The sequence below is a fragment of the Pinus tabuliformis genome, chromosome J, assembly GCF_031772625.1.
Source record: "Pinus tabuliformis cultivar Carrire ecotype Pingquan chromosome J, CPIR1, whole genome shotgun sequence".
Lineage (NCBI taxonomy): Eukaryota > Viridiplantae > Streptophyta > Pinopsida > Pinales > Pinaceae > Pinus > Pinus tabuliformis.
Genome location: NC_142295.1, coordinates 794760739 through 795049096, shown reverse-complemented (window position 1 = coordinate 795049096; position 288358 = coordinate 794760739). Strand labels below are relative to the sequence as shown.

General features: G+C 38.6%; 1 protein-coding gene across 4 annotated transcripts; it reads right to left on the bottom strand.

The window, feature by feature from the left end:
• Positions 1 to 64601: 64601 nt before the first annotated feature.
• Positions 64602 to 193612, bottom strand: LOC149229118 (single-stranded DNA-binding protein WHY1, chloroplastic-like). 4 transcript variants are annotated; one of them, XM_089378472.1, is made up of 8 exons: positions 193341 to 193612; positions 193019 to 193131; positions 164741 to 164835; positions 164396 to 164488; positions 163932 to 164026; positions 137174 to 137247; positions 65383 to 65454; positions 64602 to 65145 (listed from the first exon to the last, which is right to left on the bottom strand). In XM_089378472.1, the coding sequence occupies exons 1-8, from the start codon at positions 193427 to 193429 to the stop codon at positions 65051 to 65053; spliced, it is 726 nt and encodes a 241-aa protein (XP_089234598.1). In that variant the 5' UTR covers positions 193430 to 193612; the 3' UTR covers positions 64602 to 65050. The 4 variants fall into 4 exon arrangements, with proteins under 4 accessions (XP_089234598.1, XP_089234599.1, XP_089234597.1 ...); XM_089378473.1 differs by having other exon boundaries at positions 64602 to 65136; XM_089378471.1 differs by having other exon boundaries at positions 64606 to 65083.
• Positions 193613 to 288358: the final 94746 nt, after the last annotated feature.

The window sequence follows — 288358 nt, the reverse complement described above, 5'->3', positions numbered from 1 at the left end:
CTAGTTTAGAAAGCTATATTGTAGATGTTATCTTCTTTAAAGCGTACCTGATGATATCTGGATCTCAGATCAATCTTCAAGAACACTGTTGCTTCCTTCAACTGATTGATCAAGTCATCAATTCTCGGTAACAGATACCTTTTCTTGATGGTTACTTTGTTCAACTGTTTGTAATCAATGCACAACCTGAGAGTACCATCCTTCTTCTTCACAAACACTACTGATGCGCCCCATGGTGAAACACTTGGCCTAATGTATCCATTGTCCAACATTTCCTTCAACTACAACTTCAACTCTACCAACTCTGGAGTGCTCATCCTGTAAGGTGCCTTTGATGTCAGAGCTACCCCTGGCACTAACTCAATAGAAAAGTCTACTTCCCCGTGAGGTGGCAACTCTGAAATATCTGCAGGAAATACATCGTAAAACTATTATAGAACTAGTTACCTGCTCAAAACATATGCATCCTCAACTTCCTTACCTTTGTCACTAAAAATGTGTATTGCAAATAACACACACCCTTTCCTGTGACTACGCTTGGCTTGAATAACTATCACCATTCTAACTGACGTGGCTTTCTTCTTACCACACAAGACTCTTTGTTCCCCATTGTCATCCAAGCACTCAATGTATTTGTCATAACAATCCACCTTGGTTCTATGAAGGTACAACCAATCCATGGCCAACAACATAATGTATGATCCCAACGGTAATACATTCAAATGTGTTGAGGTAGGCATACCATTCAAACCAATGCATAAGGTCTTACCCAATGATGAACTCACTTCTTGGTACCTGTAGCCAACTGCACTAATCAAGACTCTACATACACTTCTTTATTCAAACCACACTTATCCACCAGGTTAAGATTAACATAACTATAATTATATCCAGTGTCAATCAAAATCGAAATAACTTGATCACAAAGCTTACCATCCATATCAATGATAGATGCTTGATGATCTATCTGTCTGTTGTCCAGCGCTGCATAGATACGATGAATGCTTTATCCAACATCCCCAACAGTCTATGCCTCCTGTGCACTATAGATTTGCGGTCAACCACCCTAATGTTGTGGACAATCTCTCCTACGATGCTCTCCTCCACAATTCCAACACTGCACATGCTCCTTATTTTCACCCTTATTCTGTTCCTTAGACCGAAGTCCCTGTCCTCTGCCAGATGTATTGAACTTCTTAAGTGGTGCGACATTCTATTTATTACCTGAATCTTGAGGTCTTTCTCACTTCTTGTCCCATTTTCCTTTGTTCTTATCATTTCCCTTCCAATCTTGCTTAGTCTCAGACATGCGCTTCAATTGCTCATAACAATGCTTTAGCTTTCAGATGACCTCCTCCATTGATCTAGGCTCATCGAACTCAATCCTATCTTTGAATGCAGTCGGTAATCCACTAATGAATCTTTGAATTTTGGCCTTCTCCTCCTTGAGGTAAGACACATACCTCAACAACTCCAAGAACCTGCTAGTGTACTCCTCATATGTCATTGATCCCATCTTTAGCTCATAGAATTCTTTTGCCTTGTCATCAAAGTATCTCTCCGATAGATACTTCTTTCATAATAGCCTCTCAAACTCACTCCAAGTCAAGTCCTCCTCATGAATACCTCTGACATTCTTCACATCTTCTCACTAAATATCTGCTTTACCTTTGAGACTGAATGTACCTATTCTGGCTTTCATGTTCTTTGAATAGTCATGTAACCTGAAGAACTTCCTCATACCAAGCAACCATGCCTCTGCATACCGTGATTTCTTCATCTCTCCATCAAATGTAGGTGGTTTTTCTTTCTTAAACTTGTCTGGAAAATATCCCCTGTCACTCCTCCTGTAAGGATGATAATGATGTCGATCATAATGCCTGTCTGAACCAGAACTAGAATAGTACCTGCGTCCATCACCTCTCCTATCTGGAGTATCCAAGGACCTGCTCGTCTGGAAAATATCCCATGTCACTCCTCCTGTAAGGATGATAACGATGTCGATCATAATGCCTGTCAGAACCAGAACTAGAATAGTACCTGCGTCCATCACCTCTCCTATCTGGAGTATCCAAGGACCTACCATCTTTGACCGTGTCCTCTCCATCCAATTTGTACTCACAATAAGACCTGCTGCCATATGCCCGTTATTTTTTTCCTCCTGCTCATGGATGATCCGAAGTGGTCCCTGTCGTTGCAATTCTAATAAACTCTGAAGTATCACTGCATTTACCTCTACTTGTTTCTCCTGTGCTTGTATGATTATGTCATTGTCTGTCTTACAACTCCTTATTTCTACCTTTAAGCTTCTCAGAGTGTCTACCAAATCAGAAGAGTTCCCAACACCACACTGCTCATCTGATCCATAGGGAGAGTCTCGGGAACTGTAGTCGACTATCTTGCCAGTCATCTTTGATATTATTCCTGCAAGGTATATTATGTCAGATAAACCAAATCACAATAAACCAACATATCTTATCATAATTCAGGGAGGATCCCTCATATGCAAGATCAACAAATCAATATAATACATGTATAACATAATCATAACAACATATAGAAATACAAAACATATGCATATAACCATATAGCCATCATTCTAGCTAGAGTCCAATCATCAATGCATGACCATATCAACTACACAAACCATGACCTCATGCATGACAACAACCACCACATCACTGTACACTTGACCACATGTGAATACTAACGTGCATAAGCAATGCATAATCAACCTTACACTCATGATGCCACACTTCACAACAACAACATCAACTTCCCATGGCAACCTCACTGCAACCATAACCCGTACCATACAAATGCAACATGCACATGGTCTTACAACACAAGAAACACAAATGCAACTGACATGAATGCATGAACAACACACAACCCATCTAGTCCGAGGGGTGAACCATGCCTTTGATACCACTATGTGGTATCAAATATGACCCAAAGAGAGCGCAACCCCACTCTGATACCACTCTATAACACCCTCCTCTCACATCTACCCGAGTAACCGACCGACCAGGGTAAACATGTGATAAGAAGTTACTATGATATGATGATTCAACTCCCTATGTGTCAGTTAAGGAAGTGGAACCGGTGGAACATATCACACATGCCTTCCACATCAGCAACAAAACTCCCAGGAGCCATCACAATCCCTCAGGTAACCAGCCCCAAAGACCAACTGAAGTTTTAGTACATCAAACCTCTGGACGCTACCTTGATATGGGAAAGGGTGCGTCTAAGAGGTTCTAGGCGCTCCCACAGCAAGGGCAAGGGAGCATCTGGGAACTTTTTACCCCAGTGTTGTGCCTGCATGTTTGGGATTTGTGCCACTTTTTCAGGCCCAGAGCCCAGGCCACTACCCAGAACTCAATGACACCTTCATAAATGAAATTTCACAGCGGAACAAAGATACATTTGCAAAAACATGAATAAGGACTAGACTGGACCCCTACTAGCCATGACATGAATTTCGTCAAACATGAAATATACAGGTCTTAACAGCATAACTGAGCCTAGGGGTCTCATACTTATCTAAGAATCATTAAGAAGCATTGATGCCTCAACGCATTAGCTGCAACTTCATCTATTAGGCCATAGATACATTGTTCATTCCTTTACAAGTAAAAACATGATGAGAGCCATACATAGCCACTGTCATAATACATGTTCATAACCAACATAATAACAACATAAATACCAAGGAAACAATAACCATATAATCCACATATAAACCAATATAATACTCATGAATTAACAAGGAGAAATAACCTCATATTAATGATGAAAAGGCCAACCAGGTTTGGGACTTCCACGAACCACCCAACCATAGACTAGGCTGAACCAAATCTTTCTTTCATCCAATCACCCTTCAGGCCATATTCCAAGCATGAAGGTGGGATCTCATAAAACACATCAATCAAAACCATCCGGGGCTTCCAGAGGCCAAACCACCTCAACCCTCAACCAGTGATTCCACCTCACAACTGGACATCACAAACCATCACTAGGTTGGTCTCTACCCAAGTTTTCCAGGGCTCGAGAGTGTTTGTTCCAACCAAGGCTCCAAGACCATTAACTCAACTCACAACTACTGCCGAGCTCTAGAGCATTTGTACAGCCAAGGATCGAGGACTAGTAACTCAACCCACCAAGGGCTCCAGAGCGTTTGTCCAACCAAGGCTCTAGGAACTAGTAACTCAACCCACAGCTAAAGGAACATGAGAACCAACTAGAAAATGAAAGGAAAATGAACCCACAACACCATGGCTAACAAGGAAATGGCAAGGCTAGGCAAATCCACTGTCAATCCAAGAAATCCTCCATGCCAATGATAGATCATAACCAAGAAACTACATGCATATGCCATGCATGCCAAACTAGTGAAGAAAACATACATGCAACTTGGTACTTGGAAGCAAAACCCGTCGTATTTTTTGATCATGATGTCCTCTTGCGCTTTCCTGCTCTTCCTTTACCTTCTTGCTCCAAAATTCCAAGTATGCCACACTCCTCTGAGAGTGCTCCAAGAAAAATTTGAGTGTCCAAGAGTATGAGAGAGAGAGAGAACAGAGAAAGAGCTCCAAAACCGAACTGACAAAAGTCTTTGAACAGATCGTCATAAACATTTTTATTAATGAAACCTCTATTTTATTCATTTTCGATTATTTTCCTTCATTTTCCTCCTCACATGCAACCTGTGACCTTTTACCTCCATTTTCTCCTAATTTCCATTATTTTCATAAATAAATGTGCCAAAATGCCAGTTTTCCTTGCCAAAGACTTTGCCATATTCCTTAGCAATTAATCAATCACTAGTGATCCCAATGACTATGATTTTTCCCAACATTCAACTTCGAATACGTGTCCCATGACCATGGTTATTATTTTGCCTTTATTAACTTTTACATGGATTTTTGACCAAGGCCTTTACATCGTAATAAAAACATTTTCCATCAAAGCATTGTCCTTCCATATTACGTGGCCAAAAAATCATGGTTTTCCCTCTAGGAATTCTCGTAACATACCACTTCATTTCAAATTGATATTCAACTAGATGAACCAGAGAAGCATGGTGGTTGTCCACTATCGATCTAGACACCTCCGAGTGATAGAAACCCTCCAAAGTTCCTTTAAAATCAGACTACCAACTTCAATTAGCTTCAGAAGAATTCTCTTCTTAGTAAAAAACTCAGGACTCTTATATTTTATTCTTTTATGGCGCCTTGAAAGGAAACCCATGGGAAGTAGGTGTTGGGGCGGGGGCAAACTATCTTTTTCCCTAGAGGAACAATCAAAGGATCTTTTACTTGGAAACTTAGATCACAAAAAGACAATATTGTGTAAGCTTTTGCACTCTTGAAAGGCATTTATCTAGCTTGAGCTCTTCACTCACAATGAATTTTGGTGTTTGGAGACTCCTAGCTCATAATCAGTTATATGCTCAAAGGCACAAATGCATAAGACATCAAACTTTCTTCTATCATCAATCAAGTTCGATCTCAAGATTATCATCTAGCTTGCTTGATTGAATGGTATCAGATTAAGAGGGATCTCAATCAACTGGCAGATTACCGAGCTAATTATGCCATTAGCCTAAACAAAAGCAGGGGCATATTTTTCAAAGGTAAAAATGACAATCATCCCATCGCATAACTCCAAAATCCACCAACTATCAATTCTTTTATGTACCACATGGAACCATTAAAATTCTCCTCACATTGTGATCAATTATCATCCATGTACCTCTCCATTACGAATCATAGTGTGCATGCTCAAGATCTCAAATTAACCTCGTCCTTTCCCATGCTTTCACTATGGGATAACTATGGGAACAAACATGGCTTTTGATGTAAAATTTTAGTTTCCTCCTTGGCCCAATGGCTTGTTGATTAATTGGTGTGGGTAATTGTCTTTGTCTATGATTCAATAGTGCTGACCTTTTTTTCAATGGATATGAATTATGAGGAGCTACGAGCCACACATAATTCCCTTTGCTGACACTCCACAACCATTGAATAATTGTGCTTCAACATGGATTTTCTCATAGGAATATCAGAGGCTCTAGAAAACACCCCAATGAAAAATTTGGACATGTCATTGAGTTTTCATCTACATCTCAAATGCTAGGTTGAAAAATTGGAAAATATGGTTAGCATATTAGAGAAGAAGCTGACACCTGTGGCCACACAACAACAACGAGCAGGGATGCTCTTATAAGATGGTGAAAGCTCCTGTATCTGCTCCTAGTTAGCCTCCTGTCAACCCACTCTGCAACTCTAAATGGCTTTCTTGTTCCTCCATCAAACTAAGTTGTTCTATGTCACAAGTATCTTTGGTTTCATTGCGATTCTTAAAAGTTTTTTGGGTTTTTGGTCCTAAATTGTACTCATGTCTTCAATATGGCGACTTGGTCTTTCTACCACTCACATTTTATGATATATAAAATAAACAAACACTATAACACTAGGCTTGTTAATTATTCAATTTAGCCATGTTGGGTCATGCAGACAAGGTCTGCTTCTTTTTTATTTATATTATTGTTTAAGTTGAAAAGTATGCTTATGTAGCAGGTAGATACTCCAAAAATTAGAAGTATGATGCATCTTGAGGCAAACTATCACTCCATTTCTCTCTCATGGATAATTTTGTTATTCGTGGGTGAGACTTGGCCATAATTTTTTCCAATACAAAATTTATTAGTTTTTGTAAAATAAAATAAATTTACCGATGGTTTACCAATTAAGGAAAAACCTATCCCTTCCTTATTTATACAACAATATAAATTCTTTTCCACTCACTTACAATACTTTTGTAATGACTTCATACACTACACCTTTATCTTTTAAAGGTATTAGTGTATGTATTTCTCCATCATTTTCAAAAGTGTGTGTTGTTTCTCCCATAATTTTTTTCTCCATATTGCCAAGGTATTCCTAACAAAATATGATATAAAGCCATGGGAATTACATCACATAACACTTAAACTTTGTAGATGCCAATTTGGAATTCCAGTATTACACTACTCACTAACCATAATTTGATGTCCTTTCTGCAACCAACATACTTTGTATGGAGTAGGATGTACCACTTTCTTCAATCCTAACTTCTCCACCATATATATAGCCACCAAATAATTAATGACTTCACTTTCCCTTTTATTTACATACAATCTTGAACAAATTCTTTCTCTGAGCAAGTTCTTAAATCTCTTTGGTTGACTTGACTAGAACTCTCTTCCTCAATAATGATTCCCCAATCTTTGGGGTATATTCATGTGAACGAGAATTTATACTTTCTTAATCACCTTGTATTATGTGCACACTTTTTTGATTTGCAAGAATTTATAGACATTAAAATGACCTATCTCCAAGTTTGTTGCATCTGTAAAATATGGGTAGATAATCTCTACTTCTTCCTCTACTTCTAGAATAATTCCTACTTCCCTTGAAATCACCTCCTCTTGATGATTGACTTAACTGTTCTAAACAACTCCCTTCTTCTCTATGAGATTGGTATCTCCCTATGTCACTTCGATGTCCTCTACTCCTTATTGAATTTCTTCCTCTTCCTCTTCCTCTTTGATTTTGTATCCTTGCTAAATTTTCTCCTGCCTTGAGGGAAGACTAGTGTGACTCTTCATTTATTCTCTGGGATAAAATGTTAATACCATCTTATATTTAATGCCTTAAGCCATATATGTATCTAACTATTTTTTCTATGACTTCCTCTACATGTCCAACCCTAATATTTATCTTGTAAAACTCTTTTATATATTCTTTAACTGAAAATAATTTATGTTTAAGATTCTACATTTGCATGATAAGATTTAACTAACAGTCTTTAAACACGAATTTATGTTTTAATTTAACAACCATTCCATCCCATCTTCTGATCTTTGCTTTTCCTTTATTCTTTTCCTCTGCTTGAACATCATCTTACCATAACAATGCAAGGCCCTTCATTCTAGTCTTGACATATTTAACTTTCTTTTCAGCTACATTTTCATAATCAAAGAACTTATCCATTGTGTCGATCCAATCAAACAATTATTCAACATTTAGGTTGCCATCATACATCAACACCTCCATTTTTCAATATGGCACTGACTCTTGTGAACATTCTAAGCAATTTTCCCTCTACATTTTTTTTTTTTTGCTTCTTCTTATTCATCGAAAGATTCTTCTTTCTCAATGACATCTCCTATGCTAATGCACCTCCTCTATGTGGTTTCCATGGCTTCTATCTTGGTCTGGATATACCTCATCCCTTTTAGAAAAACCATGTTTGCTACAGGTATTCCTTGTCCTATTCCTACTCCTCTTACTTGCTATGTCATTCACACTTCTTTTTAAGCAACACCCCTGCTTTTATACCAAAATTTAGTGCAAGCAGACTCAACTTTATCCCATCTCACTCGAATTTCCCTTCTTTTTCTTCGTGGACATGTTCATGAATTCTCGCCACTTCTTGTTGTTGTTCTTTATTGTCCTAGAATTCCTATCTTCTTTTGTTGTTAACCAACCACTGGGCCACCCCGGATGCGGGTGGCAGTGTGATATTCAATGGCGAGCCACATGACGGCCATGGGCTGCCACGTGATAGAGCTCCACCCTTAAATGCTATACGCCGCTAGTACCTCTCATCTGAAGCGGCCTCTGAGCATTCTTAATGGAGCCGAGGGAGGGAATGGCTATCCTGCGGGAGGCATTCATTGCTGGTCTTTTCATTGGTAATGGAGTGCGGTTTAAGAATGTGGTATGCCTGGAGAAGGGAGCTCATTATGGTAAAGGGAATTTGCAGAGCGTTGAGCGTCTGCGCGGAGGGCAGGAGGTGGAGAGTTGGGCCGCGACTCAGAACTCGCCTGCGTTCCTCGGACTGGTCTTTAGCCTATTTAAGCGTTGCTCTGTCCCAAATTGGGGAGTGTTTGTTGTGGGGAAGGCGCAGCTCCATTGCTGGACCTCGTCTGTCGGGGAAAGGAACAAAAGCTTGGTGGCTGTCATGGTGCGTGAGAGAATGCCTTGTCGCAGAGGAACCTGGCGTGGAGAATCCTCTCGCCCTCCAGCTGCTGATATTCATCATCACTGTTGTTGTTGTTACTGCCACCGGAGGATGGGAGCCACCCCTATCCAGCCCTGTCAAGTCATGGAAGTGGGCAGCTCAAGCGGTGGGGAGCACAAGTTACCTGCATTTGGTTCAGTTATATTTACTTTGGGTAGTTCTGGGGATAATCCAGGCATTAACGCCCATATCTCTGTGCTGTTCACCCAAATTGAGGAGGAGAACGCAGAAGAATCGTCTCTGGTCCTGGCGGAGGACAATGTTGTGCATGGTAAGGGCAAACTCCCAATGGGGGAGCCGTCAACTGAAGCGGAAGGCTCAGCAAGTGGTCGAGGGAAGCTCCCAGTGGGGGAGTCGGCGAGTGAGGAGAGCAATTCAGGGTCGGACCGCTCTCAATCCCCATCCCAACCTCGAGCTCCCGAGCAGCCGGAACCTGTGCACAATCCGTCAGCAATGGAAGAAGAGCCAGAGGATTAGCTCTGGCGGGTGGTTCTGTGTTTTTGCCTTTTGCACTCAAGTCGGGCTTCGGGGTAAGAATAATCGCAATTTCCTGTGTCACATGGTTGTCTGTGTTTTTGTTCTGTCTGGTACTGCATGCGGTTTCCACCACGGCAGTGGGGACTTAATCTCCTGTTGGGCGCAAATCCTTGGTGATTGCCTGGTTTTTTGTATGTTCATGTTTATGTCTTCAGGTTCCATAGTTGGTCTGGGTTGTAGGTCTGTTTGGAAATGCCCCTGCGTGGGTCGTTATGGAGTCATTCTGGAAACTCTCAGCATTTTGATTTTTGATCCTACTGATCGTAAAGCCCAGCGCGGCAATTGTACTCGTTTGAAAATGCAACCCATGAGCCGCAGTAGGCCTTGGGTCGCCAGCCTCTCTGAATGTAAAGTTATCTGTACATATTAATATAATAGTAGTTAATCTTGCCGAGAAAAAAAAAAAAAAACCAACCACTGGGCCAGTGGGAAATCTTCTCCCTTGCTTTAATTTTCTCCTCAATTCGGTTCATTTGATGGGCCATCTATTACAGTGATGCAATTTCCTATCGATTGCCTAGATTTTTAACTAGGTCACCGAGCAAAGCCAAATCTCGAACTCAGTCTTTTGATTTGTTCCAATTGACATCAATCAATTAGCAATAATTTTCTTATCAGTTGTTGTTCTATCAGACATTGGTCCACTAGCCACTGAGAAAATGAAAGCTCAACCCTCACAACTTAAGTCATTTAGGTTGAAATAACATTAACTTACAAAACACAACTTTGTTAAGATTTGCCTGTTAACTAGGCATCAAGCCACAGGGCCATTGTGGGGAAATGAAAATTTATCTTTTTCCCTTTAATCCATTCTGATTGTTGGAATTTAACTATGTTAAATGTTGTATGTCAACTAGGCATCGGGTCACCATGGTGGATGGAAACTTATCTCTTCCTCTTTAAGTCATTCTGGTTGAAAGATATTAACTGATGAAACACAAGTATATCAAGTGTTGTTTGTTAACCAACCACTGTGCCATTTGGGGGAAATGAAACTCATGGAATAAATACAAAGTTTATCCTTGGTTTGGTTGACAAAATTTTCTAATGAAAACTTTGATAATTCCATTAATACACATTTATATTATCTAGCTTTAATCCGCTAGAATGCAACAACACCAAGATGTTTTGGAAAATTTAGTTTTAGGCTAAGGCTAGTCTGGTTGAATGGAAATATGCTAAAACTAGAGATTCCACTAACTTGAGCATGCAAAGGGTTTCTTCAAGATTTAACTTATTTACATGGTCATGATTTGATCCTTTTATAATTTTTCCTATGCTATACGAATCCTCAATTATGCATCAAACAAGAAAGTGAATACAACTTTCAGACATGCAAAGCCAATATATAGCAAGGTTTAGAGGATCGAACCAGGAGATAAATAACATCCAATGGATAAACTAGGTTTAATGACATAATGTTTCTTCTTTTCATTCAATTTATTTATTATATTTTCACCACTCCCATTGCTACATTTTCATATTCATGGGATTTATTTATACATAGGAAATTTCAATCTAGTTAGACACACCCATATACTCTAAACCCTAGGAAGATTTCAAACAAACTTCTAACTCCCCTAATTTGTCTAACTTCTCCAACTTCCTACCTAATACATGGCAAATATTCTTTTCTAGTAAAGAAACTTAGAACTCTTATATAGCTATAACAAACTTAAGAAATAATTAAAAAGCACAAGATTTCATGACAATGGGGAGATTAACTTCCTCTCATAAAATTTTAAGACCTTCTAGAGGTCAACTACTAATTTGACTTTTGACAAATGGCCAGGGTTACAACTAGCCAATGTTATAGTATATTCAAGAATATTGCATAATCAGTTTATCAAAATTGTAGGACCTAGGGGATCCAAAAGTTGTCATAGAATGGGCTAAAAATAAATTCAAGGTTTAGCATGTTAGGTTCCAATCTTGAGAATATATTTAGAGTTTTGAATGGACTTCATTTTCTCATATATAAAGGGAATTGAATGCCAAGGTTAATGAGCTCTGAAAGGAAGCGTTGCCCCTACAGGAAGGGGATTTTGTCACCAATGTGTTCTTCGATGCTCGTTAGAACTAGCCAATGTCAGCTACTAATTTGACTTTTGACAAATGGCCAGGGTTACAACTAGCCAATGTTATAGTATATTCAAGAATATTGCATAATCAGTTTATCAAAATTGTAGGACCTAGGGGATCCAAAATTTGTCATAGAATGGGCTAAAAATAAATTCAAGGTTTAGCATGTTAGGTTCCAATCTTGAGAATATATTTAGAGTTTTGAATGGACTTCATTTTCTCATATATAAAGGGAATTGAATGCCAAGGTTAATGAGCTCTGAAAGGAAGCGTTGCCCCTACAGGAAGGGGATTTTGTCACCAATGTGTTCTTCGATGCTCGTTAGAACTAGCCAATGTCAACTACTAATTTGACTTTTGACAAATGGCCAGGGTTACAACTAGCCAATGTTATAGTATATTCAAGAATATTGCATAATCAGTTTATCAAAATTGTAGGACCTAGGGGATCCAAAAGTTGTCATAGAATGGGCTAAAAACAAATTCAAGGTTTAGCATGTTAGGTTCCAATCTTGAGAATATATTTAGAGTTTTGAATGGACTTCATTTTCTCATATATAAAGGGAATTGAATGCCAAGGTTAATGAGCTTTGAAAGGAAGCGTTGCCCCTACAGGAAGGGGATTTTGTCACCAATGTGTTCTTCGATGCTCGTTAGATTCAAGATTTGTCCTTCCTTTTATATCTTGTTTTTCTTCCCAAAATGATATCTCCTTTATGTCTTATTGATGTAGTATGATCATAGATGGTCCAGGGTTGTAAAAGGCTCAAAATTTTTTCTTTGCCTTTTTTGTTTTTTGTTTTTGGTTATTTGATGTACAAGGTTTAGGAACAATCCAATTTTGTAAAGGCAAAGAAAATACAGTATGGGACAAAAAATGGGTAAAAGTGTTGCTAGACACTTTTTGGTTCCCCTTTAGGGGAGAGAACATGTATATTTCTCTTTGAAATATCTATATATATATATATATATATATATATATATTTTTTTTTAATTTTTAATTTTTTTTTATTTATTTTTTATTTTCGAAACTAGACACACACATGAGTATTGTAATGAATTCGAGTGAGTTGTTAGATGAGAATATAGAGATGGATGGATTTATGCTCTAATATAAGTTGGATGCATGACTTATGATGTAATACTTAGTTTTCCAATGCAATGATGAATTGTTCTACTCATGTATATGTGTTTGTGAGGTGCCTTGATGACTATATGTCATTTTCTTTATTGTACACGCATTAAGTTTGACTAGTTTGAATGAATTAGATTAAAGAGTGACTAATGGAATATAGACCACCACCAAAGCTTTAATGCCTCACATAATCTATTGATCAACTATTGTACATGCATTGAGTGAGAAGGTTGAATATGTTGGGATACTAGATTACAATGTGCCCATGTTGGACACCTTTTATGAACCGTAGGTCTCTCATAGAATCAACAACATTCTCCCATTACTATTTTCTCTCCTTGAATGTAAAGGAAACTATCTGAAACCATAGTTGGTTTTACTTGCAAATGGGAAGAGAACCCCATGTAATTGTGGCTAGTAAAAGCTTATAGAAGTTGTGCACCTTCTACTAAGAATATGATAGTGAATTGGATGGTTTTTGGGGAAAATTTGTAGCTCGAATGTTCAAATAGCTTAATAATATTCCTACAAACATGTAACCTCCTTATTGTTACCAAAATTAACTATTTTGGCTAATGTGTCTTTGTCCATGTCATTGTTGATTGATGGTTGAATGAGGGCCTCGAGTTCTCAATAATGAAGAACAAATAGTGCTTTCACTTTGTAATATGTTTAAGAACAAATTTTTCTGTGGGGAAAACTTGTTAATTCTGTAAATTAGAATGGTCATAGTGATGAGATAATGGTAGGGATTGAAAAACGTAGTCATTGTTTTAGGCACATGGATTGTTTAATGAAGTGAATCCATTATGAATTCATGAGGTTGATGTTTGAAACACCATAAATGAGCAAAAATTACAACACTCATATCATTATAAGCTAGCAATGAGAGTTGTATGGAGGAAGCCATGGCCACATACTAACTTGCGGGCAACATTGAGTCCTTTTCGAGGTTATATGGAATAAGCAAAGGCTAATTTGAAATGCTCAATTTAATTTTTTGTTGTTGACATGGCTAGTGACAAAACATACACTTAGAGTAAGAATTTGGGGCCTTTTTTTATTATTGTAGACTTTGAAGTGGACTTGGATTCTCATTCAAAGGTCAACACATCAAAATTTATTTAGCAAACGACCTTAGTTGAAAATAATTTAATGGCATAGTTCAAAAAAGCGAGATCATCGAGTTCAGATGAAGTTTGATGGTGTTAGTTATAAATGTTATGATTCTCTATTGTTTTGAAATGGCCTGATGGGCCACTATTTTGAAGTGACTCAATGGACACTATTTTGAAGTGGTTAAATGGGCATTATTTGAGAGTGGTTGATAATGCAACAATTGAGAAAGGTTTAATGGGTTGAAATTAAAATTGACATTTGGAAGAAGGCGAATTATTAAAAAGGGGCCAATGTTTTGAATTGAACTGACATTATAAAGTGGCCTTCGTTCAAACAATGGTGGATTGGAAAATGTTCAAATTGTTCTAATGACCTCGTGTTTGAAATACTGCAATGGCATTGTTTGAAAGAGGTCCAATAGGAAATATTTTGAAGCAGGGTAATGGTTTGCTACTTCAAAATAGGTTAACAGGCTATCGTTTCAAAATGCTCTAATGACCAAGTTCAAAAGGAGGATTGTGCTAGTTCAAAGGAAGAAGTGATGCTTTGATACTTTAAAGTAGTTTAATATTAGAAATAACATTAAAACATAATGTTCTAAGGGATTTCAATGTTCAAAATAGACCGTTGTTTGAGAAAAGGTTGATCCCTTCACGGAAAATACCTTGTGTTTAAAAGAGGGTACCACATGGAAAGGAAGGCACATGGATGATTAATGTGTTTTGGATAGATGATGTGTGGCTACCATGTCAACAAAAAACAAAGGATGCATATATTGTTACCAAAAGGAAAATGTTTATAGCTACAATTTGATCTTTGGCACATTTGGAAATATAGATTCAATTTGAACCAAAGTTTAAGTGATAAATATATAGAGAGAGTGTCTAGAAAAGTGTCCTCGGGATCATGTTTCCATATTTGATGTTGAATTCCCAAAAATGACAAATTGCAATTTTCGAAGGACAAGATTGTACTTTTTGCTAGTAGTCATGTTCATGATAAAATATGGATAATAAAGACTGTAGGTAGGCAAAATAAGTCTCAAAATTTTATTTGGTTGGATTCCAAAAAATTATTAGCGAGATCAACAAAACAAGGCGAAAGCCACTCTCATTGGGCACATCTTGGCAAATATGGAAGCTATATAGGAAGGGAAACTGACTTGAGACAACAAATATTGGAAAATAATTCAATTCAATATTCACTTTCATAAATGACATGGATAACTTTGTCATAATGAAAATTCCACAAACCTTTTTTACTTGAAAGAAGCGATTTTCACCAAATTTGTCAAAGTGAATAGAGTGCCAACTGAGGCAAGTTGTGATCTTCAAAAGGATGTAGAAGTTGACCTGAACAACATACTATCAAGATCAATGTTATTAAGTGTTCACAAATGAGACTAATGTCAACACCTAATGTCAAATTGTTTTCTAGTTCTCAATTTGTTTTCTTCTATTGGTGATGGAAGAAAACTAAGTGACAATATTCACGTTGATATTCAATGTCCTAACTAATATGAATAAATTCATCCAAGTAAAATTTCCCAAATCTTTATGATTTGAAAGAAGAAATTTTCACCAAATTTGGTGAGAATGGATAAAGTGCCAAAAGAGGAAAGTTTCCATCTTCGAAAGGATGTAGAAGTTGACTAGAACAATATACTATCGAGATTAATGTCAATTTGTTCACAAATGAGAATAATTTCAACGACTGATATCAATTTTTTTCTAGTTATTGCCTAGTTTTCTTCTACTAGTAAGGGAAGATTGTCCTCAACCTTGAATTGCACAAGTAGAACCCCAAAAATGCGTTAGTTATGAACTAATGGGTTTTGTAAATTCTAAGTCCAAATTGATAATGGGACAAGGGTATAGGCACTGGAAACTTATTTCCAGGATATATAGCACAACATTCAAGTTTAAAAATAATGCTTTTGTCTACTCTGAAATATTTCCACAAAATAGTGTCTGAGCTTGGTTTCACAAAAAATATCAGTTTGAATGATCCTTAAAGTGTCTAAGACATGGAAGAAAGAGTTTTTGATGAATGCCACAATCTGTAAAAACAAATAGAATCTATGATGGCCCTGTAGATTACCATAATAATTATTGAATTGCAATGTGAAGGCATAATTAGCTAGGAAAGAGCATGAATGAATAAGGTGCTTGTCAACTTACATGTCAAATGTTTAACTAAGGATGACTAGGTGTATTTAGCATAATTGACCTGAAGGTTAAGTGTAATAAGGGAATGAGACCAACATTGCCAGTGTCCTTAGTGAGAAATGCATGCATTGCATTTGTTTGCAAATTTCACATGGATATTTGGTTGTAGAATGAAGAGTTATGAATGCTCACAATGATAGGAGTACTTCTAATAAATTAAGCTAGGTAATAAAACAACAAGCCAAGGTAGAAGTACACATCCACCTAGTTTGCTTAAGTTTTATACTTCAAGAATGGAAACATAAAGAATGTTATGTTTGGTTAAAGATGCAACAATTGATGGAACAATAAAATGGTTGACAAAAACTATGAGCATGCCATGAAAGCATGTGTGGATAAACCATTGTAATGGAAGAGTATGTGTATTGGAAGGAGGTAAATCATGATGGGCATCATGATTCTCATAAATGCATTATTAACGCCCATGTACGTGGTAGCAATTTTGATAGTTAGGTGAATCTTACACTAGAATCAACAAAGAAAGAGTAGAAACTATCATTTGTCTAGTTGATTAAAGCTGTAGAGTGACGTGTTGAAAACTTTTAAGAAATGAGCCAACAACTTATGTAAAGGTAGTGAATAATGAACTTCATCTTACCATGGTAGCAACTAATGATGAAATGCATCTAAAATTGTGTTGGATATTTTAATATCTAAGAAGAGACAATGTAAGTGTTGTATCAGCTACAACAACCCCCCACAATTCATCTTGGTACTTTGTGCCTCGAGGATTTAGGTGGGCCCACCTAATCAAATAACTCATGAGTTAGCTTATCAAATCTTGATAGAGATTTCCTAGCTATGATCATGATCTAGGTGGATATTGGTGGCCACATGCCTATTCCACTTGGACCCCCAACACTTTTTCTTTCAATTTCCTTAATTGTAGCATAATTTACTATTTTTGGCAGTGTTTTTTTGTTTTTGTTTTTTGTTTTTTGTTTTTGTTTTTTTTTTTTTTTTTTTTTTTTTTGTTTTTTTTTTTTTTTTGTTTTTTTTTTTTTTGTTTTTTTGTTTTTTTTTTTTTGTTTTTGTTTTTTTGTTTTTTTGTTTTTGTTTTTGTTTGTTTGTTTGTTTGTTTTTTTTTGTTTTTGTTTTTGTTTGTTTGTTTTGTTTTGTTTTTTTGTTTTTTGTTTGTTTGTTTGTTTTTTTGTTTGTTTGTTTGTTCTTTTTTGTTTTGTTTTTTTTTTTTGTTTTGTTTTTTTTTTTTGTTTTGTTTTGTTTTTTTTTTGTTTTGTTTTGTTTTTTGTTTTTTTTTGTTTTGTTTTGTTTTTGTTTGTTTGTTTGTTTTGTTTTTTTTTTTTTTTTGGGTCCTAAATTCTAGAGTTTTTTTGAGGCCCTAAACGATGTTTTTTTTTTGGAAAATGGTAAACCCATAGCATGGGTTTGTAGTCGAAATTTGTTTTCCACGGATATATCTTTCTAACAAGGTATCGTATGCGTCGAATGGAGATCGTATGCCAAATTTATGACCCCGAGAACTTGATGTTCCAACTAACCCCAACAGGGCCCACACACTTTTGGCGCTTCATCTTCTAGGGTTGGGTTTTTGGATGTTTAGGATTTTCCATTGTTTCTCAATAATAAAAAGGCTTCTAAGCCTCATTGTAACATAGCTCAGAAGGCATGTAACCATCACATCTCTTCTAAGAGATAAGTTACCATCACCCGAGTTATTTTATTTCCACTCTGCATGTAAACAATTTTTAGTATTTGTTATTAATGAATTGAAGTTCAATTTTCATTGTAGCTCTATGTTTATGTCTAAATCTGTATTTCATTTCATCCTACATAAATCTGAATAAGATCAACTCTTTGAGAGCCTTAAGATGGAGCAATACTTATAAGACTGGTTGAGCATTGTTGGCCAATCCAATAATATAGAGGAGCACTAAGCCTTCTAACTATACAATCACCCTAGAGGCTCTTCATCCTAGTGAATTGACATTGAAGGAAAAGCTTCAACTTAAGTATTCTTGCACATTTCGACTTTCCAAGGTAGCGTGTCACCCGATTAAGCCTTAGTGGTGCATTGAAGCACCCCTTTGAGCCTTAAGGCAGTGACACAACTCAAGGAAAGGGATTATTTTGATTTATTCTCTTGAAATGTTATCTTTCCAAGCTATTGTGTCGCTCCAATTAGCCTTAGCGGAGTGCTATAGTGCCCCTTTGAGCCTGAATGCAACAAAATTTCCTTAGGTTTTGACTTGTAACTCATTCTGCAACCTTCCTTCTTCAATGCATCACCCCTTTGGACCTTTAATTAGTGCTATAACACCCCGTTGACCATCGAGCTAGTGACACCAGGCCATAAATTTGGTCTTCAAGCTCAATTGTCCTCTTCCCTGAGCTTCCAAGTTGCTCCACTGAGCCTTTTCCAAATGCTATAACGCCCCCTTAAGCCTTAAGCCAATGCTATGGTCTCATAAACTTAGTATTGAGCTTATCCCTTGCCTTCCAACTAAGTGTATCACTCCACTAAGCCTCAATTGAGTGCTACATTTCCCTTATGAGTAATTACTCAACAATATATTGCCCCTCAAGGCCTCAACACAACATTATGGCTCTCCCTTGAGGCTCAAGTTAGTGATATGGCAATGCTCTCAAGTGTTTGTTGTACTTAAGATAATTTTTCCCAAGCTCTTGTCACATATTGTTGACTTAATTGCCAAGAAAAGTCAAGTTAAAAAAATGAATTATTGAGGTAATTAATGCACTAAAGCTCATGATAACTCTTTAAAAAGGCTTAATTTATCCTTATATTACCACACTACTTGGCGCTAGAGGTAAAACACTTTAGTTATGCAGTAATACACATCAAATTTCCTCATCAATGTTAGATTTAGTCAACTCAACCTAGGTAATTGATTGTTCATGCTCATCTCATTTACCCTAAAATTTGTCTTGTATGGTTATTTCTTATGTGATTACTTTCCCAACAAATATTTTATTTACTTGAAATGCTTCCTTACTTCATGTCTTGATATATTGGGTGTGGCTTTGAGTGGTTTTTTTAATTGATTTTGGGCTACACTAAGCCTTTTCCTTTTCGACCCTTGACTCAGTGAGATGCACATGCACTTGTACAATATCGTACAACTCTTGGCAAGGAGTTATAACCTTCAACTTGACTCCAATAAAATTTTAAGAGAAAAATAAATACCATTTGACTCTCAGCCAATCTATCTCACGATTTTTCCTACCTTAGCTTGACCGCAAAGGTACACCCAAGCCAACCATGAGTTGCTTTTGGGAATTTGGAGTGTTTTTCACGGAAACAAAACTATAAAATCTTCAACCTGGCCCAACAACTCACAAATCTCATTTTCTTAGTTGCGTAAGGTTTTCTTGACAAAATGCCCAGGTTTTCATGCCCAAGGCCATCCCAATGCTCTCAACTCAACTTTTGAGATTGAATCTTGACTATTTTTTTTGTCTTCAAGGCTGGGTACATGAACAAGTGTTTTTCTTTCCTAGAAACCCCTTTTTTCCCTCATGACAACAAAACAAAATTTCTCCATGGGAGGATACATAGCCATCTCTTTTAAGATTGTGAATATTTTAACTGTGATAGTTAAGAGTGCTTCCCAGGTTAAAATGAAGTCTTGCTTTTTCCACACCGCTAAAATTTGTTTCCTTTGCAAGGGCACAACCGATCTAAAATCTAAACCTCTTAGTTCTCTACATTTATCACTATGAGCTAATCTGCATAGTGGGTTCCTATTTTCTTTTAATGGATTTGCATGAATATCATGTACGTCTCTATGAAGTGGGCTTGTAAAGCCTCGGTGGTTGAGACCTCACATCAATAAGAACTTGATAACTCATTTGGCCTTGATTTTTGGGATACTTAGTGCTTCATTGAAAAATATACCACATATAGATGGTCATAAGTATATTGGTTGTTTTAGAGAGAGAATTCTTCTCCAGATGGCCGAAACCCATAGGTTTACAAGGTTGCTAAAACCTTGTAAAGGTGGTTGCTCATTCACTTGTTTTTCTGTGTATAAAGGCAGTTGAAGGACTGGTGAAACATGCCAACCTTGAAGAAGCCATGATTAGGGACAACTGTGGAAATCCCATTGCTTCATTTAGTGCTTTTGATATTGAAATGTACTACAAGATGCCCAAGGAGGAAGTGTGCTTAGATGAATATTAACTGAAATTTTTTAAGATACTGTGCAAAGAACTTACGAAGACATTGTGGACTAGTAAAGGAACTTGTAAGACATGGGAAAATAAGGAGTATCTAATGAATATTATGAAAACTCCATTCCATATATTATCTTACATGGTCATTTGAATGTCGATACCTTCCTTGAAGGATGGGTCCTACTTATGTACACTACAACAATTGAGGGAAAGATATTCAACTAGGAAGACTTGATGTCTTTCTCTTTGAGAGACAATATTAAACAACTCAAAGTCCCAAAGAATGCCAACAATTGCAATTTTTCATGACATCTTATCTCTTGGACATGGCCTGTGTGAAGATGACATTCCCAACAATGAACTAGAGGTAGACAATTCATGAGGATTTGGTCCACATCTACTGAAAATTCCTTTTGGAGGACCACTACATACAAGCATATGCACATATTTACCAAGATGTTTTGGTGCTATTATAAGGCCTTATTCAATGAAGTTGCTCCATGTATGTCTGAAAAGGATAAGCATGTAGTACCCTCAGTTGGTGACTGGTTTATGGACCAAGATGACACTTACCTAAGAATCTTTGGAGCAACCAAACTTCCTCACACACCACCCAAGTTCGTAATTGAAATAGTGGTACTCCAAGAAATAACATATCAAGTTTACATATGGTTAGCTGGAACACTCTTATGGATCAAGAAGCATCCTTGGACACACATGTCTTTATACTTTGGGGCATATTAGCTAAATGATATCAAGAAAGCCAAAGAGGATTTTGAGGCATTGACTCTTTTCCATTTTGGGGACTAGATGTTCCATAGATATGATCCAATATTTGCTGTGAAAGATCATTGCAAACCATGTAAGTATAAGTAGTAGTATTAGTTAGAGACTTAGGTAAAAGAGGAGAGACGAAAGAACACCTTGAATTTATCATAGGCTATTTCAAGAATAAGATATAATCCTGTCCAAACTGAAAAGGAAAAGGCTTGGGAAAAGAAGAAGCATTGGCCTAGGATCAAGCAACCTAGTAAGAAACAATTCGAATAAAATAAGAAGAAATGTAGAAGCAGGAGCAAGAAGAAACTTGGATAGGCCAACAGGCTTCCATGATAGTTCAAGAACTTGAACTCAAAGAACAAGAGGAGGAAAATATGAGGAAAGAGGAGTCGAAGAAAAGAGACAAGGAATAAAGAACAACTAGAGAAGAAAAGAGAAGATAAGAACAAGAAGAGAAACGACCACAAGATGAAGCAGAGGCAAAAGCCAAGGAAGAGGACCTCTAGGTTTAGCAAGAGGAACCAAAACCATAATCTCAACATGATTTAAATGCTATGGAGATTAACTCAATGACACCGACAATTCCAAATATCACAGGAGGCCACCTACTGATGACATAAATGTGCCTCACACTAACCCAAGGGAAGAAGGTGGTCAATTTGAAGAAGTTCTGGTTTGATCAGAACCTAAACAAGATTGTGGAGCATGCAAAGAAGACATATTTTATGCCACACATTTCACCAATACAAATCAATACCTAGAGGCCCATATAACCTAAAACTAGAAGGGACCCGCTTGCCATGGCCTGAGAAGACATGATGTTCTCTCAAGCCATTGAGAGAAATGTGCACGATCTGCTAGAGCAGCTAAAAAAAAAATTGTGTATAACTGAGCCATACCAACAAGTTCAACTGCTAAAAAGAGAGACAAGTACCATGAAAACGAGCATCAAGTTGGAAGATTACAAGGCATGCACTTCATAAGTTCACGATTCCTACAAGTCTCTAGTCATTAAGTGTACTCGTGCCTACATATTATGCAGGGAATTTCAACCTAGCTACTATTGCTTTAGGAGCTGCCAAGGAGTGAGGCACTCAACTTCAAGGAGTACTAAATGCAAGAAACCAATTGGAACAATTCACAAAAGAATACTCTAAGGCCTCATTAGAAGTCCACAAATTCAACACATAGGAACTGACATATGATTCTATCACTATTAATTGAGTTCTAAATATATAGGAGAAATTAGAGAAATATACAGCCTAATCGATGGCACAATACCAACAACATTACTCCTTAGCTAAGAGGATCATCAAAATGAGGAAGCTCCCATTAATTGGTTACCAAGGAGAGTCCAAGCCCAATGAAGAGGTAAGCAAAGCATTGGATGAGCTATTGAATGCGAGAGAGTTGTCTTTTAATGTATTCAATAGTAAACCCACTAAAGACAACCTTAAGCAACACCTAGTTGATCTTGATAAGCAACATACCCTTTTCAACTCATTCTTAATCTCACTAAAGAGGGAAGTACTAGTCCTCTCCTAGAGCACCTTAGAGTACCACGTCATCATTGAGAGCCTGCTACTTGACATAATTAAAATTATTGCCTCATACTATGATTGAAATCTTGCTAACCTATCTTTATAAAGTCCTTGAGGTCCTAGCCAGAGATCCAATCCCATTGTAGCAACTGTCAGTCGGTTTTCCCAGAGTTTTAAAAATTATTTTCCTTTATTATATTTGTAAATATGAGAATATAAACCCTAATTTGTCATCAATAGTGAATTAATATTGTATCCCAATATCTTTATGTTAAGCATTTAATACTTTCTATATGATAGTTAGAGATGTCATTCAGACACAATTGAAAGCCGAAGATGTGATATTATGTGACACTAGCTTTGGAGATAAAATTTTATGTAAGGTGGCAAGAGCTCGAAGAATACTCCCAAATATCAAACGCATTCTGCAAAGAGAAAATGAACATCATCACCAAAGCAAACAATCAAAATTATTTTCACACTCCACTCTTCCAAATACCACTGATACAAGTGAAAGTTCATATTGATATGAGAAAATGAGTTAATTGTATCACTGCAAATAACTTCTTTCTTGCCTCTGTTAGCCATTTCCGCTTTGTACTTAAAAATACATGCTTAATCAACAATGTTCTCAATGTTGTTTAACTGTAGATTTCTCATTTCCCTATATAATCACCACCTATTACTATTTTGCGTGTGAAACATATTACACATGACACATCATATGAAATGAAATAAATATGAAATTTTTGTATCAGAGATCAAGCTGGCATCGATATTTCTTTTATCATTCCCGATTCTCCACTAATAATTACAATTTGACCAATGTCTATCTTCATTGACTAATTTTGTGTTAACAAGGGTATATCTGTGTCCTCATCACTTGTATGTTTAGTGCTAATAGATTCATAACACCAATTTCCATATTCATTGTAAAATATAATTCATGTCCTACCACAACATGTTCACAAAATGTCACAAAAACATTGCCAATAACTCATGATTAAAGTTAAGTAGTATATATGATTAATAAAAAACAACTCTGCAGGTAAATATCAGTCTTTTCAGCATTGAATTCACTGAATACATGCGTGAGTAGGTCAACTCCTTGCACATTGTTTACAATGTGTGAGTATTAAATTGCATTTACTCTGAAATGTTATGAAATGATGGTTATTCTGTGAAACTATCAATAAGCCTTGTAGCTGTAAACTAGTTTCCTAATTGTCTTCTTTCTTTTTCTCTTTACTCATGCTTCAAGCTCCACAAGTTTTTCAAGAAATCAATTTAAGTTATTTGAAATAAAGCTTAATATTTAGAAACCAAACGAGATCATCTATGGCTGTTCACAATTGCGGTTCAATCGACAGAGGTGCTAGCACATAGTTGTAGGCATATACAATAAATAGAAATTTAAATTAAATTAATATTCTTGTGAATTTCCCATTACAATTTGTGCATGGTCATGATAACACTTGGACTTTCAATTCCAAATGCATCATATAAAATGTTTACAGATTTGTTAAAAAAGGTAATGTTTTCATTTTTCTCATGTTAACCTGTAACAACATCCTCTTGCTATGAAATTCAATATTAATACTAGTTTCAACTTAAACACTAACTAAAATTAAAACAAATTCACAGGAAAAATAAAAGTAAAAAGTACCCACATAATTAAAAATTGCTAAACCTGAGCACCACAGAGCTGTAATGTATATTGTATAAGTGCGAAGGAAGGAACCAACACTTTGTGTACATGGTTTGACCCACACCACTATTGCAACCCAATATCAAATAAAACGAGCCCACGTCCACATAGTAATGCACACAGTTACTCAACCACCTTTATTTCGTACATGATGTACACTTTAATAGGCCAAAATTGCTAATTAATTAATTAAAATACTATTATGCAAGAAATGTATGCGGAATTGTAGAACATTGCGAATGAAAGTTTTTGTTCCTTGCTAGACACAACCGTTCTCTCGCACAACATTTTTGACTCACACACACAGTATTTGGAAGTTGTGAATACCAAGTTTCATTGTTTCTACTTTGATATGGTTTTTAAATGATTAAAGCCTTTGAATATAGTGATGTGGAGAATTATAGTAATGTGGAGAAGTAATCAACTACCATTATTTCACACCCGATATATACGTGAACCAAAATTTTCATGCCCCAAACTTTTTTTTTCCAAAGAAAAAAACTAACTTTTTATAATCATAATAAAAGGTTACATATACATGCCGCAACTTCCTTTTGCTGTATGATAGAGCATCATAATACCTGCTGGAAGGCTATTCTACCTTCCTTTAACTGAGTGTTATGGGTCATTCTGAGCGTAAGCAGAGCCTCCTCTAAAGAGGAAAACGGCTCCCTTCCTCAACGTTATCAAAAAGAGTCAACAGTTTAATGTTTATGGTAACAAAAACATTTACTGGCACCTTTCCCCAGGTTTCCTCTATCGAGGAAAACAACCCAAGACGAAAAAGAATGCACAACACTATCATAAAAGACTAGAACAGATTTCAATAAGCAGACTTTCCAGCTATAAACAAAAAGAACCTAGAATGACCAGCTCTACTATGTGCATAAGCATGCAAACTACACATAAGGAGGCTGGTCCGAGAGGTGAGTGCCTCCATTGTTTTCCTCCACTATTCTCCAGCTGCCCATATCTTGTTGTAGACCTTCTTTAGAAAGCTTGTCTGCAGCGTCGTTGCGTTCCCTGTAGATGTGATGAATAGAGAAGGCATTAAAAGATAGTTTTAAATGCTAAATATCTTCTAATAAAGGATACAATATGTAATTTTGACATCTGCTTTGATCATTTTCCCATTTGATAACATTCGATGAATCCCTAAAAATCTGAATTGTGAAGATGTTCTTGTGAATCAGCCAACATAGGAGAAGCTTAAGAGCATATAATTCTGCATAGTTATTCGAGCCACTGCCTAACCCTACAGAAGCTTTTAGAGAATGTCTTTTGGTTATATGGATGATTAGACCTGCTCAAACTTTGTTATTTTGAGAGGCTCCATCAAAGTAAGCCCATGACACTCCTTCCTTGATTTGTTCTTCTCTAATCTGCCTGGGCATCCTTTCTTCCTTTGAATCCAGTATATTTGAGTAAATTGAATTACTCTGAATGGCAATTGATTCCACCGAAGTTTCCTTGTCCTAAAAGATGACTCTGTTTCTTGCAATCCAAATGCCCCAACAGATAATAGGCGGCAGATTTCTTAATTTCCAAGTTTGATTTGAGTGCCACCATTTGTGCCAAGCTGCAGATATATTATCCCCTTCCCAGGCTATCGGTAAATGAATTACCTTCTCAACCTCCCTCCATACTTTGTTAACTACAGGATAGCCAATAAAAAGGCGTGTTATGGTTTCAGAGTCATTTTTGCACATAACGCATCTTCCTGGCCCTGATTTAAATCTAGATTGCAGAATGTCCCATGTAGGGACTTTCCCTTTTAAGATACACCAGAAGAACAGTTTTGCTTTGGCAGGGCACTTTAACTTCCATATTGACTTTTCCCACCATTCGGGATCACCCCAGCCTTTTTTTGTCATGAGGAACTTGTATCCAAATTTTGGAGAGTAGATTCCAGAATCAGCGTGAGCCCATACTAGCTGGTCTGGTTTGTCTTTAAACGTTACATTTGGTCTGGAGATTTCTTGAATGTAAGCCTTCCAATTATTCCACCAATGGGGATGAAGGTCCAATTCCTCTCCTGATTTTCAAGCTTGTCCCCATATGGTTGAGTGACCGATTTTTTCTGCGTGATTTAGGAAAAGGATTCCTTTGGACTCGAGATGCCTAATCAGGCCCTGAGGCAGTGCAAAGTTCTTATTACACCCCACCCAGGGATCCCTTCCAATTCGAATATTTTCACCGTTTCCAACCTGCTAGGACAATCCTTTTTCAATAATGTTGAAGGCATCTATGGTCGCCCTCCAGACTATAGATACATTTCCTCCTTATCCAATTCTCAAGAGGAGTGGGGTCAATGTATTTTCGTTTCACCACTTTCGTCTAGGGGTTATCCATGTTGATAATTCTCCACCCTGATTTTGCTACCAAGGAGGATCCAAAAGATTTGATGTCTTTTATTCCCCACCCTCTCCATTCTTTTGGTCTTGCCACTTTTTCCCAGGCAATCCAGGGGAGCATTGAGTCTTCCTTTGCTCCAGCCCATAGAAATCTGCTACAGATTCTTCTTATCTTTTCCAAAATGCCTTTGGGAACCCAGGTCAGCGCAGCCCAATAAACTGGGATTGCTAGAAGGACTGATTTAATTAGAGTTAGCCTTCCTGCTCTGGAAAGCCACTTAAAGCTCCAATGAGAAATTCTGGCCTCAATCTTCGCTACCAACCAATTCCAGTCCTGTTTCCTATAATTGTCCGGTTTCAGCCAAAACCCCAGATATTTGAAAGGGTCCCCAAGCTTATAAACATCAAAGGGAAGAACTGAGGTAATTTGGCTTTCCTCCTATCTATTAAAACCTTCCAGAATGAGTTGTGATTTTCTATAATTTACTTGCATCCCAGTTTCTTTCATGAAGAGCTCAATAATCTTCTTAATCTCTTTTATTTCTGACTAGTTCCCATTACTGAAGAGTAAAATATCATCAACAAAAAGAAGATGCGTGATGTATAAATTGAATGCAACCTCCAGACCTTTAATTAATCCTTCCCTTTTGGCTTTTAGGATCAGTTGGCTCAGTCCTTTTTATACCAGAAGGAAAAGCAGTGGAGACAAGGGGCAGCCTTGTCTAAGTCCTCTTTGCCCTTTGAAGAACGAAGAGGCAGCTCCGTCTATAAGAACCGCATAACTGACACTGTTGATACATCCCATAATCCAATTGATAAATTCAATTTTAAAACCCAGGTGTGTTAACAACATTCGGAGGTAGGTCCAACTGATTCTGTCGTAGGCTTTTGATAGGTTGATTTTTACCATTGCCCCATTCCTTTTCATCAATTTCACACTATGAATTGTCTCTTGAGCCACCCCTATGGCTTCATGAATTTGGCGCCCTTCCAAAAAACCAAACTGTTCGTTTAAGATGCATCTGGACAGGATTGGCTTTAAACGGACAACAATCCCTTTTGCTATAATTTTATAGATGCTATTGCATAACGAAATGGGCCTGAAATCTTCAAACGATTCAGGGTTTTCTTTCTTAGGAATAAGGGCTATAAAGGTTGAGTTAAAAGGTGCATAAACCATACCTTTTCTTATGGATTCCTCGACCACCTCTGTTAATTCTGAGCCAATCTGGTCAAAGAAATGCTGGAACAATTCTATAGGCCACCCGTTAGGCCCATGACTTTTATCTTTGGCCATAGTTTTTATGATACTCTCCACTTCTTTAGATGTGACTTCACCCTGCAAGCCCTCAGTTCATGCCCCAAACTTTAACAAGCCAAAAGAGCTCATTAATTGATTAGTATGCACTACTACGGGGGTTCAACTGTGTGGAAGAAGTGTGTAGAGGAGAAATTTATGTGGAGCATTGGAACAATGCGAAAGAAAGTTTCTGTTCCTTGATCCACACACCCATTCTCCTGCACAACACTTCTTCTTCACACATATTAAAAAGACACTTCATTTAATATTGCATAATAATTATTTAATTCACAAATGTGAAATCACAAATGCACATAGTATTCGGGAACCATGAATACCAAGATTCGTTGTTTCTAGTTTTTAAATGATCAAATCCGTCGAACATAGTTTTGAAAACCACACATTGGATCATCAACAATATTGCGAATTAAAGTTTCTGTTCCTTGCTCCACACCGTCATTCCCCGCACATCACTCCTTTCTCACACACATTAAAAAGAGACTTCATTTAATATTGCATAGTAAGTTTCTTATTAGTTAAAGTAATTTGATGTTTGTGTAATAAAGTTCCCTTTTCACCCCTGTTATCCTGCACATCTTTCATTCTCTACATATTCAAAACTCTATGCACTTGTTCTCTTATACAATTGAATTTGTAAAAGTTTAAAATGTAAAAAAGTTTAAAATGAAATAAGAGATAAACACACTAGTAGTATTTGTTTTAGTGTTAATGTCAATGTCCCATAAAAGACCCACAAATGTGAAATTGCAAATGCACATAGTATTCACGAACTATGAATACCAAGATTCATTGTTTCTACTTTGATACAATTTTTAAATGATCAAAGCCTTTGAACATAGTAATGTAGTTAGTTGATCGCCCACCCTTATTTCACACCCAATATACACGTAAACCAAACTTTCATGCCCCAAAGTTTAATATTGGATATAACTATTTAATTGACAAATGTGAAATCACAAATGCACTTAGTATTCAGGAAGCTCAAATAAAATGAAACCATGTCAACATAGTCATGGGAACAATTAATCACCCACCCTTATTTCTCACCCAATATACACGTAACCCAAAATTTCCATGCCTCAAACTTTAACAACACAAAATGATAATTAATTCATTAATATGTATTCTTGTGTAGGATGGAGATCTGTAGAAATGTATATGGAGATATAGAACATTTCGGGAAAAATGTTTTTGTTCCTTGCTCCACACGCCCATTTTGCTGCACAACAATTCTTGCTCACGTGCATTAAAAAGACACTTCATTTAATATCTGATAATACATATTTAATTCACAAATGTAAGGTCACAAATGCACATAGTATTCAGAAGTTGTGAATACCAATATTGGCTCTTTCTATTTTGATATGGTTTTTAAACAATTAAAGCCTTCGAATATAGTAACGGGGACAGTTAATTGCCCACACTTATTTCGCACCCGATATACACATAAACCAAACTTTCCATGCACCAAACTTTAATAAGCTGAAAGCACTCTTTATTGATTGATATGTATTGTCGTGTGGGAGAGAGATGCACATAATAAGTTTGCAGAGGAGAAATTTATGTGGAGGACCAGAACATTGCGAAAGAAATTTTTTTTTCCTTGCTCCACCCACTATTTCTCCTGCACAACACTTTTTCTTCACATGCATAAAAAAAATACACTTCATTTAATATTGCATAATAAGTACTTAATTCACAAATGTGAAATCACAAATGCACATAGTATTCAAAAACCTTAAATACCAAAATTCGTTGTTTCCAGTTTTTAAACAATCAACGCTGTTGAAATTAGTTTTGAAAACTGCACATTGAATCATTGGCAAAGTAGTTTTGCCACAACTCCTTTGCATCCCGATATCACATAAAACCAGCCCACATCGATCCAACCTTAAGGGGGAATGTATTCGGAGATGTAGAACATTACAAAATTAAGTTTTTGTTTCTTGCTTTGCACACCTGTTCTCCTGCACAACACTCCTTTCTCGCATGCAATAAAAAGATACTTTATTTAATACTGGACACTAAGTTTCTTCTTAAAGTTAAAATAATTTCGTGTCTATGGAATAAAGTTTCCTCTGCACCCTTGTTCTCTCACACATTCCCCGTCTTTCATACATCCTTCATTCCGCATAGATTCACAACTCTATGCAACTGTTCTCCTGCATAACTAAATCTGTAAAAATTTAAAGTGAAAAAAAGTTTGAAATGAACTAAGAGAGAAATGCATTGGCAACAACCGGTCTTAGTGTTAGTGTCAATGTCAGTTTCAAAGCACTCATTGAGGAAATGATCCCCTCCTCACTTATGTAAAGGACCTGCTCAAAGCATTCTATCAATGTCAGTGTCACAACACTTATCGATGGAATGACCACTTACTAAATTGGCCTTTTTATTTTTATTTTTACATTGATTTGTCAAGCATTGACAAATACCGAAAATAAAATCCCCCCCGTCAGGGAAACTATGTTACATCAAGACTCACTCAACCAATGGAAAATTGGAAATAAGATTTCCAAAAATTAAGAAATTGTTTTTTGAATTTACAGAAAAATATGAATATTCAACATTTTCCCAAAACTTTGTTTTAAATTGCAAAAGATTAATTTTGACTGCGAAGCGAGTGCTATAGTCCTTGGCAAAACATAGACTAATAAACAGATTTTCACTATAGTGAATTCCATATACTTTTTCATCCAAATATTGACATGTAAATACAAAGAATCAAAACCAAATAAAATCTTTAAAAGGATGTCTTTAGAACTGCAAAGAATTGGGTGGAAACTTTAAATAATAATCAAAGGGCTTCAATTTAAAAATAAATAAATTTAGTGACATGAAATATATAATTTTTTTCTTAATTTTTTTATGATTTTAATTTTAGATAAATTTAAAATGAAAAAACCTAAACCAAAGTGTTTATTTAATTCGTTTTGCACAAAATTTGTGACATTGTAACCATCTTTATTAGTCTTTTTACTTTATATCTACAAAAATATCTTTTAAAATATGATTTTATCAAAAAAATTCATATGCTTTGGTTTCTACAATGATTTACTACTTAAATGAACAAAATGTATGTTAATTGATGTTTAGAAGTATATATTATCTCATGAATGTTAGATTGGGAGTCTTTATACAATCACAAAGTTCAATATAACATAGATATGAGTTGTAAATTTTTTCTTTGATGAGGTGTTGTCATGATGAACTGATGAGTTATTAACGAGACAAGATTTAGAATGGTCCAATTGATGTACTATAAATTCAGATCTTACGATGAATGCAATGTAGTAAGATAATAACATAAAACTTTTTTGATAATATTTAATTTGTTTGGTTGATGTCAATTCTTAATAGGGTATTAGAGCTAAATAGTTAATATAGCCATGTCTAGCAAGGTTATGAGAGGTTCATTGTGTAAAAGAAGGCCACTCCTACATGAGGTTTGAGGTTGGATGTGAGAGAGGACACACTATTTGAGAGTGACATTCGAGATTTGCTAAAGATCAGAGAGAGTTGCTAACAGACTGAGAGGAGATTCACTAAAGATTTCACAAATCTAAGGAATTCTACTAGACCTTAAATCTGTCAAATCCGTTTATGAGGCACCCAAAGAATATTTGCAGTAGAAAGCATGGTGAATCCCGTGTAAGGAGAAGGCGGAGAAGCCTGTTTGGTGAGGATATGATGAAATAAGGAGGTTTACAACCATTTTAATTTTTTCTTTGATATAAATCATAACTCCCAACAATGTATAAAGAAGTAGTTGACATGGTAGAACAATTTCTCAGATCTGAAGCAAAAATGAGGTTGTGAAACAGTTGTTTACAATTTGGTGTATGAGTTGTGTGCTTGTATACTATTGTGTGAAGATCTTAGATTGGTTTGTTTCAAAATTTCTGTGGTTTGGTAGAACCATTTCAACTTTCATGGGCCCTTGGCTTTAATTTGGTTAACTATGATTTTTAAGCTGTTTTGGTTCCCTTACAGGGTTGAAATTTTTTCATGAACACGAAACAATGTATGGAGATGTCCAGTAAATCCAAAATGGTCAATAGTAGCTGCTTCAATCAATTTCCTTATTCTTGGATTTGTGGTTAATTCTTAATTCTTAATCCTATTAAATATGGAGTTCTTTGGTAGATGCAGGATCAAGTCATAATGTCTCATTTTCAAGTACCCTAGGTAGCTAAAAGTGCCCAAAATCCATTTCAGTTTGTCCACTTCTCTAGATTTACTAGGGCCACTGAAAAAATTTCAACTCGATTTTTACATATGCAAAATTTCAGTTATCATTTCTATATTGAATCTGCTCATTTGGATCCTCATTTTTTGGAACTCTGTTGAATTCCCAATCTCTATATTTGATACAATAACATTTCAAATAGTGGGGTATTGCATTGTTTTTATAATTCCTTCAAAATGCCAAAGAGTAATGGGGTTGTTGTTTATTGACACTACTGTTTATCTACAATTATTATATGATATTCAACTTCTAGCATTAAAATCTTCATAGCAGATCTGTTGACCTAATCAAATTTTCATAGTAGATCTGTCAACCTCATCATATTTTCATAACATATTTGTTAACCTCACCAGTGATGATCCCAAGTGATAGAGCAAAGATAAGATGCAACCCGCACAATGATATGAATAATGCACATACTGACTTCAAGAAAACAAAATGAACAAATCATCCTCAAAGTGGATTTAGGATTTGGCCACAAAATACTTTGTACTAGGAAACTAGATAACCAACAATGATCTCCTAGAGCTTATCGCCATACCGCCATCCACATGAAGAGAAATGGGTGCTCAATCCTCCATTACAAGCAACCCAATCACAAAAAAAATAGGATTTGCTACCACATCCCAAGCAACAACCGACCTTAATCCTCGAGTAAACAAAGTGGGGAAGACCACTCTTTCAAAATTTCTGTTGAACAAAACTAAAGATCTTCCAACGACAAGGTTGTGACACCATGGCCATTGATTCCCGCACTCCATTCCACTAGATTTTAGATCATATTTTGGTGTGAATAAGGAGGTACCAATGATTATTGTTTTCATTGTAATCCTCTCCACCCATCAAAGGATTTTCCATGTTTCTCAATGCCAACACCATCCAATAGAGTGACGAGTATGAGAAGAAAGAAAAAAATCATCTTCTTGAAGTGCTCTGATGCATACTTTATAATGGGCATAACAAAATTTATGATATTTATGTGGTAAAGATTTTTGGAGAATTTGAAAGAGTTTATGTCATGAAAGATCAAGTGGGGTTATACAAGGCTAAATATTGGTAACTTTTTATCATTTAAAATTGAAATCACTTCATTTCAAAGAGTAAGAACATGTTCAAGTTATTTTTTGAATACATAAAATACTTGTATCTATGGAGCTATAAGGAGGATTGATATGTATCTTTAAGTATGTTCCTTGCATAATAGTAAGATTGAAGAAGTATGTATCTTTGTAAATGGAAGAATATGTTTTTGCTTCAAAATATGGTTGAAACTTGGTCAAAATATCGCGAAGAAGAGTTCATTGAAGCTTTTCAATTATATCTAGGTACATCATTTTTTTTGTTGCCAAAAGAATTTCATAATAAAATCATATGTTTATTTGGCTCTTGTCCTAGATCTAGCGAAATTTGAATAAGGGGATCTCGATACATCTGTACGTGCGTGTTCTTGTGTGCATTTGTGCATGGTTCCTTGAATGCCTATATTAGTTCTTATAATGCTCATTATGAAGGATAATAATGGATTACATAGTTGGGAATGAAAAACATCTGATTAGAGAGAGAAAATTGTTATTTTTTCCATTAGTATTTTGAAGCATTAAATTGATCATTACATTGTAAAAACTAAAGGATAAACATTGAATTTGAGTACTAAAAATGGTACAATTGTAAACCCTTTCAATTCAAAAGTGAATTATCAAAAGACCTGCCTCAAATTGAATAAGGAAGTCAAGTAAGTTAATCATCACAATCACACTTAGGGTGCATGATCAATAGTACTCAACACCTTAAGTTGACATAAAATCAAGTAAGTATGCCCAATAGACATATAATCAAGCAAACGTGAGAGAAATGGACAAAGCATGAAAGCATTTGCAAAACATATGTCAAGATATTAACAAATTAAAAGATTAAAAAAATGAATTGTATAATTGGATTCTTGATCTTGAAGGTCAAATAAATATGGAAGATCAACTGATTGATGCAATTCAGATAAAATTAAGAGAAAATTAATATCAAATTGATGATATGCTTGATGCAACATCTAAACTAAGATAGATGAAATTTGTGACACGAAGGATTTCATACAAAAAAATGCAATTTGTGATACAAATGAACTCATCTAGAATGTTAATGCAAGTCGTGACCCAAAGGAGCTACTAAAGAAGATTAATGCAACAAATGATATAGATGATCTTATCCAAAAGTTTGATGCAACATATGATACATATGAAATCATGTAAAAGGTTGATGCAACTCATGACACACAAGACATAATACAAGTGGTTGATGTTCATTGTGATACTAAAGAACTAATGGGTATGGAATCACGTAGTGAATTAATGAAGGAAACAATGAACAAAGATGAGTCACAATTAGGTCCCTACAATATGAGTTAGCCCCCATATTATTATTGTTGTGTCCTATAGAAACCTACAATTGTTATTGTTGTGCCCCATAAAAGCCCACTATTGTTATTGTTGAGCCCTTACATTATTATTGTTATATAGGCCCAAATTATATTTTGACCCTTTAGGATCCTATATATACCAAGGAGGCCTTATCATTTGAATCATCGAAGAATTGTTCATTTATGTGATGTAAAGGGAGGTTGCCCCCTCGAAGTGGCTTATTATCTAGTCGTTGATCCATGCTTTCTTATGTTTATGTGTTAGTTTTGATTTGGATACATAACATTTGGTATCGAGACCTTGATCCTAGGGTTTTATTGCTTCAAACCATGGAATTTCTACCACGTGGAGGCAAAAACTTGATGAACATCTAGTTATAATTTCAAACCTTGGTTCACTATATTTTCAAAGATATGGTCCAAGGAAGTTAGGGTTTTTGTATGCGCTCTAGAACTCAATCTCAAGTAAGTGTCCCGGGGAAAATTGTCATAACTCCCTCTTCGAGCATCAGATTTGAATTCTATAAAAGGTGCCTAAAGTGCATGGATGTTAGTTTTTCAGGTAGGAGTTTTAGGGCCAAAGGTTGAAATAACACATGGCATCTCACACAAGTTCGTTATATTGAGCCAATCCATAATCAAGTCATATTCGGAGATTTGGCATAACTTTACCTTTAACAATCTAATCTCGGTCTGACTAGTGGCACTGGAAAGAAGACATAAAGAGCTACCGCAGGATGCAATTTCAGAGCTTAGAAGGCCAAAATCACAAAAATCCAATAGTGTCAAGGTTAGCTAGATTGACAAGTTCAAACTCAAGCTCTTAAAAGGTGTGTAGTTGTAGTTTTGCATAAATTTTGTTTGAAAAATTAGTTTGAAGTGATTCAAAGTGCATAACGAAGCATAAATATCATTAATTGGTTCCAAAATGCCTCCCAAACAAAAAAATTCTACACCCATTAAGCTCTCAAAAAGCTATACTATGACACATGAATAAGAAGAAATGCAACATGATATATCAAAATTAGGAGACCAAGTGCAACAAAGAGCAACCAAAGATGAACTGAAAGTGATGATGATATTTAAAAGCAGACATAAAAGGGGACATGGGAGGTTTAAAAGCAGACATAAAAGCAGACATGGAAGGTTTGAAGGAAGGTTTGACAAATTTGCTACAAGAAAGGTTTCCTAGTGGTGACAAGGTATTCCATGAAACTAACGATGAGAACAAAAATAATGTGAATCATGATGTTAGATCGATATAAGGAATTTTGATGGCAAGGATTTGGTAACATGAATACTACAGATGGAGTAGTTCTTTGATCTATATGATGCACACCAAACACAAAAGGTACACATTGCATCTTTGTATTTAGAACCCAATCAGTTTGTGTGGTATCGACGGCTTTGTTTCTGTAAACGATTTGTCACTTAGACAATTTTTAACACGTTATGAGGATACAAAGAGCAATACCTTCTTTAGCCAATTGATAAATTTGAAATAAAAAGGTTTAGTTGGGGAGCACATTGAGGACCTCCAAAGATTAATATCAAGGTAACTGATGTTCCAAAGGAGCATCTGATTGATGCTTTCATAGGAAATTTAAAGGATAACATCCAACATGAGGTTTTCCTTTGGGAACTTAAGCCATTAGAGAATGCATTCATGGTGGCAAGAAAATTTGAAAGAAAAATTATGGCAACAAGGAGGTCTACCACTCACAAATATAAATATGAAAGTGTTGTTTCTCCTAGCATCCCGCAACTTGCAAGGTTGACACCACAACAACTGGAGGAAAAAAGAGCAAAAGGGCTTTGTTACAATTGTGATAGCAAATGCACTAGAGGTCATAAGTGTGCTGAGAAGAAATTATTTTACATAGATTGTGAAGAGGAGGAAGAAAAAGGAATAAGAAACATCAAAATAAGAAGATATACACCAGGGACAAACCCTAGGGGTCGAGAAAGAAGAAATGAATCCAACCATATCTTGTAATCCATTGGTGGGAATTACCACTCAAACTCTCAAGATAGAAGGACATATCAAGAAGAAAAAAGGGAATTATCGTGTTGATTGATTTAGATAGTACCCATAATTTTATTCATTGTAAGATAACTAAGGAATTGAATTGCTTTCTATATCTAGCACCGGAGTATCAACTGATGGTTGCAAATAAAGGAACTATAAATTGCTCAGGGAAGTGCCTAATATCAATATAACCATGGGGGAAATATGTATTGAATAGTCCAATGCTTTCCATTCCAATGGGTAGTGCCGAGTTTGTATTAGGATTTCAATGCTTACAATCTTTGGGGATGATAACCTTAATTTTCAATATATTTTCTTAAAATTTTTCTGGGAAGGAAAGAAAATTGAATTAAGGGGTATCATAGGAAAACCTAGGAAGACAATCAATTCTAATGGCATGAAAAAGCTTTTGAAGAGGGAACGAGGGATAATTACACAATTATTCTCACTAGATGTTCAAACATTTAAGTCATCCATTTCTCCAAATATCCAAAGAGTCTTTACCATTCATTCAAAAGTGTTTGAGACTCCCAAAGGTCTCCCACCTATTTGCAATCATGATAATTCTATTCACTTCATTCTAGGAAGTGTTGCTCTAAACATCAAACCTTACAAATGTCCCTATTCTTAGAAGAGTGAATTGAACGTATGGTTTCAGAATTGCTAGAGGCAAGTATAATTCAACTTAGCCAAATTTCTTTCTCTTCTCCAGTAGTATTGGTGCACAAGAAGGATGGATCATTGCGTATGTGTCCAGATTATAGAGAGCTCAATAACCTCACTATTAAAGATAAATTTCCCATTCCTGTCATTAATGATTGTTAAATGAATGACATGGAGAAATTTACTTCACCAAGTTGGATTTTCATTTAGGATATCATCAAATTAGAATGAAGAAAGAAGACATTTTGAAAACAACATTCAGAACTCATGAAGGTCATTATGATTTTTTGGTCATGTCTTTTGGCCTTACTAATGCACCTTCCACATTTCAAGGTTTGATGAATTCCATTTTCAAACCTTCCCTTAGAAAATTTGTGTTAGTATTTTTTGATGATATACTAATCTATAAAAAGTATTGGAAAAATAATGTTCAACATGTTGACATGTTGCTTAAACTATTGGAGGAGAAATCACTGTATGCAAAACCCTCCAAATGTTTACTCGGGGCACATGAAGTGGAATATTTGGGTCATATTGTATTTCATGAGGGAGTTAAGGTAGACCTTAACAAAATTAAAGCCATAAAGGAATGGAAAATCCCCACAACCTTAAGGCATCTTTGAAGATTTTAGGTTGATAGGGTAATATCACAAATTTGTTAGGAATTATGGGAAAATAACAACACAACTAACAACATTACTGAAGAAAGATGCAACAACTAAGGCCTTTGAACATCTTAAATATGCAATGTGTCATGCTCCAATATTAGCTACACTAGACTTCACAAAAACCTTTATTGTGGAATGTGATGCCTTAGGAAATGACATTGATGATGTTTTAATGCAAGAAGGAAGACCCATTGCTTTTGAAAGTCATCCAATCAAGGGAAAGTATTTACACAAACCTACTATGAGAAGTAATTGTTGGCAATACTACATGCCCTAAAGCAATGACACCCTTACTTAATGGGAAGACACTTCAAGGTAAAAACAGATCATGATACTCTTAAATACTTCTTGGAGAAAAGATGATCTTCAGAAAAGCAACGAAAATGGGTTACAAAGATGTTGGGTTATGACTTTGAAATCATCTACAAAAAAGGGAAGCAAAATGTTGTTGCAGATGCACTCTCAAGAAGGATGAGGATGTGGTGATCCAAATGGAAAATGGCATCCACCCATGGAATTTACCCATGGTATTGCAAGTGGCATCCACCCATGATATTCATCCACCCATGGTATTTATCCATCCATCGAATTTACCATGGTATTGCAAGTGGCATCCACCCATGATATTCATCCACCCATGGTATTTATCCATCCATCGAATTTACCCATGGTATTGTAAATGGCATCCACCCATGGTATTTTCCCATGGTATTGTAAGTGGCATCCACCCTTGGTATTCATCCTCCCATGGTATTTATCCACCCATGGAATTTACCCATGGTATTGTAAGTGACAACCACTAACAGTATTCATTCACCCATGGCATTTACCCACCCATGGAATTTACTTGTGGTACTGTAACCAAATAATGCTATAAGTAACAAGTCGCATTTTGTAAAAGGATAGCTTGTCCACCACAATGTAGCCTTGACAATTATTCTCTATTTTAATAGGCAGTTTCTTGGTGGTTTTGTTTAATGTGTGCTCTCCTATGTTCTTTTGGGATTAAAATTTTTCAAATCTTGGGGGCCTCCCCCCAAGATCCGGATCAGTGGTATCAGATTAAGGTTACGACTCTATGAGAATGAGGGTTTGATGCATATTTCAGGCTCAAATTTTTGCAGGAATCTTAAACAAACTTCATGCACGTGTTATGACCTCCACAGAGCACTTTCTTGGGCAAAGCGGGAATATTTTATTTATTTATCATTTTTTGCAGGATTTTTTTGGGCAACGAGTTTGCAGATACGATCTGAAACTTTTGATGCAAAATTTAAAAAAATATATCTGGATTCCTTGTGAAAAAAATACCAAAATCCAAAAAATAAATTGGTCGAATCAGAGTTCGAATGAGGGAGATATCATTGATTTAAAATCAGATATTTTTTTACAACTTTTTGTGATGGCGAGATAGTTGTAGCGCGAATTTGAGTTTCCAGAGTGTCTAGATAGGAATTTCAATCACATGGGAAGATGAAAAATGATCATTATGTTTTCAAAAAAAAGTTATAATAAATATTCTAAGTTATATTGACTAAGTTATGCCCATTTTAAATTATTTTTTATAACTGGAGCAACATTCAGAGTGGGTTCCCTTTGGAGACATGCCCTCCCACCCCGCTTTAGTAGGCACTCGCTTCACATTTATCAGTTTCAGCATAACAACATTCGAATTTGATTCTTTGAAGACGTGCCCTCCCACCCCAGGCTATGTAGGCACTCGCTACTTCATCAACAGTCAGCATCATGGTTATGGATCAACCAGACAAAATCCTTGTCATCGAAGTACATTTGCTAGGACGCACACTGTTACTATCAGAGTTGGTCACAAACATTACAGGGTATCTCTATCCTCAGATCTTCGTTTGTCACAATTACGTGTCATCCATAAACCCACACTTCATCAAAGTCCATTTTCTAGGCCGCACACTATTAGTATCACAGTTGGTCACAGTCATTACAGGGTATCTCTATCTTTGGATCTTCGTTCATCAAAGTTATGGGTTAACCACACAAAACCCTTCTCTTTAGTGACTCTTCATATTCAACACAGGCTTCTTAGGAGGGAACTTCACGCAATGGGGACCATTGCTTCTTAAGGAGGGAGGAATGATCCGAATGGAAAATGGCATCCACCCATAGAATTTACCCATGGTATTGTAAGTTGCATCCACCTATGGTATTCATCCATCCATGGAATTTAGCCATGGTACTGTAAGTGGCATCCACCCATGATATTCATTCACCCATGGTATTTTCCCATGGTATTGTAAGTGGCATCCATCCTTAGTATTCATCCTCCCATGGTATTTATCCACCCATGGAATTTACCCATGGTATTATAAGTGACATCCACCAACGGTATTCATTCACCCATGGTATTTACCCACCCGTTGAATTTACCTGTGGTACTGTACCCAAAAAATGCTATACTTAACAAGTCACAGTTTGTAAAAGGATAGATTATCCACCACAATGTAGCATTGAGAGTTATTCTCTATTTTAATAAAAAGTTTCTTGGTGGTTTTGTTTAGTGTGTGTTCTATTATCTTCTGGCATTTCAAATTTTTAGATCTTGGGAGCCCCGCCCCAAGATCCATTTCATTTTTTTTAGAGCTTGGGGGCCTCCCCCCAAGATCCAGATTATGTGGAAGCATTGCTATGTGCCCATTCTATTATCAAATTTGATTGGATAACTAAAGCAACGAATGAATGGAAGAATGATGAAGATGCATGAACACTGATTCAAAAGTTGCGACAATATCTCAGTGCATTTGATACATTTATCTGGAAAAATGGTTCACTATGGTACAAAGATCATTTATATCTATGTGAGAACTCCCAATTCAAACAGAATGTTATTTTGGAATTGCACACCTCTATTATAGGAGGGCACTCAGGATTTTTAAAAGCTAACCACAAGGTCAAGAAGGATTGGGATGGCCTTAAATTTGATATTTAGAAGTTTGTGGCAGAATATTTGGTTTTCCAAAAAAGTAAAGTTGATACAATTAAGACTGCAAGTCTTTTACAACCATTAGCCATTCCAAGTCAGTGTTGGGAGGAGGTATCAATGGATTTTATCATAGGTTTACCCAAGTCCAAAGGAAAGAGTGTCATCGTGGTAGTAATTGATAGATTTACCAAGTATGCACACTTTTGTGCACTATATCATCCTTTCAAAGCTAGTACAATCACTATTGCTTTTGTGGAAACAATTCAAAAGCTACATGGAAACCCAAAGATTATTGTAAGTGACAGAGATCCCATTTTCACTGGAAATTTTTTGATAAAATTATTTTCTTGTCTTAGTACTCAATTAGCTCATAGCTCATAGCTCATTTTAGTTTCCTCAATCTAATGGGAAAATTGAGATAGTGAACAAATGTTTGGAAGGATATATTCGTTGCTTTGTATTTGATAAACAAACACAATGGGTCAAATGGTTACCTATGGCATAATGGTGGTATAACACTTCCTTCCATACCATAGGAAAAATGACTCCATTTATGACACTTTATGGATATCATCCACTGTCCATCATGTCATCTTTAAGAGAAAATTCTAAGTTTCAAGTTGTGGAAGATCACATCAAGCATCGACAACAAGTTCTCCAACTCTTAAAGGATGCTGGTGCTCGATTTGGCTCTTTTTTTGAATTTGGTTATCCTTGTGGGTTTTGCAGACGTCTCCCTCTTCATATGAATCCTTTTGTATTCCTATGGTCAAAACCACATGGTTGAATATTCATAATAAAATGATTACATTTGTCTTGCATTAAGATTAGCATTATATTAGTCACTATAGTTTTTAAAAATCATTATCACATTAAATGAAAATTTGAAATCCTAATCTTAAATCAATTTTTGCACAAGAAACTTTATAGCTATAAGTTATAATTATCATTATAATAATTATAAAATTAAAATTAAATAAATCAATCCCCGATGGGGGTGTCAGACCACGGAAACCACTTGTCACGTGAAGAATGACAATTGACTCTTGGTTTAAGCGGGGGAGGGAAAGCCTACAACTCCTCCACCACGCAGTAGTTAATAGCTCTAAGCTCGTCTATGTGAAACATCCTCCTTTGTCTGTGTGCAACAGATTTGTATTGTCTCAAGGTTCAATGGCGTCGATGCTTATTTGGTTAAATAACTTGGTGCATGAAGTCCTCTGGTCGTTTTTTGGCTCTCTGAGGGATGTGAATTCCTCTGTGCTCTTATATTCCCAGGTCATTTGGTTAGGGTGGTGGTCATCTGTCTATCACTCCTCCTGTAGGATCAATTCGGTAATCTTTCTTTCCTTATTGCAATTGGTGAAACTTTCCCTCTCCTTCCTAAGTCAAGGGTGTGTTGTTTGAGGTTCTGGCTAGTTCTGGGTCTGGTCACTCTGAGTCTGCATGGTTTCTCGCCTTGGCCTTATGGTTGGTGGTTCTTGGGTCGTCTGTATATGGAGTTTGTTGCTTGTTTAATCGACACTTGGACTTCTGGTGGTACTGATTTCATTTGGGTGGCAGAATTGGTGTTGGGGTGGTGTTGGTTTTCTGGTTTAAGCATCCCTTGGTTCTTCCTTCTAGGGGTCGCTAATAAAAGACCTCCTTTTGGTGTAGCCCTGTGGCTTTGGCGTCAATCAGGATTTTGGGAGCCCACTTTTCCAATTGCTCTTGTGTGTAGTTCGAAGGTCACCCCCTGGCCTTTCCAGCCGAGGGTTTATCTGCATGTTCTAGTCTGGTTCGGTATTTGTCTAGTGGTGAATTTATGACGGGGTGATTTGCAGCGTCGAATTCCCTTTCCTTCATTGTCTATAGTGTGGATTGCTAGGCCTCTGGTGGAGGGTGGTTGTTCGATTGAGTGCTTAGTTTTTGATTGTGTGTTGCTTGGTTTATTTTGGTGGTCCTTGGTGTGGATTGGGATTAGCCTTTGGGGTCTGGGCTTCTTCTTGGACTTCAGCATGAAGCCAAGCCCACGCTCCTCGCGTGCCCTGATCCAGGAAAAGGTGGAAGCATCGCGCCTTGGGGAAGGTTTGATTTCTCAAGAAGGTGTTCAGGGTGGCATAGCGAATGCGTGTGGTGGCATCAGCAGACAGGGTGTTGGTTCAGTGCGTGGTGCTAGACATGAGCTCGTGGGGGGCGAAGGTCCTCGTCTGATTCCACGATGGGTAGAAGCAACAAAATGTTAATTCAGAGTGATCGTGGTGCTATTAGAGGACGCAGAGGATTGGTTCATGATTGAGCCATGGTCTCATGAGGACAGAGCAAAATCCAGGGTCGTGCTTCTTCCAGGCGTTTCGGGAATTCCACGACCCTTTAGGGGCTGGTACAATCTGTCATTGACATGTTGGAATCTCATGATAGAGCCCGAAGGGAGGAGCATGAGGCAGTTATGGCCAAGTTGGAACAAATCCACTACTTCCAATGCCATGTTCGTGAAAGAATCATAGTTGTCTGGCATTGGCAAAATCTGCTGACGGAGAAAGTCGAAAAGCTGGAAGCTTGGCTTACTCACTTTGAGCATCATGTCAATTGCCTATATCGCCCTTCTCCTCCTCTAGGAATAGGGCCAAATAATCCTGCTTCAATCACCTCTAACGACTTATTATGGTAACCAATGTCTTTCTAATTCTTTTTTTCAAGTATATTAGGTTTTTAAGGCTATGGACCTCTCAGTTGGACATTTTGCTTTTTGTATGTTGCATGGTTATAACATTGGTCAACAAACTTAGCCAGAGTAAGACCACACGCATTTTGACATCTCGATATATTCTTTTTAATTAAAAAAACTCTTCAACTTACCCGCAAAAAAAAAAAAAAATATATATATATATATATGAAATTAAAAAATTAAATATCATTAAAATATAAACATAGCTTAAACCAAACTAAAATCAATACATATATAAAATAAATATTAAATAAACCACCAAAATATAAAATAAATAAAAAACAAGATAAATAAAATAATATAAAACAAAATTAAAATAACTATAAATTAAATAAAAATTAAATAATAACTAAAATATTAAAAATTTCCCTGGCACCTAAACACCTACCTCCCTACCTCATACAATTTGCAATGGAAATTCATTACATAAGTCCTAACATTTTTAATCATCCCTTTTTAATACACCATGCCCCCACTTGACTGAAGCTCATAACATGCTTTTAAGTATGCCTTAAGGAAATGAAGGTTGAAATTCAATACCTTCACATATATACACCGTGTATGACCCATTGGGTCCAACAATAAGGCACGACTGTTAATCATTTCCAACCCGATGTCTATACTTTTCTCTCTTCACACAGACCCAAAAAAGGCTGTTAAATAAAATTTAATATATATATATATATATATATATATATATATTTTAGATTTTTTTTTTAATAGTTGGACGGAGAAATTGTGCACAAATAAATTTATTTGTAGTGCGGGAGTAGCATTAAAATTCATCAATAATTTTAATAATTTAAAATTGTTTTTAGCACATTAGAAAAATCTGATCTAGGTAGTTTTATATATTTGAAATCAGGTTTCTCATTTGCATTGTTGCAGGTTTGTTGTAAAGATAAGCATTCAACTTTCTAAAAGAAAAACAATATTAAATATAATGTACACACAATGTTTTGGATTCTATGCATTGTTAAATATTCTGGAAAATAAATTCATGTGAAATATAATTTATAACCTAATGTTTTTGTATAGTTGGAAAGATTTCACTAAGTTCTACCTAAAGTAAAAATCAAATTCATTTTAATTTCATTATGTTATATATTAGAGAACTAATTCATGTCTTTTCTTTTAACGCAAACTATTAAAAAAACTTATTACATGAGAGATTTGAGGGGAAGTTCATTTAAATGATAGAATATAATTTCATTTAAACAAAAGTATTATTATTAATGTAATTTTATTTGGGAAGTTACTAGAACCAAATGGGAACTAGTTTTGAATAATAGTAGTATCATCATTTTTTCTTTTCTTTTTTCCTTACATGTCTTTTTTGTTTTGAATCCATATTTGCTAGTAAAATAAGTCAAGACTATTGATATAAATTGATTATACAACAATCTTGAATACATAAATGGTTTAAAACTTTTAAATACTTGATATTTATGGGTATTAAAATCAGATTTGAGTGTATTTGTTGCAGGTTGAAATTCAAAATGATACATGCTATCTAGGGTTTACTTGCACATTAAACTTAGATGCCATAAAACCAGTTATTTAATTTATTCCATTTTTTAATTTTATTTATTTTCTTCATTATTTAATTCGCTAGCAAATGTGAATGATTGAGAATAATTTGACTTGATCAGATTATTTAATCTTTCATGCATTAATTTGATTTAATTTTTTCTCTAATATTTATTATTAGAAATACTTAAATTAAATATTCTAATTGTTTGTGCAAGGTAAATTAATATGGATACTTGATATTATATTTTTTTAACTACACATTTCAATTAGATGTATCTGAGCTAGTTTGTTCTAATTTTCTTCTTTTTCTTTTATTTTAAATTTTAATTTGTACTAATTCTAATGTTGTTTGTGAATTATGTTATATTATTTAAATCTCAATTTGTCATAAATGATATTTTGTTTTAATAAGTTTCATGTGTTACGTGTCTACCACCTTTCTTTCCCTAAAACCTTATTTTATTTAAAACACTCTCATATTATTAATGTGTTATGTGTCTATCACTTTTCTTTCCCTAAAACCTTATTTTATTTAAAACACTCTCATATAATTAATGTGTTATGTGTCTACCACCTCTCTTTCCCTAAAACCTTATTTTATTTAAAACACTCTCATATTATTAACCTGACCTTATTTATTTCCTTAAATAGAATATTTCGTTAATTAACATTATTACTAGGGAATAACCCTTATGGTAAGGGAGGCTAGCCTCTGTCACCTAAAGCAGAAGGATCTTTGATCCTTAGTGAATGTTTTCTTGGGTTGTTGCCAGTGACCAAGACAATCCGAAAAACAACAAAGGATAACCTAATTCTGGTGCAAAATCGAATGAAATAACAGGTAGATCAACATCATACTAAAAGAAGTTTTGATGTGGGTAGTTGGGTATTTTTTACAGCTACAACCATACAAAAAAGTGTCACTCAATCAAACTAAGAAGGATAATAAATTATCACCCAAGTACTATGGCCCTTACAAGGTGTTGCAAAAGATTGGTAATATGGCATACAAAATGGAGCTGCCTGCATCTTCAGGAATACACCTAGTTTTCCATGTTTCATGCTTAAAGAAGGTTATAGGTGACAAACTCTTAGTTCAAACTATATTTCCAGAATTTGACGAGGAAGGAAAAGTCATAATGGAGCCTAAAGCGATCAGAAAAACAATAATTTGGACTTAGGAAATCATTCAATTTCAGAGTATCTCATTAAGTGGAAGAACTTGCCTCCTAAAGATTCCACATGGGAGGATGAATATTTCATACAAAAGCATTCAGAACTATTTAAGTGTTGAGAGCAACACTTTTTGAAGGAGAGAGGCATGTTAGGTCTCTACTACAAGTGTAGCCCCGATATTCTTTTTGTTGTGCCCCATAGAAACCCCATATTGTTATTCTTGTGCCCCATAGAAGCACACTATTGTTATTGTTGAACCCTTACATTATTATTGTTATGCAGACCCTAATTATATTTTGGCCCTTTATACTCCTATATATACACCAAAGAGGGTTTGTCATTTGAATCATCTAAGGATTATTCATTTATGTGATGTAAAGGGAGGTTGCGCCCTCAAAGTGGCTTATTATTTGTCGTTGATCTATCTTTTCTTATGTTTCTATGTTATTTTTGATCTGGATACATAACATACAACAACAACAACAACAATAAAAAATGTGAAGAAGCATAGGAACAACCAAATGGTCTTTAGGATATTTGTCAGACTTTGGGAGGAGTTACCATTCAATATAAATTTATAAGGTTTAGGATGTGACAAATTAAACAACTTGCATATTTAAGATTACTTCAAATTACTTTAGATTGTAAGCATAGGATTTCTTGAAGATGTCTAGAATCTTGAAAACAAATGCTAACATTGTCAAAGACTTGGTCATATGAAAGTTGATGTTTTAATTTTCATACTTGTATTCATTGTGAAAGGACCAATCTCCTATCAGAAACATGTCAAAAGCAGAAGCAGGTTAAACAGATAGGTCATTATGGATTAATAAATCGCTAAAGATGGAATCTATAAGTAAAGTAGTTGCATAAATCTTACCACCTAATCAAGACACAAGTAAAGCCACATAAAAAACAATAAATGGAAAGCAAAAAACTATCAAACAATTATTATACATGATTTTGGGCATTGACCCAAATCTAATTCTATATGTTCTTTGAAGTCAACGATGGTCTTCTCCACACCTAAAGGGTGGGGCACACAATGATAAAAATAAACTCTTCTACACCTTTAAATGGGGTGTGGGGAGAGAGAAACTTGATGGACTAAAGATGAGTTATCCAAGAAACCACCACATTATTTAAATCAAATTGGTTAGTGGTCATCCCAAACCAACACATTGTTCAAATGAAAATGGTTAGTGGTAAACCAAAAACCATTGCATTATTCAAATATAATTGGTTAGTGGTTTTCTAAAACCATCACATTATTCAAGTGAAATGTTTTAGAACTACAAAGAATTGGATAGAAATTTTGAAGGATAACCAAATTGCTTCAAGAAATCTTAAATTTTTTAAGTAATACATGGAATAGAATAACATTTTTTTAGATTAAAAATTTTGCATAATTTTAATTTAGATAAATTTAATGTAAATGAATTAAAAGAAAAGTGTTTATTTAATTTATTTTGCACAAATATTGTACATTGTCACCACCTCTATTGGTCATTTTACTCCATTTTATTGTAATCTCTCTGCTCCTAGTAAGAGTTCCCTCTTGGTTATTGGGTTCCCTAAGTCGGAAAGGGGCGCTACTTTTTTTAGTGCTTAGAATTATATAATCTGCCTCATTGTGCTCAAGCGAAATCCCACTCTTATCCAAAATCACATTGACCGAGGAAGACTCGAAAAATTTCATCTTTTGAACTATGACCTTTTTACACCTCTTTCTGTTGACCTTTGAATAAACTTTACCTATAGAAAACCTATCGTAATGGAGATTCTTGCTTGGATTTTCTTGCCTTTTCCCTCATTCTAACAACCTACTACACACATATAGGCCCACACAAGTTCAATGCTCCCTCATTAAAAGACACATGTCAATCTCCAAGGTGATGTCATCATCAAGCAAGCCTCCAATACAAAGGCGCTTATCAGCCAAGGTTTAACACTCCTCCAAGTGCTCCAATGCTTCAATGAACCTTCTAAGTCATGTGCATCCTTCAAGTCCACTCTCACACATGTCCACTCCCCCAAATGAGCTAGATTTATCTTTATTATGTGGGCTTAGAGCCGCTAGTGGCTGACGACTATTCTCCCTAGGTAATTGGTAAAAGAAGTATTTCGTAAAAATATATTTTAGAATATAATTTCATAAAAAATTTCATGTCCTTTGATTTCCATGGTTGTCTATTTAAAATGAACAAAATGTCTTTTAATTTGTCAAAAAAATGTATTATCTCATGAACCACATGAATACTCATCAAATATATTGAAAAGGTGAGTAAAAAAGCATTATAAAGCTCCACAAAGTCACACATACAAGACCTTGGTGAAAAAGTTGAATTTATTTTTACAGTACAAAACATTTCCTTTTGTCTATTCTTCCTACAAATTTTACAAAATCTTGCAAGATAATAGATCCAAAATTTGGTCTTAAAAATGTAGAACTCCAAAACTTTGATTTGGTTTAAAAAAGGGAAATTAATGTGTCGAAGAGATCAGACAAATCATTTAAGAAAAACAAGGATTTTTTTCCAAAGGCTGCCTACCACCAAAAATAAATCATGTAACTAGATATACCATGAAGATACATTATCACTTTATTCCACACTACATCTTAATTCCAAAATATATTCAAGCAAATCTAAAAAAGGTAGCAAGATATTTAGTGTTCTTTCATAGAAATGCCTACTTTTTTCAATAAGCAGATAAAATTATTCATACTTTTATTTAAAACAAGATTGTATATTTGACAAAAAAATGTTCAAACATAGGGTTACATGACACAATTGCATAACACAACTAAAATGCCCACTTTTTTCAACCAGGGGATAAAATTATTCATACTTTTATTTAAAGCAAGATTGTATCTTTGACATAAAACTATTCATAATTTTATTTGAAGCAAGATTGTATCTTTGACAACAAAATGGTTGAACATAAGGTTACATGAAAAAATTGCATAACACAACTACAAAGATGAAAATAAATACAAATTCAACAAAAATATGATGTAGTATCCAAAACTATGGAGAAAGCTTCCAAAGATTGGATAATTAATGGAAGGATAAATTCATAAATTCCATATCATCATTTATATCTTCTCAATGGTCTCCATTGTGCATTTTTGTTTCTTCAAGTCAAACTCTCCAACCAACAAGCAATTGATGAAGCTCTTGTTTCAATGCAATTGAACCAACTTAAATGCCTCTTCTAGGACATGACTATTTCAACTCTCCAACAATCTGTGTTGAATGGGGTTGCCATTGATGCCAACGTCAGTTTTGAATTCTCTTAATATTTGTTTGGATTGCATCGATTGTAACCTACTAAGGACAAGAAGCCCTAGAAAGCCCTATAAGCCCTGCACTTGTTGAAGTTTTTAAGGATGTAGATCAATAAATTTGCCTCCATGACCATCATCAGTTGATGTTCCTTATCGTGCCAATTCCAGCGATATATGGCGTGCCTTGTGGTTCATCTCGAATAGGGAGTTATGCTCGATCAAAGATTAAAGCCCCCTTCTTGTGGCTAAAACCCCAAAAACAACTTACTTAGATTAGAAACCCTCCATGCACTTTATCTGATTTATTCCTACCTATTTGTTATTTTTCCTTAACAAGTTATTTACAAAGTAAATACTGAAAATAAACACGAGTGCATGCTCAACATATTACAGATCAACAACTAAAAGAAACAAGAACAAACACACCACATGACACCATTATTTTTGGACTAATGTCCCTAGGAAAACCTAATGTGGGAAAACTGGTGCAGCTATCTGAGGGTTTTCTTATTAAGCAATATCAGAGTACAATTTGGGTGCCGAAATTGGCCTGCCCAACAAAAAATTTCCTTAGCAACTATATCTCACAGTTTGAGAGAAATCTCCTGGCTAAAACTCCAGAAAACCCTTTCGGCAGCTCCTCAACACAAAACTGCTCTTCCAACCCCAGCGTCTGCCCAATTTGGACTGCGTCAGCCCCTCTTTGTCTCACGCTGGCCCTGCGTTAGCCCCAGGAGGCCCTGTGTCAGCTGGCCTCTCTGGTGCTCTGCGTAGCACTTGGCTACCTCTGTGCGGCCTTGTGTGAGCCCTTTCTGGCTCTGGGTCACTCTCCTTGGCTTCTGCACTGCTCTCTTGGCACAATCTTTGCCTTCTCTGCTTCTATGTACTCAATGCCCCTCAGCTGCTCTCCCGATCACTAATTCTATCTCTCTTAGCAAACCCCGCTCTAGAGAATAGAATGACTGATCATCTGGTGTACTCTCCAAGTGACCCTCAAGCCTCCTCTTATACTTTTCTCATTGACATATCAACGACCAAGATTAAGTCCCTAATCAACGACTAAGATTAGATCTGGCTTGATCCATGTCTTTTTGGACCATTCTAACACAGATTCATATTAATACACATTAATATTTTATTTTCCTTAAGTTTAGACTTAGGGACTCCATTAAAAATATTAATTATTTTAGTATTTCCTGATCTGTTTAGAATCTGCCCAAACCCTTTCTGAGTATTGGAGATCTCATGTGCCCCAACCTTTCCACCAAATTTCGTGGCTAGAGCACATCCGATGCTACCCCAAATCAACACACAACCTAAATACAATTCCCTCATATAAATTGAGGGTTGCCTTCTAGGGAGAAAAAACACTAAATTAACATAACTTCTACAGTCAGATCTTTCACCTAATGAACGACCCAAATTGACTATGAAATTACAATATTTTACAAGATTATTTTTATTTAAATTTTTGCTTCAGGGACGCTGTCCTCGAACCCCTGCCCGGGGGAGGCAAGTCCCTCCCACACCTCCTCATCAGGGACTAGGATCCAACCATAGCCGAAACAAAACCTATGAATAAGGAAGATAATCAAGCTCCACATCTAACAACTAGGTTTTAATTTTTAAGTAGAAGAAGTTATTGTTTTTGTTGATGATCCTGTGCCAGTATTGTAGATTGACAAAGTTAGCAAAGTCTCTTGACATTATTTATTGTGTTATTGAGCACATGTGGATCCAGCCTAAAAATTGTGAAACATTGTCTGCGTGGTGAGCTGAAAGTTGGAGCCTTCAGAGCAAGTAGAAACTTTCTATTCAGGGTAGCGGGCGTTGCAAGGCAGGAGAGTGGAGTCTCCTTCAAGTCATACCCTGAGAACACTTCAAGGTGACAGGGTGGTGCTAGGGTAGTTTGGAGCTTGTGCAGGGCATTAAAGCATCCTTCCAGTTGGAGCTAGTAAAGAAGGTGTTGGAGCATCCTTCAGGTTGGATTCCCCTTTAGTTGGAGCTTCCTAATTGATGTAAATGACTGAAGAGAAATATTAAGAAGCATTTGATGGTCTTTTTCCCAGAAGGTTTCCACCTAAAAACTTGTTGTCCACTGTCTTTATTGTTATGCATTGTTGAATGGTGTTAATGATTGTTTATGTTTATTTGCTGTTAATGATAATTAATGCTCCGTGAAGTTAAAATTAAATAATTGAAGAGAAACATTGATTCACCCCCTTAGTATTTTCAACAATCGGTATGAGAGCAGATTCCTTTAGTGGCAACTTAACAATTGGAAGGAAGGTCCCAGAGATGGGAAAGTCAAAGAAGCATGCATGCAAACGATTAAAGGAAGTCATTGGTATTATAGTATTCTCCAAATCTGTTACAACTAATGAAGAGAGTCAACTTGGTTATCCAACACCTGAGTTTGATGAAGGCAATTGTGAAATATGGGAATCCAAAATGGAAGCCTATGTGCAACCTCATGGATACGATATATGGCACTCTGTTGTTTCTGGGGACACATCTATTGATGAATCTAGAAGGTACAAAAGAAAAGACATGAATGTCATTCTTAGTGTTCTGCCAAATATCGTGAAAGCAAAAGTTGATCAATGACCATTTGCCAAAAGTCTTTGGAAAAGGTTGCATGATCTATACTCAAAGAAGCATGCAGGTCAAGATGAAAATTATAATGAAGATCGTGATTCAAATAAAGAAGATTCTCAGGCTGAAGAATCTGACAATGATGATGAAGAAGAAGAAGTGGAGATGGAAAACATACTAACTAGTGCCTTGGTAGATTTGAAGAACTTAGAAAAGGTAAATCACACACTCAAAGAAGAAGTCACTCTCTTAAAACTGCAAGTGCAGGAAGCAAAGAAGAAAGAGAAAGACCTGGCAAGCCAATTAGAGGAATCTGTTTAGAGGTATGTAACTAAAGTTGATAAAAAACAAAATGAACAAAATGCATCTTTAGTAAAAATTAGTAGGCCTTAAAAAGGAAAATGAAAGGCAGAAGGAACAAATACAAGATCTTAACAGAGTAACAAAAAATGTCACTTTTATAAAGTTGCAAGTGGAGTTGGAAGAAGAAAGAAGAAAAACCTTGAAAATATTGTTTCAGGTAGATATTGCTTAAAAGAAAAAAGAACTTGATGCTACCCTAACTAAAATAGACAAGTTTAGGAAGGAGAAATTGTTTGATGATGAAAGGAAGAATAATGACATGGCTAAATTGAAGATGAAGGCAAAAGAAGCAGGTGAAGCTCCATGTGACAAAGGCACAAGATCAAAGTACCCATAGCAATATTGATAGCAGGATCCCTCAAAGACCAAATCAAAATGAAGGAAAAAAGAAGGTTAAAAATGTTGGTGCTCCAATAAGTAATCAACAAAAGGTTGCTCCTCCTCCAAAGAAGGATGACTTTAGAAGATCTTCAAGACAAAACAACACATCCAGTTACCCTAGCATGTTTAATGGTTATTGTTTTTCATGTTCTAACTTCGGGCATATGGCTAGGGATTGCAAAATGTATGACAAGTGTAACTATCAAAGATATTATCAAAACCCTAGAATCAAGTTTGCAAGATCACAATACAGATTTCAAAATGACTTTGCCAACATAAAGAATATGTTGTTTGCTCCATCATTTAGGCCCAACACTAAATGTTAAAAATTCCATAACTATGGGCATATAGCTTGCAACTGCGAGTACAAGATGGAATCTTCCATGAAAGACAACACTAACACTGGGTACAAGAAGGTTTGGAGAAGAAAAAAAATGAAAGAAGATCAAGTGAATGGAAGTCTTTGCAGTCATGCTTTTGGGTTTTGTAAGGTTGAAAGGTCATGATGAATCTCCAATGAAAGACGTCAAAGTTCAGGATCATCTGGGCGAAGTGATGGTTCATACATTGTTTTGAAGAATCCAACTTGTTGATTCCTTGTGAATGTTGAAGAAGGGGAGTTTATGTAGCAATGGTTGCATGTTTGAAGATCTACCCTTTGACAGGTTAATAGATGGATGATGTGAAGAAGTCACTAGAGTAGTGATAAACATGGTGGGTAGATTAGTCAACTTTGTGAAGCAGCAGGCTTGAAAACCAAAGTCATGAACAAAATTCCAAAAGAACTCAAATGGAATCAGCGGTAGCAACCCGTGAAGCATAGCATGTCATGTTGATTTGGGGTAGCATCGGATGTGCTCTAGCCACGAAAATTTGTGGAGAGGCTAAGGCACATGAGATCTTCAATACCCAGAAAGGGTTTGGAAAGATTCTAAACAGTTTGGGAGATATTAAAATAATTAATATTTTTAATGGAGTCCCTAAGTCTAAACTTAAGGAAAATAAAATATTAATGTGAATTAATATAAAACTGTGTTAAAATGATCCAAAAGGCATGGATCAAGCCAGATTTAATCTTAGCCGTTGATCAGGGACTTAATCTCGGCCGTTGATTTGTCAACGAGAAAAGTATAAGAGGAGGCTTGAGGGTCACTTGGAGAACACACCAAGAGATCAAGATTTCGACTTTCTGGAGCTGGGTTTGCTGAGAAAGTTGAGAGAGTGATTAGAGTTGCAGCTGAGGCGCAGTGAATACAGAAGCAGAGAGGCAAAGATAGCACGGGGAGGATCAGTGCAGTAGCTGGAGAGAGGGATGCAGAAGTAGCGAAGGGTTCACGCAGACGCAGTTAGGAGCTATGCAGTGCCTCAGAGGGCCAACGAGGGTGATGTAGAGGGCCAGAGCGCTGACGCAGGTCAAGCCAGAGTGACACTAGGCTAATGTTGGGCCGGAGAGAAGCTGACGCAGTGCCTAGAGGCTGACACTGGGGTTTCGTGGGGCAGATTGGAACTACCAGAGTGTTTATCCGGGGTTTCAATCGAAATATCTGCTTTCGAGTAGAGAGGTACTACTGTCGAGATTTTTCTCTGTTGGGTATTCCAGATTTGGCACCTAGATTGTATTCTGAAACTGCTTAATAAATCAAACCCTCAGATAGCTGCACTGGTTTTCCTGCATTGGGTTTTTCGGAGACATTAGTCCAAAAACAACGGTGTCACTTATGTACTTGTTTCTATTTCCTTCAATTGATGATCTTTAATGTGTTGAGCATGTACTTGTATTTATTTCCAGCGTTTACATGGTAAATAACTTGTTAATTAACAGAACAAGTAGGTAGGAATAAATCAGTAAAGTGCATGAAGGGTTTCTAACGTGTTAGACTTAGAAATTCCAACATGGTATCAGAGCGTGGTTGCAGATCACAGGAGAACTGAGGACATCAGCGGAATAGAGCAAAAACAACAGAAAACAGTTGTCCCGAGTGATAGAAGTTGTTCCTAGCAGAGCAGCAACAAGGAAGGGGTGACACAGTGCCTGCATCATCAAGATTGAGCTAGGAAGAGGCAGCGCAAAAGCTGAGGGAGGCAAAGACAGGCTCATGCAGAGGTCAAGAGGGTTGACGCTGTTGGTTGAGGACGCTGATTTGCTGGTGTTGGGATTGCGCAGAGCCTAGGAGCTCTAACCTTCAGTTTGCTGGGGTTTAAGAGGCTGTGGGTAAGTTGCAGAGTGGAGCTGGTGGGGTATTGTAGTCAAAGCAGTACCTAACAGGGCAAGGCCAAGGTAGAGGGAGTTGCTGCCGAGGCAAATTTCTAGCCAAGGAATCCGGATCAGTGTTGCAGTTGCACAGACGATTGGAGAGGGCATCTCGACATTGGCAGAAGGATTTCCAAGAGGGAAATCGAGGCTCAAAGGGAGTCACACCAAGAACTTCCATGAGAGAAGTAGAGGAGCAACGAAATGGCACTACACGGAGTAGGAGACCAAAACACACTGGACAAAGCCTCAAACTTCATAGTCTAGAAGGCCAGAATCTTATCTGTACTAGACAGGAATCCGGTCAAGCACTTCGCCTTGAGGACGATAACTATCCCAGTTGATCCTACTGATAACGACAGGTATGAGGATGCAATGGCGAGGGCTAAGAGTATCATCCTTGATGAGGTCAAGGATCATATAATACCACATATTGTCGAGAAGAACACAACACAGGAGATGTGGGAGGCCCTGACCAAGTTGTATCAGCATACTTCCGTGCAGAGGAAGATGCTACTAGAAAATCAGCTGCGATCATACCACATGAAGAAGGGAGAACAGATCAACCCATTCCTCGGTCGACTGAAGGAGATCCAGGATCAATTGACTTCCATAGGGGAAACATCGGATCCAGAATTGATGGTGAGAACAACCTTGAACGCAGTCTCAAAAGACTGGGAGGTGTTTGTCCAGAGCATACGAGCAGGGCGACCCTTCCAGATTGGGAGGAAATGTGGGCTTCTCTTTGCGAAGAAGAGATCAGAACGCTGAGCAAGGCGAGAAGTAGTGGCAAGGGGATCAAAATCAAGAAGGAGGAGGAGGAGGAGGATGTTGCCCTAGCATATGAGGGAAAGCAGGGGAAACAGAAGAAGAAGGACCTCTCCAAGGTCAAATGCTTTCACTGTGGGGAGCTGGGTCATTATGCGACTCAGTGTCTAAGGAAAAAGAATAAGGGAGAAGCCTCCGAGACTAAGGCAACACCAACAAGGGCAGAGAAGGAAGTGGAGACAAACGATGATTGTGCCATGAGTGCTCATGTTCCACTTCAGAAGAAGTGGGGAGACATCGAGCTGTAGTCAGGCGGACTACAAGGGATGAGGGGCAGGATCCTCGAGGTACCCAACCTCTTAGATTAGACCTTGCTATGGGACCCCCGAAGAGGAGTAACATTACTAGCGATGTTAGTAGAGATGAATGCGGATGGAGCAACAGAGGGAGCTACAGTGGAAGATATGCAGGATAGTGCGAGGCTAGCAGGTTGCAACATTGCGAGAAGCACGAGAGTGTTGCAATGGTGCGATATGCAGGGAGTTGTTGCAGCAACGCAAAGGTTAGTAGAGGGAGCTTCAACATCAGGAGTGTTTCTAGCCTGACAGAGATGTCAGAGTTGGGAGATTAGTTACTTACTTCTCAGTAACTGAGTTGCAATGCAACAATTAATTGTGATAGTGCTATGGGTAGAACGATGCAACATGATGAGAGGGGTTGCAGTGAAGATGCATCAGTGGCAATGGCAAGGCCATGGGCAGCTGCATAGATGCAGATGGAGTTGCAGTAGGATGCAACATTGGCAGTGGTAGGGCCATGGGTAGCAGTACAGGATGCAACAGTGTAGAGGATGTTGGGCAACAAGCCTAGCATCAACACAAGGACTAATGCTAGATAATCAGAGTGATGCTCAGTGAGGAGTATTACTAGAGCACAATCCTCGCTAAAATGGAGTGTTGATTTGGGGTAGCATCGGATGTGTTCTAGCCACGAAAATTGGTGGAGAGGCTAAGGCACATGAGATGTCCAATACCCAAAAAGGGTTTGGGAAGATTCTATACAGTTTGGGAGATATTAAAATAATTAATATTTTTAATGGAGTCCCTAAGTCTAAACTTAGAGAAAATAAAATATTAATGTGAATTAATATAAAACTGTGTTAGAATGGTCCAAAAGGCATGGATCAAGCCAGATCTAATTTTAGTCGTTGATTAGGGACTTAATCTTGGCCGTTGATTTGTCAACGAGAAAAGTATAAGAGAAAGCTTGAGGGTCACTTGGAGAACACACTAAGAGATCAAGATTTTGACTTTTCGGGGCTAGGTTTACTCAGAAAGTTGAGAGAGTGATCAGAGTTGCAGTTGAGGGGCAATGGATACAGAAGCAGAGAGGCAGAGATAACACCGGGAAGATCAACACAGTAGTCAGAGAGAGGGACGCAGAAGCAGCCAAGGGTTCACGTAGAGGCAGCCAGGCGCTGCGCAGTGCCTCAGAGGGCCAGCGTGGGTGACGTAGAGGGCCATAGGGCTGACTCGGTGCCTCCAAATGCTGACGCAGGACAAGCAGAAGTGATGCTGGGCTAACACTGGGCCAGAGAGAGTCTGACGCAGTCCCTAGAGGCCGACATTGGGGTTTCGTGGGGCAAATTGGAGCTGTGGAGCTGCGGGAGTGTTTATCTGGAGTTTCAGCTTGAATATTTGTTTCCGAGTAGAGAGGTACTAACGCCGAGATTTTTCTCTATTGGGTATGCCGGATTTGGCACCCAGATTGTATTATGAAACTACTTCATAAATCAAACCCTTAGATCGCTGCACCGGTTTTCCCGCATTGGGTTCTTCCGAGGACATTAGTCCAAAAACAACGGTGTCACTTGTGTGCTTGTTTCTATTTCCTTCAGTTGATGATCTGTAATGTGTTGAGCATGTACTTGTATTTATTTCCAATATTTACATGGTAAATAACTTGTTAATTAACAAAACAAGTAGGTAGGAATAAATCAGTAAAGTGCATGAAGAGATTATAACGTGTCAGACTTAGAAATTCCAACATGTCAAGGGGAGAAAGGTAGTCTACTACAAGAAGCATCAAAAGAAGACAATTGGTTCGGGGGAGAGAAGCAGCTAAAGGAAAATTGGCATTTTGTAGGAAGATATTTCGTCAGGGGGAGTAACCACTTGTCATTGATGTCAAAGGGAGAGATTACTGAATGGTGTTGTCATTGATGCCAACATCAATTCTTGAATGCTGTTAATATTTGTTTGGATCACATCAATTGTAAGCTTCTAATGAAAGCCTTGGAAAGCCCTAGAAGCCTTGCACTTGTTGAAGTTTTTGGAAATGCAGATCAATAAATTTGCCTATGTGAGCATCTCCATTTGATGCTACTCATCGTGATGATTCCAACGATATATGGCATGCCTCATGGTTCATCTCAGATAGGGAGTTATGCTCGATCAAAGGTTAAAGCCCCTTCTTGTGGCTAAAACCCCAAAACAAGATGATGTGGCAACTTGTCATTGGTTTATAAGACTAGAAGGATTTTCATGGGAGGTTTTAATAAATTAATTATTGTTAAGTTAATTAATTGGAGGGATATTCATCAAAGGAAAATTATCAATTTTTTATATGGTCAAGGGCAAAGAAATAGTTAAATCGACCCTGAAGGAAAACAAAGTTTTTGGCTCCAATTTGAAATTTGAAATTTTAAATCTTTCCCTCCAAACTACACAAGTTGGCTCTCTCATGGCACCCTCAAGATCTATATAAGGGACATCGTCTCTGTCTAATGGTATCATTTGAACATTGAGATGAGGCATGATCTCTCTGTGGCTAGGGGTACTTTCAATAGCCAAAGTTGAGGTCAAAGTTTTTGAAGGTTCCTGGGTTATTTCCTTTTAGTTGGGTAAGGGTTTCTTGTTGGATTTTTTTGTGATTTGTCCAAGCCTACTCGGCTCTCCAATGACATCATTTGAACATTGAGCCAAGGCATGATCTCTCTACGGCCAAGAGTACTCTGCATAGCCAAAGTTGAGGTCGAAGTTTTTGAAGGTTCTTGGGTTATCTTCTTTTACTTGGGTAATGGTTTCTCGTTGGATTTTTTTGTGATTTGTCCATGCCTACTCGACTCTCCCTAAGTCGATTCAACTCGTGCGCATAACATGATAAGGAGGTATTTTTTGCGTTGACATAAAGCTGCAACTTTTGAGCATATCTGGAACTAATTCAAATTCAATTGAAGCTTGATCTAATCAAAGAATATATGCACTCAAGCATTAGAAGGCGTTCTTGATATTAGTATACTCAATGCTTTTAGGGTATAAATTTTGTGGCTTGTTTTTGGAAGAACATATGTATTCCTACCAGTCCTTTGGAAGCTAATCTATGATATAGTGTGTTGTAGTTTATATGTTTTTGGGCAGTGTTTTATTGGGTGAAAATCTGAGGACTATTTGGAAGGTGTCTTCTACCCTATTTATGAGATTCTTCAAGCAAAATATTAGCCCCTTCCATGTTTGGATCATAATCGTTGTGGAACAAAGTTTTGGATTGCTCTGTTGTACTTATATGCTCAAAACAATGGCACTAGATTATCGACTTTCTAGTCCAAACTTCCTAAATTCCACACAGCCCGAATTGAAGAAATATTTGTGGTCGAAACCTATGATTTAGCATTGCAAACCATTAAAATGTTGTCTGCATCCGAAGTATGATCTATCACCAGGTAATTGGAGGAATTAAGGAACACTCTTTTGCTTATTTGCTAACTTGGAATAACACTCAACTAGTGTGGATTGTGTGAAACATCTTCAAAACCTTTTTGTATTTGGGACATGGTTCGACTGACCCGAAACAAATTTCATTGATCTCAATGGTTATTTTACAAACGGTTATCCGTGTTCTTGCATTACACTTCTTGGGTATGTTAGAAGTTCTATGGCCATCTCCAACAAAGAGCAATGATCTATCCTCATGAGGAGTAATGTTTATTTTTATGCTCTTATAGATATTATGAATTATTGGTATTTACGAGTATGGATGTAGTATGTGTTTAATACTACTGTTCAAGGTATTATAATGTACCAAACAATGTTCACGTTGCTGAAGTCCTTAATAGCGTGATGGTGTTGTGTATTGTTATTGGAGGATTTGGATTTTGCTGAAGTCCTTAAGGGCATGATTGTGTTGTGTATTGTTATTGGAGGATTTGGATTTTGTGAATCAGAGTTTGTTGCGTGGATACTGGACAAAGTTGTTGAAGGTTTTAACACTAATGTGCTAGCCAAAGCCTTAATTATTGTTAGAGCATGCAAGATAGTTTGTTGATGCATGCATGTTGCTAGAGAAGTGCCAACGATTCATATTGCAAGCCAAAATAAGAGTTTGTACATTGAAGAGCACATATATATGACATACTATTGTTTGATCAAAGGACACATTAGTGTTATGTCATTGAGTACGTGATGTTTGGGAGATTGATAATGCTAGTAGTGATTTTTGGGTACCTTCACAATATGCCTTTTGAGCAGAGTCATTGATTCGAGTGTTGGGCTGCTACCAAATTCTAGTGTTTGACTTGAAACTAGTACAGAGGATGCAATTAAAACCTATGTTGACAAAATATGTATGGTAAAATTGTGATAAAAAAAGAGAATTTGATGTTGCCATTTCTAGGGTTTATATAATGCGTTCAACAGATTTGTATTGTAACCATAATTTGTTGTTGAGCGATTACAACCGATGAAAGGATATGTATTATGAATAGGGAAACAAAGTGGATCCAGTGTTTGACAATATTAATTAATATGATACAATTGATATGCAGAGAAGTATTTGTTGATGCAGCTAGCGTTTAACTTTTAAGCAAAAGTTGCTTTTGATGAAGACCTTGTGCCAATATGGCAGATTGACAAAGTTAGTAGTGCCAATATTTATTGTCTTATTGAGCAAAGGTGGATCCGGTCTAAAAATTGCAGAACGTAGTCTGCCATGGTGAGTTGAAAGTTGGAGCCTTCAAGGTAAGTGGCAACGTGTTGTTCAAGGTGGCAAGGTGGTGTAAGGAAAAAAACAGAGTCTCCTTTAGGTTGAAACTTGAGAACATTTTAGGGCACAAGGTGTTGCTTGAGCAAGTTAGAGCCTCTGCAGGGCATTAGAGCATCCCTCTGGTTGGAGTTAGTAAACAGGGTGTTGGACTATCCTTCAAGTTGGAAGCCTGCAAGCCAAGGGGTTGGAGCCTCGTTCAGTTGGAGCTTCTTAATTGATGTAAATGATTGAAGATAAATACTAAAAAACGTTTGGTGGTTTTTCTCACAAAAGGGTTCCCACCTAAAAATTTGTTGTTTATTGTCTTTATTGTTATGCATTGTTGATTGTGTTGATGAATGTTTATGTTTATCTATTGCTAATGATAATTAATGCTATATGAACTTAAAATTAACTAATTGAAGAGAAGTATTGATTTACCCCTCTTAGTATTTCCAACACTATTTTCCCTTAGGCTTCACTACCACTTTACCAATTTCTAAAAAATCTCATGATAAAACATTACCTCTTCACAACTCAAGGTCATCAACTAGGAGTGGACAAACCAACTCCCACTTGACTCGAAAAGTTGTCCTCAATAAAGTTGAACCAAGAAACTTTATCTCTAAGTTCCATCTTTCTTGCTATTGTCTTAATTGCCTCAAAGCTCAATAGGTTAAACTTCCCTTGCAATCAAAACCAATAGATTGACATGATGGGAGATTTTGAGACCTATATACTCCATTACAAAACACATCAAAATTGAATGAAAGATCTTCCTTGCATAACTTTCACCACCCAACCAAGTAGAATACCTAACTCTAATGGATACAAATGTCCATACATTATCATCGTAAATTCAACCTTATATCTATAGATTCTTTTATCCTTTCATGTTGCTAAGTTAACCATTAATCTATCATTGGTTGAAGGCCTTGAATCACTTGTTTTCTTCCTAAAGTTTTGTAGGCAAGTCATTGAACAATATATCATTTGGTACCTCTTCAAAGCAAGGTTAATCACAAATTCTGCAACTTGGTTTCCTTGTCCTCTAACATATTGGAGCAAATTCGTTAACCTTCTCCATCCCTTGTAGAGACCCTTCAAAATATCAAAGTTGGTTCTTTATTTTTCTTGATGAATTCTATAATTAGCTCCATCCACCTCGAAGGCACTCACTCTTAATTTATATCAACCCATACTTGTTTTAATGATTAACCATCCTAATAAGAGGAGATTATTGTCCCTCACAATTAACCTTCACTACGAATATTCACATCACACTCGAAAGGCATGTTAGTATTCTATATTGGATAGTATTAGAGACTGATCTATTGATAATGATGCAAAAATGTGACAAAGCTTGGTTTATAGAGTTATTAATTATTTCTTCTACAAGATTCAGTAAATATGGATGGAGTTTACATCCCATTTTGGAAAAATGTAACATATTGGAGCAAATTCGTTAACCTTCTCCATCCCTTGTAGAGACCCTTCAAAATATCAAAGTTGGTTCTTTATTTTTCTTGATGAATTCTATAATTAGCTCCATCCACCTCGAAGGCACTCACTCTTAATTTATATCAACCCATACTTGTTTTAATGATTAACCATCCTAATAAGAGGAGATTATTGTCCCTCACAATTAACCTTCACTACGAATATTCACATCACACTCGAAAGGCATGTTAGTATTCTATATTGGATAGTATTAGAGACTGATCTATTGATAATGATGCAAAAATGTGACAAAGCTTGGTTTATAGAGTTATTAATTATTTCTTCTACAAGATTCAGTAAATATGGATGGAGTTTACATCCCATTAAGAAAAATGTAACATCTATTATACATTTGAACTAATTTTGAAAATGTCTAATAGTAACACAACTTGAATAATGGTCTCAACCCTAAAAGAATATAGTGAATGGATTTGTTAAAGACCTCAATGCATGGTATAGGGATTGGAATTGAAAAAATAATTTGTTTGCATGTATACCAATTAAAAAATGTAAGTATGGATTTTGTATACATTACAAACACAAAAATAGTTATGATATATCGTGAGGAATCTACTAGAATGTCAATTGAATTTATCTAGAGTGGTTGGGAGGAATGACTAATATCCTCCCCCTCTAGGCCCAATTCCCACAAATGGCATATTGGGCTCAATTATATTGTTGTAATGGCTCGTTGTTGATTGACCTTGTGCCTTGAAAAATCCATGGTTTACTCTAGGTACTATCCTGGAAATGAAGGGAAGCTCTCCAAAGTTTTTCCTATGTGTGTAAGCTAAGAAAAATAAAATTCTACTAGAATGGATTTATTGATATAGTATATTTGAAGGTAAGTTAAGTTATATAAAATATACTTGAAAGTAAGTTAGTTACCAATCAAATATACTTACTAAAAGTTACTAATATACCTGTTTTCTATTTTACTTTTCAATTTAAATCTTCTCATGAATGATTGCTCAAACAGGGTCAATTTTCTTTGTTTGATTAATAACTTCTCAAAAATGAGCATTCTTGACTTCCGTGGTTGACATCAATTTCTTCTAGCAATTTATCATTTCTGTTGTTTAACTAATCTACAATCTTAATTTTCATCTCATCATAACCTATGAAGGTATGTTCTTCAATCATTAGTTATTCTTAAATGTAAGAATGATTTTCAAATAAAACTAAAGTGCTTATCCAAGCCACTGGAAACTTTTGGAAAAAGGGGGAATTGGTTGCTCCTTATTTCAAGAAAGGATTTAGAGGTGAACGCTTGAAAAGAACACAAACATTGCCAAATCAAATCCAGAAAACTGAAACATTTCCAAGTTTCTAGCCATATACAACTATTTTTGGAGACCAACAGAAAACAAATAAATAACCCCAAAGGCAAACTATGAAATCCTAACCTCAAATTGAGCCTCCTAACTTAAATAAAGCTTCAAACCTGACAAATCGAAACTTAACACTGAAATTAAATTGATGAATCATAAATTGAATTTTCACGTCTCACTGTATTTTCCCAAAAATTATCAAGGCTTATTTTGGTTAAAAAAAACACTCATCTTTGAACATTTCACTGCATCAAATGCCTGTCTTGTCTACTATAGTATGTCACAACCTACTTTTATAGCACATTCACTGTGTTGTATCTTCTTTTTCAGTCTTTACACCCATTCCTCAATTGTTGAAATAAACCTTGAAGCTTGCATATGTGATCAAACAATTTGCATATAAAAATTGCTGTAATGGTAGTTTTACACCTACAAGCAACATAGTGTCTATGAGGGCCACATGGACCGATGTTCCAACAAGTTTCAATGTTTTATATTTTTTAAACATGAACTCTTTACCTATGGCCTGATTTACCCCACTACTAGTACATTGCTATGCCCATGCAATTATGTAAAGGAAACAAAATGATGATGCCACATACAGCAAATTCTCCATATGATATCTAATATTATTTCACGTGTTGCTAACAGAGTGCAATATTGCATGTTAATTACACTTTTCATCGTATTGCTCAACATGAGCTCACTTATTTATAGAAGTGCCTAACCAATCCCCTTGAAACATCATTGATGGAGTCAAACTTAATCATCAAAATCAGCCCCAACCAGTAGACAAACCAATGAATTTAGGCCCATCATACACCAAACAATTAATCGACCAACCCTCACATTGCCTAATCAAGTGTCAAAATGGAAAATGAAGACGTGTTCTTTAGTAGTTAGCAATTCTCAAACGTAGCAGTATTTTTCAATTATATATAGGAGAGATGGTAACAACGGTCATAAGAACCAGAAGCAAATAAACAGTCATCCCATACAACCAGTGAAAAGGAGTGTCTGGTGATAGTTTTATTCCACCACTGCCTGCGGAAGGAAGGAGTATCAAGGCAATCCACCTATGATCCTTCCAAGAAACAGGAAGATCGTTCCCACATTTTTTGCCGTTCTTACAATTAGCGAATTGGAAGGCATGGAATTAATTTCTTCTGCCATTTGTAACCATTTGACAGGTAATTGATTAGGGTGTGCTCCACATCATCTGAGCTCACTAATATTATATTTCAGCAATTAAAAGAGCAGAAAATTTCTATAAAGTAGTAATAATTCTAATTCAAATGATAGCAAAATAAGAGAAATGATACAAGTCAATGCTCTTTTAAGACTACACCGATATAGACCACCAAACATATTTGTGACCAAACCCAGACAACATTCTTTTAAGACGCCATCGATATAGAACACCAAATATCTAACAAAAATGTTTACAAATTAAGAGGGAAAAAACCTTGATGCATGCTGTCCTTGGTACTGAAATCAAATCTCCCATCAACAGAATCTCCATGAAACTGGCATTTTACTGTAGTTCCAAATAAAACTGAAGGTTTAACACCAATGTTCAGTATGTCTCTAACACTACTAATCTAAGCATTTAATCCATTTGCCATATATGATATGAAACATTATAACTTTGAATATAATTCTAGAGTCATCCTCAGTGAGAATCTCTCTGCACCAAATTATATATCTCGCAAATCAATCGCTTCCAAAATCAAAACCTTTTCCCTCCAGTGAACATTACTTGTCATAGCTATTAAAATGGCACATTCAGGTAAGCGTCCCAAACAGTTAAAAATCTTTCGCCTGAGGTCTGCATATCTTTTCTTCAAAACCAAATTACCTACCCCACTCTAAATCAGGTCTTTTGGCAATAATAGGGCTACCAGACATGAAATAGCCAGACTCATTGGACTTTGTGGAGTCTGTATAGGCATGCCAGCCCATGAGATAAGGCAAGATAAACTGCAAGACAGAATCAACTCACCGCTTCAAATATTTACTGGCAAACAAGCACAATATGTATGAAGTTTAGAAAAGAAAATGTCAGGGATACCAGGGATAATTTATACCATACATTGAAACTAGACTGCATGACTGAAAATTCCCCTTTTGTTATAGGAATAGACAAACTCAAATCTACATTTGCAAGCTTGTCAGTAACACCTGGAAACAGCAAAAAATATTACCATACTGGTCAATAAATATAAGTGCATCCTTGACTAAACCTAGGTTCTAAACATGTTCCATGTATCAGAGATTCGGACCAAAAACTCAGAGAATGACATCACAGAGGATAACTTATCTTCTCTATTTAACATGCCATAACCATAGTACTTCAGATTTTAATTGATCAAGGACCTAAATATGGCCTTGCTCACAAACCAATTTGTTAAGTTTAGGTATGTTCTATGCTAGAGCAATTTATTTAAAATTTCACAGTTAGCAATCACATCAGCATTACGATAAACTGCAGATAGAACATAAATATAATATGCAGAAGACAAGCCAAGACAAGAGGACACAAGATATGGCGCGAGCCAGGGACAAACCCCACAATGTGTGGGGAAACCCTTTGATCAAATCTTCTTTTATCTTCAAAGTTCAGCAGAGAAAGAGAGAGAGTACAATTACAATAGAAGTCAACACTTTGACTTGTCTAGATCTAAGCATAGATCATCTTCTATAACGATGAGATCAGTTGAAGACATTCTGCTTCAACTGATCCTCCAAGGTGACTCCTTCACCTATCATCATTCTGCATCTCGTCCATTTGCTGCACCTGACCGTATAGCATCATCATGCTGCTCATGATCACTGTGCTGTCCACACATCATGTTGTCCATGAACTCATACATCATGCTGCCCATGTGTTGTGCTGCTGCATGATTCTATCATGTTGCCCATTCATTATGTAGTGTTGCTTCCAGAAATTATTGAGTTGTTCTCAATCATCATGGATCTGCACCTCAATGACTGTAATGTTGCTCTCATTATACAGCATCACATTGCTACCCCAAATCAACAAGAATGACAGATCTGGTCTTTTCATTGTAATATACTCCTAGTGGAGATTCATATCTTCTTTGCTGTCTGTACATCATCACGCTGCATGCTACCCATGCTGCCTTTGCATCATCATGTTGCAACACTACAACACTGTCAGATCTGCACTAATGAAGGCTTACGATCACCCAATCAAGCCTCCAAATTTGCTCCCACAGGTTGCCCAACCATCTGATCCAAAACTGATCAACTTCCTTGACCCAACACAAGGCATAAATTGTTGTTCCAATCTGTTTTCGCTGCTGCTCCTAATTGTGACTGGTTAGGGCATCCATATGCTGCAACAGCCCTTAACCAAGTCACCAAACAACCTTCAAAAACTACGTGCTACCCTTGTATAAGTCCTCTGCATCCACACTGTTGATTAGGGCTCAATCTAGCCCCAAAACAGTCCCACGCAATGCCTTTTCAGTGGGGTAAGGGCCTGCGGCCTACCACAGGTGGCTTCCTGTACCCACGGCCTGCTGAAACAGAGTTTCCAGCCCACACATAATATTCAAATCAGCCCAGAATTTTGTCTCCTTTATTGAGGCCTTTCTGCTGGTTAATTTTCACTCCAAAACAGTCATAGGAGTGACCTAAACGTCCCCTCTTCCTTCACTGGAAATGCCCTTACCTGCACCCAATAAAACAGAGAATTAGGGCCCAATATACTGCAGATTTAGGGCACCTATTCTTAGCGTGTAAGGGCCTCTTGGGACAGCGTATAAGGGCTCTTTAGAACTGCGGATTCAGGCCTTCACATACTGCTGGTTCAGGCCTTTCCAACTGCGGCTTAGATAACCTTTATGACTGCGGCTAGATCTCGTTTAGGGTTTCTTTTGACAGCGTTCAAGTCTCCCTTTACTACATTATGGAATCCTCCTTGACTGCGTAGATTAGGGCTGCTGATTGACCTGCGGCTAGGGCACTTGAGCTCCAATCAGACTGCGATTATGCCTTCTTTGACTGCAACTAGGGTAAGGCTAGATCAGCCTTTAGAATAACGTATTCTCCTCTAGATCTCTCTGTCCACAAAACCCAAACACGTGGAGAGAGATCACAAGAGATGTGTGTAAAATGTCTTCAAGTTCTCTTCTATTTATACTAAAAACTTAGAGGTTGAATAGACACGTCGGTTGGGCTTCTAGAGCCTACATAAGAGCTGGTCGGCTTGGTAATAATTACATAAACAAAATAAATTCATATCTCCATAAATACTTATCGGAATCGGATGATCTTTGGATCAATCCTACACCTCTCGACGAGAGGGATCCAATAAAATTATCAGCTGCCATAAATAAGCTGACCCACATGGAGTTTGGCCCTAGTTGCCAATTTAACACAATTAAATAAAAAGGTAGGCTGAATAAACACTTCATCGAGAATCATATAGCCTTGGAAAACAAGTTAGAAAATGAAGTTCACAAGGAGTATTCAAGAGAATCTTAGATAAGATTATAGCACAAGCGAAGTTCTTTGTTAATGTGTGTGAATTTATGGAATATGATGCCATTTTCGTTCATGGATATTATGTCACTGAATTTAGTTTAATCCTGAAGAAGTCGTTTCAGCAATCCTACAATTCTGCCAACTTTGGAAATTTGGAAGCACTTCCCTTCTAGAGAAACAGACAAATGTTAAAATACAACATGGTGTAATAAAGCACGATAATACTCATTGTACTAATCACCGAGAAGCTATATTTCCCCCATGTCAGTAGATTATTCTTCTTCTATGCTTTACTGCATGACCTGCGCTCTAATCTCCGGTGGGGTTGATACTGATTTCAGTTCCATCAATTCATCCATTGCACCATGAAATAAAAAAAAGTTCTCCAGGCAACTGAATTCTATATCTTTCGTGTTATACTCAAACTCACTCACTATGAATCCCTTGCTAAAAATAGACATCTCAGAAGCAAGAATTGTTCAACTATTAAAAACTTCTAGAAATGCACAAAACAAAATCAATCGAGAGAAACTAACGATTAAGTGTACTCCAAAAACAAGAGATAAGCTGACTTTGCCGAGATGCCAGTGTCCTCCATTGCCCTTGTTGGGTTATTAAGCATCTGGAAAAAAAATATTGCTCTCACTGGTCTTTAACTCTTGATACACTTCAATCATTTAATCTCTTCAAAGATGCAAATGTGGTCTGTTGTTAAAAAAAGTATCCCTGAACTTAGCTTTCAAGGAATAAGAGACCGGCAAGACTGAGTCCCAAACAACCATAAGAGCCATATCATGATAAGTGTAAGTTCTATTCTCATGCTCCAAGACAGCTGTAGTTTGGAATATTGCATTTATAATTATTACTATAAAGAGTTGTTTGTTTGTTGTAAACTTCATCAAAGAGGCACCAACCTAAAGGAGGCTCCAACCCCATTTTTCTTTGCAAGCATCAACTCCCATTGTTTGCAGGTACCAACCTGCTGATCTTCAGAGACACCAATACCTTGATAGACAATTTTAATATTAGTTCTGCCAGCTTCCCTGATCTTTTCTTTGCAGCACCCTCTCTTTCTCTGTTTCTCAGCAATATTCTTGTATACAACAACTTCAGATCTCAATCAATCTCCACTTTCAGCCTCTGCTCAGCTATTCTCTACACCTTGTGTCTCTTATCTGCTTCAGATTTATGAAATTTAGTAGTTTAAACCTGTGCCCAGTCCTCTCATGCCCACTGTCTATCTTTCTCTCTTTTCATCAATCTTCTGCCCAATCAGGATCTCAGTTCATATATATTTTTGCAGCTTTGCTCCCTCTCACGAATTGCCACAATTCCGTTTGCTTTCAATAGCCTTTCTGTCCTCTAAATCATGAAAACGTAAGACATTTAATTCCCATTGTTTGATTTCTGCAGCTATCTCAGATTTTGGGTATTTTCCCAATTTTTTGGTGTCTCTCTACCACCAAATTTCCGACCTCATTTATTAAATTTGGTGCTCGAAATGCCACCAAATTTTGATTGTGTCCCTTGAGGCCTAGCCCAATGACGCATATGACACAGAGGCAAGATCAAGGCCTTAGGCCCAATAGGCGATTAGCCCTAGACCTATGCAATCTGACACTTCACTGTTTTGGTGAATGTTCTTCACAATTTGACATATGGCCTTTCAACTCTGTGCTCAGTAGTGTGCTCTTGGATATGTTCTAGACCCGAACGTCCTTTCATTCAGATGATTTCAGGGATCCTGTCCCCACTCACCTTCATACTAGATTATACCATCACGAATTTGGATGCCACTTGCCACTTTGTCCTAAGTCTAGGATCTGGTCCTGACTAAACTTGACAATCACTTGCTCAGCCCAACAATTGGATGCTCAGATGGTCTTATGCCTCTGGACTCAAAATCACGGATAAACGCCAAATTTCCATAACACTTAAAGCCTTGCCAAACCAACTTCTTGGCACAAATCCCAAGGTATGCTACATCATCTGCCATGTCATTGCCACATCATTTGCCATGTTGTCTCTTTGTCACATGTCATGCCACACCACTATCACATCTTTTCTCTTCCACATGTCATGACTCATGTCACATCACTCCCACGTCACTCTCTGCCACCTATCATGCCATGTAGTAGCCACGTGTCATCCAAAAATGGGCCACTTGGCCACTCAAAAATGCTAAATCGACCTGCCACGTTTCTTCAATTTTGGGTGCCACATTATCAATTTGCCACCTGTCTCTACCATCTAGTGCCATGCGTGCAACCACATCATACTAGGGTCTACTTCAGTTTGGCGCTGGGAAATTTGGTATCCAACAATATTCTCTGTGTATTGCTTGTTATAATTCCAACACCGTGGATGCCCAAATAGATAGTGAAAGCTCAAATTAATCCCGCATCTGCCCATCTGACCTGCTTGATCAACATCCGTCCAACTCGACCTATGAATGGCCAAATATCCATTGATCCATCGAAACCATGACTAGGTCTTGCTATCATCCATCACATCAAACTCAAGTTTTCTCTTCATTCTTCGAGAGTTACTAAGTGCCATATACTATTGGAAAGCTCTCTAAGACGACTATCTAACCAAGCACTTTTCATGGTCTTTTGAACAAGGTACCTATAGGAAAAATGCCTTCAAAATATAAGCTACTTAGCAAACAACTAAAACATCAATGACGTCGTAAGCTTAGCACATTGCTACTAAACTCAACGAGCTCGCCCTGAAACTTGACATAACACTTAACAAGCTCGCCCTGAACTTGACATAACACTTAACAAGCTCACCCTGAACTTGAAATCACACTTAACAAGCCCCCCCTGAACTTGACATCAATCACGAGACTTTGACAACAATGACAACAACAAACTGCTAACCATCTCAACAATCTCCCCCTTCGGCATTGATGGAAAAACCATGAAACATTGCTTGTCATTATAGGTTTCGAAGCCTTGACTCCCTTGTCAAGTTATTAAACTCCCACTAACTCTGGTAATTGTGAAGTTGTCTACTCACTCTCCCTTGCTTTGAAGTGCTAATGTTTGTTCATTCTCTTCTTTGCTTTGAGGCGCCAATGTTTGATCATTCTTCCCCTTTAACATTAATGTCAAAGGGCTTTAGCTGCTCTCCCTAACTAGATAATAGGTTGCTGAACAAAATGGTTGTTACTACTTAAATAAATTGATACCAATTGAAGGAAGACAAGCAAAAAATATTATAAGACATGTAAAGTTTTCATTTCATCGTTCTTATAATGCACTCTCCTCATCTTGAACATGTCCTACTCTCACTGATCTTGAAGTTCCCCCCTAAACTCACTCTCTTTTCTTTTCACTGACATCCTAACATACAACTATCCTTAACATATTTGGACAATTTCCCTCTTCCCTTGTGAAGAAGACTAGTAAAGAGATGAGGGGAGACATCACTCCTAACTTTTGCCTCAAATACTCAAAGGCTTCTCCAACAAGGGGCTTGGCTAATATATCAACTATTTGTGTGAAAATTCCTTGAATTCAACAGCTAGAGTTTAATCTTCTAATTGTTAACAGTTTATTTGTCTTCTGAATTATTTTTGGCAAATAATGATTGAATCATTGATGCATTCTTCACAATAAAAACGCCACGGAAATATAAAAAATGTGGAACTGAGAAATAGATGCACACACAAAAAATGACACTGTTATTTACGGACAAATGTCCTTGGAAGAACCCCGAAGGGAAAGCCTATGCAACAAATGAGGGTTTTGTATTGTTCTTCATTAAATTCAAGATTAAAATAATTTGCCTGCCAAACTAGCATGGCTCCATCAATCTACAATAGGAAAAATATGTTGGAAGACATCCTTGTCTTCCTTTACAACAGATCCAACTTCTTCTAGCCTACTCGCACTCTCCCTCGCTACTCGCACTGTAGCTCAAAATACGCATCACATGGTTGAATAAATGCTTACAACCTCAGATATGCCTCCAAGTGAGACGTCCAACCTCGCATTGCCTCTAGAACAAACTCACTCTACCTCCAAAACACTGAATCGACCTCTAGCTACTGAAACAAGTCTCTTTTGTCTATTCGCATTGCTCTGTACGGCCTCCTCTGCAAATAATTCGACCTCCCTCTTTCTTGTCTCTCAGACACTAAAATACTGAGAAAATCTTCCTCCATAATCTATGTTGATCCCTCGTTTTGATGCTTTACCTAGCTTCAATTGCGACCTTCTTGAATGCTCCAAGCTAGGTAGTTGAACTAATCAAATGATACTCAAATCCCCTTCTCCAAGCCCTTGACTTACTCTTATAATCCTTTGTTCAGCAACCAATGGGCAAGATCTAATCTTGATCAATGGCTTAAATTACTTTGACTCCATCAACAAAAGTCTCTAGAGAAAAATTGAATTACCTTAATAATTAACTCTAATTAACCAACTTCCCAAAGTTAGACTTAGGATATAATCAAATTATTGGCTAATTAAGTTGTTTTTTAGGCTTATCTCACAAAATCTTTTCTGGGTTTTGGAGATTTCATGTTCCTTAGCCTGCTAAACATCATAGAGACTGAAACACATGCATGTTGCTACCATAAACTAACACTCCCTCTTAGCGAGGAAGGTGTTCTCCACTATATCCATTTGTTCTTTGAAATAGACGAACTTGCCCTCTCTAGAGCCTTCGTGAGTATATCAACCACCTACTGATTTGTGGGAAAATGTTATAGTTGAATTGATCCATGTTGCTGTTGTCTGACATCTGTGAAACTTCCTTCCTTCACATCTTCAAATTGATCTGACAACCTATCACTAGAAATCACTGTGAAGAAAATACTCTGGTTGTCATTGTCCACCATGCTACTGCGCATACTTTAATCTCACATTGTTGATGCCTCTGTGCTGAAGTCATCATTGCACCTACGTAAACTGATCTCATAAATCTTGAAGATCTAGCTTCCATAGGGTTGTTCCCTTTGAACCTAGACTCCTTCTGAGTCTCAAACTCTCAATGATCTACTGTGTCACAGCAGCTGGCTCTGCACCTTTCTCTTGAGTCTCTTACTGCAACTAGCTTTGCACCTGTCTCTTGAGTCTTCGACTACAACTAGCTCTGCACTGTCTACTAAGTGTTTGATTACACCTAACTAGCTCTACAATTGTCTCTCGAGTATCTGTCTGCAATTAGCTTTGCACTGTCCCTCGAGAATCTGGTTGTGCCTTGCTAACCCTTCAATCCTCTTGTTACTTTATTACTATGGGCTCCCATTGCGAAGGCATTGATCCATGTGAAGAATGTACAACAATTGGATTGGATCTACTGATCAAGCTCTCTACGGCTAGATCTAGCCCTCATGCTGCTCCTCCCTCAAATCCTACTCGATTTGGCATACTGGAGTATCATACTCCTCCTCCACTTGAGGATAATGTTGCAAACATCACGAACTCATACTCCAATCTGGTGGACAAGCCATCAATCTCTACCAAAGTTGTTGTTTGCTCCCCCTTCTTGTCCTTTTTCCTCTTCGGACACTGGGTGATGCAGTGACCAAACTCATCACAACAAAAGCACTTGACCTTCGGTAGGTCCTTCTTCTTCTTTTCTTCTTTAGAGTCTTCTCCTTAGCTGGGACCCTCCTTCGCTTTTCCTTTCCCTTTTGAAGCAAGAGCAATGTTTTCTTCTTCCTTCTCTACCTTCGGTCCCTATCCATTGATGTTGGTGGTACCATCTACGAGACTAAGCCTCAGCTCCTCCTGAGTGAAATCACTCCATAGGCACTCCCAATTATGAAGTGTGTCTTGTCTAGAAATCACTTGGATAAATGTACACCATTCCTTGGGAAACTCATTGAGTGTTAGGCTCACCAACTCACTATCTAATGGTTTCTCTCCAACAACTACAAGTTCACCTTTGAACCCTGAATTTTGGTGAGACAAGATGTAACATTCTCGCCCTTCTGAATCTTGACCGTTCTCAACTTCTCCTTGAGGATCATTTTCTAATTCTTTGATGAATCTTGCTATAGTTTGGTGATGGCATCTCACATTTCCTTTGTTGTGTTCTTATCTGTAATATGCAGGACAATATGATCCCAAACCTTGTCTAGGACCATCCTCTTGGCTTTGGCCCTATCCTTCTTGAAATCAAGGTATTGGATATGGTCTATTGGCTCAAGCTACAATTGTTGTAACAAACTCCTTCAGCCAATGCTCATCTAATAGGAATTGCATCCTGGCCTTCTAGATGCCAAAGTTGGAGGCTCCATCCACCATGTCCTCTTCTTTGAGTCCTGCTGCAGACATCTTTGCGATACTCAAAAACAAGATAAATAAACTAGGAGATCTCCTCCTCCTTCTGGCAAAGCTAACTCGACCTTCACCCTCCTACTCACACTCACTGGAATACATAGATTTGCTCCTGGGTAATTCACACTTGCATCTTTTATCCTTCCTGGAATTTGCACTTCCTGCTAATCCTCTTTGGGCAACTCGCTCTACCTCCAAATGTCCTTTTTTGGCACTGGCACACACGTTGCAGACCCTGAAGTATGCACTGGCTAGACTGGCAAGCTCGTACTAGCAAATCGCTTTGCTTGCTATTGCTTTCTTCTGCTGGAAATTACGACCTCCTTTCTTGCAATTGGAAAATAAGAAAACTTTTAAGAATTTTACTAGAAATTTCCTCTGTGTGTTATTCTCTTCTTTCCCCGCATTGATCTACTACTGCAAAACCCTTGCTACAAAATCACTGCACTAGATCTGCGCTGTGAACTCTCTGATTTGCTCATCGAAAATCCTCTCCGACAACCCTATTGCCCGTTGCTACTACTCCAAAGGCAAATCAAACTTTTCCTCTAACTTGGACTGGGAATCAAATTTCTGCCTCCAACAATTTGTACTACTTGGTTGGCCTTCACAAATCTAGAATTTGTGCTTCAAATCTCCCTCTGAAACAGGACAATCTTGCTTCCTTTAGCCTAGAGCCTCTTTGATATGATCCTTTGCTCTGATACCATGTGACAATTCCTTGAATGCAACAATTGGAGTTTAATTTTCTAATTGTTAGCAATTTATTTGTCTTTTGAATTATTATTCGACAAATAATGATTAAATCACTAATGCATTCTTTACAATAAAAACGTTGCGGAAATATAAAAATACAAAATTGAGAAATATATGAGCACACAAAAATTCACTGTTATTTTTAGACAAATGTGCTTGGAAAAACCCTAAAGGGAAAACCAGTGCAGTAGATGAGAGTTTTATATTATTCTTTAGCAAATTCATGATTACAATAATTTGCCCGCCAACTGGCCAAGCTCCAACAATGTACAACAAGGAAAATATGTTGGAAGACACCCTTGTCTCCCTTTGCAACTAATCTAGCCTCTTTTAGCCTACTTGCACTCTCCCTGGCTACTCACAATGTAGCCTAGAATATGCATTGTCTGGCTGAATAAATTCGTACAACTCTGAATTTGCCTCAAGGTGAGATGTCCAACCTCCATCTACCTCCAAACATTGATCCGGCCTCTAGCAATTGAAACAAGTCTCTTTCGACGACTCGCACTGGGGTTTCTAGCCATTCACACTGCTCTGTACAACCACCTTTGCAAATAATTTGGCCTCCCTCTTTCCTATCTTCGCGACACTGGAAACACTGAGGAAATCTTCCTCTAAAATCTTTGCACCCGAATCTCCATTAATCCCTCGTTTTGATGCTTTCACTAGCTTTAACTATGACCTTGTTGAATGTTGCAATCTGGGTAGTCAAACTGCTAAAATGATACTCAATGGCCCTTCTCCAAGTTCTCGACTTGCTCTTATAATCTTTTGTTGGGCGACCAACGACCAAGATCTAATCTCGATCAATGGCTTAGATCACTTTGAATCCATCATTAGGAGTCTCTAGAGCAAAATTAAATTACCTTAATTAATTAACTTTAATTAACCAACTTCCCTAAAAGCTAGACTCGAGAAATAATTAAATTATTGGTTAATTAATTTAATTAAGGCATTTTCGAGTCTTATCTCACAAAACCTTTTCTGGGTTTTGGAGATCTCGTGTTCCTTAGCCTCTTAGACATCATAAAGACTAGAACACTTGTCTGTTGATACCATAAACTAACAATTTGTTCTTTATTGATATATATATTCCAACCTTACAATCTAATCAACCACTTGTTCTCTAAGAAAGTATTAATTTATTAAGTATATGTTTTGTTTTTGAGTGAAGAACATGCTTCTTCGATATACTTTTAACAATTGTGTTATCACATATAATAGGAATGGGTTCATCATAAGTTACTTTCATGTCTTGCGATGTCCACTTCATCCACAAAATCTGAGTGTAACATGCTGCAACTGCTATCTACTTGACCTTAGCATAGAAAGTTAGATAGAAGTTTGTGTTTTTCTCAACCATGCCACCAAGCAATTCCCTAGAAAGAAAGCACCATCAATTGTGCTTATTTTATCATCTATACTGCTAGCCTAATCAATGTCTGTGTATGTAGTGAATGAGAAGTTTTGCACCTTTAGATACCACAATGCATAGTCCTTTGTGCCTTTTAGATACTTGAAAATTCTTTTTTCAGCTAACAAATGACTTTGCTTGGGAGCTGATTGTTATCTTTCTCCCAAATCAACAACCTGCATTATGTCTGGCCTCGACTCTGTTAAGTACAAGAAGCTGCCAATCATTGATTAAAACATTTTTTTATTTACCTTTGGTGACTCATTGTCTCTGCTTAGCTTACATCAATGACCATAGGAGTACTAACAGGTGAACACTCTTCCATTCCAAACTTCTTCAACATTTCTTTGAGATACTTGCCTTGGGAAATGAACATGCCTTTTGTTGATTGTGTAATTTGTAAAGCAACGAAGAATGAGAATTCTCCAAGGATAAACATCTTGAATTCGTTTTGCATTTTAGTTACAAACTTTTGGCGGAAGAAATTTGCATTACTACCAAAGATTATTTCATCAACATAAACAATAATGACTAAAATATTTTCATTTTCAGATTTGATATACAAATTATTATCAGTTGTCCCTCTTTTGAAGCCTTGTTGTTGTAGATATTTGTCTAAACTAGAATACCATGCCTTTGGTGCTTGCTTTAGTCCATAGAATGCCTTTTTTACCCATCATACATCCTCAGGATTCTTTGGCCACCGATTCCATATAAACTTCTTCAAGTTCTCAATTCAAGAATGTTGATTTTACATACATCTGATAAAATATGAAAATTTTGTGACAAGCAAATGCTATAAAACATTCCTATTGCTTCTAATATTGCTATAGGAGCAAAAGTTTCTTCAAAGCCTATTCCTTAAATCTGGTCATATCCTTTATGCACTAACCTAGCTTTGTCCATCCTCATTTAACATGTTCTTGAAGACCCATTTTGTACCTATGACCATTTAATTTTTGGCCTTTGGAACCAATTCCCAAGTCTGATGTATCTCAATTTGATCTAATTTCTCATTCATGGCACTTATCCAATGCTTATCTTGACTTTTTTGAAAAGGATCTTTGGGTGCATTCGTGGACAACATGACAATATGTGCTTGACTATGAGTGCTTATTAACTATTTTCTAGTTTGAACTCCTACTTCCTTGTCACCAAGAATTTGATTTTAGGATGATTCCTTTCCACATACCATGAAGGAGGCTTTTGAGGAGAGCATCCTACCTTTGCTTCTTCTTCCTCATGTTGTTTTTACTCACTCTCATTGCTAATTTGATTAATTGGGCCGAGACATTTTGCCTGCTTCTCCTTCAGAGGTAAAGATTCATCCACTTTCACATCAATGCTATCTACAATTTTGCATAATATTTTATTATAATATCTATAGCCTTTTCTTTTAGTTGAATATCTTAAAAAGACTCCATAAATGCTAGCATCAAACTTACCAAGATTGTCATCATTAATTTTGATGTAGCACTTATTCCCAAAGACTTTGAAATACATTGATGAGGTTGGTTTACCATAACCATAACTCATACGAAGTCTTGTCACTATTTGGCCCGAGGTATGCTTTATTTGAAATATGAACTGTTGCATGAACTTAAGCCCAAAAAGTGTTTGGAAGGTTTCTTTCATTTAACATTGCTCAAGCCATTTGCTGTACTGATCTGTTTTGCCTCTCCACCACACAATTTTGTTTTTGTTGTGGGGTGGTTGCAATTGAGAATTGTCTTCTTATTCCATGTTCTTCATAAAAATCATCAAACTCTCCTGAAGTAAATCCCCCACCTCTACTAGACCTTAGGAATTTCAATTTGCAATCAATTTGATTTTCAACAAGGGCTTTGAAGACTTTGAACATTTCAAACGCTTCATATTTCCCTTTCAAAAATGTAGTCCAAGGCAATCTGCTATAATCATCAATAATCAGCATAAAATATTGCTCTCCACTTGGTTTTTCAGTTCTTGAAGGTCCACATAAGTCTGTATCAACTATAATTGCAGAGGCTTGATTGATTAGAGTTACTTAGTCCTGAATGGTGCTCAAACTTGTTTATGAATTTGACACGAATTGCAGACTATATTGTAAGTGATTTTCCAAAGATTTGAAATGGATACAACAAATTTTCAAAAAATCAGGATATGATATGACAAGGAAACGGCATATATATATATATATATATATATATATATTACCATTCATCTTTTAGAATCTAGAATCTATATCTAAAAATGCATAATCATCATCATGAATTCAAAATAAACAAATCATCATCATTAGTGATTACTATAACATTCAACATATTATCATCATCATTAGTAATGTAATCAGAAATGCTACAGCCTTTGTGCTTTCGGGTCCAACTCCTTCAAAGGACATCTCATGCATGGCAGATGATGTCTATCTTCCTTCCATGGCAATTAAAAGCCCCGTGGGATCATTGGGATATTCCATCAAGACCTATTTGAACATTTCAATCTTCTCAACATCAGCTTGGTCTCCTAACTATATGCAGGCAAAACATTGGCTAGAGAAGATTTGTTATATTGGAGGGATTTATGAAATCAAGAGCAAAATCAGTGACAATTAACAAAACCTTAACCAAACTGAAAATTAATCGCTCAAATAAATCTCTTTACGAAGACATTCATCAAACCCTTTTGTTTGCATTTTTTAACATCTATCTTTTCTTAGTACGAATCCTTGATAAATATATGGAGTGTCATTGTTTCTAAAGGTTTAGAGGAGACGTTTTGAGATTGTGTTTATAGTGAGTTTATTTACAAATCTGATTTTTTCATTTTTATTATTTATTTATGGCTATACAGAGTTTCGCGCTTTTTAACATTTTAAGGGTTGATTTCGATCACGATTTTCGAGGAAATGGATCCAAAAAAATTTAAATCCATTGGAAATGTATCCAAATCCAAATTTGAAGTTTCTGATTTTTTGAAATTGCACAAAAACGTTTTTACAGCGTTTTCAACAAGAATCATATCTGTTTCCGTATCGGAAAAAGGATTACGCGTTTCTGGCAAATTCTTCAGGCATTTCTGGTAACTTAGCTTTAAACCAATGTTACATGAAGCAGGGATGTTTTTTGGAACCGAAGCGTTAGAAGCTATGTTGCACGGGTTCCCGAACCCGGGGGTGGGGTTCTCGAACCCGTCCCGGGTTCTTGTCCCAAGTACCGAATTCGGGTTCGGGTGCTTCTGAGAAGAACCCATAAGAACTAGGTTCTTCATTAAAAAAATTGGGTTCTTTTGTCTTGACGCGTATGGAGAACCCTACTGATGAATACTTGGAACCCCAAAATCGGGTTCTTTTGGGTTTTTTGGGGTTCATTTTAGTTTTTATTTTTTATTTTTTAATTAATTTAATGGGCTTCCCCTAATATTCTAGGTAGCTAGTTCTTCATTTTGCGAGAGGAATTGGAGTACTTATGCCTTTATACATCCAGTAAAGAGAAATATGTTGGGCTCAAAGAAGGTCGAGAACTTAGTTTACGTTCATAGCACGCTTCATATCATATCTCGAAAAGACATAGGACACAAGGAGGGTCCTTTCAAGAGATGGGACCAATACACAAACGATGTTATGTGCGTGGACGAGGAGATACAACCAGGTGGCCTTATTGAGCTACCTCCAGTTGCTATGGATGAGCAAGAGCCTCAAGATGAGCAAGAGCCTCAAGATCTGAGTGATGGTGATGACATGGCTTGAGGAAGCCATTGTTCACTATTAGCTATTTTTATTTTAGTATTTTAAAATTTCCTAGTTCTTGTTTGGAGATGCCTTAAGACAAATTTTGAATGTAGTATGACAATGGACATATATCATGATTCTTATTAATATGTAGTCTCCAATTTGCACTTCATATCAAACTAGAAACTTTGAAATTTCATTGTGAATGTTGAATGTTCAATGATGTGCATGTTTAAATATTTAAAGTTTAAATCATAAATATTTTAGTTTTCTTGTTTAAAGTTGAAAAATATAATATTTCTATTATATATATATATATATATATATATATATATATATATACCCCCGACGAACCCATGCACCCTGTTTCAAAAATTGATGTACCCGTCCCTGTCCCCGAACCCACGTTTCCTAGCAACATAGGTCGGAAGTGTCTATATATATATATATTGCATTTATATTAAAAAACATCCAAAATACCAAAATAGTTGTAGACAATATGAAAACATACATATTGGTACATAAAGCAAGATAGATATGGCATCCATTGTACATCAATGATTATTTATTCGAGGATCAACCATCTAGATTCTAGCAATTCAAAACATGCATCAAATTTTTTAGTGTGTCATAGACAATAGAAGGTAGAAAGAACCAAAATTTTTGGCATATAATAGAAACTAGACATTTAGAAGTTAAAAACATCCAAATAACTTATCTAGCAAGTGAGCAACTGTCAACATGAGTCATGACCAAAATTCAAATAATAGTGATTATAGAATAGGCCACCTGGCCAGCGCCATACACATTGAACTAAGAAGAGTAAGAAAAGTTCAAATTCAGAACACTAACACTCTAGAGTCTAGAGTCTAATCTATGAAAAAAGTAGAAAACTGTGAATATATCTAATGATCTCTCTTCCTTACACCACGACCACCACGTGAACCTTTGAGTCGACGTGCTGGCAATGAAGAAGATAGTGGTCATGGAAGTTGTGGAACTGTTGAGCTTGTAGATGAAGCCCCTATTGCACTAGTTGAGGAATGGAGCTTGGGGACCATAGGACCGGATGGGGTTGCCATCTCAAATCGATCCTCATCATCTTGGAGAAGAGCATCCTCCAATTTCTCTAATTGAAAAACTCTAACCTCCAAATTGGCTTCCTCTGGATATTTGTCCCAAACCTTCAAGTATGTATTATTCTTTGCATCCTCACAGTAATGGGTCAACAATTGCAAGTTGTAGTGAACACAGACCAAGCTCTTTACCCAATCTACATTTAACCTGTTATTTTTAACACTGTGGATGAAAGAATAGGTACTCTCTCTGCATAAGAAGTGTACCACCTATGATAGCACTTGTAATGCCAAAGATTGTACAAGTGAAGTCGCACTTCCATGCATGTTCCACCGCTAAAGAGAAGACAAATTCTCTCGATCTTTAATTGCATGATGGTCCCATATGGACTGGTGCCAAGCATATAGTTGCTCAATTGTTTTCGTAGCATGGCACAATCCTCACCAGAGACTAACTTATTCAATGCTTTCATATAACCAAATAGAACCTTTGGATCTAGGTGTGGCTTTCTCTTGCTCCCCCGTCAAGGGTTGGTATTGAAAGCCATGATGGATGACAATATTTAAATGTCAGAACATATGCTAAGGCATGCAATGGAATGTTTAGCATTTCCCATTGTTTTTCCACCTTTGCACGAATATAATTGTGCAAGGTGATATCTCCGGGCTCAACAATGTCTTTAATATGCCCCAGCGTGCTATCTTTATGCTCATACACCTCTCCAATTACACGTCGATCTGAATCTACAAACTTGATCATGTAATAAATGGTTTGGTGAATTGCAAAAAAAAAATTAATATATGACCAAAAGTAACTATAAAGAATGGTGTTCTTGATTGCATTAGCACCATCTCTATCAATGTTCATGTCATCCCATTATTCACATGTCACCATATTAGTTAAAACTTGTCTCACCTTCACTAGCCAACTAAAGGTGAGGTAATAGCTTGTAAATCTAGTCTTTGAGCCTGGATATCTCCAAACTCAAAAATGTCTTTACTATGCCGCAACATGCTATCTTTATGCTCATACAGCTCCCCAATTACACGTCGATCTGAATCTACAAACTTGATCATGTAATAAATTGGTTTGGTGAATTGCAAAAAAAATAAATTAATCTATGACCAAAAGTAACTGTGAAGAATGGTGTTCTTGATTGCATTAGCCCCATCTCTATCAATGTTCATGTCATCCCATGATTCACGTGTCACCATATTAGTTAAAACTTGTCTCACCTTCACTAGCCACCTAAAGGTGAGGTAATAGCTTGCAAATTTAGTCTTTGAAAGTTTAAACAATTGCAGCCTGGAGTAAGTGCCATAAAAGTAGCTTACCCTTGCATGCCTTGTGACATATTTAATGACTTGCTTACCTTTCTTGTAAAGCTCATTAATCCATCCACAATCCTTATGCTTCACAATACCATCATCAAAAGGTTCATGTCTGCACCAAGTACCCAAACCAAAAGATGTCTAGTGAGTATACTAAATGATTTTTCCTACAGCCTCACAATTTTCTACATTATTAGTGATCACTTGAACCCCATTATTGGGACCAACATCTTTGAATCTTTTCAATAGGAGATATGCAATATTTTGGGAAGATGCATTGATGGAGGGCGAGTCATGACTTGCAAGAAACAATGCACGACTAACAGAAACACCAAGAACATTTATCAAATCTTGGTTTCTAATATTTGTCCAACCATCTGATACAATGGATACACCACAATCCACCCACTCATTAGTAAAATGTGTCAAAGTTGTTTCAACCTCTGCTTTTTCTCTTTCTAATAAGTTATAACACAGTTTTAGCACTCTTATAGTTGGGGCTCTTGTACCATTTTGGGGCTTAATTGATGGCTTTAACCATATCAGGCCAATAGGGAGAGCGAAGTACATTGAATGGTACACTACAAGGACAAAGAAACCAAACCACCTTTCCATCCACATCATCCCTCCAAATAACATTAAAGAAATTTGCTATTGTTCTTCTATTTTCAGAGGTTGCAGAGGTACCATGAGGAGATGACCTACCAAATCTAGAGGTTGCAATTGCACTTGATTCTGAATGAGTTTTTTGTTTTTTTTGCAACCTCCTCTATTTGGACATATTTTCTTCTTTGTTCCATTGAAACCTTAGGGCAAACTGTTATCTCTTTGGGACCCTTTTTCTCATCATTCTCCAACACCCCACAAAGATGCCTCCTCACACGGGTATATGAACCACTATAAGGTTTTCCTCCATGATAATCATGAGGGCACAAAAACTTGTAGCTTCCACCACCTTTCCCCCCTTCAAGTTTGGTCACATAATTCCACAAGAGTGTCAATGCAGCCTTTTCCCCTTGCATTTCAACGCCCTCTTCATCCCTTTCGTCCTCATCATACATTGGGTCATTCATATGGAGAGCACTATCCTCTTCTTCTTTTTCCCTTCAATTTCTACACCCCAACACCATCATGAAAACCAAAAGTGGAATGATACATAAAATCTAAAAGAACACCATTTTGGAATATAACCTGCAATAAAATGAGCAAGAAGAAAGAATGGGAAAGAGTAGGAGAGGGAGAAGAAAAAGCATAGAACATCAAAATTTCAACATACTATTTACTATTTATATTGCACAATGATGAATTTGCATGTGATGAATTTTTATTGTTGGGCTTTTTTTCATTATCACTTTTATTTCATATTTTTAGAGATGGGGACCCATATGCTAGGGACCCCAAGTTTAAACACTAAGAATTTCATCTATTTTTTCAAATCCTTCTATATATTTTTTGTTTTGGTTCAATTGAGCCTTTGGTTTTTTCTAATTCCTTTCGAAGAGAGACTATCTCTTCCTTTAGTTTTTCACATTCTTTGTCCTTTTCTTGTAGTTGTTGTAATAGAATGTCTTCAATCTTTTTTGCTTCCTCCAACACAACATTCAAAAGAAGATGTGATGGATCTTTTGATTTGTGCTCTTCTTTTCCCTAATAGTTTTTTTTTCTTATTCTTTTGCCTGAGTCTATTCATTTCTTCTAAGGCGTTGGTTACTTCACCTTCCAAATCGACTTCAACCTCTTCTTCATCCAATTCATATTAATCATGTCCTTCATCTTGGGTTACTATGGCCGCGAGGATGAAATCATTGATCCCTTCTTCATCAGAAAATTGTTCATTAATATCCTTTGAGGAGTTGTCGTCGTGTTGGGTATAGAAGCTTTTCTTCTTGAAGCTCATATTTCTTGACTCTCCTATACGTATTCTTTTGCTTGTTATCATGTTTATTATCTTCCTTTTTGTATGGGCATTTAGACCCATAATGACCCTCTTTTCCATAGTCAAAACATCTGAAAGGCAACTTACCTTTGTATTCTTTAGTCTTCTGACAAAATTGACCTCTTCTTCATCTTATCCATAGCTTGAGCATTCTTGTTCATCCTTGGTCTTCTTATCTGCTTTAGAGGCTACTTCCCTTCAATATAGATCTATCTTTTGAGGTTCTCACTTCATAGGCAGTTAATGTTCCGTGTACTTGATCCAAAATTCAAGAGTTGAGGTCTTGCATCTTCTCAACACTTTTTGAATCACTGTGGGTTCCTTCACGAAGGAATTTTTTTGCCAAATATGCATCCTCATTCATCTTCATTGGTTCAAATTGCATTCTATAGGCTTGGAGCTTGAATTCTTTACCTTAATATCACCTTCATTGTTGTTCTTCAACCTGTCCCATATCTCTTTAGCTATCATGTTGTGCATAACTTTAACAAATTTAGATTCTGACAATTGACTTAGGACTACATTCATCTCTTTTAACCAGTGCATCTAACTTTTAGTAGCCATTCAACATTGCATCCTAGACATCAGCACCAAAGGACACTAGGTAGGTCGTCATTCTCACTTTCCAAAAGGGTATAGTTCAATCCATTGAAAAGAAGAGCTCTGCTAGCAAGACAACTATCTTGGATATACCTTCTAGTTGTTAGATTGTTGTTGAAGAAACTTGCTCTCATACCAATTGTTGGAAACCAAAATAATTCTAAGGGTGTGGGGGGTGAATCAATATTATGTAAATTTAAAACAATTATTTAGCCAACCAGATACATTCAATAATAAAACAATGCAATCAAATAAAGAACTAAACACATGATATTTACGTGGAAACCCATGTGGGAGAAAACCACAAATCTTCTTTTAATTTTAGTGTAAGTTTAACAACTGTTGAAAAGTGTAACTACGTTCGGTCTTCATAATGACATGTGTAAATTGTGATTTTTATGTAATTGATGAAAAGAAGAAAAATAAAATTATTTTTGTAGTACTTGAATCATGGGTTTCATGATCAAGGAATTTTATTTTAGTTAAGGTTCCCATTGTGAACCTTTATATTTTGTCATCTAGTCATACAAGTCAATTTGAGTCAATGTCATGTATAAAGGAACCTTCTTGGGCATGTTAAAATTTGTGTACGAGTCATTTAATGTATAAGAAGGCCCTCCAAGACCAAGCAAAGGCACCTCCTATAAGTCGGCTTCAAGATGGAATAAAATATCTTCATCCAATGACATGCCGACTCACACTCTCTCAAGTCTGCCTATTTAATGGGGAAACAACTATAAATAGGGCAGCTCGGCCTCATTTCAGAACAAAAATTTCGATCATCAACAAATCTAAAACAAGAAGTGCGAAAAGGTCAAGGAAGATAGTCCTATAGCCAACGAAGTAAAGCAAAGGAAAAGCGAAGTCTTTAGAAGTGTTTTTGGGTCTGTTTTGGGTCACACGTGCGAAGAAGAAAGAGGAAAGAGGTCATTTGTTGCAGTAGAAGGCGAGAGGAATTGCAGTCCTCTTAGGTAGCCGAATTGGAAGAGGGGCAAGTCAAAGGAGAAGCTGAGACAAGCTAGAAGGAGACCCTATCCTAAGCAAAGGTATCAAGGACATTTTCTTAGAAGGAGAAACTAGGGTTTTTAAATTAGGGTCAAAGATTGCAGACCTAATTCAAGGAGGCCGAAATAAAATGAAAGTTTGAAGCAGAAGGAAGTTGAAGTTGAAGAGAAGCCGAGAAGGAGGAAGGAGTAGAAGGTTGACTATCATTGACTAAGGATCTCATCAAGGAAGCTTTGTGTCTTGGTCTTGGAGTGGCAAATAGGTCAAGGGTCTTGGTCTTGGTATTCATAAATTGAAGTCTCTATAAGAGGAAGAATTTGTTCAGGTTTTCCTCTCAAGTGGGAGATGTTTTGGCCCTGGCTGATAACCTATATTCTATGTCTCTTGTCTCTTTGTGGTCTATGCATTGGTATTTGTTTGATGAAGAATAACACTATACTAACATAAGTAAAAGAAGATCCTAATCTAAGAAGTAAAAAGCAGTCACAAGCAATTATCAAAAGAAGTGAAATCACTTAATCACAATGCCCTAGATTTCTCAACATGGTATCAGAGCTAAGGTGACAAAGTCAAGGAAGGGCATCTTATCAAGGGACATTCAAGGATCAAATCTCGAGGAAGGCATCAAAGCAAATCTAGAAGATCACCTTGAAGTCAAGATCTTCAAAGGAAGTATCAAAACCCTAGATCAAAGAAAGTTTATACCAACAAGAAGCCTTGAATCCTCAAGTCATCTCAAGAGATCTCAAAGACCCTACTCAAGTTAAAGAACTTATACATCAAACAAGACCAAGAATGTTGTCATCAAAATTCTAAGGCGGTCTCTCTCTTATCGAAGCAAGATCCCTACCATTGCAGACATCATCAAGAAGTCATCATTGATCTTCATCAACAAAGACTCCACCATCAAAGGATCCATAGGGATCTCCTTCTTTGTGGGATCAAGGATCATTATCTATCAAAATCTGTCAAAATGTGTTTTTGCAAGGAAAGTAAAAAATTCATTGGGGCTTCAAACTATTTTGCACGAAAGAAAAGGACAGATCTGAATCTCATTGAAAATGAGGTTATGGAACATGTCAAAAGGATCAATGTCAAAACCAGGAAAGGAATATGCTCAAGCTCTTGTAAAATATATGAAAGCGGAAGTTATGGCTCAAAGTATTCTCATAGAAACCATCAAGGATCCTTTCATCCCATATGTATCAAAATTTAAAACTTCAAAAGAAATCTATGACAAATTGGTAGAGTTGTATTCCATAAGCACTACTGGAGAAGCCATCCCATTAAGGCAAGAAATCTACAAGCTAAAAATGTCAAGGGAAGATGGAATAGCCTCATACTTTATCAAGATATTTGAAATTAGGGATCGACTACAAGATCTGGGAGAAGTCATGTCTGATTGAGAAATGACTATAATTGTACTAAATGCATTACCAGAGAAGTGGGGTAACTTTACTTCAAGCATTTATGGGAAGAAAGAAGTTACTGTGAAAATTCCTAAACCGGAATCCCTACTACAACAACTGATGATATTACTCCTATTTGTTAAATTCCTTTAAACAAATTACTTGCAGTTTCCTACGAAAAATATCGTAATATATACACTACAACCTTCACTTAACTAAATATTATGCGGAAACAAGACACCGAACAAGAAAGAAAATACAACACAATTGACACCGTTATTTTTGGACAAATGTACCCGGAAAATCCCATTACGGGAAAACTAGTGCAACGGATTTGAGGGTTTATTATTATTAAGCAGTAGCAAATTCTGAATACATCTCTGAATACCTCTCGGGTTATTCAGTTACAAAGAGAAAAATATTGGCAGAAAGATTTGTGAGATTACCTCACACAATCACTGAGAAAATCCTGACTAATCTAGATAGTAGATGAAGTGCCTCTGGCAAGCCCTACGTTGCCTCTACGTAGTCCTCATGCAATCCCTACATCAACCTCTCTAGGCATTGCGTCACCGACTCTGTTGATTGATTTGCTGCCCAGAGTCTCTGCTCTCAGCCTCATGGCTTCTGAAATTGACTCCGCCCAGCAAAATCTCTAGCTCTCTCTCACCCTCTGCGCTGCCTTTGTGTGGCCCTCATCAGCCTTTGAGTGAGAGCTGCTGGATCACTCTTTGCCTCTCTTTGCTGATGATTCTCTGGCTGAGAAAATCTCTCTCTCTCTAGATGTTATCCCTGCTCCTCAACAGCAAGAAATCTTCTTCATCAAAACTTCCTCCTGAGAACTTCTCACTTCAGAAATTCGATCTTTTGATCTCTTCGTGTGTTTTCCAAATTACCCTCAAGCTTCCTTAAATAATCTTCTCGTTGACATTCAATGGCCCAAATTAAAAGCTAATCAATGGCTAAGATCATTTAGCTTGATCCTCATCTTCTTCTAAAAGTTACACCCACAATTAGATTAATACCCGTTAATATTTTTAATTTTCTCAGTTTAGACTTAGGGTCCCATTAAAAAATATTAATTATTTTAATACAATTGTTTCTAGGTGGAATTTCCCAAAACGCTTTTTGCGTTCTTCGGAATACATGTGCCCAAGCTTCCCTATAAAATGTGAGGCCTAGAGCACATTCGATGCTACCCCAAATCAATAGTTACTCCATTCCAAGATCTATGGTCATTGTGCAAGATTGAAGAATCTAGACTAAAGGCCAAATCTGATGTGGGAGAAAGTGAGCAAAATCAAGCTTATGCTACAATGACAAGAAGAAAGGGAAAAAGTCTGGTTATCGGAAAAAGAAAAGAGAGATGACCAAGATTCAATGTTATGGATGTCAAGGAATTGGGCATTACAAGAGAGATTGTCCTAATATCAAGAAGGGAAATATCAAAAGAGGAAGAGAAGAAGCCCATATCACTAGAGAAGTGGAGGAGGCCAAAAAGAAGAAATCCAAGAAAAAGTAAGAGATTTCTACTATGACTGAGACAGTCTTCCTCACCTACGTTCTTTTCAAGTTCCCAAGTCTTTTGTTGTAAGATATGGTGATCACGATTCACTAAGAAAAATAATGGTATGCATCATGGCATCATGGAAGCATTGAAAGCAAGAGCTCGTGACATCATCATAGAGAAGCATGAAAAATGGTTGAAGCATGGCAATCAACTATGGGAGGATATAGCTCTTGGAAACCTCATTTGTAACATAGGTGGTACTTATGGAAAGAAAGAAAAGGTCATCTAGTACAAGGCTAATCATACATCTGTCAAAAGGAAAAATCCGCTGGATGGGGATACTCAAGATCCTCAAGATTCTCTAATGAAATCTTCATCGAAAGGTTCACCGATCAAGAGGGGAAGCAAGTGTTTCATTAAAAATTTCAAACTTGTGGAATTCATGGGATGATGGTATGATGACATAAAAGGTGAAGCAGATCAAGGTATTGAAGCTCTTTCAATCAAGAAAGTTGTCGCAGAAGTCTGGATGACCCAAAGGAAAACAAGGTAGGTATGCTTGTATTCGATATTGAAGAGTCATGTCATATGGTTGCACGTAACATACATCAATACTCTATCTTGAGAGCATAATCAAAAGGAAGGATCTCGTCCTTCAAAGGGATGCAGGAATGCATGGTTCACACATTCACAAGATGAAATCAACATAATATGTCCTTATATGTGATATGAGGAGGTTGACATTAATTATAGGAACTTTGATTGAAAGTTGTTGGGAATGAAATGTGTAAGAGAAAGGAATGAAGAAATCATGGAATATGCAACCATGGAAAAGGAAATCAACATCCGAGAAACCAAGAGATCTGACTAGGATATCTCCAAGAAAGATATGAAGACTCTGATGAAGTCAGAAAAAAGAAAAATACCCTTGACAATATATATCTTTGGGAGATGTGTCAATATGTATGCAAGATGTTTGACGCAAGCTAGAAGATGTTATGATGAAAGACCATCACAAAAGTAATTTTGATTTAATGTTCATTCCTTTATTTTAGAACAAATATATGGATGGGCTTATGCAAGATTGTTGAGGGAAGATCTATGGATGTCTTCCACCACTGATACCCACGTAGTAGGATGAAAGATCCTTAAGGCAGCATGGCATGAAGAAGGACCAAATATGAACTCATGGATCACTTTCCGATGATGACAAGACTGATTCATGAACCAAAGTGATGGATGGTCTGTGCCCTACGAAGAAGTCCCAAAACATGAAGACTACAGAACAACGAAAAGAAGTTCATGACATCCTGAGGAGTTATTCAAGCAGCTAGTTGTCCCATCATCTCCACCTGAGGAGCTGTTGTAGGTCCCTAATTGAGAGGGAGCATGAACTAATTGATCACTTTCCAATGATGACAAGACTAATTCATGAATAAAAGTGATTAATGGTTTCGCCCTACGAAGAAGTCCCAAAACATGAAGACTCCTGAATAACGAAAAGAAGTTCATGACATCGTGAGGAGTTCTTCAAGCAACGAGTTGTCCCATCATCTCCACCTGAGGAGCTGCTATAGGTCCCTAATTAAGAGGGAGCTTGGAAAGAAGTTTCTTACTTGGAAGAAACTTGGAAGCAAAATTGCTAAGCAAAGAGGGAGCTTAGGTACACATTCCTTCCATAGGAATGAGTACATCCCTTTATTGGAATAGATATGTCCTCCCTAATTAAGAAGGAGGGATAGATACATCATTCTTGTCTTCATTTGGGAAGACAAAATGGAGGATTGGATAAACATTTGACATCTGATGCTCTTTGAGGATGAGTTAGGGCATCCAAGATAAAAGTAGTTGTAAAGGACTGATATTCTTTGAGGACCAGGAATCCAAGATAAGAATAGTCCTGATGGAACACACCCTAAGAAACCAGGTGGGGTGTGTTCTGAGAGAGACAATGATGAGTGCGTCTATACATCATTGGTCTCATCGGCATTGAGCTTAGATCTTGTGGAGAGATAGAGTTGTTAGTCAAGGCCTTGCCATGTGACAATGTTGGTTGATATGATGCTATACATATAGGTTACCAATCTGACTCTTCTTATGAGAATTCTTCACACTGAGAATGACCAAGTACCATTATGAATACCTCCCTAGTCAAGAGGGAGTGTTGAAAAGTGTAACTAGGTTCGGTCTTCATAATGACATGTGTAAATTGTGATTTTTATGTAATTAATGAAAAGAAGAAAAATAAAATTATTTTTGTAGTACTTGAGTCATGCATTTCATGATCAGGAATTTTATTTTAGTTAAGGTTCCCATTGTGAATCTTTAGGTTTTGTAATCTAGTCATAAAAGTCAATTTCAGTCAATGTCATGTATGAAGGAACCTTCTTGGGCATGTTAAAATTTGTGTAAAAGTCACTACAAGTATAAGAAGGCCCTCCAAGACCAAAGAAAGGCAACTCCTACAAGTCGGCTTCAGGATGGAATAAAATATCTTCATCAAATGACATGTCGGCTCACACTCTCCCAAGTCGGCCTATTTGATGGGGAAACAACTATAAATAGGGCAGCTCGACCTCATTTCATAGCAAGAATTTCAGTAATCAACAAGACTGAACCAAGAAGTGCGAAAAGGTCAAGGAAGATAGTCCTATAGCCAACGAAGTAAAGCAAAGGAAGAGCGAAGTCTTTAGAAGTGTTTTTGGGTCTGTTTTGGGTCACACGTGCGAAGAAGAAAGAGGTCATTTGTTGCAGTAAAAGCTGAGATGAATTGCAATCCTCTTAGGTAACCGAATTGGGAGAGGGTTGAGTCAAAGGAGAAGCCGAGACAAGCTACAAGGAGACCCTATCCTAAGCAAAGGTATCAAAGACGGTTCTGTGGAAGGAGAAACTAGGGTTTCTGCATTAGGGTCGAAGATTGTAGACCTAATTCAAGGAGGTCGAAATAAAGTGAAAGTCTGAAGCAAAAGGAAGCCGAAGTTGAAGAGAAGCCGAGAAGGAGGAAGGAGCAAAAGGTTGACTATCGTTGAGTAAGGATCTAATTAAGGAAACTTTGTGTATTGGTCTTGGAGTGGCAAATAGGTTAATGGTCTTGGTCTTGGTATTCCTCAATTGAAGTCTCTATAAGAAGAAGAATTTGTTCAGGTTTTCCTCTCAAGTGGAAGAGGTTTTGGCCTCGGTTGATGGCCAATATTTTGTGTCTCTTATATCTTTATAGTCTATGCATTTGTAGTTGTTTGATGAAGAATAACACTATACTAACATAAGTAAAAAAAGATCCTAATCTAAGAAGTAAAAAGCATTCACAAACAGTTAAAAAGAAGAGAAATCACTTAATCTCGATGCCCTAGATTTCTCAACAACCACCAACTTCAATTTACATCATATTACGTCAACACTAACCTACAAGAAGCCCAACCCCCTTTTTCTTTGCAAGCACCCACTTGCTAGAAGCACCAACTCCCATTGTCCATAGACATCAACCTATTAATTTTTATATACACCTACTTGACCAAAATCTAATCTCGTGAGAGACTCCAAGCCCAACCTCTCTAATCTTCTCTTTGCAAAACCATCTCTTTCTCTGGCTCTTAACAATATTCTTGTACACGTCGACTTCAGATCTCAGTCAATCTCCACTTTTAGCCTTTGTTGAGTTCTTCTTTGCACCCTCTGTCTTTTATCTGCTTCGGATTTATGACATTTAATAGTTTCAACCTCTTCTTAGTGCCCTCTTGTGCCCATCGTCTATCATTCTCTCTCTTCTCATCAATCTTATGCCCAATCAGGAACTTAGCTTATATAGATTTAAGCAACTTTGCTCCCACTCATAAACTGCTGCCATAATTTCATTTGTTTACAACAACCTTTTTATATTCTAAATCGTGAGAATACAAGATGTTTTTGATTCCCATTATTTGATTTCTGCAACTATATCATATTTTTGGTGTTTTCCCAATTTTTTGGCATCCCTCTACCACCAAATTCCCAACTTTGTTTATTCAATTTTGTACACAAAACACCACCAATTTTCATTTGGGTTCCTTGAATTTTATCTCCTTTATGCAACTAACCAATAACTAAGACCAAGGGCTTAAGCCCACTAGGCAGCCTATGCAATCTAGGAACTTTACCGTTTTGGCAAATGTTCTTCACAATCCAACATCCAACCTTTTCAACTCTGCATTGCGTAGTGTGCTTCCGTATATGCAATGGGAGCCACTACCCTCGCATCTGGATGAATGGGGATCCGACCCCCACTTCTCTTTGCAACAATGCCACTTGTCTTTGTTATCTGGCACCATGTGCATTGCCACATCATACTGAGGTCCACTTCTATTTAGCACTGAGAAACTTTGTATCTGGCAGTTTTCTCTATGTATTCATGTTATACCTCTCGCACCCCAAAGGTTGAGATAGATAGTGAAAGCTCGGAATAATCTAGCATTTTCCCATCCAATCTACTCGATCAACATCCAACCAGCTCGACCCTATAATATCCCCTTTAAAATATTTTACAATTTTTTTTTCAAATTTTCTCATAGGGACTCAAAGGAACATCTTTGTGAGCAACTACTATGCAATTAAAGAGGTCTAGCACAAACCACTGCTAATAAATTTTACTCTTTAAACTCATGAAATAGAATCCAAATGCTCCATCTAATCTTTATTAAAATACTCTAACAAATTCCATGTAATTTTAGTTGTGGAACCATGGATCTGCTACAACGATGGCTCCCACAATAATTATCTCGCTGTCCTTATTTATTCTGGTCTTCAAGACGAATTCACCCCCTAGGAAGAAAAGAGTAACCTCCCTATTAATTCAGTTTCCAGCACAAGTAATTTCAGCCTAAAAAATAACCTCAGCGTCTTCCGATAAAATCCAACAGTTGGAATAATTTCGACCTCAAAATAACCTAAGCATCTTCCAATAAAATCCAACTATTGCAATAATTTTGGCCTCAAAAATAACCTCGACTTCTTTCGATAAAATCCAATTGTTGCAATCATTTTGGCTTCTAAGAGAAATTCAGCCTCAACAACAAACATGAACTCTAGCTAGTAAACTTGACCCCCGCAACAATAAACTGGACCCAACAAAATTAATTCGGCATAACAAGTTAAATTCGGCACAGTAAAATAATTTCGTCCCAACAAGATAAATTTGGCTCAATAAAATAAATTTGTCCGAACAAGATAGAATCGACCTTGTAAATTAAATTCGTCCAAGCAAGATAAATTCGACCCACCAAAATAAATTTGGTCTAGTAAAACAAACTCGGCCTAACAAGATTTTTTGCTACTTGTCGACAATACAACGCAATGGTTGACCTCCCATTAATTCCAAACTTTAGCCACGAGTTTGGATTCTTCAATATTCCAACCTCTTGAAGCTTGCTTCTCGGCCTCCAACAAATGATGAATTTGGCCTTGCATAAGGAAATAGCTCAACCTCCTTGCCAAGTTCCCTTAACTACAATATGCAATCCTCTTATTTGTCTACCTCGTAGTATTCAAAATCGGAACCGATGATCGGACCAGTGCACCTAATAAATCGGGTTACAAACCGGAACCGATCAAACCGGGACTAGTTAGATCTCAATGAACCAATTTAAAAAAAACACATGGAATAAATATTTTTAATGGAAACAAACTATTTTTAAGATTTAAAACCCTAATTCCAAAACAACAGAGACAATATGCAAATTTTGCTCATATATATATATATACACACACACATATATATACCATGTAAAGTTGAATATATCAAAATGACACCGAGTGCAATACATATCAACAACAAAATATATAATCAATGTGGCTCTAAATGCCCTGTAGAGTCCAAAAACAAAGACTACAAGCGATAAGGCCATTGGCCTACTACATCTCTACATATTGGCGATCAACATTATCACTTGAAAATTCTCATCATGATCAAACTCATTTGGTTGAGTCTAGACTCTTAAACTTTGCAACTACTTGAGTCACAAACTTCTCTGTTGATTGAGTGACTTGAGTTTCAAACAACTTAAGGTATTCTGCCCTAATATGCCCTATTACTTCATTTGGTGCTCTACGTGGCTTTACATGGCCTCCTATCCTAGCCAAGTGTTGCTTGAACTTGTTAATACCCCCTCCTCCACTAGATTTTTGGCAATATTTGCAGATCATTTTTCCACCAATCATATCACAATGAGCCCATGCAGTATCCTTGGCTTTTGGAGGCATGGTGGCTACTACTCAGCGCAAACTCTCTGTTATTCCACACCTCTAGCAAAAACTCAACACTCTCCAAGCTCACAAAAACTCCAAATGAGATGTGTGAGGTAAATGAGAGGGGAGAAATCCTTTTAAAGGCTTGGAGGGGTTGTTTAGTGTTGAAGAAACTGTAACTAGGTTTGGTCTTCATAAATGTTCTTTTGATATTTGTATATATACAATAAAAGAAATATTATTTTTGCTATATTTATCAATGAGTTTCTTGCTCATTGAAATAGGTCTAGCACATGTCAAAGTGCTATAGATAAGTCAAAGAATCAAAAGAAAATGTTGAAGACCCTTGAGGGCATGTTACACTATGTATACATTTGTATAAGAGTCAAAGGTATCCCTCCAAGCAAAGTCACAAGACCTCCATGCAACGACATCACCAAAAGAAGTTAATCCAAAGAAGAAAAATGAAGTCGGCCTCAAGTCGGCTTAAAGTCACCAAGTTGGCCTCAAGTCGGCCTAAAGGAGGGACACACCCCTATATATAGAGGTTGTCCACTCCTCCAACAACAAGCAATCATACCTATGAAATCAACAAGCAAAGGAAGACCGAAAAAGTGTGAAGAAAGTCGAAGTAAAAGGAGCCTCTGGTTCAACAAAAAAGGAGCAGACAAAGCCAAAGTTTAGAGGGTTCTTCTAAGGGTAAATCACAATCACACGTGCGAGAAAAGGAGGTCTCTCTGCCGTCATAACAACAACAACATAATAGTCTCATATCTCTCATTGTTTGGGCTAGAAACTTAGGCCTATAAGCCCTCCCACTAGAGCGAAGAAGAGGCTCTCCCAAGCGAAGGTAAAAGGAGTCAAATATACAAGGAAACCTCCCCAAGTGCGAGAAACTAGGGTTGTAGTGCTGTCATATCAAGTCTACAACTACACATCAAGAAGAAGCTCAGTTAGACAAGAGAAGGAAGGTATCTCCATAGGTGAAGGATCTCACTAAGTATCAAAGATAAGTATCTCTTCTAGAGCTCACATAAACAATGTCTATCACTAGTTGTCGAAGGAAGAAGGAGGACGAAGTGTCGAGGAACGAAGTGTTGGAAGGAGGACGAAGTGCCGAGAAACAAAGTGTCGAAAGAATGACAGAGTTGACTTGTGCTTGGAATATATTCTTGTCAGGGGTTTGGGGTTTGGCATTCATCAATAAGAAGCTTCAAAATTTACGAAAGGGTTTTCCTCTCTACGAGAGAGAGGTTTTGCACTAGCAGAGAGCCAATATCTTGTGTTCTTGTTTCTTATGTTTTTGGTAGCAGTTTGATGAAGTTAAAGAACATACACTAATAATAAGAAGAAGATAAAGCTAACAAGAAAATTGTAAAAGTGCTTCACAAATTGTTATCAAGTCTAGAAGAATCCTACTATATTGAATTGCCCTAGATTCTTCAACATGGTATCAGAGCTAAGGTGACACATCAAGGAAAGGGCATCTCAAGAACACTCATAAGGTGACACATCAAGGAAGGACATCTCAAGAACAACTACAAAGTTGAAGCATCAAGCCAAGAAGTCTCAAACACATCAAGGACAAGAAGGTCTACCATCTACTATTCATCAAGGAAGACTACTAAAGAGAAGCCTTTAATATAAAGGGACCTTCAAGAAGATCAAGTCAAAAAGGGACCTACATCAAGCTACACCATCTTCAAGAGAAGAAGCACTTCAAGTCAAGCCTCACTCTCCAAACATATATCACCATCAAGCAAGTCTATTTGAAGAAAGCAATTTAAAGACCGTCAAGATCCAAGAAGGCAAGCCATCAAGTCTTCAAGAAGAAAGCAAGACTACTACATCACAAACTCCATCAAGTAAGTATATATGTCCCCTCCTGAACGTGCATCAATGTCCTTTTGCAAAGAAAGCAACAAATTGGATGGGACTACTAACTTGCTTGGAAGAACAGGATTGATTTACTTCTCAAAGAGAATGAACTTCTAGACCTCATCAAAGGGAATACCACTATCCCTCCTAAGGAACAAACTCAAGCCTTAGCCAAGTACAATAAGGATGAGACAAGGGCTCAAAGGATTCTAATAGAATCTATCAAAGACTATCATTCCTTATGTCTCCAAATTTGAAACATCAAAAGAAATCTATGATAAACTAATTGAGATATTCTCAGTAAGCATAGCTGGAGAAGTGATATCTCTACGAAATGATTTGTACAAAATGAAGATAACAAAGGAAGGAATAGCTCCCTACTTCATCAAGATCTCTAAGATGAGGGATCAACTTCAAGAACTAAGAAAAGTCATGTCTAACATAGAAATGACAACTGTAGTACTCAATGCTCTACTTGAGAACGGGGCAACTTCACATCAAGCATATATGCCAAGAAGGAAGCTACCCCACTAAGTGAACTATGGTCTCTATGCAAGATAGAGGAAACTAGACTCAAAGCCAAGGATGATGTGGGATCAAAGGAGCAAGCATTTGCTACCATAGCGAAGAGAAAGGGAAAATTTGGCAAATTTGGTCCATGAAGAATAAGCAATAGAGATATGTCCAAAGTCCAATGCTTTGGATGTCAAGAATATGGACACTACAAAAGGGATTGTCCCAAACTTAAGAAGGACAACAACAACAAGAGAAAAAGAGAGGAGCTCACATAACTCAAAAGCAAAAGAAGAAGACAAGAAGCGAAAGAAGGAAGATCCTCCAAATCTCTACTATGACTAAGTCAACTTCTTTACTTAAGTCTTCTTTCAAAGTTTTAAGTATCATAAGAGAATATAGAGAGGATAGAATGCATGGTTAAGTAGCATCTTCTAGAATATAGAAGCATGGTGTAGATATAGCTCAAGATAGTCATGTAGAAGGAGCATGCCTATTATAGGACCTCACCCACAATGAAAGAATAAATGATCATGATTAAAATCTTAGAAGGCCTCTATCATCAGAAGGAAGAAACATTTGTAGGATAGGGGTCTTCAAGATCATCTGATAGAATCTTCAAAAGAAGGTTCATAAATAAGAGCTAATGTTTCATTGGGAGTCCCATTCATGAGCTTCAAGAAAGAATGATATGCAGGCAAGAAAAGATGAAGCAAGAAAGGCTACACCAATCAACAAGAACCATCAAATGAAGCCAAGATGATCAAAGCAGAATTAAGATGAGGTATGTATGCATCAAAGTTTAATTCATGTCATTATATATATTATTGAGTCATGGGAATAGTTCTAAAGCGTGATCAAGTATAAAAGGATATCTTTCACCAATGACATGCTCGAAGGCATGTACTACAATGCAATGAAGGTCAACATGAAGAAGTGCTCCCATAAGGAGTATACGGTGGTTCACTAATCAATCCGAAAGGAAGCAAATGAAGAAAGAGATCAAGCATGTGAAGAACACCATGGTCACAAAGAATCACTATTTGACAAGATCCATTAAAGACATCTCCCAAAAGAAGGCATGACAACTCTGACAAAGGAAGAAAAAGATCAAAGGACCCTTAACACCTATGAAGGCCTTAGTGATATTAAGGTACAGATAATTGATTCAACTCTACAAAGATGTCATGATGAAGAAGCCATCCAGCAAAAGCTTTATTCGATGTTGACGCAATATCAGGATGAAGTCATGAAGGCCTACTAAAATCGAAGTGTGGGAACAAGCAAGTACAACTAAGCATCTATGTGATAAATATTTCGAGGCATAGTCAAATGACAAAGGAGTAAGCAAATGATGAAAGATCCTGACATATATCAAGAAGGCCACTTTCCAAGAAGGGAGCAATGACATGACAATTTCAAGAAGGAAAATGATCGATGGTCGGTGCCCTACCAAGAAGAAGTTCAAACAAAGACTTCATGACATCAAAAGAAAGAAGGAGATCAAGCAGTTGAAGGACCCACGAAGAAGAACTTGTTGATGAATGGACAAGTCCCTAGCTAAGAGGGAGTTCTAAAAGAAGCTAATCATAAAAGAAGAAAAATGAAGTCAGCCTAAAGTCACCAAGTCGGCCTCCAGTCGGCCTAAAGGAGGGACATACCTCTATATATAGAGGTTGTCCACTACTCCAACGACAAGCAATCATACCTCTGAAATCAACAAGAAAAGGAAGACCGAAAAAGGGTGAATAAAGTTGAAGTAAAAGGAGCCTCTAGTGCAGCGAAGAAGGAGAAGACAAAACCGAAGTTTAGAGGGTTGTTCTAAGGGTAAATCATAGTCACACGTGTGAGAAAAGGAGGTCTCTCTGTGGTCATAACAGCAGCAACATAACAGTCTCATATCTCTCATTGTTTGGGCTAGAAACTTAGGCCTATAAGGCCTCCCACTAGAGCGAAGAAGAGGCTCTCCCAAGCGAAGGTAAAAGGAGTCAAATATACAAGGAAACCTCCCACATGTGCGAGAAACTAGGGCTATAGTGTTGTCATATCAAGTCTACAACTACACATCAAGAAGAAGCTCGGTTGGACAAGAGAAGGAAGGTATCTTCATAGGTGAAGGATCTCACTAAGTATCAAAGATAAGTATCTCTTCTAGAGCTCACATAAACAAGGTCTATCACTAGTTGTTGAAGGAAAAAGGAGGACGAAGTGTCGGGGAACAAAGTGTCAGAAGGAGGAGGACGAAGTGCCGATGAAAGAAGTGCTGGAAGAAGGAGGACGAAGTGTCGTGAAACAAAGTGTTGGAAGAAGGAAGTATTTGACTTGTGCTTGGAGGATATTCTTGTCAGGGGTCTAGGGTTTGGCATTGATCAATAAAAAGCTTCAATAAGAGAAATTTACGAAAGGGTTTTCCTCTCTAAGAGAGAGAGGTTTTGCCCTAGAGGTTTTGTTGTGGTTTTTTATGTTTTTGGTAGCAGTTTGATGAAGTTAAAGAACATACACTAATAATAAGAAGAAGATCAAGCTAACAAGAGAATTGTAAAATTGCTTCACAAATTGTTATCAAGCCTATAAGAATCCTACTATATCAAATTTCCCTAGATGCTTCAACATTTTGGAGAGAAACAACCCATAGTTTCCCTGATTGAAAAACCATGAAATAACAATCTGTGGGGTTTGCGGCCGACTTGGTAATAAACTGGCCTTCTTATGACAGAAAAGGTCGGTTTTTCAACCGCTTCAATGCCAGGGGCAAATGAACCGACTGATTTGACCAGTTTACAGTTCAAACCAGCCAATTTTGAATACTATGGTTTACTTGTCACAACAATATTGTCACACACTACCCTTTAGTGAAACTTCAACAAATAAACTCCTCAGTTAAGTACTAGTGAGGAATCTGACTAATCCCTCCAAATGATTTGCTAGGGTGTATCTTGCAACACCAAAACTAGTTTTGATCCCTATGGAGGATAGTTTCACCCTTGAAGAATATCTACTCTAGGGGTTACAAACCCTCATGTAAAGCTCTAAGAGCCCAGGTAAAACAATTCACCAAATATCCAATCACAACCGTGAATGGTGTCCTACTTCTCTTTATTAAGATGGCTTAATGAAATACCATGTGTCACCTTTTTCTTCATTCAATAAATTGACTTCTAATATTTTTTTTCCTTAGTCACCTTAACTAATTAATTCTCCCCCTGAGATTCCCCAATTTATTTCAAACTATAGCCTATGGAAATGGCTAGGCTACTGAGATGGTCTCTACTACCCATGTCCAAGAAAAGGGACATTACAAAGCCTCTCGTCGTTGAGTGACCGAATATCCATTGACCCATTAGAACCATGACCATTTCAAACTATGACCAAGTCGTTTTGTAATCCATCACCTCAAACTCAAGTTTTCTCTTAATTCCTGGGGAGGTAGACTATCCAGGTCGTTTTGTAATCCATCACCTCAAACTCAAGTTTTCTCTTCATTCCTAGGGAGGTAGACTATCCAGGTCGTTTTGTAATCCATCTCCTCAAACTAAAGTTTTCTCTTCATTCTTGGGGAAGGTAGACTAAGTGCCCATATACCACCAGAAAGTTCTCTAAGATGGCTATCTAGCCAAGCACTTTTCATGGTCTTTTGAACAAGGTCCCTGTAGGCAAAATACCTTCAAAGATAGGCTAGTTAGTAAACAACTACGACATCAATAACATCATAAGCTTAACACTGCTAATAAACACAATAGGCTCCCCTGAACTTGACATCTCTTGAAATTAATGACAACAACCGTCGGAAATACTAAAAGGCGGGCAAATCAGTGTTTCTTAGCAAACAGTAAGTTATTAACTTTTTCAAAGCATCAATTAATCTTCAACATTAATTCAAAGTATAAACAAACAATAGACAGTAGACACCAAAATTTTAGGTGGAAACCCCTTCAAGACAAAAACGACCAAGCACTTTTCTAATAAATTTGTGAGTACATCAAATGTTTCAGCTGAAACCAGAAGGACACTACAATACTCTACTTTTTATCAATAGTTGCTAAAAGGATGCTCCAACACCCTAGCAAGCTCCAACTTTCCCTAGCACCACCCTACCACCTTGAAGTGCTTTCAGTCTCCAACTTGATGGTCACTTCAACCATCTACTTAACACCACCCAGCCACCTTGAAAATAATAATGAATTTAACAATTATTGTGGGCTCCAGTACCAGGAACAATGACACACTTACAATGAGTACACTTTAAACTAATGTGGGCTCCTGTACCAGGGGAAATGGCCCATTTACAATGAATAAAATGCTAATATACAATCCCAATAATGAAACCTGTTATAGTGAAAACCAATGAAACCCTTATGCCCAATACCCTTAAGATGTACAATAACAATCAGATAGTGAGGCCCTTGCAACTGAACAATTTTAGAATCCCTGCTGCAATTGTACCTCAGTTGTATAAGGAGTCAATAATAAAACCTTATTGTTGCCATCATTTGTAATTATGTTCTCAGAATGTTGAAGCTTGAATTGACTGTTTAACATACATGAATCAAATGGTTGTTCCTTCTATATAATGAAGTGATAAGCCCCAAGGATGTCCTTAAGCAGAGAATGCCAAAACCCTTACTGTAAGGCAGAGCTTTCAATGATGAGACTATGCAACCTTTGTTGCCATATCTGGTAGAGACATGACTACTGCATAGTGAACCCCTTACTACCATAGTTTTCAAAACCGGTGGAAAAAACCGGTTACCGGCCTAACCGGCCGGTTGGAAGCCTGGCCGGTCGAAACCGGTGGAAAAACCCGGTTTATAGCTGCTCTTGCCCGAAAATATGCCCTAACCGGTAAAAACCGGCCGGTTTAGGGCGGAACCGGCCGGTTTATTGCTAACCGGCCGGTTCCGTCCTAAACCGGCCGGTTTATGGACAGGCCGCCGGCTAAACGGAAAAGCGCAGCGGTTTTCGGTTCTTGGGGTGGTTTAGGGGTTTTGGGGGGCAGGGAAAGGTGTTTTCCCTCCAAAAACACCCTCACACTTGCTATAAGACACCCCTCTCACTCTCATTTGTCTCACACAACTGATTTGGAGTGTTTGTGAGTGTTTGTGAGTTTGTTTGTGAGCTTGGAGAGTGTGGAGTTTTTGCTGAAGTAGTCATCTTGGAGTTGGAGTTGGAGCTATTTTGGAGATAGTGTGTAGCTGTCAGTGGAGTTGCCATCTTCAAGAGGAGGCTAAGGGAGCTAGTTTGCATTTCCAGGTAAGGATTTGCACTTGATAATTCCTCATTTGAGTCTGCTGTCCATGAATTTTTTTTTTATGTGTTATAAACTTCTCACTTCTATGATCTATCATGTATGCTATAAACTCTCTAGCTCTATGCTATCAAATTTTATAGCTTGAATCTTGCATGTGCATTTGTTTTCCTACATTTATCTTTGGTTTTCCATTTTGCTTAGCTGCAATTTTTTTTTTAAATGGCAGATTTCTTTGCAAATTGTTATTATTTCAAGCAAACATGGCTCCAAAAGGAAAGGACAGTGCATGGGCTCATTGTGATGTAATTGATGGAAAAATGATATGCAAATTATGCCATAAATCTATTGGAGGTGGGGGTATTCTTAGGTTGAAACAACACTTGGCTGGGGTAAGAGGCCAAGTAAAGCCATGTGATGCACCAAAAGAACTGTTAGGTCCTATTAGGGCAGAATACATTGCCAAACTTGAAAAATTTTATGAGGATAAGGCTAGGGAGAAGGCCATCCAAGATGAAATTGCAAGGAAGAGGGAATTAATAGAAGCCATGAAAGAGAGTGGGTATGATGATTATGAGATTCAAGACTCCACTTCTATCCCTTCCACCAATGACCCCTTTCACTATGTTCATCCTTCTGTTGGAGTTGGCCAACCATCAAAAGGAACAAAGAGACCAAACATCCAAAGTTATTTCTCATCTTCTGCCACCATTGCCTCTTCTAAATCTAATCCCACTTCCTCCCAGCCAAGTTGTCAACCCACTTTGGATCAGCATTGGAAAAAACAATGCAAAGAAACTTCTCACCAATACATTGCTAGATGGTGGTATGATTCAGATATCCCATTTAATGCCGCTCGCTCACCTTATTACCAAGCTATGCGGGACTCTGTTATAGCTGCAGGAAAGGGCTTCAAAGGCCCTAGTATGCATGACTTGAGGGGAGCTCTTTTGCAAAAAGAGATATCTTCCATTGATGAGTATTTGGTTGAGTTTAGAGAGTCATGGGTCAAAACAGGTTGTTCCATTATGTCAGATGGATGGACCGATGGAAAGAACCGCACTATCATTAATTTCCTTGTTTCTTGCCCTCAAGGAACCATGTTTTTGAAATCAGTTGATGCATCTGATAGGGTAAAGGATGCAAGCCTTCTATTTGAGCTTTTGGATAACATTATTCAGGAAGTTGGGGAGCAGCATGTTGTGCAGGTCATCACTGATAATGCCTCAAACTATGTTCTTGCTGGAAAGATGCTTGAGGCCAAATATAAGACCATATTTTGGACTCCATGTGCTGCACATTGCATAGACCTCATGCTTGAGGATATAGGCAAGGTGGAGTGGGTAAAAAACACTGTAGAGCATGCCAAGTGCATTACAAAATACATTTACAACCACTCATGGGTATTAAGCCTAATGAGGAAACACACTGGAGGCAAAGAGCTTGTTAGGCCTGCAATTACGAGATTTGCAACTCACTTCCTCACGTTGCAATGTCTCAATGGTCAACATAGAAACTTGCAGAAAATGTTTTCCTCTGATGAATGGTCTGAATCTCGGTGGGCTCGTAGACCAGATGGAAAAGACACCAAAAAGAAAGTGTTAGACACTTATTTTTGGAAAAGGTCTGTAGAGCTTGTGAAAATTACCGAGCCCCTTGTTAAGGTGCTAAGGTTGGTGGATGGGGAAAGATTGGCCATGGGCTACATTTATGAAGCTATGGATCAGGCAAAGGAGTAGATACGGGCAGCTTACAATGACAGGTTAGCTAAATATGGCCGTATATGGGAGATCATTGATAACAGATGGAACAATCAACTCCATCGTCCTATACATGCAGCCGGGTATTTTTTGAACCCAAGGTATCACTATAAAAATCGGCTAGGAGATCAGCATGATGGGGAGGTCAGAGCTGGATTGATTGATTGCTTGGAGCGCATGGTCCCTAACCATGTAGACCAGTTGGATATACATAGACAGCTTACTATTTTCAATCAAGCAAGTGGTACTTTTGGCAAAAACTTGGCAAAGATGGCAAGAGATGTGGACCAACCAGATAAGCAATTCCAATTTCCATTTTGTTTTTCATTTCAAGTTAAAATTGTTTACGTTCTTTACAATTCAAATTATAAACTAAGTTACTAATTATTGTCTTTTTCTTTGCAGCACATTGGTGGGAGTCATTTGGTGGCCAGTGTCCTCAATTGCAAAGGTTTGCAATTAGAGTCCTCAGTGAAACTTGCAGTGCTTCAGGTTGTGAGCGCAATTGGTCTGTTTTTGAGCGCATACACACGAAGAAGAGAAACCATTTGGAACAAAAACGGTTAAATGATCTTGTTTTTGTGCAAGACAACCTTCGACTGAGGAGGAACCAAATGATGAGCAAATCACCTGATCTAGATCCCATTGTGTTGGACGATATTGATCCAACATCAGAATGGGTGGAGGAGACTGAAGATCCTGTGTTTGAGGCTGATTTTGATATCGACATGGCTTTAGCGGAGGATGAGGCAGATTATGTGGCGGCATCAGAACCAGGATCAGTAGCAGCATCAAGGAAAGGCAAGGAACCAATGGAAGGCACTAGTCGTGCAGGTCGAAAAACTCGTGCTTCCATTAGGTCCACTTCTATTGTCATTGGTGGCATTGATACTAATGTTGCAGATGAGGCAGAGGCATCCTCAGACTCTGAACCAGATGATGTCTATGTAGCTCCTGATGATGATCATGTGTCTAGTAGTGGTGATGGACTTGATGATTGATCATGTGTACACTGTAGACTTGTAGTAGGCCAATGGCCTCATAGCTTGCAACATTGTTTTTGGACTTTATAGGCCATTTAGAGCCTCATTTCTTATGTATTTTGCTATTTTGTCGATGATATGTATTGCACTCTATGCCATTTTGATATATTCACCTTTGCATGGTATATAAATGAGCAAACTTTGCATATTTTGTCTCTATTGGCTTGGAATCATGGTTTTACATCTTAAAAATAGTTTTGTTTCATTAAAAATTAATTATTTAATGTATTTTTTAAAAATCGGTTCGTTTAGACCAAACCAGTCCCGGTTAGACCGGTTCCGGTCGGTAAACCGGTTCATTAGGTGGACCGGTTCGGTCACCGGTTCCGGTTTTAAAAACACTGCTTACTACCTTCTTTAGTATGATCAAGCACTATAAAAAAGGTGATTGAAGAGATCGCTTCCAATTGTAGATGAACCACTGCTACTTTAAACTGCCTTCTAGTTCTCAATGATGAAGCATAATTGACAGGAAGATTCCTTTGTAGTTGTTGTAACGATGTGATATTAATATATATACTTCTTCTTGAATTTGTTTTAACTCATCAAGATGTGTTTATTCAACCAAAACGACAAATAGTTGCTTCATAATATACACAACATACTTGAGTCAACTTAAATAGCCTCACTGGTACTTATATATATATATATATACACACACACACACTCCTCTATTTTACCACGTTCTAGACTTTTGTTTTACTAGACTAAACATTTCAAATATGATACAATATTTGATGTAGGTTCAGTGCTTAATTGTTGGAATCGCGATTTTCCGTTACACCAAAACCCACAGTTGTTAGTAAACGGACGCATCGCCAAAGTTTACGGATCCACGAGAGGCGGCTAAGCACATGTCACAAAACATGTGGGGAGTGTTGGTTTATCTAATGTCCAACAATCTCCCCCCAACACGAGTCCGGTGTGATTCGAACTCGGGACCTTTAGCTCTAATACCACTCATTGGAACTACGATTGTTGTTACACCAAAACCCACAAGTGTTAGTAAACGAACAAATCACCAGAGTTAACAGATCCATGAGAGGCAGTTAGGCACATGTCACGAAACACACAAGGAGCATTGGTTTATCCAATGTCCAACATTGATCTACAACATCGCAACCTAAATTGTATCTCCTCATAACTACCCTACCTCGTTGCCATAAAATTCTTACTACTTTGCCTTAGGACCAAGATCAATGAAGGATTTCAAAAGTTTCCCTGGGCCGAGTGCCTTAACAATGTTGTTGATGTATATTTTGAGGGCATAAATTAGAGCCCTTGACAACGTTCAGGCGCATTTTCTTCAGAGAAACACTTATGCAATTTTCTAGGCAAGCCAACCGTAACAAAACCCTTATGAACAGAACGTGAGCTTCAAAGGAGAGCCATAGGTTTAGAGATATCTAATTTGCAAAAGACAATGAAACTTCTTTGCTAGAACCTTATGAACAATGTTATTACCCTAGACAGTTGTAACCACATAAATGAATAAAGAGATCACACAATTGCATCTTAGGACATTGCTTTTGCTTCTTAGAAAATGTGCACTTCAGATTAGTCTATTAATTGCTGAAAGATTTGTCCTTAAGGAGGGTCGAAGGCTCAAGAAGATGCTCAGAATTGCAGTTAGTTTAGACCCTCTCGTCTGATGCATCTTTGTCTCCACAAGGGCTGAAAAATACAAAGCTTGAATTACAAATGGTATTCGTTCATTTCCCTACACTGAGGTGTTAATAAAATGGCATTATATAGTTTTCGTCTTGGATTAAAGGGGCCTCCAAAAGATGAGCCACTGGAGGAATCAAGAATGAATTCAATATTAAATTTTTCTTGAGCCATAAAATTTGGAACTCAAAAACCCCTTTGAATTTGATTTTTGAAAAATAATTTTAAAGGCCCTCCAAAAAATAACCTTTTTCCATTACTTTAATTGATGGAGAAAAACCACATTCCTTGACCATTTGACTTGACCAAAGAGAAGTTGCCACATAATTGTCCTTCGGGATTTTTACCCACAAATTGGGTCCTTCATTTTTAATCAAGCAAAACTAACAAACTGCGAAAGCTTTCATGGCATGCCACATACCACCGAAATCAACTGGATGAAGAGAAGCCAACAAAGATGAGCAAGACTCCAAAAACAATGATTTGTCATGTCATACTAGTAACCAAAGGCGGGGCATCTTCCGGTGCTGCTTGGGTTGACATCAATGACAACCACATATCAACAAAGAACTAATTGCCAACAATCTCAACAAGAGGATCATCATCTCTATATGTATGGTATGTTATTGCCATGTTTGCCTCAATGACTTCATCCTCCTTAGCCATGATTTTACTTCGGCTCAAATTGTTGAAATTTCCACACACCCCAAGTGTGGTCTATGTCTAAACTAGTAACATAAACACACTGCAAATGCCCAACATTAAAGTACATGACACAATGGAATATAAAAGCAGTGAAATCAATAACAATACACAAGATTTATGGCCCAAACATATTACTTATCAACCCATTAATAAGAAAATCATCGGGCTCCCATACCTGGGATCATGGCCCTTTATAAACCCCAATATAATTCCAAATATAGTACAAAATATGATACAAAATACCCGGGTTGTGGTTGAGTCGTCTTTGCTCTCATCTACATTGGTCATAGATTGTCCTTTGAAACCAAATCCTTTAGGTTTTTGTTGTAACACACACGACACTTCTTACCCACCTTCCACTACTAAGCCAACTTTGTTTAACCACATAGTCAACTTTGCTATCCACCTGGCAGACTTAGCACAAACTCCAATGGGGATTGCTTGTCTTGTGCCACTCCTTTAGCCCTCGGTTCACTATACTAGCCTTTGCTTTGTCCTTGGCTTAGTGTTCTAGCCCCTGTTTAGCTTGCTGCCTTGTTGTAACCAAGTTGTGGCCAACTCCAACACAACTTGTAGCCCTTGGCTTGCTTCCTTTAGGTTATGCTCAGGCTTTTCTAGGCCTGTGTAAGCTTCGACCTGCCTTCCAACCCCAGTGCACCCTTCAACTAGGGTTCGAACCTCTCTTTTATGCCTGCAGCCAACCTTCTCACCTACAATGTGTTGTTGTAGCAACCCTTAAAGATAATCAGTCCTCTTGTACTAGGTCTCGACCCTCTTCTCAAATCTGCACATTCTTTAGCAGTTTAAATCCACCCCTTACTCAACCTTCTAATACAGAACTCCTTGACTCAACCTCCTTCTCTTGGTTGCAACTCCTTCTAGGGCTCTCTTCCTCACAAAATGAAGTCCTTCACACTTGTGCCATAAGCCTCTCCTTTGGCTTTGAATATATACATTTAGTTTAAGTGTCTTGGGAGTCTTCTTTGCCCTTCAAGAGAACCCACTTCATCACTCATCAATTAATTAGAATATAAAATTGCTTTCGTTGGTGCGAAGGCCACTCCTTTGGGTCAAAACCCCAAACTTTGGAAGTACACAATTTCAACACTCCCTCTTAGCGAGGGAAATACTTACATTCCTTGGAAGTCTCACAACCCAACTCCTTTGGGTCAGAACCCCAAACTTTAAGTGCACTACCCCCAAACTCTCCTCTTCCAGGTTTTCTCCTCATGAGCCTAGCACCAAGGGTTTGAGGGAGTACCTCCCAACTACCCAATTTCAACACTCCCTCTTAGGGAGGGAGGTACTTCCATTCCTTGGAAGTCTATCTTCTTCCCATGTTGGAACACAATCCTCTTCCACAGTTGCTCTCCAATATCCATCCTATGCTTCATCTTCCATCACAGAAGCAAATCTTGTAGCATGAACAACACTATTCTTGGAAGTACCCTTAACACTAGAAGCTTCCTGCCTCCTCATTTCTTGATAGGCCTTTAAGCCATTCCACAATTCCTTCTTCTTAGCTATGGAAGTCTCCTTTCTTCCCTCTGACAATGTGCTCTTCTGGGGTTGCAAACCTCCCTTTGAATCTGCTAACTCCCTCTGAGTCTCAAAAACCTTCTTTCCTTAGTCAATAGGCTTGCCCTTAAGCCTATACAGACCATTCACTTTGACTCTAAGAACCGTTCCTGAACTCGAGTTAGAGCCACTGGGCTTGAGCATCACTTTTACATCCCGAAACACTACTTCAACCCCTTAGCCTCAATTGTTGAGACATACAACATGCTACACCTAAGCTTCAGTACCCAAAGTACATCCTGGACTACCAACAATCCTCCCATCTGCATCTTGAATGGCACAATCACAGTCCCTCTACCATCCTTCTGACTCTTATCACCAACCTTCACATGTACATCAAAGTCCCATTCAGTCAAGCTCTCAAATACTTCTCACGATCATGTCATATGCTTTGACACTACGTTATCTATAAACCAAGCACCCTCACGAATGATGCTCCCTAAGAAATGAGAGATCAAAGAAAACTTCTCATCAAACCTTTTCAAGAAATCATCTTATTCGATTATAGTTGGGGTAGCCATTGCCATCTCCTGCTTCTTCTCATTCCCTCCTTTCTTCATATGTGGACACTTACTCACATAATGACCAAACTCGCCACATGTGAAGCATTTTACTTGACTCAAGTCCTTCTTCTGGCTATTGTCGAACTTCCCTTTGCCCTTCTTCAGTGTACTAGTTAGAGCAAGATTCTCTTCATTAGTGATTTTCTTCCGAAGATCCTCATCCTGAAGTTCCTCCTTGATGACATCATCCCATAACTTATTCCAATCTAGTAGATTCTCTTGGGAGACTATTCCTTTGATAAATGGTTTCCATTGCTCTAAGAAGCCCTTCAAGGTAGTCCTCACTAACTCAAGTTCCAGAACATCGTCACCAATGGCACTAAGCTCGTCACGAACTTGTTGAATCCTTGTAGGATACAAAGTTAAGCTCTCTCCATCTGTCATCTTGATGTCCCTAAACTTCTCTCTCAATACCATCTCCCTATTCTCGTTCTTGTTTTGAAACAATGCTTTCACGACCTCGCACATATCGCATAAAGTGTTCTCCCTGGTGAGATGAGGTATCAAGTGATCCTTTACTCCATAAAGTATGATCAACTTGGCCTTCGCATATGGGTTGTTATACCTAGCCAACTCAGCCACGTCAATTGTCGAGGTATTCTCTTGTCAGCAAACTCTCATAGATCATTCACCAACAACACTAGTTTGACCCTTTCCTTCAATACACTATAGTTGGGTAGCCCATCCAACTAGTCCTCACACCTCAAGCCAAAAACCAATTTTGACGAGTTGTCCTTCCTTCAACAACAAGTAAACTCAACTCCCTCTTACAACTGATCCCTGTGCATACTCCAATCCAATAGCCCTTCAAAGTGTTGGAGAATCTAGTATGGTAGCTATGAAAATATTCTCCTATCCTTAATAATTGCTTGTGAACTTTAGTTAGCTTTTTATTGTTCTTTTATTAGATTCTTTTGGTTTTCTCCATATTTGAAAAGCAAGTTCCATATTTTTTAACTTTCTTATGCACCCTCTTATTGCCATTTTTCATTCACATTGCAAATAATGTAGTAAAAACAATTATTTTTTAAAATGAGGTGGTTATTACTTATTAGTTTTTGTGTATGGGTGTTTAATGCCAATTTTTTGTTTTTTTGGTGCCCTAGGTTTGAATTAGTTCACTACAAATAAGCCAAAAGCCTTGAACCCATTTCGGGAGTATGGGGAGCCTGATGGTGGGACAAATCGAGCATATCTATTATGCAAATTGTGTGGGACCAAGATGACAAGTGGGGTTACGCGATTGAAATACCATCTGGCTAGATTCCCTAGACATGATGTTGGGCTTTGTAAGGTTTATAGTGCGAAGCTTATACAAAACCTCTTGAAGCAATTGATGAAAAAGACAGAAAGAAGAAAGAGGCATAAAGAAGGAAGAGGCAGAAAGAAACAAGGTTGAACGTGCAAGTAGATCTTTTGGGATATATTCTTCTGACTTTGGGGTTGAGAGTAGTGGGAGGGGCTCCATAGTGTCATTTGCTAGTGCTAATGTTATTGGGAGTGGGAGTCGTCATTTTTTGTTCCACGAACAAGACATGGAGAATAACCTTCCATAAAATCAGTTGTTAAAAAAAGGAGAAGCAAGAAGCAGATAGAGTCATGGGGAGTTGTCTTTTCTGGAGTGACTTACCTCTCAACATCACCAAAACCAATCCACTTTGGCAGCCAATGTGTGATGTTATTGTTGTTGTGGGCCCAAGGTACAAAGTGCTACATATGAAGAGTTGCAAGGGCCAATCCTTCAAGCAGAAAAACAGGGAATCAACTCTAGATTGGCGGAGTTGAAACAAACATGGGAAGTGTTTGGACGCACAGTGATGTCTAATGGTTGGACAGATAGGAAGGGTAGGACCCTTCTAAGTTTCTTGGTACATTGTCCTAAAGGTACAATATTTATTAAATCAATGGATGCATGGCACATATAAAATATGCAGCAATGATATGTGAGTTGTTAGATGGGTTCATCCGAGAGATTTGTGTGCAGAATGTGGTGCAAGTCATAACAGATAATGTAGCTCATTATGTGTTTGTTGACATGATGTTTATGGAGAGGCACCGCACAGTGCTCTGGACTCCATGTGCAGCACATTGAATCAAATTGTTGCTTGAGGATATGGGGAAACTCTCCTTCATCAAGGAGGTGATTGATATGGCTAGGAGCATCCCAAAGTTTATAGATAACCATGCTGTTGTTCTTAGCTTCATGAGGAGATACACTAGAAACAAGGAGTTGTTGCGTCCTACAATCACACATTTTGCCACCAACTTTATTACTCTTCAGTGTTTGCTTCGACGCTAGTTTGAGTTGAAGCAAACGTTTGTTTCTGATGAGTAACGTGATTGTAGATACAACAAGAGACAGGACGGGAGAGCCATTGCAAAAATGGTGTACACGGACACATTTTAGCAGGGAATAGAAGAAGTGTGTTCAGTTAGTGAACCTATAGTAAAGGTTTTGAGATTGGTAGATGGGGACAAGCCTACAATGGCTTATTTGTATAAGGCCATGGATAGGGCCAAGGAGGCCTTTCGTTCTTAATATGCAACAACGGTTTTGTTGAGCTTGATAGACATATGATGTTATGGGATGTGATTGATAGTCGATGGAAAAGGATGCTTCATCGACCCATTCATGCAGCAGTACTCTTCCTCAACCCCGCATTTTCATAAAAATGTGCCTTTGATTTTGATGGCGAGGTGATGGAAGGGCTCCATTCCTGTATATAGAGGACGGTACCCAATCCTGAGCTTCATAGCAAAATCAATAGTGAGATACAACTTTATCAGGATTATATTGGCCTATTTGGCTTTGATGATGCTATTAGGGAAAGGACCCTCTTCATGCCACGTAAGTGACAAGTCATCACTCATTAGACTTTTCAAATTAGAATTTACTTATTTATAATTCTAGATTTTCAAAATTCAATTATGTATCTTTTATTTGAAAGTTTAATTATGTTTTAAGCTTTTGACTTTTTTATTTCTTTATTTTGTTCTAGATATTTGGTGGCGAGGCTATAGTGCAAGGGCACCAAATTTGTAGAAATTGGCCATAAAATCCCTGAGTCAAACATGTATCTCTTCAGGGTGGGAGCACAATTGGAGTGTATTTGAGAAAATACACTCAAAAAAGCGCAACAGGTATATCTTTGATCTTCAACCTTCAGTTGAGTAATTACATTTATTGTAATTTTAATTTATGACCCTCAAGTGTTAAAGAGTCAAGACTCATTAGTTTTTTTGACACTCTTACATGTTGGAGTTCTCACGCCTCAATGATTTAATGTATTTGCATTACAATCTTTGACTTCGAATGAAGCAAATAGAAACACCAATGGATTTAGATGATATTTTCTTAGACAATATTGATGTATTGTCTCAGTGGAGGGTGGAGTCAAAGGTGCCCATCTTGGAGGATTCACCTACATGGTAAGAGCCAGAGGAACCATTAAAACAGGGGCAACAAGAGGAGGATTCGAGAGAGGAGCAGCACAAGGAGGAGCAGGAGGAAGAGGAGAAGGAGACTGTGGGAGCATCAGCTTCAACACCATCTGCTATAGATATAGGAGAGTGCTGCTCCATACCCAATAGTTATTATTTGACATCAGGTGCAGGAGCAGGGCCTTCTACTGCTAGGGTGCAGGCCTGGTAAACAACCCATCTTGTTTTCCCGTAAAAGGGGGAGAGGGCATTGATCTTAGATAGATAGCTACTAGTTTTAGTTGTTTTGCTACATATAACTCATGATGATGAGATACTTTTATATATGTGATGTTATTTTTTATTGATTCTCGACATTTGAGTCCTTGATTAGCCAATTATCAGGGATCAATAGGATTAAGTATCGCCTTTGATTTATCATTTTTAATTTACATCCACTACATCATATATGCCAGTGCTTTCTTCATATTTATGTGCCAATGTGTTTATTTCATCTTTTATTGCTTTATATGTTTAAAATTTTGGAAAAAAAATGACTGTATTATGCATTTTTTATGTTTTCCAATATTTGTCGATATTTTGCCGATAAGATGTTTTCTGGACCCTCACCGATATTTTACCGATACCAATATTTTCAATACTATTCTAAATAGCACTGAAGCATAATTACGTGAGGTTTCCGGAAATCTTCCTTCTTTCATTTCAAGATTAGAATCCATTATTTTTTCTTCAATTGTTAACACCATTTTGTTTTGTTGAGATGGACTTATGGTTTAGAAGGTAACCCTTTTATTCTTATTATTATTTTATAAATTGCTTCCTCTTCTTTTTAATGGGATTTGAGAATATAAAAAGATATTCTCTTTACTACTCTTTCTTTTTTCTATTTCCTTTTATTCCACTCGATTAATATTAAGTAAAATTTCAAGAGTAAATTTTTTTATTATTCCATTAACTCACTATTAAAATACTTGGCAAGTGTTGACTTATAATCCCTTATACTTTTACTTCAAATTTTACGTAAGGCTGAAATGACTTTGGCAATTTTTTTTATAATTCTCTTCAATTGAATGTTTAATGAACCTTAAAATTGTATACAAACTTTATGAATCTTTATGACTTCCATTAGATGGAAGTCAAACTTTATATATATCTTGAATATATATAATGAAATATTTCAACACCTTTTACTATAACCTTGATGACACAAGGTATATGGAAGCAGATACGACTGTACGAATGGATGGCAAGACGACCAGTCATGATGGTCGAGCAGGTAGAAGAAGCAATGAATGGTAGTGAAAGATCAGGCCCAGTGGATAGCAATGACGGTCGGCATGGAAGTTGAGGATCCTTGGTGGACAGTGATGGAACAACATAGGCACAATGAGCTAGGGGTGACTGAATAAGGACCTGCGAATGGCGGAAAGAGCACGGGCAAGTGGACGGTTGGGTGACTGTGATGTCAGTGTATCAATGGCAAGTACGCAGAGGATCAGGTGCAGAAAGGGTTCGGTGGACGTGTTGTGTGGTGGATTCGTCGGGCGGCAGATAGAAGTTCAAAGGAGTTCCGCCAAGCAGCAGAGTGCGACTACAATCGTGCGTGGTTGGAAGAAGGGGCAAGAGGTTGACAAGGGGATGAATGGATCGACGGATTGTCAGCAGCGTCGAATTTGTTAGCCAATAGGTAGAGCGTAACAACGTGTAGCAGCTATCTATGGCTGCAGAGAGGACCGGTTTCCACTGGAAGCAGTTGCCTATATGCAGCGGTGGTGGCAATACTGGATATGGACGACGTGTGACAGAAGAATTTGCAACAGACGAGTAAAGTGGTTTCAAACAACAACTATGTGTGTGCATGGGGGCAGTGTCTAAGAGTTCAACAGGCAGGAAGTAACGAGGTCATGAGAGGAGTTGACCTGTAACAAGTACAAGGACTAGTGACTGCAAAATATGGTGGCGTCATGGAGTTTTGGCGGCCTGGTCGACGACTGTAGCAATTTGTCATGATGGCCAGGTAGTTGTTTTTAAAAAAAATTTATTTATTTTATTTATTTTTATATAATTTATATATAGATATATATAGATATAGATATATATTAATTTCTTTTTATCCTTCCCCTTTTTTATATAATTTTTTCCATTTTTTTATTATTTTTTCCTTATATTGTAATTCTTTTAACATTTTTTATATAACTTTTCTTTTAATTGACAAAGCCCTGACAGTGAATCCAGTAGAATGGAAAATCTCTAAGACTGGTGTAGTGAAACGCCTAAATCACGAAGATAACAAGGTTGACAATAGGCTGATGGCCAAAGGCTGGGTCACACGTGGCTCTATGCAGGGGTTGAGCGGCCAAAGGATCGAACGACTCTAATACCAATGTTATAAACAAAGTTCGTACTTAAGTTAAATACTCTAGAAGACTTGGAATATCTAGATCTCCATTGAAGATACAACAATATATATTAAATGTACGAATGAGAATGACGATACAAATGAAAGTGAGGACCTACTTATATGCCCTAGGCAAGTGTCCCTTTATGAATGGTCAAGTCCTTAGGGACATGCCTTTTCATTAACTAATTAATCATTATTTACGATGTGTTATATTTACATTATTTATATCTATATTTTATTCATAACATAATTACTTCAATCATTGAAGTAAATGACTTTTATAAGAAAAAGTGAGTTAATTTAATGAAATGCAAAGGTTATTTGAATTAATGAATTAGATGAATCTCAACCATTGATCTCAAATGATGTTGAGATTTAATCTCAATCGTCAATCACTTTGGAGACTAGGGTTGTGTATTTGATCAATAACCAAAACTTATAAACAGAAGGCTAAACTAAGGGAGAAGACACATCTTTGAGCACAAGCCACAGCAAGATCGTGAGATCTCAATGATTGGATGGAAAAAGGCTTGCATCCAAGTGTGCAAGGTTCAAAGAAGAGTGCATGGCCTAGGAGGGGAAGATTTTGATCAACCAACCAATCAAACGACAAGTCAAGGGCTCGATCTTTTGGATCATTTCCAAATTTATTATTGTAATAGTGTTTTTCGACAAAGGGCCATTATCCCAAGAAGGAGCCATTGTATGGTGTAGATTGTCATTATTAATGAAACAACAGACATTAAAGATAGACAGACCCACTTCTTTCAAAGATGAGGAAGAAGAAATGGTGGAGAACCATCAAAATACGGAAATACAAAATCAACAAGGAACACAACTGGACGACGTGTCGTGAAACCGCGGGGCACTAAAAGTCACTCTGGCAAAATGGAGGACTAGTATGGAACAGTGATTCCAACATAAAAGGTACATAAAAAATAGAAAATATAGTAGCAGAGCAACAGAAGGCAGTCATACCTATTGGAAAGGAAGTAGGGGGCATAAAGCGAACCCACAAATCTGAGAGTTTGGACTCAGATAAAGAAGCTCCCCCAAAAGTGGAAAGCAACAAACTGGAAATAGTATCAGTCGCTCCTAATCAAGGAGTCTGGCGAAAGGTGGAAAAAAAGAAAGGAAAAAGGGGGAAAGTAACTGGTTTTTATTTCACTTAACCCCGCCAATTTTATGTGATTTTTATTCTATTTTGTGCATTGGCCGAAAGGATGACCATAGATGTTCCTTGAAATCCTGCAGTTGCTTTGATGATAAATCTAAAACTAATTTCTTGCACCAAGACACGGGATTTCTCTACAATGAATTAGCAGCGGAAATAAAAAGAATATGCAAAGATAAAGAAACAAAGTCACATACAATCCAATACAATATTTTTCTAGGGAACCCAACAGAGAAAACTCTTTGCTAGTTGTAGGAATTTTATTGACAAAGTTTGAGCAAATAGAATTATTACAAGGCAAATTGTTTCTCTAGAGACCAAGCTCGTTCTCCTTGTTAGTACTTACCTGAAAACCTTGTTTGCAAAAACCCTATCATTAGCTCCTAAATCCTTGCGTTGGACCTGAAAATTTCCTCCTATTTCCTAACGCATACCAAAAAGAATTTCCTTTGCCAAAACAGCATTGCGTATAGGCCTCCCCTTCACACTCTTCCTAGCTATGCTATCTCACACACACAAACACGTGCTCTCTATTATCTTGTCTCACGACCTTGTGCTCACAAAAACAATGATTACAATTGTGCCTTTCGACCTCCTTATAAGTAATTTGACCCATCTAAATCTGGCAAGTTTATTTTTGGAAATCGGTGTTGTGATTGACTAGTTAACTTAGTCTAACTGACTCATGTAACTCATCCAAGCCAAAAATAACCATTGAGACTTCTGACTAACACTAGTAATCAATGAATGAATTGAATTGATTTACAATGAGCAATGAAGCTCAATAAATAATACAAAAGTATTTACAGAAACAGCAAGTTTCTACTAAGAAATAGACACATCAAGTTTCTAATAAGAAATTGCTAATAAGATCACAGACGATCTTATCTACATAAAATGAGCATTAAATACTAAAATAACATTATTCTAATACCCTCCCTTAATGCTCAATCTATTTACAACACCTATAGACCCTCTGAATTTTACAAATTTATCAGGACCAAGGGGCTTGGTGAAGATGGCTATTGGTTGCTCTGTTGTGGGAACATACAGCAACTGAATGGATCTGTCTTTGGCAAGTTGTCAAATGTAGTGACAATGGGTTTCCACATGCTTGGTCCGCTCATGGAAGACTGGATTCTTGGCGAGTTTGAGCACTCTCTGATTGTCACAGAACAAGGGAGTAGGACGTGCCTGGGAAACATGCATATCCGCAAGCATATGTCGAAGCCAAACTGCCTCACAAGATGCCTTAACTGCTCCCGAATACTCTGTTTCTGTTGAGGAGAGAGCCACTGCCCACTGCTTCTTACTAGTCCATGTGACAGCACCGGATCCCAGACTAAACACATACCCAGCTATAGATTTACGGTGATCAACCGATCCTGCCCAGTCGGAATCTGTGTAACCACTGAGTGTAGGATTTGAACTCCGAGTGTACAGAAGTCCATAATCAGGAGAGCCACTCACATAACGCAGCACACGCTTCACTGCTATCCAATGATCAGCCTTAGGAGTTGTCATGAAGCGTGAAATGTAGCTCACTGCAAAATTGATATCAAGTCTAGTGGCAGTGAGGTAGATGAGGCTGCCCATTAATTGCCTAAATAAAGGTTCATCCACAAGTGGTGTGGATGACTAAGCTGAAAGTTTGAGCCCTGGTTCCATAGGAGTCATGGCACGTTTGCAATCCTGCATTCTGAACCTGTCCACAAGATTTCTGGCATACTTAGACTGAGAGAGAAAGATGTTGTTCCCAATCTACCAGACTTCAACCCCCAAATAGTAATGAAGAAGTCCCAAATCTGTCATATCAAAGGTGCTGCACAAATCCTGTTTGATCCCATGGATCAAATGTGCTGAACTGCCAGTAATGATAAGGTCATCCACATAGACAACCACAAACAGGATATCATCACCAGTATGCTTAATATACAGGTTTGCATCAGATGGACTCCGCTGAAAGCCATGATCTGTTAGGTACTTATCAATTTTCATGTACCAAGCCCAAGGGGCTTGTTTCAGACCATAGAGTGCTTTGACTAATCTACAGAATTTCTGTTCTTGACCGGAAACCTTGAATCCTGGAGGCTGCGTCATGTAGACTTCTTCCTGTAAGTCACCATTTAGAAAAGCACTATTTACATCCATCTGATGGACTTTCCCACTGAACTGAGCTGCTAAGGCAAGGACGAGCCATATGGTACTCATCTTGGCTGTAGGAGCAAAAGTCTCCTCATAGTCTATGCCTTCCTTCTGTGAGAACCCTCGAGCAACAAAGCGAGCCTTATAGTTCCGACAGCTTTGTATTTCACTTTATACACCCATTTGCAGCTAATGGGCTTCTTCCCTGGAGAAAGATCAGAAAGGGTCCAAGTGTGATTCTTCTGAAGACTCTGGAATTCAACTTCCATAGCCTGTTCCCACTCAAGTATACCCTTAGCCTCTGAATAGGTTTGAGGCTAAAAAACACTGTGTAGGTCAGCCATAGAGCAAAATTTACTATAGGCTATTATTTTCTCTTATTTCTGGAAGTTCCTTCAAGGAGCTCATTATCCTAGAGATCACCAATAGTTTTAGCCCACTATTTAGGCCAGAGAGTAGAAGAACCAATATCAAGAGTGGGTGGAGGAGGCTCAAGAACAACAGGAGCAGCAAAAGGAGGATTATTTTCTGGAGGAAACTCAGGTAGTGCATCATCAAATACTGATGCTACATCATCCCTCCCATCAGGTGGACCTAACGGAAGAACATTGTGAGGCTGATCCTCAGAACACTGCTCAGAAGGAGGAGACTGAAAGAGCCCTCTGTCTTCATCAAATACTACGTCCCGACTGAAGATAAGACAACCATTGTCGATATCTATCAACCTATAGGCCTTGTGGTGATCACTATACCCTGTCATCATGAGTTTCTGGCTTTTGGAATCCAACTTAGAGCGCTTAGCAGCTGGAATCCAAACATATGCAACCGAGCCAAACACTTTGAGGTGACTGATCTTGGGCTTACGACTAGGCCAAACCTCTTCTGGAGTCTTCCCCTTAACAGCCTGAGTAGGTGGTCGGTTAAGAAGATAGACAGTTGTGAACACTACTTCAGCCCAAAATTTGTTCAGAACACTCCTGTGTTGTAACATGGAACGAGCCATTTCAACAACCGTACGGTTGCGACGTTCGACAACACTGTTCTGCTAAGGAGTGTAGGGTGTAGTTAACTAGCGTTTGATGCCATGGGTATCACAGAAGTTGGAGAAAGCAGAAGAACAAAATTCCCCCCGTTATCTGTCCTAAGAGTTATGATATTATAGCCAGACTCTTTTTCAACTAAGGACTTAAACTTCTGAAAGATACTAAATACATCAGATTTATTTTTTAGAAAGTACACCCACATCTTTCTACTGAAATCATCTACAATAAGCAAAAAATATTTGCAACCAGTAACTGAAGATGTATTCATAGGACCACAAATATCAGCATGAATTAACTGGAGTACCTTAGATGCGCGCCAAGATTCTCCATCCTTGAATGAAGACCGATGTTGCTTACCAGCTTGACAGGCGCCACACACTCCCAATCGTTGAGTCTGAATATCAGGTAACCCTGACACAAGTCCCTCCCGAGATAGCTGAGAGAGATATTGAATGTTGAGATGCCCATATCTCTGATGCCACAGAGTGCTGATAGGAGAAACACGAGCTGCTAGAGCCACTTCTGGAGAATCACCAGTGTCAAGAAGCCTATATAAGCGATGATCCTCTAGGCCAACAACAACTGTAAGACGAGTTTCCCTGTCAATAATGGAGCACTTGTGCGCACTGAACACCACATCGAGCTGAGGAGAGTTCCTCACAATCTGGCTGACAGACAGCAGATTAATTTCCATACTAGGAACATAGTACACATTCAGGAAGATGAGTTTGCGCCCACTAGACTGGATCTCAACTGTACCTCTGCCAACCACTATGTACTCCTCACCTCCACTGAATACCACTGAATCACTGAAAGATGAGAAGTTAGTAAACCAATCAAGCCTGTTAGAGAAATGACGTGATGCACCAAAGTCAATGCACCAGGCAGAAGACTGGGCATGATCTGAGGACCTCTTAGCCATAAAGGTGTAAAAGGTAGATTCCTTCTGCTCGAAATGTTCTGCAACATTCGTTGTCCAATGAGACCCTCCATGTTTCTTCTGTTCAGAAGCAATCCTTTGTCGATAATCTTTCTTCATGTGGCCGAACTTGTGACAATAATTACACTGCACATTTTTCTACTTAGTGGGATCAGAAGGCTGAGAAGAACCTTTCTGCTAAAAGGACTGAGAGGATTGATATTTGGTAGCAAAAGCATTTTCTAAGGAGGCTGATGAAGCACCAATACCAAACTGTTGTTTCTACCGATCCTGCTGCATGAGTTTGGTGCATAACTCCGGAAACTTCAGATCAACATTAGTGGAGGGAATGTTGAGTGTTTCTTTGAAGTGCTCATAAGGTTTTGGTAGACTTTTCAGAGTGATGACTACCATATCTTCTTCCCCCATGGTCCAACCAATGGCTTCTAGCTGATCTCGAATGTCTTTAATCTTATTAAGATGTTCCTGTAAAGACATATGTTCGTCCATCATGATGGAGAACAACTGATTCTTTAGAAAGAAAGCTCTGCTCTTGTCGGATGTCTCGTGCAATTCCTTCAAATGTTGCCAGATTTCGGCAATTGTCTTGCCGAAAGGAATTTGTGGTCACTAATCATCAGTCACAGAGAGTTTGAGAAGCATAACAACCTCTCGATTTTGATCATCAAACTTATCTTGATCTGCACCAGGTGTACCAGGACTGAGCTCTTTGCCCAAAACAAGCTGGTCAAGACACCTATATTCAAAAATGGTCAACATTCTTTGTTTCCAGATGTTATAATTGGTTCCATTGAAGCGTTGATTGCCTTCCAACATCAGGTTAGTTAGCAAGGTCCTCTGTACATTTCCCAAGACACAGAAAGCAACAAGGGAGTCCGGCACGGATTTCAATGCAAGTGCTCACTAAATCTGACAGGGGCACAAAAAAAAAATTCCCACGCTCAATACTTACGCCTGCATAAATTTGTATGCATTGAAAATACACCTCGCATCACCAACTTCTGAAAAAGCTGAAAAGGAAATGCCCTCGACCCCCACCAATTATGCAATCTGGGGAATGTACATTGACTTAATTTGTGCAGCCAACAATTAATTCAGAAAAGACATGCGTAATTCTTAAGCTAAAAAAAATGTTGTTTCCGCTACCAATTCGACACAACGAACAAAAACGTTCCCCAAACCACTTGTGTCAAAGCTCACCAATAGGTCACAAGACTACGTCGATTACACAGCTGCCCTAAATCTTCAAATATCGATACGAACGCTGAAACCGAAAACAATACCCACGGCCCTATTCGATTGAGCTAATGTTCGAATCGCGTGAGGACAGCTTTAAAATGGTGCCTTTGCGCATCGATTAATGGAGGTCCCGTGTTCAAATACTGCCCGTATTCGAAACTCCGACAAAGGGATTAATCAAAATCAATGCTTTCCCGGAAAAATTTGTAAGACGCATCCACAAAAAAATCTTACAAAGGACCGTCCAATATCAATTCCAATTACAGTGTAGAAACAAGTTGTCACGTAGGTCTCGAAATGTAGACCTAGGTTTCAGGGATGAGACAGCGATAGAGTGAGAAAGAGATTTTCTTAAATACTGCAACTTTACATGCTTCACACGCTAGCTTAACACCAACCCAAAAAATCCTTCGATTACTACGCCAATCAGAACAAAAACCACTTGCAACATAGAAATCCACACCCGTTGTAACCCGGAATCAAACCAAATTCAACCCAACACTACACAGACTAAAGCAATCTAGACCTTGATTTGAAGATTATTCACTGCAAATCAACAACCGGAACACGCTTATCACATGGCCAAACACAACACCAATCACTCACCTTCATTCGAAACCCTTGCAGCAAAAGATTGACGAACAACGAACACCTCTGGTATGAAAACTACAGCTCAGAAATTTTGACGCCCAGTAAAAAAAATTCAAATTCCTAGAGAGCAATTTCGAAATGAAGCAAAATTTTTCAAACAATGAAAAATTATTTCGAAAAAATACCCGAACTCTGATACCATAATCAATGAATGAATTGAATTGAATTACGATGAGCAATGAAGCTCAATAAATAATACAAAAGTATTTACAGAAACAGCAAGTTTCTACTAAGAAATAGAAACAGAAACTTAGAAACAGCAAGTTTCTAATAAGAAACTGCTAATAAGATCACAGACGATCTTATCTACATAAAACGAGCATTAAATACTAAAATAGCATTATTCTAATAACTAGGAGACAAACAACTGAGCCTCCAACTATTCGCATGAGTTAAACTGCTTCATGAACTCGTCCTAATTTTTAGGAGCTCATCCTAACTTATAGAACTTGTCCTAACTTATAGGAACTTGTGTATGCTAAAGAAGGATTGTTTGTGGCCTCTTTGACTAAGGCACAAGTCACAAAAGACCTTACTCGCTACTATTTTCAACACTCCCTCTTAGCGAAAAAGGTGATTTTGGACGAACCTTGTCCACCTAGATTTGTCTCCAATACTACCACGTTCTCCGATGTTGCAACTGCTCCCTCTGAACTAGAAGGCTTCTTTGCTTTCTTTTGTGGATTCTGATGTGAATACTTGTTCTTTCCAACCATGCTCTACGAGTCTATCACTTCAGTAATAAGTGCCATGTACCTTGTGTACCTTTGTGGCTACTTCATCTAGCTGAAGGTGATACTGGAAGATTCAACTCTCTCCTAATCTCCCTTAAACAAATCCTCTTCCCACTTAACTCTAACTCTCCCTATAATGGGAGTCTCTAATTGAGTGGCTACCTCCACTCGCCTTGGGCTATGGTCTTCATCATCCGACTAGTTGATGTAACTACCAACTAGCCTAGACTCAAACTGAGATACTCGCTGAGGCTCCATCTTGAGAGTTTTGTCCTACTCTCGCTCAACTATCATGTTTCCCTTCTGAGAACTTCCTGCCTTGATGCTCAAGGCTACGCCTATCTCTACCTGCAACTTGTAGAGATTCTTCACCCTCAAACCTATCTGCTTCCTACATCCAAAAGCTAAGTGTTGAAGGTAAGCCTTACCTCTGTTGAAGGTGACATCATAACCTTTGTCCTAAAGGGTAGCTACTGAAACAAGATTTTGCTTTAATCTTGGAACATATAAGACATCTCTGCGATGAAGAGGATTACTTGATTCCCTCTTAAAACTAACAGTGCCAGCTCCACTAGTTTCATACTAGCCACCATCTCCTAGCTCAATCTAAAACTACATGTCCTTCTCCTTCAAGTGGCTAAAACTCTTCTTGTTCCCAGTCATATGGAAGGATGCCCCTAAATCAATAAACCATACGTTGTTGTCTGTTGAGCTTGCCATGCAAGCAATCAATGAGAAATCTTTCTCGAACTAGGCAGAAAATGCATCTACCTCCATTAATGCAGCTACATGATCCTTACTAGACGACTCCTTTCGTTGAGCACACTTAGTGATCCAAATTCATGGAAATGGAAGCACTTGATCTTGCTTAGATCCTTCCTCTTGTCTGTTGACGATGTTGGACCTGCCAATGTTAAAGGGATCTCCCCGATATGAAGTCCCAACTACACCTCACACAATTTGGAGTAGGAGACCCAACAATGGGTGGTAATGTAATGCCTTGACCGCAGAAACGTGCTAAGGGAAGTATGATAACTTTGGGTAAGAGCAAATGTGTGACCTTGCAGAGAGTCAAATGCAATGCATGAAGGTTCCACCACACGATGGGAAAAGGAAGTGTGCCCCTTAGAAGCCTATAATAGTACGCAACTTGAGAAAAGGAAGTGCGCCCCTTAGAAGCCTATAATAGTACGCAACTTGAAAGGAACATATGAGCGAAATGACATCACAAGCTAAAGATGCGAAATAGTCCACAAGTTAAAGCGATGAGTTAATCCAACAACACGCATTCAACAGGATTCGTACAAATGCAAACAAGATAGTTCATAAGCATGTGCGTAAGTTGAATAACATACAATGTCAATACAACAAGAATAGTCCTACTATATTAACAACATATGCATGAAAGCGTGCTGGCTCTAATTTTATTATTATAAGTGAAAGTTCCATCCATACATACACCATTGACAACCACTAGCCCCAATAGTGAAACATTACAATCAAGAACACCTACTCCTCCAAAGAAGTATACTCGCTCTATGCTATGGAGAAGCCAAGGCTCTTCACAATACTCCCAAGCTCTTTCTAAGCCTAAGCCTAGCCAAAAGCTTGGCTCCCAAAAGCATGTTACATGAGTTATGAGGTTGTATTTATAACAAGAGGAGGTGACTCTTCAAATCCCTTTTGAGACCTTTGGACTACCCTCGTGACTTTTCAACTTCTTTACAAAATAACACATTACATTACATGGTGACTTTTCATATTCCAATATTGACACTTGGAATTTCACTTACAACATAATTACAAATAATATTACATTTTCCACTCGTACCCATATAAGACAAAATAGGGTAGAGACAACCTAACAAGACACAACACTATGATGTTGGAGTTTGGGAGAAGTCCAGCTCAGCAACCTCCGCTCGCTTCTTCTCGATAACATATTGGTGCCAAGCTTGGTACTGTGTAATGGTGTCCTCAAACTACTTCACGGTGTCTTGCTAGAAGTGGACTCTAGCCTCAATGGCATCTGAGTACATTGTCTTGGAAATTGTGTCCAACTCATTCTTAAGCATGAGCAGCGTTTTCTTGACTTTGAAGAGACCACCAATGAACTTCTGCATGTTGTGGGCATTCAACTCCAAGTCTTCCCTAGTGGCTTCCTATCTTAACTGCTCCAAGTACTCTTCGACCTCCTGCCGGACTTGGTTCTTGGGTTTAGCTTTGCTGAGGGAACCGATTGATGGGATCTGGTGTGTTCTCACCACGACATCCAAACTATTGTACAACCGCAGATATGAGAACTGTGTGCTGCCAATGAATGAGGCGAGTTGCTTGTTGTTCTGAATCAACATTCAAACCTTTGCTTTCTCTAGCTCTGCCTATGGCTTCATTTTCTTCACTAAGTCAAGCAGGGCCTTTTTGAACCGCATTGTCCACTCTTGTACATAGGCGATAGCAACATGTATGTTTCTAAGAGTTTTAACAATCTCTTGCTCTGTTGTTGTAGGCCATGCAAATGGACAATTGTTTTATGCATGGTGACAAACCCATCATAGAGCTTCCACATGGTTTCTCCAAGTGTTGATACTTCAGCAAGTATCGTTATTCTCCTCTCCCCCAATGCGAAAACTGCATTGTACGCTACTACTCGAAGTTGTTCTTCCTCTTGCCTATTAGTCTGCAACTTCTTTGCTAGTTGCTCATTCTCGGCCATCAGATACCGAACATTTGAGCTTGTTGCTCCTGCATAAAACCAGCTGGAATGGCAGTTCGATGCTTTCTGGTGTCTAACACTATCACCCTTTCTTTGATGAATGCAAGCAATGCGTGATCATCCAAAAAGTGCTTCCTTTGCACTTGTACAATCCTCTTTTGGAACCCATCGAATGATAGATTGTACACATCCATGACCGAATCATCATCAAGGAGGAAAATATCAACTTGCTCACTCGTGGTTGGCTCTGATGTTGGAATTGGTGGACACTGAGGGATGACCTGTGGTGCTCTCAACATCAGGGCAACATTTTCATGTTGTGGCTCATGTTCCAACTCCATGTCTTCACTTCAATCGATTGCTCAATCTGTCGAGCAAGCTCCCGATCCTGCATCTGTTCAACTTCCTCCTCAGTTGTTGGTTGTTCCAGCTCTTCAACCTGTATCAGCGTTGTTTCCTTCGTCATCGCCCCTTCCCTTTGTTCTTCTTCATGCTTCTACTTCTCTTCTCATTCTCTCCTCCTCAATTCCTATTCTTCATTCAGCTTCTTCTCTGTCTCTTGCAACTTCAGTTCTACTTCCTACAACCTCTACTTTTCTCTCTTCCTTCGCTCTACTCTCTTCATCCTTTGCTCCCTCTTTGCTTCCACTACCTTCGCGATAAGATGATTTTCTTTCATTTTGCACCTTTGCTCTCCCCTCTGGCTTGTCAACAATCTTGCTCTTTCCCTTGCCCTGCACAAGATTGCTACCTTCTGTTGTTGTTGTCGTTGCTTTTGAAACTGCTGTTGTCTGTGAAGCAACCTTTAAATTCATTGCTATACTGACCGGCTCGTTGAGTCTAGAGGAATTGTAGTAGTACCTCCAAGAATCCTCCTCCGGCCAATGAAATACCCCATTGATCCACAGAAAGTAAACCCTCATACAGCAGTCCTTGCAAATACTATGGAGATCATACAGATTAAAGTCCTTGGTGCTGAACACGAATTTCACTATGTGCTTAGCCTCGACATCTGCAACTTTCAAGTTCTTAATCTAGTATAATCCGATCTGCAAAGGAACAGTGGGCCATGGCACCTTCTTCTTCCTATGCGGTGTTGTTGACAACCCTGTAGCGAGGTGGTATGATACTTCTTACATGATCAATTTGCCAGTGGGATACCTAGGTAAGACATGCGAAAGCTTCTCTCTGGCAAACACTCTGATGAAGGTACCACCTGGTGAAGCATACCAATCTACGATGTCTACTATCGCCTCCATTGCTTCTCGGGACATGCAAGGTGTATCTTGTTCAAAGATAAGCTTGTATAGCGAGATGATAAAGTGGTCAGTTAGTCGTGCCATTACTCCTCGATAACTGCATTCTTAAAGCAACTTATAATAGATGCTTACGACAGTCTCTCGTGGTGTCCATGTCAGTTCATGCCACAAAAAAACTGTTGTTGTGCACAAATTGCATCCAGTAAGTATGCGGACATATGGAACCTTGCTCACTCAACCTTGGGTGGATTTCAAGCCTGAGCTACATGGGACTTCAATTGTTGAGCCAACAAATGTGACTAGTTGAGTGGCCTCCTGTCACTTACCAACTATTCCAGTAAGACCGCCCACCCTTCAGGAAAGGTTTTTGTGCTCTCTTGATCATATATTTTGCAAGCGAAGATAATCAAGAACTGGTAAGCCTTCCTGAGGGACTTTGTCTTATAAACATGGGTGGGTGTCTGACGAAACTTCGATGGCTCTTTCACCCAGCGCTTGACAATGTCTCTTGTGTTCAGCGGAGGAGCTTCTAAAATAATAATAAAATAAGATGCTTATAGAGGCTTGGAGATCTATTCATCAGATCTATAAAAGAGGAGGAGAAGATCATTTGGACACATCTTGGTTTTGATATTGTTTCTTGTATGTGAGGCTGAGAACCTGGTTCTCTACTCCAGCAGTAGCCCTAGGACGGAAACCCTCGGGTGATTGGGTGAGAGTGGTCGAGCACCCATCTCTTCCCTTGGTGAATCCATTCAAGGTTCACACGTTGCAGTGTATTGATTTTTTAGTTTGTTTTGGATGCCGATTTGCGGCAATATTGTAGATCTATTTGAGGCAATATTTCATCTCAACTACATGGGTTGTTTGTACATGTAAAACCCCAGCTTATCTAATATAATAACGCTGAGAATTTTCTTGTTCAGTGTGTTATGATTGCAGAGCTCTATTTGTCTTTAATTTTACATGGAAATCTTCTGTTAAATGTATGAGAAATTTTATGTGAAGAGCTTGTTCCATTTTTTTTTCATTTCGGACATTATAGTGGTATCAGAGCATTGATCTTGGCTCAGCCTACGGATTTTCACTTTTTAGTTGTCGCTATTATGATTCAAGGATTTCAAGATTATTTGTAGAAATTTTTCCATCTTGCAGGAGCCGTAAATATTATTTTGGCCGAAAAACAAAAAAAAGGTTGAATGTCAACCTAAGATTGAGGCCGCATTTGCAATAGGGATGGAAGTATTGAGGTTGATTTTGCTCTAAGAGAGTGCCAAACACAATTTCCTCAATAGAATTATTCAAGTTGAGTTTGTTGTTGAAAAGGGCATGTTTTCTCTTGTTACGCCGCTAACCCAGCCCTGATTCGATCTATCAATTTCCCTTCGTTGTTATTGGCTAAGTCTTGTCGCAGAGGAAGTCATGATTGAACTTCTCGTCTGGCGAGGTTGTGTGTGTGACAGAGCCAATGTGAGCCATCAAACACCAAACATATTTTTCCTTGCCTGAAGGGGTGACGCAAGAAGTGTGACCAAGTTACTTTTCCTAAATAACCAGAGGGTCGACACTGCTTCAGTCATTAACACAGATATCTATTGTGGAAACCAATCCATCTTGGGAGGATTGGACTTCAAGTGCTAGAGGGATCCAGTTATACACAGGAGAAGATGTTGAATTAATGCACCAGCAATGAATCCAAAACGTGATTTGTCGGGTTGAAATCAAAACCAAGCCTACACACATCACCTCGGGAATCTGAGTCAACAAGCAAAGTGATTCTCTATCCAAATTGTTCGTTTGCAGGCCGTCGTCAAATCGATGGTCTTACCACATCTTAGGCGGAGTTTAACAAAGGGATAGAGATCAACAACATATGCGTGAGTTGTTGGCGACCAGCTAAAGAATGAATGCTAGTGGATTCGGTCGATGTTGAGAATGCATCCAGTGAGCAAGTTGACCTACGCAATGGAAGGGCGTAGCTTATTAGAAGGTGTTGAGGGTCGAGTTCAACAATTCTACAACAAAATTCATCCAGGGCGAATGGGAGGAAGCCGAAATTTCCAGTATGGGTGAAGGGACATACTTGAAGACTTGCATGCGGATCAAGAAGTCATGAGCGGAGATCCTATCAATTTCCACGTTGAAGAATCGAATTGGCATGGGACGTCAATCAAAGATCGGGCCGCTAAGTCTCTTGCGTGGTGGGGGCCGCGTTTCACAATTATAGCCACAGAAGAATTCTGGAGACCGTCTAAGGTAGAGATCGTGGACACCATCAATTTGTGAAGATCAAGGCCAAGTCCTAGCTAGCGACATAGTGATCAGCTCGCAGATGATCTATTGGGCCATTGTAAAGAGGCGTTGAGCCAATAAAGTCGTGACCGCATTGTCTGCAAAGAATAGGTCAAGTTGTACGTGGATGTGGGTGCGTTTGTAATTGGAAGAATTATCTAAAGGACCGCATACGAAATAAATTTCTAAGAGGCCTAGGTCAATATCACAGGTGGTCGTCGTGGCAACTTGTCCTGGAACCACATTGAATCCAAATATATTCAAAGGTCCAAATCTTCTTTAAAAAAATTATTATCATAGCTTATTAAAAGGGCAAACAGATAAAGTATTCATTTCTCTGGGGCAAACAGATAAGCATTCATCATAACCGTGGACAGCGCAACTCATCCGAAGGAGCTGTGTTTTCCTATTTGAAGGAGTCAAACACTGAATCCAAGTGCTGGAGTGTTATTTCAAGAAACTGTGTTATATACCTCGGCTGGCAGCTGTCCCATATCAAGTTTCTTTCATGAATTTTCAGTACATTGCAATCTTGTTCTAATGGCCATGAATCTCTTTGTTAAGTTCTGATATTTTGTATACAATTCTAGGTTGCAATGCAATGAATTTGGTGCCTATGTACTAGCCAGTTTACTTATATAAAAGGTTTCTGAGTCTAATACATAACACGGTGAGTAATATGAAGCCTAGTTTTATTTCTCCCACCATTGTGCATCATAATTGAGATGGTGATAGCAACTTGCACTCACAGTAGTGTGTTCATGAAATATTTTTCAGAAACGCATCAAACCTAGACCTCAGTCACCCGTTTGAGGAAACTTTCGCTTAGGAGCAGATCATTGATATGTTGCTAATGTATTAGTCTATTGTATGTGAAAGTGCGTGTGAAGTCGGAGTATAAATTACTATCAACTGAATTTGCCATAATGTAACATGTTGAGTATAGGCAGTTTGGGGATAGTAAGCATTTAGATTGTTTTATAGAGCAGTAAGAGAGTTGTATCTGTTGATTGCATTTTGGGATTATATTGTCAGCTTCGATGTAATGATGTCGAAGTCTTTCCTGAGTTGATTCATAGCCTTGTTTAGGTCAAAGCACTGTCGAGTTGTGGTCATGAGCTACCATCATCATTGCATGACCTTGTAAATGTTCAGTTGAAAATATTCAATCAAAGTAATGGATGAAACATTCACAAACCTCCTTAATAAACCAGCAGCAGCAAACAACAGACCTTTCTCAAAAGAGATCCATGCCATTCTTAACTACGAGCAGCCAAGAGATTTGCAAAAGAAATAGGAAACAAAATCTTCGCACTTGGGACAAATCTAAAGTGCATGAGGGTCACCTCAAGAGTTCTTTTCAAACTTGATGAACTAGATGCACTCCTTTCCAAAGTGAGCCAATTAGAAGGGAAGAAACTAATTCGGGCTCTAAAACCAACTATGGTTGCTATCTTACAACCCAAGTTCTTGGAGGAACCTTGTGAAGGGGTCAGCGTCCAGTTGCATCATGTCTCAGTAACATTATGAGGTTGACAGCACCCACACCTCCATTCAAAGATAATGTTATGAAGAGAATTTTCAGGTTGATAACAGAGACTTATCAAGACTTGAATAACAATGCACGCTCCACCTTTGGGAAGAAGCTAGAAATTTTAGAAGTTAAGGCCATGACTAGGACTTACGAAGTCATGTTTTATCTTGAGCGTGATGATCTTATCTTGCAGATGTTCCAGTGCTCCTTTAGCATTAGGAAACATCATCCTGATACAGTCATAGCACACATGCATTCCATCTTGTCATCATGTATGAGAGGTCGTGATGCCATTTGCCGAGAGTTGCAGTCTCGATTGTTGTCCATTTGGAGGAGAGAACAGTTGGTCTCACCTACTGCTTATGAACTAGCCGAGAGGTTGATTGAGCAAAACATTGGGTTGTTCAGGAGACAATTGACTAGGGAGCAACAGCTCAGGCTTGGGATATCATGCAGCAAGAATAAAATGTGGAGGAAGGTACTTTGTTTTGTCTACAAAGGACCTTGGGTACCTGAACACTCAAGATTGAGTGATGCTGAGGAGATGACATAGGTAGAGCGGGAGGAGATTCCTTTTGACTTTCAGGGTGAGGATTCTTCTTTGGACGAGTCCATGGGTTCATACGATGATACATCTAAGGAGCACGAGTTGTCATGTGGAGTTGATGCCAATAACCCAAATGTGCATCCATGTGTGGTTGAGGAGTATGGCGAGCAACTGCTTATTCCCATGAGGGAAGGAGATCCAAGAGCAGATAAGCCACTGATGGTTCAGCATAGAGAGCACATAGAGGAGCATGAGTCAAATGATACACACAGTGTGCAAGATGGGCCATTTTTGGAGAGACAACTAGTGGCTCATATCGAGCCCATGATGGAGGATGAGCAGACACCTTTAGGGCTAGCCATTGGAGTGGAGCAGACATATGTGCAGGTAGCCTCTAGGGAGGCCGTATTCGCAAACACATGCTTTCAGGAGATGTTGGAGTACGATAGGACAATTTTGCAAGAGATTGGTGGACTGGAGGAGCGTGGAGCTTCCTATAAGTCGAGGGAGGTGGCAATGCATCCATCTTTGGGTTTACCCATTGATGAGGTGCAAACAGATGTAGTGGCAGCTAGAAAAGCTGCAACATTCTCAGGCAGCAACCCTCTCCAGAGTTCATAGACAGGGGTTGCAGCACAGTTTACCTACTTTTTCCCATTAGAGGGAGAGAGGCGAGATTTCTTTGACATGTTTTCATTGTCCAAGTAGAGCATCAAGAGTTGAGCATGGACTAATATCAGCATAGCAGATTTATTCCTTGCAAGGGAGTCCATACATTGGATTGGCGAGAGATCATGAGCTGGTACCCTACTGATGGAATATCTTTTTTAGTCAAAGGCATTGTATTACAAGAGCCCTTAGAGGTGAGGGATATTACATTCTTCAGTTGGCAGCAGGATGTAGGTTGGTCACTCATCAGTATCTCAGCATGATGAGATTGACCTTGGTTTATGCCAAGAGGTGGATTGGAGAGAGGTGATGAGTTGGTACGCGATGGATGGAGCAACATTCCTGGTTGGAGTTATAGCAGAGCAGGAGCCATGGAGCCTTGATATTTGTTCTTGGTGGCACTCGAATCCAGGAGGATTCGTTGATGACAGGTTCAGTCAGAGATTGGTCCAAGATCCGGGCATTGAGGGGTCTATTCATGGTGGGTTGACACAAGAGCAAAGCATCACCCAGTGGTTCGTATGGGATCTGGGCATTGGGTCTCAGTTGTGTCGGGGCACTAGATTGGTCCACAGATGTAGATTGCTTGAGGGCAAGCAATCTTGGGGCGGCAGGACTATCATGTCCCCATTTTTATTCTTCTTCATAATATAGCTAGGGTGGATTTCCAAGACAGGGCCCAAGGGATATCCAAGTCAGTGGAGCGGGTTTATGTCATCAAAGATCCCGATGGAGTTTTGAGGAGTTTTTACGAGATTTGATGGCATTCGCTTGGCATATTCCATCATCCGCACAACTTTCCTTTCGTTTCGTCACATTCCGACAACTTTTAAAAATGAGCGTTATTATTGGGTATAACTTAAGTAATTATGCTCGAGGTGGCATTCTGGGGAGATTAATTAATGGAACACTTCAGTGTAACATCTCGTTGGAACGGGGACGAGAAGATCTATAGGATGGTATGTTGAGAAGAGACTTCCAGTGACCAAAGAGAGTATGGTGGGCGATTTGTCATTTTCCTTAGTTAAAAATGACTTTAATTAGTCATTTAATTAAGGAAAAATAATTAATTGGTGAAAAAGGGCCAAAAGTGACTTTAAGTGAAATAAAATAAAATTAAAAGATCACTTGATAAGTTCAATGGAGGAGCTTCTAGAATAATAATAAAATAATTTGCTTCTAGAGGCTTGGAGATCTATCCATCAGATCTATAAAAAGAGGAGGAGGAGATCATTTGGAGACATCTTGGTTTTCATATTGTTTCTTGTATGTGAGGTTGAGAACCTGGTTCTCTACTCCAATAGTAGCCCCAAGACGGAAACCCTCGGGTGATTCAATGAGAGTGGGCAAGCACCCATCTCTTCCCTTGGTGAATCCATTCAAGCTTCACAGGTTGCAGTGTATTGGTTTTTTAGTTTGTTTTGGAGGTCGATTTGCGGCAATATTGTAGATCTATTTGAGACCATTTTTCATCTCAGCTACATGGGTTGTTTGTACATGTAAAACCCCAACTTATCTAATATAATAAAGCTGTGAATTTTCTTGTTCAGTGTGTTATGGATTGCAGTGCTCTGTTTGTCCTTAATTTTACATGGCAATCTTCTGTTAAATGTATGATAAATTTTATGTGAAGAGTTTGTTCCAAATTTTTCTCATTTGGGACATACACTTGGCCCTCCGCGATGCACTAGAATAGTTTTGCCTTAGTAACAAGAATAAACCACAGTCTTATGCACAAAATACCAGCCCAAAAAACTCGTCTAACCTGCACAGAAAATCCGCCCTAATCACAGATTGAACTTGGCCTCATCTTCAGTTATCCTAGCACAGATAAATCACTGGATACTCCTCTCAAGGCTGCAGCCTTTTCTCCTAAGACTAAACATCCACTTTAGGCATGTCTCACATATGATGAATTAACTTGGATTTATTAATCAACTTGGTGTTGGCCTTTATAAGGATCTCTGCTCTAATACCATGTAGATTTTCCTAGAAATCCTGCAACTGCTTTGATGACAAATCTGAAACTAATATCTTGCACCAAGACATGGGATTTCTCTACAATGAATAAGCAGCAGAAATAAAAATAATATGCAGAGATAAAGATACACAGTCACACACAATCCAATACAATATTTTTCTAGGGAACCCAACAAGGAAAACTCTCTGCTAGCTATAGAAATTTTGTTGACAAAGTTTGAGCAAATAGAATTATTACAAGGCAAATTATTTCTCTAGAGAACAAGCTCATTCTCCCTGCTAGTACATAGCTCAAAACCCTACTTGCAAGAACCCTGTCATTAGCTCCTAATCCTTGCGCTGGCCCTGGAAATTTCCTCCCATTTCCTAGGGGATACTAACAAGAATTTCCTCTACCAAAACATTGCGTATAGGCCTTTCCTTCACTCTCTTCCTAGCTCACACATACAATCTCGTGCTCTCTATTGTATTGTTTCACGACCTTGTGCTCACAAAAACAATGATTACAATTGTGCCTTTTGACCTCCTTATAAGCATTTTGACCCATCTAAATCTGGCAAGTTTATTTTTGGAACTCAGTCTTGTGATTGACTAGTTAATTGAGTCTAATTGACTCATGTAACTCGTCCTAGCCACAAATAACCATTGAGACTTCTAACTCGCACTAGGAGACAAACAACTGAGCCTCCAACTATTCACATGAGTTAAACTGCTTCATGAACTCGTCCTAACTTTTAGGAACTCGTCCTAACTTATAGGAACTTGTGCATGCTAAAGAAGGACTGCTTGTGGTCTCTTTGACTAAGGCACAAGTCAAAGAAGACCTTACTCGCTACTATTTTCAACACTGACCTGATTGAATACTTTCAGGCATCTGCAAAATGTAATTTTGTTCCTCGGCCTTTAGGATTAATAAAATTACAATTTTCCGTCGGAAATAATATAAAGAAAAAAAATTATTAAAAGAAACAGATATTAAATACAGAAATCTCGTGTGCATGTGTATGAGATTGGTGTTTTATTTTGCTTCCACTATTATATTTTGTTTACATGTTAAAATCTCAACCATGTTTTTTTATTCGGTAGATTTGCATATAATAAGAAGTAATTAACCAGGGTGTTCGGGTTGGAAAAATTAACACTTCCATCTGAAAAACCAAGGAAGAGGAGTGGAAAACCACAAGCCACTGGCAAGCTACCATCTTCCTCACTTGGAACATTTAATACACAAGCAAGTGAGAACTTGTTTCTCCAAGTAGTAAAACCTAACAAGAAGTTAAGTATAATGTTATTTGAAGTTATTTTATAATGACGTTATTTAATGTATAGTATTTTTCTTAAGTAGTAATTGCAGCATAAATGCCGTTCCTTCTAGCATTCCATTGGCATGAAAGAGAGGAACATTATATCTTTAATTTGGAGGTATAACATGTTTAGAGAACCCTTTTCCTCCACAATTTAAAACATAAAAACAATAGGGGCATAAAATTCAATTAGTTGCACATTCAGTTCAAACCCTGTATTCTCAATTGCTTCTTCATGAATTAACTCAAATTCTGAAACTATGACTGCACAGGAAAACTCCTTGATTATAGAATGTTCATATTTAATCAATCGAATAAGCATCAAATGTAACAAGCTAGTTGGAAAGCAAACTCATTACAAATAATCAATTCCACCAAACGCAGCATGCCTCTGTGCAATTGCAAAACATTACTATCTAAAATTCACAACAGAACTGAAAGGTAAACAACTGACAAAACTTACTAAATTTGAAGGTGTATCCTTCCGTGTCTTGCAAATTACCAACCTTCAAAACTTTCCATACTTTTCCTGCTTCGCTGCAAAAAATCACAAGAGGGAATCAAGTATATGTAAACTCAAAAATAAATGTGAAGCATAAAATTGCATTGCTACCAGTAATTTTTTCAAGCTTGTGTCAACACATGATCAAATGCATACAATCTATGATAAAACCACCCAAAATCTGGCATCACCATCTTCAAAATGCTCAAAGGGATTAGATCATTTAGCAGAGATGCCAGAGATGAACAACAACCCTCAGTATAATTAGTCTATGCAAGCCAATTTTCATATGCTTGCCTTTTGGTTAATGACACTATATCCAGTTGGAAACAAACCATCATGCAAACATTGTAGGAATAACATAATGTTATGAGAAACAAAAAATAATTGCCTCTGTGCAGGAAAATCATAGAAAACTCCACCGAAATAAAACATTAATGATTATCCCAGGATATAGATCAATCAGTGCCACACAAGACAAGTAGCACAGGTATCAGCAAACTTTTGAAAATGGTAGAGTTACCATATAATAATGGTCATATAACAAATTTATAATGTACTTTGGGTTAGTAGTGAGTGACCTATGTCACATCATAAATAGACCTGTGATAGATTAGGTTGCAGCTTAAATAATAAACTCGTTGTATGGGATTTTGGAAAAGGACATTATCTCCCTTCTATGGATTAACATCCACACCATATTAAGAAGTAACCAAGCATATAACTCTCGCTTCTACTATATTATGTTCTGCATTCTCAAATCACATTCTCATGAGTAAAAATCACATAGTATCAGAGCCATGATGAAAGGAAAGTGTCAAAAGAGTGTCAAAGCAAAAATCCACACTAAGAAGATGAACAGATTGGCATCATCACTCTAGCAACCTAACCTTATTAAGGCTACATGCCTCTCTGTCCAGGCAGATGCTTTTCCACCCACGCGAGGGTGGGGGGGCATTCCCAGGATGTTTATGTCTTGTTTGCTAGTGTAAAAAACCTGTGTATCAGTTAGAATTAAACCACCACACTACACTGCCCTGAAAGCACCCAAAAGCACTGAGGAACAGTGATCAAACTATGAGTTAAATTATGGAGGCAAGATTAGTTGCTAAATTGAAATTTCAATAGTGATTAGATGGAAAAGTAGAAATAATATACACCCTAGGGGAAAGTAAAAATCAAAATAAGTGTATAGTCATACAATCCCAGCAGCACAATTGCACATACAAAAAAAACCACCTGAACTCAAAGAACTAGAAAAGAAGCACAGTCAAATGTCATTGATATGTTAATGAAAAGGCAGAAAGTAATCCAGAGACATCAACAATCACAGACTATCTTGTCAATCTCTGGCATGTAGCAGTGGAAGAAAGAAGATGATGATGAGCTCCTGAAACGTGTGTTAAAACAACTGAACTTCAAGAATAATCATTCGCATAGTCTAACGAGGCGGAGGAGTTGCCCAGAAAGTTATGGAAATTCTGGTTATATTTAGAGAAAATGCAAATCCAAGTTATAGTTGTTAAACTTCAAAATTTTAGGTGTCCTAGACGTTTTTGATGGTGCTGAATCCATTTCCACCATCAAAAACACAATTCAAACACTGCCTTTACAAGATTTTTTGAAATTTTTTTGCCCTGATTCCGGCCACTTTTGGCCATCTGGGCAATTCCTCCGCCTCGTTAGATGACTCCATAATCATTTCCAGCTCTATTATATAGAACTCAAGACACATATGAGAGGGATAGTGTGCCCTAAGAGTATAGAGAGAGAGAAGGATCAAACTGAAGTCAAATTTGCCCGCATGTGATCTGCTTCCAAAGTGTGTCCACTGCATCCATGAAGACGAGTCCAAAACAATTCCCAGACAGAGCGCACCCAATCTCCTTATCTGTTGTCTTTTCCTTAATTAACTGCAAAATTCTGTCGTTTATACCTCATTGGAGGGTTGCTCTTCTTAGGTACTGTTGTATATTTATTAAAAACATGAAAAAGCAGACAAGAACGGCATCATTAAGGCTCAGTTTCCTAGTCAACTGACTGTTTCTTCTTGCTCTAATCAACATGCATACAATGGGCACCAAATCTGCTTTACTAGAGCACACTTTTAATAAGAATCACTCCCGTTTAGCACATTTGACAATATTGCTGTTTCTAATAATAGATTACAACAATAGGCTGAAAGTAGTCTCTCTCAGGGCACATCACATCCTCACACTTGTGGTTTGCTTTTAATAACCAAAGGAAATTGCTATTGACACTTTGATTAGAGCAATCCTCTCGCTATTAACACTGATTAGAGCACTCCTCTCCGTGGATATGATTGTTTTCACTTTTCTAATAAATGGAGTGCATGCACAAGGTAAATAACAGTGAATTCTCACTGAAAAGCAGGTTGCATTGATGCTAACTGCAACTTCAATAGAAGAGCAAACTCTCTTATAGGGAAACCTCAAGAATAAGGCAACGATTAACGTGGGATACTTACAACATACTTTTTCGAGTGAATTAAAATGGCAGCTAATAGTATAAAGTATGCAGAAAAAGCATGAAATTGACTCTACATAGAATACTAGTATGCTTAGCCTCATATGTGTGCATGTAAACTCGAGAAGATGTTCCCTACAAATCAAGCATGAACAAATCCCAATGTGCACTCTGATGTCTAATATAGTTGCCACATGTCAACATGAGATACATCTGCCAACTGCTCAACTCTAATATCACTAACAACTCCTCCACCCAAATGAGAACTCAACAACAAATCCATGACTGCATATGAACCATAAACTACATTCGCACCTGCCAAATATAGACATGGAAAACAGCTCATTGGGATCATGAACCCTCAAGGACCAAGCATATAGGTAACTCTTACATGTGGGCCCCAAAACATTCCCTCCTAGAAAGTAGAACTGCCAAAAATGGCAAGTTCTCAACACCCAATGAAACTCAATGTGTAGCAGGCCTTGATCCGTGTCAAGCTCTGAATGTACCTTTAAATGATCCAGCATGATGAAATTGAACTGAAAATTAACCCAGTAGTTGTGCACGCAACCTGGGAATTGACAAGGAGGAAGCAGGTGAGGAACCCAGGGGACCACTACAGATCGAAGACAAATGGAGGGACTACACACACAAATCAAGCATTGGGCATAAGAGGAAGGCAAATTGACTGAGACAGAAATAAGTTTTAATAGCAAACCAAATCTTTGATTTGATTATTCAGTGGAAAAAAAACAAAAGAAACAAATGACGCGTTTGGTAAATCATTGGGTAGATATGATAAGATAATATATTTTTTATTAATGTCCAGAAAGATGACAACAAATAGGTCAAAGGGACTGCTAATTACGTTGGTGGAATACACAGTGTGAGTGCAAGGCCACTTCTATAAAGTAAATAAAAGAAGAAAAGTAGATCTAAACTATGTAAGAATAGATAAGATTTGTAGTCTAGTACAATAAAACAGGAAAGCAGATCAGTAATGCAAAAACATACAAGTACTGCTGAGAACCTAATATTAATCCCTACAGAGAGGTAAGAGGGGATATTGTCTCCCTTGAGAGGCATTGATCAACCTCCTCCGATGCTCTCACTCCTACATCTAAGGCAAAATAGAAGAAACTAATGGTAATGAATGATTGGAGGATCTGGAAGAGCTGTAAGATCTTCTCTGCAATATGTTTCATGCAAATGAGGTGGCCCCCATCAAGCTCTGAAAATAAATAAATAACTTGTTTCAATGTGCTGCATGAACTATCTCAAGATCTATAACAACTCCCATGTAAGGGATAGCTGGTTGAGGATGGTTTTCATGGTCCTCAGGGATCTAAAGTCTGATGAAATGCTATCATCTACCTACCTCTTGGTGCTTCTCTCTGACCTAAGCACAAAAAAAAAAAAAAAAAAAATCGGCCTAGACATGTCTAGACTCAGCCAGGGTAACCAGATAATCCAAGCTCTTAGGCCAACACCCAAAATTCCCAAAAAAATTGCTGGATAGCAGAGTCCAGTGTTAATGTACTTTGACATCAAACATACAAGTATTTATGCTTTCCACATTCCTTTCTAAGTAGGTTTGAGATGGTTGATGGCCTACCTAATATTGAGAAAACAGAGGAGAGATGTCAAACATGCGCAAATGTAAAGCAGCATAAAGAAGATACCAACATGGGAGCAAGCAAAGCATTGGAACTTGTACATGTTGAAATTTCCAATCTGACAAGAACACCATCATTATCAAGTCCAAGGTATTTTATGCTTCCTATTGATGATTTTTCACAAAAATCATGGCCCATCTTTCTTAAGCAAGAGTTAGATGCATTAAATGTTTTTACAAACTTGAAGGCAAACATACAGGAAACATCTAGTAGGAAGATTAATGTGATCCCATTCTATAGTGGAGATCAATTTGATATGTTTGTCAACTTTAAGAAAGAATGAGTTCGAGGCAAAGAGGTGGTAGTGATGTTGAAAATGTAGCGAGCAAGGTCTTCTGGCTTGTGCCTTAGCCAGTGAAGACCTCAAATTGTCCTCATGAGTTAGACCTCAGTTAGGTAGAGTTATTTCCAGTTTACTGAAATAATCATCAAGTTAGCATGAGTAGAGTTGGAGCTTCAGTTAATTGGAGTTCTCATCAATTAGACTATAGAATGAGGTGGCAGTTAGCAATTCAATTAGAGCGAGTTAGTCTTCAGTCTTGATCAAAGGAAGAGTTAATTAGATCTCCAGTGCTGATTGGAGAGAGCACAAGTTAGAAACTCCAGTGATGATTGGATGGAGATCGAGTAACACTCTCAGTTAACTCGCTATCAGAGCTCGAGTTCTATATTTGAACTAGCCTAATTTAGCATGCATCGAATCTATAAAGGAATGATGAAGGCACTAGTAAATTGCATTGTTTTGTGCACAAAGGATTGTGACAAGACAGAGCTCACGATTTGTAAGACAACCTTGGTGGTGGAGCGCAGGAAATGTATCCTAAAGAATAGGAGCACATGTGCGCTAGGATTTGAGAGCTGATAAGGGTCCTAAAAAATAGAAGCTCAAGTGTGCTAAGAAATAGGGCCCAGAAGTGCACTAGGAAATAGGAGATCAACACAAGGGTAAGGAAGCCAAGGAGGAGAAGAATTGAGGAAAAACAGCATGGTTTGCAGAGCAAGTCAAGGAGGCAGCAGAAGGATCAGTTGTGTGCAGGAACCAAGATCAAATTGTGATCAAGGAAGGACAAGATCAATTGTATTAGCTGAGTTTTATGTGAGAAGCAGAACGCTTTCTCAAGAGAGACAGAGTGCTTTGTAATAGATTCAATTGCTCCAATGACAATCAATAAAATAACCTCATCAAGCACGCAGGTTTTCCCTGTCAGGTTTACTGAGAAAAAGTGTCAATTTGTGCTTGTGTTTTTATATCTGCGTTTTTATTTTACTGCATATGAATTGTTAAGAGACTCTGCATCTTGGTGAAACTAAACTAGTTTCAGTTTTCGATTTTTCATCTAAGTAGTTGCAGAGCTTCACAGAAATTTAACAGGTTAAAGGTGGACTAACAGAGTAGTAGACATCATGAAGAAGATGCTACAAGGTACAATGGTTCTAGATGAATATTTGGCTGAAGCAGTGAATACAGATATATAATATATATTCAATGAAAATGAGACCCAACAAAGTTGTCATGGAAGCCAAACCCAAGGAGGCTTATTGTTATATAAAAATTAGTTAGTTTATAAGTTAGTAGGCAGAGGGCATGACATGCATTCACCAAGAGGCACCCAAGGCAATATATAGCCAAGACCTCCCACAAAATGTAAACATCATCTATTCATTTATTAATAAAATATATATTATGGCTATCAATTGCTAAATTCGTGTGTTCCATCTGGTATCAGAGCAGTCCATTCTTGCTTCTCCGCCTGCAAATACACTGAAATTTGTGTTCTGATCGTATAATTTCCTTCCACCAACGTTTTCTGCAGACGCTGCCAGCCACCACCTTGTTCATCATGGCCAGCAAATCGTAATCTTCAACCCAGCAAATCGTAGTCCTCAACCGCCTTCTTCTTCCGCTGTGCCCCACGTCATCTCCCCACCATCGTGCTCCCGCCGACGTCTTATGCCTCGAATTCCACCGTCCCTATCTACGTCTGTCTCCATCGAACTTTCAAACATTAGGTGCATACACATACATATATATACTTAAGGTTAATCCCTAAAAAAGTTATAAGTTCAATTAATTAATTAGTATATAGTTTATGACTATGCATAATTTAATTAATTATAATATAGTTTATAACTATACTAATTTGAAATATATATATATATATATTTATTTATTTATTTATACAAAAAAAAGAATTAGTTCAAGTTAAGGAAGGAATTTTAAGCTAGCGGACAAATATACACCCCCACAAACTTGTTCAATGTCATCGATGTCAATGGCCGATTTCAGCAAAATATTGATTGATTTGGAGAATAGGATTACTAGACACTCCGACGATTTCAACCAAAAATTAGTCGATCTCGAGAGTAGGGTTATCGGACATTCTAACAATATCAAGAAGCTTCAAGATACGACAAATCGGATAGAACAACAGCTCGGGTAGGACCATATCCAATCCGAAATGAATCATAATTAGACAATGACGTTGCTGAACACTTTGTGTGAAAGGAGGAAGGTTACACCCGAACAACTACTACAAGATGATGGAGGTAATCAACAGAACAATTCATCAGATTCAACAAATTCAGCTAATTCTCATGAAAAAGCGGAGTCTCCCAAAAAATCATCCATGCAACATCAAGGAAATAGTAACGCAACTTTTCAAATAAGCAACTCTAGAATTCATTCACCAATCAATACCCTCTTTTCACTCCACCATTAGCGACGTATTAGCAAAAGGCAAAAATCGAACTGCCCAAATTCGATGATAACGAAAAATGCAGGTTGTGTGGCTAAAAAAAGCAGAAGAATACTTCGAGATTTACGACATCGACAATGATGATGAAAAGATCAAGCACGCTTCCACGAAAATGGAAGGAAAAGCATATAATTGGTATATGTGGTAGCCCCAAGGGTTAGCTCAACTGCTCGAATCGCCATTGTTAAGTACCTCACTAATTAGGAGGTCACAAGGTCAATTCTCCTCGACGCCCTTGGGGTTACGCCCTGCTAGTCTTGTCGACGGCTTTAAAAGATTCCCTTCAGGGTTGATCTGCCCATATTTTCCATGGATGTAGCGGCCACCCCGTGAACCACCCCTAAAAAAAAAAATGGCATATGTGGTGGAAGAAGATGACAATCGCCATCAGTTGGAGAAAATTTAAGGATGCATTCTTTAAATGATTCCAAAGTGTAAAGGAAGAAGAGTTCTTTTCAACACTCATCAAATTGTGACAAAAAGGAAATGTGGATGAGTACACTCGAGAATGGGAGACCTTAGCAACACGAATACCTGGGTTATCAGAATCTCGTCTAATTCAATCATACATCTATGGACTTAAAACTCGTCTACAAGTAGAACTTGAGCTTCATGACATCACGCCAATAGAAGTAGCAACACAAAAAACAAATCTGCTGAAAATAAATTTGAACAAACACGGTGGTCATCGGAAAAAGTATATTCGAGACCAAGAATGCCCTAGTCTGTGGATACGAATAATACAAGATATGTTCCACCACATCGTCGTCAAGGCGAAAAATCTAACGTAGAAATGCAAAGGATAAAAGAAGGCAAATGCAAATGTTGTAGCGAGAAGTGGGACCCTAAACATAGGTGTGCAAAAGGAAAAGAATCAAAGAACCTATATAACTGTGAAGCAATTAATGATTCAAACAGTGATGATTCCAACATAGAAGAAACAGAAGATGCCCCAGAATTCTCTCCAGAATTAGATGATGGAATCAAGTGTCACTATCAGCGATGACAGGTATATCACAACCCCAGACTCTAAAATTGAAAGGACATAGAAAGAAGAACAATGTAGTGGTTCTCATCGACTCCAGTAGCACCCACAATTTTTTAGATGCAATCGTGGCAAAGAGACTCAACATTTTCTCATTTCTCTTACCCAACATGAAGGTGATGGTAGCCGATGGTAAGAAGATCGAAAAGGTAGGGAAATGCCATAAGGTCAAATTGCAGATTCAAGACTTTAATTTAGAATCCCCATTCTTCAATGTACCATTAGGTGGAGTAGATGTGGTCTTAGGTACCCAATGGCTAAGAACTCTAGGCACTTATTCTGCCAACCATCAAGTATGGTTCATAAGATTTAACTGGGAAGGAAAGAGGTAGAAGTTATACGGATTCCAAGCACCAGAAAATCAAATCGTATTGTTATCTCAGATGATGAAGATGATTCGAAAAGGAGCACCAGCTTATGTAGTACAATGTCACCAATTAGAAATGTTATCTGCAAACACGATCAATGAAGAGTCACCAAAGGTACAAGATCTAATTTAGAAGCAGGTAAAGGTATTTCAAGACTTGCCTATGAAAATGCCTCCTAACAGGGAAATTGAGCATATAATAGAAGTCAAAGCAGGGTCAGACCCTGTCAACATCAAGCCGTATCGATATCCACATCACCAAAAGACGGAAATTGAGAGATTAATCCAAGACCTTTTAAAGTGTGGGATCATTTCGAAAAGTAAGAGTCTGTATGCTGCTCCAGTGGTATTGGTAAGGAAGAAGGATGGTTCATTCAGGCTATGCATTGTCTATAGAGGATTAAACAAAATAACGATTAAAAACAAATTTCCAATCCCCTTTATCGACGAAATGTTCGATGAACTACATGGCGCAAAATACTTCTCAAAATTGGACTTAAGGTCATGCTATTACCAAATCAGAATCAAGTTGGAAGACATACCTAAAACGGCATTTCGAACACACGAAGGTCACTATGAATTTAAAGTAACGTCGTTTGGGTTAACCAATGCACCAGCAACGTTCCAAACCACTATGAACAAATTATTCCATCCATATCTTAGGAAGTTTGTATTAGTATTCTTTGATAATATTTTAATTTACAGTAAAACTTGGAAGGAGCACTTACAACATCTGGATAAAGTTCTTACATTACTGAAAGAGCATCAACTCTACGCAAAAAAACCCAAATGCACCTTTGGAAAGGAAGAAATAGAATACCTCGGACACATTATATCCCATGAAGGCATAAAGGTAGACCCTAATAAAATCAAAGCTATAAAGGAATGGACCAAACCGGTTAATATATCCAAGCCAAGAGGGTTCTTAGGATTGACTGGATATTACCGAAGATTTATTAAAAACTATGCACATATAATTGCACCTCTAACAAACCTTTTAAAGAAGAATTCATTTCAATGGGATGAGGAAGCAGGAAGGTGTTTTGAAGAACTGAAGGAAGTTATGTTTAACACCCCGGCATTGGCATCTCCAGATTTCTCTAAACCATTTATCATCAAGTGTGATGCTTCTGGATTCGGTATAGGCGCAGTGTTAATGCAAGAAGGGCATCCAAGCATCCAATAGCTTTTGAAAACAAGAAGCTCAATAAAAGAGAACGTCTCAAGTCCACATACAACAAGGAAATGCTCGCTATCATGCACGCACTAGCTTAGTCCAGACAATATCTTTTGGGAAGTAAGTTCTCCATTCGAACGGACCATAATAGTCTCCAACACCTCCTTCAACAAAAACACTTTCCGAAGAACAACAAAAATGGATTGAAAAATTGTCGCCTTTGACATGGAGATGCAACATAAAAGGGGAAAAGACAACGTAGTAACAAATGCCCTATCTAGGAAGGACGAAGAACCAGCATTACTTGCAGTCTCGGTTGTTGTTCTTGAATGGCTTAATGAGATTCGAAGTGTGTATGCCAAGGATCCAAAAATAACTACGATAATCAATAACCTTCCAGATAACTCAAAATTTGAATGGAAGAATGATATTCTATGGTACAAAGGAAGAAACTATCTAAATGCAAACTCCAAGTTTAAATCCAAGATACTCAAGGAGTCACATGATTCACTGTCAGTCGAACATGTAAGATTCTTTAAAACTTACTACAATGCACGTCAATCATTCTTTTGGAAGGGAATGAGTCGCGATATTCAGAAGTATGTAGCAGAATGTGACACATATCAAAGAAATAAAAGTGAAAATATTATGACACCTGGATTACTTCACCCCTTAAAGATTCCGAATCAAAAATGTGAAGAAATATAAATGGACTTTATTGAGGGATTACCTGTATCTAAAGGCAAGGACAAGATTTTCGTAGTGGTCGACAGACTCACCAAATATGCTCACTTTATAGCAATCAGACTCAACTAAACAAATTGCTGAAATATTTTGCAAAAATATCTATAAATTACACGGTTTTCCGAAAGTCATTGTGAGCGATAGAGATGCCAAATTCAAAGGTAATTTCTAGAAGGAATTGTTCAACCACGTAGGAACCTACCTAAATATGAGTTCCGCTTATCACCCTCAAACAGATGGACAAACAGAGGTTGTCAATAAATGTTTGGAAGCCTACCTACATTGTTACGCTACAGAAAAACAAAATAAGTGGGCTCAGTGGTTGCATCTCGCTGAATGGTGGTATAATTCTACTTATCATACGTCAACAAAAATGACTCCATTCCAAGCTTTGTATGGGTACGAACCTCCAAAATGGAAGGATCTAGCTACCGTCCAAACAAATCTACCTGTTGTTAAAAACCAACTAGAAGAAACCCAAAAAATCGTCCAAACCCTAAAAGAAAACTTGAATAATGCAAGGAACCGTATGAAGCAACAAGCGGACCGAAACAGAACCAAAAGAGAATTTGAAGTCAGAGAATGGGTATTTGTCAAGCTCCAGCCATACAAACAGTTGTCCTTGAAACAAAAAGGAAAAAATAAATTGGCACCGAAGTTCTATGGACCATATCAGATCAATAAAAAGATCAACCAAGTTGCATATAGTTTAAGCCTTCCAGAGAAAAGTCGTGTTCACAACATCTTCCATGTCTCCTGCCTTAAAAGGGCACTGGGCGACCATCAATCAACGCAAACAACACTTCCACCCCTAAATGAGGAAGGAAGGGTCATTTTAGAACCAGAAGGTATCTTATCTACCAGCAAAAGGAAGCTTCGATCTCGTGTAATCAAGGAATACTTGATCAAGTGGAAGGACTTACCAGAAGAAGAAGCTTCTTGGGAGACTGAAGCGTTTCGTCAGCAACATCCGTCGTTACGTATGCTTTGAGGACAAAGCATTCTTTTGAGAGGAAGGCAATGTTATATAAAAAATTAGTTAGTTTATAAGTTATTAGGCAAAGGGCATGATCAAAGATCATGCCCATTCACCAAGAGGCACCCAAGGCAGTATATAGCCAGGGCCTCCCACAAAATGTAAACATCATCTATTCATTTATTAATAAAATATATATTATGGCTATCAATTGCTAAATTCGTGTGTTCCACTTATGCTGATGTGATACAAAATGTGAACCCTTTAAAAATATTTGATATGATCACTTATGATAATATGATGTTACCACACTTGCAAACTTGTTATTTGACTGGTATACTGATGAGAGCAAAGTATATAGGTTGGACGATTCTTGCAAAAATGACAATGTTGTGAGCAAGGATGTGAATCAATAAAAAATCTGATCTGAATCAAATTGCTGATGAATAATTTGATGCTGAAAAATAAACGAACCTACAATGAAGTGAATTACAAAAGTTTCAACAGCCATCATGTGATGTTAGCACAAGTGTCATTGGACTTCCCACAATTCAGTGATGGAGGAGGTAGGAGGCTTGAAAATGTAACAAAACAAGAGCCCCCATAAGTCATGGAACAGGAGAAGGTGGATAACTTGAAGATGTAAAGCGAGAAAAGCTCCACAATCCCATCATGCAAGAGAAGGTGGAAGACTTGAAAACATGAAGAAAAAATGCTAGGTGGAGAAGTGTAACCAAGGCCATTAAGTGCATCAAGATTAGTCCCACCAAGAACAATACAATATGATTAGTGGATCGATGTAAAGAGACCACATGGTCATCTATAGGTGGTTGTGGATCAAGTTCAACCACAAGAAATGCAATTTTCAAGTGTAGATGAGACGTTTTATGGAGTATGGCAAGCTTCCAAGGCCTAGTTTGTGATTTTGCTATAGCTTATTACCTAAATGTAGAAGATGACATTTTGAAGTCGAAATTAGCTGCTAGATTTGTGGTATATGGGCTGAAATTTTCAGCCAACATTGACTGTCATCTGCTTGAAGAGTCAATGATCAATCAAGCAATTGCTACGATGTTTTGCACACATTATGCTGTGGGTACTTTTGTTCATTGGTTGATAAACCATTTGGAGGTGCTAGACATCTAGGAGGAGGGTATTGAACCATACGCAGACAAGGAGCACTCAGTTGATGGCATAGAGGCTTGTGCTTGACTTGAGCATACTCAGGTTCAGGAATGATTATTCAAATGTGGTGGTCAGAGATGTACACATGGCTTAAGAGAGAGCATTGGAGCATTGGAGATCCTTTACAGGAGTATTGTACACTTCTTATGAAGTACTCACCTCTTGACTCTTACCTGTTGGTCGTGCACACCTTGGCACTTGATGTGTGTTACTTAGAGTTGGAGCACTTCACATGTAGACCTATCGACTATTTAGTTAGGATGTATGTTGCAGCCATTTTCCACTTTGCTATTGTTGGCCTACCTCACTTTTCATATAAATAAAGGGAGGAGAGAGTCTTTTCATTGATCACGCTGATCACATACATGCATTAGAAATGTAAGAGCTAGAACAAACTTGAATTCTTCATTGTACTTCTCCTTCATTGAAACTTGCACTCTATGAGTGCTAGGGTTCTTGAGGAGATTCAAGAACACCAAGCTTAGGGATTGCTCTAAGAAGACAAAGAAGTTAGGATTTGGGAAAAAACCTAGACGAGCAAATGGAAGCACTTGTTCTCGTAATTCCTGTGAGAGAAAAAAACTTGGATTTTGGGGCATTTGGAAACCCATGTACTACTTGGAGTGCCTAATATAGAAAAGATGGCAAGACACTATCTTGTTTTCTCTTGTACACTTGTGAGATGCAAATGTAGGTACCATGGAGGACTTGATAGTTTATATGTTGGCCTGTTGCAGATCTTTGGTGAAGCGACCAACTTTATTCAAAAGTGATTCCTAGCAAAGTGTAGTCGGTGGCTAGGGCCTTATGGTTTCCCTAACTAGAATTTGTAAAGATTCACCTGAAACCAGCTTGTATTACGTTGTTGATACATATATATGAAGTGTTTCAATTGTCCAAACTTTGTGAACCTGCAGATCTAATTTTTCAGCTTATTTTATCTTCATGATGTAGTAATTTCTAGCATTGTTGCACGAAATGACCCCCTCCCCCTGGATCAAAACCCTGAAACACGATTCGTACGGATATGTGGGTGAGTTGTTGGCCGAAACACGTTTCGGAAATTCTGAAACACAAATCGGGCTGAAAAACGATTCCTGCGCTATCGTAACCGTCCGACCCGATTCGTGTTTCAGAATTTCCAATCTGTGTTTCGACCGGTGGATCGCCCAACTGAAACGTGCGTTTCAAAGTCGGATCCATACAGATCACGATCGATTTCGTGGGTCGTCGGCCGGTTCCGTCATGCGACCCCACTAATTCGACTTTTTTTTTATTTTTTTTCTTTTCTATTGCTTGGGGTGGGTCCAAGATGGGTTAGAGTAAGGAATGAAGGGATTAAAGGCCCTTTCACCTCTCATTTGCTCGCTTGTATTTTTGAGAGCTTGGAGAAGAGAGAAGAAAGAGAGGAGAGACTTGAGGAGAGCTTGGAGGAGTGGAAAAGAGGAGATAAGAGAAGGAGGAGGAGCTTGGAGGAGTAAAGAAGGGCTTCCATCTACAAGAGCTAAAGAGGTAAGTGCAAACTACAAACTCCCTCATTTTTTTGTAATTGTTTTTGTATATTTTTCCTCCCTCTCCTACACTTTCCCATTCTTTCTTCTTGCTTATTTAATTGCAAGTTGTCCACCACCTATATTCATATTCCAAGATGGTGTTATTTTGGCTTCTATGTATCATTCCACTTTTGGTTTTAATGGTAGCAAGGGGGAGTAGGAATAGAAGGGAAGAAGAACAAGAGGATAGTGGTCCCCATATGAATGACCCAATGTATGATGAGGAGGAAGGGTTTGACGAAGAAGGGGATGAACTTGAAGGAAACACTGAAACACTAGAGGGGAATGCTGCATTGATGCCCTTGTGGAACTATGTGACCAAACTTGAATGGGAAAAGGTGGTGGAAGCTACAAATTTTTGTGCCCTCGTGGTTGTCATGGAGGAAAACCATTTAATGGTTCATCTACCCATGTGAAAAGGCATCTTTGTGGGGTGATGGACAGTGATGATAAAAAGGGTGTTGTAGGGATACAATTTTGCCCAAACATTTCAGCTGAACAAAGAAGAAAATACATCCAAATAGAGGAGGTTGCACAACAAAAAAGAAGCAAGAAACAAAAACTCAATGTGAATCAATTGCAACCTCTAGATTTGGTAGCTCATCTCCTCATGGTACTTTTGCAACCTCTGAAGGTAAAAGAACAATAGGAGATTTCTTGAATGTTGTTGGGAGGGATGGTGTGGATGGAACGATAGTCTGATTTCTTTTTGCTTGCAGTGTACCATTCAATGTGCTTCGCTCTCCTTATTGGCATGAAATGGTAAAGGCCATCAATGAAGCCCCAAAAGGATACAAGTCTCCCAACTATGAGAAAGCTAGAACATTGTTATTAGAAAGAGAAAAAGCAAAGGTTCAAAGAGCTTTGACACATTTTACAAATGAGTGGGTGGATTGTGAAGTATCCATTGTATTAAATGGGTGGACAAATATTAGAAACCAACATTTCATAAATGTTCTTGGTGTTTCTACTAGTGGTGCAGTATTTATTACATGTCATGACTCTCCTCCATCAGTGCAAGTTCCCAAAACATTGCAGATCTCCTATTGCAATCAATCAGAGATGTTGGTCTAAATAATGTGGTTCAAGTGATTACAGATAATGCAGCAAATTGTAAGGCAGCAGGAAAAGTTATTGAACATACTCATCCACACATCTTTTGGTTTGGGTGCTTGGTACACACCTTGAACCTTTTAATGCATGATATTGTGAAGCATAAAGAATGTGGATGGATTAATAAGCTTCACAGGAAAGGGAAGCAACTCATTAAATTTATCACAGGGCATACAAGGGTAAACTACTTCAATGGCACTTACTCCAAGTTGCACTTGCTTAAGCTTGCAAAAACAAGATTTGCAAGTTATTACCTCACCTTTAGGGGGCTAGTGAAGGTGAGACAAGCTTTAACTAATATGGTGACCTATGAATCATGGGAGGAAATTAACACTTGTAAAGATGGTGCTAATGTAGCCAAGGACATTATTCTTGACATGTTCTTTTGGTCACAAGTTAAATATGTTTTGCAAATCACCAAACTAATTTATTACATGATCAAGTTTGCATATTCAGATCGGCCAATAATTGGGGAGGTGTATGAGAAAATGGATAGCATGTTGGGGCAAATTAAAGACATTGTTGAGCCTAGAAAAAACCTTGTACAATTATATTCGTACAGAGGTGGAAAACCGATGCACAATGCTAAATGTTACATTGCATGCATTAGCATATGTTTTGACACCTAAATAATATCATCCATCGTGGATTTCAACACCAGCACCTTGGGGGGCGGGAGCAAGAGAAAACCACACCTAGATCCAGAGGTTCTAGAAAAATATATGATTGCATTGGGTAAATTAGTCCCTAATGAGGAGGAGGTTGCCATGGTATGAAAATAGTTGAGCAACTATACGCTTAGCAATGGTCCATTTGGGAGCATGCATGCAATTAGAGATCGAGAGAGTTTTTCCTCTCTTGAATGGTGGAACATGCATGGAGGTGTTACTCCACTTCTACAAACTTTGGCATTGTGGGTGCTATCATAGGAGGTAAACACTTCTTCTATGGAGAGGTGTTGCAGCTCTTATTCTTTCATCCACAATGTTAAAAGGAACAGGTTGAGTTTAGACCAGGCAGAGAGCTTGGTTTATGTTCAATACAAATTGCGATTGTTGTTCCATTATTGTGATGATGCAAAGAATAATAAAGACCTTAAGGTTTGGGGCAGGAATCCAGAGGAGCCCAATTTGGAGGATGGAGTGTTGCGATTAGAGCAATTAGAGGATGCTCTTCTCCAGGTATGTCCATTGTTGTATGAATTTTGCTTATAAAGCATTTCTCTAATTCCTGTTTTTTAATTTTTCTGTTAACTAGTGGTGTTTTTGGTATGAATTTTTTCAGCGATTCCAAGATGATGATAATCGAGTTGAGATACCACCCCCATCTAGTCCCTTGGTTCCCAGGTTCCATGGTTCAAGACCAACAGCAAGGGCTTCGTCTTCATCAGTTTCAGTCCCACTCCCACAACTTCCATAGGCACCATCATTGCGACCACTTGGAGGCCCACCGCCACGTTCTCTTCGTGGTGGAAGGAGGAGAGATTAGCATATATATTCACAATTTACTATGTTTGTCATAGATTAATCATTAGACTTGTAGGCTTGTTGTGAATTTGAACCTTTTTGTCTTGGCGATGACCAAGTGGCCTATTTTGTAAACATTATTATTTGAATTTTGGACATCACTAATGTTGACAGTTGCTCACTTGCTAGATAATATGCTTTATGTTTTATGTTTTATAATATGCTTAAAATTTGATGTGTCTTTGTAATTGTTGGAATATAGATGCTCAAATAATTAATCATTGATGTACAATGGAATCATGGATGCCATATCTATCTTGATTTATGTAAAAATATGCATGTTTTCATATCTTCTACAACTAATTTGGTATTTGGGATGTTTGTTTTGAATATAAATGCAAAAAAATATAAATATATATAGTAGACACTTCCTACATTTTTGAAAATGACACTTCCGCATCCCCACTTCCAAAAAACGTACCTACTTCGTGCAACGTTGTTTCTAGCATTGGTTATGCAGGTTGATCTGACATAACATTGAGCATATTATGCTAAATGATTTGACAAACATATGGAAGCTAATACGGTAGATTTACTTCTGTAGTAAGTATTCTCAGATCTATTATATGCCTGAGAAGTGTGCCCTAAGGGCTAAACACATTGTCACATTGAAGTACACACTTGTTTGGTATTTATTTTCTTCAGCGGCCTCATGAATTGTGTTGAAAAATAAGGGAAGTATTTGCTGCTATAATTTATATTTCAAATTCAACCCTAGTGCTTAAAGTTCACAAGAATTGGATATGGGAAACCTCAAGATGCAAGGGAAATTTCTAAATTTGCATTAATTGCCCTAAATCCAAATTTTTATTAAGGCAAGTTCATGTTTGGGGATAAACGATTATTCCCCATATGACCTTGTTATGAATAAAATAATACAAATAATGTAAACAATAATAATAATAAATGATGATTAATTAACTAGTAATTAGTTAATGAAAGGATATGCCCCTAAGGGCGTGACCGTTGGTGAAGAGGTAATGCCTAGGGTATATAAGCAGGCCCTCACCCTCATTTGTAATCATCTCATATCTTCAATACAATTCTTATATAATATATAGTCCTATAATGGATATTTACATATACCAAATTTTCTGAGTATTCTTGTTGCATATACGAACCTTTTTCATTACATGGGTATCAAAGCATTCCTCTAAAGTATACAAACTTTGTTTGTTACATTGGTATCAAAGCATTCCTCTGAGTATACGAACTTTGTTCGTTACATTGGTATCAGAGTTTTTCGATCCTTTCGCTGCTCCACCGCTCCACAAAACCAGTATGATCTGGCCTTTGCCATCAACCTATCGTCAACCTTGTCGTCGTCGTGAGTTAAGCATTTTGCTAAACCAATCTTGGAATTTCTCCATTCTTCTGGATTCGTCGTTAGACCTTCGGCCATTAAGAAAATATAAGAAATTATATAAAAAGACTAAAAAAAAGAGTCAAAAAAAATTATTGCAATGGGATATAAAAAAATAGAATTTAATAGAAAAAAAAAAAAAAAAAAAAAAAAATATATATATATATATATAATTCAAAAAGAAAGATCAGCAAAATGGCCTGTCTAAAGCCTCCCCACCCTCAGCGGCTTTTTTCAGCCCGACATCGACAATCAGAGAAGAAGAAGAAGTCAGCGACTAAGAAGCCGCCAGCTGCAACTATCTTGCACTGATCACAGCCGTCAACAAGAGCGTCGTTCCATCGCTGCTCGACTGTGCCACAAGTCGTCGCTGCAACTAGCTCACAACACCGCCTTTCCATCAAACATTTCGTTCTCTACTCCAATTCCATCAGCGATTCCATAACTGTCATAGCCACCACAGACCCCACGTTAAGTCATATGTTCCACCGTGGGAGGATCCTTATTTCACTACCAGTGATAACCTCATTAACCACTACCACCCACTTCACGCAGCCATTGAGCAAGTTGAATAGTCGCACCTTTGCTCCACCACAACTGCTAGACTACCCATCGCCGACCAGAATCCTATCCAACACACTACCAACTGGGCATATATGTCCACTCACCATGGCTAGCCAGCGTTCAAGTGAGAAGTTCCATGTCGTCGCTCTACTCATCCACACCCCCAACAGACCACGTCCTTCCTTTGTCCCCTGCTTCTCAGATTTGGCACCACTGTCGACACCCACCACTACGCTATTGCTTATCCACTGCGTTATCACCGTATACTCACTTCTGGCGAATCAACGATTAATATCGAAGGCCAATATAGGTAAAACAAAAGATATTTTAGGTAAAAAAAATATGAAATTAATGATTTACAAGTGACAATAGATCATTATAAGTATGTATCTTAATTTTGTCTTGTAACCATGTATGACAAAGAGGTTGACATAATTCTTGGTCAACCTTGGTTTAAAGAATTGGGTATGCTCATGTTAAACATAGAGAAAAAAATTAATGTTTTTTGAAATATGATCACATTCAGAAACATGACAATGAAGTCAAAATGAATAATGCCTTTTTCAAAAGACTTTAAAAATATTACAAAATTAATACCTCAAATTAAGACTTTAAGTGTTTAAAAGATGAGATGTTTGAATGCCAAAATAAAGTAGACTCAGAAAATGAAGAACTTATACGGCTCAAAAATCATAATCAGAGTCTATTCACTCAAATTAAGAAACTTAAAAATGATAAGAAATTATTGAACAACAAATTAGAAGAATTTATCACGAAAGAAGCGTCGAAGACTTCAGTCTAAGTTAAAGAAAAAGATACAAACACCGATCCAATCCATATCACAACTCAAAAAAATAACAAACCAGTTGAAGGAAAAACATATTCAGATGTTTCAATTCAAACAATGGAAATTCCAAGTGAAGATTTTGTAACCAACTCAACAACCTTAGTATCTGAAGTAAATCAGAAAGTTGCCACACTTGATAAGATTAAGTCAAAACAAAAGAATTCCTTATAGACATCTGAATCACAAGAGTAGACAACTCAATTAGTTTGCGTATTTGTATGACTCAAAACAAAAACAACAAACTTATGTTCCAAAGGATAAGGATTTCAGCACAATCCTGACTATAACAATTTATCTCAGCTATCAAGAAATTGCAAAGTTCCTCAGAAGATTAATTTAGGATGGTTAGATCATTTCTCAATTTGAAAATTTTATTTATCACTCCAAGGATCATACCGTCTTGTATCAACAAAGATGACAGTTCCAAGACGAGAAGAAATTCAAAACAGAGAAAAGAGATCAAGCCTTTTCAACAATAAGCTTTGAGGGCAAAGCTTTTTGAAGAGGAAGGCAATGTTATGAATAAAATATATATAAAATAATATAAATAAAGTAAACAATAATAATAACAAATAATAATTAGTTAACTAGTAGTTAGTTAATGAAAGGATATGTCCCTAAGGGCATGACTGTTGGTGAAGAGGTACCTACCTAGGGTATATAAGCAGACCCTCACCCTCATTTGTAATCATCTCATATCTTCAATACAATTCTCATATAATATATAGTCCTATAATGGATATTTACATATACCAGATCTTCTGAATATTCCTGTTGCGTATAGGAACCTAGTTCGTTACAGACCTTTTAGGGAGGGTGTTAGAGTTGTTACATGGCAATGCTCGTATAATAAAGTTATAATGTATTTCTAGGTTAGAATAAAGTGACTTATGTCACATGTCGTAGAGTCTAGTTAGATTAGGTTAGGGTTTAACTAATGGTGGTTGTATGGAATTTTTCGTACATGACAATGTCTTGGTTCTATGTACTAACATCCACACAGTGTTGAGGATGAACCAAGCATATCATTCTCTCTTTTAACATATTATGGTTTGCATTCTTTGTCCACATTAAAGTATCAAGCACGTGGAAAAGAACATGATGAGCTTTTAGCAAGTCATTAGAACTCTTTTTCTCCCTCTAATTTGACATCTGGACTTTACATTTGTGATTTGAACTCTACAGCAGATATTTACCCCTCCTCTCCCTCTAGCTCATCATCCTATTCTATGGAAATGATACATCTAGCCAATATCTTATGCTCTCTTCTCTTTCTTCATCTTTCGTGTAATATTTAGTTCATGTATTTCTTGTATGTACTTACTTTTATCTTGCTTTATGCTTTCAAGGTAGCCTAGGGCATGTTGGAAAATGTAACTAGGTTTGGTCTTCATTAATGTATTTGAATCATCATGAAATGTACATATCAAAAGAATATTTATTACTGTGTCAATTACTTATTAAAGCATGGGTTTCATGCTTGGGTCATCATTATATTAGTCAAAGTCCTCATTGTGGACTCCTCGAATTAATATTGAATCTATAGAGTCATTGTACATTTAAAGAGAACCTTCTTGGGCTTTCGAATCATGTAAAAATGTTTATTATTGAGTCAAATGTAATTTATGTAACCTCCACAACAAGTCAACCTAAGGACACCAATTCGACCTCACTTGGAGCCTATAAATAGAAGGAAGTTGAATTTATTTGGAGCATCTCATCTCAGGCTAGTTCGATATCTCTAAGGAAGTTGGAGAAGTGCGAAGTAGGAAGAAGAAGCCTAAAGGAAGTGTGAGTTGGGTCACGTCTAAGGAGAACAAAAAAATAGAATTTTTGGAGCAACTCTCTCTCTGTTTCGTGCCCTAGTTTGGGAAATCAAAGTCTTTCAAGTATTGTTGTTGCCAATCGCTGCCTGATGCCATAAATTGCTACATAGTCGAAGTTGCTGGGGAGGAAGTGCTGCTATAAAGGGGTCAAAGATCCGGAAGGCCGACTTCGTGTTGAGGGAAGGTTTGCTCTCTGTCTAGGTTAAAGAGTCTCAAAGAATACTATTGAAGGAAGAGAATTTGTGACTGGTTTTCCCCTCGAGGGGGGTTTTACCCTAGCATAGTGCTTACATCTTGTGTCTCTTGTTTTGTGATCTTTATACACACTTAATATGGTAATTGTTTGATAAAAGTAAGATAATAAAGAAGTACAATAAGCCAACATAACTCACAAGTAATTATCAAGAAAAAGGAATCAAACCCTAATCTACTTGCATCGATTTCTCAACATGGTATCAGAGATAAGGTAGGGAAAGTTGAAGATCACTTTGTTGGCATGGCGTCCCCCTCTTTGATAAACTACATGAAGATGTGTATCAACAATGCTGGAAGTTGGATCAAGAAGGTCATCCACTACTTATTCAACACAATCAAAAGTCAGGGATTCTTGGTTGCTCTTACAAGTTCTCTTAGTGATGACAATGCATGGATCATTGATAGTGGAGCATCAAGACACATGACATGAGAAAGTAAACAACTCCATACACTATCAAAGGAGCCATCTTCTCATGTAGTGGAATTGGGTGACAACAAAAGATATATTGTTAGAGAACTAGGATCAACATCGTTGAAGCTGGAAAATGGATCGACGCTGCACCTCAACAGCATTCTATATGTTCCAGGTTTGAAAAAGAATTTGCTTTCTATTTCTTGTTTAGAAGATAAAGGGGATATAGTTGCTTTTGTTGATGGAAATGTATTGGTTTGGGGAAAAGACTCTAGCATTAATTAATGCTAGGTTTATTGGAGTTTGTGAAGAAATCCTTTATAGAGTTATTACACCACCTCCTCAAGCTTTGGTTCACATGGAAATCAATCCCATTGAGCTATATGTAATAGGAGGTATGGTCATCTACATTATAAGGTCATCCCTATCCTTAGTCAATTGGTTCATGGCATCCCCAATATAAAGTTAGATCATCAAGGTGTGTGCAAGGGATGCTCTTTGGGAAAGCATACAATAAAGCCATTTCTGAATAGTGAAACTAGGTCTAAAGAGATACTAGACCTCATTCATTCTAATGTGTGTGGGCCCATGTCCAACAAATCACTTGGAGGTCATCTCTACTATGCAACATTCATTGATAACCATTCTAGAAAGACATGGCTCTACCTTCTCAAAACAAAAGATGAAGTGTTTGAAAAGTTCAAGCAGTTTAGGTCTGAAGTGGAAACCCTAACCGAAAGAAAGATAAAACTCTAAGGTCCGACAATGGTAGGGAATACACTTCTAAGGAATTGATTGCATATCGTAAGGAAGCAAGAATTAAGAGGGAGCTCATTGTTCCCTATTATCCCGAACAAAATGGAGTGGTCGAAAGGAAGAATAGGTCAATTGAAAAAGGAATTCAAACAATGCTCCTTGATCAAGACCTCCCAAAATTCTTATGGTGAGACGCAACAATGACAGCCATGTACATCCAAAATAGAAGGCCTCATAGAAGTCTTAATAATACAACACCTGAAGAAGTATTCATAGGAAAGAAGCTGAGTGTGGATCACCTTACAATCTTTGGAAGTCCAGCATACATCCATGTTCCAAAGGACAAGCAAAAGAAGTTGGATTCTACTAGTATCAAGGGAATACTCGTTGGATATAGTCTCTCCCCAAAAGCATATAAAATTTACATTAAGGAAGACATATCGAAGTAAGCAAGGATGTCATATTCAATGAAAATCAAGCCTACAAGAAATCAAAGGATATTCCTATTGATTTCGATGACAAAGAAGTTGCAATTTGAAGAAGGAGAAGATCATCATGAAAACCCTACTACAAATCAAGAAGAAGAAGAAGGACCAAGTAACCCTATTCAATCTATGGTCATCCCAACCACTAGGAAAAGGCCAAATTGGTTAAAAGCTACATTAGAAGATGTTGAAGGATATGAAGCTACAAAAGAAACCTTCAGGGAAAGTAAGAGACCGAAAAGATACTCTGGTTATGCTGCATATATGACGAAGTTAATTGAAGTTGAAACATCTACATTCAAGGAAGTTGTTCATCAAGAAGTATGGAAGAAGGCGATGAAGGAAGACTATCAATGCATTATGAAGAATGGGGTTTGGGAAATCGTTCTTAGACCTAGTGACAAATCAGTTGTCACATCCAAATGGATCTATAAGATCAAACATCATGTTGATGGAAATATAGATAAGTACAAAGCTAGATTCATTGCAAGGGGTTCCTCTTAAAAGGAAGGCATTGATTATGAAGAAACCTTTCCACCCACAGCAAGGTATAGTACCATTAGATATTCGGTTTCATTGGTTGCTACAATGGGTTGGAGTATCCATCAAATGGATGTGAAGGTTGCTTTTCTAAATGGGACCATTGATGAGGAAGTGTATATCGAACAACCTGAAGGCTTTGAATTTAATAACAGGGACTCTCATGCTTGCAAACTTAATAAGGCCCTATTTGGTTTGAAGCAAGCACCTAAGGCATGGTATGCAAGGATGGATGCATATCTGCTTAGAATTGGGTTCATAAAGAGTTTTGTTGATCCAAATCTCTACATCAAAGTCGTGAATAATGAGTCTGTCATTATTCTACTATATGTGGATGATCTATTCATTACAAGTGTGGAGCAAAGAATTCAAGAATGCAAGAAGATGTTGACAACTGAATTTGAGATGAAGGATCTAAGACTGATGCACTATTACCTGAGTCTAGAAGTATGGCAGAAATCTGGGGAGATATATTTGGGGCAAGGAAAGTACATTATCAAGTTGCTGCAGAAATTCGGGATGATGGATTCCAAGCCAATGACTACTCCTATGATCACCAATACCAAGAAGTTAAGGTGCTCTGACTCTAGTCTTGTGGATCCTATCTCCTATCGTCAGTTGGTGGGCTCCCTAATGTATCTGGTAAATACTAGGCCAAATATATTTTGCAGTAAACATTCTTAGTCAATTTCAGTTGGAGCCTCATCATGATCACTGGATAGCTCCCAAACACATATTGAGGTATCTTCGTGGCACTATACATCACTGCCTAAAGTATGATAGTAAGGAAGTTAAGTTGATTGGTTATACAGATTATGATTGGGGTGGCAGTGAGACCGATGGAAGGAGCACTACCGAAGGATGTTTTAGTCTAGAAGCTATTATGATTTCATGGATGAGTAGGAAGCAAGATCTTGTTGCTTTCAATAGTGTTGAGGCAAAATATGTCACTGCTTGTGAAGTAGGAAAGTAGGTTGTTTGGTTAAGGAAGCTTTTCACAAATTTGTTCGAGAGGTCTCTGGGCCCTACTGTGATTAATTGCGACAAACAAAGTTGTATCAAGATGTCTAGAGATCTCGTGTTTCATGCTAGAACGAAACATATCAACAATGAGTTCTACTTTATTAGGAACCTGGTGCAGGATGGGATCATGAAGTCGGAGTATGTCTCAACAGATGAAGAGGTAGCAGACATACTAACAAAGTCTCTTCCTAATAAGAAGTTTGAATATTTGATAAGCATGCTTGGTTTGGAAAATATTGTTGATTGTATTGATCATAAGAGAATGGAAGAGATTTGTTGAGGCTTTCAGAGTGAAGCATTGCCTGGGAGGACCTCTGGCCAGCACTTTGTGATGATGTCCAAGTCCCAAAGTAGGGAGGGTGGCGTGGGTCGTAGAGCTTTGACCATGGATACGCACCTAGGTCCCTGGGTTGGTGGTTAGCAAGTAAGCCTGATGATACCTAGAGAGGCTAAAAGCTTGAGTCCACCTTATTCCCACTTGGATAGATTACCCTGGTCAGGAATTCAGTCTATGTCATTGTGGTGCCTACACTGTTGAGAGACCAATGGATAGATTGCCCTGGTCAGGAATCTAGTCCATGGCATTGTGGTGCCTAAACTCTTCATTCTTCATATTGTTTGAGATCTTCCATTGTATTTGTATATTATGAATATCTCCCTAGTTAAGAGGGAATGTTGGAAAATGTAACTAGGTTCGGTCTTCGTTAATGTATTTGAGTCATCATGAAATGTACTTATCAAAAGAATATTTATTATTATATCAATGACTTATTAAAGCATGGTTTTCATGGTTGGGTCATCATTATATTAGTAAAAGTCCCCATTGTGGACTCCTAGGATTAATATTGAGTCTATAGAGTCATTGTACATTTAAAGAGACCCTTCTTGGGCTTTTGAATCATGTAAAAAGGTTTATTATTGAGTCAAATGTAATTTATGTAACCTCCACACCAAGTCAGCCTAAGGACACCAATTCGACCTCACATGGACCCTATAAATATAAGGAAGTCGAATTCATTTGGAGCACGTCATCTCAAGCTAGTTCGATATCTTTAAGGAAGTTGGAGAAGTGCGATGTAGAAAGAAGCAGCCAAAAGGAAGTGCACGTTGGGTCAAGTCTAAGGAGAAGAAAAAAATCGAAGTTTTGGAGCTACTCTCTCTCTCTGTTTTGTGCCCTAGTTTGGGAGATCGAAGTCTTCCAAGTATTGTTGTTGTCGGTTGTTCCCTGATGCCATAAATTGCTGCATAGTCGAAGTCGTTGGGGAAGAAGTGTTGCTGCAAAGGGGTCGAAGATCTGGAAGGAAGGTTTGGTCTTTGTCTAGGTTGAAGAGTCTCAAAGGAAGAGAATTTTTGACCAGGTTTTCCCCTCAAGGGGGTTTTGCCCTGGCATAGTGCCTACATATTGTGTCTCTTGTTTTGTGATCTTCATACACACTTAATATGGCAATTGCTTGATGAAAGATAAGATAATAAAGAAGTAAAAGAAGCCAACATAACTCACAAGTAATTATCAAGAAAGAGGAATCAAACCCTAATCTACTTGCATTGATTTCTCAACAGGGCGCCCTTGGAGACTAGTGATACTAATTGCACTTTCATTTGGTCATTTGTTGCACATGAATAAAATGATTGTATCTCATATTATCTATTGTTATCACCCAAGCTCATGCAACTTTTGGACAAAAATTGTTTAGGTGGTACATTGAATAAAGCATTATTACGAGTTTTGATGATGAAATAAAATGTTGTGAGAGGTTCACGTGTTAAAAGAGTCATAATCAATGTTAACGGTTCATATCAACTATAGGTTGATTAGAGGATTACTAAGATAATTTACTACATGTTGGATAAATGACAAAATTGATGTATTCAATGTCTCCATTAATAAAATACGAATTCTTGTGTTTATCTCCCTCATGTAATGATCAGCAAACCAAATACCAACACAAATAAGACCTAGTCCACATAATTCATGCCAAATTCATATAAAGTCTTAAATTCTAATACAATAATTCGCAATAATAGCAGAATCTTAACTCGTACCTTTTTCCCAGAAAAGTATCATGTTTGAATTCACATGACTCATCCGTACCTAAACTTGACAGTTGTCCAACTTCAACAACAGATAAAGCAATTACCTGCATAAAATAATAATCCCCAAAAGTCAATTGCTTAGAAAGCCAGAAATAGTGGAAACGGCTTCAGAATTCAGTATATGTCATTATGTACCAGGCTCCAGCCTTGTCACTGAGAGATATTTGCTAAGGACAACATGACAATCACTAATGTTATCCACCCTAAGCTCTAACAAATTTTGTAATAAAATAAGATATCCTGTAAATTTAAAATACCAGTTCCTATCTGTGATATAACGAGATCATTTAGGCCTACAATTGCACATATAAAATAAGCCATGGTTCTTCTAATGGAATGGAAAGTGGGGAAGGCATGCAACATTCAAGCATAAGAAACAATAGTTGCACATGCTATGGACAAAGAGAAAATACCTTCTTCTTACTCCAATCATACTGGCGAGGACCAACAGCGGGAGTAAACTCAAGGAACATGCAACCTTCCTTTGCAAGTGTGACTCCTCCCGTCTTAAGTAACAAAAAATAAAACAGGAAGTTATGCCATATTAGAATACTGAAAACTTGCACTGACATAATTACACTTAATGAAATACATGAAACATAAGAATATCCCAAGAGAAAATACAAAAGGTGACTGTCGAGGCAATGATTACATGTAACGATGGCAGAATAGCCACTAAACACAAATTAAAAATACAAGCTGCAACCTGCAAAAACTTGAGTAGAACTACAGGAGCCATTAAATTAGAAAATACTTACATTCAATGTGATATAATCAGGTAATTTGGGTCTCATCCCAAGTGCCCCTTCATCTTTGAAGACTGTATGCTTTACATATATCTTGTTGGTTTGACCTGTGATATGAATGTAAAATAACGTAAGTTTGCGCTTCAAGGCATTAATGACCTACACTGCCCCTCCCCCATCTCCTCCCTTCCTCAGTGTATGAAGGGATGTATAATAATCTTGAAGATCTACCATTCTGTAAATGCCTTTCACTGCTTCCATATGAATTGACATGCTTGAATGCATTATTTACTGGTATAGTACAGACCCGGTTAATGTATGCCACATTTAACATCATGTATAAGGCTGCATCGTGGCAATTATTTGTTAGATTTGCGCACATATATGTTATGCCCACCAATCCACCCATGCCCCTTGCTTTCTTGCTAGATTGCTTGTGTATGTTCTTATACACATCCTCTATAATATCATATAATACAGCAAATGAAATCTACAACAATTATTATGGCCATCAAACTACTAAATAAAAAATCATGTGGCAGCAACATTAGCCAAGGGATGTATCTATCTATCTATGAATGTCTATATAAAATTATAGATTACAAATGCATGTATATGCATATATATAGACTAGAGAGTGGGAAAAAGATACATGTCTAAGGCAAATATGCCATGAAGTGGTTAGCCCCTTCTTTTAATTTTTCATTTTCAGATTGAACAGAGAAACAGTCTAGTAGCAAAGAAAAAGAAGCTAAGAGCTTTTGCTGCAATTTTTCTTCCTTCATGGACATAGACACACATCGACAAGTTGTGGTGTCAAGATACGTTTGGTATTCAAATCTTCTGTTGTAAAAATAATTTTTCACCATTATAAGCAGCTTACAATGTTCAAATTCATTTTCAAATTTCACTTCTTAAAATATTCTTTAAAATTTCCCCACCATGGACACGTGAATTCCTCTCTATCCATTGGGAAAATATATGGCAGGTGCAAAGGAACCCAAGAGCTATTAAATTGTTGAAAATTTTGGCACATCCAACAACAGGTGCATGAAATTCGGCAAAATACCAACATCTAGTATAAGCAACATTACGTCAAGTCCCGGTAGCACAACCGGTTGAGAAAGGGTTTTGTTAGTAAGGCAGTCTGTGTTCAAACCTCACCGTGTTGCTAAGCACATGCGCTGGGAGGAGACATCTGACTTACCAAAAAAAAAAAGTATAAGCAACATCACAATTATCATCGAATTTAATGCCAATACAATGTCAGTGATAAAGTGTGATTGCACTTACAGAAGGAGAGACCAACATGCCCCAACAAGAAACTTCGACGACTCCACCCCAAGCCTTACACCAAGGCAGTGGGTAGGAATGCTTTAAACTCAACCCGCCAGCCTACTTTGCACATTGGTTTTAATATGGAGTTGCTTCAGACATACTTTCCATCTTTGTTTGACACATCAAAGGTTGCAAAGCAATTGGTCACTACAGAGCTAACACCTATTGCATCAAACAAGCTACAGTGGACAGGATGATGGACACCAAAATTAAAAAACACCTGCCAACAAAATATACAACACTAAGAGGTTGTCAAAGCAAGGTAGCTTGGCCAACAAGAAAAGTGATTCATCAAAACCAACAAAAGTTTCCCATCTAATACAAGAACATGACACAAAGAGAACCATTGCTAACTGGGGGGCCAACTTGTCCAGGTGGCCCTTTGAGAGTTAGTTAAACAACAATTTTGAATCTAGCACCATCTCAAGAACGGCCCTCGACCTTTCCAGTTTGCAAGGTCTTGAAATTCTGACAGATATTTCAAGATCTTTTCATGCAATTTTGGGGCTTAAAACAGCCAACGTCCCTTCCTTGTTCCTAGCCCACCAAATTTGTAGAGCTCAATAAAAGCTTCTAACAATCCAAACAGCCCCCAAAGTGTTGAAAAGTGTAACTGGGTTTGGTCTTCATAATGACATGTAATTGTGATTTTTGTAAATGATGAAAAGAAGAAAATAAAATTATTATTATGCCTTGCTTCATGGGTTTCATGAGCAAGAGGTTTTATTTTAGATGGCTCCCATTGAGAGCCTTTAGGATTTGTCATAAAAGTCATATAGAGTCAATGTCATGTATGAAGAATGTATATGAGTCAATAGGATTTTCAAATAGCCCTCCAAAGCACAAGTCCTCCTCTTCATGTCGGCTTCAAGATGAAGTAACAAACTCATGTCAGCTCACCTACTTGGAGACACACCGGTTTAAGATCACAGGTTGGCTTATTTATATGGGTCAACAACTATATATACAAGGCTGCGGTCTTAGCATTTCCACAGAAGACAAGTTCGGATCACACTCTGATTTCGGGTAAACAGTTCAGTGAAAAACTCGGAGAAGGCACAGGATTGTAGAGGCATGTTCGCTGAGGGAGCTCGGGTAAGGAAGGGACAGCAAGGTTCTGTTTAGGGCTGATCTCAGTCAACAAAAGTTTAGATATCTCTCTGAGTTCGGATGGATACATTACAGTGACTAGAAAGGAAACACGTTCGGATTACAGTGACAAGGGTTTCTTATATTCAGTGCCACATAGAAGGAAGGTCACAAGTGTGTGACAAGATCTCATTGTTGTTACAATGAAGAAGGTCTGGATGGTATCTCAAAAGGGCAGCAACTATGGTTCAGTAATGTCTTCAGGATTCGGTCTTACTGCTGAAGGAAAAGTTTGGAATCCTTGACAAACACAGTGAGCGCAGTTCGGTGTCACATCACATATGGTGCAAAATCTGAAGTAGAAGGAACCGAGAGAGAGTAAACAAGAAGATGGAAGAGGACTTGTGTCTTGGTCTTAGAGAGGCTACTAGGTCAAGGGTCTTGGTCTTGGTATTCGCCAATTGGAATATCTATAAGAAGAATTTGTGCGGGTTTTCCTCTCAAAGAGACAGGTTTTGGCCCTGGCTGATAGTCTACATTCTGTGTCTCTTGTCTATTTATGTTCATGCATTGGCAACTGTTTGATGAAGAAGAACACTAATAATTTAAGCAACTAGAAGATCCTAATCTAATGAAGTAAAAGTCATTTACAAGTTGTTACTAATCAAAGGAAATCACCTTATTCATGATGCCTTAGATTTCTCAACACAAAGCAGAGTTCATATGCAAAATGTATGGCCCCAAGATGTTGACATCCCAACTAGGCTCTACAAGGCCCACCTTTATTTCACCACCTCAATTCCTATGGTTAGGCTTTTCAGATCTTAGGGGTTTTGCCTCTTGGAGTTTAGGGCATTGTGACAAAATACAATTTCAGCCTCTTGTTGTGGCACTTTTACAAATGAGCAGAATATAGCAAACACATATTATCTAACATAGCTACCACCATTATAGCCATTGTATCCACACAATATTTTCACCATTCTTTGCATATAAATTTTGGCATCAATGCATCTTTGTGCTTATTTTTTTTCATATTGTTGTCTTTTATTCTACTTTCAATCCAATTAAGATAAGGAGGCATACTCAATTGCACATGGATTTGTACATGTTGCATTTATAGGCCTATTCTAAATGGTTTTCTAGCCATATGTGGGTAGGTTGTGTTGAATTATGTAACTAGGTTCGGTCTTCATAATGACATGTGTAATCATGATTCTATGTATTTATTGTAAAGAGAAAAATAAATTTATTATTGTTGTTCTTGAGTCATGGGTTGCATGCTCAAGGGAAATTTATTTTATAGGTCAAGCACCCATTGAGTGCTTCTAGGCCTTGTCATTGAGTCTACAAGTCAATTGAGTCATTGTCATGTATGGAAGACCCATTTGGGCTTGTTACATATTGTAAAGAAAATTTATTTAAGTCTAAAATAGTGTTAAAGACCCTCCAAGACCTTGTCATAATGCTCCAAGATAAGTCGGCCTTTCCAAGCATCAAGTCAACCTAGAGACAATGACAAGTCGGCCTATAAGTTAGGACAAGAAGCCTATATACATGAGGCTAGTCGACCACCTTTGAGGGAGTTAAGCACACACAAGTAACTCGATCAAAAGCATAGAAAAACACTAGAAGATTCAACGAAGTAAGAAGAAGACAGAACGAAGGAGACAGATTTCCTGAGGTCTGTTTTGGGTATTCTCCCACACGTGCAGACTATATCTAGGCTATCATCTCACCTGCAGCAAAACAAAATTACAGTCAATCAACAAGCCAAGCGAAGAGTGAAAGAAGCATCCATATTCAAGCCGAGTTGTTAGAGAGAGAATTGCTACCCAAGCGAAGGAGAATCAAAGTCATCTTAACCATATTTCTATCACATGTGCGAGTTAGGGTTACTGCAGGAAGGCCAAGAATCATAATCAAAATTGCAAGTCTAAATTTGAGGTCGACAAAGAAGCAAACAATTGTTGGAAGGCTAATTTGACTATCGTTGACTTTGTGGGAGAGGAGCTCATATGTGAGAAGTTTGACTTGGTCTTGGAGGGGTCTTGGTCAAGGCCATAGGTCTTGGAATTCGTCCATTGAAGTTCTATAAGAAGAGAAGAATTCTTGTGGGTTTTCCTCTCAAGAAGAGAGGTTTTGGCCCTGGTTGATAGCCAATATCTTGTGTCCTCTTGTATTATTGTTCTTTATGGTGCCGTAGTTGTTTGGTGAAAAGAACACTAAATATAATCAAGTGAAAGAAGAAGTAATTAAGTTAAGCAAAATACATCACAAGCAATTATCAAAGTAAGAGGAATCACCTTACTTTTTGCCCCTAGATTTCTCAACATGGTAACAGAGCTAAGGTGACAAGACAAGGAAAGGCAGCTTGAAGAAGTACCATCAAAAGGGATCAAAGAGAACATCGAACTATGAAGAAAGGATACACAATGGCCAAAGCACAAGAAGATCATCTAGGAAACATCAAGAGCATCAATCATTAAGAAGGACTAACCCTCTCATCATCTTGAAGGAAGTAACTAACAAGACCTCAAAACCCTAGCTCACTCAAAGAAGGGTTCTACAATTGAAGCATTCTTGGGAAGCTTACAATCCTCATCACAATGAAAAGAAGACCTCAAGGACCCTACATTCACTCAAAGAAGGACTACACATTGAAGCATCTTGAAGTCTCTACATCCAAGGGAAGCAGGAAGAAGCATTGCCATCATCATCAAGGAATCAAGGTGATCTTTCTCTTCTTGAATCAAGGATCACTTTTCAAAGCATTCTTGAGGAAATACATCTTCTACTATCAACATCATCAAGAAAGCCATCAAGTTGAAGATTTCATCATCTAAGAGTATTGTAACAGCCCTGGTCAAAAATCCATGTAAAAGTTAATAAACGCAAAATATTTACCAAAGTCATGGGACACGTATCCCAAGCTGAATGTTGGGCAAAAGCATAGTGATGGGGATCACTTGTGATTAATTAATGGCTAAGCAAATTGGCAAATGCAATGGCAAAGGCTTTGGAAAGGCAAAGTGGCATTTTGGCACATTTATTTATGAAAATAATGGAAAATGAAGAAAATAGAGGCCTCGTTAAGAAAAGGCTTCTAAGGATCAGTTCACAGACTTTTGTCAGTTCAATTTTGTAGCTCTCTCTATTCTCTCTTTCTCATACACTTAAGAGTTTTCTTGGAGCAATCTTGGAGAAGCGTGGCATACTTAGAGTTTTGGAGCAAGAAGGCAAAGGAAGAGTAGGAAAGCACAAGAGGACATCAGGATCATTAGCTACAACGGGTTTTGTTTGCAAGTACCGAGTTGCATGTATGTTTTCCTCACTAGTTTTGGCATGCATAGCATATGCATGTGGTTTATTGGTCATGATTTGTCATTGGCATGGAGGATTAGATTGGCAGTGGATTTTCCTAGCCTTGCCATTTTCGTGATAGCCATGGTGTTGTGGGTTCATTTCTTTGTTTTTCTAGTTGGTTCTCATGTTTCCTTTAGCTTGGGTTGAGTTACTAGTTCCCGCAAGCCTTGGTTGGACAAACGCTCTAGAAGCCCTGTAACAGCTTGGGTTGAGTTACTAGTCCTAGAAGCCTTGGTTGGACAAACGCTTTGGAAGCCCTTGGTGGGTTCAATTACTAGTCCTGGAATCCCTGGTTGGACAAACGCTCTGGAAGCCCGGCAGCAGCTGTGGGTTGAGTTACTAGTCCTAGAAGCCTTGGTTGGAACAAACGCTCTGGAGACCTGGAAGGCTTGGGTAGAGACCAATCTGGTGATGGTTTGTGATGTCCGATCGTGAGGTGGAATCAATGTTTGACGGGTTGAGATGGTTTGGCCTCTGAAACCCCTGGTTCAGTTTTGATGGATTGTTCCATGAGATCCCACATTCATGCTTGGAATGTGGCACGGGGTGACTGTCTATAAGAAAGATTTGGTTCAGCCTAGTCTATGGTTGGGTGGTTCGTGGAAGTCCCAAACCTGGTTGGCCTTTACATCATTAATATGAGGTTATTTCTCCTTGTTATTTCATGAGTATTATATTGGTTCATATGTGGATTATATCGTTGTTGTTTACTTGATATTTCTGTTGTTATTATGTTGGTTATGAACATGTATTATGACGATGCCTATGTTTAGCTCTCATCATGTTTCTACTTGTAAATGAATGAACAATGTATTTATGGCCTAATAGATGAAATTGCAGCTAATGTGTTGAGGCATCAATGCTTCTTAGCGATTCTCAGATAAGTATGAGACCCCTATGCTCAGTTCTACTGTTAAGACCTGTAGCTTTCATGTTTGTGACATGTTTGACGAAATGCCTGTCATGGCTAATAGGGGTCCAGTCTAGTCCTTGTTGATGTTTTTGCAAATGTATCTTTGTTCCACTATGAAATTTCATTTCTGAAGGGTGTCATTGAGTTATGGACAGTGACTTGGGCTTTGGGCCTGAAAATTTGACACAAATCCTGGAGTCGCAGGCACAGCACTGGGGAAAAAAGTCCCTAGACGCTCCCTTGCCCTTGCTGTGAGAGCGTCTGGAGCCTCCTAGACACACCCTGGTCCATATCAAGGGAGTGCCCAATGGTTTGATGAATTAACACTTCAGTTGGTCTCAAAGATTGGTTACATGAGTGGTTGGGATGGCTCCTGGGAGTTCTATTGCTAATGTGGAAGGTTTGTGTGACATGTCCCGTCAATTCCACTTCCTTAACTGACACATAGGGAGTCGAATCATGTCTAGTAACTTCTTGTCACATGTTTAACCTGGTTGGTCAATTACTTGGGTAGATGTGGGAGGAGGGCGTTACAAGTATCTTCACTTGACAAGTAAGTATTTTTTTATATCTATGTTTGAATCTATCAAAATGACTTCATTTTGCAAGGAGAGCAACAAACTGGTTGGGTCATCAAGCTTCCTTGCATGGAAAAAGAGGACAAACTTGATCCTCATAGAGAATGAAGTTATTAGTCATGTCAATGGTAAGGTCTCCAAACCATCTTAAGAGCAAACTCAAGCTTTGTCAAAGTACATGAAACGGTAAATAAGGGCTCAAAGGACCCTTATAGAATCTATCAAGGATCCCCTCATACCTTATGTAGCAAAGTTGGAGAAATCATATGTAGCAAGTAGAATTGTTCTTCGTAGGCATTGTTGGAGAAATCATGTCTTTGAGAACCGAGCTATACAAGATGAAGACATCAAAGAAGAAGGTATAGCCCATACTTTATGAGGGTGTCACAAATAAGAGACCAACTACAATGCAAGAGTTGGGGGGAATAATGTTCGATAAATAAATGACCACAGTTGTGCTCAGTGCAATACCAAGGAGTGGGGCTACTTTATATCAAGCCTCTACGAAAAGAAGGAAGCCACCCCATTCAGTGAACTCCGGTCATTATGTAAGATCGAAGAAACCAAGTTAAAAGCAACAAGTGATGTTGGACCAAGCAAACAAATTCAAGCATTTGTTGCCATGGCCAAGAGAAAAGGAAAGTTTGGGAGGTTTGGTCCTCAAAAGAAGAAGATCGATATGTCGAAGCTCCAATGCTATGGTTGTCAAGAATATGGGCATTACAAAGAAATTGTCCTAAATTCAAGAAGGACAACAAGAAAAAGAAAGGAAATAGCTATCATGGTAGAAAGCATTGTAAGTATGGTAGGATGCATCATATTAAGAGATGACATCATTTTAGAAGCATACAATTGAAGTAAAGAAAGAACTCATGACATCATTATAGAAGTTGGAAAGGATAGTTGAAGCAAAAGCCTACATGGTTGTGGCAGTCATGATGATAGTAGCTCATACAGAAGTTGTAATATGGTTAGAAGAAAGTCATCTAGCATAAAAAGAAATCATCACACATCATCTATGGAAAGGAGCATTTGTTGGAAGGAGATAATAAAGATCCTTTGTTTGAATCTTCATTAGAAGGTTCACCTCTACTTGGAAGAAACAAATGTCTCGTTGATGGTCTACATTCCACCTTGTGTGGGATCCTTTGTTTAGAAGGATGATGCTATGATGACAAAGGAGTGCAACATGGTTGAAGTACATTCAAGCAAAGGAAATGAAGTTGTCGAAGGAAGTCTAAGATGACCAAAAGAAGAAAAGAGGTATGTATGCATGTATTTGATATATAAAGTCATGTCATCATATAGTTGCAGAAAGCATGTATTAATGCTCTATCTAATGAGCATGATGGAAAAAGAAGAATCTCTCCTTCATGCATGAAGGTATACACCTTGAACTAGTTCACATATTGATAACATGTCCTCATATGGAATATGAGGTGGCTAATAATATGAAGGAACTATGTATAGAAGTTCCTGGGGTACAATATGTGAGGAAAGGAAGAAGGATTCGTAGAAAAGTTGCAACTATGGTCACATAAGATAAGGAATCAACATCTGATGACTAAAAGGATCTGGCATGACATCTCCATGGGAAAGGTATGAAGACCTTGATAAGGTCTGTAAAGGAACGAGACTCTTGACATTGAAAGCCTTGGAGATGTGTTTGTAAATGTGCAGGATGTTGATTTCACAAGACGCAAATGTCATGATGAAAGGCCATCACAAAAAACTTTGATTTGATGTTCATTTTTTATTTTTGAACAACATTTGGTTGGGTTGATACAAGGCTACCAAAAGAGAGTTAGTTGTAGATGTCACCTACAACTGGTCCTCATAGGAATGGATGAAAGATCTTGAAAGTAACATGACTTGGAAAAGGTAGTTGGATAAAAGAAAGTCAGATGTGGAGTAGAAGATCTCTTTTTGATGAAAAGAAGGATGACATGGTTGTTGGTTCAACCCTATGGTTCGTTGAAGGAAAGTGATGGATGGTTGATGCCCTACAAATGATGAAGATGAAATTCATGACATCAAAAGGAGGAGCCCTACTAGCAGCTGATCGTTCCATGATCTCCACCAAAGAGCTATTGTTGGAAACAAGCCCCTAGTTAAGAGGGAGCTTGGACAAGTCCTTGGATAAGAAAGAGCTTGGTATAATCCTTTTATAAGAATGAGTTGGTCCTCCCTAGTTAAGAGGGAGTGACAGATATGGTTCTCTACTTCATGTGTCATGCACTAGAACAGGACTAACGGTCGTATGTCTGAGTGAAGGCCATGAGGAGAGATAGACACATCATTCTTGTCTTCACATTATGAAGAAAGAATGGAGGATTGGATAAGCATCTGAGATTGGTTCTGATACTCTTTGAGGATGAGGTAGGGCATCCAAGATAAGATTAGTCGTAGAGGAAATTCCTTGAGGATAATTTATTCCAAGATAGGAATTGTCCTAAAAGGACATACCCTGTGAACACTCAGGTGGGGTATGTGCCTTGAGGAACAATGATGATGGTGTCTTTTAGTCATTGGTCTCACCAGCATTGTGCACTGATCTTGTCGAGAGATAAGAGTTGTTAGTCAAGGACTTGCTATATGGCAATGCTAATTGGTATGATGAGATGCTCTGGCATAAGCTAAGGAAGTATCTTATGAGATGGCTTACCAATCCGACTCTTCTTATGTGTTAATTTTAGGTATGTTCTATGCTTAGAGCAATTTCTTCAATTTTCACAGTTAGCTCAATATCTTTTCCAGAATTGCAATCACATCAGCATTAAAGTAAACTGCAGATAGAACATAAACATAAATCGCAGAAGACAAGCCAAGACAAGAGGACAGAAGATGTGGTGCTAGCCAGGCACAAACCCCAATGTGGGGAACCCCTTGATCAATTCTTCTTATATGTTCTTTAATAGTTTAGCACAGAGAGAGAGTACACTTACAACAACAGTCAACACTTTGACTTATGTAGATAGGAGCATAGATCATCTTTAAGAAGATGACACGTGAGCTCAGTTGAAGACATGTTGCTTCAACTGATTCTCCAAGGTGACTCCTTCACCTATCATCGTGTTGCATCTCGTCATCATGTTGCACCTCACCGTGCTACACCATGATGCACCATCATCACAATGCTGGACCTCATGACTACTGCACCTAATGTTGCACTATTGTCCCATGTGCCATTGTTGAACCATGTTGTCATACAACATGTCTCATGTGCTTGCAGTACCATGCTTGTTGTTGCTATCCATGTTGTCCATGATAGCCATGTTGTCCATGATAACCATGATGTCCATGCTAGTTGTTGTACCATACTTGCTACTGTACCATGTGCCTTCTGCCATGTCACAGCTGCTATCCCACTTAGCCTTGCCATACCTAGCAACTGTCCCATATGTCTAAGCATACCTTGATGCTGTCCATGTGTCTTAGCAGCATTATGCTTGTTGTTCCATGCATCTTAACATACCTTGTTGTTGTCCCATACATCTTAGCAACACTATGCTTGTTGTCCCATGCATCTTAACATACCTTGTTGTTGTCCCATACATGTTAGCAGCACTATGCTTGTTGTCCCATGCATCTTAACATACCCTGCTGCTGTCCCATACATCTGTTGTCCATTCTTGCTGCTATCCAATGAGTTCGCAGCACCATGTACCTTTGTTGCCATGTCACAACTGTTGTCTTGCCTTAGCATTCTTTTGTTGTCCCATTTATTATACGGTTGTCCCTTGCAGCTCCATGCTTACCATCTGTTGTTTCACCATGTTGCACTACTGTACTGCATCATAGGTTAGGGCATCACCCTACAACCCTTATTCTCCATACAATTCAACAACACAACCTTCTAAAGATTGTCGTTCTCCAAGGGAATAACCCTCCACACCTCTGTTATTCCTTTTGGATTGTTTAACTGTGATTAGGGCCACATTGACCCTACAGCTCCTTCACGATGTCTAGGGCAACATCTTCGTTGTTCCTTTGACCCTTTATACGACGACTAAGACTCTCTTGTTTGACTGCGGTTGGGGCTGAATTAGACCAACGTTTAGGGCTAGATTAGACCATCATTTAGGGTTGGATTAGACCATCGTTTAGGGCTGGATTTAGGTTTGTGTTAGGGCAGCCTTTAGTCTGCGTCTAGGGCTGCCTTCCATCTTTGTCTTGGGCTGCCTTCCATCTTTGTCTAGGGCAGCGTCTTTTCCTCCAACGTCTAGGGCTTCCACTCCTAGATTTCTCTTCCATTAAAACCCAAGACAAGTGGAGAGAAATCAAGATAGAAGTGTGTGTAAAATGACTCTCAAGTCATCTCCTTTTATACTAAAACGTTGAGCACATGTGGGGTTTATTTGGTTGTTGATCAACCTTGACGAATTGTCTTATAACACAAATAAATTCATAACTCCATGAATACTTATCAGAATCGGATGATCTTTAGATCAATCCTACACCTCTTGATGATAGGGATCCAAGAAAAATATCAACTGCCATAAATAAGATGAGCCACATGTAGTTCGGCCCTAGTTGCCAATTTTAACATTATGAGAATTCTTCAAATTAGGAATGTCTTTGGATTATGAATAACTCCCTAGTTAAGAGGGAGTGTTGAAATATGTAACTAGGTTTGGTCATCATAATGACATGTGTAATCATAATTCTATATATTTATTATAAAGAGAAAAATAAATTTATTATTGTTGTTCTTAAGGCGTGGGTTTCATGCTCAAGGGAAATTTATTTTATAGGTCAAGCACCAATTGAGTGCTTCTAGGACTTGTCATTGAGTCTACAAGTCAATTGAGTCATTGTCATGTATGAAAGACCCATTTGGGCTTGTTACATGTTGTAAAGAAAATTTATTGAGTCTAAAATAATGTTAAAGACCTTGTCATAATGCTCCAAGACAAGTCGGACTATAAGTTAGGACAATAAGCTTATAAATATGAGGCTAGTCAACCACCTTTGAGTTAAGCACACACAAGTAGCTCAATCAAAAGAATAGAAAAACACTAGAAGATTCGGCGAAGTAAGGAGAAGAGAGAACGAAGAAGGAGACGGATTTCGTGAGGTTTGTTTTAGGTATTCTTTCACACGTGTAGACTATATCTAGGCCATCATCTCACCTGCAGCAAAACAAAATTACAGTTAATCAATAAGCCAAGTGAAGGGTGAAAGAAGCATCCATATTCAAGCCAAGTTGTTAGGGAGAGAATTGATGCTCAAGCGAAGGAGAATAGAAGCCATCTTCATCATATTTCTGTCACACATGCGAGTTAGGGTTACTACAGGAAGGCCGAGAATCACAATCAAAATTGCAAGTTTGAATATGAGGTCAAAGAAGAAGCAAGCAAGAGGCTAATTTGACTATCATTGACTTTATGGAAGAGGAGCTCATCCATGAGAAGTTTGACTTGCTCTTGGAGGGGCCTTGGTCAAGGGTTATAGGTCTTGGAATTCGTAAATTGAAGTTCTATAAGAAGAGAAGGATTCTTGTGGATTTTCCTCTCAAGAGGAGAGGTTTTGTCCCTGGTTGATCACCTATATCTTGTGACCTCTTGTCTTAAGTTAAGTAAAATACATCACAAGCAATTATCAAAGTAAGAGAAATCACCTAACTTACTGCCCATAGATTTCTCAACAGGTTGTAAATGAAGACAAACTCATGTGATTAGTCCTTGGATGCCAATTCTCATTTGTTGAGGCTCATTAAGGATTATACACTACTATTTGAGGTTTGCAAATATGCATCAGGAATTGCAAGACGTAATGAAAGTAGTCCATGTTATTAGCACTTGCATGGGTTGTGAGTAAATCGGAGTAGAGGATGTTTAATCATATCTATAATGGGAGTGTCCATCATAGTGATAGTTATTATATGTTGAGGAAACAGAGAAATTACGCTGCACAAATTAAAAGCCAAGCTTCAATTATATACATACATACTAAGAAGCTTTTATGTGTAGAAAACTAACGAGAAAAGTGATTCCTTGATTTGTGCCTTAATTCATGGAGTCAAAGTCGAGTTCCTTTTTGTGCATGGTCTAGTTCCTAAAATTTAGGAGTTTCCCTAAAAATTAGGAGTGCATGAGGCAATTAACTGATGTGTTGAAGTTGAAGATCAAGTTTTGATCTTCTAGTGTGAGTTGATTGAGGAAAAGCATGAGCAATTGAATTTCAAGTGGTTGACTTCAAATAGAACGAGTTGCATGAGTAGTTAACTCATGCTAAATCATCAATCACAAAAGCACTTTCCTTAATTAGAAAACTCACTAATTTTAACCCATTCGAATTGCCTTTAAAAGAAGGAATGAAGGCACAAGTTTAATCATTGTATTGGTGAGCACGAGTTGGCGAGACCAAGCAATAGGAAGCACAAATTTGTGCGCAGAGCTTCTGAGAGGAAGAGTGTGCAAGAGAAGCTTGAGCACAGGTTGGTAGAGGGCAGCAAAGATCAACTAGCCTTGCAAGGGTTTCAAGCTTAGATCAAGCACGAAAGGCAAGTGTCTCTTTCAAATTAAAACAGTTGTATTTTGTAAGGGATCAATTGCTCAGTTTTTCTGTCAATAAAATTCTTATCAAGCAAAGGGTTTTCCCAGTTGAGTTCCTTAGAAAAGTAGTGTGTTTTTGTTGTGTGACTTTCTTTTATTTATGTTCTATTCCGCTACTATTTGGTAGAGAAATTATGTTACTGTGTGAAAAGAAAATTTGTTTTCAAATTGTTCATACTAGCAAATCAGAATTTCGTGGAAATTCTACATGGTATCATGTTAAAATTGGAAACTAAGGCCAAACTCCATGTGGGTCACCTTATTTATGAAAGATGATATTTTTCTTGGATTCCTCTCTCCGAGAGGTGTAGGATTGATCTAAAGGTCATCTGATTCCGATATGTATTTATGGAGATATGAATTTATTATATTATTGACAATTTGTCAAGGTCAACCAACAAGCTAAACAAGCACTTTTACCCCCAACTCATCCTCCACGTTGCATTTAAATAGACGAGATCTCAAGTCATTTGAGGAGCACATCATCTCATGATCTCTCTCTCCACTTGTTTGGATATGTCTTCTCACAAAGGACGAGGTGGTGGAAAGAAAGATCAAGAAGAGCCCTAGCCGCAGTCAGAGAAGGAGCCATAGCCGTAGCAAAGAGTAAGCCCTAGCTGCAGCAAAGAGCGAGCCCTAGCTGCAGCAAAAAGCAAAGCCCTAACAACAGCAACAAAAGGTCAAAACAGGTCTAAATAGGGTGGTCTCTTGAACTGAGTTGTTGGGCTAGTGAACTGAACAGCAAGAAAGGGATCAACTTGTGGATCTGTTTAGGGTGGTTATCTTAGGGTAAAAGACTGGAAGCCGAGTTGTTGTTCAAGGTCCAAGATTGTAGGGTTGTGTGGGTCGAGGAAGATAACGAGTTAACGTTGCTAATTGGAGGTTGTTGGATGTTGTTTGTTTGAGGACCGTAGGTCTAACTTACTATTGGGCTAGGCTGCAAGCCATAGCCAACAGCAAAGGTTGTTCTAAGGGTTGCATTAAAGGTAAACAAGCCAGACTTGGACAGCGTGGCAGTGGTGGAGTCTCACCTTGGTACACCGCAACATAAGAAGACCTGCATTGTTGATAGTGTGGAGAATGACAGTTGCAAGTTGATGCTCTAACTCATGAAGCAGTGACAGCAAGTGCAACAAGAGGACAACAGCATTTTGGGAGATGTATTGGGTCAAGGTTTGACCATGTTTGGTTCAGTTTAACGAGCATCCTGTTGGTGCCATATGGATGATCTCCCGAGGAGCATAACCAACAGTGTAGCTTTTGGATGCATTGAGCTTACTGTGGAAGGGCGATGTTGGTTGGGTTTGATCGAGCCATTTAGAGGAAGATTTCCATCTTGTTTGACCAACATTGACTTCTCTGGTCAAGGATTTACTGCTGCTGTCATAAAATATCAGATTTGTATATTTGTACTATCTCTCTCTCTCTCTCTCTCTCTCTCTCTCTCTCTCTCTGTTGAACTATTGAAGAACATAAGAAGAATTGATCAAGGGTTTCCCCACATTGAGGTTTGTCCCTGGCTGGTGCCACATCTTGTGTCCTATGGTCTTGGCTTGTCTTCTATTGTTTATGTTTATGTTCTATCTGCATTTCACTGATGTGATTGCTAATCTGGATATTGATATTGGGCTAATAAGAATATTGAAGTAAATTGCTCTTAAGCATAGAACATACCAAAAATTAACACGGTATCAGAGTTGAGGTGAAGACAAAGCCCAAGCAAGAGAGAAAGAGCAATCACCAAAAAACATTTGGGCAAGCACAAAAGGCTCAATGGGTTCCTCATCCCACTTCCCGGCTGAAGACAAGCTCCGTGAAAAGTCTAACTATCATGGATGGAAGATGTCTCTTGATCTGACATTGGAAGAACAAGAAGTGTTGGATTATGTCAAGGGTAAAATCCCTAAGCCTCCTTCAAATGTATCGGCTGCTACAAAGAACAAGTACAACAAGGTTGAAGTCAAAACGAAGAAGATTATCAGAGATTCCATTGACAAGCATTTGGTGGCCTACATCTCCGATCTAAACACCTCCAAGGAAATCTACGACAGATTGGTAATCGTGTTCAAGGTTAGTGATGCAAATCAAATTTTTTTCTCAAAAATAAGTTAAAGGATATTAAGAAGGGCAAGGACGAGGATATTCAATCCTACTTCTTAAGAATCATCGAGATCAAGAATGATCTTCTTGCAATTGGAGAAATCATATCTGACAGGGAACTTACTATCACTACCACTATTCTCAATAAAGATCGAATTCCAGGGTTTGAAGATTAATGTTGAGATTTATTCAAGAAGAAACAAGAATGGTGGGGCAAGAAATGCCTTTTAATAAAAGCAACCCTATTGCATTCTCCACTCATGCCAAAAGGAGAAATAATGCAAGGTCTAAAGGTCATTTCCATGGAAATCCTGGATCTAAGGGAGGAAGGAAAGGTAGGTGCTTTGCTTGCAATAAGTTTGGCCACTATGCAAGCGAGTGTCCAAATAGAAAGGACACATCACATGATGATGATCACGACCATTCCAAGGGCAACTTCAACAACAATGATCGAAGGAATGACAAGTACAATGGCAAAGGAAAAAGGAATGTGGAACATCAAGGAAATGGTCGACCCTCAAAGAAAGCAAGGAACTCTAGGCATGAAGAATCAAATGTTGTTAACAATAAGCAAAAGGAGTATTATCTTATATCGGCCCTCTCCACTACCTCTCCTCTGGACACTTTGGGGAAATGGCTTATTGATAGTGGTGCTTCAAGGCACTTCAGTGGATATAAGGAAGCTCTCTCTAATCTATTAGAGAAGGATACAAACTTGGATATTATTCTTGGAATCGATGCCACCTATCCCGTGAAGGGTGTAGGGAATGTTACCCTTCAATTGAATCAGGGTAACACGATTCATTTACAAGAAGTTCTTTATGTACCTAATCTCAAGAAGAACCTTGTGTCCATTTCGACAATGGAAGACAAAGGATACAAAGTGGCATTCATCGATGGAAAGGTACGTGTTTGGAAAAGGAATTTTAAAGATGCTATTACTCTTGGGTTCCAAGTCAACACTTTGTATCAAGTTGGAGGAAGTCCATTGGGGGCCATGTCTTGCGACACATCTCTACAATCTGAACTATGGCACCAGAGGTTTTCCCATCTTCATTACAAGGCCCTACCCGATCTGAGACGGATGGTGACAGGGATGCCCGAGTTCAAAGTAGAGCATGAAGGTGTATGTACCAAAGGAAAACTTACAAGGGGACCATTCCCCTCAAGTAATAGCAAGACCACAGATATATTGCAGTTGGTCCACTCCAACATATATGGTATGATGCCCGTAAGCTCTTGGAAGGATGAAGTAAACACCTGGTTCCGTCACTTCAAAGACTATGTGGAACAACCTGAGGGGTTTGAGGTTCATGAGCAGGAATCTCATGTATGCAGGATGAAGAAAGCTCACTTCAAAGATCGTGGAACAACCTGAGGTGTTTGAGGTTCATGAGCGGGAATCTCATGTATGCAAAATGAAGAAAGCTCTCTCTGGTTTGAAGCATGCACCCCGAGCTTGGTATGAGAGGATTGACAGCTATCTGATGAAGTTGAGATTCACTAGGAGTGAAGTCGATCCAAACCTTTACTTTAAGGTTGTGGATGATAAACCTCTCATACTAGTACTTTATGTGGATGACCTCTTTCTAATAGGTGTAGACCCTCTCATTCACAAACATAAGAGGGACTTGGATTCTGAATTTGAGATGAAGGATCTAGGACTGATGCACTACTTCCTAGAGTTGGAGGTATGGCAAAAGCTAGGAGAAATTTTCTTATCTCAAGGAAAATATGTTGTGAAGATATTGGAAAGAGTTGGGATGGTGGACTGCAAGCCTGTGACTACCCTGATGGAGCTTAACTTTAAGAAGTTACGCAGTAGTACTACCGGACCCAGATTAGTAAATGCTTCTAAGTATCATCAACTCATAGGAGCACTGATGTTCTTGGTGAACTTCCATCCGGATATATGTTTTGCAGTTAACACGTTGAGCCAATATATGGTTGAGCCTCATCACACACATTGGATTGGTGCCAATAATCTTTTGAGATATCTTCAGGGCACAATCACTCATGCACTGAGTTACATTGTCGGAGATATGAGGCTGCATGATTATTTTGATGCTGATTGGGCAAGCAGTGTGGTGGATCGCAAGAGCACTTTTGGGTGTTGTTTCTCTTTGGGTTCTACTTCGATATCCTGGATGAGCAAGAAGCAAAAGTCGGTTGCTTTGTGCACCAATGAGGCCAAATACATAGTTGCGAGTATGGCCTCCTGTGAAGTTGTCTGGTTGAGGAAGCTCTTCGATGAGCTGTTTGGACATGTGTTGGATACCACCGTGATCCTCTGTAACAACCAGAGTGGGATCCGATTATCAGAGAATCATGTATTTCATGATCGCTCCAAGCACATAGACATCAAGTACCACTTTATCTGAGATATGGTACTACGAGGAGCAATAAGGCTCCAACACATTGGGACTGATGAGCAGGTCGTCGATATTTTGACGAAGCCCCTGGGAAAGGTCAAATTCTTAACTTTCCGAGAACGACTAAAAGTCGTGGAGAGACCCTCACCTGAGGGTCCTATATGATACAGATATTGAGCTCTGGGAGCTCCGAGGGGGCTTGGGGTACTTCTTGGAGCGATGAGAAACCATAGGGTGAGTGGTCCAGCCTTCCCCTAGTGATTTTTTATGTAGGTAGGATGAGTGGTTCATCCTTCTCTTGCTGAGACACAATCATAAGGTGAGTGGTCCAACCTTCCCCTAGTGATTTGTTGTGTATAGGGTGAGTGGTTCAGCCTTCCCCTGTGATACCCCATGGCAACATGTAGGCAGGATGAGTGGTTCATCCTTCTCTTGCTGAGACACAATCATAGGCTGAGTGGTTCAGCCTTCTCCTAGTGATTTGTTGTGTACAGGGTGATTGGTTCAACCTTCCCAACCTTCCCCTGTGATACCCCATGGTGACATGTAGGCAAGATGAGTGGTTCATCCTTCTCCTGCAGAGACATCCTACCCATGCAGTCTGGGACTCATGGGAAGTACCTCTCATCTGCCCAATGAGTAGGGAAATGAGGATAGGGACCACTGTACTACCAATGGACGCATCATGTACTATTGTACTCCCTATGCTAGGATGACCTATATTGATCTAGGATCAATTAGAACTGACTTCAGGTCAATAAGAGTGGTATGAGACACTCTCTTTTATCTAGAACTGACTTTGGGTCAATAAGAGTGGTATGAGACACTTTCTTTATATGGGACTAACTTTGGGTCAATAGAGAATGGTATGATACATTCTCGATCACTTCTTTTTCTTCATAGTTCAACATAGCAGGGCAGAGTAGAGCAGAGCAGTGCATTGATGGCAAAGATAGTACCCGACTAACAGATGGATTAGCAGGATGGAGTTCTCCCTAGTTGAGAGGGAGTGTTAAAATTGGCAACTAGGGCCAAACTCAATGTGGGTCACCTTATTTATGGCAGCTGATATTTTTCATGGATTCCTCTCTTTGAAAGGTGTAGGATTGATCTAAAGATCATTCGATTCCGACATGTATTTATGGATATATGAATTTATTTATATTATTGACAATTTGTCAAGGTCGGCCAGCAAGCTAAACAAGCACTTTTACCCCCAGCTCATCCTCAACGTTGCATTTAAATAGAGGAGACCTCAAGTCATTTGAGGAGCACATCATCTCATGATCTCTCTCTCCACTTGTTTGGGTATGTCTTCTCACAAGGAGGACGTGGTGGAAAGAAAGATCAAGAAGAGCCCTAGCCGCAGTCAGAGAAGGAGCCCTAGCGCAGCAAAGAGCGAGCCTTAGCCGCAGCAAAGAGTGAGCCCTAGCCGCAGCAAAGAGTGAGCCCTAGCCGCAGCAAAGAGCAAGCCCTAGCCGCAGCAAAGAGCAAGCCCTAGACACAACAAAAAGCAAAGCCCTAGCCGCAGCAAGAGAAGGTCAAAACAGGTCTGAATAGGGTGGTCTCTTGAACCGAGTTGTTGGGCTAGTGAACTGAACAGAAGAGGACTTGAACAGCGAGAAAGGGATCAGCTTGTGGATCTGTTTAGGGTGGTTGTCTTAGGGTAAGACTGGAAGCCGAGTTGTTGTTCAAGGTCCAAGATTGTAGGGTTGTGTGGGCCGAGGAAGATAACGAGTTAGCGTTGCTAATTGGAGGTTGTTGGGTGTTGTTTATTTGAGGACCATAGGCCTAACTTACTATTGGGCTAGGCTGCTAGCGAGAACCAACAGTAAAGGTTGTTCTAAGGGTTGCATTAAGGGTAAACAAGCCAGACTTGGACAGCGTGGCAGTGGTGGAGTCTCACCTTGGTACATCGCAGCCTAAGAAGACCTGCATTGTTGACAGTGTGGAGAATGAGCGCTGAAGGTTGATGCTCTAACTCATGAAGCGATGACAGCAAGTGCAGAAAGAGGACAATAGCGTTTTGGGAGATGTATTGGGTCAAGGTTTGACCATGTTTGGCTCAATTTAATGAGCATCCTGATCTTACGAGGAGTTGAAGGATCTTTTTAGGAGCATAACCAGCAATGTAGTTTTTGGATGCATTGAGCTTACTATTGAAGGTCGATGTTTGCTGGGTTTGATCGAGCCATTTAGAGGAAGATTTCCATCTTGTTTGACCAGCATTGACTTCTCTAGTCAAGGTTTTAATGCTGCTATCATAAAATATCATATTTGTATATTTGTACTATCTCTCTCTCTTTGTTGAACTATTGAAGAACATAAGAAGAATTGATCAAGGGTTTCCCCACATTGGGGTTTGTCCCTCGCTGGTGCCACATCTTGTGTCCTCTTGCCTTGGCTTGTCTTCTACTATTTATGTTTATGTTCTATCTACATTTTACTGAGTGTGATTGCTATTCTGGATATTGATATTGGGCTAATAAGAAAATTGAAGTAAATTGCTCTTAAGCATAGAACATACCAAAAATTAACATATCAAAGCATGGATCAGAATACAGATAGCACATCTATGTGCAACAGTTCATAAGGAAAGCATCTAAAGTAGGTTGCAGATCATAAGCAACTCAAGCGAAGGAATGGAGGACCTGTTTAATGCTTCTTGTGATTGTCTTGAGGGCTGAGTAGATTAGCAGCAAAGCTGAGTTGGAAAAGACTATTTCTGGGTTGGTTTTTGTGCTGAACAAGTGTGGTATTGACCTCGGATTCAGGGTGCATTATTTGTGATTCTTTGGGCGAGGGTTGAACCCTGTACCTCAAGAGTGGAGGGGGTAGTAAGGCCTAAAACGGCGTTGGAAGGAGCCTAGTAACCAACGAAGGCAAGGAGCTTGGAGTGGAAAGAAGGCCACAATGTAGGGACTTTTGGAGCAGTTTGATAAGGTTGAGGAGGACTAATAAGAGCCCTAACCAGGCCGCAGACCCTACAGCAGTATGCACCAGTCTAGGAGTGAGAAAAGGTATGTTGTTGATGTTTTCATGTTGATTTGTTGCTAAAGGATAAAGTCTAGGATGAACAGAGACTTGTTTGGCATCTTAAAAGCAATGAGGAGGGTTGCTAGTAGGTGTCAAAAGGAGGCCCAAGTGCATATCAGAGAAGGACGTTTGGTTTGTTAGGAGAGTTAGTATTAGAGGCCCTAAGTACAATTCTTTTGAAGGACTACAAGATTGTTAGTGCGTAGGTTTTAAAGGGCTCTTAGGGGAAGCAGGATGGATAACCAAGGGTTCAGAGTATATCACTATCTAGAGGAAGCATCGAACTTCATAGCTTGGAAAGGGAGGATTACGATAGTGTCGAAAGATAACGGTGTGGGAGAATTCGTGAAGCATGCTATCCCACCACCACAAGGAGCCTAACAATTGGCCCAACATAATAAGAATGATATGAAGGCAACAAGGAGCATTCTAGAGGGGTTCAAAGATCATATAGTGCCTCATATCCATGAAAAGAAGACAGCGTTTGAGATGTACAATACAATCCTAAAGTTGTATCATAGTGCCAGTGATACCAAGAAGCTTGCTCTAAAGGAGAAGTTAAGGAGTATCAAGATGAGCAAGGATGAGCCCATCGTCCCATATTTGACAAGGTTGACTCAAGTACGAGATGAAGTAGGTTGGGTGGGCGTGGTTGTATCTGATCATGATCTTGTGCGCTTCGCCTTACCTGGACTTCACAAGTCGTGGAAAGAGTTCTAGGATGTGTTAGTGGGAGAGAGAACATCCCAAATTGGGAAAGGTTTTGGGCTGACTGCATACAAGAAGAGATTCGAAGCGGAACCATAGAAGGGAGATCAGTTATGACAGAGGATGGGGAGAATTGTGCCCTAGCAAGGAAGATTAGCAAGGCCAAGGGCAAGAAGGGCTAAGGAGAGGCCGTGTGGAGTCAACGGGGCAAGAAGAAGGATCTAAGCAAGAACAAGTGCTTTCATTGCCATGATTTTGGAAACTGTGATTCTAAGTGTCCTCGTAAGAAGAAAGGGATCGGGAAGGATCATGTTGTTGTATCAGCAGAGGTAGATGATTTTTCTGCCTAGTTCAAGAAATATTTCTCATTGATTGCTTGCATGGCAAGCTCAGCAAATAGCAATATATGGTATATTGATTCACGGGTTTCCTTCCACATGATTGGGAACAATAAGAGTTTCAGCCACCTAAAGGAGAAGGACATGCAGTTTCAGATTGAACTAGGAGACAATCGTCATTATGTAACTCGCGGAGTTAGTACTGTCAGTTTTCAAAGGGAGTCTAGTAATCCTCTTCATCTCAGAGATGTTCTCTATGTTCCAAGATTGAGGCAGAATCTATTTTCGGTAGCTACCCTTGAGGACAAGGGATAAGATATCATCTTTAACAGAGGTAAGGCTTACCTCTAGTACTTAACTTTTGGATGTAAGAAGCAAATAGGTGTGAGGGTGAAGAATCTCTAAACGCCGCAAGTAGAGACAGGTGCAACCTTGAGCAACAAGGCAGGGAGTACTCAAAGTAGAGATGTGGTGATTGAGCGAGAGCAAGATAGAGCTCTCAAGATGGAGCCTCAGTCTATATCTCAGTTTCAATCTAAGTTAGTTGGCAATTAGGCTAACCAGCTAGATGATGAGGAGCATAGCTCAAGGCGAGTGGAGGCAACCACTCGATCAGAGACTTCCAGTATAAGGAGAGTTCATGCCAAGTGGGCAAAGGATTTGTTTAAGGGAGATCAAAAGAGAGTTGAGTCTCCCAACATCAAGAAGTAGACACCCAAGTACACAAGGTACATGGCACTTATGACCAAAGTGATGATCTCATAGAGTAAGGTAGGAAAGAACAGGTCTTCAACCCAAGTTCCGTAGAAGAAAGCAGGGAAGTCTTCTAGTTCAGAGGGAGCCTCTGCAACAGCAGAGAACATGGTAGTGTTGGAGACAGATCCAAGTGGACAAGCTTCTTCTAAGAACACCTCCTCGCTAAGAGGGAGTGTTGAAAATTAGCGAGAAAATTGATTCCTTGATTTGTGCCTTAATTCAAGGAGTCAAAGTTGAGTTCCTTTTTGTGCATGGTCGAGTTCCTAAAATTTAGGAGTTTCCCTAAAAATTAGGAGTGCATGAGGTAGTTAACTGATGTGTTGAACTTGAAGGTCGAGTTTGGATCTTCTAGTGTGAGTTGATTAAGGAAAAGCATGAGTGATTGAGTTTCAAGTGGTTGACTTGAAATAAGGCAAGTTGCATGAGTAGTTAACTCATGCTAACTCATCAATCACAAAAGCACTTTCCTTAATTAGAAAACTCACTAATTTTAACCATTCAAATTGCCTTTAAAAGGCACAGGTTTAATCATTGTTTTAGTGAGCATGAGTTGGTGAGACCAAGCAATAGGAAGCACAATTTGTGCATGGAGCTTGTGAGAGGAGTGTGCAAAAGAAGCTTGTGCATAGGTTGGTACAGGGCAGCAAAGATCAACAATCTTGCAAGGGTTTCAAGCTTAGATCAAGCAAGAAAGACAAGTTTGTCTTTCAAGTTGAAACACTTGTATTTAGTAAGAGATCGATTGCTCAATTTTTCTATCAATAAAATTCCCATCAAGCAGAGGGTTTTCCCAGTTCGGTTCCCTAGAAAAATAATGTTTTTATTGTGTGACTGTGTTTTTACTTTTGTTCTATTCCATTGCTATTTGGTAGAGAAATTTTGCGACTGTGTGAAAAGAAATTTTGTTTTCAAATTGTTAATACTAGCAGATCAAAATTTCGTGGAAATTCTACATTTTGGTCATTGCCCTCTACTTTTTTGTCCTATATCTGCATACAACTTATCTTTATGAATGTGTAGCAGTCTCCCTAATGGTTGTTATCAGGTAGAGGAGTTTTGGGTTTGTTTGGTTGTTGCCTTCGGTTTTTTCACATGAACTGCATTGTTTTCTTACTAAATTGACAAGAAAATGGTTTGCAGTTGCTTCTCCTCTTGCCTTCTATTCATGCCTACCAAATGTGTTGTCACTGAAAGATAAATGTCCTCCATCAACTTCATTCACAAGTTACTCAATGCAATCCTTGACAAACTCTTTGCATTTTCCATAATTACCAATACTTTCCATGTCTTGTTTTTTTGTTAGTTAACTAGATTTCCCCATCCCCACTGGCATAAACATTTGGAATAAAAAAGGCAACAGCTCTTGATTTCATCCAAGGAATTCATCAATGCATCTCCACCAACCATTACATCAAGCCATCGGTCAATTAATCCTCTAAATTTCAACCTTCATCTTTCATTTTTTCATCTCTAAGATTTCTTCTTTCATGTACATTACCATATTCTTTCAATTACTACAATTATTTCCATGTTCTAATGGAATCTCCTTACAACCAATAAAAACTTCAATGCCAAACCTTTTATAAAGGGGAATTCGTTTAATCCATATTCTTCCTTCATATAATCATACCCACAACAACCTCAAATTCAATCATAAATGTGACAGGGTCTTCATGCATTTTTCTAATAAACTATGGTAAGATGATTGAAGGAATCTTTCTTTCTTTAAATAATGGATTATCATTTATAGGCAACACCAAAGGGAAAGCAATTAAGTCAACACCACTATTCTTGGTCCTATCATGGTATTTGGAAAGGTTAGTCAGCTTATGTTCTTGATAAAAGATGTTTTTGTTCTTTTCAAAATGAAATGGAAAGTGTGGCACCCTACCCCATCTCCACTCATCCCTTAAAGGACATCTACATTAAGATACAAATCTGCTTTCAGAGGTGGGAGGCTTAGCGTGAGATCATGGGGTTCAAAGAGTCCACACTTGACTCATCCACTCACAACCTTGCCAATGTGTGTCAATTTGAGGTCACATACTTCTAAGAGATATTTCAAATTACAACTCTTCCAAAAGAATTGGTAGTTGTTATATTTTTTATAATCTTATATATCATGAAGAAAATAATGTTTTCTACTTCAAAGGAAAAGTGTTACAATTATTATTCTATAATTTGACGCATCTAATATTTAGCATCTAAGTGCTACAATTATTATTCTATAATTTGACGCATCTAATATTTAGCATCTAGTGTTATAATATGGAAAACCAAACCAAATCTAAGCTACTTAAATAACTCTTGAATCATAAAACAAGGATGCAAAAAACAACACATGAGAAAAAGCAAGTGGTTTGTCCCATGTCTCAATTGGAGCTCTCCCACTTAACAATATAATGGATGGACTAATGCCACCAAAACCAAATCTATACATATGAGAAAACACAAGTTTGGTAGAAACTCAATTAATGCCTAGCCTCCTACCATCCAAATTGGGAATAGAGAAGTATATTATGTGAAATATTATGGAAAGTCATGATTCTATAGAGCAACTCTTGGGTTGATTCCCTTTGATAACTAACTAATATCTACTTAACATCATGTGACTAATAACAATTGAAGTTATGCTATTGTTCATTTCATATAAAGATGGATACAAAGCCAACAAGCAAAAGTAAAAGTGAATGCAAGATTTTTTCTTCACCATTTGATAGTGAGGGTAGCAGCTCCGCTCCTCCAGATTTTGCCCACAAATATGAATTAATCATCCAAACAAGATGATGTTTCCCCAAATAGTCTTAATCTCCAAAAATCCTCTTTCTACATCAAAAGTGGTCTTCAAGACACATGAAGGCACGCAAAAAGTGGTGTTGAAATCTCTGTATCACATACACTTTGTGATCCTATCACCAATACATGCCCATAAGGTTGAAAGATTCTTGCAATGATATGCAAAACATGTTAATATATATGACAAGTTCTATAGCATGTAATTATTCAGCATAAAACCATACTAGTATGTGTGTGTGATCCACAATATTTCCAAATTACTACTTTGCTTCACCATACATTTCCAATCCTGCAACATATTTTGATCCTTTTTAGCAATGTTTCATCCTCAAATCCTATGTCTTCTAGATAACATCATATGGACCTATTGCAATGTTGTCAGGGCCACTAATAGAACTTCAATCTTTTACAACTTCTATTTTGAACAAAAGTTCTACAATTTTTTCCTTTGCGGACAACTTTTCAAAACAAATTGTCAAAGATACTAGACTTTAATAGAATCCATCACAAATGTATCCACCTTAGCTTTCAAGTCAAAACTCAAATTAATATTGTCATTAAAAGTTTGTAATTGTGACTTAATCCCATGTACAACAAAGATCCCTTCTTGACTAGATTTAATACTAGGTCATTATCTTTCCATAATGTTGACTTTCAATCCATATATTCCTAGATTTGATGCCTCCATCTTTGTGCCTTCCATTTATTTTTATTCATAATTGCAAAAGATATATTTTTTTGTTATTGATTTGCATACACCTTACATACATCTCGTATGTTGAATTGTATAAGTGATTGCTTATACACACACACAGTGGCTCCCAAGGGGTGGGCTTGGATGCAATGTGGGGAGCTCAATCCATCGCTAGCAAATCCGAGCTAGTTTCTTATGAGCAGCCAATCAAATCTAGTAGGGAATTAGCCAATCCACAAAAGAGAGAGCCTCATCCTAAACTAGACATCATGGATCATGCATCTTCTCCTCACTCTAGTCTCTAGCAGAACAAGGTGAATTAAGATTTAAGATGCGGTTTACCAAAAAGATCTTTATAATCTAATCATTCCTAGTATGAAGCCTTGTTGTTTAAATGCCCTAGGCAAGCTCTCTTAGGGTGTATCAAACATCCTTTCTCTTCCCCATTACCAGGGAATGGGATTTAGAAGCAACACTATGTTGGATTGAGAGGTGAACCGAACCATAGGTTCCTTTTTGAAAGCCCCATCCAAGATTGGATGTCCCCATTGTTTAAATAAATCACTGCAAATGTCATGTTTAATGTCTATGATGACAACACATCAAATGCAGGGTTAAGTAGTGAGGGTCACTTGAAGAGAAATCTAGTGATGAGGCCACCTCTCTCCCATTACATTCTATCATGGGTCAACCAGGGACATGTCTGTCAATGTCTTGTCCAGTAGTCTTAGGGAAAATTTTGGTTGGCTCTTTGAATCTGTCTAGAAACTCATCTCTATAAACTTTAGTGCTATATTCCCAGTCTTCTCCGACAAAGCAAGCATTTGAAATTAGTCAAACGCCACAAGATTTGAAGCCAACAAGCAACAGTTCTACTATTAAAATCTCTCTCTCTTACACACACACATGCACACGTGCTCGTGTGTATTCCTTTGAATCCTCTTCCTAGCTCTCGTACAAGGGCAATCTACCAATATAGAGACCTTCAACATAGTTTCTACACTGTTTGAATATTAGCATGGCTGCCGTGCTGATGATACTTTATCATTGTAACTTTCACGTTTTATGCACTGGTTCACTCCAGCTTTGGCTTTTGGGCAGTCATTTGATATTTGCTTTCTGGGACTTCCAAAGCCAACTCGTGTCATTGACATTTCAGGAAAGAAGAGAAAAGGTATCTCTCAGCCTGGGTATTTACCAAGGGACTCCGATTAAATCCGAACATAGCACATCTCTTGATTGATGCACTCATGAATGGTTATAAAATTCTTGAGAGATAAATCAAATAACATGTTTATTCCTTGGGAAAAAGAAAAAAGAAAAAATAATAAAAATAAATAGATAGGTTTAGTAAAGGCGTTGGCAGAGTACCAACAAGCCCTCTTCTTATTTTTGTCTGTGAGGGTGGGTAAAGAAACAGATTCCTGTTTCATATCTATATAGAGAGAGAGGAGGAGAGAGACTATAGGGAGGGGGGGAATACAAATTTTATACAAATCAAAACATGTAGATAAGTATATGGAAAGTTTTATTGTATTTTCTGTAAGGTAATGGATGATATCTTGTAATGATACTATAATTCATTGAAATGCAGAGACATGAGCATCATTCGTTTATTACCAGCATAATGCAAAGGGCTATGAACTTACGCCGCAAAAAATCGGGCTGAGTTGGAGCATAATGGCCCAGACTCGAAGATAGGCTGGGGGTCTCAGACAATTCATCATTAGAACCAGCTTTCACAACCTTGGAATACCAGTGGCTGCAAATACCAAACAAAAAGCAAACAAACAATGAAAACAAATATAATTAAATGTATAAGCTAAATTCTATCTCCTTTTTTTAATCCATTAACGAGGTCCAGGAAAAGCAAAGCCCCCACTATTTCCATAAGGGGTTTTATAAAAGGCTGCCGGATTTCGACCTCTCGACCTGCAGTTTATTAAAAAATAAATAGAATGTGAAAGATACCTGGAACTGAAGGACGTGCAAAGAGGTTGTAAGCGCCTGGCAGCAGCGCTGCGCAGAATTTGATTACCCAAACCTTTGAGCTTCAGCATTTTCTTCTTCTTCTGTTGGAGATGGTCACACCGCGTGAGGTTTTTAACTGTGCTTGGGCGCCAAATTAAAAGCGTGAGATGAGACTTATTAGTGTACTTATTTGATGTGAAACAAAATAAAACGAAATGACATCACCGGGCACGTTGATGCTGGCCACCCAGATTTTCAAAAAAGCCCATTAATTGGAGCATGTCCTTAACCCTAAAATATATTAAATACTTAAATTTGGTCGTTCCTAACTTACGTACAAGGACCGTACTTAGGTACTCCATCTAGAGAAAATTAGATTGAAAGATCCGTCTTTCACGTGGTATAATATTCATATCATGATTTTTATTAATATTTTGAAAATATAATAGATTCTTATAATATTTTGAAAAGACTATAGATTTACATATGATGGTTTTTTTTTAAGATCGTGATTTACATATGATGGTTTTTTTTTAAGATCGTGATTTACATATGAAGATCGTGTTAACCTAGTTGAGGACTACTAGTTTATTCACAAAAGGAAGGGATAAATTTTAAAAGTCAAAGTAACATGGTTGTTTGTCATATTCTCAAAAATACTAGAGTTTAAAACTACTAATTAACCCTTGACACACTAGTAGTAAGCGGTTAAAATGAGGACTTAATAGTGAAACAGTGAACAAACATGTATATAGGAGTTCACTATAATGCCAAATAGACGAGAGACTAGACAAAACCATAAATATTGGTAAATTTAGTCATCTAGTATAATCTCTAAGGGATCCGGGGAAGGAGGTGCATGAGCCATGTTGAGTGGAGAAACATTGATGAACGCCTCACCATTTTGGGGTTCCTCTGAGTTAGTATTTGAATCTGATACGATGTAATGTTTCATTTTGTTGAGACAAACAATGATTTCATTCATATCATAGCAAATGTCCCATAGAATCCTCTTTATATCTTCATGTCCAGTGAACAGGTTGCAATTTTCTACTTGCTTGTCGCGTAATACCATGTGGAGGAGGTTCACCATCTCCTTGTGAGTTGCAATTGATTGGAGAAAGTATAGTCATTTTTTCCTCCATTTACCTGGGTCAGGAACCCAATTTGTATTGCCCCTGCAAACAACTTCTGAATATGAATGGTACAAGCGTTCCCCAAATTCTTTTGCCTCAAGAGTGTGAATTTCCTTTCGAACTTCGAAAGGCACCGAGTCAAAGAAATTTGATGTTGATTCCCATCCAAAGAGACGACACTGCCTGTAAGCAGATGCCCCTAGTGTGCCACCTCATCGACTAATCATTCTTTGACGTGGTGTCATATGCAAGCAAAACCTGCAAAAGATCGTAACACATACGGACTTGGAAAATCTACTTATTTGACTAGATTTGACTACAAATTGAACACTAACTATTTTGACCCGAAGGACCTCGTGATGAGTAGTGTGCAGGTGGGAGAGAGCAAGAGTTAACTCAAAGCTAATATCGTCAATATACTAGCACCCGATTGTACCCAAGACAAAATAGGAAACACAATGACTATAAACGAGACTAACTAAGAGCATAAATTTGTTTGGCAATCAAATTGTCACTTAGAAAATGGAGGTTTAAATATCATTAGAACCAAATTGAAAAAAGGTGCCACTATACTAGACTCCGACAAGCAAAATGGGACTATTAAAGGAGATATCAGATGGCTCAGCAATTTGAAGGTACGTAAAGAGAAAAACAACCACCAACTCAAAAGACGAACCAGAGGAGCAGTTATGTAAGAAGCATACAAAGAACATTTGTGACTGACACTGATACCCTGCGAACTCTGTGAAAAATAACTAACAATAGTACAAACTTGGATAAACCAACAACTATGGAACTAGACACCTATAAACTTTTCAAGATGTTCACAAAGATATAGTAATGAACTTAAGGAAATGAAACATTGGAACGAACCAAAGATGGCCAGCGCATACCCAGAATGATACTAATACTGAAATCGCCATTGTGAGTCAATACAGTGAATCTGCCACCCTACTCTTACAGACAGACTGAAGTGAAAAATAACTAACCAGCGTCTGATTTTAAGGGGCATGAAGTCATGGTGAGAACTTCTTCCCTGATAAAAACAAAAGTTTCCTTGCTTCTCGGGATCCTCCATCCCAATGGTTTGAATGATGAATTCATTAATACTCTGCAATCGCCTGTCAAATGAGATCCTGGTGGTAGTCAGTCACCCCACATCTCTCAGCATTGCCATACCTACAACCATAGTCCGATCAAATGTGGAGACAATTAAAAACCCAAATGCATCGCTCCCCTGTGTTGTGAAGTTAATGCGACCACCCCCCCCCCCACCTACGGACACATTATTGGACTTAACTTTGTGCCATGCGTTAGAGGTAGGATGCCAAGTGGAGGCCTTGGCACATCGTCCAAAGGCTGCCTCCAACCTGACCAAGAAAAACTGTTGCATGTCAATGATTACCGATGGGAAAGGGTATTGGTTGGATTCCACCGTTCTAAACATTTTGGTAATTGGTCGTCGAGACACCATCGCCATCGAGAGAAGGTTGGGAGATCGTTAACTTGTACTTAAGATTAGACTTTGTAAAAGACAATTACGGTAAACATACTTTAATGAAGTTATTTTATGATTGATGGCTTCACACCCTTGGATATTAATACAAGTAATAATAATATTAGATTATGTGTTAGCAAAGTGAATAAGTTGATTGTTTGAGATTATGAGATTGTAGGGAAATTAAAAACAAGGTTGTGGTCACTTAACATCATTAAACTCTAAAACATGAAGAATCTAATATTACTAACAAGGGCTTTAACATGAAGGCTTTTAATGTATGGTTTTAAAAAAGTTATAACAAAAAAATCTAATTATCTCGCTTATGTGGTGTTTTGTTGTTTGAGCATTTTCAATGTATAATTTATTGTTTCAATGTATAATTTCAATAAAGTGATGAAGAACTCTAATTATCTTAACTAGAGCTTTAACGTAAACGCTTTTAATGTATGATTTTAATAAAGTGATAAAAAAAATTATAATTATCTCACTTATGTGTTGTTTTGTTGTTTGAGCATTTTCAATGCATAATTTATTGTTTGAATGTATAATTTCAATTAAGTGGTGAAGAATTCTAATTATCTCATTCATGTGTTGTCTCATTGTTTTTCATTCATATTTGTTGAGTCATTATTGCAATGATTGATATGGAATACTCATTATAGGTGGAATAACCATTGTGGATGGAAGTGTCATGCAAAGTAACAAGCATAGTTATTAAATAATTTATTATTGAGAGTTTAGTAGATTGCTCCAAATAATAAAAAGCAATATAATAATTATGGAGCATGTATTTAGAGTAACGATAAATATAATAACACAAACATTTATTCCTCCTTATGCAAACGAAAGCAAGGCATAAACCAAACTTCCAACCATGGAGCAATACGAGATAATGGAGTGAGAGGCTTTGTTGAACAATACAAGTGTATAATCAATAGAAAATGAATCCATGGAGCAAAATATGATTTTTACTGTGAATAGTGGTTAAGTTAGACCAATGGATAAAAGAGGAAGAAATTAGAAGCTAAGGTGAATTAATAGTTGGTTTGTGCCCTTTTGATAGTCGCAACAACTTCATCAAAGTGTAAAATGCTTTCATGCTTCATTTTTGGGTGTGTCAGTGTTTTTAACCCTTGGCAAAGACTTGTTTTCTTCATGACGAAAATAAAATGAATATCGTGATTTTCATTGATCCATAAACTATTGTGGATATTCCACTTGACAATTCATTATAGCAATCTGAAAAAATATATTGAAAATGTGAAATCTTTGCAGGCAGTGTTAATTTTCCTTAGATTCTTGGATTTAATAAATTATTATTTCTTCTCATGCATTTTGTTGTCACCTTCTGAAAAGAGAGTTCCAACTGTACAAAGAGGGCAAAAGAAAAGAGATGTTTGGAGCTAGCCTCCAAGCCATATGTTATCCATGATAACCCCTAGAAATAATTTTTAGTTTGATTAATCCTCTGCATCTATCTGCTACTTTTTTGAAAGAGGTTGTTGTGCTTTGCAAATTGAAGATTAAAGGAGGAAGAATAGGTCCAGTTTAAATTGTTTTGGAGAAATTTCCATATTCTTTTAAAAACATTTCCTTCACAAACCCCATTTTTCCTTTGTTTTTTTAAAACTCTAGCTGAAGTGACCCATTTTTAACTCTAGTCGAAAGCCCTTTGTATACCCAACTCTAGCTGTGTTTCTCATTCCCTTTTGAAATGTTTTAAAACATTTATAAATCGTGTTGAAACCCCTTTCAAGTGTCGATACCCACAAACCATAATCGTTATCTACCCCTTCCCTTTTTGTGATACATATCCGCCTATCACCACTCCTTCTCGTCGATTGCGATGAAATCCCTCCTCCGTCGATATCGCATATCCAAAGTTTCCCTGTCGATTGCCATATCCAAGTCCCGTCACCACTCCTCGTCAATTGCGATAATTCCTTCCCCCATCGATTGCGATATTGCAATCAAGGATCACACAAGTCAAAGTCCCTCCTCCACCGAAGTCCCTTCCAACTTGATATTGCGATGTGTGAGAACCCTCCCAGATGCTATATTTATGTGATACATTTTATAAACCGTCACATCCAAAACATCAGAAATCACCATAAATCCATGTTAAATCCCTTTTCCCCTTTCCAATGGTGATATGTGAGTCCCAGTTCTAGATCTGATATTTTATGTATCATGCTTTATTGAAGTTCCGCGCCTGGACAATCGATAAGCACTATGAAATATGGTAAAAAGGTCCTCTCCTGTATTGTGATTACGATACCAACAGGCTCGTAGCAGCAGCCCAGATTGAATCGGCACGGATCAACGGCCCAAATCAACTAAGATTAAAACATCTATTTCGCTTCCGCTCGGTGGGACGACGAGGGTATTTTTCGGCATATATCCAGGCACTGGTCTTGTAATCAATTCGAGGTTGTCTCTGGAAGTGTCAACATCTCCTGGCGTCGTTGTCGGGGAACGTATTGAAGGATTTTCCCCATGGGATACGACAAGTTAAGCACTCTTTATGTAGGTGAGCAAAGACGTTCTAATTGCATCCTCATCACCCTGGCGACTCCACAAATCCCATTATCATTTATCTTCTTGGATTTTAGAAAGCCTCACACTCGCTTAGATACCTCTCAGCAGAAAACCCCATCTGTATCTGACATAGAGAAAATAATTTTCAAGAGAGTATGGGAGGAGAAAAATCCTACTACCTATGCTACTGTCTCATCATTCTTTGAAGCCTCCTCATCCAGTTCCCAACCCGTTGTCATTCACTGCTTAGAATTTACTCCTAAGATCCTTACATGCCCTGCTTTCAGTCTAGACACTCCAACCACTATGGTTTTGGCCCAAGTTCCTCTGGCAAATCTCAACCCCCCTCCATTAATTCATATGGTTGTTCTGGGTTTCTTACTGAATAAATATTCCCCTCTTGATTTACCTCAACCTCTAAGTGCTATGCCTCAGGACTACCTAAATATTTTGCCTAGGTTCAATGGGGAGGACGAAAAAACTGCACCGAGACACATTGAAACCTTCTATGCTTTTGCTGAGAATTTAAATGTAGAACAATTGGATGTGGTCCTGAGACTCTTTGTACAATCCCTTGATGGAGAAGCCATAAAATGTTTTAAAGCCATACCTAATGCCTCCATCACTACTTGGGAGGAACTTGAAAACTCTTTGACACAAAAGAGAAATCATGAGTATGTCCTCGCAGAGTTCAATGTTATAAGGAAGAAGTTAGAAGAGGATATTTCAGAATTCATAAAAAGGTTCAATAAGCAGTATAATAACCTGCCTAGTGAGATAAAACCTCCTCAAGCTATTGCTCACGTAGTTTTTGTGGGAGCGTTCGAATCCGACTTTGGTTTTACCCTGAGAGAAAGGAAGTCTTGTACTTTGGATCAACTCCAAGTTGATGCTCTCGAGGTAGAAGCAAATTTCACCTCGACAAGGAAGTCAATAGGTAAGGATGAACCGACTGAGAAGAAAAGGGGGAAAGAAGAAACATCTTCCTCTGGTCAAGCTAAATAATCGCCAAATCTAAAGTGGGAAGAAATGGATAAACTCATCAAGAGTTTATCGCATAAGGTGGTGAAGTTTGAGTTGGAGAACAAGAGTGTCCCGAAACTGAATGCTCAAGGTAAAAACTGAGGTTATAACCCACAGTACAGAAGGCCACCATTGCAGATACTTCCAAGGGAAAGAAAGGACCAACTTGATTAGATCCCTCATCCTATATATTTAGAAGATGATCCCAATGAACAATCATTGAATACACATGAGATGCAGGGAAACTTGTATTCCTTTTTCTCTGAAGAAGAACATGAAAATATGGCTCACCAGGAGACAAGTCATGATAGAGAAGCAGCAACAAATGAGGAGGACATAGGTGACTATTGTAAATAGTTTGTGGATTTCATGCAAGCATAGCTACACTAAAGGTATGATCTAAGATATTCAAGAAAGAGGTCGAGGGAACCGGAACAACAAGAGGGAATTGCTCCCCAAGATATTCCCCCAGTGCCAGATAAAGGGAAAGGTAAGTTGAATCTTGACACATCCAAGGTAAAAGTCTCCTCAAATAAGGAATGCAATAGCTCCAAGGAACACACAGAAAAGAAGGCACCTGTTATGATAAAAACTACCAGTGATAAGGAAAGAGAAGCAGAGCTAGGAGGTGTAGAAAAAAGCCAACCTACATTCAATCTTCAGAAGGAACTCAAAAAGGTAAAGATTCATGTTCTTCTAATTGAAGTTCTAAAGCAACTCGCTTATAAAGCTCAAGTCTCTTAGTTCATGCTTCCATCCACCTCACTTATGAATTTCCTTTACTTACACTTGATTGGTTCTTTAATTGCATTAGTGAAGGAAGGTATTCCTTTCATAGGTAGTCTTGTTGTATTTTTCTTTCACTAATTTGGAATCATCTTGTGTTTGTTTTGAAGAATTCTCTTGCATAGATTACACTTGCATAGTTACAATTCTCATTTCCATAAAAGGAAAGGAAACTATGCATAGATTACATTTGCATAATTTTAAGGGGAATTGTGCATATATTACATTGCATGGTTTTTCATCCTTTAGGGCTTTGAATTGAATTGGAATAGTGAAATTGAAATACCTGGTTAGAAAGATCTTTCTTTACTCCATATTTATTTGTTGCACCATTATTTGTTTCTTCCTTCACGTAGATAAATCTTCATTGAAAAGTGTAATAGTTATTGTTATCATGTTAGTTGCATCATAGGAAATTCAAGTGAATTCGTACCATGAGCCTTGAAATTGAAACATAATTGAAGATCGACTTTAAAATTGACTCAATTAACCTAAGGACCATTTGTAACATTAACGACACACATAGAGTTATAGGCTGGAGACATGTTCTAGCGTCATTAAACGTAGGAGTTGTCATTATTTATCTGTGTTACATTATGCGGGTAGTCAGTATTCCACGTACGTAAGTATATCAGATCGTTCTCCATGTACAATCATGTATATCAGATAGTGCTCCATGTATGAAAAGTATATCGGAATACTTCCTATCGTATATGACACATTAAACAACACTACTATGGATTGTGCTTCCATGTACCTTTGAGTATATTTTGGAAGTCCCCATTAGGTTTCCATCCTGCCATAGGTAACCGAGTCAGCCACCTTGTTATATTTTATACATTGAACACAACATTCGGGGAGATCGCCTACACATATTGGAAAAGGTGTTCCACGGTTCACAGTGACTTGGTAATCCTTATCTGCCTAGTTACCCCTTTATTTTATGTGTCTTTAATTTCTAAAATCAATTAATTAACCGCGAAACAACATCCTTCTCGTGGAACAACTCCTTAAGTGTATCTTAGGTTCACACTAATAGCAACAGTTTTCGAGTCTACCAATCAAGGAAACCCATTTAACGAGAATCCTGGTCCCTTTTTTCCTTTTGGAAATATTGGTGCTCCTTATATGGCAACATTGTCCCATACCAGATTTACCATTGGTTGACTAGTTTGGTTATTTTCAACCTCCTTGGTTCTAAATGTCCAAATTGTTTCTCAACCGAGTAATCCTCCACCTAAACAACATCAAACTCAAGTTGATCCTAAAGTTTACCCTTTTCCTTCTTCACCTATTGTTTCTTCATCCCTTTCTTCCTCTTTTCCTGGTGAAAGTCTTGATTCTAGTAACGAGGATGCTAAGAAGAAGAAGAAAATGATGATGAAGAAGAAGAAAAATAAACAAGGGGGAAACAAACAACTATTGCTACGAATGCAACTAATATCAAGAAACTTTCCAACAAGCCTCGTAAAGTTAAATTCCCCTGCATGCTTTGTAAGGGTGATCACCTTCTTAGAGATTGTCCTGGTATTCCACATGTATTAGAAGTGTGATCCACATGCTCACATCAAACATGTCATCAGCCTCTAGAGATCATGTTGCTGATAAACCATCAACTAGTGATAGTAAGGTCCACGGGAAAATGGTAAAGTAAAGTTTCCATGTAGGTTATGTGGAGGGAATCATCTTATTCACCTTTTTCCTTATATGGATGAAGCCTCAAAAGTGTTGGAAAACCTTACATCTTCTCAACCACAACTTTCAGCTGGTTACCAGAAGCTTTCTCTCAATCCTCCACTAGTTAATGAAGATTCTATTCCCAACCAACCATTGGTTGAAAAATGGTTGACTTGATTCCACCTTCAGTTGATTGTACTTTTCCCTTAGAGAGTGAGGTTCATACCACTCGTGTTCTTCTTGTTTCTTTAGATCCTGTCAGACAAGGGGGAATTTATCCTATTGTCACGAAACCCCTTCTAAGTAATGACTCACTTGGTCATACTATTCAACAAGTACAAGTAAGTCAACCCATTTATAGCATGCCACAGGTGCCAATTGGTCAGCATGTTCCAGGAATGACTCAAATTCCGTCAGGTCAATTGTTACAAGGGATACCCCAAACTCCTGTTGGTCCGGCAACAACCATACAACAAACTTATTCAAGCCAATATTGCCAAGGTCAACCTTTTTAACAATATTAGGCCTTTCCTAGGACTATACAAGCTGGTATGGGTTATCCTAATTGTCAAAACAATTTGTATCAAAGTGGGATGCAAATTTCAGTAGCCCAACCCATCCCATCCTATCCTAGATATCCCTCACCAACAGTTAACCTTCCCCCACTAGGTTACTGAGCTACCGAGGTGCCGGAGGAAAGTTCCTTTTTTTGTGTCAATCTCGTTAAAAAATGAAACAAGGTCCTCGAGTAGAGTTCCTTTTCTTGTGTCAAGCTCGTTAAAAAATGAAACAAGGTCCCAGAGCAAAGTTCATTTTCTTGTGTTAAGCTCGTTAAAAAATGAAACAAGGTCTGAGAGTAGAGTTCCTTTTCGTGTGTCAAGCATGTTAAAAAATGAAATAAGGTCCCGGAGTAGAGTTCCTTTACTTGTGTCAAACTCGTTAAAAATTTAAAAAAGGTGTCATGAGCATAGTTATTTTCATTTGTCAAGCTTGTTAAAAAATGAAACAGACCCCCCTCTAATCAAATCCTTTGATTATATCTCGTAAATGTTGAGTCGATTCTTTCACTTTATCTCGTAAATGAACCTTCATTCCCTCCAACTATTAGTAATTAATAGTCTACTTAGGTGAATGAAATGAAGCTTGGGGGCATGTCCTTAGAATTAATTCATTATTCCAAGGGCATGAAAACTAATTCCAAGCATAGTTTTTCTATGTTTCAAGCTTTTTAAAAATGAAACCCCTATCAAGCATAGTTTACTATGTTTCAAGCTTGTGTAAAAATGAAGCCATTCCAATTTTATTCCTTGGGATTGCCATTTCCATCAGCCTATTTTTGCCATATAAGCCTTGGTTTTCTCATTCCATCGTCATCATATGCTTGGCCAATCATACACTTTCACTTGGTGTTTTACTCTTTCCTGAGGGACTGTTGCGATGGATGATCTTGGTAGCCTGCCTCTTGACCTACGTGTTTTGAGAAGTTCCATTATCACCGGAACCAGTTGCCACCCTTTATACCACTCGTTCTTATAGGAGGAGTCCTCTTTTACCTCTTTTAAGACCCTTGAAACATGAAAAGTTTGTCGAGCACTTGTCTTTTTGAACTCGTTAAAGTAAATGGAAAGACGTATGCCCAATATAAGTTTAAACCTTTTCTGGACTTGGATAAACTATTTACGAAAAAGGAATACTTTAGTCATACATGACTAAAAGGTTCTCTTGAGTATCGTTTTCAACCTTTTCAGACTCAAGAGACTAAATTTATGAAAAGGAACCTTTGGAGTTTCTTTTTTTTTTGTCTCTTTTCAAAGCCTATAAACATCAAAAATAATTATAGTCACACCTTCGCTAGACTCGTAAAACTATCAAATAACGTTGGACTCGTCAAACGTGACGAGACCAAAGCACTCCTTCTCAAGGTTCATTAAAAATACTCAAAAGGATTCATCCGAAGGATGAACTTATAGATCAAGCATATGTTATCCTCCTCAAGCTTGTATTGGCCAAAAATGGTTGGGAAATTGGGAAAACAAGGCATTTTTACCTATTAATGGTAGCGAGTTGCTCTTGACCATGATACTCTTTCACTCCATTTTTGTGACTGCTTTGGATTGGGGAATTCGCTTGCCTCAACTCACAAAATCCTCAAGGCAAGATTCTACTGGCCTACACTATTTGTAAATGTTCATTCCCAGGTCAGGTCATGTCAGAAGTGCCAAGTGTTCGCTGAGAGACAAAAACTTTCTCCTCTCCCCCTGATTCTAGTGCATATGGAAGAACCCTTCAGACAGTGGGGACTAGACTTCATATGAGAAATAAACCCACCTTCCAGTGGCCAACATGGTGGATATTAACAACCATGGATTATTTCACCAAGTGGGTAGAGGTTATCCCAGCCAGAAACGCTACTGACTCAGTGATAATTAAGTTTATGGAGGAAAACATATTATCGCGTTTTGGTTGCCCTATCAAAATCATCACTGGCAGTACTCAAGTCTTCAAATCCTCAAAATTCAGTGGCTTCTGTCAAAAATTCAATATCCTCATCGATCACTCCACTACCTACTATCCTCAAGGTAACAGCTTGGCTGAGTCCTCAAACAAATCTGTGGTGAGAGTGTTGAAGAAGACCATCATCGAGAATTAGAGGAACAGGGACTCCCAATTGAAGTTTGCCCTTTGGGCTAACTGAGTAACTCCTAAACGATCCATTGGAAAATCACCTTTCGATCTAGGGTATGGTAAGGTTGTAGTCTTCCCAATCCAATTTGAAATTCAAGTGGTGAAGTTACTACAAGAAGTCAAGGAAGAGCCAAGTGCCTTAACGCGAAGGATAAAACAACTAGTCGAACTTCATGAAAACAGAGAACATGTGGGGGCTAAATTGGCAAATTACCAATAGAAGATGAAATCCTTGTTTGACAAGAAGGCCAAGCATCGACCTCTTCAACCAGGATATTTAGTTCTCCGATGGGACATCCGACGGGAAGAAAAAGGCAAACATAGAAAATTTGATCTGCTTTGGTTCAGCCCTTTCAAAATTTCAAAAGAGAAAGGAAATAATACGTACCTGTTCGAAAATTGGATGATGAATCGTTGGAGCTACCAGTAAATTGTCAGTTCCTCTAACTCTATTTCTAGAATTAGAGGTACTTGTCTTGCACCTATTGTAAATATCGGTGTGTGTGTGTGTGTTGTAATTATTATATGAAATTTCCAGTTTCTGTTGAAAATTTCACTTTCACAAAATTTTCACTTGTTTAAAAAGACTCCATGCCCAAAAAGAGAAGTTCACAAACTGTAGGTTCTCGACGTAAATCCAATGCCCCGTCCCTAAGTGGAGCCAATGTTGTCACCTTCTGAAAAGAGAGTTCAAGTTGTACAAAGAGGGAAAAAGAAAAGAGATGTTTGGAGCTAGCATCCAAGCCATATGTTATCCATGATAACCCATAGAAATATTTTTTTGTTTGATTAATCATCTGCATCTATCTGCTACTTTTTTGAAAGAGGTTGTTGTGCTTTGCAAATTGGAGATTAAAGGAGTAAGAACAAGTCCAGTTTAAATTGTTTTGGAGAGATTTCCATATTCTCTTCAAAACATTTCTTTCACAAATCCCTTTTTTCATTTGTTTTTTAAAAACTCTAGCCGCAGTGACCCATTTTTAACTCTAGCCGGAAGCCCTTTGTATACCCAACTCTAGCTGTGTTTCCCGTACTCCTTTGAAATGTTTTAAAACATTCAAAAATCATGTTGAAACCCTTTTTAAGCGTCGGGACCCACAAACCATAATTGTTATTGGCCCCTTCCCTTTTTGTGATACATATCTGCCCGTCACCACTCCTTCTGACTGATTGCGATGAAATCCCTCCTCCGCCGATATCGCATATCACAAAGTTCCCCACCAATTGCCATATCCAAGTCCCGTCACCACTCCTTCTCACTGATTGTGATAATTCCTTCCCCTGTCAATTGCGATATCGTAATTGGGTATCGCACAAATCAAAATCCCTCCTTCACCAAAGTCCCTTCCAACTTGCGATTGCGATGTGCGAGAACCATACTAGATGCGATATTTTATGTGATGCATTCTATAAATTGTCACGTCCGGAACATTTGAAATCACCATAAATCCGTGTTAAATCCCTTTTTCCCCTTTCGAATAACAATATGCGAGTCATGGTTCTGGATGCGATATTTTATGTATCATGCTTTATTGAAGTTTCGTGTTTGGACAATCGGCAAGCACTATGAAATATGGTAAGAAGGCCCTCTCCTATATTGTGATTGCAATACCAACAGGCCCGGATCAGCAACCCAGATTGAATCGGCTCGAATCAACTGCCAAAATCAATTAACAATAAAATATCTATTTCTCTTCCGCTCAGTGGGACGGCGAGGTTATTTTTCAGCCCCAGGCATTGGTCTTGTAAGCAATCTGAGGTTGTCTCTAGAAGCGACAACACATGCAATATATGAAATATGGAAAATAGATAATAGTGAAAACATGAACACTCAAAAACCACAATGACACAAGATATGTTATATGAAACCCTTAAAGGAGAAAACACAATCAAAAGTGAGGTTGCTTTGCTCTCTCTTTATATGAATGTAAATGAATCCAAGTACAAAGGAGTGAGACATGTGACCCGTGGGCTACTACATAACACAAACCCTCTATGTTTGTTCTCTCTCTATTTATTCGTGGCTACTCCTACTCATCTATGGAACTAAATGCACTATAATAGAATGGGACCCCTTTTCCTCCTAATTCCTAGGTTATAACATAGCTTAGCAGCTAATTAGGGGTTAAATTTGACCCATTTTTTGGGGCTAAGAAGAAAAGGGGGATTTTTTTGTTGTTGTAAGTTTGGCTAAGTATGAGGATATTACATAGAGGGTTGTCGACACCACAACAGGGTGCGCAAATGTGCAAGAAAAGTCGAGATGACTGCGTAGTAATTGGAAGATTCGTCGCTCGATAAGGTATTCTCCAGCTGTGCACGTTAGTTAGATATGGGCAGAGGTAGCAATTCGACTAAGTATGGTTTACCAAAAAATTGAGGTTTGCCCCGTATAAGGACAACTCATTGAGGTGAGTTGGCTAGAGATTTCCTAAAGTCGAAGGTGGAAGGCCAAGGCTATATAAAGAGTTGTTGTTGATGATCAGGTGTTTTGTTGATTGATCACTAGTCGAGTTTATTATGGTTCTGCTCTACTATGTTCGATGTTGTTTTGTTCGACATTACTTTGTTTGGTTATGTTTAATGTTACAATGATCCTGCTTTGTTAACTAATAGTTTTATGTTGATGGTGTTATCTATGACTATTTTGTCCTATGAACTAGTTCTATGAATGATAATGCTTAGGGCATATGCTTTTTCAACCTATTGTTATTATCAACTTTATGTAACATAATAGTGTTGGCCAAATGGATATTATATGAATGATCATAGTTTGAGTTCTTGAAGTTAGACATGTGGAGTTGTTCTATATTCCCCTTTTGATGTTTAATATAATTATGAGCTACCTCAAGGTTTTGTTCTATATTTATTATATGCTTTATGTCAATGGTGGAATCAATGAATCAAGGTTTTTGGCTATTGTCCGTGTGAATACTTTAAGTGTTGTAAATAAGTGTGCCTTTGCATAAAAGAATAAACCCTATTTTTATTATTATTTTATGTAGAAATTGTTTAGCTCTATTGCAATGAAGGTTTTTTGAACAATTACTTTAATGGGTTTGTTTACGACATGTGGCAACCACACTTGGTTGGGCTGGATTAATTTTAGCCAGAGTTGTCTCCGCTTCCCCTATTTCCTTACATAACCTTCAAAAGTTTTGCAAACCCATCAGCATACTTCGGGTGAGACCTCATTTGCTTGTAGGTGTTGAAAATGTCGATATCTCAGGGGGTTTTGTTAGCAGATTCCTGAACCCTAGGTCACTTTCCCCACGCACCAACAAATGGTTCAATTCTCAGGACCTCAAGGTTTGTGGTAGAAAAGGGGATGTGGAAGCGAACAACAGAATAAATAGAACAATTATTGGACCATAAACAATAGGAGTTTGCGGTGGAGTAGACTAGAAACCTACATATTACTCCAGGAGATTGGTTGTAGAGGTGCCTTTTTTCTTAGTTCCATGAAATATTCTTTATGGAGTTCCCCATCATCTTGTGGGAGTGGCTCAGATGCCAGGAAGAGCGATGAGGATGGGGGACTCTACACTTGTTGATTTTTGGTTAACTAGCATACTATAAGGATACATAGTTGAGTTGTCAGTATAGTCCACCCAATCCTTTAGTGCGGTCAAATGAGACTTCTTAATGGGACCACATGGCAAGGGTTTGAGGACACTAACAACTTGGTTTAAAATGTTATTATGTGACAAGGGAGTAATGTCGTTGGAGTCTAAAAGCATGAGTGGTCAAATCCCTGTGCTATGCAGGAAACCGAGAGGTTGAACAAAGGATGGATTGAAGCAAAGAAGGGACAAAGGGTGTAAAGAGTGGCTGATATACAAAGAAGTGTGTATTAGGTGAGATGAGGGTTTAGAGGACAAGCAGGGAAGGATGCTAAGAAAGAGACCAGTGTTGGGGGTTTCAAACGATTCAATGTTAAAGGAGGAGTTGCAGAGGGGGAAAATATCTCCAAAAAGGCAAATAAGTGTGAGTGGTGTGGTTAGTCCAGGAGTAGTAAAGACCTACACATCATCGCCAAGAGTGGGTAGGGTGAGAACACAGTTTGCACCTTGCGCAATGGAACAAGGCATGTTTATAGTTCATAAATGGGTATGAGAAATACGACAAAGTTGATCTTCGATGGAAGATTCAAAAAGAGGTATGTTACATAGAATTGAAGCATGTAGATTAGAGAATATTCAGGTCACCATCAAGATAGAGAGGAACAAAGAGTAAAGAATGGTTCAAAGGAGGAGTTCCTACACCATGAGTGGAGCATTGTGTCATGGAGAGGACCCTCCACCCAAGACAATGGAGAAGGTCACTATGGTAGAAAAGGAGGGGAAGTGCATCATTTGAGTATCAATAGAGAAGGAACATAGGAGGAAGAAGAAGAACTTGGCATAAAAGATCCACTAAACCTCGTTTCCAAGCCATGGCCATCCTGTGGATCAAACTAACAACCCTATGTGCACCTTCAAAATCTAAGGTGAACTCTTCATTGTTTTTTGAATTTCCTCATGTATTAGTGTCAGGATGTCATAGACATTTGCACAATGAAAGTGATAGTAGGGAAGGAGAGTTAGAAGTCGAAGGAGGAGAACAAGGAGAACAAGGAGTGCAAATGCAAGAAATAGTTGAAGCTACTCCACCCGTGACAAGGATAGTTACTTTTTAACAAGTAGTCACCAGAAGAGTGATCATGGTTGGTGTTGACTTTACATTAAGGTTACCAGTGTTCCACAGGATTGAAACTAAAGATCCTTGTTGGGCACGTATTATATTATTTTCACACCATAAGTGTTATTATGTTACAAGGGGTGCAGGCGAGGGAAGGGGGCGACAGTTGCAGGTGGGCAATAGCGCCCCTGTATGGGGTTCGAGGAAAAATCCCCAAAAAATAAAAAATAAAAATAAAAAAGATTACACCGACCCAAGAATGGTTGGGTGGACCCAAGGATGGTTGGTGGACCCACCCATGGCTTTGCACGTGGTTTTTGGTATATGATTTTGGGCATGATAGTTTTTCCCATTATATTTTGTAGATTCCTCAAGGGAATTATGGTTATGTTCTAATCTAGGGTTTATGAATGCTTCGACATGTATATAATCTACTGTAACAGTAAAAGGAATATAATGAAAAATGAATATGGTTTTCCCAGTTTTGGGTTCTAGGAGAAAAAAATATACATGTGTTTTATGTTATTGCCATTATATATTTTCTAATATATTTTTTTTAAGAATTAATTTGCATGTAATTTATGTACAGGGTTAAAACATCCATGTGGTATTGGAGCGATTTTGGCTTCAAGGGAATGCCTTGTGGTAGAGGGGTTTTACTTGGGCCTATGGTAGACCTTGTTATAGTGGGGGATCTGCAAGATCAATTCTTGTAGTTGAGTTGTGATTGAAGGCTTGCCTTGTGGCTAAGGAAGGACAAGTTTGGTGGGAGATACTAGATTTTCAATAACTACTAAAACAGGTTGTAATATTCCCCCACATTTTCATTAATACAAGAAGCTTTGTTTTGCCATGCTTTGTGTCTATTTAATGCAAGTGTATTTTAATGCCCACTTGACTCATTGAATAGAAATATTACTTTATGTTATGGATGCTTTTTAGTTCTCTTATTTGTTGTATTTGTCTTGCAGGTTCCATTTATAGTAATTAGAGCTAGACACAAAAACTACAAGACAAGAGAAGAGGAAGACTAGAGTTGGACTCTAGGTAGGTTTCTCCTCCATTTGTTAATTTCACTAAGGACAACATTGTCCTATTTTGTTTCTGTTGTTTCTAGGTCAGCCATTAGACCTAGGGGATTCACTTATGTCAGTATAAGAGAATTCACCATAAAACAAGCGTTATTATTCGAGGAGATGAAACAAAAAATATGGAGATGTTTTGTTTGTAAGAAGATAATCCCAAAACATAAATAGAAATAATTCAGTGAGTGGGAGATCTAAATCTCCAAGAAGATTTGTAAATGTATGCTGGAAATACAGAAATGAAGGGCACTACAAGAAAGGTTGTAGACCTAAAACTCCTGAGAAAGGAAAAGGATCTGATGAGGCTCCTTCTATAGACGCAAAACCCACCTTAAATAAAGGTGGGTATGTGTACTTGGCTTATTTGAGGACACATGTAGATCACGAGGCCTGGTTGATTGAATCAGATGCATCCTTTCATGTGACTCGTCATATGGAGTGGTTTTCTGAATATGAGAAGCATTATGGTGATGATGTCTTCCTAAGTGATGATAGGAAGATCATAATCATAGGATGAGGAAAGGTCAAGTTGATGTCAATAAGTGGAAGGATTAGAACACTTCTTGGTGTTCTGCACATTCCTAGATTGGCTATAAATCTAATTTTTCTAAGCAAGATGGATGATGCAAGTACAACGACAATGTTTGAGAACGAAACTTGCAATATGGTTCAAGGAGCATTGGTATTGATGAGGGGAGGAAGTCTATAAAAGCTTATGGGTAGTATTGTTATTGATGGGTGCAACAATTATGTTTTTCCTGAAAGTGGAGTAGAAAATCTTGTAGTATTTGGTGAAAAGGCTATGTTGTGGCATCAAAGACTTGGACATGTTAGAGAGAAGGGCCTTTAGATACCACATGGTAATGCTATGGTAGAAGGTATGTCTGATTTCTCTTTGGATTTTGATTTCTATGAACATTGTACATATAGGAAGCAAAATAGAGTGAGTTTTCCCTCTATTGCTAAGAGGGCAGAAGGAATATTAGAGCTTGTGCATAGTGATGTGTTTGGACTAGTGTCAAATCCATCACTAGGAAATTCTGTGTACTACGTTTCATTTATAGATGACTTCTCAAGGAATATGTGGATATGTTTCCTCAAGAAGAAATGTAATGTCTTTGATAGCTTTAAAGCATTTAAGGCTCTGGGTAAAGTAAGTGAGAGAAGAAGATTAAGGTGTTAATGATAGATAATGGTAGAGAGTTCTATAAGAAGGAATTCAAAGAGTTTTGTATGAAGTGTGGCATAGCACATAAAAATAATACTCCATAAAAAACTCAACACAATGGAGTTGCAAAAATAATGAACAGGACGTTGATGGAAAAGGCAAGGATCATGCTTATTGGTGCTAAGTTAGGACAAAAAATTTGGGCAGAGGTAGTGGATACCGCACTTAGCAATTAATAGATCATCTTTGTAAAGGTGGGAGGACAAGACTCCATCTGAGGTATGGATCGGTAAAATACCCTCTCTCTCACATCTCAAGGTATTTGGGTGCAATGCATATGTACATGTTCTAAAGGAGAAAAGAACCTAGTTGTATTGGAAATCTGAAAGCTGCAACTTTATTGGATATAAAGATGGTTTAAATGGTTACAAGCTTTAGAACACAAAAACAAAGAAGGCAGTGTACAATCGAAGTGTGGTATTTATAGAAGTGAAGGATGCCATGAAACAAGAAGTTCTACCATAGAAAAAGAAACCAAAGAAGATAGAGTTTGAACTGAAGAATGAAGAATCAAAAGAATAAGAACCCCAAACTTCAGTTTTGAGGAGATCAGTTCAGGAAAGAAGGGAACTATAGAGGTATAGTCCATTTGATTTATTTTCAAATTTTTCTTTGTCTATTACTGATGATGATCCATAAATATTAGGGAGGCATTTAGAGGATGACAAACTCTAGAAGAAGGTCATGGTATCTTTAGACAAAAATTAGGCTTGGGATTTGGTGGAGTTTTTGAACATGAAGGAAACCCACTGGCAACAAATGGGTGTTTAAGAAGAATATGAATGCATAAGGCAAAGTGGAGAAATATAAAGCTTAGTTATCAGCGAAAGGTTATTCCTAGGTGCCAAGAACTGTTTTTGGTGATATCTTTTTCTGATATTTCCAAGTTAGCCTTTATTAGATTACTTTTATTTGTTGTTGATACTTTTGATTTTGATGTAGAATAAATGGATGTGAAGACAATATTCCTACACAGATATCTGGAAGAAGAGATCTACATGAAGTAGCCGAAAGACTTTGAAGTGAAGGGTAAGAAAGAATTGGTATGCAACTTAAAAAAGTCTGTGTGGGTTAAGGTAATCACCAAGGATGTGGTATAAAAAATTATATATATATATAAGGAGTAAAGAGGATCACTATGTGTATTATATGGTATAAAAAATTATATATATATATATATATATATATATATATATATATATATATATATATATATATAAGGAGTAAAGAGGATCACTGTGTGTATTATAAATTAATTGGTGATCATGTTATTTTATTTGGTATTGTATGTGGACGATATGTTGTTGATTGGAAATGACAGAGAAATTATCTAAGATGCGAAGACCCAATTGTCCTCTAAATTCGACACTAAGGATCTTGGTGTTGCAAACTTCATTTTAGGCATGGAAATTACACGAGATCAGACAAAGAGGAAGATCTGGTTAAACTAGAGGAAGTATGTCAAGAGTATATCGCAAATGTTTAATATGCAAGATAGTAAAACGATGAAAGTTCTTATTCCTAAAGGTGTACAATTATTTGTAAACAATGTACCAAGTCAAAGTAGAAGGTCAATGTGACAAAAGAGAATGACGGGAAGTGCATCATCTGAGTATCAACAAAGAAGGAACATGGGAGGAAGGAGAACAAATTTACACAAAAGATCTGCTACACCCCATTGTCCAAGCCATGGCTATCCCCTGGGTCAAACCAACAACACCGTGCATATCTTGAGAATCTGAGGTTAATTCTTTGTTGTTTAATGAATTTTCTCATTTATTAGTGTCAAGACGTCGTAGACATTTTTACAGTGAAAGGGATAGTAGGGAAGGAGAGGTAGAAATCGAAGGAGGAGAATAAGGAGTGCAAGTGAAAGAAATAGTTGACATTATTTTGCTCGTGATAGGGATAATGATCTTTTGAACATTTAGGCACCAAGAGACCTACCATGGCTAGTGTTGAATATATGTTAATATTACCAGTGTTCCACGAGACCGGAACTTAAGATCCTAAACAACATGGGTTTGTGTGTGAAGTAGTATGGACTCTCAAATAGATTCTAGATGGAGGGACAAAGATAGCTCAATATAAGGCTATTGTCCCACTATGATAGACAAAAACATTAGCGGTCATCAAAAAGATTTTGTTGAAGGAATTTCACGAGCCAAAGTTGGCTTCACACTGCATAACCGAAAACAAGGAGATTAGGCAAAACTATGGTGAGTCAATACGAGACTATGACTAACAATCTAAAGTTTTGATGGACATACTGACATTTCAAAATCCTCAATGCATAACATCAAGAGTGGTTTATAATAGGGATGTTACCACATATTTGAATCCCATTGATGCAACAAAAGGTGAATTATCGACCCAAGGAATTGGAGATAACCATCCAGATGGAGGCTACACCAACATGCAGGGAGAAAAATATAGATATGGTGCAAGTGTAGTCGCAGTTATTTGCTTTGACACTACATTTGTAAAACCTTGTGAAGGGAAAGGAAAAGTGCGAGGAGGTGTGGTGCACAATCTACAGGAGGGATGGACACCACCACAATGAGTGCCTAACAGTCATAAACTATGTAGCTATGGGGGCTACAAATCCATTAGCCCAAGGCAGGGGGCTATGGTATGAGATTTGCTAAGTGTGGGGGAATTATCCTACCAACTTCCCATTGATGTAGAAGTACCAGAGCCCAATGAGGATTACCTTTTATGATTATTGCAAACTTGTTGGGCATGTCATTTATTCTTGCTACAGATTGGAGTTGATTTGCAAGAGGATCTCTAATGCTTACTGTTTACAGGAGATAGAGGGAGGTGATGTTGGTACACAACAATATCTAGCCTAAGATTACTCTGTGCCAATTCGTGGACAAGGACCACTAGGAAGTGGATAGGGCCCGCCTACAAGAGGAGGAGGAGGCTTTCGATGAAGAAGAGGGTAAGTGGTCTACTATTACTGTGGTCAACCAGGACATCTGGCAAGGGACTACCTGAACCCCTACACAACTTGCACATATTGAAGGAATATTGACCATGTTATGGAAAATTTCCCTTAATTACTAGAAACATGGCAAGAAAAATGGGGACCAAATGTGCAAATGGTCATAGTTTAACTTCGAAAATATAACCTTCATGTGTGTGCGGTGAGCAGAGGAGGAACCAAAACAAGTATGCATGTCGTAAATCCACTTGATCAGCCTCACTGATGGGTCTAGAAGGTTGTAAGGCCTCCCATCAGGTTCGACCCTACCAATGTGTAAAAAACATATAGGGAGGCGAGGAGAGATTTCTTGCTAGTAGAGTGGGGTGCATCGAGCTCGACAAGATATCGACAGGGGCAACCAATTTATGATATTCCATCGATCTATGATGAACCTCCACCCGAAGTGACTATAGGGGAGGTAAGCCACATCCAATTTTTTTTTGAGAAGTTATTTAGACCTTATGAAATATGAACACACTATGGAACAACTATGTAGGATGATTCATCACTGAACGTAGGAAAAGGTTGATCATTGTGTGTAGGATAAGGAAGCTAGTTCCGGTGCAAGTGCCTCTAAGGGTGTTAAAGCAATGGTTGTAAAGGAGGCACACAAACAGGGAAATTGGGTTCAATGCCTAGATTATAGACTTTGATATGGACAATGTTAAATTGGATTTGGGTTCTTATGTGAATTATAAGTGTAGGTGCTACACCACCATAGGTTGCCAATGCTAGATGTTTCTCTCAAAGCTATTCCCGCATGTTGGTGGCCCACACACAAGAGTCACACATACACGTGTCAACCATGTAGGTACATGTTGTAGAATAGGGTTGGTTTGGATTTTGGGGAGTACAAAGAATAATATACTAGTGAGGAATCCCCATTTTCTCATTTGGAAAAGTTTGCCACATGATGAAGAGAGGGATACATTCCAAAGGTTGAGTGCATCACTTTGTGCAAACATTGGACATTGTTCCTTGGAATTGATATATGGAGTTGAAACTGCGAGAAGTTATTATATATTGGGCAATAATAGTAGAGAGTTTTATATTGATTTTTGAATTTCAATCGAACTATCCACTAATAAATGAGGCATTTCACAACATCAAGGATAAAATCTTCACATTGGAAACAAGGACTATGCCAAAAGAGGTGCAAAGGGAGTTTCGAGACTAGATGCAACAATAACTGAAGCAAATGCATCTTATGGTCAAGGAATCCAAAGTAGCAACTCATGTGCCCAATGCACCAAAGTCAACAACAATAATAGAGGAAACTGTAAAATTAATTAAATTTTTAGAGGATGTTGATGGAAAAGGCAAGGATCATACTCAATGGCACTGAGTTAGGACATGACTTTTGGGCAGAGGTAGTGGATATTGCACGTTACCTATTTATTATATCACCTTTATCAATGTTGCAGGACACGACTCAACCTAATGTATGGATCGGTAAAAAAACACTCTCTCTCACATCTCAAGGTATTTGGGTGCAATGCATATTTACATGTTCTAAAGGAGAAAAGAACCTAGTTGGATAGGAAATATGAAAGGTGCAACTTTATGGGGTATAAATATTGTTTAAAAGGTTACAAGCGTTGGAACACAAATACAAAGAAGGTATTGTACAGTTGAAATGTGGTATTTATAGAAGTGAAAGATGCAATGAAAAAGGAAGTTTTACCATGAAAAAAGGCACCAGAGAAGCTAGAGTTTGAACTGAATGATAAAGAATCAAAAGAAGAAGAACTCCGCACTTCAGTTTTGAGGAGATCGGTTCAGGAAAGAAGGCAACTAGAGAGGTATAGTCCATCTGGTTTATTTTTAAATTTGCTTTATCTATTACTGATGATGATCCATAACTATTAGGGAGGCATTAGATTCAGAGGATGGAAAACTTTAGAAGAAGGTCATGGTAGCTTTAGACAAAAACTGGGCTTGGGATTTGGTGGACTTGTCGAACATTAAGGAAACCCCATTGGAAACAAATGGGTGTTTAAGAAGAATATGAATGCATAAGGCAAAGTGGAGAAATACAAAGCTCGGTTAGCAACAAAAGGTTATTCCTAGGTGCCAAGAATTGTTTTTGGTGATATTTTTTACTACTATTTCCAAGTTAGCTTATATTAGATTACTTTAATTTGTTGTTGCTACTTTTGAATTTGAGGAATAATAAATGGATGTGAAGTCAATATTCCTACACGGGGATTTGGAAGAAGAGATATAAATGAAGTAGTTGGAAGATTTTGTAGTGAAGGGTAAGAAAGAACTGGTGTGAAGGTTAAAAAAGTTTATGTATGGGCTAAAGTAATCACCAAGGATGTGGTATCAAAAATTTGATATATATATACAAGGACTTGGCTTCACAAGGACCAAAGTGGATCATTTTGTGTATTTTAATAAATTGGTGATCGTGTTATTTATTTGGTATTGTATGTGGATGATATGTTGTTGATTGGAAATGACAAAGAAATTATCTGGGGCGTGAAGACCCAATTGTCCTATAAATTCGACACTAAGGATATTGGTGTTGCAAACTTTATTTTGGGCATAGAAATTACATGAGATCGGGCAAAGATGAAGCTCTGGTTAGACTAGAGGAAGTATGTCAAGACTATATCGCAAATTTTTAATATGCAAGATAATAAAACGGTGAAGGTTCCTATTCATGTAGGTGTAAGGTTATTTGTAAAACAATGTCCCAAGGTAGAGGAGAAGGTCAAGGTGGCATAAGAGAAGGAGTAGAAGTGCATGATCGAAGTGTCAACAAACAAGAACATGGGAGGAAACAAAACAAATTGACAAAAAGATCTACTACACCCCATTGTCCAAGCCATGGCCATCCCCTGGATCAAATATACAACCCCGCAGACATCTTCAGAATCTGAGGTAAACTCTTTGTTGTTTGTTGAAATTTCTCATTTATTATTGTTAAGATGTCGTAGACATTTTGATAGTGAAAGGGTTAGTAGGGAAGGAGAGGTAGAAGTCGAAGAGGAGAATAAGGAGTGCAAGTGCAAGAAATAGTTAATTTTATTCCGCTCATGATAGGTATAGTGATTTTTTGAACATATAGGCATCAGAAGACCAACCATGGCTAGTGTTGAATCTATGTTAATATTACTAGTGTTCCATGGGACCAAAATTGAACATCCTCAACAACATGGGTTTCAATGTGAAGTAGTATGGACTGTCAAATAGATTTTGGATGGAGGGACAAATATAGCTCAGGTGCCACTGGGATAGCCATAAACATTGGCGGATATCAAATAGATTATGTTGAAGGAATTTCATGAACCAAAGTTGGTGTCACATTACATAACCGAAAACAAGGAGATTAGGCAAAACTATGGTGAGTTAGTACGAACTATGACCAACAGTTTAAAGTTTTGATGGACATACTAACATTTCAAATCCTCAATGCATAACATCAAGATTGGTTTATAGCAGGGATGTTACCACATATTTGAATCCCATTGATGCAACAAAAGGTGAATTCTCGACCCGAAGCATTGGAGATAGCCATGCAGATGGAGGATACACTAACATGCAAGGGGAATAATGTAGGTATGGTGCAAATGTAGTCGCAGTTAGTTGCTTAGACACTACAATTGCAAAACCTTGGAAAGGGAAAGGAAAAGTGCGAGGAGGTGTGGTGCACAATCTACAGGAGGGAGGGATACCACCACAATGAGTGCATGATAGTCATAAACTATGTAGTTATGGCGGAAACAAATCCATTAGACCAAGGCAGGGGGCTATGGTGTGAGATTTTTTTAGTGGGGGAATTTTTCTACCAACTGTGTTGGGTCCCTATAATACTAGTGATTACCCCATTACTATTGTAGTTGTACCCCTTATTAATATTGTTGTGCCCCTATTGTCCCCATATTGTTATTATTGTGCCCCATAGAATCTCTCTATTGTTATTTTTGTGGCTTTATATTATTATTGTTAGGTTGGCTGGGTTATATTGTGACTCCTTAGACTCCTATATATAGAAAGGAGGTTTTGTCATTTGAATCATCGAAGAATTGTTCATTTATGTAATGTAAAGGAGGTTTCCCCCTATAAGAGGCTGAATTCTAAGGTGTTGATCTATCTTTTCTATCTTTTCTTGAGCTGGTTTCATAACATTTGGTATCAGAGCTTTGGATTCTAGGGTTTCGCTGCTCCAAATAGGTCATCGTGGCATTTTCGCTATAACTTTTTTCTGCGATGTTCCAAAAGAGAAAAAAAAAACCCATTTGAGATGAAATCGTATTGAACCTTGGGTCCGAATTTCAGATCATTTCGCGCTATATTTGCGGAGATATGATCTGAGGAAGTTGGTCTTTTTGTAGAATCCTGAATTACATTCCAAACAGGTGACCTGGGGAAAGTCATCATAACTTTCTCTCTAAGCATCGAATTGAAATTTTGTAAGAAGGTACAGAAAGAGGATGGACTGTAGTTTCTTGTATAGATTTTTCAAAGCCAAAGGTCGAAACAAGGACATGTGGCACGTCGTACAAGATCGCTCTACTGAATTAGTCTATAATCAGGTCACTGTGGGAGATTTGGTATAACTCTTCATTGGAGAATCCAATTTGGGTCAGACCGGTGGCATTGGAAAAAGGACACAGAGGGCTACCGCAGGTCGCAATTTCAGAACTGGATGATCGGAAATTATAGAGATACATCAGAGGCAATATCAAGCTCCTACAAAGTGAAAAAAGGTGTGTAGATTTTTTAAATTTTTGCTTAAGCTTGGTTTGAAAAATTATTTTGAAGAAATTCAAAGGGCATAGTAGAGCATTAGTATCGGTAACTGATGCCTCGAGGAAAGAAAATGCAAACACCTAGTAAGCAATCTGAAAGCTCTAGCATGACTCATGAAGAAGAGGAAGAAATGCTACATGATATATTACAAGACCAAGTGCAACAAATTTCACTCTCACAAAAGCTAACAGAAGCTAAGATAAATGGCGTGGAATCTAAGATAAAGGGCATGGAAGCCAAGATTGACGATTTGAAGATAGATTTGAAGGCAGATTTGACAAATTTTCTACAATAAATACTTACTAATGGTGAAAGGGGAGTAAAGGAAACTCATGATGTAAACAAAGGAAATGTTAATCATGATTTCATAGACTCTAATGTTGGATCGAAGGTGCACCATATTCCAAAAATCGATATGAGGAAGTTTGATGGCAAGGACCTCGCAACATGGATATTACAGATGGAGCAATATTTTGATCTCAATAATGTGCAAAACACACAAAAGGTACGTATTGCAACTCTATATTTGGAACCAAATCAGTTTGTATGGTATCAATGGCTTTGCTCTCGTAAACAATTTATCACTTGGGCAATTTTTACGGAAGAATTGATAGCACATTATGAGGATACAAAAAGCAACACTTTTTTTAGCCAATTGATAAGTCTCAAACAAAAGGGTTCAATAATGGAGCACATTGAGGAGTTCCAAAAATTGAACATAAGGGTAAAAAATATTCCAGAGGAGCATAGGATTGATGTGTTCATAGGGTCTTTAAAGGATAATATCCAACATGATGTTCGTCTTTGGGAACCTGATTCATTAGAGAAGGCATTCAGGTTAGCAAGAAAAATGGAAAGCAAAATTATGGCAACCAGGAAGCATACCACTCACAACTATAAAGATGGAAGTGTTGTTGCCGCTAGTCTTCCACAACCTATAAGGTTGACACCACAACAATTGGAAGAAAAAAGAGAAAACGAGCTTTGTTATAGTTATGATAGCAAATACACTAAAGGTCATAAGTGTGCTGAGAAGAAATTATTCTACATAGATTGTGAAGAGGAAGAAGAAAAGGAGCAAGAAAGGTCAAAAGAAGAGGATATACTCCCGAAACAAAGCCTAGATGAAGAACAAATGAATCCGACCATATCTTGTAATGCATTGGCGGGAATTACCACTCCTCAAACCATCAAGATAGAAGGACAAATCAAGAAGAAAAAGGTAATAGTGTTGATTGATTCAGGAAGTACCCACAATTTTATTCATTGTAAGGTAGCAAAAGAATTGAATTGCTTCTTATATCTAGCACTAGAGTATCAAGTGATGGTTGCAAATGGAGGAACAATAAATTGCTCTGGAAAGTGCCATAATATCAAGCTATCCATGGGAGAATATGTATTGACTAGCCCAATGCTTTCCATTCCAATGGGAGGTGCTGGTGTTGTATTAGGAGTCCAATGGCTACAATCCTTGGGTACAATAGCTTTTAATGTTCAAGAACTTTTCATGAAATTTTTTGTGGACAGAAAGGAAGTTGAATTACGGGGTATTGTAGGGAAATCGGGAAAGATAATCTGCTCTAACGGTATGACAAAGCTTCTAAAAAAGGAACAAAAAGGTGTAATTGCACAATTATGTTTGCTAGATGTTTCCACATTGGAATCATCTATTTCTCCAGATCTCCAAAAAGTCTTGGACAATCATTCCAAGGTATTTGAGACTCCCAAAGGTCTCCCACCTATTCGTGATCATGATCATGCTATTCATCTGATTCCAGGAAGTGTTCCTCCAAACATCAAGCCGTACAGATATCCCTATGCCCAAAAGAGTGAAATTGAACGTATGGTTGCAGAAATGCTAGAGGCTGGTATAATTCAACCGAGTCAAAGTTCTTTCTCTGCTCCAGTAGTATTGGTTCACAAGAAGGATGGATCATGGCGCATGTGTCCGGATTATAGGGAGCTCAACAAGCTCACTATTAAAGATAAGTTTCCCATTCCTGTCATTGATGAATTACTGGATGAATTGCATGGATCAATTTACTTCACCAAGTTGGATCTTCGTTCAGGATATCATCAAATCAGAATGAAGACTGAAGACATTTCGAAAACAGCGTTTAGAACTCATGAGGGTCATTATGAATTTTTGGTCATGCCTTTTGGCCTTACCAATGCACCTTCAACATTTCAAGGTTTGATGAATTCAATTTTCAAACCATTCCTTAGAAAAATTGTGTTAGTATTTTTTGATGATATACTAATCTACAGCAAGTCTTGGAAGGATCATGTTGAACATGTTGACAGGGTGCTACAACTATTGGAGGAGAAACAATTATATGCAAAAAGTTCCAAATGTTTCTTTGGAGTACAAGAGGTGGAATATCTGGGTCATATTGTATCTCATGAAGGAGTTAAGGTAGACCCTAGCAAAATTAAAGCCATTAAGGAATGGAAAATCCCCACATCCATAAAGAATCTGCGAGGATTTCTCGGGTTGACAGGGTATTATCGCAAGTTTGTTAAGAATTATGGGAGAATAACAACACCTCTAACAACACTATTGAAGAAAGATTCATTTTCATGGACTCCAGGAGCAACAAAGGCCTTCGAACATCTTAAAGAGGTAATGTGCCAAGCACCTATCTTAGCTACACCAGACTTCACAAAAACCTTTATTGTGGAATGTGATGCTTCAGGAAATGGAATTGGTGCTGTTTTAATGCAAGATGAAAGACCCATTGCTTTTGAAAGTCGTCCAATCAAGGGAAAGTTTTTACACAAAGCTATTTATGAGAAGGAAATGTTGGCAATACTCCATGCACTTAAGAAATGGCGACCCTACCTGATGGGAAGACACTTCAAGGTAAAAACGGATCATGATAGCCTTAAATACTTTTTAGAACAAAGATTATCCTCTGAAGAGTAACAAAAGTGGGTCACAAAGATGTTGGGTTATGACTTTGAAATCATCTACAAAAAAGGGAAGCAAAATGTAGTGGCAGATGCACTCTCAAGAAAGGATGAGGATGTGGAAGCATTGTTGTGCGCCATTTCTATTATCCAACCAGATTGGATAAACGAAGCAAGGGAGGAATGGAAGAATGACGAAGAAGTGTGGGCACTTATTCGAAAGTTACAACAAGATTCCAGTACGTCAGATACATTTAGCTGGAAAAATGATTCGTTATGGTACAAAGATCGCTTATACCTCTGTAATAATTCCCAGCTAAAACAAAAGATTCTTATGGAATTGCACTCGGGATTTTTAAAAACTTACCACAGGGTTAAGAAGGAATTTTTTTGGGATGGCCTTAAATCAGATATTCAAAAGTTTGTGGCGGAATGTTTGGTTTGCCAACAAAATAAAGTTGAAACAATTAAGACACCGGGTCTATTACAACCTTTATCCATTCAAAGCCAACGTTGGGAGGAGGTTTCAATGGATTTTATCACAGGTTTACCGAAGTCTGAGGGAAACAGTGTCATCATGGTGGTAGTTGACAGACTTACCAAGTATGCACACTTTTGTGCATTATCACATCCATTTAAAGCCAATACAGTTTCTACTGCATTTATGTAAACAATTCAAAAGCTACATGGAAACCCAAAGATTATTGTAAGTGACAAAGATCCCATTTTCACTGGAAATTTTTGGTTAGAATTATTTTCTTGTCTTGGTACTCAATTAGCTCATAGCTCATCTTATCATCCTCAATCTGATGGGAAAACTGAGATAGTAAACAAATGTTTGGAAGGACATCTTCGTTGCTTTGTATCTGATAAACAGACACAATGGGTCAAATGGTTGCCTCTAGCTGAATGGTGGTATAACACTTCCTTCCATACAGCAACAAAAATGACCCCATTTATGGCACTTTATGGGTATCAGCCACCATCCATCACATCATATTTAAGTGAAAATTCTAAAGTTCAAGTAGTGAAACATCACATCGAACATCAATAACAAGTCCTCCAACTCTTAAAGGATAACCTCGTGTCGGCACAGAATAGAATGAAACAACAGGCAGATCAACATCGCAGCGAAAGAAGTTTTGGTGTAGGTGATTGGGTATTCCTACGGCTACAACCATATAAGCAAATGTCCCTCAAGCAAGCTAAGAAGGATAATAAATTATCACCAAAGTATTATGGTCCGTACAAGGTGTTGCAAAAGATTGGTACTATGGCATACAAATTGGAGCTTCCTGCAGCTTCTCGATTACACCTAGTTTTCCATGTTTCATGTTTAAAGAAGGTTATAGGCGATAAGCTCCCGGTTCAAAAAATATTGCCAAAACTTGACGAGGAAGGAAAAATTATATTGGAACCAGAAGCAGTCACAGAAACAAGAACTCGACAGCTACGAAATTGATCAATTTCAGAGTATCTTATCAAGTGGAAGAACTTATCTGCTGAAGATTCCACATGGGAGGATGAGAATTTTATACAGAAGCATCCAGAACTACTCAAGCGTTGAGGACAACACTTTTTTGAAGGAGAGGGGCATGTTGGGTCCCTATAATACAAGTGATTACCCCATTACTATTGTAGTTGTACCCCTTATTAATATTGTTGTGCCCTTATTGTCCCCATATTGTTATTACTATGCCCCATAGAATCCCTCTATTGTTATTTTTGTGGCTTTATATTATTATTGTTAGGTCGGCTGGGTTATATTGTGACTCCTTAGACTCCTATATATAGAAAGGAGGTTTTGTCATTTGAATCATCGAAGAATTGTTCATTTATGTAATGTAAAGGAGGTTTCCCCCTCGAAGAGGCTAAATTCTAAGGCATTGATCTATCTTTTCTATATTTTCTTGAGCTGGTTTCATAACAAACTGATCATTGATGTAGAAGTACCAGAGCTTAACGAGTATTCCCTTTTATGATTTTTCAAATTCGTTGGGCATGGCACTCATTCTTGCCACGCTTTGGAGTTGATGTTCAAGAGGATCGTTGATGCTTACAGTGTACAAGAGATAGAGGGAGGTGATGTTGGCATGCAAAAATATCTAGCCCAAGATAAACACATGCCAATTCAAGGACAAGGATCACGAGGAAGTGGATAGGGCCCACCTACAAGAGGACGAGAGGGATTTTAATGAAGAAGAAATGGTCTATTATAACTATGGTCAAACGTGACATCTAGCAAGGGACTGCCTAAACCCCTACACAACTTGCACATATTGCAGGAAACTTGACCACGTTATGGAAGATTTCCCTTAGTTACTGGTAAAATTGGAAGCAAAATGGGGACCAAATGTTTGAATAGTCATAGTTGAAGTCCAATAAGATAACCTTCATGTGTGAGTGGTGAATAGAGGAGGAACCAAAACAGGTATGGATGTCGTAAATCCACTTGAGCAACCTGACTCATTGGGTCTAGAAGGCTTGTAAGGCTTCCCTTGACGCTCAATCCTACCAAAGTGTAACAAACACATAGGGAGGCAAGGAAAGATTTCTCTGTAGAATAGTGGGGTGAATTGACCTCGGGAGGAAGCCATAGGGGCTGCCAATTTCTGATATTCCATCGATCTACGACAAACCTCCGTGTAAAGAAACTATATGGGAGGTAAGCCACATCCAAATTTTTTTGAGAAGTTATTTAGATCTTATGAAAGATGAACATGCTATGGAGAAACTGTGTAGGATGATTCATCACTGCACATAGGAAAAGGTTGATCATTGTGCATAGGACAAAGAAGTTATTTTCGATGCAGGTACCTCTAAGGGTGGTAAGCTTGTTGTTGTGCAGGAGGCACACAAATAGGGAAATCTCGTTCAATGCCCAGATTATAGACTATGATATGGACAATGTTATATTGGTGGGCCATGCAAAAGAGGCACACATACACGTGTCAACAATGCAGACACCTGTTGTAGAATAGGGTTGGTTTGGATGTTGAGGAGTGCAAAGAATAATATACTAGCGAGGAATCCCCATCTACTCATTTGGAAAAGTGTGTCATAGGAAGGAGAGAGGGATACATTCCAAAGTTCGAGTGCATCACTTTGTGCACACATTTCCTTAAAATTGGTATACAGAGTTGGAACTGCGAGAAGATACTATAGATTGGGCAATAATGGTAGAAAGTTTTATATTTACTTTTCAATTTGAATCAAACAATCCACTAATAAATGAGGCATGGTACAACATCAGGGATACAATATTTGCATTGAAACCATGGATTATGCCAAAAGAGGTGCAAAGGGAGTTGCAAGACTAGAGGCAACAATATTTGAAGCAAATGCATCTGATGGTTGAGGAATCCAAAGTAGAGACTCATATGCCCAATGCACTAGAGTCAACAACAATAATAGAGGCAATTAAAAAAAATTAAATTATTAGAGAACGTTGATGGAAAAGGTAAGGATCATGTTGAGTGCTGCTGAATTAGGACAAGAATTTTGGGCAGAGGTAGTGGATACTGCACATTACCTATTTAATAGTTCACCTTTATCAATATTGGAGGACTAGACTCCACATGATGTATGGATTAGTAAAAAAGCCTCTCTCTCACATCTCAAGATATTTGGGTGCAATTCATATGTACATGTTCTAAAGGAGAAAAGAACCAAGTTATATATGATATCTGAAAGGTACAACTTTATATGGTATAAAGATGGTTTAAAAGGTTACAAGCTTTCGAACACAAAAACAAAGAAGGTAGTGTACAGTCGAAATTTGGTATTTAGAGAAGTGAAGGATGTCATGAAACAAGAAGTCCTACCATGAAAAAATGCACCAGAGAAGATAGAATTTGAAATGAAGGATGAAGAATCAAAAGAATAAGAACCCCACACTTCATTTTTTAGGAGATCAGTTAAGGAAAGAAGGCAACTAGAGAGGTAAAGTCCATCTGATTTATTTTCAAATTTTGCTTTATCTATTTATTTATTTATTTAACATAGTAGGTTGCTGTATTAATAACTGAAAAAAACAGGGGAGTCAGGACTCCTAAGGTACGTTGAGTGCTGAGGGCAGCCAGGATCAGTGGAGTTACAAAACATATATCTCTCCTTGATCCTTCTCCTACTTGTTTTGTCTTTAAGGACTTCTAAACTACTGTAAACTCTTACATATTGGAGTAGCAAAAATTGACATTTGCATATCATTTATAATCTATGTTTATATGACTGATGTGCCTTGTTGTAGATTCCTCCAGCTTTTCATCCCCGTCTATTTGCTTGGCGCTTGAGGAGCTTGGGGCTGCGTTTGTGCGTTTGTCCATCATGTATTTCAGAATCGTTATGGACTCTTCTGCATGGATGCACCTGTTTGACAAATGATTGAATTGTTCATGAAGAGAAGATACCCTGTGCAAGAAGAGATCAATTTCTGCTCGGTACTTGTCATTAATGATGCGGTTCTGGTCATCGATTCTTGCTTCCAAAATCCTCTGTTGATTGTCTAAGACATGCTGCTGGGCTCTGATTTCTTCCATCTCAGCTTGCAGGGCTGAGTAGTGCAAGCAATCCTCATTGTGAGCCATAGCTGATGCTGAAGAAGGGGAAATTAGAGGGCGGATGGGAGCGAAGAGGGGCTGCCTAAGGATTCAGTCAACAACGCGGGGAGCAGAAATCTTCCAGGATATAGAGGCAGGAGAGGATAACCGGATAACGACGCAACAAGAAGAAAGTTGCCTAAGGACTTGGTAGATCCACCTGGATACAGAGGCGGGGATGAATAGATGAGATGAGTCGCAGAGAGGAGCAATCAGGGGGTAGAGCGCAGGAATAAGGAGGGGGGAGGGAAGATATAATGAGAGGCGGGAGGGGTGAGAGCCGATCACGAGGAATGAGAGGGAGTCCAGAGAGAGGCACGGGAAGGTCAGAGAACTGTCCAGGTAAGCCCGAGGAACAGGATTGAAAAGATAGAAACCGGCAAGGTTATTGAGATTGAGAAGAATTTTGAGAGGATAATATCTTTGCCATATCCCTATGCGGATAGCAATTTTGCTGAAGGTCTGATAGGTCTGAGTCCAATCCTTTCTGTCAGTACTGTCCGATTTGGTGCAGAATGGCTTGATTCGGATCATGGCAAGGGCTGATGGATCTCCTCAGCGTTGCAACACAAGCTGCCTACTGTCCTTTCGCACGCTCTGTTAGCATATCCGTCGGCCTGCTTGTTGAGATTACAAAGGATATGATAGTACTGCAAATTATCCATTGTCTGATGCAGCAATTGATTTCACCTAATGACTTGCTGGAGGAGGGTATTGGGCGATTCTTTCTGGTGGACCAGGAGGTGGATGACAACAGAAGAGTGTCCAAAGATCCTTGCTGATTTTATCCCCAATTTGCTTAGCTGAGTGAGTCCTTGAAACAGGGCTAACGCTTTTGCTATGTTGTTCGAGACCTTCCCTAGACCCCATTCATAATGCAGAATGCATTCCCCATTAGCGTTGATGATCAGTCCCCCTACTCCGGCTGTTCCTGGATTCAATTTAGATGCCCCATCAAAAAAAAGATAGAAGCTGTTGCAATTTTGTATCCAGTTGACAAACTCCTCCTCTTTTAATATGATTTTCCAAGAGTTTGTTTCTTGACTGCGTTGTTCATTCACCATGCTACCTTTCTGAGCGTTGTAATTTTTGTCCAGAATGTAACTAATAAAATCTCGCTCTTCCACACTATACATTGTTGCATCTATCCTGCTTGAAGTTTTGATTGAGATAGTTTCCAAGGGCGAGATTTTTGGTCTTGTTACAAACTATTCTTGTAGCTGAGCTCTTGTCTTGGAATATTTTCCGATTTCTTGCTAGCTAGATTCGCCATAGCAAGGTATAAGGGAGAGTATTCCATACTCTCTTCACGACATTACTTCTTTTTTCTTTCCAGGGGCAGCTTTTTTTGTAGAATGCCCCTTTGCATTGAAGAGATGGTGCATTGTTTCTTTGGCGTTGTAGCAGTTGGGACATCTGGATGGGCCATTGATGCCTCTCTTTTTCAAGTTCTCTGCTGTTAAGATTTTGCCTTTCAGCAGAAGCCATATGAAATTTTTTATTTTTGGAAGCGCCTCTGACCTCCAAACCATTTTCCAGTGGTTCCATAAAGTCATGGGAAAGGTGCTGTTGCAGAGATATTGGTGGCCTGCTTTGACTGTGTAATTTGTTCCAGTTAAATCCCAACGAAAACCATCCCTCTCATTCTTCTTAATGGGAGCTTTACTGTGAAGGAGAGTCTGCAGATAGCATAGGCTAGGATTTAATTCGCTGGGTATTTCCGGGAAGGACCACCCTATCCAGATGTGAGAATGGGGATCCCAGCTGGAGATTTGGTCCAGATGGTATATACCCCTGTTGTTGAAGAAATTGATGATGGGTATGGCTTCTTCATGCATGTTTATAGGTTGTTGTCCCAGGATTTTATCCGTTCCAATGTTGATACTGGCTCCCCCCACAGGAACTTTAGAAGTATTCTGAATCATGAGTGGAATGGCTTTTTTGCATAGCCGCCAGATTTTAGAGGAGTCTCTGTTAGGAATATCAGAGTCAAGAAGTTGCTGCCTGGGGAAGTTTAGGTATTTGGTCTCCAGCACACTTTTCCACCATGAAGAGGGACCTGTTATAAGCCTCCATGCAATTTTCCCACCAAAGGCTAGATTTAAGAACTTAGGCGACCTAATACCGAGACCTCCTCTATCTTGGGTTTGGATGACATGTTTCCAGCTGACTAAACTAAACTTGCTTTTGTCGTTCTTACCTCCTTGCCAAAGGAAGTGGCAGAGAACAACTTCCATTTTGTGGTGAAAGGTAGCAAGAGCTTGGTAAAGAGAGAAACGGTAAAGGGGGAGAGAGGTGATACCTGACTTGAGAAGAATAAGGCGGCCTGCTGGGTTGAGCCACAGTGATCCCCATTGTTGCACCTTCCTCTTCACCTTGTCAATGATTTCGTCCCAGGTTCCAGCCTTCAAAGGACCTAGGCTCACTGGCATGCCCAGGTAAGAGAAATGAGTCCACTCCAGATTGCAGGAGACACCAAATATATTTGCAATACTGTGAATAACCTGATTTGAAGTATTCCATCCATATATACAGCTTTTAAGCTGGTTGACCAAGCCTCCAGAATACCCCATAAATTGGTCAAGGAGTTTCTTGAACCTCCTTGCTATTGTGGTGGAAGCTCCTCCAATTAACAAGGTATCATCAGCAAACTGTGAATGATTGATGTTCTTGGCTCCATTCCCGAATTTGATTCCAGTTATGAGGCCCACTCTCCTGTTATGATCCAGAGCTTGACTGAAGGATTCCGCCATGAGGATAAAGAGATAAGGGGAGAGGGGGCAGCCCTGTCTAAGACTCCGGGAAGATTGAAATGCTTCACCTGGTCTGCCATTGATCAGGGGGGAAATCCAGGGCCCAAAGATGCAAGCAGCTATAAGATTAATGAAGGGCAACTCGAATCCCATCATTTTTAGGACAACTATAAGGAAGGAGTGCCTAACTCTGTCAAAGGCATTGGCCAGGTCAAGCTTGAGGATGAACCCTTTTTCCTTCCTGGAGAGGCTCGAATGAATGGCTTCTTGCACAAGAAGAATGGCATCAGTGATCTTCCTGTTAAGCAAGAAACCTCCTTGATTTTCAGAGGTCAAAGAGGGAAGGAGGGGTTTAAGGTGAGAGGCTAGAATTTTGGACAGAATTTTATACGAAGAGTTGCAGAGGGAGATGGGTTGGAATCTGGAGAAGGAAGTGGGTCGGTTTTCTTTAGGGATGAGGGCAAGAAAGGTGGCATTGGTGAACCCTCCTATTTTACCCTTTCTCTGCATCCATCTGATCATCTTAATCAAGTCCTTTTTTATAAGACCCCAAAACACCCTATAGAAGCAAATGGGAAATCCATCAGGCCCAGGTGCCTTATCAGGATGCAGATTCCAAATCGCTCTTCTGATTTCCTCTTCTTCAATTTCCTTGTTTAGACTGTCGTTCATCTCCTTAGTGATTCCTTTGGGTAAGTGTTGGAGCAAATCAGTATAATCCTCTTCACCTTTGGTTTCAGTTAAGAGATCTCTGTAATGCTTGGAGGCGGCCTTTCTGATGGTCTCTTGGGTGCTGTGCAGATTTCCTTCATTATCCAAGATTGAGCTTACATTGTTCCTAAGCTTTCAAGCAGTGGCCTGTTTATGAAAATAGGCTGTATTTTTGTCTCCTCCTTGGAGCCATAACTGCCTGGATTTTAAACGCCATTTGGTTTCTTCCTCCCTGTTTATGTGGCTCAGCTGTGTATAGAGAGCGTTTTCTTGCTCCTTGTTTTGCTGAGATAGGCCATGTTCTTCAATCCTTAATTGGACACTCTCTAGATCACTCTTAATTTTCTTTCTAACCTCCTCGGGTTCCTTGTAATTCTCTTTGGTCCATTCCTTTATCACCTATTTGGTTCTTTTTAATTTAGTTTCCCAGATGAAGCCTGGTGAACCTTCTACATGCTGGCTCCAAGCCTTCTGAACAATTTCTCTCACTGCTGGAATCCAATTCCAAAGGGGACTGTATTTAAATGGGATAGGCCCGAGGGGGCAATGAGTTTCCAGAGTGAGAGTAATAAGGTAGTGATCGGAAGCTGAGGTGTTGAGGACATTGGCATATCCCACAGAAAAAGAAGAGAGGTACGAGATATTGACTAAAAATCTGTCAAGCCTCTCCATTATATTGTCGATGCCAATCCTACGGTTACTCCAAGTGTACCTGCGATTTTTAGGAACAACATCAACTAATTCATGTTCTTGAATGATAGCCTCCAGTCGACCTCTGAAGGGATCTGGAGTGAAACATCCTCCCCTTTTTTCATTGGCATGCAAGACTAGATTGAAGTCGCCTGCTACTATGATGTTTGAATTTAGCTCCCCATCGATACTTGCCTTTAGATCATCCCAGCAGATTTCCTTTTCTCTGTAATGGTTGGGGCTATAAACATTATAAATAATTACTGTATGGTTGCCTGTTCTGCTGTCCAGAGTGGTTCTGATCCAATGCTGGTGGAGATTTGTTGAAGTGCAGTTCCATTTACTATTGTCCCAGATGGTGACAATTCCTCCGGAGGCTCCTCTTGAGTCACTGATGCATCCTATATAATGTTTCTGCTGATCTATTATTCTTCTCATTTCATGTTGGTCTTGTTTTGTCTCCTGTATCAACATAATATCTGGCTTTTCATTGTGAATTAGGTCTCTGAGGGCAGCAACTTTGAAGGGGTGCCCTAAACCCCTGCTGTTCCAAGATAAGATTTTCATCATTGGGTATTGGGCATGCGGAGAGGTGCTCGCCTCTCTTGATCTTTGTGACTTGTCTCTTTCTCTTGATACCCCAGAATAAAAGATTCTATTGGTGTTTGCGTTCCCATGGCTATGTCTTTCTGGGCGTTCTCATCCCTGTGTTGCTTGGCTGATTTTCTTCCAGGTCCCGGTTTTTTGTAAATGTCACTGGATGTTCCATGTTCTTTCGAAGAGCTTCTGGTTATTCTGGATAGAGAGGGCTCAAGGGAGGCCTGCGATGAGATGATCTGGGAAGGGTGGGGATCAGAAGGCTCAGATAGGGCTAAGGGGGGCAAGGAGGGATCTTCTGGAGGAGATTCAAGAGCAGAGAGAACAAGAAAAGGGTTAGAAGAGGGGGGGAGGGGTGGATCAGGCAGGAGGGGGATAGATGGAGAGGGGGAGGAAGAAGAAGGACGCGGAACAGAGGGTCCAGGGGTATCAGACACCAGGGGAGGCTTGGGTGGAGGGGCAGACTTCTTCTTTTTCATTGTTTCCTAATGGCCTTCTTGCTCATCACTCTCTGCATCAACAAGTTTAGAACATCTGTTCGCAAAGTGTCCATATTCGTGACATACCTTACATTTAAATGGTATCTACTCGTAGTCCAGTTGCTGGACATGACTCCATTCGTCCACTTTCAGCTTTATTGCTTCAGGCAGTCCTTTGCCTAGATCCACTTCGACACAGATCCTTGCACAGGCTTGCATGTTGTCCTTCGGCTCGCTACGATCAATGTATTTGCCTACAGCGTTCCCAATGGCCCGAACAGACTCATCTCCCCAGCAATGGAGAGGGAGGTGAGGGAGACGGACCCAAACCGGAACAACACTGGGAACATCCAGCTCGGGGTCAAAATCTGGGGTCCATTTGTTGAGGTAGAGACCCTTGGAGTCCATGAAATACGGCTCGCTTCTGAAGATTAAATCCTTGTCCTCTTTGGATTCGAAATGGAATGTATAGTACCCTTTCCCACAAAACCTAATTGATATTTTCCCTTGGATTTTATCTGACCAGTTTCGTTCAACCCATCTTTGAACTGTTCTTGGAGAGGGCCAAAGGCCTGTGAATTGACCTATGAGACCTTTTTCGGCAAGAGATAATGCTGCCATGCGAGGCAGGGTTGGAGGCAGTTGAACTTATTGAAGAACATCTAATTTCTTGACAAATTTCGAAAGTGCAGGTCTAGGGCGTTGAGGAGGGAGGGATTTCACTAGGTTTGAAAAGGCCTTTTGAGGATCGATTTCCTCCCGAGGAGATTCCGGGAGGGCCATGGCGGGAGGCCAAGGCCCAGGCAGTCACGATGCTGGAAGGGGGATGCAGTCTCAGAGGGCACGCGTAGGCCAAGGCTCTGGTCCTAAGCGGCAACGGTTATAAAATATTATATAATTTTGCTTTATCTATTACTGATAATGATCCTTAACTATTAGGGAGGTAGTGGATTCAGAGGATGGAAAACTCTAGAAGGTCATGGGTTAAGAAATGGTTGGTTTAGACAAAATTATGCTTGGGATATTGTGGAGTTGTCGAACATGAATGAAACACATTGGCAACAAATGGGCGTTTAAGAAGAATATGAATGAACAAGGCAAAGTGGAGAAATACAAAGCTCGATAGCAATGAAAGGTTATTCGTAGGTGCCAATAATTGTTTTTGGTGATATTTTTTCTACTATTTCCATGTTATCTTCTATTAGATTACTTTTATTTGTCATTGCTACTTTTGATTTTGAGGTAGAATAAATGGATTGGAAGACAATATTCCTACACGGGGATCTAGAAGAAGAGATCTGCATGAAGCAACCGAAAGACATTGTAGTGAAGGATAAGAAAGAACTGGTGTGTAGATTAAAAAATCTATGTACGGGTTAAAATAATCACAAAGGATGTGGTATAAAAAATTTGATGCATATATACAGGGACTTGGCTTCACAAGGAGCGTATTTTAAATTAATTGGTGATCATGTTATTTATTTGGTATTGTATGTGGATGATATGTTTTTGATTAGAAATGACATAAATTATCGAGGATGTGAAGACCCAATTGTGCTCTAAATTTGACACTAAGGATCTTGGTGTTGCAAACTTCATTTTGGGCATGGAAATTACACGAGATCGGGCAAAGAGGAAACTCTGGTTAAACTAGAGGAAGTATGTTGAGACAAAATCACAAAGTTTTAATATGCAAGATAGTAGAACGGTGAAGGTCCCTATTCATGTAGGTGTAAAGTTATTTGTAAAACAATGTCTCGAGATAGAGGAGAAGGTCAATGTGACATAAGAGAATGACAGGAAGTGCATCATTTGAGTATCAATAAAGAGGAGCATGGGAGGAAGGAGAACAGCTTGAAACAAAAGATCTGCTACACCCCATTGTCCAAGACATGGCCATCCCCTGGATCGAACCAACAACCCCACACACATCGTGAGAATTTGAGGTAAACTCTTTGTTGTTTGTTGAATTTTCTCATTTATTAGTGTTAAGACGTTATAGACATTTTGATAATGAAAGGGATAGTAGGGAAGGAGAGGTAGAAGTTGAAGGAGGATAATAAGGAGTGCAAGTGCAATAAATAGTTGATGTTATTCTACTTGTGATAGGGATAGTGATTTTTTAACATGTAGGCACTAGAAGACCAACCATGGCTAGTGTTGAATCTATGTTGATATTACTAGTGTTCCACGGGACCATGAAGATCCTAAACAACATGGGTTTGTGTGTGAAGTAGTATGGACTGTCAAATAGATTATGGATGGAGGGACAAAGATAGCTCAATATAAGGCTATCGTCCCACTGGGATAGCCAAAAACATTAGTGGACATCAAATAGATTCTATTGAAGGAATTTCACGAGCTAAAGTTGGAGTCGCACTGCATAACCGAAAAAGAGGAGATTAGGCAAAATTATGTTGAGTCAGTACGAGACAGACCAACAGTTTAAAGTTTTGATGGACATACTGAAATTTCAAATCCTTAGTGCATAAGATCGAGAGTGGTTTATAGCAGGGATGTTACCACATATTCGAATCCCAACGATGAAACAAAAGGTGAATTATCGACTCGATGCATTGGAGATAACCATGCAGATGGAAGCTACACCGATATGCAGGGAGAATAATGTAGGTATGGTGCAAGTGCAATCATAGTTAGTTTCATTCACACTACAATTGAAAAACCTTGTGATGGGAAAGGAAAAGTGTGAGGAGGTGTGGTGCACAATCTACAGGAGGGAGGGACACCATCACAATGAGTTCCTAACAGTAATAAACTGTGTATCTATGGGGGAAAAAAATCCATTAGCCCAAGGCAGGAGGCTATGGTGTGAGATTTTTCGAGTGTGGGGGCATTTTCCTACCAACTTCCCAGTTGATGTAGAAGTACCAGATCTCAACGAGGATTCCCTTTTATGATTTTTGCAAATTTGTTGGGCATGGCACTCATTCTTTCCATGCTCTAGAGTTAATTTGCAAGAGGATCTCTAATTCTTACAGTGTACAAGAGATAGAGGGAGGTGATGTTGGCAAACAACAATATCTAGCCCAAGATTACCCATGTCAATTTGAGGACAAGGACTACCAAGAAGTGGATAGGGCCCGTCTACAAGAGGATGAGGAGGATTTCAATGAAGAAGAGGTTCAGTGGTCTACTATAACTGTGGTCAACCAGGACATTTGGAAAGGATTACTCGATCCCCTACACAACTTTCACATAGTGTAGGAAACTTGACCATGTTATGGAATATTTTCCTTAATTACTGAAAAAATGGCAAGAAAAGTGGAAATGGTCATAGTTGAAGTCTGACAAGATAACCTTCATGTGTGTGTAGTGAGTAGAGGAGGAACCAAAATAGGTATGCATGTCGTAAATCCACTTAAGCAGCATCACTGATGGGTCTAGAAGGTTGTAAGGCCTGAAGTGACTATAGGGTAGGTAAGCCACATCCAAAACTTTTTGGGAAGTTATTTAGATATGATGAAATATGAACATGCTATTGAGCAATTGCGTAGGATGATTCATCACTGCACGTAGGAAAAGGTTGATCATTGTGCGTAAGACAAGGAAGCTAGTTTTAGTGAAGGTACCTCTAAGGGAGGTAAAGCGATTATTGTGCAGGAGGCACACAAACAAGGAAATCAGGTTCAATGCCCAGATCATAAACTATGATATGGACAATGTTATATTGGATTTGGGTTTTAATGTGAATTTTATGTGTACGTGCTTGACCACCTTAGGTTTCCAATGCTAGATGTTGCTATCAAAGCTATTCCCACATATTGGTGTGCCAAACACAAGAGGAACACATACACATGTCAACAATGCATGCACCTGTTGTAGAATAGGTTTGGTTTGGATGTTGGGGAGTACAAAGAATAATGTACTGGTGAGGAATCCCCATTTTCTCATGTGGAAAAGTGTGTCACAAGATGGATAGAGGATACATTCCAAAGGTTGAATGCATCACTTTGTGTGCACACATTGGACATTATTCCTTGGAATTAGTATATGGAGTTGGAACTGTGAGAAGGTACTATAGACTGGGCAACAATGGTAGAGAGTTTTATATTGACTTTTCAATTTCAATCGAACAATCCACGAATAAACGAGGAATTGCGCAACATCAAGGAGAAAATATTCGCAATGAAACCAAGGACTATGCCAAAAGAGGTGTAGAGGGAGTTGCAAGACTATATGTACCAAAAACTTAATCAAATGCATCTCATGGTTGAGGAATCCAAAGTAGCAACTCATGTGCCAAATGCACCAGAGTCAACAACAATAACAGAGGCAACTATAAAAATAATTGAATTATTAGAGGACGTTGATGGAAAAGGCAAGGATCATACTCAGTGGTGCTGAGTTAGGACAAGAATTTTGGACAAAAGTAGTGGATACTTCACGTTACCTATTTAATAAACCACCTTTGTCAATGTTTGAGGACAAGACTCCACCTGTTGTACTGATCAATAAAACCCTTTGTGTCACATCTCAAGGTATTTGGGTGCAATGCATATGTACATGTTCTAAAGGAGAAAATAACCAAGTTGGATAGGAAATATGAAAGTTGCAACTTTATTAGGTATAAAGATGGTTTAAATGGTTACAAACTGTGGAACACAAATACAAAGAAGGTAATGTACACTCGAAATGTGGTATTTAGAGAAGTGAAGGATGTCATGAAATAGAAAGTTGTACCATGAAAAAAGGAACCAGAGAAGATAGATTTTGAACATAATGATGAAGAATCAAAAGAAGAAGAACCCCACACTTCAGTTTTGCGGAGATCAGTTTAGGAAAGAAGGCAACTAGAGAGGTATAGTCCATGTGATTTATTTGTAAATTTTTCTTTATCTATTACTAATTATGATCCACAACTATTAGGGAGGAAATGGATTCAGAGGATGGAAAACTCTAGAAGAAGGTCATGATTGAAGGAATGGTGGCTTTAGACAAAAATGAGGCTTGGGATCTGGTGGACTTGTCGAACATTAAGGAAACCCATTGGAAACAAATGGGTGTTTAAGAAGAATATGAATGCATAAGGAAAAGTGGAGAAATACAAAACTCAGTTTGCAGTGAAAGGTTATTCCTAGGTGCCAAGAATTGTTTTTCGTGATATTTTTTTCTACTATTTCCAAGTTAGCTTCTATTAGATTACTTTTATTTGTTGTTGCTACTTTTTATTTTGAGGTAGAATAAATGGATGTGAAGACAATATTCTGACATGGGGGTCTGTAAGAAGAGATCTACATGAAGCAGTCGGAAGACTCTGTAGTGAAGGGTAAGAAAGAACTAGTGTGCAGGTTAAAAAAGTCCATGTATGGGTTAAAGTAATCACCAAGGATGTGGTATCTAAAATTTGATACATATATACAGGGACTTACCTTCACAATGAGCAAAGTGGATCATTATGTGTATTCTAAATTGATTGGTGATCGTGTTATTTATTTGGTATTGTATGTGGATGATATGTTGTTGACTGGAAATAACAAAGAAATTATCCATGATGTGAAGACCCAATTATCCTATAAATTTGACACTAAGGATCTTGGTGTTGCAAACTTCATTTTGGGCATGGAAATTACATGAGATCAGGCAAAGAGAAAGCTCTAATTAAACTAGAGGAAGTATGTCAAGACTATATCGCAAAGGTTTAATATGCAAGAAAGTAAAACAATGAAGGTTCCTATTCCTATAAGTGTAAAGTTATTTGTAAAACAATGTTCCAATGCAGAGGAGAAGGTCAGTGTGGCAAAAGAGAAGGAGTGGAAGTGCATCATATGAGTGTCAAAAAACAAGAACGTGGGAAGACACAAAAACAACTTGACACAAAAGATCTGCTACACCCCATTGTCCAATCCATTTCCATCCTACAACCTAGAGCACATCTTCAGAATTTGAGGTAAAATCTTTGTTGTCTGTTGAATTTTTTCATTTATTATTGTCAAGACGTTGTAGACATTTTGATAGTGAAAGGGATAGTAGGGAAGGAGAAGTAGAAGTTGGAGGAGGAGAATAAGGAGTGCAAGTGCAAGCAAGAAATAGTTGATGTTATTCTGCTCGTGATAAGGATAATTATTTTTTGAACGTCTAGGCACCAGAAGACCAATGATGGCTAGTGTTGAATCTATGTTAATATTACTAATGTTCCACAGGACCAAAATTGAACATCCTAAACAACATGGGTTTGTGTCTGAAGTGGTATGGACTGTCAAATAGATTTTGGATGGAGGGACACATATAGATCAATATAAGGCTATCGTGCCATTGGGATAGCCAAAAACATTGGCGGACATCAAACAGATTGTAGGTTTTAACCCTGTACAGAAATTACCTGCATACGAATTCTTAAATAAAGAAAATAAACAATGCGAGAGCATAACCCATAAAACACATATGCACAGAGATTTTTCCCTCGATCCCAAAACCGGGACTACCAGCTTGATTTTTCATTATTTTCTTTCAATGTTACAATACATATTTATACATGCCGAAGCATCCAATACCATGAACTGAAAACCATCGCGTCCAATACCATGGACCGAAAAACCATTGCGTCCAAAAAACATGTGCGAAAATCATGCACAAAACCATAGGTGGGTCCGCCCAACCTAACATATGGTCCAAAACCAAAATTTTCCGGGGCGCTGCCTAAGACCCCATAAAGTGGGGTTACAGGTGCCCTTCAAACCCCCTATTAACTACGTGGAAAGAATATAACACAACCCAACAATCTCCCACTTGTTGTTTTCTTTCCACAGGGGGCCATAGGAGAGCTTAGTCATTTTTTCAGCCCTGAGATTCCCATTGCTTCTCTACACCAAGAGAACTTCTCAGAGCTCACAGATTTTGTCAATGCATCTGCAGTATTCTTCAAAGTGTCCACCTTTACCAGCAACACCTTTCTGTCTTCTATCATATCCCTCACAAAGTGATATTGAACATCAATGTGCTTTGTCTTTGAATGATAAGCAAGGTTCTTTGCCAAGAAAATTGCACTTTGGCTGTCACAGTCTATTCTTATAGCTCCCTGTACTAACCCCATACTTGAACACAATCTCTGCAACCAAACTGCTTCCTTGCTTGCATGAGTGGCTGCCATGTATTCTGCCTCTGTAGTTGATAGTGCCACTACAGATTGTTTCTTACTCATCCAACTGACTGCACCTCCAAATAGGTTAAACACATACCCACATGTAGATCTTCTCTGATCCAGATCTCCAGCCCAGTCTGCATCAACAAAGCCATGAATATCCAACACTCTGTCCAATCCTGGTCTTCCTTGGTAGCACAAACCATAATCACTCGTGCCACGCAAATACCTGAAAACCCACTTCACTGCTGTCCAATGCTCCTTCCCAGGTTTTGACATAAACCTGCTCAATACTCCCACTGCATGTGCAATGTCTGGTCTAGTACAGACCATTGCATACATCAGGCTACCCACTGCACTTGCATATGGAACACGGGACATGTCCTCTTCCTCTTCTTGTGTCTTGGGACACTGTTTAGCAGATAACCTCACACCTACAGGAATAGGAACCTTCACCGATTTACTATCCTGCATATTAAACCTCTGTAGTATTGTCTCGACATACTTCCTCTCGTTTAACCAGAGCTTCCTCTTTGACCGATCTCTTTTAATTTCCATGCCCAAAATATAGTTTGCAGCACCAAGATCTTTCATGTCGAATTTGGAGGACAATTGGGTCTTCAAATCCTGGATAATTTCTTTGTCATTTCCAACCAGCAACATATCATCCACATACAAGACCAGATAAATAACACAGTCACCAATTAATTTAAAATACACACAATGATCTGCTTTGCTTCTGGTGAAGCCAAGTCCCCGTATAAATGTATCAAATTTCTGATACCATATCCTTGGTGACTGTTTTAACCCATACAGAGACTTCTTTAATTTGCATACCAGTTCTTTCTTACCCTTCACCGCAAAGCCTTCAGGTTGCTTCATGTAGATTTCCTCTTCCAAATCCCCGTGAAGAAATGCTGTCTTCACATCCATATGTTCTACCTCAAAATCAAAAGCAGCAGCAACAGATAAGATTAATCTAATAGAAGTTACCTTGGCAACAGGAGAAAAAATATCACCAAAATCAATTCCCGGCACCTGGGAATAACCTTTTGCTACCAACCGAGCTTTGTATTTCTCCACCTTTCCTTCTGCATTTGTCTTCTTCTTAAACACCCATTTGCTGCCAATGGGTTTCCTTCCAGCCGGCAACTCCACCAGATCCCAAGCCTCATTTTTGTGCAAAGATGCCATTTCATCGACCATGGCCTCTTTCCAGAGTTTTCCATCCTCTGAATCCACTACTTCCTTCACAGTTCTGGGATCATCATCAGTAACAGACAAAGCAAAAGCAGATGGACTATACCTTTCTGGTTGCCTTCTTTCTCGAACTGATCTTCTCACAGCCGGAGTTTGTGGCTCTTCATCTTCTGATTCCTCCTCTGTTGTAGAGTCTGATTCTTCCTCCTTTGGCTCAAACTCTATCTTCTTAGGTTCCTTTGGTTGGACTTCATGTTGAATAACATCTTTTACCTCTCTAAACACCACATCTCGGCTGTACACAACCTTCCGTGTGACTGGGTTCCAAAGCTTATAACCCTTTAAACCATCCTTATACCCAATAAAGATGCACTTTTCAGATTTACTATCCAACTTGGTTCGTTTCTCCATTGGAACATGTACTTATGCATCACATCCAAATACCCTCAGATGTGCAAGAGAGGGTTTCTTACCAGTCCATACTTCTTGTGGAGTCTTATCCTCCAACGTTGATGAAGGTGACCTGTTGACCAGGTAACATGCAGTATCCACCGCCTCTGCCCAGAATTCCTGTCCTAACCCAGCACCACTGAGCATGCTTCTTGCCCTTTCCATCAACGTCTTGTTCATTCTTTCTGCGACTCCATTTTGCTGAGGTGTATATGGAGTAGTCTTCTGCCGTGCTATACCACACTTCTTACAGAATTCTTCAAATTCCTTGCTGCAAAATTCTCCACCATTATCTGTCCTCAACACCTTTATCTTCTTCTCTGTCTGATTTTCCACCAGAGCCTTAAATTCTTTAAACCTGTCAAAGACTTCAGATTTCTTCTTAAGGAAATATATCCATGTATTCCTTGAGAAGTCATCTATAAATGATACATAGTACATAGACTTACCCAGTGATGGAACCTTCACAGGTCCAAACACATCACTGTGCACAAGCTCTAATATCTGTTTCGTCCTCTTACCACAAGAGGGGAAACTCACCCGATTTTGCTTCCCATACACACAATTTTCACAGAAATCAAAATCCAAAGAGCTATCATTCATACCTTTACCATGAAGTATTCAAAGGCCCTTCTCTCCAATATGTCCAAGCCTTTGATGCCACAACATGGTCTTCTCTCCAGACACCACTAGATTCTCTACTCCATTTTCAGGAACCATAGAACTATTGCACCCATCAACAACAGTGCTACCTTGCAGCTTGTACAGAGTTCCAATCCGAACTCCCCGCATTAATATCAGTGCTCCTCGAACCATCTTGCAGGTATCTTTCTCGAACACCGTCTTTACACCTGCATCATCCAACTTACTTACAGAAATCAGATTTCTGGCCAATGCAGGAATATGTAGAACACCCGGAAGTGTTCTAACCCTTCCACCTTGCAACTTCAACTTTACTTTTCCTCGACCAATGATTCTAGCCTTCCTATCATCTCCTAAGAAGACATCACCACCATCGTATTTCTCATACTCGCAGAACCACTCTCTATGGGGAGTGAAGTGAAAGGATGCACCTGAGTCAATCAACCATGCCTCATGATCTACATGTGTACTTGAAGAAGCCAAGTACACATCCCCACCTTCATCTGAGGTGGTTTTCGCCTCTGCAGAAGGAGCATCATCAGATCCCTTTCCTTTATCAGGAGCTTTAGATTTACAATCCCTTCTGAAGTGCCCTTCCTTTCCGCATTTCCAACACACCACCTTTGTAGGTTTTCCTGGAGATTTATATCTCCCTCTAGATTTAGATCTCCCACTCGATGACTTATTTTTGTTTCTGTTCTGGGACCGTCCTCGTACAGACAAGGCATCACCATTCTGGTTGTCCATATTTTTCCGTCTCATCTCCTCCGTCAGCAAGGCTGAGACTATTTCATCAAACTGCAAAGCAGTTGCATTGCTACCTATTGCAATAACCAGACTATCCCACGAATCTGGTAGAGAACACAACAGACTGATGCACTTATCTTCATCTGAAATTTTAATATCAACAGATAATAAGTGACTTACCACAATATTAAACGCATTTAGATGCTCTGTCACCGAGTCTCCATCTTTCATCCTCAGGTTATACAGCTTTTTCCGCAGGAACAGTTTATTCACCAGAGACTTAGATTGGTACAAAGTCCCTAACTTGACCCACAAAGCCTTTGCCGTAGCTTCCCCTGATACATTCAGCAATACTGAATCCGAGACACACAATCGTATTGTGCTCTTTGCCTTCCGATCCAACTTCTTCCATTCTTCATCGGTCACTCCCGATGGTTTAGTACCCGGATCTACCGCGATCCACTGATCTTTATCCACCAACAGATCCTCCATCTTGAGTTTCCACAACTCAAAATTCTGACCATTGAACTTCTCAATCTCTATCTTTCCACTGCTCGCCATCTTCTTTCACCACCAGAATCGATCTCGCAGATCTCCCACTGAACAGGGTCTACCACAGGCCCGAGCGAAACCCCTCAGCAACAAAGGCGTCCCCTTGAAGCCAAAACAGCTCTGATACCAAATGTAGGTTTTAACCCTGTACAGAAATTACCTGCATACGAATTCTTAAACAAAGAAAATAAACAATGCGAGAGCATAACCCATAAAACACATATGCACAAAGATTTTTCCCTAGATCCCAAAACCGGGACTACCAGCTTGATTTTTCATTATTTTCTTTCAATGTTACAATACATATTTATACATGCCGAAGCATCCAATACCATGAACCGAAAACCATCGCGTCCAATACCATGGACCGAAAAACCATCGCGTCCAAAAAACATGTGCGAAAATCATGCACAAAACCATAGGTGGGTCCGCCCAACCTAACATATGGTCCAAAACCAAAATTTTCCGGGGCGCTACCCCGGACCCCATAAAGTGGGGTTACGGGTGCCCTTCAAACCCCTTATTAACTACATGGAAAGAATATAACACAACCCAACACAGATTTTGTTGAAGAAATTTCACGAGCCAAAGTTTGAGACACACTCAATAACCGAAAACAAAGAGATTAGGCAAAACTATGGTGAGTTAGTACGGGACTATGACCAACAATTTAAAGTCTTGATGGACATACTACATTTCAATTACTCAATGCATATCATTGAGAGTGGTTTATAGCAGGGATATTACCACATATTTGAATCCCATTGATGCAACAAAATTTGAATTCTCGACCCGAGGCATTGGAGATATCCATGCAGATGGAGGATAAACTAACATGCATGGAGAACAATGTAGGTATGGTGCAAGTGTAGTCACAGTTAGTTTATTTGAAACTACAATTGAAAAACTTTGCAAAGGGAAAGGAAAAGTGTGAAAAGGTGTGGTGCACAATCTACAGGAAGGAGGGACACCACCACAATGAGTGTTTGATAGTCATAAATTATGTAGCTATGGGAGAAACACATCCATTAGCCCAAGGTAGGGGGCTATGGTGTGAGATTTTCCAAGTGTGGGGGGAATTTTCCTACCAACTACCCATTGATGTAGAAGTACCAGAGCTTAGAGAGTATTCCCTTTTATCATTTTTGCAAATTTGTTGGGCATGACATTCATTCTTGCCATGCATTGGAGTTGATTTGCAAGAGTATCTTTGATGCTTCCAATGTACATGAGACACAGGGAGGTGAGGTTGGCATGCAACAATATCCAACCCAAGATTACCCCCTGCCAATTCGAGGATAAGGACCACTAGGAAGTGGATAGGGCCCGCCTACAAGAGGACGAGGAGGATTTCAATGAAGAAGAGGGTCAATAGTATACTATAATAGTGGTCAACCAGGACATATAGCAAGGGACTGCCTGAATGCCTACACAACTTGCACATATTGTAGGAAACTTGACCATGTTATGGAAGATTTCCCTTAGTTATTGATGAAAGGAGATTTTGGAGGTAAACCAATTTCCCCTCTCTTAACAAACTCCGATCCTGAGGCCTGTGGGTTATGACCCACAAACCCTATCAAAAGTGTTTATTTAGGCCTTAGCCTTTAAACTGGAACCACTTAAACTTATTGCAGCCTACTACACTATTGGGAGCATTCATTAATGCGCTCTTGCCATAAAAAACCTAGGACAACAAAATTATTGAAATACACAGGAATGAAGGGAAAACTCGACCGAGCACTTAAACCGGACTTCAAAAATATTACACCCGTAGCCATAATTGTTAGCAGGTCTGCACTCCATCGCTATCGGCGCTATCCTTCGTTATCTCCGATTTGCGATCAGTGATTAGATCACGACTGTTTGCTACATCCTCCAATCTGACGACTGATGTCTTTTTCCGCTCGCTCAAACTTACATGACAAACCTCAACCATTGATCTACTTGCTCAAGATCTAACGGTTCACAACAATTTTGGGTGAGAAATGTGCACGAGGATTAACCGCCTGAAAAACAGTTTCCTCTCTCCTCCTCACTGCTACTTGTCCGCTACTAAATGGAATCGGGTGCTCACCTCTAATACCACTTACCACTTTTTTGTCCGCCTGAAAACCATTTCCACTGTTGCGAAACCACTTTCCTCGCGAATTAACGCTTACGCATCTAAGCTTCGCAATGACCATTGATTTCCTCCATCGAGCGGTTCTAATGGTTTCTTCAGGTTCCTCTGTACTTTGATCTGGACTGCTGAACTCTGAGATCCAACGGATCTTGTGCAATCTCCCATTCATCCGCCATTTGATGGATTCTACATTTAAACACAGTTCTGCCACCAACTCTGTCTATACACGACATTCATATATAATAATGTTTTGTTTAACCTTTGATCGCTATCGATCCTTCTAGTGATCGATGGTCGATCAACACTCCAACACACATAATAACTCAGAAAGAAATAAATACATAGACACACGGATTCACACAACACGCATCTATTTATTAAACACAGTATGATTACATCCTAAGGCATTTCAGCCTTAATCACAATTCTCCTCTCGACTACATTGTATACCATATGCTTACACAGTTTTTTGTCTATTCCTCTTTATCCCTATTCAACGCGCATGTTCATCATTTATAAAACACATTGGATCGGATCACTGAAAGGATCCAATCAAATCCTCTCCATGAATCACTCAACTATACCTAATTCTCTCTACATGCATACATATGCGGCAGATTACATTTAATAAAGTCTTACAGAGACTTATCGCTTCCATCAAACTAGCTCTATTATAACAGAATATCCCTGGTTTGCTCCGATGGTCCACGTCTCCTCCTTCCTTCGCTTCAGATTCCATCTTTAATTAAGAGTGCTGGATGCTTTTGCATCAGACTCCCGAGGCACAAAAATTTATGACCTCTTGGTCATATGATTCTCCTTATCCCTTAGCAATTATACCCACTTCTAAGTGGAACTGCCTTCATGATCTTCTATGAGCTGCAACTAACCTCTGCAGTAACAATCTTCCTCTGCTACACGTTACCTCACCAAGCTTTCTCCTGAGCTCAGTCTTTTGGCATCCTTCTAGTTCTCTCCTCTGGAACCTATTGAGCACTCCTTGCTCTAGGTTGCTGCAAGTCTTCTCACCTTCCGCTGCTGTTTACTGCATGATAGTAAAGACCATAACTCTCTAGTCTTCAACACAACTATACATCTTCTCCTTTTGCTTGCACTCTTCTTCCTTTTCGCAGGAAATCCTTTCCCTGCTATGATACCAAATAATGAAAGGAGATTTTGGAGGTAAACCAATTTCCCATTTCTTAACAAATTTCGATATTGAGCCCTGTGGGTTATGACCCACAAACCCTATCGGAAGCGTTTATTTAGTCCTTAGCCTTTAAACTGGAACCACTTAAACTTGTCGAAGCCTACTACACTCTTGGGAGCGTTCATTAATGCGCTCTTGCCATAAAAAAACCCGGGACAACAAAATTATTGAAATACACAGGAATGAAGGGAAAACTTGACCAAGCGCTTAAACCAGACTTCAAAAACATTACATCCACAACCATAATTATCGGCAGGACCGCACTGCATCGTTATCAGCGCTGTCCTTCATTATCTCCAATTTGCAATCAATGATTAGATCGCGACCATCTGTTACATCCTCTGATCCAACGGCCGATGTCTTTTTCCGCTCGATCAAACTTACACAACAAACCTCAACCATTGATCTACTCGCTCAAGATCTGACGGTTCACAACAATTTCGGGTGAGCAACATGCGCGAGGATTAACTGCTCGAAAAATGGTTTCCTCTCTCCTCCTTGCTGCTACTTGTCCGCCACTGAATGAAATTGGGTGCTCACCTCTAATACCACTTACCACTTTTATGTCCGCCCAAAAACCATTTCCATTGTTGCGAAACCACTTTTCTCGCGAATTAATGCTTACGCATGTAAGCTTCATGAAGACCGTTGATTTCCTCCATTAAACGGTTCTGATGGTTTCTTTAGGTTCCTTTGTACTTTGATATGGACCGTTGATCTCTGAGATCCAACAGATCCTATGCAATCTACCATTCGTCTAGCATTTGATGGATTCTATGTTTAAAACACAGTTCTGCCACCAAATCTATCTATACACGACATTCATATATAATAATGTTTCGTTTAACCTTTGATTGCCATCGATCCTTCTAGTGATCGATGGTCAATCAACACTCCAACACACATAATAACTCAGAAAGACATAAATACACAGACACACGGATTCACACAACACGCATCTATTTATTATACACAGTATGATTACATCCTAAGGCATTTCAGCCTTAATCACAGTTCTCCTCTCGACTACATTGTGAATACCCTATGCTTACACAGTTTTCTGTCTCTTCCTCTATATTCCTATTGAACACGCAAGTTCATCATTTATAAAACACATTGAATCGGATAACTGAAAGGATCCGATCAAATCCTCTCCATGAATCGCTCAATTGTCCCTAATTCTCTCTACATGCATACATATGTAGCAGATTACATTTAATAAAGCCTTCTAGAGACCTATCGCTTCCATCAAACCAGCTCTATTATAACAAAATTTCCCTTGTTTTCTCCGATGGTCCACGTCTCCTCCTTGCTCCACTTCGAATTCCTTCTTTAATTAAGAGTGTTGGATGCTCCTGCATCAATTACTGGAAAATTGGCAAGCAAAAATGGGGACCAAATGTGCAAATAGTCATAGTTGAAGGCTGATATGATAAGCTTCATGTGTGTGCGGTGAGTAGAGGAAAAACCAAAACAGGTATCGATGTTGTAAATCCACTTGAGCAGCCTCACTAATGGGTTTAGAAGGCTTGTATGGCCTTCCCTGAGGTTCGAGCCTATCAAAGCGTAACAAACATATAGGGAGGCGAGGAGAGATTTCTTGGTAGCAGAGTGGGGTTATGTGAGATTTGTAGGAAGCCATAGGAGCCACCAATTTATGATATTCCATCGATATACGACGAACCTTCGTGTGAAGTGACTATAGGGGAGGTAAGCCACATCCAAAACTTTTTGAGAAGTTATTTATATCTTATGAAAGATGAACATGCTATGGAGAAACTGCTTAGGATGATTCATTACTACACGTAGGAAAAGGTTTATCATTGTGTGTAGGAAGAGGAAGTTATTTCCGGTGCAGGTACTCTAAGGGTGGTAAAGTCATTGTTGTGCAAGAGGAACACAAATAGGGAAATAGTGTTCAATACCCATATTATAGACTATGATATGGACAATTCTATATTGGATTTGGGTTTCTAATATGAATTTGAAGTGTAGGTGCTAGACCACCTTAGGATACCAATTCTAGATGTTGCTCTAAAATCTATTCCAGCATGTTGGTGGGGCACGCACAAGAGGCACACATACACATGTCAACAATGCAGACACCTGTTATAGAATAGGGTTGGTTTGGATGTTGGGGAGTACAAAGAATAATATGCTCGCGCGAATTCCCCATCTACTCATTTGGAAAAGTGTGTAATAGGATGGAGAGAGGGATACATTCCAAAGGTTGAGTGCATCACTTTGTGGACACATTGGACAATGTTCCTTGGAATTGGCATATGGAGTTGGAACTGCGACAAGGTACTATATATTGGGAAACAATGGTAGAGAGTTTTATATTTACTTTTCAATTTGAATCGAATAATGATGAAAGGATATTTTGGAGGTAAACAAATTTCCCCTTTCTTAACAAACTTTGATCCTGAGGCCCGTCGGTTATGAACCACAAACCCTATCAGAAGCGTTTATTTGGGCCTTAGCCTTTAAACCGAAACCACTTAAACTTATCAGAGCCTACTACACTATCGGGAGTGTTCATTAATGCATTCTTGCCATAAAAAACCCAGGACAACAAAATTATCTAAATACACAAGAATGAAGGCAAAACTCGATTGAGCGCTTAAACTGGACTTCAAAAACATTACACCCGCAACCATAATTATCGACAGGTCCGCACTCCATCGCTATCGGCGCTGTCCTTCATTATCTCCTATTTGCGATCAGCGATTAGATCGCGACTGTCCATTACATCCTCCAATCCAACGGCCGATGTCTTTTTCCGCTCACTCAAACTTACACGACAAACCTCAACTGTTGATCTACTCGCTCAAGATCTGACAGTTCACAACAATTTCGGGTGAGCAACGTGCACGAGGATTAACCGCTCGAAAAATGGTTTCCTCTCTCCTCCTCTCTACGACGTGTCTGTCACTGAATGGAATTGGGCGCTCACCTCTAATACCACTTACCACTTTTCTATCCGCCCAAAAACCATTTCCTCTGTTGCAAAACCACTTTCCTCACGAATTAATGCTTACACATCTAAGATTCATGATGACTATTGATTTCCTCCATCGAATGGTTCTGATTTTTTCTTCATGTTCCTTTGTACTTTGATCTGGATCATTGATATCTGAGATCCAACGGATCTTGTGCAATCTCCCATTTGTCTGCCATTTGATGGATTATACATTTAAAACACAGTTTTTCCACCAACTCTGTCTATACACGACTCTGACGGGCTCGGAAGGAAGGATCTACGTTTCTCATGATGGTCAAAGCAGGCCTCCACTCATCTTCAATCTTTTTCCGCGTCTTTGCTGCAACAATTGTGTTTAGGGCATTTTAGCTATGGAAACTGAGCGCTCCTACAGGAAATTTTCTGCCATATTTTCTCAAATTTATTAATAATCATATATAATCTACAATTTTCGATCTGCCGCGAAGGGTTCTGCCCCTATCTACCATTCTGGGTTCCACTGCGAGGCGATCTACCATTTTCGATCTGCGGCGAAGGGTTCTGGTTATTTATTTATAGTGGATGTGGCGATCTGATCCGCACTTGCTGTTTAGGTGAGATCTGGTTAGTCACCGACATCTGAAAATTTTGAGTGAATAAGTTTGTTTGCACATTTTGAATTCTAGATCTAATCTTCTGCAACTAGATCTAGATCAAGCGGCTAGGTTCTAGATCTAATCTTCTACGGCGAGATCTAGATCTGATCTTATCTTCTGCTTTATTTCTTTGTGGCTGGGTTCTACGGGCAAGTAAAATATGGCTCCCAACTTCGCGAAAATAGCTGCTGGCTCATCCGCTTCTGGAGAGCAAGCTCCTGCCCATATCGTCAGTGAAGCCCCAGCTCCCATTATCCAAGTGGTCCAGGCCTCACTCGATGAGGCTTTTAAGTTTTCCGAAAGTGCCCTAATTTGCCGGTTCAATGGTTTTTGGCTGTGACTGACAGCTCTCCACAACTGGATCTCGGAGGTATGGAAGCCTGTCATTTCTAATGAAATTAATATCAACCCCTGTGCTAGGGGTTTCTTTATAGTAGATTTTTAAAATCCTGAAAGCAGACAATGTATTCTAGATTCCAGCCCTTGGTTTTGGGAAAAATCAGGCCTATTCATGAAGCCATGGAACCCATCATTCGATCCCTCTACAGCAGTTATAACCTCAGCACTAGTTTGGGTGAGTTTGCCAAGCCTACCTTTGCATCTCTGGAATCTCTCCTCGCTAAAAGCCATTGGAAATGCAATTGGGAAATTTTACTGTAGGTGTGCAGAAACAGAGGAATATGCAAGAACCATCTATGCATGCATCTGTGTGGAAATGGATTTCAACGCCGGATTCCCAACTGAAATAAACCTAACAAGTAAAGACTATGTGTGGAACCAGAAACTCGATTACGAAAGTGTCCTCTTCAGATGTCGATCCTGCTTTGAGACAGGGCATCTAGCCAAAAATTTCCCAAAAGCCTCCCAGAAAATTTATGCTAGAAACAACCACCACAGATCTACATGGTTGGAAGGAGAACAAAAAGAACACTACACGGTCATCAAAGAAGAATACTCTAGAGAAAACTCTGAATCACAAGAAATCGGGTAGGAAAGAAACAACTCTCAAGACAGGTAGGGAGAAAACCCCACCCAACAAATCAATAGTTATGAGGATTCGACCACACAAAATAAATCTTCATTTAACAGCAAAGCAGATCTCCTAGACCAAACTTCTTCTCTGACTATCTTCAAAAGGACGAACACAATAGATCACGAAGCTAAGACACCAATGTCCCAAGAACCAGAAGAAATGAAGGGGATGCAAGATAAAGGAAGTTGGAAGACCGTAGAGAAAAAAAAGAAAGCTACAACACCAATCTCGCCAAGAAAGATGAGGAGCCATATAATTAAAAACTAAGAAAATTATAGGTCCGATAGACCAATTTGGTCTCAGTGGACGTTAACCATCATCATCATCATCATCATAATGTTTCGTTTAACCTTTGATCGCCTTCGATCCTTCTAGTGGTCGATGGTCGATCAACACTCCAACACACAGAATAACTCAGAAAGACATAAATACATAGACACACGGATTCACACAACACACATCTATTTGTTATACACAGTATGATTACATCCTAAGGCATTTTAACCTTAATCACAGTTCTCCTCTCAACTACATTGTGAATAACCTATGCTTACACGGTTTTCTATCTATTACTCTATATCCCTATTAAGCACGCAGGTTCATCATTTATAAAACACATTGGATCGGATCACTGAAAGGATCCGATCAAATCCTCTGCATGAATCACTCAACTGTCCCTAATTCTCTCTACATGCATACATATGTGGCAGATTACATTTAATAAATTCTTCTAGAGACTTATCGCTTCCATCAAACTAGCTCTATTATAACAGAATTTCCCTGGTTTGCTCCGATGGTCCAAGTCTCCTCCTTGCTCCCTTCGGATTACTTATTTAATTAAGAGTGTTGGATGCTCCTGCATGAGACTCGAGAGGCACAAAAATTTATGACCTCCTAGTCATATGTTTCTCCTTATCCCTTAGCAATTCTACCCACTTTTAAGTGGAACTGCCTTCATGATCTTCTATGAGCTGCAACCAACCTCTGCAGTAACAGTCTTCCTCTGCTACACGATACCTCACCAAGCTTTGTCCTGAGCTTAGTCTTTTGGCATCCTTCTGGTTCTCTCCTCTGGAACCTATTGAGAACTCCTTGCTCTAGGTTGCTGCAAGTTTTCTCACCTTCCGCTGTCGTTCACTGCACGACAGTAAAGACCATAACTCTCTAGTCTTCAACACAACTATACCTCTTCTCCTTCTACTTGCACTCTTTTTCCTTTTCACAGGAAATCCTTTCCATGCTCTGGTACTAAATGATGAAAGAACAATTTTGGGGTATAGCCAATTTCCCCTTTCTTAACAAACTTTGATCCTGAGGCCTGTGGGTTATGACCCACAAACCCTATCAGAAGCATTTATTTAGGCCTTAGCCTTTAAACCAGAACCACTTAAACTTATTGGAGCCTACTACACTATCAGGAGCGTTCAATAATGCACTCTTGCCATAAAAAACTCGGGACAACAAAATTATCAAAATACATAGGAATGAAGGGAAAACTCGACCGAACGCTTAAACCGGACTTCAAAAACATTACACATAAAACCATAATTATTAGTAGGTCTGCACTCCATTGCTATCAGCGTTGTCCTTCGTTATCTCCGATTTGCGATCAACGATTAGATCGCGACTGTCCGTTACTTCCTCCGATCCAACGATCGATGTATTTTTCCACTCGCTCAAACTTACACGACAAATCTCAACCGTTGATCTACTCGCTCAAGATCTGACGGTTCACAACAATTTTGGGTGAGCAACGTGCACGAGGATTAACCACCCGAAAAATAATTTCCTCTCTCCTCCTCGCTGCTACGTGTCGCGTTACAGAATGGAATCGAACACTCACCTCTAATACCACTTACCACTTTTATGTCTGCCCGAAAACTATTTCCGCTGTTGCGAAACCACTTTCCTCACGAATTAACGCTTATGCATCTAAGCTTCGCTATGATCGTTGATTTCCTCCATCGAATGGTTCTAATGGTTTCTTCAGGTTCCTCTGCACTTTGATATGGACTGTTGATCTCTGAGATCCAACGGATCCTGTGCAGTCTCCCATTCGTCCGCCATTTGATGGATTCTACATTTAAAACACAGTTCTTCCACCAACTCTGTCTATACACGACATTCATATATAATAATGTTTCGTTTAACCTTTGATCTCCACCGATCCTTCTAGTGATCGATGTTCGATCAACACTACAACACATAGAATAACTCAGAAAGAAATTAATACACAGACACATGGATTCACACAACACACATCTATTTATTAAACACAGTATGATTACATCCTAAGGCATTTCAGCCTTAATCATAGTTCTCATCTCAACTACATTGTGAATACCCTATGCTTACACAGTTTTCTATCTATTCCTCTATATCCCTATTGAACACGCAGGTTCATCATTTATAAAACACATTGGATCGGATCACTGAAAGGATCCGATCAAATCCTCTCCATGAATCACTCAACTGTCCCTAATTCTCTCTACATGCATACATATGTGGCAGATTACATTTAATAAAGTCTTCTAGAGACTTATCGCTTCCATCAAACTAGCTCTATTATAACATAATTTCCCTGGTTTGCTCCGATGGTCCACATCTCCTCCTTGCTCTGCATCGGATTCCTTCTCTAATTAAGAGTGTTGGATGCTCCTGCATCAAATAATCCACTAATAAATGAGGCATTGTGCAACATAAGGGATAAAATCTTCAAATTGAAACCGAGGATTATGCCAAAAGAGGTGCAAAGTGAGTTACACGACCATATGCGACAATTATTGAAGAAAATGCATTTGATGGTCAAGGAATCCAAAGTACCAACTCATGTGCCCAATGCACTAGAGTCAACAAAAATAATATAAGAAACTATAAAAATAATTAAATTATCAGAGGATGTTGATGGAAAAGGCAAAGATCATGTTCAATGGTGCTGAGTTAGGACCAAAATTTTGGGCAGGGGTAGTGGATACTGCACATTACCTTTTTAATAGATCACCTTTATCAATGTTGGAAGACAAGACTCCACCTGATATAGATCAATAAAAAACCCTCTCTCTCACATTTCAAGGTGTTTGGGTGCAATGCATATGTACATGTTCTGAAGGATAAAAGAACCAAGTTGGATAGGAAATTTGAAAGGTGCAACTTTATTGGGTATAAAGATGGTTTAAAAGGTTACAAGCCTTGGAACGCAAAAACAAAGAAGGTGGTGTATAGTTGAAATGTCGTATCTAGGGAAGTGAAGGATGTCATGAAACAAGAAGTCCTACCTTGAAAAGAGGCGAAAGAGAAGATAAAATTTGAAATGAAGGATGAAGAATCAAAAGAATAAGAACCCCACACTTCGGTTTTGAGGAGATCAGTTAAGGAAAGAAGGCAACTAGAGAGGTATAGTCCATCTGATTTATTTTCAAAATTTGCATTTTCTATTACTGATGACGATCCTTAACTATTAAGGATGCAATGTATTCAGAGGATGGAAAACTATAGCAAAAGGTCATGGTTTAAGAAATGGTAGCTTTAGAAAAAAATGAGGCTTGGGATATAATGGAGTTTACGAACATGAAGGAAACCTATTGGCAACAAATGGGTGTTTAAGAAGAATATGAATTCATAAGGCAAAGTGGAGAAATACAAAGCTCGATTAGCAACAAAAGGTTATTCCTAAGTGCCAAGAATGATTTTTGGTGATATTTTTTATATTATTTCCAAGTTAGCTTCTATTAGATTACTTTTATTTGTTGTTGCTACTTTTGATTTTGAGGTAGAATAAATGGATGTGAAGACAATATTACTACACGGGGATCTGGAAGAAGAGATCTACATGAAGCAACCAAAAGAATTTGTCGTGAAGGGTAAGAAACAATTGGTGTGCCAATTAAAAAAGTCTGTGTATGGGTTAAAGTAATCACCAAGGACGTGGTATAAAAAATCTGATACATAAATACAAGGACTTGGCTTCACAAGGAGTAAAGCGGATCACTGTGTGTATTTTAAATTAATTGGTGATCATATTGTTTATTTGGTATTGTATGTGGATGATATGTTGTTTATTGGAAATGACAGAGAAATTATCTAAGATGTGAAGACCCAATTGTCCTCTAAATTCGACACTAAGGATATTAGTGTTGCAAACATCATTTTGGGCAGGGAAATTAGAAGAGATCGGGCAAAGTGGAAGCTCTGGTTAAACCAGAGGAAGTATGTTGAGACTTATCAGAAAGCTTTAATATGCAAGATAGTAAAACGGCAGAGGTTCCTATTCCTATAGGTGTAAAGTTATTTGTAAAACATTGTCCCAAGACAGTGGAGAAAGTCATTCTGACATAAGAGAAGGAGGGGAGGCACATCATTTGGGTGTCAACAAAAAAGTAACATGGGAGGAAGAAGAACATATTGACACAAGATCTGCTACACCCCACTGTCCAAGCCATGGCCATCCCCTAGATCAAACTAACAACCCTGAACACATCTTTAGAATATGAGGTAACTCTTTGTTGTTTGCTGAATTTTCTCATTTACTAGTTTCAAGACGTCGTAGACATTTTTAAGTGAAAGGGATAGTAAGGAATGAGAGGTAGAAGTTTAAGGAGGAGAATAAGAAGTGGAAGTGTAAGAAATAGTTGACGTTATTCGACTCGTGATAGGGATAATTATTTTTTAACATGTAGGCACCGGAAGACCAACCATGGCTAGTGTTGAATCTATGCTAATATTACCAATGTTCCACGAGACCGAAACTAACGATCCTGAACAACAAGTGTTTGTGTGTGATGTAGTACAGACTGTCAAATATATTATGGATGGAGGGACAATGATAAATCATTATAAGGCTATTGTGCAACTAGGATACCTAAAAACATTAGTGGACATCAAACATATTTTGTTGAAGGAATTTCACGAGATAAAGTTGGAGTCACACTGCATAACCGAAAACAAGGAGATTAGGCAAAACTATGGTGAGTTAGTACGGGGCTATGACCAACAATTTAAAGTTTTGGTGGACTTACTGACATTTCAAATCCTCAATGCATAACATCGAGAGTGGTTTATAATAGGGATGCCACCAGATATTTGAATTCCATTGATGCAACAAAAGGTGATTTCTTTACTCGAGGAATTGGAGATAGCCATGCAGATGGAGGCTACACCATCATTTAGGGAGAAAAATGTAGGTATGGTGCAAGTGTAGTCGAAGTTATTTGCTTCGACACTACAATTGCAAAACCTTGCAAAGGGAAAGGAAATGTGCGAGGAGGTGTGGTGCACAATCTACAAGAGGGAGGGACACCACCACAATGAGTGCTTGACAGCCATAAACTATGTAGCTATGGGGGCAACAAATCCATTAGCCAAAGGTAGGGGTCTATGGTGTGATATTTTCCGAGTGGGGGGCATTTTCCTACCAACTGCCCAATGATGTAGAATTATTAGAGCTCAGCGAGGATTCCCTTTTATGATTTTTGAAAATTTGTTGGGCATGAATTTCATTCTTGCCATGCATTGGAGTTGATTTGCAAGAGGATCTCTTATGCTTATAATGTATAGGAGATAGAGGGAGTTGATGTTGGCAAGCAACAATATAAGGCCCAAGATTACCCCATGCCAATTCAAGGACAAGGACCACTAGGAAGTGGATAGGTCATGCCTATAAGAGGACGAGGAGGATTTTGATGAATAAGAGGGTCAGTGGTCTACTGTAACTGTGGTCAGCTGCGACATATAGCAAGGGACTTCCTGAACCCCTACACAACTTGCACATATTGCAGGAAAATTGACCATGTTATGGAAGATTTCCCTTATTTAGTGGAAAAATTGTAAGCAAAATGGGGACCAAATGTGAAAATGGTCATAGTTAAAGTCCGATAAGATAACCTCCATGTGTGTGCAGTGAGCAGAGGAACCAAACAGATATGGATGTCGTAAATCCACTTGAGTAGCCTCACTAATGGGTCTGGAAGGTTGTAAGGTCTCCCCTGAGGTTCGACCCTACCAAAGCATAACAAACATATAGAGTGGCAAGGAGAGATTTCTTAGTAGTAGAGTGGGGTGCATCGAGCTAAAAAAGATAGCCACATGGGCCACCAATTTATGATATTCCATCGATTGACGATGAACCTCTACTTGAAGTGATTATAGGGGAGGTAATCATCATCCAAAAGTTTTTGAGAAGTTATTTAGATATTATTGTGTAGGATGATTCATCACTGAACGTAGGAAAAGGTTGATCACTATGTGTAGGACAAGGAAGCTAGTTTCGATGCAGGTACCTCTAAGGGTGGTAAAGAGGTTGTTGTGCAAGAGGCACACAAACAGGGAAATCGGGTTGAATGCCTAGATTATAGACTATGATATGGACAATTTCATATTGGATTTGGGTTCTGATGTGAATTTAAAGTATACATGCTAGACCACTTTAGGTTTCCAATGCTATATGTTTCTCTTAAAGCTATTCCCAAATGTTGGTGGGCCACGCACAAGAGGCACATATACACGTGTCAACAATGAAGGCACCTGTTGTAGAATAGGGTTGGTTTGGATGATGGGGAGTACAAAAAATAATATATTGGTGAGGAATCCTCATATGCTCATCTGGAAAAGTGTGTCATAGGATGGAGAGAGGGATACATTCCAAAGGTTGAGTGCATCACTTTGTGCACACATTGGACAATCTTCCTTGGAATTGGTATATGGAGTTGGAACAAAAATCAAATTCCTAATGTTTTTTTTTTTTTTTTTACAAAATCGGTTGCTTGATATATTCAAAAAAGTGGGAGGAGTCTAAGCTCCGATTTTACAAGAGATGGAGTTACAGTAGTTGCTTGTTTTTGTATTTCATTGCGGCAGTACACATGAGTGCCTTTACTGTTCACTTGTAAGATCGTAGAACAAGTATAGATTCTTATGAATTGGGACAGCAGAAGACTGGTTTTGCAATACATTTAAACAATAGTGATATCTCTGATATGTTAGTCGATGGAGGCCTCAGGTTGGCTGTCAAAAGTCACAAGTTCTGCTGAATAATATCCAATTTGATTTTTTTTCGAAGTCTTCAAGAATGAGAATAGACTGCGAAGACAGAAATTGCTGCAGATGGAGGTTTGATCAGACTCCCTGATAATAGAAGCGCAGTTCCTTGGAGAGTGGCGATTTGGGGTAATCATGTGGATCAAGGGATGAATTGATGCAGGCTCGCTTGATTGCATAAGAGGCTTCCTTTTTCCCGTGAGCTGGCATGGCTAGCTCTCTTATCCGCTTCCTGGTTGTTGGATCGAAGGACATGAAAAAATTGGCACTCCAAGCCCTGAGACAACATATTTTTACAGCGGCTGATGATTTGATGGAGAAAGAGATTGGATGCTTGTCTGTTGCTATTCATTAAACTAATTATTATAGCCGAGTCGCCGAAGATGAGGGCTTTGTTAATCCCATGGTTCTGAAGCTGCAAAAGACCTTGGAACAGACCCAGAGCTTCAGCTCGGTTATTGCTTAGTCTTCCCAGACCCCATTCAAAGGAGGACACCGGTGCACCTGAAGGATCCAGAATGATGCCCCCTGTGCCGCCAGCTCCCGGATTAGATTTGGAAGCTCCGTCAAAAAATAAAGAGTGAGAATTCTTTGCAAGGAGCCATTTACCGAAATCATCTTTTGTGAGGCAGATTTTCCATTCTGGGTTGTCGGCTTTGCCCCTTAACTTATTGATCTTTGTTGCTGAAATGGTGCTCGACCTGTCTATGAGATTCCAAATAAAGTTTTGCTCCTCTTTCCATAGGCTGACAGGATCAATTCTCTTTGTTATCTTAGTTGCTATAGTTTCCGATGCAAGACTTGAAGCTTTAAGGATTATATGCCTGATTGTAGTTGCCTTGTTTCGAGAGATCATACTGTTTTAGGTGATCCATATGCGCCACAAAAGAACAAAAGGAATGGCGTTCCAAACTCTTTGTGTTGGGTTTTGATTCGCTGAATGCCAAGGATAGCTACTACTCCAGTTGTTTAAGGCTTCGACAATAGAATGCTGGGGATTCCAAATGGAGGGAGCAGAAGGTATGATGTTGTTCCAGAATGAGACAACAAAGGGACAAGATATAAATAAATGTTGTATGGTTTCCTCTGCCGCTTGACAGTTGGGACACCTGAGGGTTCGAAAATGCCTCTTTTCCTGAGGTTCTCTGCAGTTAAAATTTTACAATGGAGGAGTGTCCACAGGAAAAATTTGATCTTTGGGATTGCTTCAGCTCTTTTTAATATCTTCCCATGAGCCCAGACAACAGTGGGGTATTCTTTGCTGCTCAAGTATCTGTAACCTGCTTTGATGGAATAGTTTGTTCCTTAAGGGTCCCAACGATACTCGTCCTTTTCACCTTTGACGGTGGGTGCAATACTGTGCAGACAGCTACAAAGAGAGTCAAAGCTACCTTTGAGATGGTGGGGTATGGGTGGGAATTCCCATTGAACCCAGGCATTAGTTGATTCGTTCCAATGAGAGATTTGACTCAGTTTGAATATGCCTTTGCTGTGGAGATAATGAAGAATAGGGTCGATATCTGGAAGACTGTTTATGGGAGGGTTCCCCATGATTTTTTCCGAACCAATGTTCACCGTTTCACCTCCTTTTGGCACTTTAGAAACATTTTGCGCCATGAAGACGATGGCTTTTTTACTTAAATTCCATATCTTTGTACAGTGTCTGTTGGGGATTTCAGCATTGAGAATTTGCGATCTTGGCTGATTAAGATATTTTGATTATAGGACTTTTTTCCACCATGCAGGTTGATTGTCCATAAGTCTCCAAATCAATTTCCCACCGAATGCTAAATTCATAATAGATGGGGACCTGATGCCCAAACCTCCATTCTTAGGGCTTTGTATAACCTGTTTCCAGTTTACTAGGTTGAATTTTTTCTTTTCATTCTTGCCCCCTTGCCAGAGAAAAAATCTGAGGATGCTATCCATTTTTCGGTGGAATGAAGTTGGAGCTTGGGCCAGAGAAAACTGATATAAAGGAAGGAAGGAAAGCCCTGTTTTCAGTAGAACCTGTCGCCTAGCTGGATTGAGCCACAGAGTTCCCCATCTTTGAAGTTTCCTTTTCATTTTGTCAAGCGTTAAGTCCCAGACTCCAGTCTTTGCTTTCCCTATGGTTACCAGCATTCCCAGATAACTGAAACAGTCCCAATCTAACTTGCAGGGGACACCAAAAATATTGGCAATATTGTGTATCATTTGGGATGAAGCATTCCATCCATAAATACAGCTCTTAAGGTAATTTATTTTACCTCCTGAATATCTCATGAACTTGTCAAGAAGGGACTTGAATCTTCTTGCAATAATGGTGGTCGCCCCCCCAGCAAAAGGGTGTCATCGGCAAATTGAGAGTGATTTATATTTTTAATGCCATCTTCAAACTTGATGCCCGTAATGAGGCCTGACTGTCTCTTTTGATCAAGGTCACAACTAAATGATTCTGCCATGAGGATGAAGAGATAAGGGGATAAGGGGCAACCTTTCCTTAGTCCTCTTGAGGATTGGAAGGAAGGTCCGGGTCTTCCGTTGATGAGGGAGGCGATCCAAGGTCCAAAAATGTAGCATCTTATGACATTAATAAGAAGAGGTGAGAAGCCCATCCTTTGAAGAACTGCAAATAAAAAAGAATGCCTTACCCTGTCAAAGACATTGACCAGATCTAGTTTTAGAATGAAGCCTTTCTCATTCCTTGCATGACTTGAGTGTATGGCCATTTGGACTAAAAGAATAGAATCTGAAATTTGTCTGTTTGCCATAAAGCCTCCTTGGTTTTTTGAGATCAGCATCGGTAGAAGAGGTTTGAGCCGAGAGGCTATGATTTTAGTGAAGATTTTGTAAGATGAGTTGCATAAAGATATGGGCCTGAAGCGAGAAAAATTGGATGGCCGGTTCTCCTTCGGAATGAGAGCCAAGTGGGTAGAATTTGTATATCCACCTATTTTGCCTTTTTTTGGATCCACTTGATGTATTTTATGAGGTCCTTCTTTATCAGCTCCTAGCAATCCCTGTAAAAGCTAATTGGGAACCCATCCGGACCAGGTGCCTTGTTGGGATGGAGGTTCCAGATTGCTTCAATGATTTCTTCCTCTTTTATTTCTGCTGTCAAGTTTTTGTTCAGATCATCTGTGACTTTAGAATGCAAATGTTGTAACAGGTCATCATAAGATTCTTCCTCCTATTTTTCGGTTAAGAGGTCCTTGAAATGTTCTATATGCTGCTTCTTTAATATCTGCTTGTTCCACATGTTGAGTCCCTACGCTGTCCGAGATGGCTGTTATGGTGTTTCTGACTTATCTTGCGGTGGCTTGTTTATGAAAGAATGATGTGTTCTTATCCCCACTTTCCAGCCATATTTGTCTTGATTTGATGCGCCACTTTTCTTTCTCCTGCCTTTTAATTTTGCTCAGTTTATTGTACAACTCTTCTTCTTGGACTTTTTCGCTGTGGCAGTAATCCTTTTGTTCGATTGTGCATTGGAGTTCAACGATTTGATGTTTTAGCTCATGCTTTTCCTGTTCTGGCTCCTTGTAGTGCGATTTGGCCCATTGTCTAAGCGCTTTTTGCACATTCTTTAGCTTGCTCTCCCATATGTAGCCTGGGGAACCTTCAATATGGTGTCTCTAGGTGAGCTGAATGATGTTTCGGGCAGCTTGTTGATCGCTCCATATATGATTATATTTAAAAGGCAGTGGACCAAGGGCGCAATGAGTATTCAAGGCGAGGGTGATTGGATAGTGGTCTGAAGCAGCAAAAGGAAAAATGGTGGAGTTAACAGATGAAAAGGTTGACAGGAGTGAAATATTAACCAAGAATCGATCCAGCCTCTCCATGATATTTTGGCTGCCCAGCCTTCCATTGCTCCATGTTAACTTGCGATTTTTTGGAGCTATGTCTATCAGATCACCAAGGTGCATTACATTTTCCATTTGATTCCTGAAAGGGTCTGGCAAAAAATTCCCCCCTCGCTTTTCATTTGCATGTAGGATTAAGTTGAAGTCGCCGCCTACTATGGTGTTGCTGCTGTCTCCTTCCATGATGTGATTGCTAAGAGTTTCCCAGCATTTTCCTTTATCCCTATAGTGATTGGGGACATATACATTTAAGATGACAATTTGTTGATTACTGATATTATTTCTCAGGACTATTTTTATCCAATGCTGATCGATTAACTCAACTTCACTTTGCCAGTCATTTTGATTCCAGATGGTGGTAATTCCTCCAGAAGCTCCTCTTGCTTCACATATGCTTCCTTTGTAATTTTTATACTTTCCAATGATTTTGTTGATTTCTGATTCTCTTTGCTTTGTTTCCTGTAGTAATATGATGGATGGTTTCTCCTGCACTATAAGGTCTGTTAGAGCATTGATTTTTGCGGGGTGCCCAAGTCCCCTGCTATTCCAAGAAAGTATTTTAATCATTTCAGACCTGTGGTTCGAGGAGGTGCTCTGCCTCCCTTGTCTTTGCTTGCTACTTCTTGTTCTTTTGTGGCCTGAATGTAAGATTCTATAGGGTGATGTAGACCAAGGGCTATGTCTTTCTGCGCGTTTTCATCCCTATGCTGCTTTGTAGTCTTTCTCCCCAGCTTCTTTTGACCATCAAGGGAAGAGCCCTGGTCCTTGGAGTTGCTTCGGGTAATTTTAGGGGGAGTGGATCCAGTAAGAGGGGAGGAAGGGCACTCATAGAGTGAGGGGAGGAGGGCTGATCAGGAGGGTTCGAAGGAGAAGGGTCATCTTCAGGAAGGGCAAGAACATGGAAAGGGTTGGAGGATGGAGGAGAATGAAGGGGTTTTCCAAGTCCAGGGGAATGAGATTGATGAGGAGGGGAAGGCGGAGGAGATGGTATTTGGGCAGAGGTTTTATGAGAGGAGGGTCCAGGTTCATTGGGTAAAGAGGGACTAGGGGCTGTTTTTTTTTTTTTTTTTACCACTTCCCATTGCTGATATTGAGTATTATTATCCACATTAATAATCTTAGTGCAGCGATTGGCAAAATTACCATACTCGTGACATACCTTACATTTGAAGGGGATCTGTTCGTAATCGAGCTGTTGTATGTGCGACCATTCATCGACTTTGATCTTGATAGCTTCTGGAAGTCCTTTGCCCAGGTCAACCTCGACGCAGATACGGGCGCATGCTTGCATGTTGTCTCTTGGTTCACTTCTGTCAATATATTTGCCGACTGCGTTTCCAATGGCTCGAACAGAGTCATCTCCCCAGCAGTGTAATGGGAGATGTGGGAGACGTACCCAAACAGGAACTGCATTAGGAATGTCAAGCTCTGGATCGAAATATGGCGTCCACTTGTTTAAGTACAGACCTCTGGAGTCCATAAAATAAGGTCCATTGTGAAAAATCAGATCCTTGTCATTCTTTGTCTCGAAGTGAAAGGTAAAGTAGCCCTTCCCGCAGAATCTAATAGCAATTTTTCCTTGGATTTTGTCCGACCAATTTCTTTCCACCCACCTCTGAACAGTTTTAGGTGAGGGCCAAAGACCAGTGAATTTCCCTATTAGACCCTTTTCGGCCAAAGCAAGAGCAGCCATTCTAGGCAGAGTAGGAGGAAGGGAAACCTCTTGAAGTCCTTCTATTTTTTTTACAAATTTTGAAAGGGCTGGGCGATCTCGTTGAGGCGGCAGGGAGCTGACAAGGGCTGAGAAAGCCTGCTGCTGTGCAACCTCCTCCGGTGGAGCCTCCGGAGGGGCCATCAGGAAGAATGGGGGCGCAAACCAGAGGTCTGAAGGCGGCAGGCAGCGCGCGTGCGTGCTAGGTTTCTCAGGAGCGCGAGTTTGAATGTCTACTAATTAAAAAAAAATAAAAATCAAATTCCTAATGTTAAACTATGCATAACCGTCATATTTTTTTGGTCAAAGACAAACTAATACCTAGTCAAAGGCAAAATTGAATGCATTATACCATGCATACAACATATATAACAAAAAATAACAAAGACAAAAATTTCATCACAAAAATAAAATAATATTGTTGAATGTCATCACCAAAAATTAAGAAATATGATTAACTAATATTGTTTATATTAACATACATATATCTATTTGTCTGTGTTTTATTTTTATTAATATATATAATTGTTGGATTTAAGACATATGTGGTTTATATCTTTTGAAATTACCGGAGAATCCACGGTAAAAACCATTTTTCCGTCAACGTTTCAAATCCCAACTGGGATCCATCATCAGGATTGCTTACAATTTGGTCCCCTCATTACTATTTAAATCCCTCAATTAAGCTCTTCTACTATCAAGCATTCAAGCAGTCCTGATGATGGATCCCAGTTGGGATTTGAAACGTTGATTGAAAAATGGTTTTTACCGTGGATTCTTCGGTAATTTCAAAAATTATATATATATATATATAATTGTTTATATTTAAATTTATTAAAATATGTTTTTAATACAATAATAAGTCATTTTAAATTGAAAATATTGTAAACAAATTATAATTCATGAAAATAGAAATAATAGAAAAACAGAAAAAGAAAAAGAAAAAATGTTAAATAAAAAGGAAATAAAAATAAAAACAAAAACAAAAAATTACTAATTAATAGAAATGGAAGTTACCAAACAACCCACACTAAGACCTTAATGAATCACCTTACAAATAAATAAATTTAAATAATAATAAAAAATAACAAAAATTGAATTCTTAATTTTAAACTATGCATGAGCGTCTTAAATTTTTGGTGAAAGACAAACTAATATCCAAAGGGAAAATTGAATGCTTTATATATATATGATTTTTTTCTTTTCTTAGTTCATTTTTTCTTCTTCTATGTATGTATATTTTAATGGCCAAAGGCCTAACGATAAAATGGAAAACTTCCAAAAACTTGTGTAGCGAAACACTTTGATTACGATGACAACAAGGCTGACAACAAGTTTATGGCAAAGGCTGGTATTGGAGAACATGGCTCTGATACCAATGTAATGAACCAAGTTCATATACACAACAGAGTGATATTCAAAATACTTCGAGGACAAATACATCCGTTGTAGGACAAATAATTGTATATTAAATATTATATAAAAGAATTGTTATGAGATATAAGATGCTTACAATGAGGGTGAGGGCCTGCTTATATACCCTATGTAAAGTACCTCTTCACCAACGGTTATGTCCTTAGGGACATACATTTTCATTAAATAGTTATTAATTAATCATTATCTATTATCATTATTGTTTTACATTATTTGTATTATTTTATATATATATTTTTATTCATAACAAATTCCTACCATGATATCCATATTTTACAAAATCTAAAAAGAATTAGGTGGAGAAGACTTGCCTCAATCATAGTAGAGATCTTTTATTTTTTCCTTCTTGGATTTCTTTCTTTCAACTTCTTCCACTTCTTCACTAACATGGGCTTCTTCTCTTCCTCTTTTGTTGTTGTCCTTCTTGAGTTTGGGACAATCTCTCTTGTAGTGCCCATATTCATGACATCCATAGCATTGAACCTTTGCCATATTCTTCTTCCTTTTTTGAGAACCAAATTTCCAAAACTTTCCTTTCCTCTTTTCCATGGCAGCATATGCTTGAGTTTTCTCATTTGATCCTACATTACTTTTTGCCTTCAACCTGGTTTCTTCAATTTTGCATAGTGACCATAATTCATTGAATGGAGTAGCTTCCTTCTTCCCATAGATGCTTGATGTAAAGTTACCCCATTCCTTCGGTAGTGCATTGAGCACTATAGTAGTCATTTCCTTGTCAGACATTATCTTTCCCAACTCTTGTAGTTGGTCCCTTATTTCAAACACCCTAATAAAGTTTGAGGTTATTCCTTCTTCTTTTGATATCTTCATCTTGTAAAGCTCTTATCTTAACTAGATCACTTCTCATGTACTGTTTACAAAGAACAATTCTACAAGTTTGTCACATATATATTTTTTTGATGTTTCTAATTTTGATACATATGGAATGAGGGGGTCCTTGATAGATTCTATGAGAATCATTTGAGCCCTTACTTCCCCTTTCATGAATTTTGCATGAGCTTGAGCTTATTCCTTTGGAGGTTTAGTGATTGAGCCCTTAACATGTTCCATAACTTCATTTTCTATAAGGTTAAGGTCTATCCTTTTATTCCATGCAAGAAAGTTTGAAGCGCCAACCAACTAGATGCTTTCCTTCCAAAAATACACTTTGATAGATTTTGATGTGGACATTAAAGATACTTACTTGAGAAGTTGCTTTTTGATGATAATATCTTTAATTTGGTGCCTTCTTGATTTTGATGATGATGACAACACCTTATCCTGCTTCCCTTATAAATTTTAATATGCTTAAAAGTCCTTCCTTTCGTGGAGATGTTTAAGGTCTTTCCTTTGATGATTGATCTAGGTTCCCAATAATGATTTTAAGTGTAGAATCCTTCTTTGAATGAACTAGGGTTTGTATGTCTTCTTCTATTGACTTCCTTTAAGATGATGTTGTAATCCTTGACCTTGATTTGCTTTGGAGATGAGAGGATATTCTTGATTATTTGATGCCCTTAATAATCTTATAGAACTTCGGTCCTCAAATGTCCTTTGTTGAGCTGCCCTTACTTGAATTGTCACCTTAGCTATGATTCCATGTTGAGAAATATAGGGGTAACAATTGAAGGTGATTTCTCTTACTTGATAACTCTTTGTGATGATATTTTACTTGTTTAATTTAGAGTTTTCTTTTCACTTGATTAATTAGTGTTTTCTTCATCAAACAACTACCAAACCATAAATAATAATGAGGCAAAGGACATAATATATAGGTGACCAGCCAGGGTTAAAACCTCTCCAAACTTGAGAGGAAAACCCACGAGCATTCTTCTTCTTATAGAATCTTCAATTGACGAATTCCAATACCTAGACCCTTGACCAACAACCACTCCAATACCAAGTTAATCCTTGGTTCGAGTCAAATTCAAATTCTTCTTGAGATTGCTGCAATCTCCTCTTCGTTCTTGACCCTCAACCCTACAATCTTGAAAATTTCGGCCCTCCTTGGTGCAATTCTCGGCCCCCTACATTTGACTATACTTTTCGCATGTGTGACAAGATTAGGGCAACTTTAGCTCTTATTCTCCTTCGCATGGTTTGAGCTAACCTCCTTGTGACTTCGATCTTCAAGATGCACTTTTTACTTGTTTTGTTTAAGATTCCTTGAAATGATTGAACTTCAAATTTGTAGCAAAGAGATAAACCCTAGACTTCTCACACGTGTGAACATAAAACAACCCAAAACATATCCAAACTTCTCAGTCTTCGCTCTCCTCTTCTTCGCTTATCCAAGGAGCTTCCTATTCAAACCTTTTTCCTTGATTGTGAGCTTGATGATTGAGCTGCTTGAGTGTGACCAAGTCCTTTTTATATAGGATTCTCTCCCATGATTTTAGGCTGACTTAACTTTATCACTAGGCCGACATGTTATTTTGATAGGCTGACTTGATTGTAGCACATTGACAAGGTCTTGGAGGGTTATTTTATTTGACTTTGACTCAAATACTTTTTTTTTACAATATGTAACATGCCCATATGGGTCATTCATACATGACAATGACCTAGAAACTCTCAATGAGAGATTGACCTAAGAATAAATTTCTTTGAGCATGAAACCCATGCCTCAAGATATTTTTAATTTTAATTTATTTTTATTATGTCAGATACATAAAATCATGATTACATATGTCATTATGAAGATCAAACCTAGTCACATATTTGAATACAACTCCCTACATAAATAACTCATTTCAATCCTCGTCAAACTTCCTAAATTTTCCGTAACTGCCAATTCTTTCCATTTCCTAACATTTTGTTTCATAACTAGATTTTTCCATCCCTAATTGCATAAGCATATAGAATAGTAAAGGTAAAGGATCTTAATTTCATCCCAATAACTCATTCATGAAAATTGTAGGAATCATCTTACTTTGTAGCAAATAATAGCATTTTGATCATTATTTTCACTCTACCCATGCTTTATGCACCTTCAAAGCACATACTAAATACTACTAATTAATCCTCGAGACTTCCATCTTCATTTTGTCTCATTTTCAAGATTTCTTCATGTTCATTACTCCATATGATTCTTTGTATTTCATTTGAAACTTTGCTACATTTATCTTATGTTTTAACAAAATCTCCTTTCAACCCAAAAACCAATTCATTATCAAAACTTTTAATGTTAATGGAATAAATTTAATTCATATTCTTCCTTAACACAATCATCTCCAAGATGATAGAGGCAGCCATGAGCTAAGCTGAACCACGTTTCCAAAAGACCTGACAACTTCTGAAAAGCTGCAAACCAGGAGCCTGGGAACCAGATCGGAATGAGAGAGGAGGAAAGGGGGGGAGAGATCCCCTCCTACCAAGACGCGGCAGCAGGGGATTGCTGCCAAAATATAAGTAATACGAAACAAGTAGGAGATACCAAAAAAATGTCAGGACCTGTCCCCGGGGCGAGATGACAGGCAGGCAGCAGAGGTAAATGTTTACCATATGCGACAGAGAAACTGAGATTCATCATTCCGATGAACAAACTAGAGTGATACAGAAGTTACATGAAAGACCACGCGCTAATATGTAAGTTCATCGGAGTATGGCTGACAGAAAAGGACCTCACCAAATGGATACAACAAAAATGGCAGCCCTGAGGTCATATCGAGCTCAAGCTGGGAGCTAGAGGCTTCTTCACAGTAATATTCTCGAACCTGCAAGACAAGGAAAATGTATTTAAAAATAGTCCTTACTTTCATTATAATGCTGGATTGTTTATGAGATACTGGGAAGAATGCTATGACCCAGACAAGGAAAAATTCGTGGGAGCCCCGATTTGGGTCAGGTTATTTGGTCTCCCAATGGATTTCTGGGACCCAGAAATACTAGAGGACATAGGAAATACGATTGGCAGATTTGTCAAAATAGAAGAAATGACAAAAAAAGGAATATATACTTCATATGCGAGAATACGTGTATACATAAACATAGCTGAACCTATCCCAGACTCGGTGGAACTAGAATACCATGAAGAGGTATGGCAACAAACTTTAGACTACGAAAACATCCCATTCAGATGTAGAAGATTTCATGAGTATGTTCACCTATTTAAGGAGTGCCCAATTAACCTAAAAGAGGGAGAAAACATGAACAAACAATAGAAGAAAAATCAAGAAGACAAGGAAGGGTTTCAAGAAGTGAAAAGCAAGAGAAGACAAGCAAAAGTGAACACCAATGGGGGGGAAAAAGAATATCAAGCTCAGCCGAGTAGAACAAATAGCTTTGAAGCGCTGCAAGGAGAAGAAGAAGAAGATAATGAGGTCCAAACTATGGACTATCAAGAAAAGGGAAAGGAAAACAGTTCGAGTAAAGGAAAGCTAAACCCCAAGAGGAAAGCCCAGAGAGAGTCGACAAAGAAGGAGGAGAAGGAAGACAGAGAGAAGATGGAAAACACGACAATGGAAATTGACACAAGTAAGGGAGAAGAATTAAGCATGGAAGAAGAGGTGTTGAGGAAATTGTTAAATGAGACACCTAGACGAAAGATTAATTTCAGAAGACCAAAAAAGATTATATAGAGAAACATTCCAATAGTATCAAGCTAAACAGGGGCAAGGATAGGTGGAGATGGAAAAACAATTGGGGATGCATCAAAACAACTCCCAAGAATACTCAAATAAAATGAAAGGAGGAAAGAAAAGAGGGCGAAGAAACCTACAGGAATCTATACAGATTATGGGAGAAATGTTGGTGAATACAGGGAGGGTGGTACCGCTATCAGCGGTATACCAAAAAATAAAAAAAGTAACCCAATGATAATTACATCCTAGAATATAAGAGACCTAAACAGTAGAGGCAATCAAATAAAAACGTCAACTCATGCTGCTACAAGAAACAAAAATCACAGGAGGGAGAATGGAAGATATACTAAGTAAAATAAAACCAAGTTATGAAGGGATGATCATAGATGTGAGAGGTAGCGCGGGAGGTATAGCAATACTGTGGAACCCAACAGAGATCACAGTGGTCTACTGGATAGGTATGAAGAGAATCCTCACGGGGCGGTTTCACCTAATAGGAAATAGACATTGGCTCCTAGTCTTTGCAGTATATGGCCCTCACATTCGAGTAGAAAAGGAAAATTTCCTCTAGAAAATAATGAAGCTTAGCCAACTACACAAAGAAAAACTTTGTATGGTAGCAGGGGACTTCAATTTGATTCAATTTGATAACATCAATAGAGGAGAAAAAAGGGGGATTGTGAAGAGAAGAGCCGAAAATGGAGAAATTCAGAGATTTACAGGAAGAACTAAAATTGGTGGACATCCCTACTATAAACGAGAAATATACATGGAATAAAAAAATGGGAGGGAGCAAACAGATAGCCTCTCGATTGGACAGATTCTTGGCAACATAATACTTCATTGGCAAAGTGATATTCTATGAAGCATCAATTCTTCCGTGTTTAGGGTTGGACCACTAGCCTATTAACCTTGAAGTAGAAATGAATCAAGGAAACCAAAACATACCCTTTAGGTTTGAGGCATTTTGGTTAAGAGAACCGACCCTAATAGATAAAATGAAGGAATGGTGGAATGAGAATGAGATAGTAGGGAGAAACTTGATGCACACCTTTCAACTCAGACTAAAAGATCTAAAAGGAAAAATAAAGAAATGGAATAAGGAAGAATTCAACAACATACAGAAGGATCAGGAGTTAATCCAAACTAAGATGAAGAAAGTATAACAACAAATAATCAATGAAGGTAGAAGTGAAGGTCTAGAAGAGGAGGAGGGGCAACTGATTAATAAAATGGAGGAAAGAAGACAACAAGAAGAGATTCTTTGGAAACAAAAATCAAGAATCCAATGGTTAAAGGAAGGAGAAAGAAATACAAGTTTTTTCCACAAAGCAATGATCTACCGTAGGCAGCAGAACAAGATCTTCTCCCTAATGGATCAACAAGGCAATTGTCTCACCCAAAAGGAAGAAATGAAGAATTTGTTAGTACAACATTTCAAAGGGCTGCTGACAGAACCAAACATAAGAAGGGATGAAAATATAAACAAAATCACACAACACATCACTAACCTGGTGCGCAGAGACCATAACGTGACCCTATTAAGAGAAATATCCAAATCAGAGGTAGAAGAATTAATTAGGAATATGGCGAGGAACAAAGCACCAGGGCTGGATGGATTCACAGTGGAATTCTTCCAGGCGACATGGCCATTCCTAGGTGAAGACATAGTGAAATTAGTGGAGGAGTCTAGGTGCACCAAAAGAATGCACCTAGCCCTAAACTCCACATTTCTGGCCCTAATCCTGAAGATAGAGCATTCGGAAGAACCGCAAGAGTTCCGACCAATAGCACTCTGTAATGTCATATATACAATTATGGCTACAGTTATAGTAAATTGTTTAAAACCTATACTACTTGGGTCGATATCTTAGGAATAGACAGGGTTTATTAAAGGAAGACAAATAATAGATGGCATAGTGGCAACATAGGAGGCAATCACTCATTAAAACAACAAAAACCAAAGGAATGCTGGTTAAACTAGACTTAGCAAAAACCTATGATCGACTGAATTGGGATTATCTACAAGGAATATTGAAGGCGTTCAACTTTGATGCAAGATGGATAAGCTTGATAATGTCGACGGTAACAACCCCAGTTCTATTAATTATGCTCAACGGATCTCCCACAAAGGCATTTAACGCAACCTGAGGGCTCAGGTAAGGTGACCTGCTTTCCCCTTTCTTGTTTATCCTGGCAGCGGAAGGCCTTGGAAGGTACATAAAGGAGAAAGTTAGAAGTGAACAATATACTGGACTCAGACTATGGGGGAATGATCTACCATTTACTCACCAACAATTTGTAGACAACATAATGATGTATGGACAGGCATCGCTCAAGGAAGCCAGGAAAATTCTGGAAATTCTCACAGACTTCACTAGCACTTCAAGGACGAAGATAAAAAAAGATAAGTTTGATATATTTATCTTCAACACAACAACACCCTCACAAGCCTTCTTAGCAAGAGTAATGGGATTCAGAATAGGAAATTTCCCCATGAAATACTTAGGCGTCCAACGAAATGATCAACAGAACAAAGTGGCCAACTAGAAACCCCTGTTGGGGAAAATCCAAAGAAAGATGTAGAACTGGAGATTCAAAACATTGAATATTCCAAGTTGCGTTATATTACTAAGATCAGTATTACAATCTATCCCGATATACCAAATCACCAGTTAAGCGACTCCCAAAACAGTATGCCAAAATATGATAGACATCTTCAAAAAGTTTTTATGGCAAGGGCCTAGAACAAAAAAATGGGCGCTTCTATCATGGAACTGGCTCAACAAACCCCTAAAATAAGGAGGCCTAGGACTCTAAGATCCCTATATACTGAATCAGGTCATGTGGGAAAATTTATGGTGGAGATGGATCTAGGGGGGGTAGACCTATGGAAAAAGCTATGGGAAAGGAAGTATGACATGCCTAGGTCTCGAGAAGGAAAGCTGAGACTCCAAGAGAATAAGAAAGGTTCAATAATATGGAACCTAGCTGTAGACAACAAAAATATGATCAGAAATCATAGCTTCTAGGAAATCAAAGATAAAAACTAAAAAGCAAGCCCCAGCTAGAAGAATTCCACCAATATACTAACCTCCATGGGGAAAAACAGTTAAAAACTTTTGGTGCATAGATCCTGGAGAATACTGGAGAAAGTGGAAAGAAAAACAGGACTGGCCAAAAGCAATAGAAACACCCCAGTGGAAGCTATACGAAAATGAAATGGCAACTAGGAAAATAGCAAAAAAAGAAGGGCCAGACATACTAAGACGGGGTTACAGGATCAAAAGAATGTTCACAATTAAAGAGGGTTACCAACTACAAGCAGAAAATCTTAGGCATCAAGAGACAAATACCTGGGAAAGCATATGGTAGGAAAAGACATGGCTGAAGGTTGCTTTCTTCATGTGGATCCTACGCCATGGGCATGCTCTTACATGGGATCAACTGCAAAAAAAAGGTTGCAAGGACCCTCGATATGCTACTTATGCTGATAGCAGGCAGAAATAATGGAGCACATGACTAATACATGTAGATATAGTGATAATCTGTGGAAACAACATAATCAACTCTTTGGAGTTAGTGACTGGAACCCAAATAACATGAAGACAACAATAGATAATTTGTGGAAAAAGCCTTACCAAAATACAATCCTGAATAGAGCTTGGAGAATTTCACTAAGGTTCGTCCTGTGGGCAATATGTAAGGAATGAAATAACCTGATCTTCAAATAAGAAAGAAGAACAAAAACAGAAAAATGGAACCGGATAATGTAGAACATAAGAGAGACTATATTGGTAGAGAAATGGTATGAGGAAGATTGGAAAATTAACCCATAGGAAGAAAGGATTATGAAAAGTCTGAACTTGAAACCTAGTATGTTGAACGCATCTTCATGGAAGCACCATACCTTCAATGGAGAGGAGGAAAATCACTATAAAAGGCCTTAGAAAGAATTCATCAAAATTTTGATGGGGCTGCAAAAGGGAACCTAGAGAGGCAGGGATAGGAAGATTATTCAAAGACGACAAAGGGGAGACACTCAGAGTCTATGCTCTGGACTGTGGCAATGCGACCAACAATGAAGCAGAGCTTCACGCTCTGAAAAGGGGACTGGAGATTGCAATAAGAGAACGATTCCAAAAACTACAGGTAGAAGGAGACTCGAAAATGGCAATCAAAATGGTGAAGAAGCTATAGCAAGGAACACAATGGGAAAAAATAAGCCAAAGTTGGAGAATTTATTGGCTAGTCCAAGAGATCAGCAAGCTAATTCGACAGATAGGATACATCATCCCAACACATGTCTGAAGGATGGGCAATGTGGCAGCAGACAATCTGGAAAATTGGGGATGCGGCTAGGTGGGTAGAAACCTAGATATAAAAGCGGAAGAACTATCATGAATGGAGGAAATGAAGAACCTAGTGAAGATACTAGAAAAAGACAATGAACATGAGGAGAACCCCCGATCAGGGTGTAGCAACGCAAACGAGGTGGGCCAACAAATATGGGATGGGGAGATGTCAGACACTGTCCACACAAGTGCAAGGACAAGAATAAATTTAGAAAGTGGAGGGAGAGGACAATGGGAAAGACAAGTGGAAGGACAAGACAAGGAAGGAGCATGCCCCGAGAGACGGCAAGTGGAGCCAAGAATGGAAGACAGTGAGGAAGGTAGGGGAGCCAGTGGGAGAGCGGGTAGAATGATGCCAACAAGTATCAGGATAATGAAGGAGGACTCACGGCAAGAGTATCCGGAGGCATGCGTGAGTTAATGAGAGCTAGAGCGGGAAGGGACGGAGGGTCATCATCCCGATGGGATGGCTTAGGGAAAAGGGCGGCTAGTAAATGCGAAGGACGGGTAGTAGATACATGGAAGGACAAAAGGGGAAGGAGTCTAATAAAATATATGGGCATAGAGTCAGTTGGTAGTTACATGTAGAAGGCGAGAATGAGAGCAGAAGTAGAGAAAGGTGGTAGAGGAAAGACGACGCAGCCCGAGCAATGTAGCAGTGCCATCTCTGGTAGTTGGTATATTCTTCTCCTACCCCTCAACCTCAGAAGAATAATGATACCAAATTCTATAGGACTAGGGAAGGTGACCAAGATAGGTAGGGGATCGATAAGAGCCAAAACCAGGAACTCCTGGAACCCCGGCTGGGTTGAGAATGTAGATATCATAAAGAGAGAAGAAAGAATTAAAACCTTGGCTCTAAAGAAGGTGCACAGAGAGAAAGGAGAAAGCCGAGGAGAGAAGAACGAACCTGGTAAGGAAGTTGGTCTGAGGAATCTCGCTCCGGCCAAGTGGCACCTGAGGCTCAGAGGAGATGTTGTAAGCACCTAGAATAGAGGGGAATCCACCACGGAGACCTCAGGAGATGAGACGAGATATCGCGGCCCCTGAGAATCCTAATTGGAATTCCTTGAGCAAAAGTGAGAGGAAAAACAGAGTGTCAATTAGAACAAAGAAGATAGAGAAGAGTGAGAAGGGAAGGAAATTACCTGGTGCAACGCAGAACATGGCCATGGTCCTTATGTCTAGCTCCCCTGATAGGTTCTCTATGGTTAAGCTTCCTTGCGGTGTCCAGAACAGCAATACAGACTCACCTAGTGGCATCCTCGTGAGGAAGTCTCTATCAAACTGTCTGGGCGATGGTTGACGGAGCGAGACAAACCAAAGAAAAGAAGAAGTGAGGGTCAGCAAAGGGAAAAACCATGAGATGACAGGGGGAAGCTGAAGGGAACTCCAAGAAATCTCAGGCCGTGTGTTCTTAAGCGGGATACCAAACATGGCTCAGTTAATTGTAAAATTGATTGGGTGTCATAACAACATAATACTATGGTTATATTATAGGTTTCACCATAATCTGCATCCAGTGCAGTGTGAAGGCAAGCAAACGCGGAGAATCCAACAACAACAACGACAAAGACAGAATGGGAAGAGATGGAAAATAAGCGACCAAGAAGGGTAAGAGAGATACAGGTAAAAAGAACATTGAGGGGTTGAGAAGCTCCAACAGGGAACAAAGTAAGAGAGGGAGAAATACAGGGCATGATCACATTTAGACCCTCATTGACACGTACATGGAAGGGAACCCACCTGAGGTCAGAGCCCAAATAGCTGGTTGGGAGAGAGAATTGAATGACAATATTAAAAACCAAGACATTCCCATGGAAGAATGGGAGGACATGGTTCAAGACCCAGGCAACTCCGGCGGATGACACACACTCTTCAGACAAACGATCCAGTAATACTGGGTCATGAAGAATGTTGTGGCCCGGGTCATGACTCTCAACAAATAACAGGCAGCAAGCAAAGGCTCAGAGGCACAGGAGGACACCAAAGAGAAAGATCCCATTAGTGCAGAGCTACTTAGGGAGATAGTGGTAGTCCAAATCCAAACTTGTCGAAACAACCTAGCACGAGGAAGGATTGAACAAACTTTGCAGGATATGAAGAGAAGCGAGATGCTGGGTTCTAGTACCAAAGCCCCAACCCCCGTGATATCCTCGGACGAGTAAAACAGTGATCCAAATATTGCTTCTATTCCATGACGAATAACTTTTACTTTTCGAAGTTGAATTGCAGTACAGTTAATATAGATAATGCTGTTAGGTTGATAGAGAAAGACTTATACAAATTTTGGATAGCTTTTAACACTGACAAGTGGCCAACCTAGTTTCCCACGGGCAGGTTGAGGCCACCTGGTGATCCAGGTGGATGTTGGTGGCCACCCACCTATCCCATTTGAACCCCCACAATTGTCTCTTTCAGTTTCCTAAATTGTAGCACAATTTACTATTTTTAGCAGTTTTTCGGGTCCTGAGCTTCCGGAGCCGTTTTGAGGCCCTAAACGACGTTTTTTGGGAAATTTGGGGGCAACATGAGTCCATGGACCGATTTTTCCCTTCCAAAAGTTGTAGTGCTCGGATAGAACTTTCTAACGAGCTATTTTACGCGTCAAATGGAGATCATATGCCAAAGTTACGACCCCGGGAAATTGATGTACCAATTTACCCAAACGGGGCCCACAATTTGGCATTTCATCTTCTAGGGTTAGGTTTTGGGATGTGAAGGGTTTTACATTGTTTCTCAACAATAAATAGGCCTGCGAGCCTCATTATAACATAGTTTAGAGGCATGTAGCCACCACACATCTCTTCTCAGAGATAAGCTACCATCGCCCTAGCTGGTTTATTTCCATTACTGTTTGTAAGCATATTTCAGTATTTTACATTAATGAAATGAAGTATTATTTCCGCTGCATATATGTGTTTATGGTTATCTCTGTAATTTGTTGCATTCTTGTTTAAGTCCAGATCAGTGGTATCATAGAGGTCTGCTTCTTCTCTGTTTTTCTTTGCATGTCCCCAACGAGGTCGGGATATAAGGAGTTAGGGCTTGAACTGGTTGAACCTTTGCAAGCCCAGCCTCGCAAATCCCGATGACCTCCCATGGCAGATGAGAAGAAAGACGAGGGGGCAGGAGATCCTATCAAAATCTTGCTTGAAGAGGCCCTCAAGAGGCAAAGGAACGCGATGATGGATAGCTTTGCACAGATCCTTGAGTGGCTACCCAGAGGCGACGCATCGACTTTCAATAGCTACTCTAGAAACGCCACACCGTTTAAGGTACAAGTTAATTTTGAAATCCCCATCTTCGAGGGTCAAATAGACGCAAATGCCGTAGATAAATGGTTAAATTTGCTAGATGGGTATTTTTCTGTTCATGAATTTTCAAGTCGGGAAAAGATTGTTTTCGCTCTTCTCAATGCAGCCCCCCACGTCAAGGATTAGTGGGAAACCTACTGCGAGCAGAAGAATGAAAGTACAGGCTCACTATTTTTAGCCACTTGGGATTCATTTCAGGATGCCATCAAGGAGCAGTAATACCCTGTCAAAAGCTATGAGGACAAATACATTAGATGGACCACACTGCGGCAGGGGCGAGACCAAGATGTGCCGGAGTTCACAAACATTTTTCATACCCTTCGCACACAGCTGGGTATCAAGGACTCTGAGTTGCATTTGATACTAAAATATCGTGGCTGCCTGCACAGATACATCTAGGAATAGATGGAGTTCTTGAACATCTCCTCGCTCGGCACAACATACCGATACGCTGTCAAAATCGAGCAAAAGTTCAAACAGAAGAAGCAAGATTTCAGATCTGCAAATCCGAAGACCAAAGGACAAAGCCAAGGGGGGGTGACCCAAGACAATCTGTCAAAACCACAAGAAAAGAAAAACACCACGAAGTCGAAGAAGGACACAAGGAAGTGGTGTGAGTTCCACAAGAGTCCCACTCATAACACAAGTGAGTGTCGGACCAAGCAGTCGCTAGTGGCCGAGTTGAAGGCTTCAGAATCAAATGCATGTTCCAACCCTGAGTCAGAACCCGATAAGGGGAATGGCAAAGGGAAGCAGATCATTAATGTGGAGCCCAGTGTCACTGTTGCCATTGCCAAGATCCAGAAAAAGGAGCCCGAAGACCCAGAGGAGGGGGAACGTCTTTTCGACTCACAGATGTGGGTGAAGGGTTCGCTGCTGCAATTCATTGTCGACAACGACAGCCAAAAGAACCTAATTTCAGCAGAGGTCGTGAAGCAGTTAGGCCTACCAACTACACAACACCCGCAGCCGTACAGTATCGGGTGGCTTCATGAAGGAGGAGATCTCAAAGTTCGCCAGCAGTGCCACCTTCCCTACAACATCAAGCCCTTCACATACGAGGTATTGTGTGATGTTATAGCTCTAGATGTTTGTGATGTACTATTAGGCTAGCCATACTTGTGGAGGCGACATGCTGTGTATGAGTCAAGGCCTCGCGCTGTCATTATTTCTTTGGGTGATTCATTATACAGGATACCAGAGGTAGCCCCACCTACCGCCACCTCTTTGATCACTGCTAAGAAAGGCAACAAGCTCATCTCCCAGACTAGGAAATTCATTTTTCTGGTTCGCTCCCAAAGTAAGGGGAAGATTGTTGCCACATCCATGACCCCCGCAAAGGGTTCCTCCACGCAGTAACAGCAACAAAGGAATACAGTCATGACAGAACACAGGAACAACTTCCCCTCACCCACAAGGGTACCACACGAGCTTCAGGTGGGCAACAAAGTCTGATTGCATCTGCAAAAAGAACACCTTGCAAGAGCCTATCAAAAGCTCCGACCACGCCAACATGGTCCTTACACCATTGCTAAGGCTGTGGGAAATAATGCTTTGCAGCACAACATTCCTCCATTCCTTCACCTGCACCAAGTATTCAATGTGTACTACCCTCGACCATGCTTCCCACCATTACTGGACACATCCGAGATTGCAGAACAGCTCACTAGGGACCAAGTTCAGCAAATGGAGGAACTCAACGCAATGGGGACCATTGCTTCCTAAGGGAGGAGGAATGATCCAGGTGGATGTTGGTGGCCACCCACCTATCCCATTTGGACCCCCACAACTGTCTCTTTCAGTTTTTCAGTTTCCTAAATTGTAGCACAATTTACTATTTTTAGTAGTTTTTCGGGTCCTGAACTTCTGCAGTTGTTTTGAGGCCCTAAACGATGTTTTTTGGGAAATCTGGGGGCAACATGGGTCCATGGACCGATGTTGCCCTTCCCAAAGTTGTAGTGCTTAGAAATATATTTCTAACGAGCTATTGTACGTGTCAAACAGAGATCATATGCCAAAGTTACGACCCCAAGAAATTGATGTACCAATTTACCCAAATGGGGCCCACAATTTGGCGTTTCGTCTTCTAGGGTTAAGTTTTGGGATGTGAAGGGTTTTACATTGTTTCTCAACAATAAATAGGCCTTCGAGCCTCATTGTAACACAGTTCAGAGGCATGTAGACACCACACATCTCTTCTCAGAGATAAGCTACCATCGCCCTAGCTGGTTTATTTCCATTACTGTTTGTAAGCATATTTCAGTGTTTTACATTAATAAAATGAAGTATTATTTCCGCTGCATATATGTGCTTATGGTTATCTCTGTAATTGGTTGCGTTCCTGTTTAAGTCCGGATCACCTGGAACAAATAGAAAAACCTTATTTGGGCCAATTAATATAAATAGCAAAATTACTACCATGTTTACAAAAAAAAAATCATCTCCAAGATGATGACACAACTATGAATTCAAACATGTATATAACAATCTCTTTATAACATTTTCTGATAAATTGTGGTAATATGTTTGACAATATTGTTCTTCCTTTTCCAAATATATTATCATTTAAGTTTAACCCATGATCTTCCTTCACATAATCATGCCCAAAAAATAATCTCAAATTTAAACATGAATATGATAGGCTCTTGCAATGTCCTAGGGTAATTTACATCATAAGGCCTCTTATTACATCTAAGGTTTCTAGATAAGTTTAACATAAATTTATGCTTTTTACATAACAACAAGCATTTGTCATGAATTACCCAGATCATTCAATAACATGTAGGGGCAATTTATCAGCAATAATTACTTGACAATGAAAAACAATAATTTAAAAGTAAAATGATATTCCTCAATTTTCCAAATTACACGAACTTAATCCAGTCAATAACCATAAAAATGCTCAACCAGATACAACATTATCTATCAAGTAATTCAAGCTACTAACTTAATTGTATTCCCCTACACTCTATGAAACATGTTTTGGTTAGTTTGATTGACTGTTGAAAGAGCCCCATAAATCATAATCTCTTTGGTGGCAAGTCCACAAATAGGTTGAACCCTCATGAAAAATCTATTGGATTATGATCTTCGATAATACACAAATTGCTTCTTGATTGAGACCGAGCTTCCACAAGGAGTTACCAATTGACTAGAATGTGCCCTAAGAGAGGGGAAAATGGCCTTGGATTTACCTTTTAGATGATTAACCAATGTTGCCTCACCATTTTTGTAGGTTTTAACCTCGTACAGAAATTACCTGCATACGAATTCTAAAAACACAGAAAATAAACAATGCGAGAGCATTACACATAAAACACATATACATAGAGATTTTCACCTAGATACCAAAACTGGGACTACCAGCTTGATTTTTCATTATGTTCCTTTCAATGTTACAATACATATTTATACATGCCGAAGCATCCAATACCATGGACCGAAAACCATAGCGTCCAATGCCATGGACTGAAAACCATTGCGTGCAAAAACATGTGCGAAAATCATGCACAAAACCATAGGTGGGTCCGATCCAACCTAACATAGGGTCCAAACCAAAATTTTCTGGGGCGCTGCCCCAGGCCCCATAAAGTGGGGTTACGGGTATGCCTCAAGCCCCCTATGACCCGCACCCCGCTACACAATCGACACAACAAATGGGGGCTCTGCCCCCCCTCTAACCCCCCGGTTAACTACGTGGGCTAGTCATGGAAAGAATATAACACAACCCAACATTATCCCACTTGTTGTTTTCTTTCCCCAGGGGGCCACAAGAGAGATTAGTCATTTTTCCAGCACTGAAACACCCATTGTCTCTCTACACCAAGAGAACTTCTCAGAGCTCACATATTTTGTCAATGCATCTGTAATATTCTTCAAAGTGTCCACCTTTACCAACAACACCTTTTTGTCTTCTATCATATCCCTCAAAAAGTGATACTGAACATCATTGTGCTTTATCTTTGAATGATATGCGGGGTTCTTTTCCAAGAAAATTGCACTTTGGCTATCACAGTCTATCCTTATAGCTCCCTGTACTAACCCCATACTTGAACACAATCTCTGCAACCAAACTGCTTCCTTGCTTGCATGAGTGGCTGCCATGTATTCTGCCTTTGTAGTTGATAGTGCCACTACAGATTGTTTCTTACTCATCCAACTGACTACACCTCCAAATAGGTTAAACACATACCCACTTGTAGATCTTCTCTGATCCAGATCTCCAACCTAGTCTGCATCAACAAAACCATGAATATCCAACATTCCGTCCAATCCTGATCTTCCTTGGCAGCACAAACCATAATCACCAGTGCCACGCAAATCCCTGAAAACCCGCTTCACTGCTGTCTAGTGCTCCTTCCCTGGTTTTGATATAAACCTGCTCAATACTCCCACTGCATGTGCAATGTCTGGTCTAGTACAGACCATTGCATACATCAGGCTACCGACTGCACTTGCATATGGAACACGAGACATGTCCTTTTCCTCTTCTTGTGTCTTGGGACACTGTTCAGTAGATAACCTCACACCTACAGGAATAGGAACCTTCACCAGTTTACTATCCTGCATATTAATCCTCTGCAGTATTGTCTCGACATACTTCCTCTGGTTTAACCAGAGCTTCCTCTTTGCCCGATATCTTTTAATTTCCATGCCCAAAATATAGTTTGCAGAACCAAGATCTTTCATGTCGAATTTGGAGGACAATTGGGTCTTCAAATCCTGGATAATTTCTTTGTCATTTCCAACCAGCAACATATCATCCACATAAAATACCAGATAAATAACACGGTCACCAATTAATTTAAAATACACACAGTGATCTACTTTGCTTCTAGTGAAGCCAAGTCCGCGTATAAATGTATCAAATTTCTGATACCACATCCTTGGTGACTGTTTTAACCCATACAAAGACTTCTTTAACTTGCATACCAGTTCTTTCTTACCCTTCACCGCAAAGCCTTCAGGTTGCTTCAAGTAGATCTCCTCTTCCAGATCCTCGTGAAGAAATTTTGTCTTCACATCCATATGTTCTACCTCAAAATCAAAAGCAACAACAACAAAGAAAACTAACCTAATAGAAGTTACCTTGGCAGTAGGAGAAAAAAATATCACCAAAATCAATTCTCGGCACTTGGGAATAACCTTTTGCTACCAACCGAGATTTGTATTTCTCCACCTTTCCTTCTGCATTTGTCTTCTTCTTGAACACCCATTTGCTGCCAATGGGTTTCCTTACAGCCGGCAACTCCACCAGATCCCAAGCCTCATTTTTGTGCAAAGATGCCATTTCATCAACCATGGCCTCTTTCCACAATTTTCCATCCTTTGAATCTACTGCTTCCTTCACAGTTCTAGGACCATCGTCAGTAATAGATAAAGAAAAATTTAAATAGAAAGCAGATGGACTATACCTTTCTGGCTGCCTTCTTTCTCCAATTGATCTTCTCAGACCTGGAGTTTGTGGCTCGTCATCTTTTGATTCCTCCTCTGATGTAGAGTCTGATTCTTCCTCCTTTAGCTCAAACTCTATCTTCTCAGGTTCCTTTGGTTGGATTTCATGTTTAATAACATATTTCACCTCTCTGAACACCACATCTCGGCTATACACAACCTTCCTTGTTGCTGGGTTCCAAAGCTTATAACCCTTTAAACCATCCTTATACCCAATAAAGATGCACTTTTCAGATTTACTATCCAACTCGGTTCTTTTCTCCTTTGGAACATGTACATATGCATCACATCCAAATACCCTCAGATGTGAAAGAGAGGGTTTCTTACCAGTCCATACCTCTTGTGGAGTCTTATCCTCCAACGCTGATGAAGGTGATCTATTGACTAGGTAACATGATGTCTCCACCGCCTCTGCCCAAAATTCATGTCCTAACCCGACACCACTGAGCATGCTTCTTGCCCTTTCCATTAACGTCTTGTTCATTCTTTCTGCAACTCCATTTTGCTGAGGTGTATATGGAGTAGTCTTATGCCGTGCTATACCACACTTCTTACAGAATTCTTCTAATTCGTTACTGCAAAACTCTCCATCGTTATCTGTCCTCAACACCTTTATCTTCTTCTCTATCTGATTTTCCACGAGAGCCTTAAATTCTTTAAGCGTGTCAAAGGCTTCAGATTTCTTCTTAAGGAAATATATCCATGTATTCCTTGAGAAGTCATCTATAAATGATACATAGTACACAGACTTACCCAGTGATGGAACCTTCGCAGGTCCAAACACATCACTGTGCACAAGTTCTAATATCTGTTTCGCCCTCTTACCACCAGAGGGGAAACTCACCTGATTTTGCTTCCCATATACAAAATTTTTACAGAAATCAAAATCCAGAGAGATATTACTCATACCTTCTACCATACCTTTACCATGAAGTATTCGAAGGCCCTTCTTTCCAATATGTCCAAGCCTTTGATGCCACAACATGGTCTTCTCTCCAGAGACCACTAAATTTTCTACTCCACTTTCAGGAACCACAGAACTGTTGCATCCATCAATAACAGTGCTACCTTGCAGCTTGTACAGAGTTCCAATTCGAACTCCCCGCATCAATACCAGTTCTCCCTGAACCATTTTGTAGGTATCCTTCTCGAACATTGTTTTTACACCTGCATCATCTGGCTTGCTGATAGAAATCGGATTTCTGGCCAATGCAGGAATATGCAGAACACCGAAAGTGTTCTAAACCTTCCACCTTGCAACTTCAACTTTACTTTTCCACGACCAATAATTCTACCCTTCCTATCATCCCCTAAGAAGACATCACCACCATCATATTTCTCATACTCGTAGAACCACTCTCTATGGGGAGTGAAGTGAAAGGATGCACCTGAGTCAATCAACCATGCCTCATGATCTACATGTGTACTTGAAGAAGCCAAGTACACATCCCGACCTTCATCTGAGGTGGTTTTCGCCTCTGCAGAAGGAGCATCATCGGATCCCTTTCCTTTATCAGAAGCTTTAGATTTACAGTCCCTTTTTTAGTGCCCTTCCTTTCCGCATTTTAGGCACACCACCTTTACAGGTTTTCCTGGAGATTTAGATAACTCTCTAGATTTAGATCTCCCACTCGATGACTTATTTTTATTTTTGTTCTAGGACCGTCCTCGTACAGACAAGGCATCACCATTTTGTCTCTCCATATTTTTCCATCTCATCTCCTCCGTCAGCAAGGATGAGACTATTTCATCAAACTATAAGGCAGTTGCATTGCTACCTATTACAATAACTAGACCATCCCACGAATCTGGTAGAGAACACAACAAACTGATGCACTTATCTTCATCTGAAATTTTAATATCAACAGATACTAACTGACTTACCACAGTATTAAATGCGTTCAGATGCTTTGTCATCGAGTCTCCATCTTTCATCCTCAGGTTATACAGATTTTTCTGCAGGAACAGTTTATTCACCAGAGACTTAGATTGGTACAAAGTCCCTAACTTGTCCCACAAAGCCTTCGCCATAGCTTCCCCTGATATATTGAGCAATACTAAATCTGAGACACACAATCGTATTGTGCTCTTTGCCTTCCGATCCAACTTCTTCCATTCTTCATCAGACACTCCCGTTGGTTTAGTGCCCGGATCTACCATGATCCACTGATCTTTATCCACCAACAGATCCTCCATCTTGAGTTTCCACAACTCAAAACTCTGACCATTAAATTTCTCGATCTCTGTCTTTCCACAACTCGCCATCTTCTTTCACCACTAGAATCGATCTCGCAGATCTCCCACTGAACAAGGTCTACCACAAGCTCGAGCAAAACCCCTCAGCAAGAAAGGCGTCCCCTTGAAGCCAAAACATCTCTGATACCAAATGTAGGTTTTAACCCCGTACAGAAATTACTTGCATACGAATTAGAAAAACACAGAAAATAAACAATGCGAGAGCATAACGCGTAAAACACATATACACAGAGGTTTTCCCTTGGATCCCAAAACCGAGACTACCAGCTTGATTTTTCATTATGTTCCTTTCAATGTTACAATACATATTTATACATGCCGAAGCATCCAATACCATGGACCGAAAACCATCGCGTCCAATACCATAGACCGAAAACCATCGCGTCCTCCAAAAACATGTGCAAAAATCATGCACAAAACCATAGGTGGGTCCGCCCAACCTAACATAGGGTCCAAAACCAAAATTTTCTGGGGCGCTGCCCCGAACCCCATAAAGTGGGGTTATGGGTACACCTCAAACCCCCTGTGACCCCCCCGGCTACACAATCGGCGCAACGAAGGGGGGCTCCGCCCCCCCTTTAACCCCCCGGTTAACTACGTTGGCTAGTCGTGGAAAGAATATAACACAACCCAACAATTTTAAGTGTCCATCCAGCTTTAACCTCAAAGGATAACTGAATGTGTCTGAGGATAATGACCGAACAACCTCAAGATATGTCCCAACACTTGACCAAGTTGCCATAAAGGGGGTTTGAGCTAAGCCTTAGGAAGGCCACAATCCCATAGGGTTTGAGTTGAACCTTACGAAGGCCACAATGCCACATTGGGCGTTCGAGCTAAGCCTCTTGAAGGCCATAATGCCATAGAGGGGTACGAGTTGAGCCTCAAGAAAGTCTCAGTGCCACAAAGGGTTGAGCTTACTTGTCACATATGATTCTTGGGTGCCTCAAAAACTTTGTTTTGTTGGCTACAGGAACCTCGACTACCTCAGGGAAATTTATTTCTCTGCCTTAGAAGAATCGTGACTTACTTCAAAAGAATTTTATTAGGCTCACATGAATTTAATCTTGGTTTTTCCTCATATTTCCTTCATATAATTTGCTTCCTTCAAATAGATGGTTTCCTTGCTTTACTAGAACAAAATAGAGAAGATAAAAACAAAATTTACTAATGAGGGTACAATCTTTCATCACTAAAATCAGTAGAAGAGAATGGGTCTTAAAACCCTTAAAGCGACAACTCAAGAAAATATATGATTTGATCCACAATTGATGATGATTGATTTGATATCAACTATTATCTATTTATATATTTTTCCATGGGCTTCGAAATGTGAGGTGTTGTCGATGCAATAACCAATTTTTGGTCTTTTGCCCTAGTTGACCCAACTTTTGCATAATGTTGCCCCAACATTGGAGAATTTGTGTTTTTGCCCCTTTATTATGATTATAGCCTATGGGGTCAGATACGCTAATTTTCCCTTTTGTAGGCAATCAATTCATAAGGAGCATCACAACTCTTCAGGCATTTTTCTCATAAACTACGATAAGAAGTTCCAAGATATCATTTTTCCTTTTCCCACTAGATCAACACTTTTAGGCAACATAATAGGGAGACCAGTTGAGACATTATTTTTATTCTTGGCATTACCATAGTGTTTGGAAGGTTTAAACATTCCATGCCGCTAGATTAAAAAAAAATCTCTTTGTTATTTAAAAAAAAGAGATATAACAATATATGTCAATCCTTGGCCATATAACATATATTTCACTCCACTATGCCTGCAAAAGCATTGCTAGTCTTCTAATGAAAGGTGTTTTGATTATTATTCTACCATTTCTTGCATCTCATGTCATGATATGGGATAACAAGGGAAGAATAGTAGCAAAAGTCACCAAGCAAGAGAATGTGAAGCGAGATGAGGACAATATAAATGGTCATCATCGCAATGAAAGTGGGATGGAAATAGAAGTTATGGCATTTACAACAAACTAATCCCTTTGCTAGTGACAAGATAATAATTTACTAGAATTGTAATCATAGATGCTTTTGGAGGAAGGAACCCCATTAACGATAATCACCTCCTTGATTATGCACTAAAGAAAATCAATCTCATGTCACTAACCTATGGAGAATGGTTGTCAAGCTGGAGACTTATGTGGTTAGCAATAAAATTGGTAGACAATGTGAGCATTACACTCCCTCTACAATAGAAAACTATAGCAGGTATTGCAAACCCCAATTAGCCTATAAAGCTATAAATAAGGGGAAGAAAAAAGGAGGGACCACAAAGGCAACAAATCAAGCAAAATGGAGGGGGACCCTCAATGAAAAAATTTAAATCCTCCAAAGAAGAGCCCATTCTTGAAACTTACAAGACCCACTGCAATGAAGCTACTTGGCAAGGGGTGGAAAACATGGAATACAAGAATCAAGCTAAAAACAAAAATATACAAAATATCATAAGGTGGATGAGGAAAGTGGGATAATAATTCCATGCCTTGGCCATTCTCTAAGAAGGTAATCCAAATATACTAAGATCTTTGATTTGTATTGGCATGTCAAATGACTCATTGTCTATAACATTAATGGTAGGGAAATTAAGGATGATGCAATTTTGTAGAAGCTCGAACAAATGGACAATAATCATTGTTTTATGGGGTTCGAAAGCTATAAGTAAAAGGTTAAAGGAGGAAGTTGGAGAAAAATAAACAAAACAGGCAATCTAATGTAAGAAGGTGATAGGTGTCTCGAACAATTTAATTGATATGGATAAATATTCCTAGGATTGATCTCTTTGACTTGTATCTTCTAATTCATTTGCTATATTTTATGGATTAGATGGTATATTAATATCCCTTTTGTATCTTTGCTTATGTTAAATTTGAGGACATATATTCAATCTATGCTATATATCACAAGTTAAGTTGAAGTAGCTAGTTTGCTGATAACTTGGGTAACACAAGACAAATACTTATTTTCTGAATATTACAGTGAGTGGTAGAAGCCTAACCCTTAACCAACATGTACTTTTTGTAAACAAGATGACCAAAGTGGACATATATAGGAATTATATCTAGGTCACTTGGACCACACCATTAAGCAAGTCAAGTCCCAAGTTGGCCTTCTAAGAAAAGCACTTCATGGAGCTAAGGGGAAACCTCATTGTTCGACCTCCTTACATGCAAGCTCTTGAGATGCCTCTTGGAAAAATCTAGGTGGCTCACAAAAACTTCTACTATAATCCAAGCATCATAGCCTTCAAATGGGAAAGACTTGAAAATTCTACAATTTTCAAGGAGCACTTCACATTCCATTGTGCAATCTACTAAGAGATATGAGGACAATACAATTACCTTTTCAAGGATTCTCAAAACTCCTTCTCTATCTTCTTATAGTATTTGAATAGTCAAAAGGAAGCCCTCAAACTCAAATCGCGCTCATTGAACCTGATACCCCCAACCCTGATCTAACACAATCACAATGATAACATCCATTTTGTTTACAATGATCTTAGTGCAC

Coding starts and splice junctions, on each gene's coding strand:
- LOC149229118 (XM_089378470.1), bottom strand. CDS start 193,429: ATGCTGAAGCTCAAAGGTTTGGGTAATCAAATTCTGCGCAGCGCTGCT. Junction 164,489..164,740: donor CTGATTATATCACATTGAAT/GTAAGTATTTTC, acceptor TTGTTACTTAAG/ACGGGAGGAGTCACACTTGC. Junction 65,898..66,009: donor TCATGCAGTCTAGTTTCAAT/GTATGGTATAAA, acceptor TCTGTCTTGCAG/TTTATCTTGCCTTATCTCAT.